Source organism: Pongo abelii, chromosome 11, assembly GCF_028885655.2.
Source record: "Pongo abelii isolate AG06213 chromosome 11, NHGRI_mPonAbe1-v2.0_pri, whole genome shotgun sequence".
NCBI classification, from domain to species: Eukaryota; Metazoa; Chordata; class Mammalia; order Primates; family Hominidae; genus Pongo; species Pongo abelii.
In genome coordinates this window covers 20423336-20711693 of record NC_071996.2, presented here as the reverse complement: position 1 = coordinate 20711693, position 288358 = coordinate 20423336, and the positions used below count along the sequence as shown (strand labels likewise).

The 288358-nt window shown below is 43.6% G+C and overlaps 4 protein-coding genes, 2 long non-coding RNA genes, 1 other non-coding gene and 1 pseudogene across 17 annotated transcripts; 5 read left to right on the top strand and 3 right to left on the bottom strand.

The window, feature by feature from the left end:
- Positions 1-1390: 1390 nt before the first annotated feature.
- On the bottom strand, positions 1391-36942 carry LOC100453764 (cytochrome P450 27C1). Of its 4 annotated transcripts, XM_024243585.3 has the most exons (9): positions 36395-36935; positions 22542-22732; positions 19959-20158; positions 17762-17971; positions 16034-16197; positions 11896-12062; positions 10358-10436; positions 9662-9865; positions 1391-3784 (listed from the first exon to the last, which is right to left on the bottom strand). In XM_024243585.3, the coding sequence occupies exons 1-9, from the start codon at positions 36689-36691 to the stop codon at positions 3668-3670; spliced, it is 1629 nt and encodes a 542-aa protein (XP_024099353.3). In that variant the 5' UTR covers positions 36692-36935; the 3' UTR covers positions 1391-3667. The 4 variants fall into 4 exon arrangements, with proteins under 4 accessions (XP_024099353.3, XP_054405120.2, XP_063568764.1 ...); XM_054549145.2 differs by lacking the exon at positions 1391-3784 and having other exon boundaries at positions 7417-9865; positions 19959-20026; positions 36395-36942; XM_063712694.1 differs by lacking the exon at positions 1391-3784 and having other exon boundaries at positions 7417-9865; positions 36395-36939.
- Positions 36943-64501: 27559 nt separating this feature from the next.
- Positions 64502-67410, top strand: LOC100450427 (WW domain-binding protein 11-like; annotated as a pseudogene).
- A 7140-nt stretch (positions 67411-74550) lies between these two features.
- Positions 74551-113066, bottom strand: ERCC3 (ERCC excision repair 3, TFIIH core complex helicase subunit). 3 transcript variants are annotated; one of them, NM_001132325.1, is given in 15 exon segments: positions 74551-74997; positions 76562-76714; positions 78499-78617; positions 88660-88777; positions 90186-90282; positions 96540-96742; positions 97807-97991; positions 105688-106002; positions 107646-107850; positions 108309-108473; positions 108658-108793; positions 109223-109272; positions 111557-111793; positions 112459-112664; positions 113001-113066. In NM_001132325.1, coding segments are annotated over 15 exon segments (2349 nt in total). In that variant the 5' UTR covers positions 113029-113066; the 3' UTR covers positions 74551-74865.
- A 42-nt stretch (positions 113067-113108) lies between these two features.
- LOC112132266 (uncharacterized) lies at positions 113109-184218 on the top strand. Of its 4 annotated transcripts, none has more exons than XR_008522708.2 (5): positions 113109-113394; positions 120643-120754; positions 178557-178625; positions 183201-183247; positions 184177-184218. It is a non-coding gene; the product is annotated as an uncharacterized LOC112132266 (long non-coding RNA). The 4 variants fall into 4 exon arrangements; XR_008522707.2 differs by having other exon boundaries at positions 178496-178625; XR_008522709.2 differs by lacking the exon at positions 178557-178625.
- MAP3K2 (mitogen-activated protein kinase kinase kinase 2) lies at positions 117562-204412 on the bottom strand. Of its 2 annotated transcripts, none has more exons than XM_009237624.4 (17): positions 204276-204412; positions 161204-161272; positions 156993-157111; positions 156052-156092; positions 154315-154414; positions 149312-149425; positions 148841-148928; positions 145615-145745; positions 144660-144739; positions 143111-143178; positions 142840-142932; positions 140785-140991; positions 136947-137095; positions 136420-136551; positions 133555-133684; positions 127391-127568; positions 117562-126610 (listed from the first exon to the last, which is right to left on the bottom strand). In XM_009237624.4, exons 2-17 carry the CDS (start codon positions 161205-161207, stop codon positions 126385-126387), a joined length of 1860 nt encoding a protein of 619 aa, XP_009235899.1. In that variant the 5' UTR covers positions 161208-161272; positions 204276-204412; the 3' UTR covers positions 117562-126384. The 2 variants fall into 2 exon arrangements, with proteins under 2 accessions (XP_009235899.1, XP_054405119.1); XM_054549144.2 differs by lacking the exon at positions 204276-204412 and adding an exon at positions 203969-204238.
- LOC112132555 (U6 spliceosomal RNA) lies at positions 135666-135772 on the top strand. Its single transcript, XR_002914303.1, has one exon. It is a non-coding gene; the product is annotated as a U6 spliceosomal RNA (small nuclear RNA).
- Positions 197931-204046, top strand: LOC129057940 (uncharacterized). Its single transcript, XR_008522711.2, has 3 exons — positions 197931-198067; positions 202352-202384; positions 202909-204046. It is a non-coding gene; the product is annotated as an uncharacterized LOC129057940 (long non-coding RNA).
- A 34263-nt stretch (positions 204413-238675) lies between the features above and the next one.
- Positions 238676-248327, top strand: PROC (protein C, inactivator of coagulation factors Va and VIIIa). Of its 2 annotated transcripts, XM_024243503.3 has the most exons (8): positions 238676-238760; positions 240030-240196; positions 241630-241654; positions 241747-241884; positions 241987-242121; positions 244804-244946; positions 245824-245941; positions 247081-248327. In XM_024243503.3, the coding sequence occupies exons 1-8, from the start codon at positions 238691-238693 to the stop codon at positions 247668-247670; spliced, it is 1386 nt and encodes a 461-aa protein (XP_024099271.3). In that variant the 5' UTR covers positions 238676-238690; the 3' UTR covers positions 247671-248327. The 2 variants fall into 2 exon arrangements, with proteins under 2 accessions (XP_024099271.3, XP_024099270.3); XM_024243502.3 differs by having other exon boundaries at positions 238691-238760; positions 241747-242121.
- Positions 248328-288358: the final 40031 nt, after the last annotated feature.

Below are 288358 nucleotides of genomic sequence, written 5' to 3'. Positions count from 1 at the left end.
CTGGCTAATTTTTAAAATTTTTTTGTAGAAACAGACTCACCTTGTTGCCCAGGCTGCTCTCAAACACCTAACCTCCAATGATCCTCCCACTTCAGCCTCCCCAAGTGCTGGGATTACAGGTATGAGCCACCATGCCCGGCCTCTAACACTATTGAAAGGGAAGGTAGAGCTCTCCTCAGAGCCTAATTTACAATCAGTTGTGCTGGTAAAAGCAAATAGTAATGAAAAATGAATGAATGATGAGATTATTGATCAGTCTTTTGTTTCTGAAGGCATCTTTTATTATGGAAATATTCACACACGCACAAAGTAGAGAGCATAGCATCATGAGCCCCTGCTCACCACCCTGCTTCCACAGTTAGCAACATCTGCCTAATCTTGGGTCATCTCTTCCTCCCGCAGCCTCCCCGCCTTCCCACACACACAATACCCACCCCCTGCAGCAAGCTGGGTTATTTTAAAGCAAATCCAAGATGCCATAACATTCAGCCATAAACATTTATATCTTTAAGAGCTATCTCCAAGAGATAAGATCTCTTTTTTTTTAAACATAACTACCATCATCACACCAAAAAAATTAACAGTAATTCCCAAATATCATCAAATACACACAGTCAGCGTTCAAATTTCCCCGAGTTGTTCTCTTTTTTTCATGGACTGGAAAAATTAATATTTTTGGCTTTTATTTTATTTTTAAAAATTATCTCTTAAATGTCTTTTTACAAGTGGTTTATTTGAATCTGATTCAAACGAAGTCCAGCATTGTACTTGGTTAATATGTCTCCTATATTGCTTCATCTGTAACAGTTCTCCTCTCCCCTTGGTTTTTTTTGCTTTTGGTTTTTTGTTTTTTTTAGATATGGAGTTTCGTTCTTGTTGCCCAGGTGGAGTGCAGTGGCGTGATCTCAGCTCACTGCAACCTCTGCCTCCCAGGTTCAAGCAAGTCTCCTGCCTCAGCCTCCCAAGTAGCTGGAATTACAGGAGCCCGCCACCATGCCTGGATAATTTCTGTATTTTTAGTAGAGATGGGGTTTCACCATGTTGGCCAGGCTGGTCTCGAACCCCTGACCTCAGGTTATCCACCTGCCTTGGCCTCCCAAAGTGCTGGGATTACAGGCAAGAGCCACCTCGCCTGGCCCCTCCTCTTGTTTTTTGCCTGTCACGTATCTGTTTTGTTGGAAACCCGAGATATTAGTCCTATAGACCTCACTCTATTCTGGATTTTGCTGACTGCATCCCCATGGAGTTTGTTTGTTTGTTTGTTATGAAGTCTTGCTCTGTCACCCAGGCTGGAGTGTAATGGCGGATCACAGCTCACTGCAGCCTCAACCTCCCAGACTTAAGCAATCCTCCAGCCTCAGCCTCCCAAATAGCTAGGACTACAGGCATGCACCACCACACTCAGCTAAGTTTCTTCTTTTTTTTTTTTTTTTTTAGTAGACAGGATCTCACTATGTTGCCCAAGCTTGTCTCAAACTCCTGACTTCAAGCAATCCTCCTGCCTCAACCTCCCCAGGGTGCTGAAATTACAGGTGTGACACACCATGCCCAGCCCCAATGGAGTTTTGACATCTCCCTGTATACCACATATTTCCTATAAACCAGTAGTGAACCTAGAAACTTGTCCAGCTGAATCTCCATTTCTTTGGTGCAGATGCTTCCTGGGTGGTGCCCTGCACTTCCTGCTACATCACACCAGGAAGCCCCCGTGTCTGGCTGCTTCCCTTCCTGTTCAGTGAGACTGAGCAGTGGGCACAGTTGCTACCCCCAGCCCGCACTTTGCTATTCACCCTGTGCTGATCGCCAGGCAGAGCTATACTTCACGAGAGGGTCACACTGTATATATACCCAGGGAATAAGAGGTCACTTCAAGTCGCTTAGTTATTCTCAATATTTTTAAATTTCAGTCTCAAACAGAATGCAATTTCATCTAGTTTATAAAACGTAACATATGTATACTGCTACCTCAAAGTAATCAACACTTGGCCAGTTAATATGACCTAATTTCACATTTACCTGTACATTTACAGCATTCATACTAGAGTTATTCTGCTACCACACAGAGATTTCAACTTTATTATATACTTTAACAAAAATGGTATGTGAAATGGATATTATGTCTATTTACTTAAGGGTTATTTTGCAGAGTGACTTACTAAATGGAAAAAAAAAACTGTATGGTTATATTAGTAGGAAAGTAATTTTTGGAGAAGGATTATGTAAAAGGAGTTACAGAATTGGGAATAAGCTGTTTCAGGCATGATGACAAGGCAAGAGCATCAGGAAATCATGGTGTTTCCTCTTAGCAACCAGTGAGCAGCAGGAAAGGCAACAGAACTCTGCAGGACCCAGCACTCCTGGAGCCACGGCTTCCCGGAGAGCCTGGCACAGGCACACAGCTGGGTGAGGGTTCTTGTGTGGATATTTAAAACAACACCATCAAGATAAAAATATTGTTGTATCTGTAGCATCTCTATTTCTGTATTTATTTTTCCTTGAAATAAAAATGTTCTAAAGTTACATTGTTTTCCAGGCTGCCTGTTTTATTACTTCTCACAACTTAGGCAACAAAATTTTACGTAGTCATATTTCCAGTTCTTATATGTCTGCTCTACTCCGTATTTAGATTTGGTTAGAAAATCTGATTATTCTTGATTTCACCAGGAGCTTTCTTTTTTATTTCTTCCAAATAAAAACTAATAGTCAACTTCATTAGGCGTTATGACTAGAAAATTAAGCACTTGTTGTGGAGAGAAAGGTAAGAATACAGCCATTTTATTTTATTTTATTTTATTATTTTATTTTATTTTTGAGAGAGGGTCTCACTCTGTCGCCCAGGCTGAAGTGCAGTGGTGCCATCATAGATAGCTCACTGCAGACCCAACCTCCTGAGCTCAAACGATCCTCCTGCCTCAGTCTCCTGAGTAACTAGGACCATAGGTGTGCACCACCACGCCTGGCTAATTTTTGTATTTTTGATAGAGACAGGGCTTCACCATGTTGCTCAGGCTGGTCTCAAACTTCTGGCTCAAGCAGTCCTCCCACCTTGGCCTCCCAAAATGCTGGAATTACAGGCGTGAGCCACCGCACCCAGCCAGCCCTTTTAAGTTTGAGCCCTTTAACAGGATCTAAATCTGGTGCTCAGGATAAAATATTGCCTCTGGTGCTTCTTTCCCATAATTACAGTGTTACAGAGGCATTCTTAATGTTCCCTCTTCAAATTAGAAACAGTAAGTTGAAATTGCCTTCAACTTACTGTTGATGGCAATTTGAGCCCAGATGCCAGTATTAGAGAACATATACTGAAGAACTGAATTTGTAAGTAAACCACCATTTCCCTGTACAAGTAAATGCATAGGATACTGCCAGTCATTAAATATTGAGTCTAGCACAATGTATGAAGCATAAAAATTCAGTGCCACTGGTTTTTAAACAGCTGTTTCCCCCAAAGAAAGGGCAACTTCTGGTATGCACCTGTAAAATAGCAACCTTTTTACATTACTTTGCTTAAAGATTTACAAGTGTCCCAGGACCTGGGAGGCCAGTCTATAACAAGACAGCCTCTAGCGACATTGCTTTCCTTCTCCACGGTGATCAGCGACACACAAATACACACTGTGTGTCAGCGAGCTGGTCTGCTACATCAGCCCAGGTTTAAAATCCAGGCTTACTTTCTGTTAACAAATCGCACGTGGATGGGCCCCCCAGGCGTCAGGAGCCCGTGGGTTTTTGCATGAACAGCTTTGGTCTGAGAAGATGTTTTGATCTCAAAATGTTGAAGCAACTAAGAAGAGAAAGAGAGAGAAGGGGTCAGAATTGGAACAGCAGAAAATTCTCAGTGCTCCCTGAATGCTTTTACTCTTCCTGTGGCAGCACTGGGCTGCAGAGAGCCCAGGCAATGAGCACCCACATCCAGCTTTTGGAGGCTACAGAACCTCCGGGTCAGTGGGAAGCCCGCTGTTTAGAAACAGAACTTTAGATCCTGTACCAGAGCCTAGGCATGTCCACTAAGCAGCTGTGCAGCCGGTGGGACAGAGATGCAGGCAGATGCTCAGATGACTTAAGTTTCACTTGCCATTTCAAATTCTAACTCTGTTGCTTCCATTGCAGGTCTAGAGGAAGAAGGCGTCAAAGGAGCAGGGGAAAATGCAGAACAAAGTGAAATTCTGGGTTTCCTGCTGGTTCCGAATCTGCAGCCACTTCAGACCCGGCCAGAAACAGAGGCGGAGAGAGCTGAATCCTCCAAAAGACTTCATCCTGCTAATATCCTGAATTTAAATATCCTTGGTTCGTACCTTTCATTCCATTTCTCATTTCTACAGTTCAAAAGCAGAACCAGCCCTGCCTCCCAGGGTAAAACTGGAATGTACCTACACGATGAGTTTGAAAGAACACCTAAAGCAATTATCTCCCCCACCGGCCGGCTAGGGCTTGATGTTCAAAGTCAGCCCTGAGCTTAGGAATACAGGTAACCTGCTCTAAAGACTTCTGTCCACAGACAGGCTCCTGGGGGAAGGGGGGACCTTGCTTTCAGCCCATTTGGAAAGGGCAGGGGGCAGATGAGCTGGCGATACCATAGTCTCCTACTTAGGACCCAGGTTGTCCCCGCCCTGCCCTTCCTCTCTCTCCAGCTTTGTCTCCCAGGCAAAGAAGCTGCACCCAGGATGGGCTGGGGCTGCAGGCTGGAGCACCATGGCGTGATCACAGCTCTCTGCAGCCTCAACCTCCTGGGCTCAAGTGATCCTCCAACCTCAGCCTCCTCAGTAGCTGGGACTACAGGCATGCATCACATCTGGCTAATTTTTTAATTTTTTTGTAGAAACAGAGACTCGCTTTGTTGCCCAGGCTGCTCCTGAACTCCTAACCTCAAATGATCCTCCCCACTGTGCCTCCCCAAGTGCTGGGATTACAGGTATGAGCCACCACTCTCGGCCTCTAACACTATTGAAAGCAGAGGTAGAGCTCTCCTCAGAGCCTAATTTACAATCACTTGTGCTGGTAATAGTGAATAGTAATGAAAAAGGAATGAATGATGAGATTGTTGATCTTGGTTCGTACCTTTGATTCCATTTCTCGTTTCTATAGTTCAAAAGCAGAACCAGCCTTGCTTCCCAGGGTAAAACTGGAATGTACCTACACGGTGAGTTTGAAAGAACACCAAAGTATCCATCACCCTAAAGCGATTATCTCTTTAAGATATCTCTTGTAAGATAATTAAGAGTCAGAAGGGCACCAAGGCTCAAGGGTCAAGGCTTGCAATGGGGACGCAGGCGGAACTCATGCCTTTGTCACTATGAAAGAAATGAGCTGAACAGCATGTCTTCAGGCAGCTACATCATGTGCTGGCATCTGGGTGGCTCAGCCTAAACACCTAACCTCTGACCCCTCGTGCTGACCTCTCAGAAACGCCTGCTCATTCCCATGCGGTAGAGGGAAGACTCACATGTGGACATGTGGGTCTCCTAACTTCAAGGCCATCGTGCCACACGGTATTTTTTCTTTTCTGAGTGGTTTGTTTGTTGAAAAAGTTAAAACTATGCAGAAGACAAAAGACAAAAAACACTGCCCCCCGCCCCCCGCCACATCCAGTTTCCAGCTCCCAGGGAGCTGGGGTGGATATTCCAAACATGTTCCTGTTCAATCAAATATCTTTTTCCTGATTTTAAGGGAACACATTAATATCACTCCATGAAAGCTGTCCCTTTTCTTCCCAGTAGGCTTCGGGCGTGTTCCTGTACTGTTGGGGCAGAGGCCATTTATTTGGTTAAGAAAGGCCCCACTGTTAGGAGTTGAACAATGACAACACATGGACACAGGGAGGAGAACATCACACACAGGGCCCTGTCAGGGGGGTGGGGGGGAAGAGGAGGGAAAGCATTAGGACAAATACCTAATGCATGTGGGGCTTAAACCCTAGATGACGGGTTGATGGGTGCAGCAAACCACCATGGCACATGTGTACCTATGTAGCAAACCTGCACGTTCTGCACATGTATCCCAGAACTTAAAGTAAAATTTAAAAAAAAAAAAGAAAAAAGAAAGGCCCCACTGTTGCTCCTGTGCCAAGAGACTTTCTTCATTAATTGGGGTTGAACTTTATCAATTATCTTTTGGGATGCTCATGTAATTTTTCTCCTTTTTATCTTGGTGAATTCTACCGACAGATTTTCTCTAGGCAGACCATCCTTGCGTTCCTGAATACATCTGATATGTGAAGATGCCTTTCCGTTTTATACATTCAGCCTGCCAACTGTTTATTTTGCATATTTTCCATCTTCAATTATTAATCAATCAGGCTGGCTTGTAGTTTTTATTTTCCATATCATCCTTTCCCGGTTTGAATATCAAGGTTATGCAAGTCTCACAAAATGAGACTTCCTTTTTCTATTCTCTATTTATATAAGATGATGATTACCTGTTCCCTGAAGGTTTGATAAAACTTGCCAATAACCCTGTCTAGGTTCAGGATATTTTAGGGGTAAATCTTTTTACCACTGACTCATTTCTTTGATCTGCTCTCACTGATTCGATATCTTAGGTCTGTTCCGTTTCATTTGAGTCAATTTAGATCACTTATATTTTTTCTAGTAAACAGTATGCTTTATCTAAGTCTTCAAATTCATTGGCAAAAAAAACTGTTTGAGGTATTTTCTTGATTAAAAAAAAAAAATCATCTGTCTATACAGTTGTGCCTCCCTGCTCATTCCTGGTAGTATTTGTGCCTTTTCTTTTATTTTCTTTTTTCTTTTTTTTTTTTTCTGAGACAGAGTCTTACTCTGTAGCCCAGGCTGGAGTGCAGTGGCGCAATCTCGGCTCATTGCAACCTCCGCCTCCTGGGTTCAAGCAATTCTCCTGCCTCAGCCTCCCAAGTAGCTGTGATTATAGGCACCTGCCACCAGGCCTGGCTAATTTTTGTATTTTTAGTAGAGATGGGATTTCCCCATGTTGGTCAGGCTGGTCTCGAACTCCTGACCTCATGATCTTCCTGCCTTGGCCTCCCAAAGTGCTGGGATTACAGGCGCGAGCCACTGTGCCCAGATTTTTTCTTAACAATTAAAAATCATGGGCCAGGCATGCTGGCTCACACCTGTAATCCCAGCACTTTGGGAGGCTGAGGCGATGGACCACTTGAGGTCAGGAGTTCGAGACCACCCTGGCCAACATGGTGAAACCCCATCTCTACTAAAGATATAAAAAATTAGCCGGGCATGGTGGCAGGCCCCTGTAATCCCAGCTACTCCAGAGACTGAGGCAGGAGAATCGCTTGAACCCAGGAGATAGAGTTGCAGCGACCCGAGATTGCACCACTGCACTCCAGCCTGGGCGACAGGGTGCGACTCCGAAAAAAAAAAAAAAAAAAATCATGGGCCAGGCACAGTGGCTCACACCTGTAATCCCAGCACTTTGGGAGGCCAAGGCAGGTGGATCGTTTGAGGTCAATAGTTCGAGACCAGCCTGGCCAACATGGTGAATCCCCATCTCTACTAAAAATACAAAAATTAGCTGGGCGTGGTGATGGGCACCTGTAATCTCAGCTACTCCAGAGGCTGAGGCAGGAGAATTGCATGACCCCAGGAGGTGGAGGTTGCAGTGAGCCAATTGCACCACTGCACTCTGGCCTGGCGCATGATGCTTCCTTTCTACACTTGCCCAGGTAGAAATGAGGACTTTTTAAGCAAAAACTTTAGCAGGTATATCCATATGTTAACAGCAGCAAACAAGACCCCATCACGAGCTCCAAATACCATTTCACCGCTGGCCTCTTGCTCAGGTGTCTACCCCGGTTCTTCAGGCAGCCAGAGCTTGGGGGCAACAAGCCTCCCTCCCAACTCACTGATGCCCTTCAGGAAGGTGCAGTGGCTGCAGGAGGCACAGCAGCATTTTAGGGAGCTGAGACCTTCCTGAAAACACTCCCCACAGCAGACTTAGTGCAGGGCTCAGAAGATGAGAACAGCTTCCACTTCTTGGGCACAGACTCTGTGCGTGGACTGTTTTTACTCCTCACACACCTATCAGGCAGGGATTTTTGCCCCTTTTGTAAATGATGCAACAGGCTCAGCTCAGGTGGCTGAGAAACCTACCAAGGTTCCGGAGCCAGCAAGTGGCAGAACTGGGGGTGAAGCCAGCTTGCCCTGAGCTCCCCCTACACACCGAGCTGCCGCTCACATGCTCCCAGGGACAGGGGCAGTGGCCACATCCACACGAAGGTGGGATGGCCACTTGGTCCCACCAGCCCCACCCCAGCAGAGCCTCGTGGGCCACCTGTGCCTCCAGAGCCAGGCCTGAGCCAGTGGGGGTTCTCCCCACACCTCGTTCTGTACCTCCTCCCTGGGCAGTAGACCCTTACCTTCTCTGGCTCCAGCGCCCACCCTAAGCCTGACCATCCAGAATCCCTCTCCCCCTCTTCCCAGCCAACCAGGCTTCCCTGGTCCCTTACTCTCCCTTCTGCCCGGCTCCGAGCTCCCAGTGAGCCTGGAGGAGGCATCTGCATGACTTGTAGGGGAAAAGTCAAGACACCTGGATCCTGCCCTGCACCTGCCACTGTGGGACTTGGCAAGTGGCTGTTGCTTTCTGAGCCTTGGTTTCCTCGTCAGTAAAATGGGGAGATGAGGTCATCAGGCACTCCCCACGTTCTCCAAATGCTCAGGCAACGATGGAGCTCCCAAACCTCGGGCCAAGGTTTCCCGTCGCTGAAACAGTCTTCTCCAGCTGGCAGGAGAGGCTAATGGGTGGAATTTTCTCCACCACTGGCTTTTCTTTTATAAAATTTCTTCAGGTATTATTTAGTTCCTGCTATAGCCTGAACCCAGATATGGTGCAAATCCAGAATTATGTATCTTCACATGTAAGGTGTTCTCTAACAACACCCAGGGCTTCCTGATGTTTCACAACCTAAGAAGCTTGAGAACCACTGCTCCGTGTAAATGGTTGGCTCAGTTAAACAAAGGAGACCAGCAAGAGGGCCACTGTGCCTTTCCCGGGGGGCCTGCTGCTGAGGGTGGCTGAGATTCCAGCTCCTAACTGCAGACACGGCCACTAGAGGTGGAGGCGGAGTCCCCAAACCCCACAGGGCCTCACTCAGACCTCCAGGGTTTCTCAGAGTGTAGCCCACGTACCGCACCATTGGCATCAGCAGCAGCAGTAGACACCCCACCCCTAACCCATCAAACCCGTGTGATGGCAGGAGAGCTGGGCTCTGGGCCCCTGGCACCCCCAGTGACACACACCCCATCCAAATCTTCAGGCTGTGGTCTGTCGTCCACCCATACAATTCCAAGGAGGAGTGAAGCGAGGCAGAAGGCCATGGGGTTGAAGATGGCTACCACGGTTGGGGGATGGGGTGGACACGGGAGATGGGGAGGCATTTTCAAGGGATTTCACACAGACTTCTTGTTTTTGGATAGGGTCTCACTCTGTCGCCCAGGCTGGAGTGCTGTGGTGTGATCGCGGCTCACTGCAGCCTTGAACTCCTGGGTTCAAATGAGCCTCCCGCCTCAGCCTCCTGAGTAGCTGGGACCACAGGTGTGAGCCATAATGCCTGACGGCTCTTGCTCTTAAGTTTCCAAAATCGTGTTTTCCTTTTAACCTGGAAGTCTTTATCCCGTTGAGCCCAGTAGAAAGAGGCTGAACCCAAAGGCCAACGTTGGCCTCCACGTCCTACCTGGATCACAACGAGATGAATCTCCAATTCTGCAATTCTCCGCCCTATGCAGCTGCGAACCCCATGACCAAAGGGGATGGATCCAAAATTGTCAACTCTATCTAAGTCTCCTTTCCGCAGCCAGCGCTCAGGCCGGAACTCCTTGGCCCGAGGGAAGTTCTCATCCTGGTACGATGTGGCATAGTGGCAAAGGGCCAACTGGGTCTGAGGAAATCAGGGATGACAGAAAAGGGATAAGAAGCAGAATCACTCAAGAGCAGGGCAGGGCCCAGAGCCCTAGCGGAACAGTCTCCTAGGGTGCTCCCGCCTGGGGGCTGCCTGGGTCCACTCACACCCAGGATGGCAGCAGCTCCCTCCCTTCCCACTCCACACTGCACCCCAAATGTCACTGCAGCCACTGAGAAGACCGTCGAGCCCTTCAGAGACTCCCAGCGGTGACTGGCCACTTCCACACAGCCTGGGGAGCAGGCCAAGGAGCATGGGCTGCCTTGCTGGTGAGCAGTAAGTTTCCAGAGCAGCGAGATCACACCATTCCCTTCCTTTCTCCCAACACCCCATCTTCATCTTAAAATACATGCAAAAGAAAAGGAAACCTATTGATCTCTGCTTAGGGACAAAGACTTCCTGAAGGTAGAAGCAGATTCCAATTCAACCCCGACCCGCAAAGCCTGGCCACCCCCATGGCCCCAAACTCACGCCTTTCGGAATCAGATACCCGCCAATAACCAGGTCTTCCTGGGTGACCCGGCCGTTCCCTGGCAGCACTGGAAACAGCCTGGAAAAGAGCCAGCGGGGACAGGAATGGCGTGGTGACTTTCACAATATTTTATTGAACGTTCAGAACCCTGGATATATTCCCATTTCCATTAAAAATTCTTAAAAAGTAACACATGGTACATATTCAACTGAAACATTTTGCAAGGACTTTTGTGGCTTCTTTGCTGGCTTGCTTTACCAGCGAGTATTCTGAGGAATGTGGGAAAGATTCCCAAAGCAAAACGTTTGCAAAACACAAAGCCAAGCCTTTCACATGCCATTGTGTTCCCAGGAGGGAAAATTCCAAGTTTCTAATATTTTATGTGACCACGGGACCACTTTATCAAGGAATGGTTCATAGGACTTAAGGTCCCATGAAATGCATTTGGAGAAAAGATACTTCAGCCATCAGATTATCTCAGAAAACCCTGAATAAAACTTTAACTGACAAATACCAATAAACCCCACAGCCAGCTGCTTTTTTTTTTTTAATTTTGAGGTTCAACAGCATGCTATATAGGTTGAGGGTCATTATCAAGTCAGCTTTGAAAGAATTCTTTAGCACATACTGCAGAAAACAAGCTTTGCTTTTTGTCACAGCATTTCCTCGCAGAGGATGCCATGTTTGGGGGAACGGATGTCATCCGTCCCTAATCCCACCTCCTACCCAAACCATCCCCTCAACCCAGGACAACCCACATCCCTCCGGCGTTTCTGTTTGTCAGGAAAGCCCTGTCTGGGAGTAATTGAGCTTCACTGGGTGGCGTCTCAACCCAGATGAGGACATTCACTCAAGAACCATGAGGTTTGTACCCAGGTCTGGAAATCAGCCAAACAGCCCAAACTATTTTCCTGACAAATCGATCTTGTTTCGTGTTATCTTCAGAGGAACAAAGTCAAAGGCCATTGACCCAGGAACATGTTGGGAAACCCCCAATAAGCCAATTGGCTAAAGCAGGGACAATATTCAATGACTGCTCCGAAGATCTTTTTTTTTTTTTGAGACAGAGTCTCGCTCTGTTGCCCAGGCTGGAGTGCACTGGTGCAATCTTGGCTCCATCACCTAGCTTCAAGTGATTCTCTTGCCCCAGCCTCCCAAGTAGCTGGGACTACAGGTGCCCACCACCACACCCTGCTAATTTTTGTATTTTTAGTAGAGACTCAGTTTCACCATGTTGGCCAGGCTGCTCTTGAACCCCTGACTTCAGGTAATCTGCCTTGGCCTCCCAAAGTGCTGGGATTACAGGTGTGAGCCACTGCGCCTGGCCCAAAGATCTTTACAGAGAACAAGGATTATGTCGACCCATAAGACAGAATGGTCTTTCTGCTATTCTGACAAGAGCAGAGAAAAAATAACAATCACGAACATCCTCATCCTAAACAGGTCAGCCATGAAGGGCAGTTGGAGGACTTGTTATGATAGAGAACCAGGGACCTAAGGGACACAGTTTGTTGACAGATTCTGGCGAGCCTTTTACCTCAGGGTTTCCTTAAGGAGAGCTCTGACAAGCGGGACCTTGGGGACATCAGCTGCAGTTGGAACACGCCTTTCCCCTAAATTCTTGACGATCTCCCGGTACACCGTCTGCTGCACTTCTGGGTGCCTTGCCAGGAGGTACACCGTCCAGGACAAGGTGAAGGACGTCTAAGGAGAGAAAGCGGCAGACACAGGCAGGCAGTGAGTAACACCAGGGACTGAAACAGACGCGGTGGCAGGTAGGGAGTCCCCTGGGAATACACACAGCACAAAGTCAAACTCATCCAATTCCATATAGCACCTAATGTCTTACTGAAACAAAAGACTGTTTCCTTAATTCATGGCAAATAAATAAATAACTGAACATATTTGGCAAGTGACATGGACTCTACGATTCACGTGCTCCTGTCATGAAGAGCCACAGGAAAAAGATACTGGAGCTTGTTTTAATCACTGAAAAGCAGTATGTCAGGGATGCTGCGGAGCCTGGGGGATCTGCTTGTTTTAATCACTGAAAAGCAGTATGTCAGGGATGCTGCGGAGCCTGGAGGATCTGCTGGGACTTCGTGTGACCTTCTTTACAGGGCTTGCTTGGTGTGTGCCAGAAAGGGCCTCAGGCTGCCCCTCGGCATCCCCAGGATGCTGGGCCCGGCCCACTCTGGCTGCCCTAATCTAGAGATTGGAGTGCACAGGAGATCACTAGTTAGCCATCATGTCCTGCCTTCATCAAGGAAGGTCCACACAGAGCAAGTCAATAACTCGTCTATGCAAGCAGTGTCTTTTTTTTTTTTTTTTTTTTTTTTTTTTTTGAGACGGAGTCTCGTTCTGTCACCCAGGCTGGAGTTCCGTGGCGCGATCTCAGCTCACTGCAAGCTCCGCCTCCCAGGTTCATGCCATTCTCCTGCCTCAGCCTCCCAAGTAGCTGGGACTACAGGCGCCTGCCACCACGCCCAGCTAATTTTTTGTATTTTTAGGAAAGATAGGGTTTCACCGTGTTAGCCAGGATGGTCTGGAACTCCTGACCTTGTGATCTGCCCGCCCCAGTCTCCCAAAGTGCTGGGACTATAGGCGTGAGCCACAGCGCCTGGCCAGCCATGTCATTTTTTATACCTCTTCTCAAACCTTTCTACTTATTGAAAATAATTGTTTTATTCTCATAGGTCCCAAGATTTTCACTAAAATCAATAGTATCATCTATGAGACTACATTTCACTCTCTAGTAAACAAGGAAATGCCACAGTATAAAGGCCTTTCTCTTTCACCAAAAAAAAAAAAAAACTAATTTAAGCAGGCAATATTGATATCATTTTCTTGTAGAAGATATCACGTGTTTTAGAGGGCAGGCCTCTTGTATATATAATATAATGTGCAAGGTCTTATAAATTATAAAAGGTTACTTAGATGCTTCCTATCAAGAGAATAGAAAATTTATATTTAGATCACATTTTTATGGAAAAAATGTGGTATATCCATATAATGGAATACCACTCAGTAATAAAAAAGAATCAATTACTGTTCTATGCCACCACATGGATGAATCTGAGTCATTCTTCTGAGTGCAGGAAGCCAGATGGAAAAGACAGCATACCATATGATTCCATTCTCATCAATGTTTAGAAAAATGTGGCAGTGGTTTCATAAATGGTCCCATCTGTCAACAATCTGTATCGCATTATGCAGTTTAAATGGAGTTGACTATGCATAAGTTACGTTGCAATAAAATCATACTAATTTTTAAAAATCAGTATGAAGGTGTAAGAATTTGTTCCCTGGCTTCTACCGTAGGATGCTAAAAGGAACAGCTTCCTTCTGAATGACACCTCATTGTGATGTTCTTAGTTACCACCAGGGGGCAGGAGGCACAAGCTCAGCGACCAAGCCATTCATTCATTTCTTCACCTTTCAAGGGGTGCCTTAATTTGAGCAAATCCACACCATCACATTCACGTAGTTAATTAGAATTTTCATTGATTGTATCATTTAGTTTGCATTTAGTTCATATACTTTTTGTTTTATTGTTGCACAAAATCCAAAAGAATAAGGAGTTTATGCTGTGTGGGTTTTTTTTTTTGTTTTGTTTTGTTTTTTGCTTTCACATGCTTAAGTGATATTATAATAAAAATAAAGCCTTGAGGCTTTTTCATCCCTTTAAGGTGGAGGTCTGTGTGGGGTGTGCCTTATTCAAGGTCGGGAAGCACCCGTGCAGAGGAAAAGCTTTGAGATGATGATGGGCTTGGTTGTTTAGTTTCCCCACCTGTTAATGAAGTCAATGACTCCTACCTTAGAGGAAGCTGTGAGACAGGCAGGCTCTGCGTGCAATGCTTTGGAAACAGCGAAGCGTCACGCAATCTTAATTCTCACTTTCCACCCGACCACCAGCAGCACCCCAGCCCGCAGCTTCCCCAGTTTCCAGCCAGAAATTTCATTATCTTCCACCCACTGAAAGCATCAGCCTAGCTCCTCCCTGTTTTGCCACTTCCTTTTAGCAAATTTTAAAACTGCTTTCACCTATACCTACATGGAGATCATTTTCACACGTATCCTATTAATTGTATCATATTACACATGTGTTTTTGAAAGGAACTTGGCTCCTTATCCCCCCGGACTATGCCACCCCCAGCCAGCCAAGAAACTCATGTTAAATATCTAGTGTGTTCCCTCCACGCTCTGCTCTGTGTTCACAGTCAGGGACAGATGTGCACATGCACACGGCCGGGAGGGGGCGGTGCCGCTGCATCTTACTCACAGGACACAGTATACATGCTGGTCTGCCTCTTCCTTTCCCATCAGATAGCCTGTGGGTTCCCCCCAGGTTAATGGGCAGTGCTCTGTCTCATTCTGATATGAACCCTCCCTGGTCCCAGTGTATCATTGATCTGCCATGCTACTGGGCTCCATTCACAGGGAATTTGTTGATATACACACACACACACACACACACACACACACGCACTCATCAACCAAACTGCTTTAGTTTACTTTCTTTACACTCTCTTTAGCAGGTTTTGGTTTTGAAGTTACGTTGGCTTTATAGAACAAATTGAGGGGTGAATGAAATGAATTCTTGGCTTTATAAAATAAATTCCATGGCCTGGAATATTTTAAATGATAACTAATAAGGTTTTTAATGTCTGTACCGTCTTCATTTATGAAACAGTGACAAAATGTTTACAAATCAGGAATGATCTGTAAACTTTAAACATTTATTATAATTTTGTGTATGTGATAATGGAATTTTGGTTATGCTTTTCACAGAAATCATTATGCACCTTACATTTAATATACAATCATGCATCGTATAGTGATGTTTTGGTCAATGATGGACCCAATATACAATGGTGATCCCATAAGATTATAAAGCCACATTTGTACTGTAGCTTGCCAATGTTTAAGTATGTTTAGATACACACATACTTACCACTGTGTTCCAGCTGTCCACAGTATTCGGTACAGTAACATTCTGTACAGTTGTGTAGCCTAGGAGAAATAGGCTCTACCGTGCAGCCTAGGTGTGTGGTAGGCTACCATCTAGGTTTGTGTAAATACACTCTAAGATGTTCACGCAATGACAGGACTGCCCAACAACGCATTTCTCAGAACAAATCTGCATCATTAAGTGAGGCGTGACTGCATACGCGGAGTTTTCTCCTCCTGGAGCCCCTCAGCAGTGCAGCAGGCCTAGCACAAACATGAACAGTGTGCTAAACAATTCTGCCTTAAAAGTAGACAACGGCCAGTCGCAGTGGCTCATGCCTGTAATCCCAGCACTTTGGGAGGCCAAGGCGGATTACAGGCACCCGCCACCACGCCCAGCTAATTTTTTGTACTTTTAGTAGCAACAGGGGTTTCACCATGTTGGCCAGGCTGGTCTCGAACTCCCAACCTCAGGTGATCCCCCTGGCCAACATGGTGAAACCCCCGTTGCTGTAATCCCAGCTACTCTGGAGGCTGAGGCAGGAGAATCACTTGAACCTGAGAAGCAGAGGTTGCAGTGAGCCGAGACCATGCCATTGCACTCCAGCCTGGGCGATAGAGTAAAACTCCATCCTCCCCCTCCAAAAAAGTAGACAACATCCATGAGGTGAAGAGGAAGGGGTTATCGTGTGTTGCTTGCTGAGAACCAGGGCCCCCAGACTCACCGTGTCGACGCCGGCCAGCAGCATCTCAGTCACATTGGCGTAGATCTCCTGCAGCGTCAGTGCCTGGCTAAGGAAGAGGTATGTGAGAAGTCCCCCGCTCACCCTCCGGCCTCGGTCCATTTGGTACTGTATGTCCCTCAACTTGTTGTCAACATGAATTTGGCCTGTTTGGAAACAGTATTTCTTTTGAAAGGAGTTTGGGTTGAGAATCATCTTTTCAGTCTCAATGCCCTCTGTCCTCCCAGTAGCTTAACTAAACCAGTGGCAGGTGACAGAGGGTAAGGAAACCCAATTTATCTAATGTCAACCTGGGAGTTTCACTCATACACTTGCTTATGTAAATGAATGAAAAGTTAAAAGACAAGCTAAACATATCTTCCTTTTTAAAAATAAGCTGTAAGATATTTGCAGATGTTTGCTTTACTAATCCAATAGCCAAATAAATTATTTATATAATATGAGTAACAAAATGCAAACTCTTTTCTTTTTTGTACCACACTTTCAGAAGAGAAAATGAGTGGAGGGGAAAAGGCCACACATCATTATCTGGGATGTTACCATATAGCACAGACTTCAGGACTTACATATTCAAATAAATGTTGTTGTTGTTGTTGTTTTTTCCTTAAGACAGAGTCTCGCTCTGTGGCCCAGGCTGGAGTGCAGTGGCAGGATCTTGGCTCACTGCAACCTCTGCTTCCTGGGTTCAAGTGATTCTCCTGCCTCAGCCTCCCAAGTAGCTGGAATTACAGGCACGTGCCACCATGACCAGCTAATTTTTGTATTTTTAGTAGAGACGTGGTTTCACCATGTTGGCCAGGCTGGTCTTGAACCACTGACCTCAGGTGAACCTCCCGCCTCGGCCTCCCAAAGTGCTGGGATTACAGGCGTGAGCCACTGTGCCCAGCCTAAATATTGATCTTGAAAAGACACCATGAAACACTTTATTCAGTGTTAGCATTGCTCTAGAACATTGTTCTAAGCATTTTGAAAATAATTTCTTTATTCAGAAATGCTTTTATAGTAAAATTTTTAGTCACATAAGAAAACAAATCTCTTTGTAATCTCACCTTGGATTTGAACAAAAATTGTAACATTCAAATGAATGTGCATGGACCTGAAACTCTACATTTTAAGCACTGACCAATTTATTTGAAGTAAAGACATCATCTTGCATGGACATTTACTTGTACCTGTCCATGCTAGCATGCTAGTGAAAATAAAAATTATTTTAAAATGAAAAAACTGATCATGTTACCTATAGTCACAACCCACATGCTTTTTGCTTCTTTGAAAAACAAATCCATGGCCAGGTGCAGTGGCTCACACTTGTAATCCCAGCACTTTAGGAGGTCAAGGTGGGTGATCACCTGAGGTCAGGAATTCAAGACCAGCCTGGCCAACATGGTGAAACCCCATCTCTACTAAAAATAAAAAATAATTAGCCAGGCATGGTGGCAGGAGGCTGAGGCAGGAGAGTCACTTGAACCTAGGAGGCAGAGGTTGCAGTGAGCCGAGATCACACCACTGCACTCCAGCATGGGCGACAGAGCCAGACTCTGTCTCAAAAAAAAAAAAAAAAAAAATCCAAAAGTTATGGGTCCAAAAACCAACACATGACTACATCTAGGCATCCTCTACTATGGTCACCCATTGTCAGGATGAGAGTTAGACACACAACACGGCAGGTCAACCTGCTTCTGCAAAAGGTGCTCTCAATTCTTCTCTTACTGAATTTGAAGAGTCCATCCCAGGACCTGCAGAATTCCCGCCAGGGCTTTGGGATGAAGGGGCGAAGCCATCTGGGGATGGCGCCTGCATACATGGAGGTCTTGAACATGCTAAACATGAGCTCCAGGGCCTCGATGTATTCCACAGTCAGCTGTGGGATGCTGTTTTCCAGGCAGCCCAAACGACTCTCATAAAGGATGGTGGCCACTCCTAGACAGGAAAGAGAATTTGAAAACCCTCTTCTAGATTATTTACCACACCAACAGGCAATGTTGGGCCATAAATGCAACTTTCAAACGTGGTCCAGGTGCCTTTCAAGAATGAGGCGTCGTCACTCTGAGGAACTGCAGGGTGCTGGCATTTAGGACTGACAGGTGGTGCTGTTGCTGCTTCACCTAAGGAGCCTCACAGCCCTGGGAGGCACAGATGAAGAAGCCCACTCTCTGGAGGAAATTCAAAGACTCCGAGAGTTTAAGTAGCTTGGCTAAGGCTGCAGAGGAGGACCCTGGGACAGATCCGGAGCACAGGTCTGAAATGATGAGCCCTGGGGAGGGGACAATCACCGAGTGTGTCGCTGCTCTCCCCCAACACTCTCCTCTCAGGAAGGAGTCGGCAAACCCCACAGGGCCTCTTCCTGCCCCACCTGGCCACTGGGGATCGCCTTCCAGCCACTTGCCCAACTTGAGGAGTTGAAAAGTGACTCCTCCCGGCCAAAACGCAGAGCCCAGGCCTGGAGAGGTAAAGGCGCAGCCGAAGTGGCCTGGATGAATCCATGTCAGGCAGAGCTGTGAACTGTATTTACCAGTCACTTCTGGGATGATTTTATTACTAATTTTAGAGAAAATTAATATCAGAACTCCACAAAGCTAACTTGAGTGAAACTTGAAGTAAGGTAAGCTTTTTTAAAAAAAAAAGACGAGAAAGCTGATATGCATTCTATTTTTTTTTCTTTTACACAGACATCGCCATGTTAGACCAAGATGCTTTTTTTGAGATGGAGTTTCACTCTTGTCACCCATGCTGGAGTACAATTGTGTGGTCTCGGCTCACTGCAACCTCCGCCTCTCAGGTTCAAGCGATTCTCCTGCCTCAGCCTCCCAAGTCGCTGGGACTACAGGTGCCCGCCACCATGGCCCAGTTAATTGTTGTATTTTTAGTAGAGACGGGGTTTCACCATGTTGGCCAGGCTGATCTCGAACTCCTGACCTCAGGTGATCCACCCGCCTCAGCCTCCCAAAGTGCTGGGATTACAGGCATGAGCCACCGCACCCAGCCCCAAGATGCATTCTTAATTAAAGAGAAAGCACGGTGCAGAACAGTATGTTTGGTGTACTACCGTTTATTGTGTAAAAATAAAAAGAATATTCACATGCGTTTTTCTGTATGTGCATAAAACATCTCTTGACATATACATGAGACACTAGTGACCTTTGCTGCATTCAGGAAAGAGGGAGACCTTCACTGAAGCCTTTTTGGTATTGCTATTTGAACAGGAATGTACCACCCATTCAATATGACTAAAAGCTAGAACGAGTCTGAAGTAGATGCCCTCTCAACTCACTCCTTTTTAAAAATTATGCTCAAACAAAATGTGTAGTAATTAGGAACATGGCTTCTTGAGTTTAAAAGACCTGAATTTGAAACTAACTTTCTGCCTCTAAAAAGAGGGATGGGGGTGCGGCATTGGGCAAGTTCTTTTTTAAGTCCAGTTTCAGCCAGGTGCAGTGGCTCATGCCTATAATCCCAGCACTTTGGGAGGCCAAGGCGGGCGAATCACGAGGTCAGGAGTTCGAGAACAGCCTGGCCAACATGGTGAAACACTGTCTCTACTAAAAATACAAAAAATTAGCCGGGCGTGGTGGCAGGTGCCTGTAATCCCAGCTACTCGGGAGGCTGAGGCAGGAGAATCACTTGAATCCGGGAGGCAGAGGTTGCAGTGAGCCAAGACCATGTTGTAGCACTCCAGCCTGGGCAACAGAGCAAGACTCCATCTCAGAAAAAAAAAAAAAAGTCTCAGTTTCCTCATTGGTCAACAGTGGTTCACACCAGGTTCATGCTAGCACCGTGGAGGTGACATGCATGTATGTTCCAGACTTAGCACACTGCCTGGGACCCAGGGAATGATCCAAGATGACATCTGCGGGTTTGGGGCAAGTATCCATTCTTCCCTCCTTCCCACATGCTGATTCCACCTCACCTTCCATTGAATATTTGAAGAAAAGATCATTGACGTTGGTCACAGTTTCTCCATCTTCTGCCTGGCTCCTGAGGAGGTAGATTCTTTTAATTAAGTCAGCAATAACTTGATTGACTTCTCCAGAATAAATGGCCACATCTTTCGGTTTCAGAATTCTTTGTCTCAATACGCTTCTCATCTTGAGCCACTGCTCACCCTCCCTAGAAGAATCAAGTGAGTTTCAAATCATCTTACTTACACTGACATTCCAGGAAAGAATTCAAGGAACCTCTAGAAAAATTTTCAGCCATAAAGAATCAAGATCTGCCCATCAAAGTGGAATTAAGACAGGAAAGACTTTTTGCTAGGGAGAGAGGAGTTAATAACTGCAGCCCTGGAGCCTGCTAGAGCTTCTTACATTCTTGCCTTTGAAGCAAACTTTAAGGAAAAAACTACCAGTGGTAAGTAATCATCTTTAGTAAAAGTAATAAGACTTCCTTTAAAAAATCTTGAAATAATATTGTAATAAAGAAATGAGATTGCTAATTAGCAAAAGAGAAAAAATGTATATATATGTAGGCATACATATGTATATATAAATGAAGTAAGTACTGATATTAAAAAAAGAAAAAGAGGGCCAGACATGGTGGCTCATGCCTGTAATCCCAGCACTTTAGGAGGCCGAGGTGGGTGGATCACCTGAAGTCAGGAATTCAAGACCAGCCTGGCCAACATGGTGAAACCCCATCTCTACCAAAAATACAAAAATTTAGCTGGGTGTGGTGGCGGGCACCTGTAATTCCAGCTACTTGGGAAGCTGAGGCAGGAGAATCACTTGAACCCGGGAGGCAGAGGTCACAGTGAGCCAAGATCACGCCATTGCACTCCAGCCTAGGCAACAGAGTGAAACTCTGTCTCAAAAAAAAAAAAAGAAAGAGAGAGAGAGAGAAAGAGAGAGAGAGAGAGAAAGGAAGGATGAAGGAAGGAATGAAGGAAGGAAGGAGGGAGGGAGGGAGGAAGGAAGGAAGGAAAGAGAGAGAGTGAGAAAGAAAGAAAAGAGAGAAAGAAAGAAAGGAGGGAGGGAGGGAGGAAAGGAAGGAAAAAGAAAGAAAGAAAGAAGGAAGGAAGGAAAGAAAGAAAGAAAGAAAAAGAAAGAAAGAAAGAAAGAAAGAAAAGAAAGAAGGAAAGAAAGAAAGAAAGAAAGAAAGAAAGAAAGAAAGAAAGAAAGAAAGAAAGAAAGAAAGAAAGAAAGAAAGAAAGAAAAAGAAAGAAAGAAAGAAAGAAAGAAAGAAAGAAAGAAAGAAAGAAAGAAAGAAAGAAAGAAAGAAAGAAAGAAAGAAAGAAAGAAAGAAAGAAAGAAAGAGACTGCAGCTTGTTACCAGGGCGTGGGGCCTTGGGGCTCCTGGCTGCACTTGGAGGGCGCCCAGTAGCAGGCCCAGCACACCGCTCCCAGTGAAGGCAGGACGCTGAGGGAACCCCTTGGAGGTCTGAGGAGTGTTCTGCAGTTTCTCAGAGGGTCGTGGCAGGCTGAGCCTCAAGGGCCCACAAGCGTCACCCACACCTCCACACCTCCACACCTCCACACCTCTACACCTCCGCATGGCTTCCCTCCCTTCCCTGCTCCACTTCCCGTTCCCAAGGAGACCACTTGCACTCAAAGCCTTGCCTCCAGATGGACTTTGGGGGACCCAAGCTAAGCCAGCCCGGCGCCTGGGCCTAGGCACTGCCCTTCCCTTTGCTGTCCAGTGTGTTGAAGTCACCAGCACCGCCTCACTCCATCTCAGCCGAAGAGGGGTCCAGGCACCCACACAGGCTCCTGAGTCTGCAGCTAACGGGGCAGACAGCAGAGAGATTCTGCCTCAGCCTTCCGGCCCCTCTAGGCCTGAACATCCAGGAGGAGCTGTTTAATTATTTCCCCCAGGACGGAAATTGAGGGACGCTGGTGACATCTGGTCACGATTCTTATTTATCTTACTTGAGAAATTGGTGGCTGTATTTCTCCCCAGTTTATGTATAAGGACATAGATATCAAAAGAGCTGCAAACAGAAGTTCCACCCCATGGGGATTTGGACCGGGGCATCTGCAGGCGCCCTGGGCCTCCCTGCCTGGCCGCGGGCCATGATCTCTTGGAAGGCACAGAGGTGTTGGTGACGCTGGTTCAAAATGAATAATCACAGTCTGCTATGAGACAGGAAAATCACCACGTGGCGACCAAGGCTGGAGGTTCTTGGCCCCTCCTCAAAGGGATTTTCCTGAAACAGTGACCACCTCCTTCCCCTGTACACAGACAAGGGCGCTGTGAGTTTTGTCTGCCTCAGTTATCACTGAATGGACTCCCAAAGCCACAAAGCACTGCTTCCGAAGCGCTCTGCCCACCACCGAGCCAGCGTCGCCCCTCCTGGCTCCTGACCAGAGGAGGAGCCAAAAAGCCCTGCAGGGCTCTTGGGTCTGGGAGACAAGGAGACTGTCTGACATCATTCCATGGTGGGGGGTTCTGTGCTTTTTTTTTAAGAGCTGGCTTTTAGGAACCCAGCTTTGGAGGAGGGGGCCTCCTCCTGAGCTCCCCCTCCAGCCCGTGGCTCAGCCCGGGCCCACATACTCACGCCGAGATGAGCCCGGTGGCTCTCCCCCGCAAGTCTCGGTACTCCCGCCAGGACTCCATGTTGGCTCTCTGGGGCGCAGCGCCCTCCGCCCGGAGCACCTGAGCCACCATATCGCGGTCTGCAATAGATACTACAAACTGAGGACCAAAGTGAGACTTGAAGATTTTTCCATATTCCCGTGTGTGCTTCTGCTGCAATACCATGGAGAAATCAAAAAAGGAAAAAATACATAGATATGATATACCTTTAACATAAACATCCCTGTGCGCTAGAGGAGCAGAAAATTGGGGCAGCGGGAAGTGCTATCTAATACAGCACTGAATCAGAGCAGTAATTTACATGTTGCTGAGATAAACATGTTTTCACACAACCATCTCTTTTTTGTCGTTTCCGTTTGTTTGTTTGTTTGTTTGTTTGTTTTTAGAGACAGGGTCTTGCTCTGTTGCCCAGGCTGGAGTGCAGTGGCATAAACATAGCTCACTGCAGCCTCCAACTCCTAGGCCCAGGCAATCCTCCCACCTCAGCCTCCCAAGTAGCTAGGACTGCAGGTGCACACCTCCACTCCCAGCTAATTTTTTATTTTTTGTAGAGACAGGGGTCTCTCAATGTTGCCAGGCTGGTCTCGAACTCTTGGCCTCAAGTGATCCTCCTGCCTCAGCCTCCCAAAGTGCTGGGATTACAGGCATGATCATGGAAGTTTTCTTATTCTTTAAGGATATGTTTTTAAAACTACCTTAGCTGTGTGAAGCAACAAGAGAGAAATGTCATTATAAGAGACAAATGTCCAGAGCAAACAGGGCCCTGTCTGCCAGCCCTTTTCCATGGGCCCAACAGCTCTACCCAAGGAGTACCAAGCCAACTCTGCAGAGCAAGCCCTCTGTGGACAGTCTGTAACGAGCCTTTAAAACTGACTCCCAGCAGGAAAATGAAGGAAAAGGCATCTGGATTGGAAACAAAGAAGTCAGGCTATCTCTATTGGCAAATGATATGATCTCACATACAGAAAATCCTGCGGAATCTACTAAAAAACTATTAGAACTAATAAACAAGTTCAATAGGACACAAAATCAATATACAAAAATCAATTGTATTTCTATACACTAGCAGTGAACAATCCAAAATGAAATTTAAAAAACAATTCAATTTACAATAGCATCGAAAAGAATACAATACTTGACCAGCTGCAGTGGCTCATGCCTGTCTGTAATCCCAGCACTTTTGGGAGGCTTAGGTGGGTGGATCGCTGGAGCACAGGAGTTCGAGGTAAGGTTGGGCAACATGGCAAAATTCTGTCTCTAAAAAAAATACATGGCTGGGTGCAAAGGCTCATGCCTGTACTCTCTGCACATTGGGAGGCCAAGGCGAGGGGATCACCTGAGGTCAAGAGTTTGAGACCAGCCTAGCCAACATGGTGAAACCCATTTCTACTAAAAATACAAAAATTATCCAGGCATGGTGGTGTTCGCCTGTAATCCCAGCTACTCGGAGGCTGAGGCAGTAGAATCGCTTGAACCCAGGAGGCGGAGGTTGCAGTGAGCCACAAGACTGCACCATTGCACTCCACCCTGGGCAACAAGAGCGAAACTCTATCTCAAAAAATACATATATATACAAAAATTAGCAAGGCATGGCAGTGTGAGCCTGTAGTCCCAGCTACTCAGGAGGCTGAGGTGGGAGGATCACATGAGCTCGGGAGGTGGAGGTTGCAGTGAGTGAAGATTGTACCACCACACTCGGGCCTGGCTGACAGAGCAAGACTCTGTCACAAAATATATATATATATATATATGTATATATATATATATATATGTATATATATATATATATACGTATATATATATATATATATTCTTAGAAATAAATTTAACAGGAGAAGTGTGAAACCTATACTCTGAAAACTATAAAACATTGTCTAAAGAAATCTACAAAACATTGTTTAAAGAAATCTACAAAACATTGTTTAAAGACCCCTGAAATAAATGGCAAGACATGAAATAAATGAGAAGATATCCCATGTTCATGGATTGGAAGACTTAATATTGTTGAGATAGAAATACACCTCAAAGTGTATAAATAGATTCAGCACAATCCCTGTCATAATTCCAGTGGGCTTCTTTGTAGAAACTGATAAGCTGATCCTAAAATTCATATGAAAATGAAAGAGACCCAGAATAGCCTAAACAATCTTGAAAAAAGAACAAAGCTGGTGGACCCCCATTGTCCTGTTTCAAGACTTAGTATGGGAGAGGGGCCAAGATGGCCAACTAGAAGCAGTGGCGCTCAGAGGCTCCCATCAAAAAAAACATAATAAGCATGTGAATCCTTCGCTGGCAGCCAGGGTATCCAGGTTCTCTCATCAAAATTGACTAGAAGGCTGGCATAACCCACGGAGAGAAGGAAGAACAGTGTAGTGCAGTGGCCCACCTGAGAGCCACACGGGGAAAGGAACCCCCTCCCCCCAGCCAAGGGAGGTGGTGAGTGAGCGGGCTACCCAGCTGGGGAAACTGTGCTTTTTCCACAGAACTGTGCAACCTACAGATCAGAAGATCCCACTCTCGAACCCATGCCACCAGAGCCAAGCGTCCCAACCCTGGTATGCACAGATTCCTACAGCCTCTCAGCTGGAATCTGCTTAAGCCTACTGAACTCCTGAGGGGAGGGGCAACCAGCACCAGCTGCAACTGCCTGCTGTCTAAGCAATTTGAGCTCCTTGGGGGAGGGGCAGCAGCCAGCACTGGGACTCACAACTGCCAACAGGCTAAGCTTCCTGGGTGGGGGAAGGGTGGCACCCATTTCCATAGCTCCAGGCTGCACTTTTCCCCTGCTGGAGCCAGGGAGGCTGGATGGCTTGGTCCCAAGAGTTATCCCCACAGCTCAACACACCAGCTGTGACAGTTGGCAGCTGGAGTGCCCCTTCAGGTCTAACCCTGATCCATCCTTCCTCAGTGGCTGGGGATTCCCGGCAGGATCTCCAACAATTCCAGCCAGAGGCTCAGGGACAGAATCCTGATCTCCCTGGGCCTGAGCCCTTGGGGGAAGGGGTGGCCACAGTCTCTGTGCACCAGCAGACTTAGCCTCTTCTCCTGGTAATTCTGAGGAATCCAGGCAGCCCAGACTAGTAGGTTTCCCCCCAGCAAAACACACCTTCCCCACCAAGGGAGAAAGTGCTTCATTAAAAGGGTCTTGCTCCCCATGCCACCCAACTGGGTGAGACCCTCCAATAGGGGTTGTCAGACACCCTATACAGAAGCAATCCTACTGGCATCAGGTTGATGCCCCTTGAGGTCAGAGGTCCCAGAAGAAGGAGCAGGCACCCATCGTTGCTGCACTCCAGCTTCCTTGAGTGACATCTCCATGCACAGGAGCGAATCAGATGAATAGGGCCTGAAGTGAACCCCCAGCAAACTGCAGCAGCCCTACAGAAGAGGGATTGACTATTGAAAGAAAAACAAACAGAAAGTGACAACAACAGCATCAATAACAACAACAACAAAAAGGCCCCCACAAAAACCCCATCCAAGGATCAGCAGCCTCAAGACTGAAACTAGACAAACTCACAGAGATGAGAAATAATCAACAAAAAAAATGCTGAAAACCAAAAGGCCTGAGTGCCTCTTCTCCTCCAAATAATCACAGTGTCTCTCCATCAAGAGCACAGAACTGAATGGAGGATCAGATGGACGAATTGACAGAAGTAAGCTTCAGAAGATGGGTAATAAAAAACTACGATGACCTAAAGGAGCATGTTCTAACACAATGCAAAGAAGCTAAAAACCTTGATAAAAGGTTAGAGGAATTGCTAACTAGAATAATCAGTTTAGAGAGGAACACAAATGACCAGATGGAGCTGAAAAACACAGCATGAGAACTTCGTGAAGCATACACAGGTATCAACAGCCAAATCGACCAAGTGGAAGAAAGGATATCAGAATTTGAAGACCACCTTACTGAAATAAGACACGCAGACAAGAATAGAGAAAAAAGAATGAAAAGGAATAAACAAAGCCTCCAAGAAATATGGGACTTCATAAAAACAGCAAACCTACAATTGACTGGAGCATCAGAAGGAGACGGGGAGAATGGAAACAAGCTGGAAAACACCCTTCATGATATTATCCAGGAGAATTTCCTCAACCTAGCAAGACAGGCCAACATGCAAATTCAGAAAATACAGAGAACACCATTAAAATACTCCACATTAAGATCAACCCCAAGACACATAGTCATCAGATTCTTCAAGGTTGAAATGAAGGAAAAACTGTTAAGAGCAGCCACAGAGAAAGGCCAGGTCACCTACAAGGGGAAGCCCATCAGACTAACAGTGGATCTCTCAGCAGAAACTCTATACGCCAGAAGAGATTGGGGGCCAATATTCAACATAGTTAAAGAATTTTCAACCCAGACTTTCATATCCAGCCAAACTAAGCTTCATAAGCAAAGGAGAAATAAAATCCTTTCCAGAAAAGCAAATACTGAGGGGTTTTCTTACCACTGGGTCTGCCATGCAAGAGCTCCTAAAAGAAGCACCAAATAAGTAAAGGAAAAACCAGTACCAGCCACTGCAAAAACACACCAAAATATAAAGACCAATGACACTACGAAGAAACTGCATCAACTAGTGTGCAAAATAAGCAAATAGCATCATGATGACAGGATCAAATTCACACATAACAATACTAACCCTAAATGTAAACGGGCAAATCCCCCAATTAAAAGACACAGACTGGCAAATTGGATAAGGAGTCAAGACCCATCAGCGTGCTATATTCAGGAGGCCTATCTTAAAGGCAAAGACACACAGAGGCTCAAAATAAAGGGATGGAGGAAAATTTGCAAAGCAAGTGGAAAGCAAAAACAAAAAAAAAAAGCAGGGGTTGCAATCCTAGTCTCAGACAAAACAGACTTTAAACCAACAAAGATCAAAAAAGACAAAGAAGGGCATTACATAATAGTAAAAGGAACAATTCAACAAGAAGAGCTAACTATTCTGAATATATATGCACCCAATACAGAAGCACCCAGATTCATAAAACAAGTTCTTAGAGACCTACAAAGAGACTTAGACTCCCACACAATAATAATGGGAGACTTTAACACCCCACTGTCAATATTAGACAGATCAGCGAGACAGAAAATTAACAAGGATACTCAGTACTTGAACTCAGCTCTGGATTAAGTGGACCTAGTAGATGTCTACAGAACTCTCTGCCCCAAATCAACAGAATATACATTGTTCTCAGTGTACATGGCACTTATTTGTCAATTAAAATTGACCACATAAACTCCTCAGCAAGTGCAAAAGAACTGAAATCATAACAAACAGTCTCTCTGACCACAGTGCAATGAAATTAGATCTCAGGTTTAAGAAACTCACTCAAAAGCACACAATTTCATGGAAATTGAACAACCTGCTCCTGAATGACTCCTGGGTAAATAATGAAATTAAGGCAGAAATCAAGAAGTTCTTTGAAACCAATGAGAACAAAGAGACAACGTACCAGAATCTCCGGGACACAGCTAAAGCAGTGTTAAGAGGGAAATTTATAGCACTAAATGCCCACATCAAAAAGCTAGAAAGACCTCAAACTGACAGCCTAACATCACAATTAAAAGAGCTAAAGAGGCAAGAGCAAACTAATCCAAAAGCTAGCAGAAGACAAGAAATAACTAAGATCAGAGAAAAATTGAAGGAGATAGAGACATGAAAAACCCTCCAAAAAAATCAATGAATCCAGGAACTGGTTTTTGGAAAAAATTAACAAAATACACTGCTAGCTAGACTAATAAAGAAAGAGAGAGAGAAGAATCAAATAGACACAATAAAAAATGATAAAGGGGATATCACCACTGACCCCACAGAAACACAAACAACCATCAGAGAATACTATAAACACCTCTATGCAAATAAACTAGAAAATCTAGAAGAAATGGATAAATTCCTGGATGCATACACCCTACCAAGACTAAACCGGGAAGAAATTTAACCCCTGAATAGACCAATAACAAGCTCTGAAATTGAGGCAGTAATTAATAGTCTACCAACCAAAAAAAGCCCAGGACTAGATGGATTCACAGCTAAATTCTACCAGAAATACAAAGAGGAGCTGGTACCATCCCTTCTGAAACTATTCCAAACAATTGAGAAGGAGGGACTCCCCCCTAACTCATTTTATGAAGCCAGAATCATCCTGATACCAAAACCAGGAAGAGACAGAACAAAAAAAGAAAACTTCAGGCCAATATCCCTGATGAACATTGATGCAAAAGTCCTCAATAAAATACTGGCAAACCGAATCCAGCAACACATCAAAAAACTTATCCACCACGATCAAGTCAGCTTCATCCCTGGGATGCAAGGCTGGTTTCACATACACAAATCAATAAACATAATCCATCACATAAACAGAACCAAGGACAAAAACTACATAATTATCGCAATAGATGCAGAAAAGGCCTTTGATAAAACTCGACATCCCTTCACATTAAAAACTCTCAATAAACTAGGTACTGTTGGAACATATCTCAAAATAATAAGAGCTATTTATGATAAACCCACAGCCAATATCATATTGAATGAACAAAAACTGGAAGCATTCCCTTTGAAAACTGGTACAAGACAAGGACGCCCTTTCTTACCACTCCTATTCAACATAGTATTGGAAGTTCTGGCCAGGGCAATCAGACAAGAGAAAGAAATAAAGCATATTCAAATAGGAAGAGAGGAAGTCAAGTTATCTCTGTTTGCAGCTGAGATGATTTTATATTTAGAAAACCCCATCATCTCAGCCCAAAAACTTCTTGAACTGATAAGCAACTTCAGCCAAGTCTCAGGATATAAAATCAATGTGCAAAAATCACAAGCATTCCTTTACACCAACAATAGGCAAGCAGAGAGCCAAATCATGAATGAACTCCCATTCATAATCACTGCAAAGAGAATAAAATATCTAGGAATACAGCTAACAAGGAATGTGAAGGACCTCTTCAGGGAGAACTACAAACCACTGCTCAAGAAAATAAGAGAGGACACAAACAAATGGAAAAACATTCCATCCTTATGGATAGGAAGAATCAATATCATGAAAATGGCCATACTGCCCAAAGTAATTTGTAGATTCAATGTTATTCCCATCAAACCACCATTGGCATTCTTCACAGAATTAGAAAAAAATACCTTAAATTTCATATGGAATTGAAGACCCCATATAGCCAAAACAATCCTAAGCAAAAAGAACAAAGCTGGAAGCATCACGATACCTGACTTCAAACTATACTACAAGGCTACAGTAACCAAAACAGCATGGTACTGTTACCAAAACAGACATATAGACCAATAGAGCAAAACAGAGACCTCAGAAATAGCACCACACATCTACAACCATCTGCTCTTTGACAAACCTGACAAAAACAAGCAATGGGGAAAAGAACTCCTATTCAGTACATGGTGCTGGAAAAACTGGCTGGCCATATGCATAAAACTGAAACTGGATCCCTTCCTTACACCTTATACAAAAATTAACTCAAGATGAATTAAAGACTTAAATGTAAAACCCAAAGCCATAAAAACCCTAGAAGAAAACCTAGGCAATACCATTCAGAACATAGGCATCTGCAAAGATTTCCTGACGAAGACACCAAAAGCAATTGCGACAAAAGCCAAAATTGACAACTAGAATTGAATTAAAGAGTTCCTGCACAGCAAAAGAAACTATCATCAGAGTGAACAGGCAACCTACAGAATGGGAGAAAGTTTTTGCAACCTACCCATCTGACAAAGGTCTAATAGCTGGAATTTACAAGGAAATTGAACAAATTTACAAGAAAAAAACAAACAGCCCCATCAAAAAGTAGGCAAAGGATATGAACAGACACCTCTCAAAAGAATACATTTATGTAGACAACAAACATATGAAAAAAAGCTCAATGTATAATGTACACATCACTGATCATCAGAGAAATGCAAATCAAAACCACAATGAGATACCATCTCACACCAGTCAGAATGGTGATTACTAAAAAGTCAGGAATAGATGCTGGCAAGGCTGTGGAGAAACTGAAACACTTTTACACTGTTGGTGGGAATGTAAATTAGTTCAACCATTGTGGAAGACGGTATGGCAATTCCTCAAGGATCTAGAACCAGAAATACCATTTGACCCAGCAATCCCATTACTGGATATATACCCAAAGGAATATAAGTCATTCTACTATAAAAACACATGCACACATATTTTTACAGCAGCGCTATTTACAGTAGCAAGGACATGGAACCAACCCAAATGCCCATCAATGATAGACTGGATAAAGAAAATGTGGCACATATACACCATGGAATGCTATGTAGTCATAAAAAGGAATGAGATCATGTCCTTTGCAGGGGCATGGATGAAGCTGGAAGCCATCATCCTCAGCAAACTAGCACAGGAACAGAAAACCAAATACTGCATGTTCTTATTCGTAAGTGGGAGTTGAATATTGAGAACACATGAACACAGATAGGGGAATAACACACACCAGGGCCTGTTGGGGTGGGGGTTGAGGGGAGGAAACTTAGATGGGTCAACAGGTGCAGCAAACCACCATGGTGCACGTATACCTAAGTAACAAACCTGCATGTTCTGCACATGTATCCGTTTTTTGGTTTTTTTTGTTTTTGTTTTTGTTTTAGAGGAAATTTTTTAAAAAAGACTTAGTACAGGCCTGGCGTGGTGGCTCACGCCTGTAATCCCAGCACTCTGGGAGGCCGAGGTGGGCAGATCACGAGGTCAGGAGATCTAGACCATCCTGGCTAACACAATGAAACCCCGTCTCTACTAAAAATACAAAAGATTAGCCAGGCATGGTGGCGGGCACCTGTAGTCCCAGCTACTCGGGAGGCTGAGGCAGGAGAATGGCGTGAACCCGGGAGGTGGAGCTTGCAGTGAGCCAAGATAGTGCCACTGCACTCCAGCCTGGGCGACAGAGCAAGACTCCGTTTCAAAAAAAAAAACAAAAAAACAAAAAAACAAAAACTTAGTACAAAGCTACAGTAACCAAGACAGTGCAGTAATGGCATAATCATTGGCTTAGATTTAAGACCCAAACATCTATGGTCAACTGATTTTCATCAAGAGTGCTAAGATCTTTCAATAGGAAAAGGATTTAATAGTCTCTTAAACAAATGGCACAGGGACAACTGGATAGCCACAAGCAAAGAATCAATTTATACCTTTTTCTCACACCATATAAAAAAATTATCTCAAAATGGATCAAAGCTCTAAATGTAAATGCTAAAACTATAAACTCTTAGAAGAAAACATAAGGGTAAATCTTCATGACCCTGGGTTTGGCATAATGTCTTAAGATATGATCCCTAAAGTGCAAGTAACAAAAGAAAAAAATCAATAATAGGACTTCATCAAAATTTAAAACTTTTATGCTTCAAAGAACACTATTAAGAAAATGGAAACAAGGCCGGCCATAATGGCTCATGCATGTAATCCTAGCACTCTGGGAGGCCAAGGCAGGTGGATTGCTTGAGCCCAGCCTGGGCAACATAGCAAGACCCTGTCTCATTAAAAAATAAAAATAAAATGTAAAAGTAGAAAGCAAAAACAACCTTCGGATGGAGAAAATATTTGCAAAGCACATATCTGATAAGGGACTTGTACCTAGAATATATAGAAACTTACAAATCAGTAGAGGAAGGGAGGGAGGGAGAGAGAGAGGGAGGGAGGGAGGGAGGAAGGAAAGAGAAAAGAACCCAATTAAAAACTGGGCAAAGGATTTCAATGGATATTTCTCCAAAGAAGATATACAAATGGTAAATAAGCACATGAAAATATGCTCAACATCATTAGTCATCAGGAAGAGACAGCACTTCACACCCATTAGAATGGCCATAATCAAAAGGACAAGTAATAACAACTGTTGACAGGGATGTAGAAAAATCAGAACCCTCTTATGATAATGGTGGGGATGTAAAATGGTGCAGATACTCTGGAAAACAGTCTGGCAGTTCTTCAAAAGGTTAAATACAGAATTACTATTTGACCCAACAGTTCCACTCCTAGATACATAGCCAAGAGAAATGAAAACACATGTCTACACAAAACCTTACACACAAAAGTTCATAGCAGCATTATTCATTGTGGCTAAAAGGTGGAAACAATCCAAATGTCTATGAACTGATGAATGGATAAGCAAAATGTGTTATAGTCATATGCTGCAATATTATTTGTCCATAAAAAGAATGAGATACTGATACATGCTACAACATGGGTGAACCTTAAAAACATTATACTGAAATGTTTAAAGTGAAAGAAACCACCCATAAAAGACCACATATTACATGATTCCACTTATATGACATGTCCAGAATAGGCCAATCTATAGATACAGAAAGTAGCTTGGTGGTTGCTTAAAGCAGGGGGAATAGAAGAGTTGGGGGTGACAGCTGATGGATGTGGGATTTCTTTTTGAGGTCATGAAAATGTTCTACAAGTTGACGGCAGTGATTGTTGTATACTTCAAATGGATGAATTATATGATATGTTAATTATATCTTAAGAAAGCTGTTACTCTCTCCATAAAAAGAAATCACAATAAATGTAAATGGACTAAATTATTCAATTAAAACACAAAAGCAATGAGCCTCTAACATGGCTCAGCATGACACAGACAGGGCTGGGCTGGGGAAAGTTACTAAGACTCTCTTTGGTATCTGCCCAGCTTTCTTACCACTCCAGCTCTCAATCTCAGAAACAGCATGCCAGGAGCACTGTCATTTCTCTACTCTTATACTCATTCCTTCTGGAGACCTGAAAATGAAGACACTCAGACTAAACTGGAATGAGCTGGAGTGACCCCATCTCCAAGGGGTCACTTCTGCCTAACAAATAAGTGGCCCCCAAAGAGTTCAGGTCTCTAAAGGGGCCCACTGAAGGAATGACTGGTAACAAGAACTACTGGGAAATGGGCCACTCCTCAAGCAAATCCAGCTACTGAATCGGGTACAATCAGCACAAGGGAACTGGAGGTAGAAATGATACACATCACTTTCTGGTGGTGGGCCATGGAACTACACAGTCAGGCACAGTACTTAGAGTTTGCTTGGATGTTAAGAGCACAGGTTCTGGAGTTTGAATCTGGGCTCACAGTTTACTAGCTGAATAACCTTTGGAAGTTAGGTCCCACTATGCCTCAGTTTCCTCACCCAAAAAATGGAGAAATAAGTTTCATGTAAGACTTGAAACTGTGCCTGGCACGTGAAAAGAGTTCTAGAAATACTGATCGTTATTATTTGTTATTATCACAGTTTCATAACACTAAGCTCATTTGACCTTACCATAACCCATGAGAGGAATGGGGATTGCTAATCTCCTTTACAGATGAGAAAACTGAGGTGTAGAGAGAATAAGTGACTAGCCCAAGGCTCCACAGGTGGCTGCAGAGGGCCAGCACTGGAGGACATCACTCCTGTATCGGCCATCCTGCTGCTCTACCACACCCTAAATAGCATCTAGTGACCCAAATTATGATTTCTACTCTGCCCATCACCAGCTGCCTGATCTTAGGCAAGTCGCTTAGGTAACCACCCAACTCTTTCCATCTGTAAAATGAGAGGTGAGCTATGTAGGTGAACACTAAGAGCCCTTGTTTAGCTAACATTCTGTGATTGCAAGGGGAGCGCAAGTGAACTGGATGTGATGGGTCACAGAACAATGAGCAACCTGGAGAGCGGGAAGAGAGGGTTTTTCTAGAACCATGTGTTCGAAATTGGGAGTCCTCAGAGGGGCTGCAGGAAGGTGAGAGTTCCCACAAGTACCATATTTGAGGGTTGGGGTAGTGCCACCTGGAGAGTAAAGGAAAAGAACTTTTTCCTTTATTTCCTTTACTCTCCAGGTCCTGTGTGCGCTTGGTGAGAAGGCACCAAGTGAGTCAGTTGTGACTGTCTGCTCTGTGCCCCAGGGCCCTGGGTGTGGTGAAGGAAGCTGTCTGAGCAGCCGGCAGGAGGGGCTGAGCTCAGGGTGAGGGCTGGCGGCAGGGGCGGGTGAATGGAAAATACCCATCTGAACTGCCACACATCCTGACTGGATACAGGCTTTAACAGGGTCCCTCTCAAAGAAACCTGTGCCCATGGAACAAACTCTGGGTGAGGTGTGAGGATAAAAGCAGATGGCAGTAGGGGCGGATAAAAGAAAAATTAAATTACACTTCAGAAAGCAGGCTGTAGTGAACCCATCAACAGCAAATAACAAAACACTTTTTACTGTATTTGAAAGTTGCCATCCTGATATCTCATCAGATTCTACATAGAAAATCATTTTTGAGCCCTCTAAGTATTGGGGTGGGGGTGGTGGTTTGGAATTGTATAGGGTTGATGTGGCGGACTTGAGGAGGGACGGTTGGGATTTCCTGGCATTAAAATTAAGTTAAATTTTAATTCCTGGCAAATTAAAATTGCTCCTCGCACGCCCGTTTTTCCATTGATGAGGTTTGGGGCTTCTCCGTCACGTTCATTGACTGAATGGCTGATGGAACGAATGAATGACTGAAGCCCAGGTAGGTAGGTAGAAGAGGCTCCGCTGAAGAAGGGTCTCGAAAGACCGGAACTCTGGGCAGAAGGACACGGCTGGGTGGGAGGAGAAGGGGTCGTTCGCGGAAGACGCCAAAAGCCCCCATCCCAGAAATAACAGCGGGTGCTGGGCTGGGCACTCGGGGAGGCGGGCGATGGGCGAAGGCATCGGAGGGCGCCGCCGCGGCTTGGGTGCAGTGCCCCAGCCACGAAGGGCGCAACGGAGGTGGGCGTGGGAAGGACAGCACTCAGGCTCCAGGTGGGAAGCGTGCGGAATTCGCCGGCCCCAACGCCCTAGCGGGTGGCTGGGACCCCCGGGTTCCTCCCACGTCCCTGCCTCCCGTCCCGGCGCGAACTCCAGGTGTCGCCCCCAACTCCGGCTTAGAGTCTACGGCACCCCGAGCGTCCGAGCCTCTGTCCCCTCTTCGCCCGCCATTACAAAATACAAAAAGGACTAGAAATGAATACACACGATCTCGGCCACCTACGGACACCGAGCTCCACAGAGCCTAGAGGAGCTAGGGAGCCTAGCGCTCCCCTCGGGCCGGCCCCGGGCCGCAGCCCCCTCAGCCCCAGCTCCGCGGGTCCCGCCAGCTCTCCACTCCCAGGCCCCGGCGGCGTCCACCAGGCGCCCGCTGCCCCTCCCCGAGTCTCCTCCTCCGGGACCTCAGCCCCGGTGCCCTCCCCGCAGTCCCATTCCTGGTTTCCCTTCGCGGCGCCCCCTCCCCAGGTTCCCCAACCAGGCAACCCCTGCCTGGGTCCGTCCCCGGGACCAGTCCCTGGGGACCCTGCCCGCCCCCTCTCTCGGGCTACCACTCTCCGAAACCCCATCCCTGACTCCCCTCCCCGCCACCTCCTCCCCAGGGGTCCCGGCTGGGGCCCCTCCAGGGGACCCCTCCCGGCCGCCACCTCCTGAGACACCCATTTCCCCCGCCTCTTCCCAGCCGTTCCTTTCTGGCCCCGTTCCTCAGCTCCCTCTGCCTGCTGCCCCTCTTCAGGGTCCGCTTCCCGGAGACCCCTCCCCAACGCCCCCGCCCCGCTCCGAGTTCCTGCCTCCTCCACCCAGGATCGCCTTCCCGGCGTCCTCTCCCCAGCGCCCCTTCCTGCGAACCTTAACCGGACAACCCCAGTCCAGCTCCCCCCATCCACCGCGGCGCCCAGTGCCCGGGGATCCCTGTCCGCCGCCCCTTCCTGGGACTCCCCAACCCCGCGCCCCTCCCCGGCGCCCTCCCGCCCGCGCCGTCAGCCTTCTGGGCAGCAGCCCCGGCTGGCTCCCTCCCGGCGCGGCGCGCGCTACCTGGATCTCGTGGATGCGGCTGAAGCCGTCCCTGCAGAAGAACTCCGCCAGGTTGGCGAGGGTCCTCGGCCCCGGCATGGCGGCGAGGCTCCGGGGACCCTCGGCCCGGTCCCCGCCCGGCGGCGACCCCAGCCGCCGGGCGCCTTTGTCCTCGGCCCGCGCCCCCGCCGGGAGCCGTGCGCCCGCGGGTTGGGGCCGCCGCGGGGCCCCGCCGCCCAGGAGCCTACCCCGCTCGGGCGCCGGCCGCAGCCCCGCTCTCAGGATCCGCGCCAGCAGGGCCATGGCGCTCGTCTGCATCGGCTTGTTTGTCTGAGCAACTTTGTTTCGGGGGCTGCCCTTTGGGTTGCTGTTTCCTCAGTCTTAACTTGTCAGAGCAGTGCTTCTCCGTACTCCTGCCGCCGGGGCATCAGTTTACACAGACCCTTATTAAAGGCTCCCTCCCCTGGGGCTGGGGAAAAGGCTGTGATTAGACTGCAAGAGAATGAGGCTATTATTATTTCTTCACATCATATTAATTGACACTTAAGCGTTCCTTGAAACCAAGTTTTAAGGTCAACCCCACTTCCAACCATGGCCAAAAAAAGAAAAGTCTACTGGGATTTTGTAAATTATTACCGTCCTTCGAAATGACTACTGAAGGTATACTAAAGACATCTTTGGTCTTTTTTTGCATTTTAGAAGCAGTTCTTTATGGTTTCAACTTAAATTATTGTAACTCAACTTTCAAAGGGGGGAACAAAAGTGAGACGATTTTGCACGTAGTTCCTACTGTTGTAAAATGACCACATTATTATCTTGCCACAAGCTTTCATAAAGACAATCACGGTCGTTTACGATGGCTTTCCTCGGGCTCATCGCTTTTATTCAGCACACCATTGGAAGCAGTGAGGACTAGGTGAGGGTGAGCGACTTTGAGCATGGGGCGTTTATCTGGTCCCTCACAAGGACAGGTCCTGTTGCACAAGGCTTGGAGAAGAGAAGCCACCTCCATGCCGAGGCGAGGAGAGGAGTCCGCCAACCTACATTCAGAGCCCAGTGACTGACTGCCCAAAGAAGTGGCCGCACAGGGAGGGACTGAGCATGGGAAAGGCCAGAGGTGTGCCATGTGATTTCAAGGAAGGGAACTTTTTCCTAGTCAGTAAACTGCTCACTGAGTTACATTATTTGAAGATTTCATACAGTTTGTACTCACGCATCTAAACGTAAAAAATAAGATTTTTTTAAGTTTACAAAGTATTGTTACTAAGCTTTTTTTTTTTTTTTTTTTGAGACAGAATCTCGCTCTGTCGCCAAGGCTGGAGTGTAATGGCGCGATTTTGGCTCAGCAACCTCCGCCCCCAGGGTCCTAGCGATTCTCTTACCTCAGCCTCCCGAGTAGCTGGGATTACTGACGCTGTAATCTTGAAAAAAAAAAAAAAAATGCTGCCGCGCCCGGCCAGCATTTATTTTTTAAGAGCAGAGAGGGAGGCCGGGGGCGGTGGCTCACGCCTGTAATCCCAGAATTTTGAGGGGCCGAGGTGGGCGGATTACTTGAGGTCAGCAGTTCGAGACCAGCCTGGCCAACATGGTGAAACCCCATCTCTACTAAAAATATAAAAAATTAGCCAGGCGTAGTGGCACGCGCCTGTAATCCCAGCTACTCGAGAGGCTGAGACAGGAGAATCGTTTGAACCCAGGAAGTGGAGGTTGCAGTGAGCTGATGTCATCATTGCACTCCAGCCTGGGTGACAGCAAGACTCCGTCTCAACAACAACAACAAAAAAGACCAGAGAGGGGTCTGGCAGTGTTGCCCAGGCTGGAGTGCAGTGGCTATACACAGGCACTATCACTGGGCACTACACCTTCCAACTTCTGGGCTCAAGCCATCTCCAACCTCAGCCTCCCAAGGAGCTGGGAGTACGGGCACGTGCCACCATGCCCAGATAAAAATATTTTATTTTATTTTTTAGACACTGGGTCTCACTATGTTGCCCAGGCTGCCCTTGAACTCCTGGGCTCAAGCGATCCTCCCCCTGAGTAACTGGCATTACATGTGCAGGCCACCAGCTCAGCTAAATATTTTATTTTTAATGGGTAGTTTTTACCTTTACAACTCTGTAAAATCTACATTGCATTTGAATAATTGAAGTATCATGTAAGTGAAGCAAAGAAGGCTATAGTTACTCAACTTACAGAATTTGATTAATAACACCAGGTGTGGTGGCTCATGTCTGTAATCCCAACAATTTTGGAGGCCACAGCAGGAGGATTGCTTCAGCCCAGGAGTTCAAGACCAGCCTGGGCAACATAGCAAGACCTGGATACTACAAAAAAATAAAAATAAAAAAATTAGCTGGGTGCGGTCGTGTGTGCCTATAGTCCCAGCTACTCAGGAGGCTGAGGCAGGAGGATTGCTTGAGCCCAGAAAGTCAAGACTTCAGTGAGCCATTATCATGCCACTGCACTCCAGCCTGGGCAACAGAGCAAGACCCTGTCTCTAAAAAAGGAAAAGAATTTGATTAATAAGTACTCAGCAACTTTTATTTATTTATTTATTTATTTATTTATTGAGACGGAGTCTGGCTCTGTCGCCCAGGCGGGAGCACAGTGGAGCAATCTTGGCTCACTGCAAGCTCCGCCTCCCAGGTTCACACCATTCTCCTGCCTCAGCCTCCCGAGTAGCTGGGACTACAGGGACCCACCACCACGCCCGGCTAATTTTTTGTATTTTTAGTAGAGACGGGGTTTCACTGTGTTAGCCAGGATGGTCTCGATCTCCTGACCTCGTGATCCGCCTGCCTCGGCCTCCCAAAGTGCTGGGATTACAGGCTTGAGCCACCACACTCGGCCCTTGCAACTCTTAATTATAAGGCATGATAGCTGCAAAGTACTCAGAGTAAGACCTTGAACCTGCCTTTAGGAGGCCATAACCTATTTGAAGAATAAAACAGGTACACAAATACAAGCCAGATTACTCCAAGTGTCACAAAACCGGTACTGAATATGATTGGAATTTGTGGCAAGAAGCCATCACATCTAGTTATAGGGTAGGACGAAGCAGTGCAAAAGAAAGTACTCCTGAAGGAAGTAGCACTCAGGAAGGGATTGAGGAAAGGACCCGTTTAGCAGGCAGAAGTGGATGGCAACACGGCTAGCCAGCAGAGGATGAAGAATGGCACAATCGCCTTGCTCTAGGAGAGCCTGTTAAAGTTTTGCAGAGGGCTACTGGTCCTTAAGAAATCATTAAAGGACCACATATGTAGAAGTCAATTCAGTCCATTCTGGACGTGAAACTATTCAATATAGATAAACAATGATTGATGGTTGTTAAACAATCATATATTAAACTGTTCAATATAGGTAAACAACGATTTTAAAGGCAGCTGGTTCTCTATGAAGGCTAATTAAGGAAAAGACTGCAGTAAAGAAAAGAAGGAAGAGGAGAAGGAAGACTACAGAGAAAGACCGGGGGAAGAAAGATTTAAACACACATGGAGACAGACTTCTCTGGAGCTCCCTGCAGCTCCCCCGCTCTCCTGTGTCTTAGGATATCATCTCTGCTGATGTCTAAAGCTAGTTTCCATAATTAAATAAATAAACAAAGACATTAGTTCTTGAAATTTGCCTCAAGCTCTAATGATATTAAGCCAAAGGCTTTTTGTTTTTTAATTATACTTTAAGTTCTGGGATACATGTGCAGAACGTGCAGGTTTGTTACATAGGTATACATGTGCCATGGTGGTTTGCTGCACCCATCAACCCGTCATCTAGGTTTTAAGCCCCACATGCGTTAGGTATTTGTCCTAATGCTCTCCCTCTGCTTGCCCCACAACCCCCAACAGGCCCCAGTGTGTGATGTTCCCCTTCCTGTGTCCAAGTGTTCTCATTGTTCAACTCCCACTTATGAGTGAGAATATGTAGTGTTTGGTTTTCTGTTCCTGTGTTAGTTTGCTGAGAATGATGGTTTCCAGCATCATCCATGTCCCTGCAAAGGACATGAACTCATTCTTTTTTATGGCTGCATAGTATTGCATGGTGTGTAAGTGTCACATTTTCTTTATCCACCACGTCTATTATTGATGGGCATTTGGATTGGTTCCAAGTCTTTGCTATTGTAAATAGTACTGCAATAAATATATGTGTGCATGTGTCTTTATAGCAGAAGGATTTATAATCCTTTAAGCCAAAGGCTATTTTAGAGTGTTAGTACATTGGTATAAGTGATCAGTCTGAAACTCTGCAATAGAGAAGTATGCTGCTTTCTTATTACTGTTTTGTAGGTAATTATTATTAGTGGAAAACATATATGAACCCAGAAATACAATAAGTCATCCTGATTGGAAGAATTTCTTTTACTCTAATATACATATGTAATGTTACTTTGGTTTCTGAGTTTTCTATAAAAGTATTGCCTTTATAATAAAATAAATAATAAAAGTAATAATAAAAAATAATAAATAATAAAAATAATAAAAAATAAAAATAAATGATTGCCATAGTTGTGAGGGATTCAATGTGGAGGGAATAAAGGATCAAATATTATAAGAAATCTTAAATATAAGTAAAAAATAACTGAAAAACTACTTTTCCAAAATAGGAAAACACTGTCCATTTATTTGTTCCTTTCCCTTCCAGTGTGCAAGAAAAACAGAAGTGAGATTCCGAGAGGAGGGCACCACTGTCCCTGTCTGACCTTAAACCAGGAGATTTTGTACAGATGTATTCCTTCAAGAAAATCAGCTTGTTGGCAGTAATAGAGAAGAAATGAGCTTCTCCCAACAACAGCCAACAACAGCCAATGACAACAGCAAAATAGGAAAATGGGTTGCCCTCTAAAAGGTAAATAAACTCTATACACAATAAATGACCATCTGCGGAAGTAAAACCGAGAGACAGGCTTTACCACCTCCCAGAACTCCAATCCAGATGACCATGGATAAATCTCTAGCACGCGGAATAGAGATGTCATGGCTCTTAGGTAAGCAGAGAGTAACGCAGGGTATATATTCGTGGAAGAGAAGAGGGATAGTCAAACTGGATCTCAGAAAAGGGAGCTGCTGTACAAGATATTCTAGGAAGCAAGCCTCTGAATTCTGAAACCCAGACCTGCTGGTCACGGTGGGGCAGGGATGATCTTCCAAGCTTCCCTGTGGTCTGCATGAAATTCTGTCACCCACACCAGCTTCCTGTGCTCCAATTCCATGCCTCTGACTGGTTTCCACTTAAGAATTAATGGGTAAAAAGGAAAAAGAATTAGTAGTATGATCTTCCCCAGAGTCATCAATAAAAAGGCAGAACAGAAAGAAAACAAAACAAAAAAAGTTATACCAGGAGACAGAACCGGGAGATCTCAGATGGTCTTCTCTGTGAATTGGGTGTTGCTACTGAAGCCGTGATAATCCTGATCACTTGAGGCAGAAAATAAACATTTCTTCCTACAAAGAATGTGGGCATTTTCCAGTGGGATTTGTCAGCCAGCAAAGACTTAGCAGCAGTTTTTTCACTGCCGAAAAGCTCTAACTTTCCATGATGAAAAACTATTGTTGTCATTGACCAGCTTTACGAAATATGGGCTTAGGTTTTAATCATCTGTTGAGCATCAGGCACTAGCCTGGGCACCTGTGAATCCATTTGGGCCTCACAGCTACTCTATGACATGGGCACATTATCCTCCTTCACAGATGAAGAAACAAGTTAAAGAGACATTCCCAAAAGAGTTAAGTTAGGAGCAAAATTAATACTTGAACCCAAATCTGTTTCCAGGGTTTTTATGCCTTTCACTACACCTGCTTTGCAGGAAAGTGAGGAGAATTTCGAGTAAGCGCTGGGTAGAGGCGGTGCTGCACGGCACTCGCTGTTTCTGAGATACTTATGATGGGACAGATAATCGAGAATGAGACACTGGTGAATTTTGAAAGGAAGGTGTGCCTCAGCAAAGGCCGCAGGGGAAGACAGGAGGTTTGCTCACTCACCTTTATTTGGAAAGCCTCCCTCCCACATTCCCTAGCAATGCTAGCCAGTCCCAGGGATTTGGATGGGGCTGGCTGCCCGTGGCCCCTGACCCAGGGGTTGGGGGCATTGTCGGGAGCAGAGTCCTCCATGGGACTTCTGCTAGAGCAATCAGTGCAGATATGCTCCTGTTTGGGGATTGCAATCTGAAGGCCCCTGGAAGCTTGCAACTGCAGGCAGCCCTCTGTCCAGAGACCACCTGATCGAGAAACCCCTGACACCCTCATGGGAGATGCCTGCCATCCAGTTGTGCCTAGAGCAGATCTACCACCCCCTCTGTAACTTTCAGTTTTGTGAATCAGCACATTCATTCTCTCTCTCTCTCTCTCTCTCTCTCTCTCTCTCTCTCTCAATCTCTCTATCTCTCCAAAGTGGCATTTATCTTGATGGCTCAGGGCATGGTCCTCAATCTTGCAGATTCTGATTCGGTTCTGGGACAGCCTCACTAAATTGCCCTTTTCCAGCCTGTCTCCTCCCTGTAGACATTGGCAGGGTGCCTGGCAAGCCCAGCCCAGGCTCTTGTCTGTGACAGATCTGTCACCTTTTAACTCTTTCCCAGGCTTCCTTGTTTACATTAACATGTTTCCAGCCAGAGCAGAGAGCCGTAAACATCTTGAGGGCTGGGGCAGTGTCTGACTCATGGCTGGATTCCCCCAAGCCAATGCAGAGCGGGAACCTAGCGACACTCAAACACGTTTAAGAGTAAATTTCTGTTTGAGTCACCAAAATAAAGAAATCCATTCCCCAGTACCAATTGAAATAAACCACAAAACACTTTGCCGAATGGAAACTTGTTCTGCAATGGTAAAGCATGACTTTAACTTTAGCCAAATTACTTCCCAGGAGTTAAACTAACTCATGATCTCACTGTCCACTGAAAAAAAACTGTTCTTAGTCTGTTTGAGCCATTGTAATATAGACTGGGTGACTTGTACACAGCAGACATCTATTTCTCCCAGGTCTGGAGGCTGGGCATCTGAGATCGGGACCAGCATGGTTAGGTTCTGGTGAGCGCTCCCTTCCAGGCTGCAGACAGCTGTCTTCTCACTGTGTCCACATGTGGTGGGAGGGCAAGCGAGCTTTCTGGGGCCTTTTTAATAAGGGCACTAATCCCACTCATTAAGGGCACCACCCTCATGACCTAATCACCTCTTAAAGGACCCACCTCCTCATACCATCTTCTTGGGAGTTAGGATTTTAACCAATTAAATTTGAGGGACACAAACATTCAGACCACAGCAGCTGTGGAGCAGACTTTGCCAAGGCCTAGTGCCTCCTTCTGACATCTTGCAGGTGCAGCCCAGAGCGGCAGGAGCTGTGCCCTGGCCCCTGTCCTGAGGAGCTCCCACTGGCCAGCCCCGCCTACTCTAGGTGGATCCTGATGCTTCACACAAGGTGCGCACAGAGGACACAGGCACTTCATGGAGCAACATACTTTTGTAAAAAAAAAAATGAATTCCCTTGTAACAAATAGAGCACGGAGACTTTTATAGATTAAGTAATTTGTAGTCTTCTTGTAATTATGGCTTCTAAATTACCTAAAATCGTTCATTCAAGGCTTGATTTTAGTTTTGTCTTGAGAGTGTCAACTCTTTAACTTGAGATGCTGTAGGATGGGGTTTCATCTTGGGATTCTTTTCTTGGATATGTCATTTAAATTCTGATACTTAAATTCCCTATTTGAAAACACATGATCAATGACAATACCAATACCTGATTTGTGTGCAATACTTATAATTAACAACGTACATTATTTTAACATACATTCTTTTCATGCAACCCTCTCAACAACCCTTTGACAAGGCAAGTCAGAGACTAATTACTAGAGATTATTCAAGCGACTTCCTCCAAGTCATACAGTAGGCAGGCAGCCAAGATGACTCTGGTTTTTCCAACTCCTAGTCCCACACTCTTTTCTCTCCCCTTACATGTTCTGATATAAATCAAACTTAGGTTTGAAAATATCTCATTGATGTATTTCAACACCCCAGAATTTGATGAGACTGGAATCGATTTGTTGTGATCTGTGATTGCTGAATTCCTCGTATGGGGAGGATACCAAGGTAAGTTGACTAGAATGTGAGCTTGCCTACCCAGACACCAATTCCCATGTCCTTTGTCCAGTGGTATAATTTGAAGTTCACTCTTTTTGGTGTACAGTTTTATGAGTTGAGTTGTGAAAAACATATACAGTTGTGTATCCACCACTACAGTCAAGATATAGAACAGTTCCATTACCTCAAAATTTTTTTTCAGGCCGGGCGCAGTGGCTCACGCCTGTAATCCCAGCACTTCAGGAGGCCAAGGCGGGCGGATCACAAGGTCAGGAGATCGAGACCATCCTGGCTAACATGGTGAAACCACGTATCTACTAAAAATACAAAAAAATTAGCCAGGCATGGTGGCAGGTGCCTGTGGTCCCAGCTACTTGGGAAGCTGAGGCAAGAGAACCGCTTGACCCTGGGAGACAGAGGTTGCGGTGAGCCAAGATCACGCCACTGCATTCCAACCTGGGCAACAGAGCGAGAGTCCATCTCAAAAAAAAAAAAAAAAAAAAAAAAGCATACTCTTTTGTAGTCAACCCCAGCTAGGCCCCTATAGTTTTGCCTTTCCCAAGGTATCTTATGCATGGAATCATCCAGGAGACGACCTCCTGAATCAGGCTTCTGTCTCTTAGCATAATGAATTTGGGATTTTTACCATGTTATTTCATTTATCAGGTTTTTGTCCCTTTTCATTGCTGAGTAGTATTTCATTATAGGAATGTACTCTTGTTTGTGGATCATTCTGATCAACTCAGGACATTTGGATTGTTTCCAGTCTTGGCAATGATGAATAAAGTCACTCTAAGCATTCATGTACAGGTTTTTGCATGAATAAAATACCTAGGAGTGAGAATGCTGGACTCACAGTACATTTTTATTCCCTCAATGCTTTCCTGCCCCGTTTAGGGCTGATTTCATCATGTTTTGATCTCATCTTAGTCAACTGATGTGTCAGCATTGAGCCCACAAGAGGCTTCATGGCTTCCTGGTAAAGCGAGAGACCCCTGGAAGACTGATTCCAGAACAGGGTATGTGCATTCCTGCTTCCAAGCCCTGCTGCACCTTTCCTCATTATTCAATTAACGTCTGGTGTCTTCTCTGCCTGTTTAATTACTCCCATTACGAGGACAGGTCAAGTTCCACTCCTTCAGGGAAGCTCCTTCTGGCCACCTCACAGCACAGAACATGCCCTCTCTTTCCAAATCACTTTGCATCTGTCTTCTGCCACACCATCCTGCTTTGTGACATCTTTGAGATTGGTGTCCGTGTTTTTCTGCATTAAACCTTGAGGGCATTGTAGGTACAGGGTTGAGATCCCCATTGCATAGATGTGGAAATTGAGGCCAGAGAAGCTAAGTGACTAAGAGAAGGTAGCATTTCCTGATCACCCACTACCATATGCCATCAGGCCTCCCATTAACAGTACATAGTCTGCTCTTCTTTAGATGAGAACACTGATACTCAGAGAGGTGCAGTTATTTGCCCAAGTCACACAGCTGGGCACTGAAAGCTGGTTTTGTTTGGCTTCAAACTTAGATCTGTCTGTGGCACATCTGGGCTTTGAGCACCCTGTAGCATGAGGCTGTAGTGCACTCGGCTTAAGAATGGACAGGGGCCTGTCCTCCTACACGCTCCAGGCTGTACCACCTTTTGGTTTTCAGGCTAACTCCTGACCTGAGCCCTCCCCACCTTCCAGGGCAGAGAGTGAACCAGGCTGACTGATGTTCTAGGCAAGAATGTGGCGTACCCAGGGATGACCATTGTGCTGGGTATGGGAGCCAGGGTTCTGCCATCCCTGACTGCTATGGTCTGAATATTTCCCTCCAAATTCATGCATTGGAAACTTAATCCCCAGTGCAGCAGTATTGGGAGGTGGGGCTTAATGGGAGGTGTTTAGATAATGAAGCTTCAGCCTCATGAATGAATTAGTGCTTTTTTTTTTAATGAATTTTAAAAGGGTTCGTAGGCCAGGTACAGTGGCTCACACCAGTAATTCCAACACTTTGGCAAGCCAGAGCAGAAGGGTATTCTAGGGTGTTCACTGTGTTGCCCAGGAATTCTAGACCATCCTGGGCAACACAGTGAGACCTCATAAAAAAAAATTAGCCCAGCATGGTGGCACATGCCTGTAGTCCCAGCTACTCGGGAGGCTGTGGCAGGAGGATCGCTTCAGCCCAGGAGTTTGAGGCTGCAGTGAGCTGTGATTGTGCCATTGCACTTCAGCCTGGTCAACAGAGCAAGACCCCATCTCTAAAAATAAAAATAGTTTGAAAAAGAATTTGTAGAAGTGGATTCACCCTTTCTGCCTTCCGCCTTGTGAGGACACAGAAAGAAGGCCCTCATCTGATGCTGGTGCCTTGGTCTTGGACTTCCCAACCTCCAGAACTGTGAGAAGACAAAGTTCTGTTCCTTAAAAAATGACTCAGTCTGTGGTGTCCTGTTATAGCAGCACAAACAGACTAAGATAGTACCCTCTCCCTTCCCACGTGCCCAGGGTCAGGCTTCCGGAGGAGCCCAGCAGCTAACTGGGAGCCCCTGGGTTTGCAGTGTGGGGAGCTCCCAGGACAGCTGTGCCTGCAGGAAATTGGAGAAGGAGAAAATATTCTGGTTTACTCTCTATTCAGTCACCTTCTGCGGCTCAGGCTTTTGATGTCTACCATTGCATTGCTTTTCTTTTACCTAGAATCTTTGTAAAGATCCACAGTCCCCCACCTAGATGTGAGAATCAATCTCTCTCCATAAAATCACCCGAACTCTACGGCAGCCTGACATCTTTGTTAGACCAGTGGGAAAAGCTACACAGGTTTCCACCATCCATGAAAGTCTTCTCAGCCTTAGGCTAGGCCCTGAAGTCAGGGAGTCAGGTGCTGAAATGTGCACAGATGAAGGTAAGCCACCAACAGGGTGAGCCAGATCCACTAACAACCCAACTGGCCTCCTTTGAACTGTGAAAGGAAAAGTGTTATAATAATAACTATCATTTATTGTGCATTTGCGATATACCAGGCATCATACAAAACACTACAGTTTGTCAATTAATTCTCATAAAAGTCCTATGAGGCAAATATTCCTATTTTTATTTTATATTTTATAGATGGAGAAAATGACACACAGGCTCTCTAGCCTGACCATGGCCCCCAGTCAATAAGCAGTACAGTTAAAGTTCAAACACAGGTCTCGGGCTCCAAGCCCAGATATTTAGCAAATACTGTGTGCTCACAGCTAAGCTTTCATAACAGAGCATTGGGGACAATGTATGGGGAATAAATGGTCTCTTCAAAGATGCCCTAGCATTCTGTAATGCAATATTGTGTGACTGAAAGAAACAGTATAGAAACTGGAAGACTGGATCTTAGTTTGTGGCGGGCGGTACCTTACTATATGACCTTGGGGAATTCGCCCAAACTGCTTTTGCCTCCATTTCCTATTTGATTTCTCCATTATTCAGAGCACGAGGAAGATCTGAAGAACATATCTAAATTCCAAAATGAAATCCAAACATCTCTCTGAGAAAACCTTCTTTTTTTTTTTTTTTTTTTGAGACAGAGTCTTTCTCTGCCACCCAGGCTGGAGTGTAGTGGCACAAGCTCAGCTCACTGCAAACTCTGCCTCCTGGGTTCAAGCAATTCTCCTGCCTCAGCCTCCCGAGTAGCTGGGACTACAGGCGTGTGCTACCACACCCGGCTAATTTTTGTATTTTTAGTAGAGACAGGGTTTCACCATATTGGCCAGGCTGGTCTCAAATTCTTGACCTTGTGATCCGCCTGCCTCGGCCTCCCAAAGTGGTGGGATTACAGGCATGAGCCACCGCGCCTGGCCAAAAACCTTCTTTAAGATGAGAAACTTGTGAGATAGTAGAACATCTCATCATTAATAAAGATTGACTGTGGAGATCTTTTAAGAAAAAAAAAATCCAGATAAGAAACTGGAAGGAGTAAAAGATCATTTGTTTACACCCAACACATAACTTTCCTAGCAAGTACTCCTACCCAGGACAACCCCACGCTCCGTGGAAGAGGCAGAAACACAGACAAGAATGTGCCTCAAATGGCTCCAAATACTGCCAGCATCCAGCAAATGCTGCTGACAAAAGAGCAGAGAGATGGGCTACAGGGTAGGCCAACCACTGTCTCGGAGCAGGAGTCCCAGTGGGAGGTGGGCATGTTACTGGGATGGATGACTTCCAACATCACCTGTAGTACGGAGAAGCTCTGCTCTTTCAGCACTGAGCCCTCACTGTTCCCCATTTCTTCCTGGGCTCTCTCCTTGCTGGCCACTTCCAGGCAGAGGGGGAAAGCACCAAGAGCCTTTGAAAACCACAGAATCGGTTCAAACCCTGAGTTTCTCAGTTATCAGCTATTTGGCTGGACACCTTAGTCGACCTCTCTGAGCCGCAGTCTCCTTGCGCAGACCTTGGAGATGGTAACAGTTGAATGCTGGTAGAGGGCACCCATAGACCCATAAAGTCATAGTTCATGATGAAGGACTGAAGGCTTCCCTCAAGGCCAGGTGCAAGACAGGCACCTCTGCTGTTGCCATTTCTATGCAACATTGTACTGGGATCCTAGCCAGGGCAATTACATGAGCAAAAGAAATAAAAGAAACTAGTGTTGAAAGGGAAGAAGTAAAACTTCAGTTTTGCAAGCAACATAATCTTGTATGTATAAAATTGTAAGAACCACCCACAAACACACATAAAATGCTATTAAAGCTAATAAACAAGTTCAGCAAATCTGCAGGACACGTGATCAGTAAACAATGTTGGTTGTATCTCTACACACTAGCAATGAACAATCTGGAAATGAAATGAAGAAAATAACTTCACTTACAATAGCATCAAAAAAAAAAACACTTAAGAATAAATTTAACAAGAGAAGTACAAGACTTAGACTTTGAAAGCCATGAAACATTGCTGAAAGAAATATTTAAGGCCTACATTAATGGAAAGACATCTCATTTAATACATGAATTGGGAGACCTAATCTTACTAATCTTACTAATTCTCTGCGAATTGATATACTCATTCAATGTAATCCCTATCAAAATTCCAGCTGCCCTTTTTGCAGTAATTGGCAATTAGATTCTAAAACATGTATGGCAATGTGAGGGACCCAGAATAGCCAAAAACATCCTTGAAAAGGAAGAACAAAGTTGAAGGACTCATACGTCCTCATTTCAAAACTTACTAAAACTTGTGTCATAGCTATAATACTCCAGATGATGTGGTACTGGCATACAGATAGACATCTGCATCAGAGGAATAGAATTGAAAGTCCAGAAATAACCCCATAGATCTATGATCAATTTCATTTATTTATTTATTTATTTACTTACTTATTTACTTACTTTTTAGAGATGAGGTCTCGCTATGTTGACCAGGCTGGTCTCGAACCCCTAGCCTCAAGCGATCCTCCCACCTTGGCCTCCTAAAGGGCTGGGATTACAGGTGTAAGCCACCACACCTGGCCCAATTTCATTTTTGACAAATATGCCAACACAGTCAAATGGAGAAAGAATAGTCTTTTTAACAAACGGTACTGGGACGACTGGATATCCACATGCAAAAGAATGAAGCTGGGCTTCTACCTCACAACGTATATAAAAATTAACTCAAAATAGACCAAAGGCCTAAATGTAAGAGACAAAACTATAAAATCCTTGGAAGAAAATGTAAGAGTAAATGTTTCTGACCTTGGATTACACAATGGTTTCTTGGGTAAGACACTTAATGCACATACAAGAAAAGAAAGGCTAGGTAGGCTCAGTGGCTCACACCTGTCATCCCAACAATTTAGGAGGCCAAGGCAAGTGGATCACTTGAGGTCAGGAGTTCGAGACCAGTCTGGCCAACATGGCGAAACCCCGTCTCTACTAAAAATACAAAAATTATCCAGGGGTGGTGGCAGATGCCTGTAATCCCAGCTACTTGAGAGGCTGAGGCACAAGAATTGCTTGAACCCAGGAGGCAGATGTTGCAGTGAGCTGAGATTGCACCACTGCACTCCAGCCTGGACGACAGAGCAACACTCTGTCTCAAAAAAAAGGAAAGAAAGAAAATAAAAAGTAGATAAGTTGGAGCTCACTACAATTTAAAACTTTTGTGCTTCTGGGCCAGGCACAGGGCTTCACGCCTGCAATCCCGGCACTTTGGGAGGCCGAGGCTGGCGGATCACGAGGTCAGGAGTTCGAGACCAAACTAGCCAACATAGTGAAACCTTGTCTCCACTAAAAAAAAAAAAAAAAAAAAAAAAAAAAAAAAAAATTAGCAGGGCATGGTGGTGTGCGCCTGTAATCCCAACTACTCGGGAGGCTGAGGCAGGAGAATCACTTGAACCCGGGAGGCGGAGGTTGCAGTGAGCCGAGATTGTGCCATGGCACTCCAACCGGGGCGACAGTGCAAGACTCCGAGAGAGAGAGAGAGAGAAAAGAAAAAAGAAGAAGGAAAGAAGAAAGGAAGGAAGGAAGGAAGGAAGGAAGGAAGGAAGGAAGGAAGGAAGGAAGGAAGGAAGGAAGGAAGGAAAAGAAAGAAGAAAGAAAGAAAGATTTTTGTACATTGATTTTGTATCCTGAGACTTTGCTGAAGTTGCTTATCAGCTTAAGGAGATTTTGGGCTGAGACAATGGGGTTTTCTAGATATACAATCATGTCATCTGCAAACAGGGACAATTTGACTTCCTCTTTTCTTAATTGAATACCCTTTATTTCCTTCTCCTGCCTAATTGCCCTGGCCAGAACTTCCAACACTATGTTGAATAGAAGTGGTGAGAGAGGGCATCCCTGTCTTGTGCCAGTTTTCAAAGGGAATGCTTCCAGTTTTTGCCCATTCATTATGATATTGGCTGTGGGTTTGTCATAGATAGCTCTTATTATTTTGAGATACGTCCCACCAATACCTAATTTATTGAGAGTTTTTAGCATGAAGGGTTGTTGAATTTTGTCAAAGGCCTTTTCTGCATCTATTGAGATAATCATGTGGTTTTTGTCTTTGGTTCTGTTTACATGCTGGATTACATTTATTGATTTGCGTATATTGAACCAGCCTTGCATCCCAGGGATGAAGCCCACTTGATCATGGTGGATAAGCTTTTTGATGTGCTGCTGGATTTGGTTTGCCAGTATTTTATTGAGGATTTTTGCATCAATGTTCATCAAGGATATTGGTCTAAAATTCTCTTTTTTGGTTGTGTCTCTGCCCAGCTTTGGTATCAGGATGATGCTGGCCTCATAAAATGAGTTAGGGAGGATTCCCTCTTTTTCTATTGATTGGAATAGTTTCAGAGAAAATGGTACCAGTTCCTCCTTGTACCTCTGGTAGAATTTGGCCCATTTGACCCAGGCATCCCCTTACTGGATATATACCCAAAGGACTATAAATCATGCTGCTATAAAGACACATGCACACGTATGTTTATTGCGGCATTATTCACAATAGCAAAGACTTGGAACCATCCCAAATGTCCAACAATGATAGACTGGATTAAGCAAATGTGGCACGTATACACCATGGAATACTATGCAGCCATAAAAAATGATGAGTTCATGTCCTTTGTAGGGACATGGATGAAATTGGAAATCATCATTCTCAGTAAACTATCGCAAGGACAAAAAACCAAACACCGCATGTTCTCACTCATAGATGGGAATTGAACAATGAGAACACATGGACACAGGAAGGGGAACATCACACTCTGGGGACTGTTGTGGGGTGGGGGGAGGGGGGAGGGATAGCATTAGGAGATATACCTAATGCTAAATGACAAGTTAATGGGTGCAGCACACCAGCATGGCACATGTATACATATGTAACTAACCTGCACATTGTGCACACGTACCCTAAAACTTAAAGTATAATAATAATTAAAAAAAAAAAAAAGAAAGAAAGACAGACAACCAGACTTCCAGTTTTCAGTCTGGCAAGTAAAAAGTTTGGGTGTCATCATTCCCACCCTAACAACAAGAAAGAAGCTTGACAAGCTGAAAATCAACCGCTCTTCTTAGATCCTGCAGATAATTGAGGTCATAGGGTAAATTACTCTCTTATAAATTGGAGAGACAGATGGCAGACACAGAGAATCATGACTTGATTCACTACTTGAGTGGAAGCTCAAGAGCAGAAACATTTATGGGAACTAGTACCAGGGTAGGAAAACTTAAACTACAATTGCTGAATTGCTAGAGGCTCTGTTTGGACTGCTTGAGAGTTAAAAACTCCAGGGAGCCCAGTCTTAGGAGGGCCCCAACACTTTTCTGAGTTTTACCTCCAGAAGACTTACTGAGTCATCAAGGTGAAGAAAAAAATCCCTTCATATTTTTGTCAGTGGGAAGGGTGAAATAAGCCAGGGGATTCTATTCTTAATAAGGCCTGCCCTCAAGAGAAATGATTTTACCAGAGCTTAACTGAGGTTTTACTAACGCTAATTGTCCTGGGGAAAGGGAAATATCCTAGTCTAGTCCCTTCTAGCTATCCTGTCCCAACAAAGGGGGAGAAACTGAGAAGTACTTGTGAAGGTCACAGCACAGGAACACAGGCTTATTAAAAGACCGAGACTTAATCAAAGAACTAGAGAAGGTTTACTCTACCCCCACATCTTACCAGCACATCAACAGGGCTTCTGTGCAACAGAGGAGACAAAACTAACATTAGAGGAACTTTTAATATCTCTAATACATACAGCTACATCAAATATTCAAAACAGCTTAACTCTTTGTCAAATACACATAAAGCATCATACCAAAGGCCTATTTGCCTAGGTTCTTTTTCTTAGTACCTAATGTCTGACTTCTAACAAAAAATTACAAGGCATCCTATAAGACAAAAAATATTTTAAAGAAACAAGGTAAGCATCAAAACAAGATTCAGATATGGCAAAGATGTTGGGATTATCAGACTGTGAATTTAAAAGCACTATAATTAATATGCTAAGAGCTCTAATAGAAAAAATGAACCATATGCAATAAGGGACGGATACTGCAAGCATAGTGATGGAAACAATAAGGAAGAATCAAAAGGAAAGAAATGCTAGAAATAAAGAAGACTGTAATGGAAATAATACCTTTGATGGGCTTTTAAATAGACTGGACACATGACCAGGCGCAGTGGCTCATGCCTGTAATCCCAGCACTTTGGGAGGCTGTGGCAGCCAGATCACCTGAGGTCAGGAGTTTGAGACCAGCCTGGCCAACATAGTGAAACCCTGCCTCTACTAAAAATACAAACGTAAGCTGGACATGGTGGCACATGCCTGTAATCCCAGCTACTCAGGAGGCTGAGGCAAGAGAATCACTTGAACCTGGGAGGCGGAGGTTGCAGTGAGCCGAGATCATGCTACCGCACTCTAGCCTGTGTGACAGAGTGGGATTCCATCTCAAAAAAAAAAAAAATAGACTGGACACAGCCAAAGAAAGAATCGCTGAGCTTGAAGATACGTCAATAGAAACTTCTAAAACTAAATGGTAAGAGAAAAAATAATTTTAAAAAGCAGAACAAAACATCCAATAACTGTGGGACAATTTTAAATGGTGTAACATATGCATAATGAACATCAAAACAAGAAAAAAAAGGAACAGAAAAAATATTTGAAGTAATAATGACTGGGAATTTTCCAAAATGAATGACAGACACCAAACCCCAGATTCAGGAAGCTCAGGAAATCAAAGAGGATAAATACCGAAAAAATTTACACCTAGATATAGTATATTCAAACCACAGAAAATCAAAGACAAAGAGACAATTTTGAATTAAGTCAAAGGGAAAAAAACACTGTACCTACGAGGAGCAAGTATAATAATTAATCAGAGTTCTTTTCACAGGCCATGCGAGTAAGAAGAGCTTGGAGCAAAATATAGAGATATATATATATATATATATATATTTTTTTTTTTTTTTTGAGATGGAGTCTCACTCTGTTGCCCAGGCTGGAGTGCAGTGGCGCAATCTCAGCTCACTGCAAGCTCCACCTCCCGGGTTCATGTCATTCTCCTGTCTCAGCCTCCCAAGTAGCTGGGACTACAGCAGCCCACCACCACGCCCGGCTAATTTTTTGTGTTTTTAGTAAAGATGGGGTTTCACCGTGTTAGCCAGGATGGTCTCAATCTCCCGACCTCGTGATCCACCCGCCTCAGCCTCCCAAAGTGCTGGTATTACAGGCGTGAGCCACCGCGCCCAGCCCAGAGCAAAATATTTGAAGTGTTGACAGAAACAACAACCACCACCACCATCAGAATTCTATACCCAGAAATATTCTCCTTGAAAAATAAAGGAGAAATAAAGACTTTCACAGACAAACAAAATTGAGAAAACTTGTCGCCAATTGATATACCTTGCAAGAAGTGTTGAAATTCTTCAGAAAGAAAAAAAATAGTATACATCAGTGATATGGTTAGACTTTGTGTCCCCACCCAAATCTCATCTTGAATTGTAAGCCCCATTATCTCCACATGTCAAGGGAAAGACCAGGTGGAAATAAATGAATCATGGGGGCAGTTTCCCCCATGCTATTCTCATGATAGTGAATTCTCATGAGCTGATAATTTTATAAGGGGCTCTTCCCCCTTTGCTCGGCACTTCTCCTTCTTACCTCCTTGTGAAGAAGGCACCTTGCTTCCCCTTTGCCTTCTGCCATGATTGTAAGTTTCCTGAAGCCTCCCCAGTCGTGCTGAACTGTGAGTCAATTAAACCTCTTTCCTTTATAAATTACCCAGTCTTAGGCAGTTCTTTATAGCAGTATAAAAATGGACTAATACAGTAAATTGTTACCAGAAGTGGGGTGCTGCTATAAAGATACCAAAAATGTGGAAGCAACTTTGGAACTGGGTAACAGGCAGAGGTTGGAACAGTTAAGAGGGCTCAGAAGACGACAGAAGGATGTGGGAAACTTTAAAACTTCCTAGAGATTTATTAAATAGCTTTGACTAAAATGCTGATAGTGATATGGACAATGAAGTCCAGCCTGAGGTGGTCTCAGATGGAGATGAGGAACTTGTTGGGAACTAGAATAAAGGTGACTCTTGCTGTGCTTTAGCAAAGAGACTGGTGGCATTTTGCCCCTGGCCTAGAGATCTGTGGAATTTTGAACTTGAGAGAGATGATTTCAGGTATCCAATGGAAGAAATTTCTAAGCAGCAAAGCATTCAAGAGGTAACCTGGGTGATCTTAAAACTGTTTGATTTTATGCATTCCCAAAGAGATGGTTTGGAATTGGAACTTAATGTCTAAAAGAGAAGCAGAGCATAAATGTTTGGATAATTTGCAGCCTGATGATGCAAGAGAAAAGAAAAACCCATTTTCTGAAGAGAAATTCAAACTGGCTTCAGAAGTATGCATAAGTGACAAGGAGCCAAATGTTAATCTCCAAGACAATGGGGAAAACGTCTCCAGGACATGTCAGAGGTCTTCATAGCAGACCCTCCCATCACAGGCCTAGAGGCCTAGGAGGAAAAAATGGCTTCATGGGCTGGGCCCAGGGCCTTGTTGCTTTATGCAGTCCTGGGAGTTGGTGCCCTGCATCCCAGCTGTGGCTAAAAAGGGCCAAGGCACAGCTTGGGCCATGGCTTCAGAGGATGCAAGCCCCAGGCCTTGGTGGCTTATATGTGTTGTTGGGCCTGCAGGTGCAAAGAAGTCAAGAGTTGAGGTTTGGGGCCAGGCACAGTGGCTCATGCCTGTAATCCCAGCACTTTGGGAGGCCAAGGGGGATGGATCACATAAGGTCAAAAGTTCAAGACCAGCCTGGCAAACATAGTGAAACCCCGTCTCTACTAAAAATACAAAAATTAGCTGGGTGTGGTGGTATGTGCCTGTAGTCCCAACTACTTGGGAGGCTGAGATGGGAGAATCACTTGAACCTGGGAAGTGGAGATTGCAGTGAGCCAAGATTGCACCACTGCACTCCAGCCTGGGCAACAGAGTGAGACTCTGTCTCAAAAACAAAAACAAAATTGAGGTTTTGGAGCCTCCACCTAGATTTTAGAGGATGTATGGAAATGCCTGGATGACCAGGCAGAAGTTTGCTGCAGGGGCAAGGCCTTCATAGAGAACCTCCACTAGGGCAGTGCAAAAGGGAAATACAGGGTCAGAGCCCCAACAGAGTCCCCATTGGGGCACTGCCTAGTGGAGCTGTGAGAAGAGGGCCACTGTCCTCCAGACCCCAGGTGGTACGTCCACTGACAGCTTGCACCATGTACCTAGAAAAGCCACAGACACTCCATGCCAGCCCATGAAAGCAGCTGGGAGGAGGCCTGTTGCATCAGCATGACCTGGATGTGAGACATGGAGTCAAAGGAGGTCATTTCAGAGCTTTAAGGTTTGACTGCCCTGCTGGATTTCAGACCTGCATGGGGCCTGTAGTCCCTTTGTTTTGGCCAATGTCTCCTATTTGAAATGGGTGTATTTATCCAATGCCTGTACCCCCATTGTGTCTAGGAAGTACCTAATTTGTTTTTGACTTTACAGGCTCATAAGGGGAAGGGACTTCCCTTGTCTCAGATGAGACTTTGAACTTGGACTTTTGGGTTAATCCTAGAATGAACAAAGACTTCAGAGGACTGTTTGGAAGGCATGATTGGTTTTGAAATATGAAAGGGACATGAGATTTGGGAGGGGCCAGGGGCGAAATGATATGATTAGGCTTTGTGTCCCCCCACTCAAATCTCATCATGAATTGTAATCCCCATAATCCCTACATGTCAAGGGAAATACTGGGTGGAGATAATTGAATCATGGGGGCTGTTTCCCCCATGTTGTTCTCATGATAGCAAGTGAGTTCTCTTGAGATCTGATGGTTTTATAAAGAGTTCTTCGCACTTTGCTTGGCACTTCTACTTCCTGCCGCCTTGTGAAGAAGGTACCTTGCTTCCCCCTTTGCCATCTGCCATGATTATCAGTTTCCTGATGCCTCCCCAGCCATGCTGAACTGTGAGTCAATTAAACCTCTTTCCTTTATAAATTACCCAGTGTTGGGCACTTCTTTATAGCAGTATGAAAATGGACTAATACAATCAGAAACCCAGATCTACATAAATAATGAGTATTACAGAAGGAACTCATGAAGATAAAGTAAAATCTCTTATTTTTCTTATTCTCAATTGATACAACAGTTTGCTCAAAACAAAAAGCTACAAAGTATCCAATGATTGTAGCTTATGGATAAGTGAAAATGAATGACAGCAATGTTATAAGATATGAAAGAGAAGAATTATGAATACTCAGTGGTTAGGTACTTGTACTACCTGTGAAGGGGTAGAGTATTATTTGAAAGAAGACTTGGATTCGTTGTAAATGTTTATTGCAATCTCAAGGGCAGCCACTAAAAAGGCAAACAAAAAAACATAATTTGGCCAGGTGTGGTGGCTTATGCTTGCAATCCCAGCACTTTGGGAGGCCAAGGTAGGCAGATCACTTGATGTCAGGAGTTCGAGACCAGCCTGACCAACATGGTGAAACCCTGTCTCTACTAAAAATGCAAAAATTAGCCAGGTGTGCTTCAGTGCCTGTAATCGCAGCTACTCGGGAGGCTGAGGCAGGAGAATTGCTTGAGCCCAGGAAGGAAAGGTTGTAGTGAGCCAAGATTGTGCCACTCTAGCCTAGATGATAGAGTGAGACTCTGTCTCAAAAAGGAAAGTATAATTTATATGCTAAGAGAGGAGAGAAAATGGAATTATATAAGTGCTCAATTAAAACCAGAGAAGGAGCTGGAGGTGGTAGCACACACCTGTAATCCCAGCACTTTGGGAGAACAAGGCAGGAGGATCACTTGAGGCCAAGAGTTCGAGACCAGCCTGGGCTCACTCAACAAAGTGAGACCCCATCTCTACAAAAAATTAAAAAGCCACACATTCACACACACACAAACAACACAGAGAGAGAGAGAGAGAGAGAGAGATAGAGAAAAGTCAGAAAAAGAGTGGAACAACAACAACAAAAAGAAACAAAGAACAAGGCCAACAAATAGAAAATAGTAACAAATTATATTAGTCTGTTCTCCTGCTGCTATAGGACATACCTGGAACTGGTTTATTTATGAAGGAAAGAGGCTTAATTGACTCATAGTTCTGCAGGGCTGGGGAGGCCTCGGGAAACTTACAATCATGGCAGAAGGGAAAGCAAACACATCCTTCTTCACGTGGCAGCAGGAAGGAGAAGTGCAGAGCGAAGTGGGGGAAGTCCCTTATAAAATCATGAGATCTCATGAGAACTCACTCACTATCACAGGAACAGCATGGAGGTAACTTCCCCATGATTCAATTACCTCCCACTGGGTCCCTCCCATGACACATGGGGTTATGGGAACTAGAGTTCAAGATGAGATTTGGGTGGGGACACAGCCAAACCATATCAGTCTGTCCCTGGCTCTTCCCAAATCTCATGTCCTCACATTTCAAAACACAATCATGCCTGTCCAACTGTCCCCTAAAGTCTTAGCTCATTCCAGCATTAACCCAAAAGTCCAAGTCCAAAGTCTCATCTGAGACAAGACAAGTCCCTTCCGCTTCTGAGCCTAAATTGAAAGCAAGTTAGTTGCTTCCTAGATACAATGGGGATACAGGCAATGGGTAAATACCACTGTTCCGAATGGGAGAAAGTGGCCAATACATAGGAGCCACAGGCCCCATGCAAGTCCAAAATCCAACAGGGCTGTCATTAAACCTTAAAGTTCCAAAATGATCTTCTTTGACTCCAAGTTTCACATCCAGGTCACGCTGATGCAAGTGGGGGACTCCCGTCTCCTTGGGCAACTCTGTCCCCATGATTTTGCAGGGTACAGCCTCCTTCCTAGCTGTCTTCAAGGGCTGGTGTTAAGTGTCTGCAGCTTTTCCAAACGCAGAGTGCAAGCTGTCAGTGGATCTAGCATTCTGGGGTCTGTACTATGGTGGCCCTCTTCTCACAGTTCCACTAGGCAGTGCCCCAGTGGGGACTCTGTGTGCGGACTCTGACCACACGTTTCCTTTCCACACTGCCCTAGCAGAGGTTCTCCGTGAGGGCTCCACCCCTGCAGCAAACTTCTGACTGGACAGTTATTTCTTACAGTTACAGAAGCTGAGAAGGCCAGGATTAAGGGAATGCATCTGGTGAGAGTCTTCTTGCTAGTGGGGACTCTGCAGAGTCCCAAGACAGTGCAGGGTATCATATAGCAAGGGGGCTAAGCATGCTAACATAGTAAATCAGGTCTCTCCCATCTGATAAAGCCACCAGTTCCACTCCAGTGATAACCCATTAATCCATTAACCCATAAATGGATTAATCCATGTGTAAGGGCAGAGCCCTCATGATCCAATGACCTCTTAAAGGCCCCACCTTTCCATACTGCTACACTAGGGATGACGTCTCCAACATATAAAATTTGGGGGACACATTCAAACTATAGCAGTATGCTATCAGATGACAACAGAATGAAACTAGGAATCAATAACAGAAAAATAGCTAGAAAACTCCTAAATATTTGAAGATTACCACAACATACTTCTAAGTAACTCATGGATCAAAGAATTCTCAAGATAAATTTTAAAATATTTCAAATTAAACAAAAAGGAAAATAAAGGTTATCAAAATTTGTGGGATGCAGCAAAAGCAGTGCTTAAGAGGAAATTTATAGCATTGAGTGTACATATCAGAACAGAATGAAGACCTAAAATCAATAATCTAAGTTTCCACCTTAGGAAACTAAAAAAAGAAGAGCTAATTAAATCTAAAGTAGTAAGGAAAATAGTTATAAAAGCTAGAGATAGAAAATAATAAAAAATGAAAGCAGAAAGTAATGAGATAAAGAATTTTAAAACAATAGATCCCATTACAATAGATGCAATTAAAATCTGTAATTTTGGGGCAAAATAACAAAGTGGACAAATTACGACCTATATTTACTCAAGAAAAAGAGAAAAAGTACAAATGCACAAAATAACAAATATCAAATGGGGAAATAACCATTGAAACAAAGTATTTTTAAAAACCTAAGGGGCTAATTTTCAGACCTCTGTGAAAATACTGACAATCTATATGAAGTGGATAACTTTAAGAGAAATAGAATGTATTGAAATTGACCCCATTTAGAGACAAAGAGTTTAAACAGACTAATTCACTTCGAAGAAACAGAGATAATTACCAAGGAACTTCCACATTAAAAAAAAAAGACCTCATGGTTTCACAAGGTTATTCTACCAAACCTTCAAAGACCAGGCAGTCACGGTACTTCACAAGTTTTTCCAGCTCATTGGGAATGAAGGAACATTCCTGAACTGATTTTAGAAAATAAATATAGCATTAACAACTAAACTTCATAAAAACAGCAAAAAAAGAAAATTACAAATATCACTTATGAATATTCATGAAAAAGTTCTAAATAAAACACTACTTAACAGAATACAACACCACACTATGAAAATGGTACAACATAACCAAGTGGAATTTATTCCTGGAATACACACTGACTAAATATTAATAAGTGAACTAACACACTGTATTTACAGATCTAAGGAGAAAAATCATGTTTATTTCCATAGATGCTTTTAAAAAGCCTTTTCAAATTCCTTACTTACTCCTGTTTAAAGAAACTCAAGAGTGTGTAATTTTTGGTTTTTTAGTAGAGAGAGAGTTTCACCGTGCTGCCCAGGCTGGTCTGGACCTCCTGGACTCAAGTGATCCGCCAGCCTCAGCCTCCCAAAATGCTGTTGTTACAAGTGTGAGCCACACCCCCTCTCTACTAAAAAAAAAAAAAAAAAAAAAAAAAAAAATTAGCGAGGACTACAGAAGGTGTGCACCTATAGTCCCAGCTACTCAGGAGGTGGAAGCTGCAGTGAGCCATGACTGTGCCACTCACTCTAGCCTGGGTGACAGAGTGAGAACTTGTTTCAAGAAAATGAAAAAGAAAAATTTAAAACTCAAGAAATGGCCGGGAGTGGTGGCTCATGCCTGTAATCCCAGCACTTTGGGAGGCCAAAGCGGGTGGATCACTGAGGTCAGGAGTTCAAAACCAGCCTGGCCAACATGGCGAAACCCCATCTCTACTAAAAATATAAAAATCAGTCAGGTGTGGTGGAGTGCACCTGTGGTCCCAGCTACTCTGGAGGCTGAGGCAGGAGAATAGCTTGAACCTGGGAGGCGGAGGTTGCAGCGAGCCAAGATGGCACCACTACGCTCCAGCCTGGGTGACAGAGTGAGACTGTCTCAAGAAAAAAAACCCTCAAGAAAATAAGAAGTTATATTATTCAGAGTATTTTTAGAGACAGGGTCTCACTCTCTTGCCCAGGCTGGGGTGCAGTGGTGTCAGCATAGCTCACTGAAATCTCCAAATCCTGGGTTTAAGCAATCCTCCCACTTAGACCTCTCGAGTAGATGGGACTACAGGCACACGCCACCACACTCAGCTAATTTTTTTTAATGTTTTTGTAGAGACAGGGTCTCGCTATGTGGCCCAGGCTACTCTTAAACTTCTGGCGTCAAGTGATCTTCCCACTATGACCTCCCAAAGTGCTGGTATTACAGGCATGAGCCACCACGCTTGACCTATCCTTTATTAACACATAAATACACATATGCACACTTTCATACGCACACACTCCCACCCCAACACATACACTTTTAGTGAAAAAGCCACCAACTCTTTAATGGGGAAGCCCCAGAAACTTTCCACTAAGATCAAGAACAAGATGAATTTGCCCACCATCTCCACTACTAATCAACATTATACTAGAGATATAAGCCCAGTGCAATTAGACAAGAAGAATCAATAAGATGCATGAGATCTGTAAAAGTAAAACTATATCTAGCAGATGATATGAGTGTACATAGAAAACCCTAGAAAATCAATAAAACTAACAATTCGATAAGGTAGCAAGCTGTAAAATTATCATATAGAACTTGATAGCCTTCATATACACAATGATAACCAGTCAGAGTATATGATGGCACAGAAAATGCCATTTATATGGCAACAAAGAAGACAAAGTATTTAGGAATAAGTACTAATAGGAAATGTACAAAATCCACATGAGGAAAACTTTAAAAACACAAAAGTGTACTTGAACAAATTGAAAGACATTTATTGTTCTTCGAATTACTCAACATAATAAAACTGTCAGGTCTCCCTAAGTTAACTTATAAATTTAATGTAATCCCAATAAAAAATGCCAACAAGCTTTTTGAAAAAATGGAACTAGACGAGTTGATGTTAAACTTCATATGGAAAAATAAACATGTAATTTAAGAATAGCCAGGAAATCACTAAAAAGGAAAAGCTATGAAGGTGACTAGCCCAATCAGACATTGAAACATACTATAAAACCTCTATAATTAAAACAAAGTAGTACTAGCACTTGAATAGGTAAGCAAGTCTATTATAGTTTGTCACAAAAAACCAGAAATAATTTTAAATATGTATGGAACTTTAGTGTATGATAAAGGTAGCAACTGAAATCACTAGGGCAAAAATGCACTTTTAAATAAATTATGCTGGGACAATTGGTTTGCCATTGGGGGAAAAGATGAAACTGAGCTACACCTCATCACACCTATTGAAAAATAAACTCCAAATGATCAGGGATCTAAATGGAAAATACATCCCTGCAGGTATTAGGAGAAAACGAGGTGAATTTCTCTTTAACCTGCATATAGGGAAAGACATTCTAATTATGACTCAAAATGCAGATTCACTAAATGCACTAAAAACATTGATAAAACAGATTAAATTAAAACAAAAAATGAGGGTTTTTGGCATGGCAAATATCACCATAAGCAAAGTAAAAAGACAGCCAACACACTGGGAGAAAATATTTACAACATATATTACCCCGAAAGCCAGTGGAGAGGCTGGTACTGTGGCTCACACCTGTAGTACTCAGCACTCTGGGAGGCTGAGGCAGGTGGATCTCTTGAGCCCAGGAGTTTGAGATCAGCCTGGGAAACAAGATGAGAACTTGTCTCTACAAAAGAATAAAAATAATTAGCCAGGCATGGTGGCGCACATCTGCAGTTCAAGCTACATGGGAGGCTGAGGTGGGAGGATCGTCTGAGCCCAGGAGGTGGAGGCTGCAGTGAGTTGTGATAGTGCCACTGCACTCCAGCCTTGGTGACAGAGTGAGACCCTGCCTCAAAATAAATAAATAAGTGAATAAAGGTTTATTTTTTAAAATGTTTGTTTACTTATATTTTGTTTTTTATTTTTAAATATGAGGGTCTCGCTATGTTGCCCAGACTGGAATGCAATGGCTATTCATAGATGCCATCTCACCATCTTTGAGCACTATAGCCTCAAACTCCTGACCCAAGCAATCCTCCCATCTCCCAAGTAGCTGAGACTATAGGCATGTGCCACTGCGCTCAGCTTAGATTTTTTTTAACCCGATAGAAAAAAATGGCAAAAAATAAGAATGGGGAATTTATACACACACACACACACATACACACATACACACACACATACACACACATATATGAAGATTTTTCAACCTAATTCATAAGAGAAATGTCAATTAAAACTACACTAAAATACCATTTCTCACCTATAATATTTTCTTTTATTTTGTTTTTTAAGACAGAGACTCACTTTGTCACCCAGGCCAGAGTGCAGAGGTGCAGTCATGGTTCGTGCCACAAGGCCCTGCTAACTTTTTGTATTTTTGTAGAGATGAGGTTTAGCTATGTTGCCCAGGCTGGTCTGGAATTCCTGGGCTCAAGTGATCCACTCGCCTTAGCTGCACAGTGCTAGGGTTGTAGGTGTGACCCACCGCACTCAGCCGATATCTTCAACATTTAAAAAATAGAACAATACACTCTGATGGTAATGCAGTGGATAGACAATCCTCTCATGCATGGCTAGGGGGCATGTGAATAAGTACAACCCTGTAAAGGGTAACGTGGCAGCATTTCACAAAACTGCATATGCGGGAGGGGCGCAAGGTTTCACGATGGCGGTGGCTGAGGGGTTGACCCAGAGGCCCTTACAAAGTGAAAGAGGCCGAGAATTGCCGCCTCCCCGCTTCTCACAGTCCTGGGAGCACAGCAGAAGTGTTTTTCTTTCTCCCTTTTCTTTTTTCTTTCTTTTTTTTTTTTTTTTAAATGAACAAGTAAACCACACAAATTTTCAACATGGGATGGAGGTCTACGTCATCCACCAACAGTGGAAAATTTTTGAACCCCACAGACCAAGTCCGAAAGGAATCCCAGAAGAGAGAATTAAAGAACAAAAAACAGTGCATGATGGTTCGAGCTGCAGTGCTTGTTGTTGTTGTTTTGGTTTGGTTTGGTTTTGGTATTTTTGAGGTGGAGTTTCGCTCTTGTTGCCCAGGCTGGAGTGCAATGGCACGATCTCGGCTCACTGCAACCTCCACCTCCAGTGATTCTCCTGCCTCAGCCCCTCGAGTAGCTGGGATTATAGGTGTGTGCCACCACGCCTGGCTAATTTTTGTATTTTTAGTAGAGACGAGGTGTCACCATGTTGGCCAGGCTGGTCTCGAACTCCTGACCTCAGGTGATCTGCCCGCCTAGGCCTCCCAAAGTGCTGGGATCACAGGCGTGAGCCACTGCGCCCGGCCGTAGCTGCGTTTTTTAGAAATGAAGGATCCCAAACAGATTACCAGGGACATGGAGAAACTGGATGAAATGGAGTTTAACCCACTGTAACAGCCACAGTTAAATGAGAAAGTACTGAAAAACAAGCGTAAAAAACTGTGTGAAACCTTTGAACATATTCTATGACTCTGTGAAAAAGAAAATCCAGATAGTTACAAGGACTTGAGAAAACTAGAAATAGAGTATGAACAGAAGAGGGCTCAACTTAGCCAATATTTTGATGGCTGTCGAGAATGCTCAGCATGCGGAAGTGGAGAGCATTCCTTTGCCAGATGTGCCACATGCTCCTTCCAACATTTTGATCCAGGACATTCCACTTCCTGGTCCCAGCCACTCTCCATCCTTAGGAAAACCTCAGCCTATGGACCTCCAACTCGGGCAGTTTCTATCCTTCCTCTTCTTGGGCATAATGTTCCACGTTTGCCCCCCGGCAGAAAATCTCCTGGCCCTCCCCCAGCCCACCTCCTCCTCAAGTCTTGCACATGTATGGCCGTAAAGTGGGTTTTGCCCTAGATCTTCCCCCTCATAGGCGAGATGAAGAAGACACGTTATATAATCCCGAACTTGCCCGGCAAGTTCATGGTGATGATGTTTCTAGCACCAGTGAAGATGATGGCCCTTCTGAGGACAAGGACCAACATAAGCATGGTAACAATACTGATAATTGTGACACCAACAGATCAGACGGAGAAAGTGGGGGGATGAATTGTGCACTGTGATGATGGTGAGTGATCCAGCAATGAAGAAAAGAACTCAGGTCTGAGTGTACGGTTTGCAGATATGCCTGGAAAATCAAGGAAGAAAAAGAAGAACATGAAGGAGTTAACTCCTCTTCAAGCCATAGTGCTTCCATGGCAGGTCAAGAAGTCCCTGAGGAGGGACCAGAAGTAGAGGAATTTTCAGAGGACGATGATGAAGATGATTCTGATGACTCTGAAGCAGATAAACAATCACAAAAACAGCATAAAGAAGAGTCTCATTCTGACGGCACATCCACCGCTTCTTCACAGACAGGCGTCTGCCACCCAGCTAATTTTTGTATTTTTAGTAGAGATGGGGTTTCACCATGTTGGCCAGGCTGGTTTCGAATTCCTGACCCCAAGTGATCATTCTGCCTCAGCCTCCCAAAGTGCTGGGATTATAGGCATGAGCCACTGTGCCTGTTCCTGCATTTACCTTTGAATCAGCAATCCCTCTTCTAGGAATTCACCCTGAAGATACACTTCCAACAGTAAGAAAATCCATTTGTACAAAGTTTATTATTGAAGCATTGTTTGCAATTGCAGAATAATTTATACAACTTAAATGCCACACACGTGTTCCTCTTTCTCAGATACAAGCACGTCCCATCCCAGGACCACCATCTCTTGGACCACCACCTGCTCCACCATTATGGCCTCTTGGGCCAGCTATGGGCCTTCCTCTTGGCCCACCTCCAGAAGCTCCTCCATTCCTGAGATCACCTGGAATGCCAGGATTCCGAGGGCCCTTACCCCGACTTTTACCTCCAGGACCAACACCAGCCTGACCTGGCCCTCCCCCAGGTCCACCTCCAGGTCTGACTCCTGGTCCCCCTCCTAGGGGACCCCCACCAAAAGTACCTCCCCCTGCACCTCTGGGTGTTCCTCCACCTCATCCTGGCATGATGCACCCACCATTGGTACCTCCACTTGGACCTGCCCCCGCTGGGCTTTTCCTACCAGCTCCCTGGCTGAACCCTGGGGTTTTAAGTGCACCACCCAACTTGATTCAGTGGCCCAAGGCAGATGATATGAGTGCAACCACCATTGAGAAGAAAGCCACAGCAACCATCAGTGCCAAGCCACAGATCACTAATCCCAAGGCAGAGATTACTCGATTTTTGCCCACTGCACTGACAGTACATCAGGAGAATAAAGGGGCTACTGCTGCTCTCCAAAGAAAGTCAGAGGGACTGGGCACCGTGGCTCCTGCCTGTAATCCCAGCACTTTAGGAGGCCAAGGTGGGGAGATCACCTGAGGTCAGGAGATTGAGACCAGCCTAGCCAACGTGGCGAAACCCCCCATCTCTACTAAAAATACAAAAATTAGCCAGGCATGTACACCTGTAGTCCCAGCTACTCAGTAGGCTGAGGCAGGAGAATGGCTTGAACCCAGAAGGCAGAGGTTGCAGTGAGCTGAGATCGCACCACTGCACTCCAGCCTGGGCGACAGAGCGAGACTTTGTCTCAAAAAAAAAAAAAAAAAAAAGAAAGTCAGAGGATGATTCTGCTGTGCCTCTTGCCAGAGCAGCACCCAAATCTGGTCCTTCTGTTCCTGTCTCGGTACAAAGTAAGGATGATGTCTACGAGGCTTTCATGAAAGAGATGGAAGGGCTGCTGTGACAGCTTTTGATGCCCGAACAGGCTTTTTTTCACAACAGTGGCCCATGGAGAAAGAGGCTCTTATTAAACTTAGATGAAAGAACCGCTTACATTGTCAGGGTGTTTTCTAATTTCAGTTCAAGGAATATCCCAAAATATAGCCTTGTTCAGAATTTACTGCACAGAAAAGAGGGTATTTCATTCAGAATAGATCAGTTATTGAAGCAGCGCTGCTAACATCCATCCCCTTTCACACCACCATTTTCACCCTGTTTCTTTCCCTTCTCCAGTTCTTTGGAAATTTGTGATCGGGGAATCTTAGTTACTTATTTGTTTTGACTCTCTTCTTGTGTGCTATGGGCATTGGAGTAGAGATTTCTGAAAAAACAGTTTGTTTCATCTTGCCTTTTGTGTTTCAGTTATTTTTAATATTTTCCTGTAAATATTTTGCAATATTTTACTTATAGTGAAACGGATCACAATATAATTTCCTAATACAAAGCAGGATATATGGGAAGAAAATGTACAATTCTTTGATTAAAATTATTTCCCACTGAACTAAACTTTGATTCATGGGAAAAATAAATAAATGTTCTACACCAAGAAAAAAAAAACTACGTATGCATTTACCATTTTTGTTTTGTTTTGTTGTTTGTTTTGAGACAGAGTTTTGTTCTTGTTGCCCAGGCTGGAGTGCAGTGGCATGATCTCGGCTCACTGCAACCTCTGCCTCCCAGGTTCAAGTGATTCTCCTGCCTCAGCCTCCCCAGTAGCTGGTATTACAGGCGCCCGCCACCATACCTGGCTAATTTTTTGTATTTTTAGTAGAGACAGGGTTTCACCATGTTGGCCAGGCTGGTCTCAAACTCCTGACCTCAGATAATCCACCTGCCTGGGCCTCCCAAGTGCTGGGATTACAAGCGTGAGCCACCGCATCTGGCCTGCCATTTTTTGTTTGTTTTGTTTTGTTTTAAGATGGAGTCTCACTCTGTTGTCCAGGATGGAGTGCAGTGGCAAGATCTTGGCTCACTGCAACCTCTGCCTCCTGGGCTCAAGGGATTCTCCTGCCTCAGCCTCCCAAGTAACTGGGACTACAGGCATGTGCCTGGCTAAGTTTTGTATTTTTAGTAGAGATGGGGTTTCACCATGTTGGCCAGACTGGTTTCGAACTTCTGACCTCAAGTGATCCTCCTGCCTCGGCCTCCCAAAATGCTGGGATTATGGGCATGAGCTACTGCGCTTGTCCCTGCATTTACCTTTGAATCAGCAATCCCACTTCCAGGAATTCACCCTGAAGATATACTTCCAACTATAAGAAAACCCATTTGCACAGGTTTATTATTGAAGCATTGTTTGCAATTGCAGAATAATTTAAACAACTTAAATGCCACACATCTAACAGTGCTTAAATGAACTATGGTACATTTGCACAATGGGCTACTATGAGGTTGTAAAGAATGAGGAAGACCTCAATGAATTGATACAATTTCTAGAATTTATTAAGTTAAAGAAAGACAAAGTGTGAAAGATTATCTACAGTATGATATCTACTGTGTAAGAAAGAAGAAAAAATAAGAAAGAAGGAAAAATAAGAAAATACATATGTATCTGCTCAATTCAGCAAAAAAGAAACACAGGCAAGATAAACCAGAAACTGAAATTAGATACCTACAAGGAATGTCAAGAAAGGGATGAAAAACACAAAGGAAACAGGGATAAGAGAAAGGCACTTTCCTAAATATAACTTTTTGTGCAGTCTAGACTTTGGAATCATGTTAGTGTTTTACATGCTCAAAAGAGAAAAATAAATAAAATCGGCCAGATATGGTGGTTCACACCTGTAATCCCAGCACTTTGGGAGGCCCAGGCGGGAGGATCACTTGAGGTCAGGAGTTAGAGACCAGCCTGGCCAACACGGTGAAACCCCGTCTCTACTAAAAATACAAAAATTAGCTGGGTATGGTGGCACACGCCTGTAGTCCCAGCTACACGGGAGGCTGAGGCAGGAGAATCGCTTGAACCTGGGAGGCAGAGGTTGCAGTGAGCTGAGCTTGTGCCACTGCACTCCAGCCTGGGTGGCAGAGCAAGAGTCCATCCCAAAAAAAAAAAGGTTTTCTCAGAGAGATGTTTGGATTTCATTTTGGAATTTAGATATGTTCTTCAGATCTTCCTTGTGCTCTGACCTAATATAATGGAGAAGTCAAATAGGAAATGGAGGCAAAAGCAGTTTGGGTGAATTCCCCAAGGTCATATAGTAAGGTACAGCCCGCCACAAACTAAGATCCAGTCTTCCAATTCCTACACTACTGTTTCTTTCAGTCACACAATATTGCATTACAGAATGCTAGGGCATTTTTGAATGGTGGCGCGTGCCTGTAATCCCAGCTACTCAGGAGGCTGAGGCAGGAGAATCGCTTGAACCTGGGAGTCAGAGGTTGCAGTGAGCCGAGATCACGCCACTGCACTCCAGCCTGGCGAGAGAGCGAGACTCCGTCTCAAATAAATAAATAAGAAGTCAATGAGGATAAGGACAATCTTATACAAACTAAAGTTTGATACAAAAAGCCCCCATGAATGAAACTGCTCCTCAAATGAATGACATAACCACCCTGAAGGATGGTTGGGGAAAAAACACAAGTAACACAAGATTAAGTCTCTATGCCCTCAGGTTACAAACCCAAACATCCCTAACACAAAATTAACTCTAATTAAAATTAGAGTTAAATGAAAATTAGAGTCATCTAATTAGAACTCGAATTAAAATTAAAATCTAATTTTCACAGAGGCATAAATTAACAGGTCTGAAATGACTTTCATACATCCTATAAGGGAGCAAATAAGAAAATATTTAATATATTGTGTAAAATGGGAGCCAGTTTTCTCATTGTCAAAGAATGAAGTTGTGAACATAAAATAGAGGATAAAATAAACCTTGTGGGCTGGGTGCGGTGGCTCACGCCTGTAATCCCAGCACTTTAGGAGGCCAAGGCGGGCGGACCACTTGAGGTCAGGAGTTCGAGACCAGCCTGGCCAACATGGTGAAACCCCATCTCTACTAAAAATACAAAAAATTAGCTGGTTGTGGTGGTGGGCACCTGTAATCCCAGCTACTCAGGAGGCTGAGGCAGGAGAATCGCTTGAACCTGGGAGGCGGAGGTTGCAGTGAGCCGAGATTGCGCCATTGCACTCCAGCCTGGGCAACAAGAGCGAAACTCCATCTTAAAATAAATAAACAAGTAAACCCTGTGTAGAGATTTCAGCGTGAACTCATGGGGATAGATAGATAGAAAGATACTGTTGGAATGGATATAGATGTAGGAGGATATGTAGGGGTGTGTATACATACTTATATAATGCTACTTCTTTCACAGATCAAGTTCTCAGTAATATTTTTCTAGGCTCTGTATTCCATTCCACTGGTATATTTTTCTGTTCCTGTGCCTACTGCACTGTTCTTATAAATTCTCTTTGATATTTTTGTTTCTTTATTCTTTGACATTTATTTTACCATTAGTTTGTAAGTTTCCATGAAAAATCTGGTTAAGAATTTGATTTGAAACAGGTTAAACTGGCCAGGTGCTGTGGCTCACGTTTGTAATCCCAGCACTTTGGGAAACCAAGGCAGGAGGATCACTTGAGCCCAGGAGTTCAAGACCAGGCTGCGCAACATAGTGAGACCCTGTCTCTACAAAAAAATTAAAAAAAAAAAAAATTAGCCAGGCATAATGGCACGTGCCTGTAGTCCCAGCTACTGGGTCGGACGGGGGTGCTGAGGCAGGAGGATCGCTTGAGCCCAGGAGGCCAAGGCTGAAGTGAGCATTGATTGTGCCCCTGAACTCCACCTGGGTGACAGAGTGAGACCCTGTTTAAAACAAAAAAAAAAAGATTAAATTAATAGGCTAATACAGGCAGAATTTACATATTTCATAAGATAATCCCTAAGCATTGCATATTTTTATGCTATTGTAAATAGTATTTTTGTTTCAACTTCCAAATGTTTGTCTCTAAGTATATAAAAAGATCATTGTTTTTTTTTTTTGAGATGGAGTTTTCTCTTGTCACCCAGGCTGGAGTGTAGTGGTGTGATCTCAACTCACTGCAACCTCCGCCTCCTGGGTTCAAGAGATTCTTCCACATTAGCCTCCTGAGTAGCTGGGATTACAGGCGCCTACCATCACACCCAGCTAATTTCTTTTGTATTTTTAGTAGAGATGAGGTTTCACCATGTTGGCCGGGCTGGTCTCAAACTCCTGACAGGTGATCTACCTGCCTCAGCCTCCCAAAGTGCTGGGATTACAGGTGTGAGCCACTGCGCCCGGCCAATTGATTTTTTTTTAATGTAGCAATATTGTATTCCGCAATTTGTATTCACCCTTCCTCCATTCTTTTGTTCTGTCTAGTCCCTTGATGGATATATGAGGCCCACCCATGTTGGTGGGGGTGGATCTGAGTCTACAGCTTCAAATGCTCCTCGTTCCTGGAAACATGCCCACAGACACACCCAAAAATGCTTAACCAGTGACCTGTTATCCCTTAACTCAGCTGACACCTAAAATTAACCACCACGTTTTCCAAATATTTGAGGGTTTTCCAAACTCTTTTTCTATTGATGTTTAACTTAATCCCACTGTGGGCACAGATTACAGCTTGTATGGCTTAAATACTTTCCAATGTACTTTCCAATGGATTTGTAGGGCCTGAAATTGATTCCGTCTTGGCAAGTGATCTGTGTATTTGAAAATAATGCTTATACTGCTGTTACTCAGTATTCTGTAAATGTCAATTAGGTCAAGTTGGTTAATAGTATTGTTCAAGTCTTCTATATCTTCACTGATTTTAGTCTACTTATTCTAGAAATCTACAGAAAAATTTCCTAGAACTGAGTTTAGCATGACTGAGGAATGATCTATAAAAACTGATATATAAAAATGAATTATATTTTTATATACTACCAACAGACATTTGGAAATTTAGATAAAAACTTGTTACATGATGTCAAATAAAAAATCTGGAACTTAAGTTCACAGAACAGACAATGTTAAGAAAAATCAGAAGAAAAAATCTGGACTTAGTAAAGGGAGACTTTATTTGAAAGGATTGTTGCAAAGTGGTGGGGTGGGGTGTACTACTGCAGCAGGGAGAATGCACTGAACATTAAGATCTGTTTGTCTCAGGGTTAGGCAAAAGGGGTTTTCTTTTATAGGGAGGGGAAACAAGTAAAAGACAGGAAGTGGGATGGAGGGGACTGGCATGGTGGGACAGTAGATCCAATCAGTGACTTACCCTGAGTCCAGTCTATTCTCTCGAGGGGTGGAGGGGAGGGTGAGCCAAAGTTCAGGGGTCTGGGGGTAGAAGAGAATCTAAACCAAAGTCTGGTTCACAAGCATTTTGTTCCCATTGATCACTGGGGAGAAGCAGTTTAGCTAATTTATGAGGCGAAGAAAGGGAATTTGGAAGGCCTGTGTCTGGCCTTGACTGGGGTCTTCAAGGGGAGCATTCATGAGTCATACCAGGTAGGATGGTTCTCTGCAGTAAGCTATTTTCCAGAACACCAAGGACAAGGGATTCCTTTAAATGTATCTATTTCCTAGCATCACAGGGCTCAGGTAAAATCCAACATTGTCAATAGACAAGAAAACAGGGGCCAGAAATGTGAAAATACAGGAAATGCTCAGTATTGTTTGAGGATCTCAAGTGTAAAGGCATGACAGGAGGCGAGACTGAAAAGAGTTACAGTCAAGTTTGAACATTTGAGTGCCAACCCATCAGGGTTACACGACAGGCGAGTCTGTGGGCTCAAGCGCGCACCTCAGACGGGCCTGCTCGGGCCCTCTACTCCTAGCGAGGGCCCTGTTGCTGGTTCCTGGGGTTTGCACTGTTAGAGTGGCTAGATGCCTGGCAGCACCAGCTACTGACCAGACTATGAGAGTGTGTTTGTCACCAAAAGGTCAGCTCAGAGAGGCAGAATGTGAGGCAGGTGGCTCTTGCTTCAAAGCCCCCTGATAAAAGAGGTATTAGGTTGGTGCAAAGGTAATTGTGGTTTTTGCCAGTAAAAGTAATGGTGGCCAGGTGCGGTGGCTCACACCTGTAATCCCAGCATTTTGGGAGGCTGAGGCAGGCGGATCACAAGGTCAGGAGTTTGAGACCAGCCTGGCCAATATGGTGAAACCCCATCTCTACTAAAAATACAAAAAGTTAGCCGGGCGTGGTGGTGCGCGCCTGTGGTCCCAGCTGCTTGGGAGGCTGAGGCAGGAGAATCGCTTGAACCTGGGAGGCAGAGGTTGCAGTGAGCCGAGATCATGCCACTGCACTCCAGCCTGGGCAGAGCGAAACTGTCTCAAAAAAAAAAAAAAGTAATGGTAAAAGCTGCAGTTACCTTTGCACCAACCTAAAACTTTCTTCTCCTCAGTCTGTGGCTGCATCACAGAGAGCAGCCCACCTGTGCTGGAGCTGAGGCCAAGAAGCTGCTGCCGAGCTGTCGGGATGGGCAGGGACTCCACTTGGAAGCCTTATGTAGCCAGGGTTTCAACACTCCCCAAGTGTGAGCGCTGTTTCCTGTTACAGGGAAAGTGGGCCTCCTCCTCCCCAGAATCACAAGTCTTTCTGCAAGGCGGATATGCCTTATGCATGCCTATCTTTCAAGAAGCAATCCTGCCTGGCTTGTCTTTTCCTCAACACCTTTGCTTTCATACCAGGAACATAAAAGAAAAGCCCAAAGCCATTAAAAATAAAGGAAGTAGCAATTAAAACACCCAAGGGCACTAAACTGCTATTAGAAGAGGAATCTAGCCTCTCAGCAATATCTAAAAACATACTTTGAGGGAGAAACAAGAGGTCACCCTCTCAGAGAAGATGAGACACCAGAAGCCAACCTGGAAGGCCTTCATGACATGGGTGTCTACCTCGGACGAGGCTGTAGGAACAGCTGTGACCACCAGAACAGCAGGAAGCTGTGCGGTTGAAGCCCCAGTCTGAATCCACCAGGCTAAGCTGTGAGCAGGGACCACAGCCAACTACCCAGGCTCTTCCCTCTGGCTGGGTCACCCTCCCCGCTCCCCAGGCCTTTCCTGCCAACGTTTCTTCTATCTCAGGGTACATCTCCCTGGTAGCTCCCTGGGGATAGGCTCCATCTTACTCATCTGTGCTTGCTACAAAGTAGGGCCTTGATGGAGGTTGGTCATCCAGACATAACCCATGCCCAGGTCAAAGCATAAAAACACTAGTACGATGAAGAGTGGTTCAATGGTCCATTCTGTTTATTCAGAACAGTGAGATAAATACACCTTAAATATTAAAATTTTTTATATACAGAAATGACCCCACTCCCCAAAAGGTTTGAAAAAGTATTGTCTCCTCCTCCTTTATAAAACCCTAGACGCCCCATGAAGGCAGAGCCAAGCTCTTGATACATTTTCCTCAGCACGATTTGGCCACTGCTGGAAGGCAGGCCAAGGAGGTGGCAGGAAAACGTTATGCTGAAAATCCCTTTCCAGCGAGGGTGCCAAGCGCTGGTCTTGAACGAAGTACCCCGCCTAAGCATCATTTCCTAAAGCGCTTAAAGAGCGGGTGTACATGTTTGCTGGGCGCCTTGCTCCGCGATGAGTGGTACTCCATGTACACGGTGTCGTCGGCCCCAGACATCGAGCTCATGGTGCCAAAGCGCCGAGATGCCTGCCGGGAAGGGGGGACCAGCCCATGTTAGTCTCCAGAAGAAAAGATACTCCTTTTATAATATTTATAATCACAGCAAATTATATAAGACTTACATAAATTTAATACATCATTTTTAATAATGTTTACAGATCGCTTACTGTGTCTCAGGCATTGTTGTAAGCATTTGACATATATTATCTCCTCTAATCCTCAAAACTACTATAATCCCCACCTGAAAGAAGAGGAAACTGAGACGCAGAGAGATTAAGTAACCTGTCCAAGATCACATACCTCTTAAGGAGATGGGACTTGAACCCAGGTAGCCTGGCTTCAGACTGTTCTTAACCATAATGCCACATTGCCTCACTTAATGACAACTTCCGAACCCATTTTTTTTTTTAAGAGAGAAACAGGGTCTCGATATGTTGACCATGCTGGTCTCAAACTCCTGGACTCAACTGATCCTCCCGCCTACGCCTCCCAAAGTGCTGGGATTACAGACGTGAGCCCCCATGCCTGGCTTGAACAGAATTTTTTTTAACAGTTAGGGCAGAAGTCCCTTAAAATCTCCTGAGACACCACCATGAGGCTTTGAATCAAGTAGAAGGACAGAAAGCCCTGGGCTTGACTCTTGGCTCCTCCTGTCCCTGAGTAACCCTGAGGCAAGTAATATCTGCACCTCAATGACCTCATCTGTAAAATGGGGATAACCACATCAGTGCTGACATTGCTATCCTGTGAGGAGAATGAACCAGGCACCTCCTTAAAACCAGTGAGAGCAATGAGAGCACTCTCCTGGGTTCCCACGAAGAGTGCCCCTGGGTGGGGGGAGGAAAGCCTTAGGCTGGAGGGAGGGCAGCCCTTCCCCAGGGACAGCTGCTTCCTTTTTGCCTTGGCCCAGCAGCTGCTCACCTTCCGGCTCTAATGGCAACTGAATTTCAAACGCACCTGACCGAAGTGCACTTCTCCCCTTGGACAGGCCTGATAATTCTCCATAATGATGCCCTCACTAATTAGACCATATATTTGCTTGGCCTACAGCAGGCATATTTGTAGAATAAATGAAAGGCTGAGTATTTTCACAGAACTCTACATTTTTCAAAGTTAAGTATTGAAGCTACCACAAGAGTTGATCCTCAGAGCAGTCTTAGGGGCTAGAGGGCTCAGCTTTATCACTGAGGAGGAACCAGAGGAGAACTGTGTGCCCACAGCCAGGGATGGCAGCCCTGTGTGTGGGAACTATGTGCCCCTGGCCCATCATGCTCCCTCCAGTCGCCACCAAGGTGAGCTGGGGTCACCTGCTTGCCATCCTGGGCTTCAACATCAAGATCTAACAAATACTCGTGTGAGCAAAGCAGGAGACCAGTCACAGCCACTGTGAGCTCAGCTGTGTGCAACAGTACAAGGGGCACACACCAAAAGGGCAACAAGGGTTGTTTCTATTCATTTCTTCCGTGTTTTCCTACATTTCCAAAAAAATCCCATGGGCCCATCCAGGCAGGACTACATGTCTGTGTCTGTGTCTACAAACCCTGCCCTGTGAGAGCACTCACACCTGGAACCTCCTCACCCATTTACTCACCTGGCTGGATCTGGAGCCAAATTCCCCAGCCACGACCTCCTCCTCGGCATCCAGGTCAGTGGCTGCCAGGACTTTCTGTAAGAGCTGCTGCTGCTCTTCTTTTGTTGAAAACGCCAAGTCTTCCTCCTCCATGCCAGCGAGCTTCGTGATCACCTGCAAAGCCCAAGCCAGCAGACATGCCCCCTTCTGCTCTCTCTCCCCAGCCCTCCTCTGCCTTCTTCTGGGTCCACCTGCTTTGGTCACTTTCCTCCCCAGGCCTAGCCACCCTGGTGGTGAACAATGGAGAGCTCCTCCCTAGCATTCCAGAGACCAGCATCAGGAGCCGCCTTTAACAGGGAGCTTAACTAATGGTCTCAAGACCAGAGGGATGCAGGAATTTTAGAGAAATCTGCCCCCAGCACACAGCATCTAAATGATCACATATGGAAGATCAACAGGAAGAATCTTAGTGATTTTAAAAGGCTCCTTCGGGTAGCCTTCACATCTTGGAGCAGACAAAGGAAGGGACAAGTGACTGGAAGGCACAGGCTGTGGCCCTTTGAGAAGGTCCCTGGCATCTGCTGTGCTCAGCAACTGGGGCTTCCAGCAGGAATGAACACATGAAAATGAAAATAATAGGATATCAGGAAGATTATTTACAGATCTTCTCTGAGAGAGTAAGAACAGCATGGTGGAGACTGGGTTTTCATTTCTATGGGGATAACTTACTACAAGGGCTCCCTATCCCTGCAGAAAACTTGGGTTGATTCTGTAAAGGGAACTCTCCTTCCCTCCAATTCTCATAATTTTAATTAAATGAAAATTCCTAGAAGTAAGGCTCTGAGTCCTTCTGGGCCAGGGATCCAGAGTATAGACAATGTGCACATCTGCCCAGGCCCAACCACTCCATGTCATGACTCTGGGAACTCCAACCACTGCTCCTCAACAGGCAGCACTGAAGACACAGCTCCAACCAACACAAACTACTATGGCACGGTATTGTGCCTTTTTTGTCGAGGTCACTTTTCAAAGAATTCAGAGCAGCTCTTTCTGACCTGGTGCTCCTCTTACCCTCACAGCTTGGCAGGAATGAGGAGGTAGGAATGCTATTACCAGTAGGGATTTTCATGGATGGATAAAAACGTCATGATGCAAATCCTCCAAAAAACTGGGCTCAAAACCCAAGCATCTTGTCCTCTAGGCCAGCATGAGAGGTCTGAAGTGTCACTGCCTCTAGCTAAAAGAGGGGAGGCCAGACAACCCTGTCCTCCTAAGGCCAATAATGGGAACTCTCACCAATGCATAAAGAGACACATTAAAAATGTATCTCAAAAGGAAGCCTGGATTGCTGTCTTTTGCCATCAAGAACCTGGGAGTCTAATGTTCTAGGGATGTCTTTTTAGTGGACCATACGGGGAATTTAATTCCCCTACTTCTAGAACCCTCCATCTATCCCCAAAATATAAAGCCCTTCTGGACACCAAATACTGACATAAACGTAATATTCGTGTAACAGGAAAGAAGGCAAATGCCTCAGCCAATGAAAGTTAGCCAAAGCTTTAGAATTTCCCAATTATTAAAATACCTGATTTGTAGTACAGGATGGCTCCGATGTCTGGGAGGCAAACTGAGGCAAACTAAGGCCTGGAGCCAGCTGATGAAAGGAAGAGCTCTCCTAGCTACCTGGAGACACATCCCTGAGAAAGCAGCCCTGCGGGGCTCAGACTCACACAGTGCTGGCCATAGTGCCGTGGCATCTCAGTCCTGCCAGGACGGCACACTTCCCACCAACAGCTGCCCTCAGCGATTCATGCAGAGATAAAGGGAGTTTGAGGCAAGGCCTCTAATCCCCTAATGCTTGGTGTCTACCTGCTGACAGTGGCCCTCACTTCTCCTGGAGGCCAGGGTATCAAGAAGGCCTTGGTCCTAGTCTAACCAGAGGCCAAATGGATATGTACCTTGAAGCTATAACCTTGATCTACCAAGAATCTCTGCCGCTTGGTTGAGTAAGCCATTTCCTGTGTGTCCTGGGATACCAGTGAGTAGAAAAAGGCATTGTACTCTTCTGCAACCATCCCTGCAGGAAAAAATGAGAAAAGGCAAGAAAGAAGACAACATTAGCCATTAGAATGCCAAGAGCTAAGGGTCCCAGGCTCAAAAGCAAGCACTGCAGTGGAAAAGCCCTGCACTCGGGGTTACCACCTGAACTTGGCATGGGATTGCATCAAAATTTAGAAGTCTTTTGTGCTTCCAAAGACACCATCAAGTGAAAAAACAATCCTCAGAATAAAAAAAAATGTGGAAAGCATGTATCTGATAAGGGATTTGTATCCAGGTTATATAAAGGACTATTGAAACTCAACAACAAGACAAATTAATTATAAATGAGCGAAGAACATGCACAGATTATTTCTCCAAAAACAATATAAAAATAGCCAATAAGCACATGAAATGATGACCCACACCATTAATCACCAGGGAAATGCAACTCAAAAGCACAATGAGATTATCACCTCACCCCCACTCCGAGAATGGCTACAATCAAAAAAGCAGATAACTGCCACTGTTGTCAAGGATGTGGAAAAACTAGAACCCTCATGCATTGCTGCTGAGAATGTAAATGATGCGGCTGCTTTGGAAAATAGTCTGGCAGTTCATCAAAATGTTAAACACACTGTTATAACCACATGACCTGGCAATTCCACTTCCAGGCATAAATCCAAGAGAAATGAAACTATATCCACACAAAAATTTGTACATGAATTTCATAGCAGAATTCTTCTAAGAGCCAAAAAGTGGAAACAGCCCAAATGTCCATCAACAGATGTGTGGATAAATAAAATGTGGTATGTCCATAGAATCGAATATTATTTAGCAATAAAAATGAATGAAGTACTGACAGATGCTACAATATGGATAATCTTTTTGAAAACATTATGCTGCCAGGTGTGGTGGCTCAGTCCTGTAATCACAGCACTCTGGGAGGCTGAGGCGGGCGCGGATCACTCGAGGTCAGGAGTTTGAGACCAGCCTGGCCAACATGATGAAACTCCATCTCTACTAAAAATACATAAATTAGCCAGGCGTGGTGGCTCATGCCTATAATTCCAGCTATGCAGGAGGCTGAGGCAGGAGAATCCCTTGAACCTGCAAGGCAATGGTTGCAGTGAGCCAAGATCGCGCCACTGTACTCTAGCCTGGGTGATAGAGCGAGATTCCATCTCCAAAAAACAAACAAACAAAGAAAGAAAACATTATACTAAGTAAAAAGAAACCAGTCACAGAAGGCCCCAAATGGTCTGATTGCATTTACATGAATGTCCAGAAAAGGCCTACAGACATGAAAGTAGATTAGGGGCTGCCTAGGGCTGGGGGTTGGGAACAAGAGGAAATTAGGAGTGGCTGTGCATGGATGAGGGTTTCTTTTGGGAGCTGATGAGAATATTCTAAACATGAATTATGGTGATAGTTGCACAACTTTGTGAATATTGTATTTCCTAGGTCTTCTTCGAGGATCCCTACAGTTTGAGGTCTTACATTTACATCTTCAATCCATTACGAGTTGATTTTTGTATGTGGTGATAGGCAGGGGTCCGGTTTCATCCTTCTGCATACAGTTAGCCAGTTTCCCCAGCACCATTTATTGAACAGGGAGTACTTTCCCCACTGCATATTTTTGCCAATTTTGTTGAACATCAGTTGGCTGCAAGTACATGGCATTATTTCTGGGCTCTCTATTCTGCTCCATTGGTCTATGTGTCTGTTCTGTACCAGTACCATGCTGTTTTGGTTACTGTAAGCCCTGTAGCGTAGTTTGAAGTTAGATACTGTGAGGCCTTTGGCTTTGTTCCTTTTGCTTAGGATTGCTTTGGCTATTCCAGTGCTTTTGTGGTTCCAGATGAATTTTATGTTTTTTTCTAATTCTGTGAAAAATGATGTTGGCAATTTGATAGAATAGTGTTGAATCTGTAGATTGTTTTGGGCAGTTTGGCAATTTTAATGATACTGCTTCTTCTAATCCTCGAGCATAGAATGTTTTTCCATTTGTTTCTGTCACCTATGACTTATTTCAGGAGTGTTCTGTAGTTATTCCTAGGTTTTGTCTTTTGTTTTGACAGCTATTATAAATTGGATTGTGTTCTTGATTTGGCTCTCAGCTTGAATGTTACTGGTGTATAGAAATGCTACTAATTTTTGTACATTGATTTTGAATTCTGAAACTTTACTCAAGTTGCCTATCAGGTCTAGGAGCCTTTTGGTGGAGTCTTTAGGGTTTTCTAGGTATAGAATCATATCATTAGGGAAGACAGATAATTTAACTTCCTTTTTTCCTATCTGGATGCCTTTTATTTCTTTATCTTGCTAGACTGGTCAGGGTAAAACTTTCAGTACTATGTTGAATAGGAGTGGTGAGGGTGGGCTCTCTGTCTTGTTCCAGTTTTTTTTTTTTTCTGGGGGACGGAGTCTTGCTCTGTCGCCCAGGCTGGAGTGCAGTGGCATGATCTCAGCTCACTGCAAGCTCCGCCTCCCGGGTTCACGCCATTCTTCTGCTTCAGCCTCCCAAGTAGCTGGGACTACAGGCGCCCGCCACCACGCCTGGGTAATTTTTTGTATTTTTAGTAGGGATGGGGTTTCACCATGTTAGCCAGAATGACCTAGATCTCCTGACCTTGTTGTGATCCACCCGCCTCGGCCTCCCAAAGTGCTGGGATTACAGGAGTGAGCCACTGTGCCCAGCTGTCTTGTTCCAGTTCTTAAAGGCAATGCTTCCAGCTTTTGCTTGTTTAGTATGATGTTGGCTGTGAGTTTGTCATAGATGGCTTTTATTATTGTGAGATATGTTCCTTCGATGCTATTTGTTGAGGGTTTTTATCATGAAGGAATGTTGAATTTTATCAAAAGCTCTTTCTGGGCCGGGCGCAGTGGCTCACACCTGTAATCCCAGCACTTTGGGAGGCCGAGATGGATGGATCACCTGAGGTCAGGCCTTCGAGACCAGCATTGCCAACATGGTGAAACCCCGTCTGTACTAAAAATACAAAAAAATTAGCTGGGCATGGTGGTGCGTGCCTGTAGTCCCAGCTACTCGGGAGGCTGAGGCAGGAGAATAGTTTGAATCTGGGAGGCAGAGGTTGTAGTAAGCCAAGATTGCACCATTGCACTCCAGCCTGGGCAACAAGAGTGAGACTCTGCCTCAAAAAAACAAAAAACCTTTTTCTGTGTCTATTAGGATGATTATATGCTTTTCATTTTTAATTATGTGGTGAATCACATTTATCGATTTCCACATGTTGAACCAACTTTGCATCCCAGAAATAAAGCCTATTTGATTGTGGTGAATTAACTTTTTGATATGCTGCTGGATTTGCTTTGTCAGCATTTTGTTACAGATTTTTGCATCTGTGTTCATCAAGAATACTGGCCTGTAGTTTTATTTTTTCATCGTGTCTTTGCCAGATTTTGGTATCAGGATGATAGTGGTTTCGTAGTATGAGTTAGGGAGAAGTCCCTCCTCCTCAATTTTTTTGAATAGTTTCAGTAGAACTAAATACATCTGGTCCAGGACTTTTTTAGTTGGTTTTCTTTTTTTTTTTTTTTTTTGAGGCGGAGTCTCACTCTATCACCCAGGCTGGTGTGCAGTGGCACGATCTCAGCTCACTGCAACCTCCACCTCCTGGGTTTCAGCAATTCTCTTGCCTCAGCCTTCCACGTGGCTGGAATTACAGGCACACGCCACCAAGCCCAGCTAGTTTTGTATTTTTAGTAGAGACGAGGTTTCACCATGTTGGTCAGGCTGGTCTGGAACTCCTGACCTCAAGTGATCCACCTGCCTCAGCCTCCCAAAATGCTGGGATTAGAGGCATGAGCCACCATGCCTGGGGCCATTTTTTTTTTTTAATTACTGATTCAATTTCTCCTTATGGATCTGTTCAGGGTTTCAATTAATTCCTGATTCAATCTTGGGAAGTTGTATGTTTCCAGGAATGTATCTATTTCCTCTAGATTTATTAGTTTGTGTGCACAGAGGTATTTCTAAGTCTCTGAGAATCTTTTGTATTTCTGGGGATCAGCTGTGATGTCACCTTTGTCATTTCTGATTGTGCTTATTTGGATCTTCTCTTTTTTGTTAATCTAACTAGCAGTCCATCAATCTTATTTATCTTTTTTGTTGAGATGGAGTCTCGCTCTGTCACCCAAGCTGGAGTGCAGAAGCGCGATCTTGGCTCACTGCAGCCTCTGCCTCCTGTGTTCACGCAATTCTCCTGCCTCAGCCTCCTGAGTAGCTGGGATTACACCAGCTGGGATTACACCACATCCTGCTAATTTTTGTATTTTTAGTAGAGACGGGGTTTCTCCATGTTGGTCAGGCTGGTCTTGAACTCCTGACCTTGTGATCCGCCCACCTTGGCCTCCCAAAGTTCCAGGATTACAGGCATGAGCCACTGCGCCTGGCCTTATTTATCTTCTCAAAGAACCAGCTTTTTATTTCATTGATCCTTTGTATTGTTTTTGAGTCTGAATTTCATTTAGTTCTGCTCTGATTTTAGTTCTTTTCTTCAGCTAGTTTTGGGATTAGCTTGTTCTTATTTTTCTAGTTCCTTCAGGTGAAATGTCAAATTGTTAATTTGAAATCTATCTTCTCGATGTAGGTGTTCAGTGCTATAAACTTTCCTAATAAAACCTTTGCTGTACCCCAGAGATTTAGTATGTTGTATCTGTTTTCATTTGTTTCAAATAATTTTTGATTCCTGCCTTAATTTGTTTATCCAAAAGTCATTCAGGAGCGAGTTGTGTAGTTTCTATGTAATTGTGTGGGTTTTTTTTTTCTTTTTGCTTTTATTTAGAGATGGTGTCTCGCTATGTTGCCCAGAATGGTCTTGAACTCCTGAGTTCAAATGATCCTCCCACTTTGGCCTCCCAAAGTGCTGGGATTACAGGCATGAGCCACTGTGCCTGGCCAATTGTGTGGTTTTGAGAGTTCTTCCTGGTACTGATTTCTACTTTTATTCCACTGTGATCCAAGAACATGCTTGGTATGATTTCGACTTTTTTGAATTTATTGAGTCTTTTTTTTTTTTTTTTTGAGATGGAGTCTCGCTCTGTTGCCCAGGCTGGAGTGCAGTGGCGCGATCTCAGCTCACTGCAAGCTCCGCCTCCCAGGTTCACGCCATTCTCCTGCCTCAGCCTCCCGAGTAGCTGAGACTACAGGTACCTGCCACCACACGCCCGGCTAATTTTTTTATTTTTTGTAGAGACGGGGTTTCACCGTGTTAGCCAGGATGGTCTCGATCTCCTGACCTCCTGATCCGCCCGCCTTGGCCTCCCAAAGTGCTGGGATTACAGGCGTAAGCCACCGCACCCTGCCAAATTTATTAAGACTTTAATAAAGTTGAGCATAAAGTCTCACATTGCTTTATGGCCAAACACATGATCAATTTTTTTTTTTTTTTTTTTGTGACGGAGTCCTGCTCTGTTGCCCAGGCTGGAGTGCAGTGGCTTGATCTTGGCTCACTGCAACCTCTGCCTCCCGGCTTCAAGCCAGTTCTCCTGCCTCAGGCTCCCGAGTAGCTGGGACTACAGGCACATGCCGCCACACTCAGCTAATTTTTGTATTTTAGTAGAGACAGGGTTTCACCGTGTTGTCCAGGCTGGTTGCAAACTCCTGAGCTCAGGCAATCCGCCGGCCTCAGCCTCTCAAAGTGCTGGGATTACAGGCGTGAGCCACCGCACCAGGCCCACGTGATCAATCTTAAGAGTATATTCTGGGGGCAGATGAGAATATATATTCTGTGGTTGTCGGGTAGAGAATTATGTAGATGCCTATTAGGTCCAATTGGTCAAGTGTTGAATTTTAAGTACAGAATTTCTTCATTAGTTTTCTGCCTCTATAATCTGTCTAATGCTGTCAGTGGGGTGTCCAATTGGTCAAGTGTTGAATTTTAAGTACAGAATTTGTTAGTTTTCTGCCTCTATAATCTGTCTAATGCTGTCAGTGGGGTGTCAAAATCTCCTACCATTATTGTGTGGCTGTCTAAGCCTTTTCCTAGCTCTAGAAGTACTTGTTTTATGAATCTAGGTGCTCCAATGTTGGGTGCATATATATTTAGGAAGTCTTCTTGTTGAATTGAACCATTTATCATTGTGTAATGACCTATTTGTCCTTTTTTACTGTGGCTGGTTTAAAGTCTGTTTTATTTGATGCAAGAATAGTGACCCCCTGCCCCACTCTTTTTTTTTTTATTTGTGTGATAGATTTTTCCCTATCCCTTTACTTTGAACCTATGGGTCCTGTTACATGTGAGAGAGGTCTCTTGAAGACAGCAGAAGGCTGGGTCTTGTTTTTAATCCAATTTGCCACTCCAAGTCTTTTAGGTGGGGTGTTTAGGTTGTTTACATTCAAGGTTAATATTGATACATGAGGCTTTATTCCTATCATGGTGTCATTAGCTGGTTGCTCTGTAGTTTGGATTGTGTAGTTGCTTTACAGGGTCTGTGGGCTATGTGCTTACGTGTATTTTTGTGGTAGCAGGTGTCACCATTCTTTTATTTCCATGTTTAGAACTCTCAAGACTCTCTCGTAGGGCCAGTCTAGTGATAACAAATTCTTTTAGCAGTTGCTTGTCTGGGAAAGATTTTATTTCTTCTTTGCTTATGAAGCTTAGTTTGGCAGGATATGAAATTCTTGGTTAGGATTTTTCGTTTTTATTTTTTTCTTAAAGAGACTGGGTCTCACTATGGTTTTTGGGTTTTTGTTTTTTTGTTTTGAGACAGAGTCTTGCTGTTGTTGCCCAGGCTGGAGTGCAATGGTACAATCTCGGCTCACTGAAACCTCTGCCTCCTGGGTTCCAGCAATACTCCTGCCTCAGCCTCCTGAGTAGCTGAGATTATAGGCACCCACCACCACGCCCAGCTAATTTTTGTATTTTTAGTGGAGATGGGGTTTCACCATGTTGGCCAGGCTGGTCTCGAACTTCTAACCTCAGGTGATCCACTCACCTCAGCCTCCCAAAGTGCTAGGATTACAGGTGTGAGCCACCGCACCTGGCCTGTTTTTTTGTTTGTTTGTGTTTTAAACAGGGTCTTGTTCTGTTGCCCAAGGTGGAATGCCATGGTGAGATGTCAGATCACTGCAACCTCTGCCTCCCAGACTAAAGCAATTCTCTTGCCTCAGCCTCCGGAGTAGCTGGGACTAGAGGCGCACACCACCACACCTGGCTAATTGTTGTATTTTTTGTAGGAACAGGGTTTCGTCATGTTGCCCAGACTGGTCTCAAACTCCTGAGTTCAAGCAATCTGCCTACCTTGGCCTCCCAAAGTGCTGGGATTACAGGTGTGAGCCGCCGTGCCTGGCCAGGATTTCTTTTCTTTTCTTTAAGAATGCTAAAAACAGTCCCCCAATCTCTTCTGACTTGTAAAGTTTCTGCTGAGAAGTCTGCTGTTAGCATGGTAAGTTGTATGACCCTTTTCTCTAGCTGTCTTTAAGATTCTTTCTTTTGTATTGACCTTGGAAAGTCTGATGGCCATGTGCTCTGGGGATGATCATCTTGTACAGTAAGAAGAGTCATTCTCACCATCGATCTTAGCAACCTTAGCATATGATTTTTATTCCCTTTCTTAAATTAATAACTTTTACCTTTTCATGTTAAGAAAGCACTTTACAGCTTCTCTTTGGCATATCTGAATTGCTAGCATCATTACACTTGTGCTTTGGGGCCATTAGTAAGATAAGGGTTACTTGAAAACAAGCACTGAGATACAGTGACAGTCCATGACAAATGAGATGGCTACTAAGTGACTAATGGGTGGGGAGAATTTAAGCATGAATATGCTGCACAAAGCAAGAATTCACATCCTGGATGCTACTCAGAATAGTGTGTAATTTAAAACTTATGAATTATTTCTGGAATTTTCCATTTAATATTTTTAGACTACAGTTGACCATGGGTAATTGAATGTGGGAAGGAAAATTGCAGATATGGGGGGACTACTGTATTAAGAAACTAGGAGAAAGAAAATTCTGTGGCCTGAAAGACTTGATCCTTCAGGAAAATCTGAACATCTTTACTTTGTAGTTCAAATGTCAGTAGGTTAAGCATACTACCGTTGAATGTAATTGTTTCTCAAGTCTTACAAGAGCTCAGAGATGCAAAGACAGGAGCCAAGTGTCTTATGTTAAACAGTGTTTTGAGTAAGAAAACAATTCTATTCACATTTTTTTTTTTTTTTTTTTGAGACGGAGTCTTGCTCTGTCGCCCAGGCTGGAGTGCAGTGGTGCGATCTTGGCTCACTGTAAGCTCCGCCTCCCAGGTTCACGCCATTCTCCTGCCTCAGCCTCCTGACTAGCTGGGACTGCAGGCGCCCGCCACCATGCCCAGCTAATTTTTTGTATTTTTAGTAGAGACGGGGTTTCACCATGTTAGCCAGGATGGTCTCAATCTCCTGACCTCGTGATCTGCCCACCTTGGCCTCCCAAAGTGCTGGGATTACAGGCGTGAGCGACCGCGCCTGGCCTTCTATTCACATTTAAGGGAGTTTTTAAGGCTGGGCACGGTGGCTCACACCTGTAATACCAGCACTTTGGGAGGCCAAGGTAGGTGGATCACTAGAGACGAGCCTGGCCAAAATGGTGAAACCCCGTCTTTACTAAAAATACAAAAAAATTAGCTGGACGTGGTGGTGCATGCCTGTAGTCCCAAGTACTTGGGAGGCTGAGGCAGGTGAATCACACTTGAACCCAGTAGATGGAGGTTGCAGTGAGCCCAGATTGTACCACTGCACTCTAGCCTGGGTGACAGAATGAGACTCTGTCTCAATCAATCAATCAATCAATAAAGGAGTTTTCAAATTAGAGTAAGGAGTAAGTAATGAATTATGTTCACATTTGCTAGCAGATCATAGTCCTGTCAGTTTATAAAAGTTACTGTCTCAGCCTCCCAAGTAGCTGGAACCACAGGCACACACCACCATGCCCAGCTAGTTTTATTTTTTGTAGAGATGGGGTCTCACTACATTGCCCAAGATGGTCTCAAACTCCTGGGCTCAAGATATCCTCCTGCCTTGGCCTCCCAAAGTGCTGGAATTATAGGTGTGAGCCACTGTGCCCAGCCAGCCGACTACATTTTATGATTTATAAGCTGAATCCTCACAGCAGTCTTGGCAAGATAGGATTGTCACCCCCACTTTGGATGGGAAAACCAAGTCTCAGAGGAGAAAATAATTTGCCAAAGGTGACACAGCTGGTTTGGTGCCCGAGTCCATGCTATTTCTAGTCCATGCTATCTGCCTCATCTCCATTTTAAATACAAGCTACTAGATGCTTCTTAAACACATCTGAATGCAGTACAGTTCCAACATATGCCCACTAATCTTGTCATTTTCAAACATTCTAGCAGTCCAGATGCCTCCTTGAATAAGCAGATTCCTTGAGGATAGGGCCTGTGTCCTTGTCTCAGGATGTGCCCTGGTCCCAGTAAGACAGACACGGCCATCTCTTAGCAAGAGTATCAGTCCCTGCCATGCCCACAATGGCGGTCTGGACCCTTTTACTGCAGTAAGCAAGGACAGGGGTGCCACGCCTCCTCAGAAAAAGCCTTTGCAATGCGGATTCTCACCTCCTCACTCACTGAGCTTGCCCTGCCCCTGCTGCAAGCTGCCACCAGGGCAGCACTCTGCACAGGTTATGAATGATGTGTCCATTGTGTGTCTGCCCTAGCTGCTCCTACCAAACCTTTCCCTGCCTCCTGATCAAGTTCCAGAAGCAGCTTCCAGCTCCTCCACTTACACTGGTGGCCCAGCTCTGTTTTCTCCCTTCCACATTTACCCCATAAGCACTGCCTTGCCCTGGCTTCCTCTCACCATCTACCAACACAGCTGCACAGTGTACAGAGCACATCTGTGTGGATTCCGTGCTGCTGTCATGGAAAACACCTGCATATTCACCCCCAAGGTATGAGAAATAATGATGGGCCATAAGGATCTAGGTCTTTGCTTTGGGATCCCCTCCCTCCAGAGTCTATTTAGCCCCAGGGCACATGGCAGCTCTCACCCCTATCGTCTTCCTAACTAAAGTGGTTTAAGAGGAGTTACCTCCTGCAACAGAAGATGAAAGACCACTTTACCTTTTTTAGCTCGAAGCACCCGCCCTAGCCTTTGGGCTTCCTGACGCCTGGAGCCACCATGGGATGAGATCTGAATGAGGACATTTGCTTCTGGCAGATCAAACGAAGTGTCACCTACCTACAGAAACAAGTTGGAAGGTTTTTACATATGAGGAAAAAAAAAAAGTCAACGATTCAGAATTTAAATAAGTTCTGTAGATAATTTTGAAACATAATCACTCTTTTCTCCTCTTTGTACCAGGGTCTACCTGATGCAGGCAGAGAGGTGAAGCAATGAACCTCAGAAAGGCATCTCTGGGTCTCCAGGACCTTGTGTGAGTTCTCCTAAGAGTCATCCTGAAGAATTAATACCAGGCATCAGTGACATTCACAGTGCTGGGTGGCAGGCAGGAGCCCAGAGATGAGAGGGCCTTTGAACAGAGGCTGACTTTGAGTCATTCATTTTTTTGGCTACAGAAATATGTCTCCACAAAACCATCCACACTCTTACCTGTTGGCCACTGACACCAGCAGCACACGTGGGATGTGACCTGGGAGGAACAACTGCCCCATATGGGATTCTGACTGTAGGTGGATTCCTCAGCTCTGGGGCTCCAAACATCAAGGTTCCCAGCCACAGACATGAAGGTTTGGTGCTTATGTGCCCAGCCACAATCACATAAAATCTCATTTCTTTTTTTTTTCTTTTTTTTTTTTGAGACGGAGTCTCGCTCTTGTTGCCTAGGCTGGAGTGCAATGGCACAATCTCGGCTCCACTGCAACCTCTGCCTCCCGGGTTCAAGTGATTGAACCCTGCTGCCTCAGCCTCCTAAGTAGCTGGGATTACAGGCCTCTGCCACCACACCCAGCTAATTTTTGTATTTTTAGTAGAGACGGGGTTTCTCCATGTTGGCCAGGCTGGTCTTGAACTCCTAACCTCCGGTGATCCACCCACCTCAGCCTCCCAAAGTGCTGGGATTACAGGCGTGAGCCACCGCGCCTGGTTGTAAAAATCTCATTTCTTTTGGGCTTCGGGTCTGTCTTAATCTGAATGACTATTCTAAGCTGTGGGGCTACAGCTTCTGATTGCAAAGTAAACCATCCCTGAGCTGGGCCTGCGCAAGTCTGTGCTGACATCCACCACCCATCATCAAGGGACACCAGGAACCAGGACAAAGGCTGCTGCGACACACAGGATCTCTAACTTGTAAAGAGAACTTCATCTAAATGTCTACTTTTGCCAGAGTAGGAAATGAACTTTTTTTCCTTTTATAAATAAGGAAATACAACTTAAAACTTCTACATCCCAAAAAGAATTGGAAAAACCTCAAAGAGCCTTTATAGATTATCCATGATGCATGCAAATCCTCAGTATGCTCCTTCCACTAACCCCAGGCAGTGTCCCCCATCCCTGTACATGTCGGAAATGAAAACATGCATGAGAAGTTCCTTCAGCAGACGTGAATTCACTGTCCAGGAATCATAGTGTACCCACCAGGTCCCCAGAGTGCTAGGGGCCTCACCTCCACCCCATAGGCCACACAAACCTTGGATATGAAGATGGTGTTAATTTTGGGGTTGTGCTTGAAATTCTGGAGAATCTGCATCCTTTCCCCCTGAGACGTAGGTCCGTAGATATAGGGTCTAGAGAAGAATGAAGCTGTGTTAGACCACAGAATAATGCCTCAGTTATCTTGAAAACACATCAGAGGGAAAAAGGAGCTCAGGCTGGCCATTCTCAAGTAGAAAGCCCTCTGTCATGCAGGAATATCGTTACACCCAAAAAAATGACTGGCTACAGATGCACCCCCCAGCCTTCCCCACTGATTCTAGGTTTAGGCCCACTATTCTCTTCGGGATTCCCTCCTTTCCGTTTTTCGTTTTCTTTTTGGACTATGCTTTTTCCTGCTTCAACATCTCTCACTCTCAGCACAGAGTCTATACAAGGAGCATCTCCAGATTTCATGAAGCCCAAAGAGAGTGACAAAGAAAGCACTGCTATTTCCAAAAAAAGGCTGGAAGCAACTGTTTGCCAAGACACAGGCATGCTCCAAGAGATGAGCAGAAAGGAGAAAAGTGTCCTTCAGCCATTTTTGTGCTGATTTCCCATAACACTAAGTTTTAAAAACTTCTCTCTAATTTCTAGCTCCCTGCCGGGCACGGTGGTTCACGCCTATAATCCCAGCACTTTGGGAGGCCGAGGCCGGTGGATCACCTGAGGTTGGGAATTCACGACCAGCCTGACCAACATGAAGAAACCCCGTCTCTACTAAAAATACAAAATTAGCCGAGTGTGGTGGCGCATGCATGTAATCCCAGCTACTCGGGAGGCTGAGGCAGGAGAATCACTTGAACCCGGGAGGCAGAGGTTGTGGTGAGCCAAGATCACGCCATTGCACTCCAGCCTGGGAAACAAGAGTGAAACTCTGTCTCAAAAAAAAAAAAAAAAAAAAAAAAAAAAAATTTCCAGCTCCCTGCCGAAGGGCACAACCCTATCAATGAACTCAATGGTTATCATCCCATAGCATTGGGAATGTCACACTCCTTCCCTCTGTCTTGGAATGTGACGGTGGACAGTTTTTGTAGCTTCCCAAGAATCATAACAACAGTGATGATGATGATGACAACAACAAAGACAATGAGGACAAACTACAGGTACGCAGGACCTACCAACACCAGGCACTGAGCTGAGTACATCAAAAAAAAAAAAAAAAAAAAAAATCCAGCCAGGCACGGTGGCTCACACCTGTAATCCCAGCACTTTGGGAGGCCAAGGTGGGTGGATCACCTGAGGTCAGGAGTTTGAGACCAGCCTGGCCAACATGGTGAGACCCCATCTCTACTAAAAATAAAAAAAATTAGCTGGGTGTGGTGGAGGGCGCCTATAATCCCAGCTACTCAGGAGGCTGAGGCAGGAGAGTAACTTCAACCTGGGAGGTGGAGGTTGCAGTGAGCCAAGATCGCACCACTTCACTCCAGCCTGGGCAAGAGAGTGAGACTCCATCTCAAAAAAAAAAAAAAAAAAAAGAAAAGAAAAGAAAAAATCCAGCCAGCCCTGCCAAGATTCCTCAGCACTGTAAAAGACAAGTTTCATGTTCCCCAATTTACATGTGGGAAACCAAGGGTCAAGGAGCCTGAGCAGGTGGAACCTGGGAGTGGCTGCTCCACTGCCCAGGCCCATTAGCACCCAGAGCAGTGCCCATTAATGGATGTACCTCAAAGAGCAAACCCCTCGCCTGTGGGGAAGCTGGACAGGGCCTGGGCAGCTGCACACCCAGGCTGATGGCCTCTGGTTAGTCCAGTCACAAGCTGCCTTGCGTGATCCAGAAGGTCCCAGCCACCACAGAATTTTATCATTTTCTATGCATGTCATGCAGTGAAAAAGGTTAGAAGCCCCACTCATCAGAACAGCCTGACTCTGGATACCCAGGTTTTTAGGTGGTTTTCTCCTCCCCCACCACCAGGAAAAACTACTTGCACAGTGGGGAGCCCTCGGTTTCTAAAGGTTCACCCACACAGATGAAACAGAAGGAAAAGCACCCTCCAAGTGGAGAACATCACATTTACTAAATACTTACAAGCTGCCAGGCACAAGAATCCACCCCCCACCATCAAGGGACACCAGGACCCAGGACACATTGGGTGGCAGTAGCTACATGTGACCGAAGTACAAAAGGAGTTCAGAGGTAAACAACTTTCCCACATCCAGTCTGTCTGATCCCAAAAACAATGCTCTGCCCATAGCCCCACACTGCCAGATAACCCTAAGCCTCTCTTGCAAAGTGCTTTGGTGATACCAGCGCCTTTCTTATGAAGGCTGGGAGGAGCCAAAAGCTTGGAGAATCCCCACCACACACGAGCGAAGAATGGAGCAATGCCCGAGAGCCACAGGATCACTTTTTTTTTTAAAGGATGGGGTCTCACTATATTGCCCAAGCTGGTCTTGAACTCCTGGGCTCAAGTGATCTTTCCGCCTTGGCCCCCCAAAGTGCTGGGATTACAGGCATGAGCCACTGTGCCTGGCCCACAGGATCATTTTAGAAGCGAGAAAACCAAGAAGAAAAAACACTACTTCATACATTTAAAGGCCAGAGACACACAAAAAAGGTAAGTACACATTGTAATGATCATTCTAGTACACAGGAGACAGCCACAATCTGCTGCCCTTCATTGTGCCAGACTGGCTCAGAGTTGACAGTGCCAGGCAAATTAACGTCCCTGTCCAAGCAGATGCTCGGGAGGCTGCAGCTAAGGCACAAGCCTCAGGAGTGCTGCAAATGTAGGTGGGGGAGGCCCCTGGAGTGAGGATCCAGAAGACTGGAGGACCACTGCTGTGGGAGGAAGGATGGGGAGAGAAGATAGTTCTTAAATAAGGCACAGTAAATATAGGAACTGTCTCATTGCCCTGCTCAAATTGGCACTAATGTGACAGTACACAAACCCACAAAGAAAACAGGAGAAGAAATAACAGCAGATGAGAGAAGTGGGTAACATTTCAGAAGCTGAAAAGCAGACAGATGCAGGCACAGTACCTGAGCTAACAGACTAGAGAAAGCAGAAGCTGGAGCTGGCAGGAGGGAAGACTGATATAGAACCCGCTGCCTCTGTGTCCTCTGCGGCATGCAGGAGGGCTCAGGAACTAGTCACCAGTTGCCTGAGAAGGTGGGGAGGTGCACAGGAGGACTGGCAGCACGTGAGTGTGAGGAGCAGTCGGGTCTGGCCGGCAGCAGGCAGGCCACCTCCACTGGTGGGGCACTGGAGGCTTACTCTCCAGGGATGCCCGGCAGAGCTGAGGGCAAAGGCGAGACTGAATGCAAAGATTCCACAAGCCCTCCTCTTCCCCTAACACACGGTGGTGCCCAGGAGACTGGAAAATTCCTCACTGAAGAAACCGTCCAGCCCAAGAGAAAAGTCCTAGAGATACTGGCATTTGGCAATCTCCTGAAGAAATAGCCAGGCCCTGCCCAGCGACTCTGGTGAGGTCCACAAGGTGGCAAACCCACTAAGCCACACAGAAAGGCCTGCCAGGTTTTCAGTGACTTTAAACAAAACATACAGTCAAGGATTAACAAAACTCAGAAAGACTCAAAAGACAGGTAAATACAATCAAGACAAAAAAATGAAGAAAGGAGACATGGCAGGAAACAGAAGGAAGCTTCAAAAGCTTTCATAGCCTCCGAGAAGACACTCTATTCACAAACAAAACAAGAACAGTTACCAGGAAAGAACTCTCAGAAATTAACAAGTCTCAATAGAAGGGTTAGAAGACAAAGAGATGAAAAAGTAGAAAAAAGATAAGCAAACTGGAGAAGCTGTTCAGAGGATCTAACATCTGACGAGTCAAGATTCCAAGAAAGGAATACATAGAGAAAGTGATTAACAACAAAAAAATAGAAATTCTCAGAACTGAAGGACACGAGTTTCCAGACGGAAAGGATATACTGAGTGCCCATCACAATGAAAGAAAAAACATTAAGAATAGCACTTTGAAATTTCCAAAAAGAAAGAAGATCCTACCAGTTTTCAAAGGAAGGAAAACACACAGCCACCACAGCAGACAACACACTGAGAGGAAGCAAAGGGCATCAGACTGCCGAACTGCTGCACTGGAAGCTCCAATGTTAGTTCTAGGACCTGGCCAAACTACTGATCAAGTGTAAAGTCAAGTAAAGACATCTGCAAACACGTGAAGTCTCCAAAGCTTCCCCTCCTACATCCCTTCTCTCAGGAACCTACTGGAACATGTGCTCCATCAAAATGAGTAACCAAGAGGGTGGAGACTTCAGGGTGGGAAACACAACAAAGAGGCCCAGGGAAGTCATGGGGTGGTGTCCAAGGGAAACCCCATGGTAACAGCTGGTGGTGTCTCTAGCTGTTACCATGAACAGGCCAGAACAGAGTAGGGGGATGGAGTGCTGGTGGGGATCCCACTGGGGAAACAGAAAAACAGAAATGAGAAATTACCTGACCCTAATGAGTTTATGGTTACGTGAAGACTTTGGAGAGGAATAATTATTAAATGTACAGAAAACCAAGCAAAAACAATGACAAGGCAATTATTAACTCCAAGGCAAAAAAATATTTCCAAAAAAGAAAATGTAGGGCCAGGCACGGTGGCTCACACCTGTAATCCCAGCACTTTGGAAGGCTGAGGCAGGCAGATCACGAGGTCAAGAGATCGAGACCATCCTGGCCAATATGATGAAACCCCATCTCTACCAAAAATACAAAAATTATCCAGGCTGTGGTGGCGGGTGCCTGTAGTCCCAGCTACTCAGGACGCTGAGGCAGGAGAATCACTTGAACCCAGGAGGCGGAGGTTGCAGCAAGCCGAGTTAGAGCCACTCACTGCACTCCGGCCTGGCAACAGAGCAAGACTCCGTCTCAAAAAAAAAAAAAAAGAAAAGAAAATGTAATAGTACTCTACAGCTCTGCCTGAACAATGACACTATATGGCTCTCTCTAAACATACTTACACAGTCAAAATAATGTAACACTGAATATTAAAGTAACCCCCAACTTGTGCTAATCCCATATTGGGAGAATGGTAGGAGAGAAAACAGGAGTGGGGAGAGGGGTGTATGTAAGAAAGCTAAACCCTCAACTCCTACAGTAGGAAGTTAATAGGCAATTTCTATAACTGATCATCAAGAAATTACTACATAAGCTATTGCTTAGAAAGATGAAGGCTGGCCAGGTGTGGTGGCTCATGACTCTAATCCCAGCACTTTGGAAGGCCAAGGCAGGAGGACTGCTTGAGCTCAGGAGTTTGAGACCAGCCTGGGCAAAATAGCAAAACCCCATCTCTACAAAAAATACAAAAATTAGCTGGGTGTGGTGGTGCGTGCCTGTAGACCCAGCCACTCGGGAGGCTGAGGTGGAAGGACTGATTGAGCCCAGGGGCTCAAGGCTGCCGTGAGCTGTGATTACACCACGCACTACAGACTGGGTGACACAGTGAGACCCTAACTCCAAAAAAAAGAAAGAAAGAAATATGAAGGTAAACAACAAGAAAGAGTCAAAAGCGGCTGTCTTCAAGGCACAGAATTCTGGGTGGGAAAATAGAAGCAGGGAATTGCTGTTTTCACAATAATCTAAATGTCGACTTGGATTAAAAAGTCTTTCTAAATTAAATAAAGGTATAATTTTAGGAACTTGAGAAACTTAATCTTTCTATGAGTTTGTTTTCCCTTCTATAAAATGGGAACAACATCTTATATGGCTGAAGTGAGGATTAAATAAAACCTATGTATAGTACCCATAGCACATAGCTTGACCTGTCTCCATAGAGGACCTCGCCTTCTGCAACACTTACAGCACCTGAAGTCCTGTATCACTGTAGGAGCAAGCGCAGACCTCTTCCTCCTTACTTGGCAGAGCTTTACAAGAGCCAGGTTTTAAGCACAAATATTTGGGTGGAGCCATGGGTTGATGAGGATACTGCGTGGCCATTTCTAAGAAGCTCCTTCCAGATGCCAGTCCGTACTTGGGATGCCAGCCCAGCCCGTCTTGCCTTCCCAGCCCCTAGGCCATCCAGTCTGGCCTCCTCTCCACCCACAGAGCTCACACAGTCCAAAGCTCCAAATGCCAACTCCCACCCACCTTTGGAGCCCAGATCTTCCATGGGGCCCCATCCAGCTCAGTCCAAGTCTCTGCTCCCTGTTCTTTGGGCTCAAGGTGACTAGCCCCCCTTTTCTCTATGCTCTAACCTCTGACTCCTCTCTGACCACCTACTTCTTTCCTGGTTTCCGAGGCCACGGCCACAGAACAAGATCTTTGAAGCCCAAGAAGTTCCTGAGAGAAAAACAAAAAAACAAAAAAACAAAACAACAGCCACCTTCTGCACTCTCAATGGGGAAGAGAAACTGGCCTGGAGGAAGCTCCAAGTTTTCAATTCTTACTTGTTCAGTCGAATGGCATATTCCTTCAGGGCAAACACATTGTCAGCAAAGACAATAATCTTGTCATTCCTCCTTTCATGAAACTTGATCAGAAACTGGCAAGCTCTAAATTTGTTGGGGTTCATGGTGTACAGCAAGATTCGTTTCTTGGTTTTGATTGCCACATATTCCCGGTAAAATTCAGGAGACATAGGGCACCAGACCTGTGATGCAGTAAGAACCAGGGGTCATTTTACAAGTTTAAGCATCACACAATTAAAAACTTTTGAAGACCTCTCTCTAGCAGAATTAGCTTTAAAACAAAACCAGTCAGGCACAGTGGCTCATGCCTGTAATGCCAGCACTTTGGGAGGCTGAGGCAGGCAGATCACTTGAGGCCAGGAGTTCAAGACCAGCCTGGCCAACACAGTGAAACCCAGTCTCTACTAAAAATACAAAAATTAGCTGGGTGTGGTGCTGCATGTCTGTAATTCCAGCTACGCGGGAGGCTAAGGCAGGAGAATCACTTGCCCAGGAGGCGGAGGTTGCAGTGAGCCAAGATCCACTGCACTCCAGCCTGGGTGACAGAGTTAGACCCAGTTTAAAAAAAAAAAAAGTATGTGAATTAGAAACCAGTACAACTGAAAATAAATGCATGCACAAAACTAAACCCAACCTAATACCTCCTGTTGAACCAGATGTTTTCACATGTCAACCACTTAAAACAGTTTTAAATGCAATCACATCCAGGGAGTTATTTTCACACCAGCTGCAAGTGAGCGAAACCAGATTCTAAATCGGTAGTGCCAGTGATTCCTCCATTTAGGCCACACCTCCACACACAAGTCAGCACTGCTACTGAGTACTGCCACCTCTTCACACACTTCCCAGCAGGGCCGGGAGCATGTCAGTTAGGCGCTTGGGGCTATCAGAGCAAAGCCCTTTGCTGCCAGGCTCCCAGGCAGCACTGTGGTATGAGGGGCCTTCATTCATCCCTGTGCCCTGAATGCTAATCCTCACCCACAGAAATCCATGACTGGTAAACCCCGTGGCTAGGAAAAAGAATCATCACGAATTCAGGGGTATGTGAGATATGTGGCAAGGCAGAAGATATGCGGCAAGTGGGTCTAGTACCACCCAACCACAGGGTGACTGAGGATCCTGCATGAGGTGGTAGCAGGTGAGCCTAAGTCCTGACCTGTATCTGCCCATGAGGAATCGATCTGATCACTCCCCTGCCCATAGGAGGAGGCCCTTTCCCAGACGCCCCCAGCCCAGGCCCAGCTACCTCAGCACACTGGACTTTGGCGATGTAGCCATTATTCTGCAGCTCCATCCAGTTGGCTTCGTAGAGCTTAGGCCCAATCAGAAAATTTAAGTCCACAATTTTGTCATCTTCGCGGACGAGGGTCGCAGTCAAACCCAGCTTACAGTGGGCCTGCACAATGGTGAGCACCCTTCGGAACATCTTGGCTGAGGAAACAATGGGAGCATTCACACTGTCACTTTTCTTGCTTATTTTTTATTTATTTATTTTTAAATATTTTTTGTAGAGCTGGGGTCTCATTATGTTGCCCAGGCTGGTCTTGAACTCCTGGCCTCAAGCAATCCCCCTGCCTTCGCCTCCCAAAGTGCTGGGATTACAGGCGTGAGCCACTGCACCCAGCCTACACTGTCACTTTTTCAAATGTTCATAGCTGTGCAACTTAACACTGGCTTATGACACCACCTGAGCTAACCCTCGGGTTTCAGGACCACAGAAGCTGGCTCTAGACAAGAATGACTAGGCATGGAAAAAACTACTTTAAAGTTCATATGGAACCAAAAAAGAGCCCGCATCGCCAAGTCAATCCTAAGCCAAAAGAACAAAGCTGGAGGCATCACACTACCTGACTTCAAACTATACTACAAGGCTACAGTAACCAAAACAGCATGGTACTGGTACCAAAACAGAGATATAGATCAATGGAACAGAACAGAGCCCTCAGAAATAATGCCACATATCTACAAGTATCTGATCTTTGACAAACCTGACAAAAACAAGAAATGGGGAAAGGATTCCCTATTTAATAAATGGTGCTGGGAAAACTGGCTAGCCATATGTAGAAAGCTGAAACTGGATCCCTTCCTTACACCTTATACAAAAATCAATTCAAGATGGATTAAAGACTTAAATGTTAGACCTAAAACCATAAAAACCCTAGAAGAAAACCTAGGCATTACCATTCAGGACATAGGCATGGGCAAGGACTTCATGTCTAAAACACCAAAAGCAATGGCAACAAAAGCCAAAATTGACAAATGGGATCTAATTAAACTCAAGAGCTTCTGCACAGCAAAAGAAACTACCATCAGAGTGAACAGGCAACCTACAAAATGGGAGAAAATTTTCGCAACCTACTCATCTGACAAAGGGCTAATATCCAGAATCTACAATGAACTCCAACAAATTTACAAGAAAAAAACAAACAACCCCATCAAAAAGTGGGCGAAGGAAATGAACAGACACTTCTCAAAAGAAGACATTTATGCAGCCAAAAAACACATGAAAAAATGCTCACCATCACTGGCCATCAGAGAAATGCAAATCAAAACCACAATGAGATACCATCTCACACCAGTTAGAATGGCAATCATTAAAAAGTCAGGAAACAACAGGTGCTGGAGAGGATGTGGAGAAATAGGAACACTTTTACACTGTTGGTGGGACTGTAAACTAGTTCAACCCTTGTGGAAGTCAGTGTGGCGATTCCTCAGGGATCTAGAACTAGAAATTCCATTCGACCCAGCCATCCCATTACTGGGTATATACCCAAAGGACTATAAATCATGCTGCTATAAAGACACATGCACACGTATGTTTATTGCGGCATTATTCACAATAGCAAAGACTTGGAACCAACCCAAATGTCCAACAATGATAGACTGGATTAAGAAAATGTGGCACATATACACCATGGAATACTATGCAGCCATAAAAAATGATGAGTTCACGTCCTTTGTAGGGACATGGATGAAATTGGAAATCATCATTCTCAGTAAACTATCGCAAGAACAAAAAACCAAACACCGCATATTCTCACTCATAGGTGGGAATTGAACAATGAGAACACATGGACACAGGAAGGGGAACATCACACTCTGGGGACTGTTGTGGGGTGGGGGGACGGGGGAGGGATAGCATTGGGAGATATACCTAATGCTAGATGACGAGTTGGTGGGTGCAGCGCACCAGCATTGCACATGTATACATATGTAACTTACCTGCACATTGCGCACATGTACCATAAAACCTAAAGTATAATAATAATAATAATAATAATAATAATAATAATAAAAAAAAAAAAAGAATGACTAGGCAAACGCTTCACCATCACTTTTAGACCTGTCCAAAAGAAAATGAAAAGGAGAACAAGAGGGTGAAATGAGCTTAAGGAATCTCTAAGCTAATGAACCCCAGCATTCCCCTCACAACAGTTATCAGTAGAAGTGCAGATGGCAATTTGAAATACAACCTGCAATACTTACTATTAATATCATTAAGCTCTAAGTTATGCAAGGAATTTTCCCCTAAAACTTGTACCCAGGTTACTGAAAAGAAAGTTGACAATCTAAGGGGAGGAAGAAATGAAAGAAGCCAGCTCTGCTCAGCTTCCCACCATTTTCCCAGAAACCGAGAAGAAAGCCAAGCCCACGGGAGTGATGAAACTCCAGGCACTGTTCGCCCAAGAGCTCCGGCCGGCCTTAGGAAACTCCCCTCTCCAAACTTTACCAATTCAATCACTTTGGTCAACCAGCAACCTCCTTTTTCTTCCTTTCTTTTGAACATTATAATTCTCTCTGGTTTATCAAATAAAATAAACACATAAAGGGTATGAGATATTCATTTTTAAAAAACCTAATTTATGGATTTCCACAGGCTCACCTTTTAAAAATTCTAATACTCTGAAGCAAAGTTAAAATGTTTGAGTCATGCTTATCTTACCATATAATTGAAAGTAGGGCTAATGATATTTCAGAAATAAATGGACACAAAAATCTAAGGAAAAAGAGGCTTGAATGCACCAAAACACAAAGACGTTCACAGTGAAATAACAGACGGTTGCCTAACTCTAAGTAAATGTTTAGTTTTTACATCTACATGGTTTGCACACAACACCACATGCAAACACACACACACACACACACACACACACACACACTACACAGAAAACAAAATCAGCTCAGGGTTATCTCTAAGGAAAGACTGTGCTGGCTCCAAAATACAGTAGCCAAGAACCTCAGACCAAGCTCCCCATGTTAGAGGGAAATGGTAGTCAAGGCAATGGCTACACCAACCCAGTGTGGGCCCCAGGAAGGCAACACTGGGGGACATATTGACCCAAGACAAGGACAAGGCAGGTAGGACTCTGCCTGGACACCTGTGACCCCGTCACACCCCTCTACTACACTCTCCTACAGCCCTGACAGCTGTCACAGGTGAATAACTCACAGCATACTACTCAATATATTTTTACAGACACGCAGCTGTGGAACCACCTAGATCAGGATATAGAGCATCAGGCACCCAGAGGTCTCTCCCCTGACCCCTCCTGTCAATAACTAGCACTCTTCCTTGAGGGAACCACTCCTCTGACTTCTGAGAGGGGTCTGTCTCCTTTCTGAACTTTGCATGAATGAAATCATAGTATGCACTTTTGTGTGTGGCTTGTATCACTCAACATCATATCATGGTTGTCATTTGGGATTTATTTGTGTGGTTACTTGGCTGTCCCTTCCACTTTGTCTCCAGTGCCAAGTACAGTGCCTGAACTTAGTAGGTTCTCAATAAATACCTGTAGAAATAATGAAACTGGCACAGTACCCAGCACACAGGAAGTACTTAATATACACAAGTACCATAATAGGAATCTCTCATTAATAAAAAGGCATAACAGAGCTCCTTTTGAAAAATCTGTGAAACAGCACAGCAATCTTTATCCTTTGAGATAAATCTCAAAGATTGATCACTCCACCTAACCCAACACAGCAGACATTGGACAGTCAGGAGACTTATTGTGATTTCCTAGCATTCCCTTATTTAACATTTGCTCTCTGGGACAATGAGCATGGCCAGGCCACTGGGCTTATGGGGGCTGTACTCAAAAATCCTAGAGTACAGCTTGTTGGTTTCACTCCGCAACTCGACCAAAGACTAACTCATCCAGTGAACTAGACAAGAGAGAGACAAACTCACAGACATACGTGAGTGTGAGGTGCACCTTTTTGTACTTGTTCATCAGATAACCAATCCCAAACCTGTGCTGTTGTCCCCTGGAACCTGGGACCTGGGGTTCGGGTTAAAGAAAAACATGAACGTGTACCAAACATATAGTCAGACAGAATGCCTCAAGCCCCGAACACAGCTTCCAACCAAACTGCTACAGAACAATTCCAAACTCCTTTGTGGGTAGTGATTCTCTGTACCATCAATTTTCAATCCTAGCAGACCCAATACCCACCCTTCCACCTTTTTTCTTTTGAGTTTTTAAATTCTCACAATAAAACTGACTTGGGGCAGGTGGGTGGGGGGGCAATTCTATGCATTTTAACATATTTACATTTTTGCAACCAGCACCACAATCAGGGTACAGATAAAGACAGCATCCCCCAAAATTCCCCTATGCTCTCCTTTAGAGTCATCCATCTCTGACTCCCCACTTCTGGCAACCACTGATCTGCTGGCCAGCACCATACTGTCATTGTATAAATGAAATCACATACTATGGAAGCTTTTGAGGCTGACTTCTTTCACTCAGCACCAGCACCATGCTTTTGAGATTCATCCAGATTGCAACATGCAGCACGTTTGTTCTTTTTCACTACTGAGTAGTGTTCCAGTGTATGGATGTACCACAGCTTGTTTATCCAGACACCCACTGATGAGCACCTGCGTTTTGGATATTATGAACAGAGCTGCCATAAACATTCGTGTACAGGATTTTGTGTAAACCTATTTTCATGTGTCTAGGATACCCAGGAATGGGACTGATGGGTCATGTGGTAATTTTATAATAAACGGACAAACTGTTTTCCACAGTGACCATACACTTTGCAATCCATCCCTCCAGGAATGTGTGACAGTTCAGTTGCTGTGACCTCATCAGCACCGGCACATCAGTATTTTTTATTTTGGCCACTCTAACTGGCATATGGGAGCATCCTGTGGTGGGTTTAAATCTGCAGTTCCCTGATGACTAATGAGGTTGAACCCTTTTTCAAGTGCTTCTGTGACATATGTATATCCTTTTTTGGTGAAATGTCTGTCAATTTCTTTGGCCCATTTTTAACCTTTTTGCCACGGCCTGAATGCCTAACAGGAAACTCACATTCACACATCTAAAGCCCAACTCCTGATAGTCACCTTCCAGACCAGCTCCTTTGAGAGTGTTCCCCATCTCAATTAATGCCGACTCTATTCTCCCTTTGTTCAAGCCTAAAACCTTAGTGTCTTTATTGATTTCTCTCTGATTCCACACCTGACCTGTCAGTTAATGCTTCACAACATATCCAGAGTCGGATCACACCTTCATCCTTACTGGTTGACACTTCTTGGGATTCCACAAACTCACCTCACCGCTTCTATCTTGCTTCCTTCAGTCTATTTCCAGCACAGCAGCCAGGGCGGTATTTTTACAGTATAAAGTCAACTCATGTCATGCTCTGCTCAAATCCCTCAGATGGCTTCACACTAAGAGTACAAGCCAAAGTTCTTGCCACGGCCTACAAGGTCCTACAAGACCTGCCCCAATACCACTAATCTTCCTCAGCCTTGACTACTGTTCCTATGCTCTCCTCTGGCCGCATGTCCACCTTGTGCTGTCTCACTATGCCAAGTACTTTCCCACAGCAGGGCCCACACCCTGGGCTTCCATCAGAAAGACCTCCAATCCCTCCCTGGCCAGCTGTGAACATCTCTAGGTATCTCCAGAAACCCATCAGGGCTGAAGAGCTCTCATGCACAGAAAGAACCAGATGCTGGGGCCATTTTGACAACATTTTGAACACTACCTGTGAAAATGCCTCAGATTTCATTTTGTTCATAGTAACCTCTATTAGACTTCTTAATTTACCCTAACCTGTTCATCTTTATTTTGTTTTTTGAGACAGAGTCTCACACTCTGTCATCCATGCTGGAGTACGGCTGCACAATCATGGTTCACTGCAGCCTCAACCTCCCAGGTTCAAGTGATCCTCCCACCTCAGCCTCCTCAGCAGCTGAGACCACAGGTGCACACCACCACACTTGGCTAATTAAAAAAATTTTCTTTTGTAGAGACATGTTTCACTATGTTACCCAGGCTAATCTTAAACTCCTGGGCTCAAGCAATCCTCCTGCCTTGGCCTCCCAAAGTGCTAGGAGACCACAGGTGTCAGCCACCATGCCCACCCCTAATCTGTTAATCTTAATCCCTTAATCTGTTTTTATCAAAAAAGATTTGCCCAAAAAACTATACAACAATAAAAGGAACAAACTACTGACAAATGCTAAGGCTCAGATGAATCATTACGGGAAGTGAAAGAAGCCAGACATAATATGTATTGTATGATTGTGTTTATATAAATTTTCCATAAAAAGCAAATCTATAGTGACAGAAAGCAGTTCAGCAGTCATCTGAAGCTAGATGGAGAAACAAAGATTGACTGCAAATGAGTACAAAGGAAATCTAAAACTGGATCATGGTAGCTGAACGCAGTGGCTCACGTCTATAATCCCAGTACTCTGGGAGGCCCAGGCAGGCAGATCACTTGAGGTCTGGACTTCAAGACCAGCCTGGCTAACATGGTGAAACCCTTTCTCTACTAAAAATACAAAAATTTGGCCAGGTGTGGTACCTCACGCCTGTAATCCCAGGGTGAGGCCGAGGTGGGCGGATCACCTGAAGTCAGGAGTTTGAGACCAGCCTGACCAACATGGAGAAACCCTGTCGCTACTAAAAATTTAAAATTAGCTGGGCGTGGTGGCACATGCCTGTAATCCTAGCTATTCGGGAGGCTGAGGCAGGAGAATCACTTGAACCCGGGAGGCAGAGCTTCCAGTGAGCCGAGATTGCGCCACTGCACTCTAGCCTGGGCAACAAGAATAAAACTCTGTCTCAAATAAAAAAAAAAATTAGCCGGGTGTGGTGGTACACACCTGTAGTCACAGCTACTTGGAAGGCTGAGGCAGGGGAATCAGCTGAACCCAAGAGGCAGAGGTTGCAGTGGGCCAAGATCACACGACTGCACTCCAGCCTGGGCAACAAAGCAAGATGCCATCTCAAAAAAAAAAAGAAAAAAATAAAAGAAAACTTGGATCATGGTCATGGTTGCACTGGTCCACAAATTTACTAAAACTCATTGGATTATATATTTACAAGGGGTGATTTTACGGTATATAAATTAAATCAATAGAGCAGCTTAAAAAAAAAGGTTTGCCCATGATACTTGGAGAAGCAGGGCTTCTATTACATATTGACTAAGGATCAATATTCCAGGCTTCAAATAAAACACATCACCACCATTTTGGGAAGGGCTTTTCAGTGCTCCTCACCCAGTTTTTAGAGGGCCATTAAAAAATGGATGAAGCTTAGCAGCAAAAGAAAGATGGAGGAAAGAAAATATCATTTTCTAAATGACTACTGAGCCAGTGATTAAGCAAACTGTGAACGTGAACACTCCTGCCTGCATCCCACTTAAGAATTACTGGCCGGGTGCGGTGGCTCTCGCCTGTAATCCCGGCACTTTGGGAGGCCGAGGTGGGTGGATCACGAGGTCAGGAGTTCAAGAACAGCCTGGCCAAGATGGGGAAACCCTGTCTCTACAAAAATACAAAAATTAGCCTAGCATGGTGGCAGGTGCCTGTAATCCCAGCTACTCGGGAGGCTGAGGCAGAGAACTGCTTGAACCCGGGAGGCGGAGGTTGTGGTGAGCCAAGATCGTGCCACTGCACTCCAGCCTGGGTGACAGAGTGAGACTCCCTCTCAAAAAAAAAAAAAAAAAAAAAAGAATTATTAAAAGCTTTATCCAGCAAGCCAGCAAGTCTTTCTAGCCAGTTGGGTGGGCTGCACAGCAGTCCCTCTCCCAACCTAACAACTGGAAATTGGTTTGTCTGTTCAGCAAGTGGACAGCTCAGCTCCAGCCTGCTTACCTGGTATGGTGTGCACTTCATCCAGGATCATGAGGCCCCACTCCTGGGTCTTGAGCCACTCCATGACTCGCTCAGCCTCCCAGGACCTTTTGGTGGTGTGGCCCAGCATGGAGTAGGTGCTAATGGCAACGGAGCAGCCGATGGGCTTGTCCTTGGCATCAGAGGTGAACCGGCAGATCTGGCTATCGTCAATGGTGGACCACATCTTGAACTGGGCTTTCCACTGCTCCACAGAAACGGCTGAGTTGCCCAGCACCAGACAGCGTTTTCTGACAGTGCATGCAGCAGTCACACCAACCAGGGACTTTCCAGCACCTACAAGAAACAAGAGTGCAATCCCACCCAAGGACAGGTTGAAATGAAGGACAAGGACAGGCAGAATGACTCACAAGTACAGCAATCTAGGAAAATGTCTTGTAACAGTCCACATAGCTGACATCTGAGTGACACACACTGCTCCAGCCTGTTTTCTTCTTTATAATGAGAAGATGTGCCCACTTCACACACATATGTGAGAACTGGCAGGTGCTGGGGCCTACTGTAGCACTTTACAGGCATCTCATTTAAATGTCAAAATCTCAAAACAAACCGGTGAGAAGAGAAATGCCTGTTATTGTTATTTTAAAGACAGAAAAACCTGGCTGAGCCACCGTGGCGCGGTGGCTCACACCTGTAATCCCAGCACTTTGGGAGGCCGAGGTGGGTAGATCACTTGAGGTCAGGAGTTCAAGACCAGCCTGGCCAACATGGTGAAACCCTATCTTTACTAAAAATACAAAAAATTAGCCAGGCATGGTGGCGGGCACCTATAATCCCGGTCACTTGGGAGGCTGAGGCAGGAGAATAGCTTGAACCCAGTAGGCGGAGGTTGTAGTGAGCCGAGATGGCGCCACTGCACTCCAGCCTGGGCAACGGAGCAAGACTCTGTCTCAAAAGGAAAAAAGAAAGATTGATAAACTAAAGCTGAGGAGTACTTTACCTTGCCCACAGCCACGGGACAGTGAAGCTACTGGATCCCAGCATGCCTGGCCCACAGAAGGAGGCACTCGGCAAAAGACCACTATTATTATTATACAGCAAACGGGGCTGAGAATTCAGGGATGCGCTGCGTGTGTACAGAGAAAATGAAATTCCAGGAGCTTCTGAGTTTACTACCATCCACCATTTGAAGATCAAGAGAAAAATCAAGCTTTTCCATTAAACAGAGATCCTTCCTTTATTATAAAAATACACTGTGAGTTACCAGGAGTAAATGTAAATAAAAAAAATTTGTAAAGTGAAATAAAAAAGCAAAACACCATCAAAATAACCCTTGGAGTTTTGGAAAAAAAGAACCTCTCCTTTCCTGAAGACCTTGCCTCTGTAAGTCCTCAGTGGGGTCCCAAGGTGAGTCTGCTGTGGCCTCTGGCCAAGAAGCTAGGCTAGGACCTGACATTACTGAGGATAAGTGGTCAAACAGGTGCCCAGGGGGCCACTCCTGCCTTTCCCTGGACTTGCACACCATCCTAGTCATCCAGGAACACCAAAGTTTCTGCACTAGGGAGTCTACAAATACACAACCCCTAAGGCTGATTCAAGAACAAGAACCTAACCCCACTAAGTGCAACAGCCCCTTGCCATCATTACAATCTCACCCCTCACGTGCTCTAATTTTTCTTCGCTGACTCTAGCACCACCCAAGATTATACACATCCGCTTATCATCTGTCTCTTCCCCAGAAGAATGAGCTCCATGAGGTCAGAAGTATTGTTCTAGCCACCATAATACCCCCAGTGTCCAGGCCAGGGCCCATACACAGCAAGCACTCAAATATTTGTCAAGTCATGAATCAGGGAGTCACCTGATCTTGGCTTTTTAGCAAGGTGTGATTTAGGGAAATGTGCAGAGAGAAAGCGGGAGGCAGCTGGCAGATCCAGACACAACAGCCTGGCCACCTTCTTAACTCTGGTACCACTTACCGCAGGGAAGAACAATGACCCCCGAACGTGCACGCCCGTTTCCAAACATCTTTCGCAAGCTCTTCTCCTGATAGGGTCTGAGGACAGCTGTGGGCTTTAGATCAATGTTGATATCAGGGTTGACAGAATCATTCCGGAAGTCGTATTCTGCCAACAGAGGGTACTCCAGGTGGATGCAACGTTTCTGGAGTTCCTCAATCATTTCCTGGAAAGTGGGCAGAAAAAGGGTTTTAAAATCTTGTTAACTCCAAAGAGTGCTCAAAAACATCACATCTTCTAAGAGGTCCAATGGTCAAAAAAGTGGCATTCTATCTAAACTTCTAGAATTTTAGATCTTGCTCAGTTAACAACTGGGATAAAGCACAGAAAAGCAACCCAGACTAACAACACTTTCAAAATGAAATCTAATCAGCAGGCAAAATTGACCTTCAGGCACTGTTTCTCACATCTTCTCAGGAACCTGTGAAGACCAGGCTACCAGCCTGAAAAAGAGGACACTGGGACTTTAACTCCATCAGGAGAAATGATGCCATGGCTCACAGATAATAAAAAGGAGAAAGCAATTCAGGGACCAACAGGGATTCCTTCCTTTCACACAGACTACTGGACTAGCTTCTAACAGCAGCTCAGTGAAGGAACCAGGAGGAAGGTACATTCACTAACCTGCTTGACTTCAAAAGATACCGTCTGTGTCTCTTCTTCTTCTTCCTCATCCTTGTCCATTTGCTCATAGAAGTCAAACAGGTCCATGGGGATGTCAGATTTACCCTGTGGATCTGTCACTCGGGAAGTGGAGGGCCCACCACTGCTTTCAGCAGTCTTAGAAATCTGTGAGAGAGGTAGGTGCTCAATGTGCACACATTTAATTCTGCTGTTATCAAGCAATGGGTGAAGTTGTAAAGGGTAGAACCAGCAGGGCTGCTACGTTGTAAGTGCTGGGTTAAAGACATCTGAGAGAACTGAAATCCTAAATGCCTGCCCCCACCCAAGGGTGCCCCAGGAGTCCACATACGGCAGATTTGCTTGTGAAAGTCTCTGTGATGAGCTCAGTGGCCTCCCCTTCAGAGTTTCTTAAGCGGCATTCTCGGATCACCGGGTCCTGGAGAAGATGCTGGATTACATCAGGGTGGGAACTTTCAACGAAGTATCTGCAAGCAGGGGAGGAAGAAGGGGTCTACTGACCAGCAGGTACCTCCTGGAGATTCCACTGCTCATTCAGTTAGATGGTCTGGAAATACAAGCCTCATGACTCTCCCCACAACCTTTCGCCAAATCTGTACCATAAGCTGCTGGCCATGATTTAACATACGAGGGTTGTGTGCAAAGCCCCACTTTGAGGTCAAGTAAGCAGGGGCCTGAGCCCAGCTCCATTGCTAGAGGAAATACAGTGGCCAGTGAATGAGTTTCCAGTCTGGGCCACATCTCTTGTTTCTCTTCTCTTATCTGTGCTTCAGAGGAGTGAGGTATTGGCACAGAAAAGACAGCATGAACATCAGGTCCTTACCATATCCCTTTATTCCTGCTGGTGTGCAGAGAGTGACAGTGCCTTGAGACAGGCCTGTCACGGAATCTCTTACCTGTTGTGCTTCAAGACCAGCTTGACTTTTCCATAGCTGACAGTACACAACTGCAAACAGAGATAACATCCAACAGGTAAATGTGCAGCTAACTCAGAACACATTCACTACTGGTCACACCTTACCCCTACCAACCAAGTGAAAAGTTCATTTTACTTTAGGGAAACCCAACTTGCAATCCTAAAGGGGTCAGATCTGCCTAAACTGAGCTCTTTCCATTGGTCTCTGCTTTCTGAGAACAAAATCTTCCTCTTGCTTGGGTAATTCTGATGTATATCCATTAAATTATAAAACGCTGCTTAAAATCTCCTTGCATTCTGCCTTTCCTCTCTATTCCCACAGCCCCCACCCTAGCCTGGAGAAGACCACAAGAGTATTACTACAACTCCACAGAGTATGTGCACAGTAACTGCTGCTTAAATAAAATGCAAAGCCTCTTCACCAATGCTCCTATTTCCCCAAATAGAATGTAAGCATCTTGATGGCAGAGAATACAGCTTAAATCCTCCCAGGTTCCCAACCACCTTTAGGAAGGAATACAGTAGAGGCTGTGTGGCAACAACAAAAATTTGCCACTCAGGCCGGGCACGGTGGCTCACACCTGTAATCCTAGCACTTTGGGAGGCCGAGCCAGGTGGATCACCTGAGGTCAGGAGTTCGAGACCAGCCTGGCCAACATGGTGAAACTCCATCTCTACTAAAAATATAAAAATTAGCTGGGTGCGGTGGCGGGTGCCTGTAATCCCAGCTACTTGGGAGGCTGAGGCAGGAGAATCGCTTGAGCCCGGGAGGTAGAGGTTGCAGTGAGCCAAGTTCGTGCCACTGCTATCCAGCCTGGGCGACAGAGCAAGACTCCGTCTCAAAAAAAAAGAAAAAAAAGTTTGCCAGTCAGACTTTGAGGGGCTGCCTGTCCCCACTGTTGTCCCTGATCCACCACTACAGTGCACCAACACCTACATCCCTGCAGGCAATTCGCAGCCAAGACCAGGCAGAGCCACAGTGTTGGTACAAGGTCCTCTCCTTGGGCACGCTTTCTTTTTTGTTGTTGTTCTGAGGCAGAGTCTCACTCTATTGCCCAGGGTGGAGTGCAATGAAGGGTGAGATCTCAGCTCACTTCAACCTCTGCCGCCTGCGTTCATGTGACTGTCCTGCCTCAGCCTCCTGAGTAGCTGGGATTACAGGCGCCCACCACCATGCCTGGCTAATTTTCGTATTTTTAGCAGAGACAGGAATTTCGCCATGTTGGCCAGGCTGGTCTTGAACTCCTGACCTCAGGTGATCCACTCGCCTCAGCCTCCCAAAGTGCTGGGATTACAGGAGTGAGCCACTACGCCTGGCCAGGCATGCTTTCACATCACAGGAAAAGAGAGCTCTCTCCAGGACTCCTGCAGCTTCTCTGGGACTGGCTGCAGTACCATACTGAATTCCTGTGGCACTCTTCTGCCACTCCAGATCCCAAGGTCTGAATCTGGCTCCCTTTGGATCAGCCAAAGGCAATGAAAGTCACTGTCCATCTCTTTTAAATGGCATTCACCCATCTCGCAGAAGAAACCTAGCATGTTCAACTGTTAATCACATGGAACCCTCTTTGTTTTGTCAAAAACATCTGAAGTTGTTTTTGACTTTCCCTCATGGAACTTGTTGACTATTGGTCTCCTGCAGATACTTAGCTTTTGACAGAGTTTACCACCTGTGTTAGTCAGCTTGGGCTGCCATAACAAAATTCCACAGACTGGGTGGCTTCAACATTAGAACTGTATTTTCTCAGAGCTGTGGAGGCTGAAAGTCCATGATCAAGGCATCAGCCGATTCAGTTTCTGGTGAAGGCTCTTGTCCATGAACCACCTTCCCATTGTGTACTCACGTGACAAGGAGGGCAGGCGAAAGAAAGCATGCTCCGGTGTCTCTTCTTACAAGGACACTAATCATATTGGATCACGACCTCATTTCGTCTTAACTACTTTCTTACTCCAAATACATTACCATTGGATATTAGGTTTTGAAGACAGAATTTGAGGGGAACACACACAATTCAGTCCCAGCACACTCACTTTGGGCTGCATTTCCAAATTCTCCCTGGCTACAATGGGCCTGAATTAGTAGCCCCTCTGTGTTAATACCCACAGCTGGGAGCAGCTCATGAGAAGCGTGGCCTCACCCAGAACACAATGCTGGATCCGGAGTGTAGCGGCTGGGGTAATCAGTCGTTACGCTCCCCACAGGAAATCTGAATGGCACATTCTCATGGCTGCCACAGGCTGACAACATGGAGCACCTATGCCCATTGTTACATTAGCAGGGCAGGTGGAATTGCTGGCCTCAGCTGTCACTTGCCTTAATAAACTGCATAATTCCATCAGGGACTCCAGTCTTGCTGAGCTTCCTGAGGTACTCGGTGATGTCACTGGTTTGCAGCCCAACGCTGACGGCTGCATACAAGGAGTAGGCAGTTAGTTTGTACTCATGCACATGGGTTGGTCGGCACACTGGCTCTGCAATAGCCACCAAGAAGTCTTGGGCGTATTTGTAAACTGGAGAGAAGGCTTCCAAGAAGATATGGCCATCGGGAGCCTGAGAGATACCAAATGGACAAAACGGACAAGGAATCATGAGTTACAGAGACTACTGGGCTCTTGCCCATATCATTATCAAGAAAGAATAAGCTGCCCAACACCACAGATATTCTTGCAAGCACTCCTTCAGACAACTGTGGGGCCTGTTACTTTAATCAGATACAGAGAGTAAAGAAAAATAGAAGAAAATGTTTCCAAAGTCAACAGCTGTTTCCCACTATTCTGCACAGAGAAAGCCCATCTTACTGGCTATCCTCAAGTTACCTTTTGGCTAGATTTCAACTAAATGTATAACATTAATTATTTTAAGTAGAGCAAAAGCTTGCTACCGAACATGTCTTCCATTATTTGAGGAAACAAACTGTTACATGATAAATGCTATTTATTTGGCAGATAAAAGTATTCACCACATGGGGTAGGGCTGGGGAAGGAGTGAGAGTAAACCGAGGGGTTAGAGCTGTTGGAAGCCCAGGTCCGGCCGCCACACGTGTGCGCAACTGCTCGCTGTTGCCTTGGGCTGTTCCAACGTGTGTGGATGAAAGTTCTCTCCCGGCCAGTTCTAGGGGCAGTATCCTGAATGTCAGTTTTGACTCTGAGAATGCCCAAGATTTAGCTACCGCTCCGCACACTCCTGGGCCCTGCCCAAGCTAAGGGCATGCTTACCACCCAGAGGGGCCTGGAGGTGTGGTCGTCCTTCAGCGGCATCTGCAGCCTGTAGTCCTTGGCTCCATATTCATCCACTTTGGTGCCGGACTCATCCACCTGCTTCCCCGCCGCCGAGGGAACCGCTTCCTGAGGGTCGTTCCCAGGGGCGTCCTCTTCATCATCCTCTTCATCCTCATAGTGCCGCTTCCTGGATTTCTTCTTGTCTGCAAGATACCAATACAGAAGTAAGCCCAGCAGGAGCCTAGGGTTCCCTCCGCACCGCTTGGCAGCATTTCACCTGCGCCGCCGCAAACTCCTAGCTAAGAGCCACCTGCATCCCGCAGGCGTTGCGCCCCTCACCCGTCTCCCCCAGGCCGAGTTCGCTGGGCTGCGCCCAGGTCCCGCATCTCTCCCGCCCAAAGGCCTGTCCCAACGGGGTGCGCGCGGGAGGGGCCAGCAGGGTCGGCCGGCGCGGAGAAGCCTGGAGCAGCTCCGAGGCAGAGCGGGGGGCAGGGCCGGCGAGGGCAGTCGTGGCTGAGCGTGCCCGCGCCACGTCTCACCGCGGTCCGCTCGGTCTCTTTTGCCCATGGCAGCTACAGCAGCAGAAAGAAGATAACCCCTCTCCCAGAGGCCCGCCGCGGCATCCGCTCTCGGGGGACTTCCGGCTCAATCCGGAAGCTCCTTGTTGTCCACACAGGAAGTCCCGCCTCTAGGCGCCGTGATGGTAGGGGCTGGAAGAGCGGAGAGCCAGCGACGGCCGATTTGTTAGCTCGTGCGACCCAGCAGCGGGGGTCCTCCACCGTTCATTTCTCTACAACTGAAGGAAATACTGTGTGATGAGCACCTGTGTAGTGCGCGAATTAAAGCCCTCATCCTTCTGGAACTTAAATTTTAATGAAGCCATGTGGGCAATAAATGTGTGTGTGAGAGAGAGAATGTGACCTGAGTCCATGGGTAAGGAAGAATTCTTTTTTTTAATTAAAAAAAATTTGGCTGAGCACGGTGGCTCACGCCTGTAATCCCAGCACTTTGGGAGGCTGAGGTGGGTGGATCACTTGAGGTCAGGAGTTCGAGGCCAGCCTGGCCAACATGGTGAAACCCCATCTCTACGAAAAATACAAAAAAAAAGTAGCCAGGCATGGTGGCATACGCCTGTAGTCTAAGCTACTTGGGAGGCTGAGGTGGGAGAATCTCTTGAACCCAGAAGGTAAAGGCTGCACTGAGCTGAGATTACACTACTGCACAGCCTGGGCGACAGGCCGAGTTCGTCTCAAAAAAAAATTTTTTTTTTTTTTTTTTTTTTTTTGAGATAGAGTCTCGCCCTGTTGCCCAGGCTGGAATGCAGTGGCGCCATCTCAGCTCACTGCAAGCTCCGCCTCCCGGGTTCATGCCATTCTCCTGTCTCAGCCTAAATAAAGCAGATTACTCTCAATAATGTGGGTGGGCCTCATCCGAATCAGTTGAAGGCCTTAAGGGCAAAGACAGGTTTCTCAAGGAAAAAGGAATTCTGCCTCCAGACTGCAACACAGAAAGTTCTGACTGAGTTTCCATCCTTTGGACTCAAGACTACAACATCAACTCGTACCTGAATTCCCAACTTGCCAGCCCCAACAATTGCGTGAGCCAATTCTTTAAAATAAATCAATCAATCTCGCTTGCTCAGTGGGCCTCTTGGTTCTGTTTCTCTGGAGAACGTAACACAGATTTTTGGTACGGGGAATAGGGTACTGCTGTAACAAATACCTAACAATGCGGACGTGGTTTTCGAATCGGGTAATTGGTAGAGGCTGAAATAATTTTGAGGCGCATGATAGAAAAGCCTCTGTTGTCTTGAAGAGCCTTGGTAGAAATACGGGCATTAAAGGTGATTCTGGTGACGGCTCAGATGGAAAGGAGAAATATGTTATTGAAACTGGAGGCAAGTGGTAGACAGCTTGCCCGAATTGTATTCTGTTGGGTGTAAAGTAGAACTTCTAAGTGATAAGCTCAGACATTTTGCTGAGGAAATTTCTACATAATGGTTAAAAGTGAGGCCTGGGCCAGGCGCGGTGGCTCACGCCTGTAATCCAGCATTTTGGGAGGCCGAGGCGGGGGATCATGAGGTCAGGAGTTCAATACCAGCTTGGCCAATATGGTGAATCCCCGTCTCTACTAAAAATACAAAAATTAGCTGGGCGTGGTGTCTCGCGCCTGTAGTCTCAGCTGCTCAGGAGGCTGAGGCAGGAGGATCTCTTGAACTCAGCAGGCAGAGGTTGCAGTGAGCAGAGATCACGCCACTGCACTCCAGCCTGGGCGACAGAGCAAGACTCTGTCTCAAAAAAAAAAAAAAAAAAACGAGGCCTGCTTTCTCCTTATTGCTTATAGTGAAATGTGAGAAGAGATACACTGAAGGTGGAATTATTCAACAAAAAGGAACCAGAACTTGAAGATTTGGATCATTCTTAGCGTACTCACATTGTAAAAAAAAAAGAGAGAGCGAGAAAGTATGCTCTGGAGAAACACTAAGGATGTGGACAACCATTTATTTGCAAGAGATTAGGTGTGTGGCTTATAGACCCAATCACCCATCTCCACAGAAACCTGGACAGTTTTGACTGGGGTACATAGATGGGATGAAATGAAGGAAGGCTGTTGGACTTCCAGGATTCTACAGGTAGGAAAGGGATTGACAGGGGCAGTTCAGAGGCCAGTGAGGCTGCTTCCGCCACCACAGGACTGAAAGGGACTGGCTTGGGTTTGAACCCACTGCCACCACCTCCTCAGTTCTGAGGGTGCGGGGCTGCAACCCCAGTGGGCCCTGAGGACAGAGGATCAAGCCAGTGAGGATTATTCTCAAGCCTTGAAATCCTATGTCATTGGCCCTGTTAAGTGTCAGACTTGCTTGGCACCTTGAAGTCTTTTTCCTTCCCATTTCTCCCTTTTGGAATGGAATGTGTCTATCCTCTGCCTATCCCATTGTAATTGGAAGCGGATAACTTGTCTGTTCTCATGGGTTCATAGATAGAAAGGAAATTTGCTCCAACAGGAAACCTAACCCAGAGTCAATTGATTTGGATGATTTGGGTGATGAGATTTGAACTGATATTTAGATGATATTGGACTTTGAGTTGATACTGGAATGACTGACTTTTGTTGATGTTGAGATGGGGTGAATGTACTTTGCATGTGGGAAGGATATGAAGTTTTAGGGGCCAGAGGACAGACTATGGGTTGAATTGTGTCCCCCACCCCTCAAAAAGTTATTTTTTTTGAGACAGGGTCTTGCTGTTGCCGAGACTGGAGTGCAGTGGTGCGATCTGGGCTCACTGCAACCTCGACCTCCTGGGCTCAAGTGATCCTCTCTCCTCAGCCTCCCAAGTAGCTGAGACTACAGGCATGCCACCATGCCTGGCTTTTTGTATTTTTTTGTACAGACGGGGTTTCACCATGTTGCCCAGGCTGGTCTTGAACTGCTGGACTTAAGTTGTCCATCGCCTTGGCCCCCCAAGTGCTGGGATTACAGGCGTGAGCCACTGTGCCTGACCCAAAAAGATATTTTGAAGTCCTAACCCCTACTACCTCAGAATATGGCCTTATTTGGAAAGAGGGTCTTTATAGAGGTAATCAAGTTAAAATTAGGTCATTAGGGCGGGCCTAATCCAGTAACTGGGCTCCTTATAAAAAAGGGGAGCACACACACTTGTGTCAATAGACACACAAAAAGCACCACGTGCTGATGGAAGCAGAGATTGGATTTATGCTGCCACAAACCAAGGGATGCTATCAGAAGTTGGAAGAGGCAGCTGGACACAACGCCATGGAGCACATGTAGTCCCAGCTACTTGGGAGGCTGAGGTGGGAGCCCAGAAGTATGAGGCCAGCCTGGGCAACATAGTGAGACCCAATTTTTAATATATAAAAATAAGTTGGAAGAGGCAAGGAAGGATTCCCTTATGGGTGTCAGGAGCATGGTCCTGCCCACACCTTGATTTGTCTTCTAGCCTCCATAACTGTGAGACAATAAATTTTTTATTATAAGCCACCTAATGTGTGGTACTTTGTTACAATAGCCCCTATTGTTGGACATTTAGAGTTTCAAGTTTGGGCTTTTATAGATATAACTTAAAACATTCACAATCTATTTCCACAGGTTAATTCCCAGATATAAATTGCTGGGTCAGAGGATATACAAGATTCTGAAATTTAAGACAGGGTCTCGTTCTGTCATGAAGACTGCAGCGCAGTGGTGCCATCTCAGCTCACTGCAACTTCTGTCTCCCAGGCTGAAGCGACCCACCCACCTCAGCCTCCTGGGTAGCTGGGACCATAGGCATGCACCACCACGCCTGGGTGATTTTTGTATGATTTGTAGAAACAGGGTTTTACCATGTTGCCCAGGCTGGTCTCAAACTCCTGAGTTCAAGTGGTCCACCCACCTCGGCCTCCCAAAGTGCTGCATGCCCAGCCAATTCTGAGGTTTCTGATTCTGATTCTGAGGTTTCAATTCTGAGGTTGTGTTAAGTTGCCCTCTATACCAAAGTATTAAATTATCTCCGCCAGGTGCAGGGGCTCACGCCTGTAATCCCAGCACTTTGGGAGGCCGAGGCGGATGGATCACGAGGTCAGGAGATCAAGACCATCCTGGCTAATATGGTGAAACCCTGTCTCTACTAAAAATACAAATAAAATTAGCCAGGCATGGTGGCAGGCGCCTGTAGTCCCAGCTACTTGGGAGGCTGACGCAGGAGAATGGCGTGAACCCGGGAGGCAGAGCTTGCAGTGAGCTGAGATCACGCCACTGCACTCCAGCCTGGGCGACAGAGCAAGACTCTGTCTCAAAATAAATAAATAAATAATCTCCAACACTATGTGAGAGACCATTCCTTATACTCAGTAGGTTTGATAGTAGGGTTTGTGTTTGTTTTTAATCATTAGTTCTGATTTAGGTAATCAAGATGTCCAGCCAAAGATATACTACAACAAGTTGAGTGGAACATTATAGACTTAGATACTGGAAAGATTTGGTTTAGTTTCATTGTTTTTAGATTTGTCTGCTCTTGGTCTCCTAGAAAGTGCTCAACTCAAGCAAGGAGGGAATAAATGTAAATAAAATGTGTCCAAGAATAGATTTGGAAAAACCAATCACAGTGGAAATAAATATTAGCTTTATTAACACTCAAAGTGCCATTCATTTATATTCATTCCATAGTCCAGGTTACTTAGAGTAAGCCTTTGCACCACAATCTTTCAAAAAAATGAACATGTAAGAAAGAGCAGTTTTCATTGTGCTAATTATTGCAGACCTTCATGCACGTAAACCTAAACAAAATGTGCGCCAACAATATACAAATTTCCATATAAACAAAGTCATTGATCACTAACAAAATATAAACATGGTTTCTTTTATATTAGATTTTTTTAAAAAAGCTATTTACCAGCAAGAAAAAACAAGTACCTAGAAATTATAAAACTCAGAAATTGTATACATTTTTACAAGCACAATTTTGAATGACAACACAAAATCAAAATGTGCATGAAATGTGGCACGTACCACACTATATCTGGCTTCTGGTAGGTTTTCCTAATCACACTGGTTCCTTTTAACATAATAAGCTTAGTGACATTCAACTTCAACAGTGGACTTTATTCCTAACACGAGTAATTTTACATGGTACCGCATATTTAAAACAAAGTTTTCTTTAATACTACATTGTCTGATTGGAAATTTCATTTCCAATTCTTTTTCTGCCAGTTACTTAAAACACACCGTACAATATAAAGACACACAATGTATGTTTGGACATTTCAAAACCAATTTATAGTCAATTACAAAGAATCACAATATGCCAATATATTGTTTTATAAACCCAGTCCGACCTTGCCCAGTGATAGAAAAACTAAAAGTTGATATCTTTTGGGGTGGAATACAGGAAATACTCAAAGACAACAGTAGGACAGGCCAATAGCAACTGGAGATAGAAAAATCTTGACATCTCGAGACAATTTAGTTTCTCACATTTTTCCATAGCTCTGAGAATTCAAAGGCCATTTTTAGCGGTGTGTTTTTGCTACTGCTTGAAACCTATTTTTCCCTTAATTTGCATTTCACAGAATTCTCAGAAAGAATTTAATGCTTTTTCTTGCAAGAGTATTTTAATTGAGCTCTAAGTATGATTTGCATTCAATTCTGAAAATACAAATACATTTTGAATGGCTAAAAACAAAATTTTAAAAATACTTTTGATCAGCCAGCTGAAAATATATTCATATAGTAAATAATCTCTCAGAAAGCTTTTATATATATTTAATTATCACAACTAAACAGTACCCTTATAAAACAAGTTCATAAAAATGTAGAAATGAAATGAAAATAAGAACTTACTGGGATATATACATGTGCCTACAGACAGAAAAAAACATCTCCACACAAACATACATCCCCTGATACACAGAGTTAAAAGCATACTTTCAACTTAGTAATGGATTTTATAATACATTATAAAATTTTCTAATTTCTATTAATGTTGAACTCCTGAGTTCTTCAACAAAGAACCATAGATAAGTATAGTTTGTAAAAGCAAAAAGGTCCATTTAAGTCAGTAATAGCAGTGCAGTAACTGATGGCTACATCTTGAAAGAAGTTAAAACATAAAGACACAGTAGTTCAATGCACGCATTCATGATGCTCATACACTCATCAACAATTATTGGTCAGAGTAGTAAATCAGTGTACAAATTAAACATTTCCAAAAATGTGCAAAAATGTCAATCTTAATAGGAAAAAAACCCTTTGTACATAATTATAAACTGCCCAGCATTCAACTGAGATTAAAAACATTTACAGAGAGAAACCAATAGGTTAAATATAGAGAATTTAATGGCTACATTTAAAAATGTACATTATTATGTCAAAGGGTAAATTTACAAATTGATAATCATAGTTTGCAACAATTCAAAGTTTATTCTCAAATTTATCCAAGTTTACTTTTATTTACAATGAATAAAAAGAACCATGTGAAATGTAAGAGATGTCAGACATTAAAAGTATTTTTGGTATTAACTCTTATAATATTTCAGAATTCTAAAACCAATAATAGAAAAAATGTAAACCATTTACTAATTAAGATTGCATTAAAACAATTGTTGGTCTTTAAAGAAGTATTCTTATCCTTAGACACTGTACTTTCAATTGAATAGGGTGTATTGCAAGAATTTGGCCCACTTCCTTTTGCCCATAAGCCTCTCCAGCTCAAATGTTTCAACTAGTCCTCTCTTCTTATTCCAGGTGGAAAAAATTCTTTGGAAAAGTAAGAATACATCAAATCCATTTTGTAGTCTATCTAATAGAGTTTAAGGTGTAATTTTGTTACTTCTCCCCTCCAAGTAAAGCTAATCCTAAAATCATCACTAGTTACATATGCTTTTAAAAAATAAATTCTAAAAAAATATTTAAAAAGAAGTGAACTTAAAAGTGCTTTTCGGTATGGTCATGAACTTTTACTGTTCTCAACTGCATTAAGGGATTCTCAACTGCATTAAGGGATTCAGAAATTATTTGGGGACAAGTCCTGCACATATAGTAGAAGCAGATACTTCCTTATGTTCCAAAATGGCTATGGCACAAAGCAGACATCAGTCCAGAACCTACTTTTCCTCACAGCTTTGCTGAAATGCCCCTCAAGTCAAACATAAGTTCATAAATGTTAAGACACTAGGAAGAAAGTACGCCATCAACCTGAGGCATCAGACGTTAATGTCTATGTGAATCAGTGGTCAAGTGACATTAACAAGACTGGCACATGTACAAGCTTAAATTCATGTCTACGGAGTTCCTCAATAGTGGAAGTAACTTCTGCATGTCTAAATGCACTGATCACCTGTCCTTTTCCTTGAAGGATATACCAGAATACAAATTCTACTAGTATCTGCTTTATAATTTTTACACTATTAGCTTACAAGTGGACAGAAGTAACAGTGCTAATTATTTTGGCTATGTGTACAGGGAATATAAAAGCTTTGGTTTAAAGTGATTCTGATAATACAGACTGTGTTACAAACAAGAAGTCATCAGGCAGAAGGAACAATGGTACTGATTTAATGCCTTTGCTGTTATTAACAAAAATACCATATGACTATCAATTAAAATGCACAATTATAAAAAATAAGAATTCTATGAGACTGTATACAGGCAACAGATAAAATCTATTCTTTTCTTTACTGTAGCTATGACTCCTCCCTCATCTTTCTGAAGCTCAACCTTGAATGCTTACAGGACCACTGAAAAAAGAATCTCTAGGCTCCCCCAAGAGCTCATTTCCATCAACAGCTCTGGAAGGTGAGTGTGGGGAGATGGGAGGCCCTGATACTTCCCACACCTACCATGGCATCCCATGCAAACCATGGCAGAAGTCAAAGCCAAGCCAAAGACAACTATAAGTAGGAATAGCTGCTTCACAGCATGCTTCCCCTAGCCAACCAAAAAGAGGTACAAGAGAATTTCCTCGTGAATACTTGGTAAGCTAAGGAAGCTTATTTTGATAATGTTTGGCAGAATTTCAGTTCCAGAAAGTTCAGGAAGAACTATGTAAAATCAATTACTTTCTATTTAAGAATTATATATAAGATTATTTTACATATACACAAATTGACTTTTAATCTACCTTTAGCAACCAAGAGTATGGCAATTTACAATCGTTATTATACAATCATTTGTACTAGCTACTTGTGGAAAATGTACTGGTGTTCCTACCCAAGGATGACTACACTCACCGTATGTCATCAGTAGGTCATACATTTGAGTTGTTCTTCCAAAACCAGAAACTGACCTAAGTGAACACTCATACCTTTCCCCTTTTTCCTTCCCATCCCTGCCTCCAACTCTAACCACCACACACACACACCCACGCACACACACACACACACGCACATGCACACATACACATGCACATGCACACACTTCACAGAAAAGTAACGTAAGAGTATTACCCAAAATGTTAGCTGAGAATTAAGGACTAGAATCTGCTATCCCTGGATTTCCTACTCATTGTCCTGTCTCATTGCCTTAACATTTGTAAACCATGTGAATGACTTCTTTAGGGCAAAAACAAGTACTGTAACTCTACCATGAAAACCATAACTGAACTATAATATACCAAGAACTTGGACAGTGCCAATGTGATTGAAAATCAAATATTCAACCCAGAAAACATTTACATGTCTCTTTAGAACGAGAATACCTCTTTCTATGCTTGTGTTGGGAATTCATGTCTAGTGGAAGCTGCAGCGTGTCTATCACAGACAAATCCTAATGTTTCTCTCCTAGCATTTATTTATTTATTTTTTAAAAAAGGAGGTAGAAAAGGGTAGGAGGAGGCAGGCATTAAGAAACATTTAAGGACCAATACACAGTCTAAGGCCAAATGAACTTGTGTAGCCTACTGATTTTGGAAAAAAATCTTCATTTTGGTGGGTAACTTGAATTATTAATATAAAATAAAATTAAGGCATACAGAGAAAAGGCACTACTAAAAATTAACAATTGGATTGCTTTTCATTAACATTTAACCAATCTTAAAATTCAAATAAATATGAACATTACATTTGTAAAACAAAGGCCAAACTTAGTAATAAAACAGTATGATCTCAAGAAACTGTCCTGATCTTAGTATAAATAACACTGTTAACAGAGTTCAATTTCTATCAAATGTTTTGGGTATTTTCACAATTTAGACCAAAATAAAGTATGTTTTCTTTAAAAGAGACACTGGGAAAAAAAAAAAAAAAAAACACTGTTATGGAATAAATGCTCCCCATCACCAGAAGAACTGTTGAGTAGAGGCTGGGTTTTGCAGTAAGAGGGGGTCCTGAGAGAGATGCTATGTGACCTGGTTGGGGAGGGGATCCCTCCAGTTTGGGGATACTTTTACTCTAATCCCTGTTGTCAATGACATTTCAGTTTATAACAGCCAATGATTACCTAAAATTGCTTTTCCCTTAATAAAAAATAACATTTTAAAACATCATTGCTGAACTTTCAGAGTTAGCCTATGCCATAAAATAAGTAACTGTTTGCCCACGTTCCTCCTAGATCGTGACCTCCTTAAGGATGTTAATTTAGCACTTGACATAATGTTACAATTATTGAACAAACAAATGAAGAAGATTCATTCTATTAAAAAAGATAGATTTGTATATTTAATTGACACCAGGTGATTTTATATCAAGCTATCAGTTCCCAGATAAAATCACTGGCACAGAACTTTGCCATAGGCCACGGAGTCTACATTTGACTTGGTCATCCTGCTAAACTATTCACATCTGATTTTATTTTCTAAGTGATTTCACATATCTTATAACAACTCCATGTCAGAAATACTACAGAGCAGATCTGACATATATATGAGCTGGAGTGCAGAAACTTAATCTAAAGAAATAGTTTCATCTTTTTAATGCAGTTTCTTTGGGAATAAGGTAAAGACTCTCTCAAGTGAAAGCCAATCCAATTTACTCTGAAATCAAGGTTTAAAATTTTCTTTTACAGTTCAGCAAATGCATTAATATTTTAATTCCTTATATATGTTATGTAAGGGTAACTGCCTTTTAAAACTTTCTAAGGCAATAGTCATTTTTTTAAATTAGAAAGATGTTTTGTAAACAAGGAAAAGTGCTGAAAATTTTCAAGATATTCATACTGAAATTTTCAGTCTGTATACTTTTAAATACATTTTAAATAATTACCAACCCATCAAAATTTCCACTAGTCATTATGATTTTTTTAACCGTTTTATTCAATACAACACTTTGTTTGCAATGTAAAAGATCTTATATTTGGTCCAAGCCTAAGTCATGCCACTTTGAATCTCTCAAGGCCTTAAGTAGAAAGATAGTTCCTGAAAAGCACATATAAGACTGCTAGTGAATCTTCTCCAGCACCAAAAAGTCTGCCACTGTCAAAGCAGAATGCATTTTAAAGGCACAAAGTCAGCAGTCTGACCATTTTCCAGCGTCAGCAAAGAAGCATTACAGTATAGAAGAATCAATTGTGCATTTAAGAAACAAAACACGTTTAGAGTTATCTTAAAAAGTTCAAATTGCATTTGTTGATCCATACCATTATTAGAAATAAGAAAAAAACGGAGTGTTATATTTAACTTCCCCTGATGAAGCTGTTTCCTTTCAAAATTTCTTTTTTAAATTTACTTTTGGTCTTCCATACCCTCCACCCCCACACCTTCAAGCTTTTTTGTTCTAGTAGTTTTTATATATATTAACTTTTATTGTGGTTTTTGGTACCTTCACAACTTGTTTGAAATAAATTCACATCATATTTTATATAATAACTCTGTAAACTATTAGTCTATTTTTAAGTCTTTACATAAAGAACATTACTTTCTCATAGCTAATAATATTTTTCTTATAAAGCAAAGGCCTTCCACAGCAGTGTTAAAGTAGTAGTTTCTTTTCAGGTGCCTTTATTTTCTATAGCATTTAGAAAAGAAAACAGAGACTGAAAAAAAAACAGACAGTTTTGCTCTGGGTTCTACAGTCTCACCAGATTTCTCTCTAAAGAGCATTTGTCTCATATTCTGCACTGCTGGTTACCCTGACAGACCAAAAACGAGCCAAAGGAAAAGCACAACTACACAAGACAGATATGAAGGAAAAGCCCACTGGTCAAGGACCATGATCTTGCTCAAGTAGAAAAGATGCCCTCATTCATAAAAGATAAATTATAATAGATCCACACACTTGGGGATTCTTTCTAGAACAAAATTTGGCAGTTGCTTTACCAAGGCAGGGGCACCTCATTCTTGTTCTTCCCCGCAAACTGCTTCAATTTTAAGAGTATGAGAGAAGCGTTGACAACTAATTTTGTGCTTTGACTTCTTAGACTAGCTAGTGGAATTTCAAATATTCCTACAGGGAATGCTAGGTAGGACCTTGGCACAGTAAACCAAGATCTACCTAACTTCAGAAACAAAGTATCATAAAAGAGTCCCTAAATAAGCACACCTTTTGGCAGAAAATAAGAATACCTGAGTCCCTTATGAATCCCATGAAAGGGATTTTGGGGCCTCCAGGAAGACTGCTGTTTTCTAGATCTTTAAAAATAAAGTACTTAGCACTTGCTTTAACATGCTGAAAAAAACTGCAAGTGGCCAAATTGCTGATATCTTCATGTTTTATAGTAGCACAATTCTATTAGAGATAGTGGGGCCTTTCCCAGCTGTCTTGTTCCATTTAACAGTGTCCTTGCTCTTAGTGGATACATTGTACTAGAAATACCTGGCAGCTTTTTAACCTTCCCATTAGTAGTTAAAACTTTGTTTTGATATGCTTTTTTTTTGCCCAAAATTATGAATTTTAAGGAAAGAATATATAGAGATGGCTGAGTTCAAAAGGCTCAGTGTTCAAATTCAGTTTGTTCCTAAAATGAAGAGTTACCTATGTGGGTGCAATATGCAGCTGGTAAAGTGATTGCTATTTGCTGTTTGTTGAGATCATTCACCCTTGACTTAAAGCAGCAGTATCTGATCTTGTAAAATCCTCAATTTGCATTACATCACTTCCTCTTTGAAATTTCCTTTTCTTTCTTGCATTTACTGCTTTGTAAATAGCTGTTTTCAGTTTGTAACTGGGACTGATCTTTACATCAGGGTTTCTCAACCTCAGCACTTTTGACATTTTGGGAGAGGTAATTCTTTGAGGCTGCTTTCCTTGTGTATTATAATCTATTTAGCAGCATCCCTGGCCTCTACCCAATTCATGCCACTAGTATCCTTCCAATTGTGACAACCAAAAATGTCTCTAAGAATTGCCAAATGCCTAGTGAAATTATCCTCGCTCCACTTTTGGCAACCAGTTTCACATGATACCTGTTTTTTTGAGGTGCTTTAGTATTCTGTGATCCTAAGAACAAGGGTTTCATCTCCCGACATAACACATAAACATTACTAATAGAACTCTTCGCTCCTAAGGGATGTTACCTATGGGGAATCAGGAGCTGGAAACAGAAGATGGTATACATGATTTTGATTACTTCTCCATTCCTTTAATTTTGGACGTCCCCCTCAAGTAAAACAAAACAAAACTGTTTAAAATACACTAAACACCTAATTTTTTTCATTATTTCTATTGACTGGCAAATGTGGTCTCTTCTACTGCTCACACATTTGATAAGAGTGATGTCCTTTTGTCTTTTATTTCGATTTGCTCACAACTTGACTTTAAAATAAAGATTTTCCGTGTGTGTGTGTGTGTTTTTAAGCAGAAAGCTATCCCTCAAGGTTTACAGATTCCAGTAACATGGATCTATTATAGTGTATTTGCTTATTATACTGGTTAGGATTAACAAATAAACATACCTCTCAGAGATTCATATCTTCTATCAAGACTCCTACTGAGCAAAAAGGTTGGTAGACAGAGGTTAGGATCTAAAGAATACAGATATAAGAAGAAACCTATATTCTTTAAGTTGAGTACCTACCCTAAAGTTTAGGGCTCAACCCCACAAATGAGGATATATTTTAAATACTATCACTAAAAACTACAAATTATACATCATTTTCTTCTCCTTGTTTTCCGTGTCTTCCCATCGTCACTGATGTGTCAGTGATACAGGGAATGACTCTACAATCTTTAGGTATTCCAAATGATTTGTTTGTACTAAAAAGAGTGACTATGTACTAAAGTGCTTTATCTCTCTGAACCACATCAGTACATTATAAAAATTAAAAAAAAAAAAAAAAGCTTCAAGTTCTTGTAAGGGAAAAAAAGATTAAATATAAAAAATTTAGGATATTATTATTATTAAACAAATTTAACCAAGAATCAAGAGAAATACTTTCCCTCTTGTCTTTTTTTCTCCCCCATCTCTCTTTTTTTATAAAAAAGAAAAGTGCAGTCAGAGAGAAGGTGAATGAATAGATGGGAGCTAGGTAGAGGCACAGGAGAGGTTACTGGCTGCTAGTGATAATGCACAAACATGTGCCTTAAGAGTTCATCAGCTGAAGGTCTCAGTTTGGCCTCTACAAAAATCTGTTTGAGGAAATCTCGAGTATAGTCTGAGACATGAGGTGGCAGCTTTGGGTTTGTTGGCTGAGTGGCGATTTTAAAGATGGCAGCCATTGCTTCAAATTCAGCCCAAGGCGGCTTTTCAGTTAGCATTTCTACCACAGTACATGCAACACTCCTGAAAAGAAACAAAAAGAAATACGTTACACAAACAACAACATGAAAGAAAGCTAGTTAGCTAGAAAATGAGAAACAGGCATTAAGTCCATATATATTTAAATATGACTTAATTTCAAGTTCGAAGTTTCATTAAAAAGTTCTAATTTCGTAAAACTAATTTAAACATAAAAATCAATTAAAATAAATTTAATGACTATCAATTCAAACGGTTGGGCAAAGAACATTATTCATCTTATTATTTTTGTTTTATATAATTTCTAACCTGGCATTAAAAATAATTTTTGTCTTTATCTTACAAAGAATATAAGCATTAGAAATCAATTGCCTTCAGGTGCCTAAAATGAATGTCTATTAAAGTCTTTTCTGGGTGGGAAGTAGAAAATGGCCATTTCATGTTCTAACTTAAAATTATAAAAGAATTAAAGATTAAATGAATTATAAGACACTGACAACAAAGATGAAGTACTTTTAAAGGTCTTTAGACAAACAAAGTAACTGTTTGTTTATTTACTTCTGTAATAGCAAAAAGCTTTTTAACGCTGAGGTTTGCTCACGACAAAATCCTTCCTAAAGAATGGAGGACAGGTTCAAGGATTCTAACTATTTAGTCAATTATAAGCCTCAATAAGGCACAATTAATATAGTGTTAATCTTCACAAGTCTTATGTCCTATTTTGGAAGTACAAAAGATCATTTACATCTGCCTCAGTAATTCAATCCCAGGTGGAAATACATAGGCGGCAGGTGGTTTTCAAGCAAACTTCACATCAAAACCTACCAGATGTCTGCTTTTCTTCCATAGCCTTCTCCACTGATGACTTCAGGGCTCATCCAGTATGGTGTGCCTGTGACAGACTTCATTCCTGTCCCTGAGAGACAGATGGTCTGAAGCCGTTTGCTGGCCCCAAAATCTCCTAGTTTGACGTTGCCTGTTGAATCTCGCAGGATATTTGCGCCTAAAAATAAGACATTGCCTCATTTCATTAATTTTATTGGCAGTCTGGAATATAGAATAAAAGAACAATGGCAGAGAATTACTTCATAGACTCTTCGATTTATCCCCAAAGTTAGGCTGCTTTTCATCCTCTGGCAGTAGCTGGCATAATGCTAGTCACACAGGTGGCGCTCATTAAGGATTTGCTGCAAGAACACTACATTTTTAGGTCAGCTGTGTGTTTAGGACCTAGAACGTTTCTATTGAAAATGACTGGTGCAGGTTGGAGGTGAGGGTGAAGAGGAGGAGAAAAGGGAAAAGGGCTAAGAATGAAGCTCAGTGAAGGACCAAGAAAGCCCCCAGTTTCTCTGTCATAAAGCAAGAAGCCAATGGCTGAAGCTTATTTCCCTGAGAAGCCAGCCTTTTCTCAGAAACTTCCTTAGGGACCTTCAGAACAAAAGCATTTTCCCCCTCTATTACTTAAATTTAGTTACCTTATATTTTAGAGTTTTCTTAATATTGAATCTTGCTTTAATTTTACTTCTCAATTTCTAATATTTTAAATGTCTGATAGGCCGGCTTTGAGCTTTTCATTTAAAATTTCATTAGCTTTTATAATAAACTTTTTAGATAGCTTCAGATTTACAGAATTATTGCAAAGATAGTATAGAGAGTTCCCATATACCCCCACACCCAGTTTCTCTATTACTAATATCTTAGTATGGTACATTTGCCACAATTAATAAACCAATACTGAAATATTATTAACCAAGTTCATACTTTGCTTAGATTTCCTCAGTTTTTCCCTAATATCCTTTTTCTGGATCCAGGATCCTAACTAGGATCCCACACCATATTTAGTCATCATGTCCCCTCAGGCTCCTCTTAGGTGGAATACTTTCTCAAATTTTCCTTGTTTTTGATGACCATGACATTTCTGAGGAGTACTGGGGTCAGGTTTTTGTAGAATGCCCCTCAATTAGGATTTGTCTCATGTTCTCATAACGGGAGTTGTAAGTTTTTTGGAGGAAGACCACAGGTAGACTGCCATTCTCATCATATGATATTAAAGGCACATACTGTCAACATCATTGTTGATGCTGACCCCTTGATCACCTGGCTTGAGATAGTGTTTGTCAGGTTCTCCACTGTAAAGTCATTCTCCCCCACCCTTTCCGTACTTTGGAAGAAATTCGCCACGCACAGCCCACAATTAAGGAGTAAAGAGTTATGCTCCAGGCTGAGTAGCTACATAAATTATTTGGAGTTATGCTGCAGAAGAGATTTGTCTCCCCTCTCCCACATATTTATTAAATCATTCATTTACATCACTATGAACATGGGTATTTGTTTTATACACTGGGTTATAATCCAGTACTACTTTATTCACCTGCTATTTATCAGTTTCAGCCACTGGAGTCCTTTCCACTGGCTCTGTGTCCCTTTGCCATACCCCTATCATTGTATCCTTGGCTTTTGTTTTGGAGCACTTTCTTGCTTTCTGGCATTTGAAGATGCTCCAGGCTCATCTTGTATACTTCCTGCACCAGTCCTAGAATCAGCCATTTCTCAAGGAGGCCTGGTTCCTTTTAGTGGAGAATGGTATTAAAAAAACAAGATATTGGCCAGGTGCAGTGGCACACACCTGTAATCCTAGCACTTTGGGAGGCAAAGGTGGGTGGATCGCTTGAGCTCAGGAATTCAAGGCTAGCCTAAGCAACGTGGTGAAACACCATCTCTACAAAAAATACAAAAAAATTAGCTGGGCATGGTAGCGTGTGCCTGCAGTCCCAGCTACTTGGGGGCTGAGGCTGGAGGATCGCTTAAGCCCAGAGGGCCGAGGCTGCAGTGAACTGAGATCATGCCACTGCACTCCCGCCTGGGTGATAAAGTGAGACCCTGTCTCAAAAAAACAAAAACAAAAAACCAAGCTTGGGCACTAGGCTCACTTGTTTCTTATTCTCTATTTTCACTCTTATCATTTTAAAAACTCTGTATTTTTTCTGGGATTATAAATCTAGTTTCTGTCTTTTATAAATCATTTCTCATTTTTTTCCACATAACCCTCATTACTTTGGACCTTCTCATTTTTAACTTTTTCTTTACCTATTCTTAAATAAGCCATTTATTTTATTATCTAATTTTAAAATTTTACTTCAATTCTTATTTTTAACTCTTCCATAACCTTAACCATATTTTATATTACAAAGAGACTCATTTTCTTGGTTCTCTTACCCTTTTCTTAAAAAATGGTCTCTAAGAAGGAGACTGAATAGTGGAGAAAAGCTACCTTACAGACTGGAGAGGATAAAGAGACCCCACTCCTATCACGGGGCTTCTGTACCTGTCTTTCTGTTCTACCAGCAAATTCCCCAGTCTAGTCAATGATGGTTCCCTAAAGCCTCTCTCCAGAGGAGAGTCCAGGGTCCATACTCTGCACACCTTAAGCGTAAACATGCCATGACATTAGTGATCTTCTAAAAGAGCACTGTCTAACATTTCCTACCATCCAGTACTTTAAGAAGGAATGTCAAAAAAGCCACCGTCTCTAGAATACTTAACCAGTGGAAGGAAAACAAAGTCCATTTTTTACTGGCTACAAGCAGGGCTCTGATAGGGGAAGGAACAGTCCAAGGCAGGTCACAGACAGGGCAAGCTGTCTCTGGGGCAGAATCACCAATGTTGAACCAATGCTTATCCACAAGAAGGGCTGAGGAGAAAACAGGTAGCCAGGCTCCAACAGAAGTTTCTAAAAACTTATTTTGGATGTGTTAAAAATAAGTTATTAAGGAGACTTTGCAGACATATACAAAGGTAGAGCAGCATGCACAGCCATCACCCAGCCTCAACATCCATCTGGACAATCCTGCCCCAGCCATACTGCCAAGCACTCCCCCTCCCCTCTCTAGGATTTGAAGCATATTCAAGATGTCATGATCAACAAATGGTTCAGTACATATCTTTCAAAGATAAGGACTCTTATCACACCCAAGAGGATGAACAATAACTTAATATTATCAAATATATAGTCAGCGTTCAATTTGTTACATTAAAAAAAACTAGAATCCAAATGAAGTCCATACATTGGGAGTCACTGATAAATCTTCTAAGTCTTTCCTAAAGTTCCCTCCAATCTCCTTTTCTTTTTTCTTTGCAACTTATGAAGAAACTAAGTTGTTTGCCTATAGCTTTCTCATGGTCTTGATTTTACTGACTGCATCCCAAAGAATCATTTTAACACGCTCATCTGTCCTATATGTATATTACATAATTCTGTAACCGAATTTGGAGGCATGATCAGATTCAGGTTCAATTTCTGGGGGACTGAGGAAGAAAACTACATAGATGATGCTGTATTCTAGACAGTCTCTATTTAAGTGATATCAGCAGCTATTAATGTTTAATGCAATATCTGTTCATTATTCTTTCTTCGCTTGTTAGCCAAAATACTTCTATGAAGTTAAGTTTCCTTTCATCCATTATTTGGTCTTCAGTGGTCTAGTTTGTAAAACAAACGGAACAAAAACAAAGGCAGAAGAGAGCAACAGTTTTTGAAATAGTGAGTTGGTTCCCTAGCAATATAATCAATTCATTTTCATCCTAGGTTTCATTATGACTTCATGGGTCTAAATTGAAAACCAATCAACTATTGGAGAAATGAAAACCAATCTTCCTTTTCTCTTACAATTTAAAAGTTGCTCATGGAAATTTGAGAAATACAGAAAAAGTATATAGGAGCTTGGCAACATAGCAATACCCTATCTCTACAAAAAAAAAATTAATTAACTGGGCATGGTGTTGTGTGCCTGTAGTCTCAGCTACTCAGGAGGCTGAGGTGAAAGGACTGCTTGAGGTCAAGAGGTTGAAGCTTCAGTGAGCCATGACAGCACCACTGCACTCTAGCCTGGGTGACAGAGGGAGACCCAGACTCAAAATAAAAAAACAAACAAAGGCCGGGCACGGTGGGGTCACGCCTGTAATCCCAGCACTTTGAGAGGCCGAGGCGGGTGGATCACCTGAGGGTGCGAGTTCGAGACCAGCCTGACCAACATGGAGAAACCCCGTCTCTACTAAAAATACAAAATTAGCCGGGTGTGATGGCACATGCTGGTAGTCCCAGCTCCTAGGGAAGCTGAGGCAGGAGAATCGCTTGAACCGAGGGTGGGGGCGGAGGTTGTGGTGAGCCGAGATCTCCCCATTGCACTCCAGCCCTGGGCAACAAGAGTGAAACTCCGTCTTAAAAAAAAAATAAAAACGACCATCACTCATCCTGCCACTTGATGATAACCACCATCAATCATATGGAAATTTTCCTTTTAGGTCATACTTGAATTTTACAAACTTAAGATCATATTGCACATCCAATTTTATATTTTACATTTATTCTCTTATCAATATATTTGCCCTATGCTTTAAAATCAGCTTACTTCCAGCCTTCTCTTTTGACCAGGATGGCTCATCACTAAAGACGATCCACTTGGCGGGTAGCTCCCTCAGTTCCCTTGCCTTGCCTCATTATGAGGGCTAATGAGCAGCTGGCTTGAATGGACATTATTCCTAACTTAATAACTTCTCTGTGAGGTTCTTCAAGCGATCAGGTTTCGTACTTAACAACTGAGGTCTGCCTAAGATGTGTAGATCATGAGCAATGTCCCCATCTTTTCAGACTTACTCTAAGTCCCATTCTAGTATATGTGATCTGGCTTAGGCATTCCGCATTCTACTCCATCACCAGGAACTGGTTAGGAATATTCTTGTTGGTCTGAATATGGCCATAATTAGGACGTGCCACACCTCAAAGGGGAAGTGAAAGCCTGGGAGCTCATAAGAGTCCCCAGCAAGACCAATGAGTAGTATCTTTATACACACAAATACAAACGTGTACACATACATATTTATAGTAATACATTGCTTAATGATGGGGATGCATTCTGAAAAATGCATTGTTAGGCAATTCTGTCATTATGCAAACATCATAGTGTATTTACACAAACCTAAATGGTATAGCCTACGACACACCTAGTCTATATAGTATAGCCACTGTTGTAAATGTGGTCCATAATGACGTGGAAACATCATTATGTGGCACATGACTGTTTATTTATTAACAGACGGGGTCTCGCTACATTACCCAGGCTGGACTTGAACTCCTGGGTTCAAGCGATCCTCTTGCCTCAGCCTCCCAGGTAGCTGGGACTACAGTCATGCACCATCATGCTGCTCTTCATTATTTTTACTGATTGATTTATAAAGTGATGTCTAAATTTGGGGCCACAACCTACCTTTACAGGACCAAACCTCCAGGTATGTTTTGTAGTATAGATTTTGAAGCATTCTTAAATTGTACCTACCCCCACCACTTGCTTTTGTGTGACTTTATGCATTTACCTACATCCTTTATCCCTGCAAACAGTTGAGTTTTTGAGTTTTAAAGTCAGTTTGACATAGTTGGAGTTCATCAAAGCTCAGTTTGGGGCTCTTTTCTTTGCTTCTCTTCATTCTTTCCCTAGGTAGTGACATCCATTCCTCCGAGTTTAAATTAAAGCGTATTGCATGCATTAACTCATTTACTCCTTATAAGAATCCTATGAGCTGCATACTATTATCTCCATCATTTAAGAATGAGGAACTGAGAGACTGAGTAACTTGTCCAAGGCCACACAGTGTGGATAAAAGCCCAAATTTCAATCAGGCCATCTGGCAGCAGGGATCCTACTCTTAGCCAGTCTATCCTAATACCTATGCAATATGTATGAAAACATGATCTCACTTGTATGGTCTCTTAAACTTTACTGATTCTGTGAGCCCCCACAGTACAGCTACCCATTTGTGGAGACAGGACTGGTGTGATAGAACACTGAGAGAGTCCACAAGAAAGCAAGAGAACTGTTTCCCTGTAGTATTTCAGAGATAGATGAATTAATGTTAAATGTCTTATCCACATCACTTGTTTCATTCACATTCACTAAGAACTGTGTACTTAAAATAGAAAATACCTCATTACTTACCTTTGATATCTCTATGGACAATCATATTACTGTGCAAATAATGGACACCCTCCAGAATCTGACGGGTGTATTTCCTAGTCACATTCTCAGTAAGAGCGCCATATGCTTTTAATTGGTCCTTAATTGAACCCTAGGAGAAAAGAAAACAAAAATAAAAACTACTGTATATGGTTTGAAATGAAAACTGCCATTAAATCTTTATCAGTAAAAAGGGCAGGAATTCTCATCTCACTCATCTAAGCATGTCCTACTTGAATTTTATTTATTCTGTTCTTATTCTGTTTTTAAAGTATTTTATTGACATCTGCTGATTTTCTCAGGAAAATGGGTATAACTAGAAAGAACACAGAGATTTTAAAGTTTTTTCTTTATATACTCAACACTCAAGTTCGAAACATGAGAACATACACAAAAGGAGAACAGATTTTCTCAAGTGTTTTCTTAGGGCAGGATAAGGTGCCATCTCTGAGAAAGCTGAATCAGTCTGAAGTGAGGAATAGGTATTTGAATTTTGAAAACTTCCCTAGTGATTCCAATGTACAAGTTTGATTAATAATCCCTTTAAAAGACAGAAATAAAATGCTTCCTGAGGGACAAATCTCTTTTTTGACAGGAAAATATATCCAAATGTTTCTGCTTTTCCTTGAATTTTGGTAAATGGTGTACTCTGTCATATGAAAGTAAATTCTTGGATTTTACAGATTTAACCATTTGTCCTTTCCACTGTTTATGAGCCATCCTTGGAGGGAGAGCATTTTGCAATTCTGTGGACCCAAACTTGCAAACACACATATGGAAGGCAGCAAGTGTGCCCAGTCAACTACTCACACCTACAGTTCAGCATGGCTTGTTTGTTCAGTCTACTGTGTCTCTACTTGTAGTATTATACAGAATAGGCAGGCACAGTGGCTCACGCCTGTAATCCCAGCACTTTGGGAGGCTGAGGAAGGCAGATCACCTGAGGTCAGGAGTTCAAGACCAGCCTGGCCAACAGGGTGAAACCCCATCTCTACTAAAAATACAAGAATTAGCCAGGCATCGGCTGGGCGTGGTGGCTCACACTTGTAATCCCATCACTTTGGGAGGCTGAGGCAGGCAGATCACCTGAGGTCAGGAGTTCCAGACCAGCCTAGCCAACCCCGTCTCTACTAAAAATATAAAAAATTAGCTGGGCGTGGTGACAGATGCCTGTAACCTAGCTACTCAGGAGGCTGAGACAGGAGAATTGATTTAATTCAGGAGGCGGAAGTTGCAGTGAGCCAAGATCGCACCACTGCACTCCAGTCTAGGCAACAAAGCGAGACTCCTTCTCAAAAAAATAAAAATTGTAGCCAGGAGCAATGGCTCATGCCTGCAATCCCAGCACATTGGGAGGCCGAGGCAGGTGGATCACCTGAGGTCAGGAGTTTGAGACCAGCCTGGCCAACATGGTGAAACCCTGTCTCTACTAAAAATACAAAAATTAGCTGGGTGTGGTAGCGTGCACCTGTAATCTCAGCTACATGGGAGGCTGAGGCAGGAGAATTGCTTGAACCCGGGAGACGGAGGTTGCAGTGAGCTGAGATCGTGCCATTGCTCAGCCTGGGCAACAAGAGCGAAACTCCATCTCAAAAATAAACAAATAAAAATTATGGAAATGCATGTATTTTTAAATGAGTAAACATATTAATCACCACTTTGAAAACCATTAATACTAGATGTACTCTATATAATGACAGATGTCACAAATCACATTTTATAACTCCTAATGAAATTATAGACTCTAGTGATGACTATCAATCAGTGCTAAAAACATTAGGTGGATGGCTGAAAAGGAACAGGCTATTCCTATGTGCCACTGCTATACCTCATATTACTTTCTGGTGTGCAGGAAAAAACAAAACTTTACAATGCAGGAATCAATATGTCAATCACCCTCATCTAATGGTAGGTCTTTGCATTGCCACAGTGGAATAACCAGAAATTGGCTCCTGATAGGATGCAACATAAAGTACACAGCTTCATCTATGATGTTATCAGATAAAAAAGGTTGAATGTGAATCTAATTTAGACCTTAGATCTAACTTGGAGTTTATAGTAAAAAAGGGATAAAGAAACAAATTAAAATCCGCATGCTCATTTCGGCAGCACATATACTAAAATTAGAATGATACGGAGAAGATTAGCACGGCCCCTGTGCAAGGATGACATGCAAATTTGTGAAGCATTCCATATAACTAAAATTATAAAAAATTTAAAATAAAAAAAACAAAATCCACAAGAATGCAACTAGAGAAATCCATGACTTTTTTTTTTTTTTTTGCAAATTCTTCCAGATCCTGAGAGTGAAGACTCTTAACAGTCTATCCTCCTCTCTTTGTCAAATCTATATCATGTACAAACTGACTGCTCTAGATAGTAATCCTAGCACTTTGGGAGGCCAAGGCACAAGAATCACTTGGGCTCAGAGTTTGAAACCAGCCTAGGTAACAGAGTGAGACCTTGTCTCTATTTCTTTTTAAGAATTATAAAAAATTGTTTAAGAAGAGAGAGATAATTAAGGGGCACAACAATTAAATGTATGTATAGACTAGAACTTGGTGTGAATATATCAGCTATAAAGGGCATTTTAGGGCATTTAAGGAAATCTGAAGATGGACTGCTAAGATGTCTGTAACCTACTAGAGAATACTTTTATCATTAATGAGTTAAAAAATACAAAGACAGATGAAGAGAACAGAAAATACTACTCAGCTCTAATTTAAAACTCTTCCAAAATGTCCTTAACTAGGGTTAACATTTTATAATCTACGTTTTTGTTGTTTTTCTTTTATTAACTAAAATTTTAAATAGAATGTGTATTTTCAAAAAGATGTACTAACTTACCCCTGGCATATATTCCATAAATATGGAAAGTGTTTTTTCCTGGGGATCCCTCAAACAGCCATAATACTGAACAATTCGCTCATGTAGCAAGTTTTTCAGCAACTGAATTTCACACTCAAGTGCATTTACTTCCTGAAAGAGAGAATTCATTGTTAAGTCTTCAACAATGTCAGTAAGCAAAAAATTGTAACTTCATGGACCATCAAGGTGATTTCATTCTGAAAATTTTAGTTCCCAAGTAATAAACATCTGAAAGTCTCTAACCAATAACTTTTTAAACAGTCCTTGATGATATGCTAAAGCAACACTGAATCAGATTAGGATTATAACTGAAGTACTAAAAAAAAATCCATATTAAAAAGTAGACAAACATATCTAATCTGTTTTACAAATAATTTATACCAAAGAAAACTGCATTTTTTTTTTTAAATGCTTCTTATTTAGAATGGAAGGGGCTTAATGTTAAAAAATAATAATAAATAAAGTTTCTTATAATGTGACAAAGTAATTTGTGCAGTGATTTTTACCTTGCTGGTCTCAGGACTGTCGGGATCAAATTGAACTTGCTTAACAGCCAATTCTCTTCCTGTATCAACATCATAACAGAGGTAGACCCTTCCAAAGGCTCCCTGGCCAAGCAGTTTGCCCAATCTCCAGTTGGTCGGAGCTCGAGGTGCTGAAAAAGAACACTTTCTTAAAGTGAAACATCAAACAGCACACAAATAAATGGTTAATAACTAAATGAGCATACTGCATTAGTGACATCCTTCATTGAATGTACTTGGATATAAGGAAAAATTATGATTATCCAAATTCACAGTTACCATCTTTCAAAATTTTCTATTTCGCCAATTTTCTACAAATCCTAAACCAAAAAGAGATTCATATCCCAAGACTCATTTTTTTCTGAAATTGTTTTCCTAATTACACATGTGACAGCATCTTTCTTTCACTCAATCTAACATGCCAAAGACTGTAAGATGCACCATTTCTAATCTTCACTGCAGTAATATTTCTACTTAGTTTTTCAGCCTCCACCTACAATGTAGAAAGCTGGAAAGAGTATCACTCCCATCCAAACAACAAGAGAAATCTGGGTAATCTACAAAATTTAACTTTTGTTGAACACATATCAAAAAACTAAGATTGCAGGGCAACCAACTAACCTGAAATCTAAGGAAAAAGTGGTACCTCCAAGGAGAGACAGAACAGAAGCATTGGCTCACTTGTGGTAAAGCACAGAGAAAGACCCACACAAGCAAGGAAGAATTCACCTCCATTTTAAACAAATGTGGGCTGGCATGAGAGTACTGAACCCTTGGGAGATCTAGACACAGGTGAGCTCACACCTGCTCTAAGTCTTTTCTGTGGACCTCTACCATGCACTCACAGGAGCAGGAGACACCAGGGAAAGCCTCCCTTGGTGGTCAAGGCCTGGAGAAGCGGAATGGCCCACTGTTGTGGGAAATGCAGAAAGCCCTTCTAAACCCTTCTCCCCTAAGAAACAAGAGCCTTCAGCTGCTGGAGAAAGCAGCAAACCCTGTCACCCCTGCATTACAGTTAAAGACCCACTGAGGCTAGCGGAATGCAAAAGAAAAAAAAAAAAACCCTACCCCTGAGAGAGAGGCTGAGGCTGGAAACCTTCTGTGACCCTGATCATTAGAGCACTCCTACTCCTGGAAGATGGGCAAGCCCATCTCTGAGAACTGAGGAGATAAAGCCTGCCTAAGACTGAAGCTGGATAGGACAACACGGAACCCTCTATTCTGCCTCCCCTATCCTAGGCTGGCAAGTAGCAGCAATCCACTACTGAGAGCACGACAAGGCCATAGAGAGATCCTCCCTCTCTGAGAAGTAGGCACAAAAGAAAGGCCAAGGCTGGGCGCAGTGGCTCACACCTGTAATCCCAGCACTTTGGGAAACTGAGACAGGCAGATCACCTGAGGTCAGGAGTTCAAGACCAGCCTGGCCAATGTGGTGAAACCTCATCTCTACTAAAAACACACACAAAAAAAAAAGAAAAGAAAAATAGCCAGGTGTGGTGGCAGACGCCTGCAATCCCAGCTACTTGGGAGTCTGATGCGGGAGAATCACTTGAACTCGGGTAGGGGAGGCTGCAGTGAGCTGAGATCACACCACTGCACTCCAACCTGGGCAACAAGACTGAAACTCCATCTCAAAAAAAAAAAAAAAAAAGAAGCTGATGGAGCAGGACTATTGAGAAAATCCCTTTAGGAAACCAGCACAAGCTAATTAGAAGAATTTAAAGTCAGTGGTGCACAGAGACCATGACAACAACAAAATCCAAACCCAGCTCAACTCCTAACTAGACTGACTGACTCAGCTCCTCACAGTAACGGCCTGGCAGAAGAAGAGCTGTGCCTATTTCCAGGCATACATTCTATTTACCTCCTCCCTTATCCTATACATGATATCTGGCATTCAATGTAAAATGATAAGACACAAAAAAGCAACCCTTCCAAAAAAAAATCAAAAGCAAAAGCAATTAATACAACCAGACTCAGGAGGTTCAGAAGGGAAATTTAAAATAACTATGACTAACATGTTAAAGGTTCTAATGGAAAAGGTAGACAACATGCATGAACAGATGGTGAACAGAGTGATGGAAACTACAGGAATGAGTCACATGAAAATGCATGAAATAAAAAACAATGACAGAAATTAAGAATTCCTTCAACAGGATCATAAATAGATGCAACAAAGCTGAGGAAAGAATCAGTGAACCTGAAAATAGATCAATGGTGGGGGAGAGAGGGAGAGGGAGAGAGACAGAACAGAGGTATGACACAGTATCAAATAGTCTAGTGTATAGGTAATAGGAATCCCAAAAGAAAAAGGAAGAATGAGACAGAAAAAATACTTGGAGAGGTAACAACTGAGAACTTTTCACAGACAAACTATAAATACAATAAACTGAAAGAACACCAGCTGGGAACCCTACACAAATATACCTAGACACGTCATATTCACACTGTAGAAAATCAAAGACAAAATCTTGAAAGCAGCTGGGGGCAGCTGCGGGGGAAGAAGGCATATTACATATGGAGGAACAAAGATAAGAATTACAGCAGATTTCTCTTCAGGAAGTATATAAGCCAGAAGACAATGGGACAATAGCTTTAAAGTGCTAGAAACGCCAGGTGCAGTGGCTCACACCTGTAATCCCAGCACTTTGGGAGGTTGAGGCAGGTGGATCAGCTTAAGCCCAAGTGTTCAAGACCAGCCTGGGCAACACAGCAAAACCCTGTCTCTACAAAAAATACAAAAATTATCTGGGCATGGTGGTGCACGCCTGTAGTGCCAGATACTTGGGAGTTTGAAATGGGAGGATTGCTTGAGTCCAGGAGGCAGAGGTTGCAATGAGTTGAGATTGCACCACAGCCTGAGTGACAGAGTGAGATCCTGTTTCAAAAATGAAGGAGAAATAGACTTTTTTCAAACAAACAAAAGCAGAATGAACTCATTACCAGCATGCCTATATTACAAGAAAGGTCAAAATGCAGTTTTTCAGGCAGAAGGAATTTGATACCCAATAGATCTTGGATCTGTCTTTGTTTATACAGATTTTGGATATATACAAAATCTATAAAAATGAATAGACTGAAGATATATATAAAAGACATTTTTCTCTTATTTTTAATCACTTCAAAAGATAGCTGTCTAAAGCAAAAATAACAGCAATATAGCATGGTGTCAATATGGATATAAAAGTAAACTATGACACACTAGCACACAAAAAGAGGAATTCAGAGTATGCAAATAGTGCTGCAATAAACATCTTTGAACATGAATCTTTGTATGCACTGCTTACATAGTAAGGTCTGAATGCTTTGCAATCCAGCCTGAGTTACCACTGTAGGCCTATTCCCACTATTTCAAGTAAGATACTCCCACATCAGCCAAAAATTGAACTATTCCCCATTTTTAGATGATGTTATGGCCTCTTGCACATTATCTCCTCAGCTGGTGATTTCTACTCACATTTAAATGCTATACAATAATTATTTCTCCATATATCATCTATCTCATTAGATTATGTCTTGGAGATTATGTTTGAAATCTCAGTGGCAGGCATTCAACAAGGATATGTGGAATGCATGGATAAAGAATGACTAGTTGGTAATAATTTTCCTAATACAAGTGAAGAACAGAATTATCTAAAGTAATTAGCAGTGATACCATGCTTATACCTGACATTCGAACCACCTTTAGAAACACCACTATTACCTTTTTTGAGTAGTTCATCTGACCCCAAAAACTCACTTAGTATTTATTCCTTTTAATAATATAAAATTCTAAAAAGGTTCTGCTCTACATTTCACTATGCCAAGTTCTATTACTTACAACGGCTGGGTGGGCTGATGTCCATTACGGTCAAAGTAGGATTGTCTATGTCACTTCCCCTTCTTCTTATTCGACTATCATCATACTCTGGGGTAAAGATACTGCTTCCACTACTAGTGCTTAAGGAATGATCAGTAGGACTGAAACTCACAGGAGACCGTAAGCTGGTACCCTGGGTCCTTCTAGCTCTTGGAAAAGTTTTACGACCTAAAAAATGAAAAGAGAATGACCTTATACCTTTTATTAATATGTTATACTTTTAAAGTATTTAAAATTTGTAATGTAGAGAATAGAAATTTGTCCTGTGACTAGGCTCAGAAACTGAAATAGCAATGATTGGGTGGGAAAAAATAAACAGGATCTGAATACAAATTCAAATAATCTCTTATGATAAAACATGTATGAGTGTGCACACATACACACACAAATCATAAAAAGGAACCTCCTCACTTCTGGATAAAAAGGAGAAAAAAAATTTACTCTCATTTCCAATAATGATTTTAAAATCTAAAACAAAGATGCAAAAGTTCATAGGTAGTAATTTTTTTCTTTTCTTTTTGAGATGGAGTTTCACTCTTGTTGCCCAGGCTAGAGTGCGGTGGTACAATCTTGGCTCACTGCAACCTCCACCTCCAGGGTTCAAGCGATTCTCCCGTCTCAGCCTCCCAAGTAGCTGGGATCACAGGCGCCCGCCACCATGCCCAGCTAATTTTTTGTATTTTTAGTAGAGACAGGGTTTCATCGTGTTGGCCAGGCTGGTCTCGTACTCCTGACCTCAGGTGATCCACCCACCTCGGCCTCCCAAAGTGCTGGGATTACAGGCATGAGCCACCGCACCTGGCCAGTAATTTTTTTTCTTAAAGGGATGATATAAGTATCAATCTCATCATCAAAGAGTAATTTTCTAATATCATTTAAAAGTTACTCCTTTTGGATGGGTGTAGTGGCTCATGCCTGTAATCTCAGCACTTTGGGAGGCCAAGGCAGGCAGATCACTTGAGCCCAGGAGTTCGAGACCAGCCTGGGCAACATGGCAAAACCCCATCTCTATTAAAAATACAAAAATTAGGCTGGGCACGGTGGCTCACGCCTGTAATCCTAGCACTTTGGGAGGCCAAGGCAAGTGGATCACTGGAGATCAGGAGTTTTGAGACCAGCCTGGCCAACATGGCAAAACCCCATCTCTACTAAAAATACAAAAATTAGCCAGGTGCGGTGGTGGGCACCTGTAATCCCAGCTACCTGGGAGGCTGAGGCAGGAGAATCCCTTCAACCCAGGGGGCAGAGGCTGCAGTGAGCTGAGATCGTGCCACTGCACTCTGACCCAAGAGAAAGAGCAAGACTCCATCTCAAAAAAAAAAATTAGCCAGGCATGGTGGCGTGCACCTATAATCACAGCTACTTGGGAGGCTGAGGCAGGAGAATCGCTTGAACCCAGGAGGTGGAGGGTGCAGTGAGCAGAGATCATGCCACTGCACTCCAGCCTGGGTGACAGAACAGAGTGAGACTCTGTCTCAGGAAAAAAAAAAAAAGAAGGAAAGAAAATTACTCCTTTTTGGCCAAGTGCAGTGGCTCACACCTGTAATCCCAGCACTTTGGGAGGCTGAGGCAGGAGGACTGCTTGAGCCCAAGACTTCAAGACCAGCCTGGGGAACATGGTGGGACACTGTCTCTACAAAAAAAATTTTTTAATTAGCTGGGTGTGATGGCAAATGCCTGTAATGGCACACACCTGAACTCAGGAAGCTGAGGCAGGAAGATCACTTGAGCCCAGGAATTTGAAGTTACAGTGAGCTAAGATCATGCCACAGCACTCCCACCTGGGCAACAAAACCTTGTCTCTTAAAACAAAAAATTATTCCTTTTCTTTTAAGGGATAGCCAAGTCTTATAAGTTGACATAAAGCCAAAATGCCCATTATACTTTTGTTATAACACAATTCCTCATATTTTTCTAATGGTATTACACAAATATGAGGTTTTAAAAAATTTTTGTATTTATTTTTGTTGTTGAGATTTTTTAACTATTCTTGTGGTCTAATTGCTAGAGACTTACCATCATTATACTCTTGATGATGATATGAAACATGATACCTTCTTGGATATGTTCCTCCTTTTCCAAATTTCTCAAAGATAGGGTTATCATAGTCTGTTAAGACATATAAGATGGTTATCTTTTATTTAAAAAAATAGTTAAATATTTCTAATGATGAAAAGCACATTTATAAATTTTTATTTGACTTTTCAAAAATCCTCCCTCTCCCTCCCAACCAAAACATTATCCAGTGACATAAACATTTAAACATTTAGAATTTATAAAGTCTAACCTGAAAATTCCTGATGATTATCTGGGTAGCTCTGTGCCCTAGGCATTCGTGATTTTGGATAGCTCTCTCTATAAAGAAAAAATGTCACATTAAGTTTACAAAAAGTACGTAAGACATTAAAAAAAAATCTTTGAGCAATATCTGTATCTATCTGTGCCTCTCTGTATGTGTTTGTGTAAAGGAGCTCACTTTGAAAGGTCAGCATAACTAAAAAAGAAAAACTAAACTTACTTGGTACACGTAGGCAAAGAGCATGCCTTTTAAAATTAACCTTACAGTACAGTGGAAGAATGACGTATTTTGGAATCATTAGGTGTTTCTAAGCACTGTGTTTCAATCCAAGCTCTGCCACTTAAAAATGTAACCTTGGCAAATCACCCTTCTGCATCAACAAAAAAGATAATTTCCAACTAATCAAGTGTACATAAGTAAGGTGTCCAGGATAGTGTTTTGCAAATGGTAAGTACTCAAATATATAGCTTTTTCGTTACTACTTCCCTGAATTTCTTAAATGTCTACCTTAAGATAGACATTGACACAGACAGAAATTTCATATACATAGATAAAAGAAACTTAAATGTGCATTCCCACGCAATATTAGTTATTTTTTCAGAATTTGCTTTCATAAAGCAATTCCAGAGAGGATTACCAAGAATACTGTCCTATTGAGACCAGGAGGGGGAGCACGTGTAACAAAAAATTCACATTTTGCAACTTTATCCTGCTCATATTCCTGAACAGCTTTTTCACAAAAGTACTTAAATTTTTGCCTACATGTACCAATGTGACACAGTGGGCTACAATTTCCAAGAATTTAAATTATTTCTAATCTGGTGCCAGAATGAACATACTCCTGAACAGGTGAAATAATTTAGGAAATTTCCAAAACCAAATATATTAATGTAAAAGTTGATAGCACTTTTCACAAACACAGTTTTAAAAGTAAATGTACATAAATTCTAAATCTGATTTGCCTTCAAACACACAATTTTGACAAGCAGGAATACTCAAACTATTATAATCAGATTTCATTTTAAAAGATACTGAGTCCCATAAGGTAAAGGGATTTATCCACACTGTGCAAAAATTCATCTGCCGTCATCATACACAAGTACCAATTCTATTCCTCTGAATGTAGCACAAAAAAGTTACTGATAATTCAACATGCTATCTGTATGAATATTTACCCATATCTATTAAAAAAGAAAAACTACAATAAGCTGAGCATGGTGGCTCATGTGTGTAATCCCAGCGCTTTAGGAGGCCAAGGCAGGAGGTTCGCTTGAGCCCAGGAGTTCGAGATCAGCCTGGGTAACAAAGTGAGACCCCCATCTCTACAAATAATACAAACAAAATAGCCAGATGTGGTATTAATAGCAAATGCCTTTGGTCCTAGCTCCTCAGGGGTCGGAGGTGGGAGGACTGATGGAGCCAAGGAGGTCAAGGCTGCAGTAAGCCACATTCACGCCACTGTGCTCCAGCCTGGGTGACAGCAAAACTCTGTCTCAAATAAACAAACAAACCCTCCAAAAACTATGATAAACATTACCCATCCAAAGGACTATCAAGTGATGGACAACTTCCTGAGCCAGAATTTTCAGGGCTGCTTAAAGATAATGGATCCAGCATCTAGGAAAAAAAGGAGTTCCACCATGATTCAATTTGATATAACCAAAAGTTGCTTATTAAAAAAAACCTGCCTTAATCAGACATACTTCATGTAACATAAAATTCACTCATTTAAAGTATACAAGTCAAGGCTTTTAGAATACTGAGAGTTGTGCAACCCTCACTCACAATTTTAGAACAATTCCATACTCAACAGTGGTCACTCTCCAGAGTTACTCATTTTCAAATGTCCCTTGTAAGCAAGCCACGACTTCAAAATTTCCTGAGAAAAATATTCTTTCTCTATAGACTATTGACTAAATAATTAAAAGCTACAATATTTCACACTATTTTGCTTACTGAAAACTGAACAATGGCCCCACCCAAACTGAAACTGACACTATGACTATTACATTATTAGAAAATGTAAACTAATATAATAGTGTGAACATATAATGCAATGCAATGCAATGTTAAGGGAATAACAGCAACTCCATGAAAACATTTTAATACTATAAAATTGAAGTATTTTTTAAATGTTTCAGAAAGTTCACAAACCTCAAGTTTCACAAAGGTAAATATTTGTAGTTTCATTCTATCTTTCAAATGTTTAAAAAAAAATCTGGATGTTAAATTACAAAGCAAATGCATTATCATTCACTCACTCTCATTCATTCACTTATTGAGCAATATAAAACCAGCTGTATTCCAGCTTTCTTTATATAGGCACATGTAAATTAATGGGCATTTTCCTATATTTTTTCTATTTTGTTCAGTTAAGAAGATATGTAATTAGAGAAGAGATAATACACACATACACCCAGTTACCTGCCAAATCACACTGACCCTGACAACATCTCTTTAAATTAAATTTAAAAAATCAAACTTTTGCTTACTTGGTCCATGCTCTCTGGAATGAACTCTCCTTCACTGTTGATACTAGTGAATGACCCATTCCGGGCAACCTGGTGTAATTCATCTGGAATGTATCCTGGGGGAGGAGAACTTCTATCTCTACTAGTATGACCTCAAGGAAGAAAAATAATGTAATTTATAATTATAGGCAAGGGAATCAAGTTTTGTTTTAAATAGGCTATATTTCTGAATTATATCATTAATAATTTCAGCAAAAGAAAATGCAGTTTTTATTAAAACTTATCAGAACATTCACTTGTAAATCTTCAAATGGTTTTATAACCTTTGTAAATTCCCACCCTATCATAATTATTAACCTCACCATAATGTTCATTTATATACTCACTAGGTAGTATGGTATTCTGACTGCTGATGGGATGATAATACAATATAGATTTCTGGCATTAAGACAGTTTATTTAAGTAATCACATTTCTTATGACACAATAACCCACTTTATTTTACTTGGTTCTGTGGAAATAATGCTATATTTATTAGTACAGTGTCTCACCTTTCCTCATAGTTTTTTGAAATTAAACTATGTGAGCATTTAAGTTCTGGTCCAATTTAAAGCAAAAAAGGTTTTAGCCTTATGTAAAGGAGTCATTGTGAGTATGTGCAAGCATTTGTTAGTGAGACAGGGAGGAAAAAGAGAACAAAATTATTACCAAGACATGTGCATAAAAGAGAGGCCTGTCTACACTTGTCTGTAAAATGATTAGGAGCTCAATTTGAGTCAGGATTGATTTAGGCTTCATAACAACTGTAGCCACAATAATATTGGTGCCTAATATTTTTATTCCTTCCATATACCCGTGCTTACAAAAGAAGATCAATATAGTCAATTACTAAAAGGAGATAGGACCAAAAAAAAGCTATGAAAATTTTGTCTCCTTATTTGACAACCCATTTTTCACAGTAATGTGTATGCCAACGCACTCTTGGTTGAGACCTGTTTATCAGCATACACTCCTAACCTAAAGGAGTTTTTCCTCTATCTCCCTTTTATAAAAACAATTAAAGAGAATAACTGCCAACATATAAGAAAAATAGGTAATGGTCATACCTAGCAAAGCCATTCCAAGTTTAAGGCGTGCCAGTAAAAGACCACTAATTCTATACTTTACGATTTCCAATTTCTTCTTATGCTGGCACTGACGTCAAACAAGAATATTTATTAGAATAAGACTGAGGTATTCAGTGTAATTTTAATTCAAAATATATTTAAAATGTCAATTTACCTAGTACATTTAGCTTGTTTTGTCTAATGCAACTAAAGTGAATTAGAGCTGGGCACTGTGGCTCACGCCTGTAATCCCAGCATTCTGGGAGGCCAAGGTGGGTGGATCACATGAGGTCAGGAGTTCGAGACCAATCTGGCCAACAGGCTGAAACCCCATCTCTACTAAAAATATAAAAATTAGCCAGGCATGCTGGCGGGCGCCTGTAATCTCAGTCATTCGGGAGGCTGAGGCAGGAGAATCACTTGAACCCAGGAGGCAGCGGTTACAGTTAGCCGAGATCACGCCACTGTACTCCAGCCTGGGTGACGGAGTGAGACTCTGTCTCAAAAAATGAAATAAAATAAAGTGAATTAGCAATTTTTTTAAAAATGACAAGTACTGTAATGTGATAAGAAATGGGGATAAAGAAATGTACAATGAACATCTGAGCTTTGTACAATGTACAAAATGTACAAATGTACAATGAGCTTTCTAGTTTGAAAAGTAAAATGTACAAGTGTTCTCTCAATTTAATGCTACGACAATCCCATGATTTAAAGATGAAGACACATTTACTGGTCTCGGGTTCATCAGAGAGCTGGAATTTGAATTTGGGTATTTCAAATGTTCTTTCACCAAATTTTAAAACTATATCAAAATATATCTGAATGAAAAGGACAAGCCATTTGTATTTTGCTTGTGTATCACCTCTGCTGCTCGCATTTCTGCATTCCTGAAACCCAAAGTAGGACTTATTTAAGACAGACACTTAGAAGAGAATGGTCATAAAATAGCTTCTTCTGGGGACCAAGAGAGAACACGAATAATGTCTATTTTTTCGGTGGTTCACATGCCAATTCAATTTTTTCTTTGATTATCAACAATCCTCTTCTGTTACCAATCTTTTTTAGATTCACAACCACATTTGTTTTTCCTCCTCTTTAACTTTTCTCTTTTAAATCCGCCCCTCATACATGTTTTCACGCCATCTTTAACGGCCATACTCACTGCTCTCTCTGAAAGAACATTTATACCAGCGGTTTTTTGAAACAATGTAATGCTTTTATCAAATAAAAATGTCGATTATCAATGTTTTATACAAATTGAAGAACAGATAGAATGAGGAGTTGAGAGTACCTGTGTCCAACTCATGTTGCATGAATAAAGCCTCCTTAAAAAACAGCATGCAAGATCTTTATTTCTTTATATCATAATCTTAATTATAACAATAAATTAATGGCAAATGAAAATGAATACTAATAAAGTAATAATAAAGCATAATATAAAAATTCTTAGTATCTTTGAGAGCATTCTTGGCAATCACTAAAACCCTAGAGAAAGGCTTGTGAATTTACAGTCTATTAATTTTAATATATTATAATTACTTCCTTTAATTTTTTCCTCCATTCTATTTGTACAATTAAAATCTTTTTTTTTTTGAGATGGAGTCTCACTTTGTCGCCAGGCTGGAGTGCAGTGGCACAATCTCGGCTCACTGCAACCTCCGCCTCCCGGGTTCAAGCAATCCTCTTGCCTCAGCCTCCTGCGTAGCTGGGACTACAGGCATGCACCACCACGCCCGGCTAATTTTCGTAATTTTAATAGAGATGGGGTTTCACCATGTTGGCTAGGATGGTCTCGATCTCTTGACCTTGTGATCTGCCCGCCTTGGCCTCCCAAAGTGCTTGGGATTACAGGCATGAGCTACCATGCCCAGCCTAAAACCTCTTTAAAGTTTTATTTGAATTTGTTAACATTAAAATACCCTGAGTATATAAATAAAGAATTTAAATTGGAGATTACTAATCCTGTAAACTTGAATTTCCAAGGGACGTCAAATATTAGAGTGTATTTAAATTAAAGTATAGGAAGTAGAGAAATACAATATTATTTATCAGGAATATGTTTAGGTGCCACACTACATTAAAGGATGGAGAAGAAATTGAGAAATCATTCATTTCATAATTCAGACACTAGTTTCTTACCTATTATAGGAAGCCGTTTTTTCCTCTCTGCACCAAATACTGTATTATCCAAATCTTCTAGTGATGGCAATGGTTCTAAATTAGTAGCCTACAAAGGAGAAAAGACAGTTAATGCTATTCTTCCTCCTTGGGGCTTTAAACAGAATCCTCTCCCCTACCAAGTACAAACCATTTTATATTGTTTGTGAGCCTTAATCAAATCCTCTACTCTTTGAAATTTTAATTCTAACATAATTCTAAGTTGTCAGTTTCTATTAGCTTCGTATGTACAACATATTATACTTATTTATAACTATGACTGTGGTTTTTGAGGAGCAAGGATATTAAAGTACAGTAATTAAAGGATGTAAGTTTACATTTAATCATAATGAAAATATTGCAATGATTATAGAATATAATTATGTTTCATATGTTAACTTTTACAAGCCTAAGTCCTATAATTCTTACTGAAAAAAAAATCCCAAATCATACCTGTGTACTTCCATTTATTACAAGTAATATCTTGAGGCTCTTCATATGAATACTACGATCCAGCAGTTCCACAGCTTTGTCCAAGTCATCTTGAGTAGTTAATGGAATTACCAACTAAAAACAAACATAAGGAATCATGCAGCTATCTCACCAGGTCAAGTTCTTCCATGAGCATCTCCACTACTAAGGAATTACAAATGTCAAAATACCTTGCTCTTTGATTTGTCACTATGATGAAAGTCTGAATGTGTATGTGTAGATTGTTTTGCCCTCCTCATTCTACCGCCACTAAAATCTTAGAATGAACATGTATGTTTTTAAATTTTTATTTATTAATCATTACATTCTTCTAGAAAATAACATTTAAAGATTAATTTTCTAGGATATTTCCATAATATTGCTATATTTAAGTTATAGTATGTTCGCCCCTAAAAAGCATGAAGGAGTACAGACAAAGACCATATGAAATAAAGGTACTACTTTTCTTCTGTATAGATGAAACTCAGTTCTTTTTTCAATAGTAACCACAAATTTGCACTCTCAGCTGGTGTGCTCTTCAACATACCAACATCCTGAGCACCTGCCATGGAGGACAGCTGCCATGGAGGGGTACCATATATGTTATTGTATATACCATAGATAGTAACATATCTGCAATCTACAGCCCACCTAGAGTTCTTCTCTCTGAGCCTGGTGACCTGACCACTATACCCTAAAACAAATAAGCTAATGAGTTAACTATTCCATAGTAAACCCTGCATGTGGAATCTGCTTTCACTAGTCCTCTTATGCAGCAGATGTTATAGAGGACAAAAGCACCTAAGAGGTCTATGAGAAAAAGTGTAATTCATACAATTTAAGAAAATATGTTCTTTTTTTAAAAAAAGTCAATTTAGTAACTTAAGAAGACTCTGTCAATAACTTCAAAGTATATTCCATTTCATTGAAGGAGGAACAGAATAAAAACAAGTGAACATATTCTGCACTAGTTAACCTGCTCTACTCAGCACAATATATGAGCCATTAAAATGCAAGGCTTTACATTCGTGCCAAACACGAATATAAAGAAGGATTTATGTGAATTCCATCAGACAATCTGCTTGCACTTACTTACTCTGTTCTTAAAATATATTCCCAATTTCCGTTTGTAGCTAATTTTGTATTACTGTAAGTGACTGACTAACTGGGCTCTTTTTGCTCTATGAGAATTTCTTTCTAATAAAATACAATTACTAACTGTTTGGTATCATAGAACAAGCCTGATCTACTGATCTACTTAAACACATTTCTATTTCCCACCGATTATGAAACATATTGGTATATCTTGCTTCTATCTTCAATAGTCTATTACTTTTCAAGCACTGGAAAACATTTTAAAACAATGATAATGACTGTTCCGCCGATTTTTCATTTGAGGAGAAAATCTGAATACTTACTTTTACTATTCATTTATAACTGGATTGTCTACTTCTCCAAGATACTGCTACTTTTGGGGGAAAACAACACTAAGTCAAATGACAGAAAAAAATATGAACATAAATGATTCTGCTCTTCTTCAGTTTGCTGCTACAAAATGTGAACATCCTGGAGGAGTGCCTGGTGCAGCAGCTTAGGCACTTGCCTACAGACCTAATGTGATCCTGCTTGTGTTCTAAGGTTACCTATTACAAACTGTAAAATGAGGACTAAGAGTCATGAACAAGTCCCAGGTTATCTACATTACACTAAATAAATCAGATAATGTTTTCTTGCTTGGTGAATTCATTTCAGTCTCATTCATGAAATCTATCACCCTCTGGGTTATTTTTGATAAATCAGTTGTTTGTTGATATAAATGCTTTCTAGAAAGGAAACTTAAAATTGAGTTCGAGAACCATTAAATAGAACTGAAATCTGAAAGAACTGAATTATCTTCCTGAATTTACATAGTGAAGTATGAAGACAGCCATTAAAAGGTTCTCCAGGCCGGACGCAGTGGCTCACGCCTATAATCTCAGCACTTTGGGAGGCTGAGGTATGCGGGTCACTTGAGCCCAAGAGTTTGAGACCAGCCTGGGCAACATGGTGAAACCACATCTCTAGAAAAAATACAAAAATTAACAAGGTATGGTAGTGCATGCCTGTAGTCCCAGCTACTTAGGAGGCTGAGGTGGGAGAGGATTGATTGAGCCAGGGAGGTCAAGGCTGCAGTGAGCCATGACTGTGCCGCTGTACTACAGCCTGGGTGACAGCGGGAGATGCTGTCTCAAAAAAAAAAAAAAAAAAAATTCCTGCTCTACTCATCTAAAATGGAAGTGATCTTAGAAAATCCTTACTTGGCTTGAACACCTCCACATCCAACCCCCATGACACACACACACACGCACTCTGAACACCTCCACACCCAACCCTCATAACACACACACACACACACACACACACACCCCCCTTATTAAAGAGAAGCCAAACTAACAAATCCAAACAACTCCAGCTTATATTTCCAGCTTAAATTTCCTTAACGTTTCAATTCTAGCCAACTAGAAGTTTATAGAGTAATAGTTCATTTTGAACGGAGGAATTAATATTACGCTAGAAAAAAATATTTATAGAAGTGGAATAACATGCAGTATAAATGAATTTTTTGCCTGACCACATGTCCACAAAACTATTAAGACCTTCTTTAGTACCCCCAGTGTCCAAGATCATGCATTTGGTTTGGGACAATATGTCAAGATATGAAACAGGATGCAGTTCACTCACAGAATCTCAGGGTTGCAAGAAATCTTAAATGTAATCTTATTCTAATGCCACCCCTACCACATTCCTGCCAAGAGGCCACCAAAATATAATGGTAGAACCACTCACAGAAATCCTTCAGAAAGCATGAGAAAAATAAACTAAAAATGGAGCAGTTTTCCAATTTTTAGAAAATGGGAAAAGGTTCTTAAAAATACAGATCAGGCCAGGCGCAGTGGCTCATACCTTAATCCCAGCACTTTCGGAGGCCAAGGCAGGTGGATCATCATCTGAGCTCAGGAGTTTGAGACCAGTCTGGGCAACATGGTGAAACCCCGCCTCTACCAAAAATACAAAAATTATCCGGGAGCAGTGGTGCCCGCCTGTGGTCCCAGCTACTCAGGAGGCTGAGGTGTGAGGACCACTTGAGCCCTCGGAGGCAAAGGTTGCAGTGAGGTGAGATTGGGCCACTGCATTCCAACCTGGGTGACAGAGTGAAACCTCGTCTCACACAAAAAACAAAAACAAAAATAAAAACCAGTTAGCTTGATGTCAATCCTCAAGAAAACCCCAGAAAAAAATTACATTGCAAACTGGGAGAAGTCACTAAAAAAAAAAAAAAGCAATTCTTAGGAGGTGACATGGGTATAATATGGACAAATCATGTCACGCTAACCTCATTTTTCTTGATAGACCTACTAGGCTGGTAGATAAAGACAATATTGTAGTCTTAATGTATCTTGGCATTTGAAAGTTTTCCATAATACAATTTTAGAAAAAAGAAAAAAAGATATGTCTAGGCTCCCCTATAATCATCCTATGGGATAATAATTCAAGTTCAAGACATTTTTTAAAAATTTATTCTTTTTTGTTCAGACAGCTCTGTCACACAGGCTGGAGTGCAGTGGTGCAACTGTAGCTCACTGTACCCTCAAATTCCTGGGCTCAAGCTATCCTCCCACCTTAAATCCCCCTGCCTCAGCCTCTCGAATAGCTGGGACTACAGGTGTATGCCATCACACTCAGATAATTTTACTTTTTTGTAGAGATGGAGTCTTGCTATGTTGCCCAGGCTAGTCTTGAACTCCCGGCCTCAGGTGATCCTCCTGCCTTGGTCTCCCCCCATGTGCTGGGATTATAGGCATGAGCCACTGTGCTCTGCCCATTATTCTTCATCACAATACTTTATGCATTTTTTTTTTTTTTTGAGACGGAGTCTCGCTCTGTCACCAGGCTGGAGTGCAGTGACACGGTATCAGCTCATTGCAACCTCTGCCTCCCAGGTTCAAGCGATTCTCCTGCCTCAGCCTCCCAGGTAGCTGGAACTACAGGTGCACGTCACCACGCCCAGCTAATTTTTGTATTTTTAGTACAGACGGGGTTTTACCATGTTGGCCAGGATGGTCTCGATCTCTTGACCTCGTGATCTGCCCGCCTCTGCCTCCCAAAGTACTGGGATTACAGGCGTGAGCGTGAGCAACCATGTCTGGCCTACTTTATGCATTTCTTTCAAAGAACTTCATATATTCAAACAACTCATTTATTAATGGTTTGCTTGTACCACAAGTCTATAAGGTCTACTCCATGAGGTGCTGCAACTTACAAATTATAGCATTATGCCTGAAAAATTAATACTTTCTGAATATAAAAAACAAATTCACCTAATTACTAACCCAATTATTAACTAAACTGTCCTATAAATTTTAAGATCACAAGATCCTGATATCTCATAGAATCTCAAGAACTAAAAGAAACTTCAGAGATCACTAAATCCAATCCTAAGTTTACAGAACATTAAAAAGGGGTTTCTCCACAACGCAGAGCTCCTCACTGCTAGAGCAAGCCCTTCAGATCTTACGTACTGATTCCCAAACATAATAATCTAATTGAGCCCTAACCAACACTAAAATAATCCTTTAACTCAATTGTTTAACTACCAAAGCTCTGTCATCGGTAGCCAAGTGTAGAGTATGACAGGAAAAGACAGTTCATCAATAAAGTACACAGAATAAAAACAAAACCATAAATAAGCAGCAAAATTCCAAGTAATACATATATTTTCCCCTATAATACACCCTCATTCAATTATTTGCATAGTAGCACCCTCTATTATTTTCCACAATGAAATAAATCCATTTTAGTCAGTTAAAATTTACTTGTTTTATTCTTCTGACATAGCATATATTTATCAATCCCTAAATAAAAACACGAGTCTTAAAAGCTGTCTCTTAAACGAACACATTACTTTTGAAGACAAGATCTACTAAAGTTAAGCTGTACATGTTTACCTCGTTATTGGTATAATGTAGATCCATAGACTGTCCAAAGGCAATTTTAGCTTTAGATCTCAGATCTTCCAGTTTAACTGGTCTGGGGAACTGAAGGATTCTATATAAACACAATTTTAAGATTTTATTTTCTTAGGCAAAGTTAAATAATAAACTTGCAAAAGTTACCTCCTTTTAGAGTGATACAAAATTAACTAAAAATTACATAAATATTCACTTTACTTAACACTAAAACAGCACATTTTTTATCACAGGCACAAATTTTCAACACAAAGTTCAAAAACTCTGAAGTCTGTTTTATCCTAATACAAATTTTAAAAAGGAAATTCTCAAAATTTTCTGCAGTTTTTAATTTGCACTGAAACTACCATATGAATGTTAAAGAGCAATGCAAAATGTTTATTCAGGAAAGTGATTAAACTTAACTATGTGACATCTGTATGACAGAATGAAATGAAACTGTTAAAAAGAATAAAGTTGTTCTCCAGGGATTCAAATTTTGATTTCTGTATCCTTATCAACTCAACATTTTTGGGTACATGTATCATCATCTAGGCATACTTCCAAAATAAATATTTTTACAAGATTAAAATTCTAGTGTTTTCTTTCTATTTCCCAAAGAATTGGCTTGTGCTGCCCCTAGAAAGCATACACCTAAAGCTTGAAGACCAATACCACACTATAAGCCCCATAAGGAAAGAGACTATGTCTGCTTTGCTCCCTTTATTCCTTCAGGGCCTAGCATATACTAAGTACTCAACAAATAATGCTGAATGAATGAAAAAATTGGGAAAATATCCAAAAAAGAATCTTAAACAGGAAAACAGATTGGACAGTTCCATGGTTTATCTGATATATTCCAGTTTTAAACATTTCTATGTAGAATATGCTTATATGATCTGTGAGCCACTTTAAAATCCTTAAAACTGTTAGGCTTTTCACTACATTAATTTCATGAGACACTAATAGCAGAAATGAAATTCCATCATCAGGCTGGCAGCGGTGGCTCACGCCTGTAATCCCAGCACTTTGGGAGGCCGGGGCGGGTGGATCATCTGAGGTCAGGAGTTTGAGACCAGCCTGGCCAACATGGTGAAACCCTATCTCGACTAAAAAATATGAAAATTAGCCGGGCATGGTGGCAGTTGCCTGTAATCCCAGCTACTCAGGAGGCTGAGGCAGGAGAATCGCTTGAACCCGGGAGGTGGAGGTTTCAGTGAGCCAAAATCATGCCATTGCACTCCAGCCTGGGCGACAGAGTAAGACTCCGTCTCAAAAAAAAAAATTCTATTGTCCAATTCACTTTCCTCAACATTACTAATGACATACATGTCATAAAACTGAGGTCTCTTGAGAATAATCAGAATTGTAAATGTTAAGCTCACATATATAAATGCTATATAGTATCTGGAGGGATGAAACAATTATAAGGAAAAATATATTTAATTTCCCCCAAGTAAAAATAAAAGGAAGTGACAATACGTAAAGGCTGTATTAAAAACAGTGATCTTATTTATCTCTGAAAATTGCAAAGACATTAATCATTTCTAATGTTTAGCCTGAATTTTGACATATTTTATCTAAGTCTAAGCACATTACACATTCCCAAGGACTACTCTATTCTCAATTTGTAAACCATGAAACTTCATTCAAATCTGAAAAGAAACTTTCAATAGCTTAATTAGAATACACATTTGATTAAATCAATTAATTAACATGTAGTGTTTCCTTCCTTACCTTTTTTCTCCTCTATGTTCAAATTTGACTCGGACATCATTCTGTAATGAAATGACAAATCAGTCTTTCAGAGATTAGACAAATCATTCAGAGATTAGATAAAATTTCTACAATTTCTAAATGATTTTGTTTTTTAGCCATTCATTTAAAATAGACCAGACGAGGAGGGAAGTTTGAATTTCTGTATCAGCTCCAAACAATTGATAGTGTCTGCTAAAAAGTTGAGAATTATGTTGCTGAATCTGGGCTCAACAGGAAAGAACAACAAGATCTATTAGTGAAGGTACCAGGAGTATGAGACATTTGCTGATCCTGTTATGGGAAATACAGATTATATTTTTATGTGTTATGCTGAGTATCCCAAACTAATTTCATTTATCGGAATCAAAAACATCCTCATTTCTAAAAATCCAGAGTAGACTATTTGAAGAACAAAACAAAACAAAAAACTATTTGCTTAAGTACTTGAAAAATGGATGAAATGTCAGCTTTGGAGAACAGTGACCACATTAAATGAAATGCTACCTTATTTTTTCTGGGAAGGGGTCAACCTTGGCTGCAGAATGCTACCATTCTTTATGAACACACACTTTAAAAAATTTTTTTTAACTTTTAAGTTCAGGGGTACATGAGCAGTTTTCTTATACAGGTAAACTCACGTCACGGGGAGTTGCTTGTAGATTATTTAGTCACTCAGGTATTATGTACCATATGTACCACATTTTCTCTATCCAGTCTACCACTGATGGGCATTGAAGTTGATTCCATGTCTTTGCTATTGTTAATACATGAACACACACTCTTACAGGAAAATGTATAACAAACACTAACAAAATTCTCGATTCGAAAGTGTAAAAGCTAAACACATTAAACAAGTCCTCCATAAGATTAGGATACTAAAGGAAAGTAATTCATAAAAAAATACTTATTAAAATAAATACCTGTTTTTTTGGTGATGAAGATTTTGCTTTTCTGGTTTCCTGCAAGGATAATGCTGGTCGACTGGCCTTATGAAGGACAGCCAAATCTTGCATGATTGAGTTCAAAGCTTGCTGATCATCTAGGTAGTTTTGAAATAACACATACATAGAATTGTAATTGTGACATATATATCAACATGTACAGACATCAAACACAAAATTTATAATAAAATTTAATGTAGAGAATGTATTTATGCAAAAATGCATCTAGAACATTTTTAATGCCTACACTTTTGGCAAAATAAAATTGCACTAGACTCAATCTCTAGCATCAGTCCACACATGAGACACTAATGGACAAGATGAAGTCATTCTGGTTCTTCCAATGATTTAATATCCTAGAATAAGGTCAAAACTGCCCTGTTATAACAAATTCTTTTCTATGACTCCTAAACAAAACATCAAGGTATCTAAAATATTTTAAAAAGTAGAGAAAAAAAATAAACAACTTTGTATAAATATCATTACTTAGCATTTATATGCAAAGTACAGACTTAACTTTGGAAGGTTTTTTTTTTCTTTCATCAATACTTAAGAGTCAGAAACAAAGAAAAGCTTCACCTGTGGATACAGGCCTACTGTATTTGGAAATGGTCTTTCAAACTTCTTCACCATAAGGTTTGACAAGACTAAAAACAGACTATTTAAAGATCTTGGCCAGCAACAATGTAAGAAAATTCCTTTCCTTAGAAAAACTACCAAGTCCATAAAACTGAGAGAAACGATCATGAACATGAACTTTTAGACTCTTCTAAATATACCAAAGATTTCCTTCTGAGACTAAAAGCATGTACCTGCCAGTAATGCCAATTATAAGCTCTCCGGAAGACGTCAGGGACAACTTACTTAATTTATTTTCACTAGTAAATCAATTCTACTAATGATAATCACAAATGGTAAACAAAGGAATCAAGAGACTTTACACTTTACATTTTAAAAAAAAAATGTAACCATTTTGGTGAGCAGTAACTTATGTTCTTGTAGTAAAAATTAAAACATGCCATATCCTGTATGGGAAATCACTAAAAATATTCCAACAATTCAGTAGCCCTAATAGTCTCTCAAACACACAAACAGCTGACTTCTCTAATTTACTAATTTTTAATAACATTTAATATAGTCTATTTTGTAGTGAAATTATTTGCATATTAAAATTTAAAAGTAATGGTTGCAATGGTTTCATTATTGGTTTATTAATTTATTAATTAATATTTCCAGGTTAAGAAACAATTTTATAATCCTTCACCAAGCATTTTTTATAAAATAAAGTTTTATCATAATGTTAGTTTAGCCAAACAGGTAACCAAGCCACAGTCAGGTACAATATAATCACAATAGATGTACCCATCAATAAGCTCACAATGATCTCAACTGGAATAAAAGCATTTGATGTGACCTTCTTTAAGAAGGTAAATCCTTGGCCAGGCACAATGGCTCAAGCCTGTAATCCCAACACTTTGGGAGGCTGAGGGGAGCAGATCACAAGGTCAGGAGTTCAAGACCAGTCTGGCCAATATGGAGAAACCCCGTCTCTACTAAAAATACAAAAATTAGCCAGGCACAGTGGCAGGTACCTGTAGTCCCAGCTACTTGGGAGGCTAAGGCAGGAGAATCGCTTGAACCCAGGAGGCAGAGGGTGCAGTGAGCTGAGATCGCATCACTGCACTCCAGCCTGAGCAACAGAGCATGAATCCGTCTCCCAAAAGAAAAAAAAAAAAAAAGGTAAATCCTTAATTCTATACTAGGGATAGATGAACTCTAATTATTTTTTTATTTTTTTATTTTTTTGTAGAGATGGGGTCTCACCATGTTGCCCAGGCTGGTCTTGAACTCCTGGGCTCAAGTGATCCTCCCACCTTGGCCTCCCAAAGTGGAAACTTAAATCTATCTATGTTGTTCTAATTTTTATTAGAAGAAACCTAAACATTTGAATTTAAACAATTTTATATGCTTAATATTACAATGCCAAATAAATGCCTTGGGGGAGGGGCTTTGGCTAAAATTACCACATTTATAAATACTTCTTTCTTTTTTTTGGAGGGGCGGAGGGCAAGGGGAGATGGAGTCTCGCTCTGTCGCCCAGGCTGGAGTGCAGTGGTGCGATCTCGGCTCACTGCAAGCCCCACCTCCCAGGTTCATGCCATTCCCCTGCCTCAGCCTCCCGAGTAGCTGGGATTAGAGGCACCCACCACCACGCCTGGCTAAGTTTTTGTATTTTTAGTAGAGATGGGGTTTCACTGAGTTAGCCAGGTTGGTCTCCATCTCCTGGCCTCGTGATCCGCCCGCCTCGGCCTCCCAAAGTGCTGGGATTACAGGTGTGAGCCACTGCACCCGGCCTACTTGTTTATTAAGAAAAATGAGAACGGAAAAAAAAAAAAAGTACCGTTTTGTGTTACATATGTAAAAAAGGGTGGGGCCAGTTGAACAAAAGTTCCCATATTAGGAAGGTGACATACAAAACAAAGGGCAATTTAATTGAGTTCCTTCCTTGGCGAGCTTGAAGAATTACTACTGGGTACTTATTTACCCATAAGTACACTTATGTACTTATGGGTAAGTACAATGGGTTTCTTTTTTTGTTTGTTTTTTGAGACAGAGTCTTGCTCTGTGGCCCAGGCTGGAATGCAGTGGCGTGATCTCGGCTCACTGCAAGCTCCGCCTCCCGGGTTCACACCATTCTCCTGCCTCAGCCTCCTGAGTAGCTGGGACTACAGGCGCACGCCACCACGCCTGGCTAATTTTTTGTATTTTTAGTAGAGACGGGGCTTCACTGTGTTAGCCAGGATGGTCTCAATCTCCTGACCTCGTGATCCACCCGACTCAGCCTCCCAAAGTGCTGGGATTACAGGCATGAGCCACCACGCCCAGCCCAATGGGTTTCTGACACATGCTGGAAGGACATTCAACTGAGCACAAAACCAAAAAATAATTGGAAAATAATTTTTTCAAAAATCTTTTACCAGAAATGTTGAATTAAATACCTTATATGCTTATTCATGATATTTGAAAAATAATTACAGAAGAATATCCTCAATCAAAAATTCAAACATCTGTCATGGTGTTCTGTGACTAACTTTGTATATGTTTTTAAGCAATGAAGGTTGCCCTACTATAAAGCAGTATTATTTGAGGCTGACAAAAATAAATTTGATCGATACATAGAGTACAAGTGACAGCACCCAAAATGAAAAGTTGAAAGGAGTTCAGTAAAAGTACATCCAATTTGGAGCTGAACGTAAGGCTGACTAGAGTGGAGAATTTGGGCTACAAGGGGGCACTGGTACTCATGACTACAGAAGAAGAAGTGGAAGAAAAATTTTTAAAGTAGGGAGGTGAAGTCTAAGCTTACATACTTGCTACAATGACACACAGTGAAAGTGTCCTAGCCTCCACTTTCATCACATGGGCAAAATATAAGTTCTTCATGAGGGGGTTTGTGTGTGTGTGTGTGTATGTGTGTGTGTGTGTGTATTTGTTTTGTTAAGCAAGAAGTAGAAAATGTGTGATAAAGGCAAACTCTGGGAAGCAAATGTCAGAATTAAATCCCAGGATCAGTCTAAGTTTCAAAATTTAGCATCCAACCATTCAGTACCATTTTTCTTGACTTAGGATAGGGTGGGTCATTCATGACTCCATTTCCTTCTAGTGTCTTCCTGTCTAACTAATTCCCTGCCTCATGCTGGAACCCTTAACACAAAGGAGAAAAGGAAAAAACAAAAAGGAGGTAAAGAGGAAAACAAAATGATATGTAAACTGAACATACACAATCCATTCCCATACTTTAGTGTCTTTAAACTAACATTATACCACAATATACGACCAAGAGTTGTGTAACATATCCTCCCTGAGCACCAATGATTTGCTGCTCTATGAATGATAAAATAAAATCTTATGATTTCTCTTGCCATCAGACTTTAAGCAAATCACAACACATCTTAACAGCTTATTTTGAATGTCCCTACTGTGTTATGCATAAAATGATCATTCTAAAACTACAGCAACACAAAAAGTACTTTAATTAAATCTATTAAGTAAATATAAAAGTTCATAAATCTGCTATATCATAAAATTTATTTATTAAAAGGTTTATAATAACACATAATAGAGAAAGTTTTTTCACTTCCATTGTATCCTTTAATTATTGCTGAAAAACGCTTTTAGTTTGAACTCACCCATTATGGCAAATAGCTCAACAATTTGAAAATTAGGAAAATGGTTCTCCCATCAGCATTCTTTATGGCCTGAGAAGATAAAACAGATTAACATATTAATAAAAAGAAACAGAAAAGGAGCCAGGAAAAGAAAAAAAAAGTCAGTATAAATAATACTAATGAAAAATATACAATATGAATACACATTTTGCTAGGGGGAGGTGTTTTATATTGAAGGTTGATCATGTGGGCACCCCCTTGCCTAACACATACCAAAATTCCAGACTCCCAGAAGAAAAGCAGGTATTCAGCATAAACCAGTGTTTGTACAAACCATTATCAGCTGGAGGCAGGAACCCTCCTGAAATCCAAGTTCTCAGGTGTCAGCCAAAGGCTGACTCCTAAGCAGGCCTTCTAAAAATAAGCAATCAGGCCCACTACATTAACTCTTTTTCTATATAAGCAGCAATAGGCAACTAATATGTTGGTTTAAAAAAAAAACTGCATAAAGCAATAATTATAACTGTGTTGCTGGGTATACAATATATAATAATATAATTCACATAATATTAACAGCACACAGGAAAGGGAAAGGATAGAGTTACATAAAAGAAAGGTGTTTATGACCAAGTGCAGTGGCTCATGCCATAATCGCAGCACTTTGGGAGGCCTAGGCAGGCGGACTGCTTGAGCCCAGGAGTTTGAGACCAGCCTGTCCAACACAGCAAAACCCCATCTATACAAAAAAATACAAAAATTAGCCGGGTGCAGTAGTGTGTGCCTGTAGTTCCCAGCTACTTGGGAGGCTTGGGGTGGGAGGATCACTTGAGCTTGGGACGTTGAGGTTGCAGTGAGCTGTGGCACTCCAGTCTGGGCGACACAGCAAGACTGTCTAGGAAAAAAAAAGTGTTTGTATACCATTGCAATTAAGTTGATATTAACTCAAACTAAGTTATTACAAGATGTTAACTGTAATCCCCAGGTCAACTAGAAAATAAGATGAAAAATATGAGTGCCAACATGACACTATGTATGAATGGAAAATTCCACAAACCTGACCTCATGTGATATGTCACAGTCAAAAGGCAGATGCACAACTCACAGTTTATTCAGCATCCCCCAGGAGAAAAAAGACCCTACCAACCCCTTCCACTGCAATGTATCTTTTCCATGCATGCCCAAATTCCCCCATGCAAGAGGCCTACAAGGGTAATAAAACAGAAACTTTGTTTCAGACACAAAATTATTTAAAATATTGTTGGCTAGTACAGTGGCTCACACTTATAATACCAGCAATTTGGGGGGGCCAAGGTGGGAGGATCACGTGAGCCCAGGAGTTTGAGACCAGCCTGGGCAACATAGGGAGACTCCCATTTCTACCAAAAAAAAAAAAAGATTTAAAAAAGAAAATGCCAGGTGTGGTGGTGCATGCCTGTAGTCCCAGCTAACTGGAAGGCTAAAGTGGGAGCACTGCTTGAGCCAGGGAGGTCAAGGCTGCAATGAACTATGATTGTACTCCAGCCTGTATGACAGAGTGAGACCCTGTCTCGAAAACAATTAAAAAATTGTATAAAATTACCTTTAGCTATATGAATAAGATGTATATGAAACATAAAAGAATTTCATGTTTAGACTTGGGTCCCATTCCCAAGATACGTCACTATGTATATGCAAATATTATAAAACATGAAAAAATCCAAAAAACTTCTGGTCCCAAACATTTTGACCCGAATATGTTGCCTACAACAGACACACTTTTTTTCTGGGGGGATGGGGTGGGGGGGCACGGTCTTGCTCTCTTTCCCAGGCTGAGGTGCACTGGCATGATCACAGCTCACTGCAGCCTTGATCTGCCAGGCTCAAGCAATCCTCCTACCTCAGCACCCTCGAGTAGATGGGACTACAGGTGCATGCTATCACACCCAGCTGATTTTTAAAAAAAGATTTTGTACAGATTACCCAGGCTGGTCTCAAGCTCCTGGGCTAAAGTGATCCTCCCAGTTTGGCCTCCCTAAGTGCTGGGACTACGAACCACAACACCTGGTCCACATTTTAAATTCGAAGACAAAATAGGTTGACAGTAAAAGGACAGAAAAAGATATACTATGCAAACAGTAGTCAAAACAGACCTGCAGTGGCTACACCACTATCAGGCAAAACAGATTATGACACAAAAATTGTTGTGAGAAACAGCATTTTATAATGAAAGATAGCCAATACATCAAAAAGATATAGCAATTATAAACTTATATGTACCTAACAACAGAGTCGCAAAATACGCAACGCAAAAAAGTATAAAATTCAAGGAAGAAACACAATTCAAAAATAAAAGTTGGAGATTTCAATGCCCTGCGTTCAATAACGGATAAAATAAGTGGACAGAAAATCAATGAGGAAATACAAGACTTGTACAACACTATAAACTACTAGGCTTAACAAACACCTACAGAATCATCAACCTCAAAACAGCAGAATATACATTCTTCTCAAATACATATAGAACATTTCCAAGACACAACAAATATTAGGTAATAAAACAAATCTCAGTAACTATATGGATTGAAATCACACAAAGTGTGTTCTCTGACAAAAATGCAATAAAATTAGAAATTGGCAACACAAGGATGTCTGGAAAATTCACAAACGTGAAAATTTAAAAACATACTCAAAAACAATCAGTGGGTCAGTAGAAGGCCTAAGGAAAATTAGAAAATACTTTGAGATAAACAAAAATGAAAACACATCAAAACAAAATTTATTGGATGCATCTAAAGATAAAATAACTGTAAATATTTACATTGACAAACAAGAAGGATGTCAAATCAATAACCTAACCTTTGACCTTAAAATACTAGAAGATGAGGAACAATTTAAATCTGAAACAAGCTAAAGGAATAGGGAGTAGAAAATAAAAATACCACTGAAATTTAAAAAAATCAATAAAACAAAAATTGGCCCTTTGCAACAAAACTAACAAACTTTTAGCTAGACTAATCAAAAAAAGAAGAGGGAAAACACAAATAACTAAATTCAAGAATTAAAAAGGGAGCATTACACCAACCTTTCAGAAATGAAAAGAATAAGAGAATACTGTTAACAACTGTACATCAACAAATTAGATGACTTAGATGACACAGACAAACTCATAAAAAGAAAAAAACTATCAAAATCAACTCATCAAGAAGAAATTAAGAATCTGAACAGACCTATAAAAAGTAAAAAGACTAAATTAGAAATGAAAAATTTCTCACAAATAAAAGCCCTGGACCAGATCGCTTCAAACATGTACAGAATTTACAAAAACTGTAAAAAAAAAAAAAAAAAGAAGGAACACTTCCCAATTCATTGTGAAGCCAGTATTACTCCAATACCAAAACCAGACAAAGCCATCACAAGATGAGAAAACTAAAGATCAATATCTCATCAATATAGATGCAAAAATCCTCAATAAAATACTAGCAAACCTAACCTAGAACATTAAAAAACAAATTATATACCATGCACATTTGGGATATATCCAACAAAATCAAGGTTGGTTCAGCACATAAAATCCAATCAATGTAAAAAACCACATTAACAGAACAAAGAACAAAAACCAGGCAGGCACAGTGGCTTGTGCCTGTAATCTCAGCACTTTGGGAGGCTGAGGCAGGCAGATCACCTGAGGTCAGGAGTTTGAAACCAGCCTGGCCAACATGGCAAAACCCTGCCTCTACTAAAAATACAAAAATTAGCCAGGCATGGTGATGGGCACCTATAATCCCAGCTACTTGGGAGGCTGAGGCAGGAGAATCCCTTGAACCCAGGAGGCAGAGGTTGGCAGTGAGCAGAGATCATGCTGCACTGTACTCTAGCCTGTGCGACAGAGCGAGACTCTGTCTCAAGGAAAAAAAGAAAAAAGAACAAAAACCAAATCACCTCAAAACATACAGAAAACACATGTGCCAAAATTCAACACCTTTTTGCGCTCAAAAGATAAACAGAAGAGGACATAATTAAGTTGATTATGGTGAAAAACTTCACGGTAAAAAACGGGATACATTCCCAGTAAGGCCAGGAACAATACGGGGATGTCCACTCTTGCCACACATCTATTTAATATTGTACTAGAGGTTCTAGTCAGAAGACGAGGCAAGAAAATGAAATAAACGGAATCCAGATTGGATAAGAAGTAAAACTATACCCATTTGCAAGTGACATAATCTTAGATACAGGAAAACCTAAGAAATTAACAAAAACAGTATTAGAACCAATAAACACGTTCAGCACAGATGCAGGATACAAGGTCAACATTCAAAAATCAATTATATTTCTATACATTAGCAATAAACATTCTGGAAACAAAATTAAGAAATCAATTTCATTTACAATAGCACCAAAAAAAATAAATTACTTAGGAACATATTTAACAACAACAAAAAAATGCAGCTTGCACCCTAAAAACTACAAAACACTGTTGAAAGAAATTAAAGTAGACCTAAATATACAGAAAGACACCCCATATTCATGAATGGGAAAACAATATTTTTAAGATAGCAATACTCCCAAAGTTATCTACAGATTCAATGAACTATCAAAATTCCAATGGCCTCTTTTAGCAGAAACGGAAAAGCTGATCCTTAAATTCCTAAGAAACTGCAATAGGCACTGAATAGCCACAACAATACTGAAAAAGAAAAATAAAGATGCTCAATATCATCTGTCATCAGGGAAATGCCAATAAAAATCAAAACGACATACTACCTCACATCCAGTAGGATGGCTATAATCAAAAAGAAAGACAATGACAGGTGGTAGTGAAGATGTGAAGAAATATGAGCCACTGTTTCCACTCCTATTGTATATACCCAAGAGAACTGAAAGCATACAACCACACAAAACCCTGTACATTCAATGCAGCACTATTTATAAGAACCCAAATGTCCATCAACTGATGAAGAGATAAACATGTCCTATATCCATATGATGAAATATTATTGACCATGTGTGGTGGCTTACGGATTACATCTGTAATCCCAGCACTTTGGGAAGCTGAGGTAGTTGGATCACTTGAGGTCAGGAGTTTGAGACCAGTCTGTCCAATGTGGTGAAACCCTATCTCTACTAAAAACACAAAAATTAGCTGGGCGTGGTGGGAGGAGCCTGTAATCCCAGCTACTCAGGAGGCTGAGGCAGGAGAATTGCTTGAACATGGGAGGCAGATGTTGCAGTGAGCCCAGATCACGCCACTACACTCCAGCCTGGACAACAGAGTGAGACTCCATCTCCAATAAATAAATAAACAAATAAATAAAATTCAGTCATTAAAAAGAATAAAGTACTGATACATGCTCCAACATGGACAAATTTCTGCTAAGTGGAATAAGCCAGATTTTTTAAAAGCCCCATATTCCACTTACATGAAATGTCTAGAATAGCAAATCTACAGAGACTGAAAGTAGATTAGTGATTTCCTAAAGTCAGGGTATGGGAAATGGTGAATGACTGTGAATGAGTATGAGCTATCTTTTGGGGCATGAGGAAATGTTCTGGAGTAAGGCAGTGGTGATGGTTGCACAACTTTGTGAATAAATGAAAGATTACTGAATTGTAGTATTTAGAAGGGTGAATTTCATGGTATGCAAATTATATCTGAAAAAAGGAAGGGAGAAAGGAAGGAAACAAAATAGAAGTGGCAGGTTCTATGAATAACTAGAGATCATTTGCTCACCTAGAGAAGCAACTGCCTCAGCTCCAGTCAATAGCTGCTACAGAAGTTCGGGCTCAGTATTATCAGATATGCTGTTTTTTCAAAAAGCCCTAATCCAAATTTTAATGTGAGATCTCCCCAATTTCAAATATTAGCAACTAATTCAAATTTTTACAAAAACAACCATGTTATCCTAGCATGCTGCCATTTTGTAAGCACTGACAACTTTAATTTCTTTTTAGTTATATTATTTTCAAATGTCAAGTAACATTAAGGAATTATCAAAGAAAAAATGTAAAAATTATTAACAGAATATAACATAAAACATGAAAGTGTTCCTTTTTTTTCTTTTGAGACAGGGTCTCACTTTGTTGCCCAGGTTAGAGTGCAGTGGCAATGATCACCGCCTGCGGCAGCCTCAACTTCCCTAACTCAAGTGATCCTCTTGCTGCAGCCTCTCAAGTAGCTGGGACTACAGGTACGCATCATGCTGGCTAGTTTTTTGTTTTTGTTTTTGTTTTGATATGGCATCTCACTGTGTTGCCCAGGCTGGTCTCAAACTCCTGGGCTCAAGCAATCCTCCTGCCTCGGCCTCTCAAAGTGTTGGGATTACAGGCCATCCAGCCTGATGTTGAGAAAGTGCTCCTTTCATCATGCCTATCAGTACCATTTCAAGGGCAACCACAATATTACCTCAGTTTTTAGGACTTTTAATCAAAACAAATATAAGACTAAATTTTAAACAGCTGAGAAGAAAACATCTAGTCTAAACATCTTATTTTAAAATCTGAGGGCCAAAAAGATAATATAATTTATAAAGCTGGACAAAGCTAAGACTTGAATACCTGTTTCTTATTTCTTACTCAAGTAAACTTTCCATAATGCCATATCACTCCAATTTACCTTTTGAGGAAACAGCTAGCTGGAATAGGAAATTCTCCTACTATACATATGCACATAGAGAAAGTCACAAAGTGGTTGGGGAAGTTTTATTTAGTATATTCTCTTTCAATAAAAATTTAAATTCTCAACTAAATTTTTCAGGTGGTTTTGTTTTGTTTTCTGAGACAGGGTCTTGCACTGTCACCCAGGCTGATGTGCAGTGGTACTATCACAGCTCACTGCAGCCTCAACCTCCCAGGCTTAAGCAATTCTTCCACCTCAGCCTATAGCATTTGCTACCACGCCCAGCTAATTTTCTGTAGAGATGGAGTTTTGTCATGCTGTCCTGATGTCTGCAAGTACCAATCTCCACTGTACGGCTGAGGAATCAGAATATGACTGAGATACAGCTGATTTAGAGGAGGTAATTGCAAAATGAGCCTAAAACATCTCACTGAACCAGAAAGAAAGTACATAAAGACTATGAGGACATGTCAAAAGGCCACAGGCACAACTTGAAGGGGATTCCACTAATCAAATATGGGACAATTTGATCATCAAAATAAAATAATGTTGGATTACAGGCCCACTGAATAGAAAAATGAAACAATGAAGTTGGGCCCAATAGCTATAATCTCAGCTACTCAGGAGGCTGAGGCAGGAGGATCACTTCAGCCCAGGAGTTTGTATTCCACCAGGGCGACATGGCAAGATCCCATTTCCTGAAACAAAAACAAAAACAAAAACAAAAAAAAAGAAAGAAGAAAACCATGAGTCCATAAAAACAAAGATAAACAAATAATTCAACAATGGGAGGAAGAGAAATCTTTTTCTTACTGTAGAATGTCAACGAATGTAATAAAATTAGAAAGACCACCATTCAGCAATCATCAATAGAAATAATTAAGTAATAATTCAACCAAGAAAAGTCAACAATGCTAAAGCTAGTGGATGAAAAGTGTGATGAGGAATGAGTTACTTAGTTTCAACACACCATCTCCAAAAAATAATCATTTCCACTCATTTTTCAAAGGAAAAAAAAAAGTACCCTTTTTAGTGTAGAAACCCAGCAGACAAAAAAAAAAAAAGCTTAGTCAAGTGATCCATGTTAAGATCATCAGTAATAGGTAAATTAAAATCATGTACCTAACTAGCCTGACTTCAATTTTTAAAAATTAAAAAAAATGTGCCAACTGGTAAGATAACACTGAGAAGAATACCACATCACCTCTGTGATATTGCTGCCAAAAATTGATAACCTGAATTGATTCACAGGGAAGCATCAGACAAATCCCAAATGAGAAACAGTCTAAGAATTAACTGCTCTGTAAACCTCAAAACTGTCGAAATCATGAAAGTCAAGGAAACGTTATGGCTGTTCTGGATTGCAATACATCAAAAAGACACAACAACTAAATGCAAATTATAATCCTGATTGAATTATTTTCCTAAAATGAGCATTATTGGGACTACTGGCAAAACTTGAATGGGTTCTGTGGATTAGATGACATAATTCTATCAATGCTAACCTCCTCATTTTGACAGTTGGATTCTGGATATGTAGGAAAATGTCCTTATTGATAGCAATTACAAACTAAAACGTTGTGGGGTGATGGGACCTCATGTTAGCAAGTTACTCTCAATCAAAACAAATTTCTTTATACTGGTTTTGCAACTTCTGGAACTTAAAATAATTTCAGAAGAAAAAAATTGTAAAAACAAAAACAAAGTGAAAAAAAATCTATTCTTCTCCAGTCTTATCAAGAAGCATCTCTATTTTTCCAATTGCTCAAAACAAAAATTTTGAGATAGGCTTGACCCCTCTCATGCTCTCACCTTATATTCCAATCCATTAGCAAATCCCATTAGCTTTTCTTTAAAAATATATTTCACTATTCCAAACCATAATCCTCTCTTGCATGGATTACTGAAATAGTTTCATATCTGATCAACTTGATTTTACTCCAAACTCTAATATAACTCATTTTCTATACAACAATAAGGATCATCCTTTTAAAAAGTAAGTCAGAGAATGTTAATGCTGTCTCTCTGTCAGAAAGTACTGGTAGTTTCTCTACTTCGAATAAATTCCAAAGTCCTTGCCATGGCTTACTTCATACAGACTTCCCTACTTCTGGTTTTTTTGTTTTTTTTTTCTTTTTTAAGACAGGGTCTTGCTTTGTCACCCAGGTTAGAGTGCAGTGGCACAATCATGGCTCACTGCAGCCTTGACCTCCTGGGCTCAAGTGATACTCCCACCTCAGCCGCCCAAGTAGCTGGTACAATAGGTATGCACCACCATGCCCAGCTAATTTTTGTATTTTCTGTAGAGACAGGGTTTTGCTATGTTGCCCAGGCTGGTCTTGAACTTCTGAGCACAAGCAACCCACCTGCCTTGGCCTCCTAAAGTGCTGCGATTACAGCCGTGAGCCACCATGCCCAGCCAACTTCCCTACTTTTGATGTTATATTCTACTACAGTAAAGGTTATATACAGAACACTGCTACTTCCGCCAAGACTAACACAATGGATGACCCCATCCCCACCACTGCAAAAAATAAAAAAGAAAAGAAAAGAAAAAGAAGGCTGTTTAAATACCGGTAGGCTAAAAACATAAATATCCATTACAGCTTCCATGGCAATACACTCTCACGAGTCTCCATTCTTCACCCCACTTCCCACATCTCACCTGAGTCTGCTTCAGAATCTCTTCTTCCTTGCCTGGCTATTAAATGTCAGTGTCATTTGAAGTTTCATTCTTGCACTACTACTCTTTTCATTCTATTGAGTCTCTTGAAGAAACATCACCTATAAACTAACCCTCAAATCTGTATCTCCAATCTAGACAGAGCTAAGCTTCAAATTCCAAATTATATAAAACTAGTTGTTAGATATTTTAATCCTTGGCCACATGCTTAGGATGGCAAAGCAGTAAGTTAAAAAAGAGTGCATGATGACTACTTTGAGTCTTCAGAATGATTATATGATAAAAGTAAATCCCTTATTTGGTAACCCCTTGTATTTATTATGCATAGCCAAATATACTTCCTGATTTAGTGAGATACTGAGATGAGGCTCTGGCAATGACTCCCTGATTTTATCTCTTTCATATATAAGATTTCATCATGATTGTCAGACTGTCAGACTGGAAAACCTCAAAATTCACAGGACACTGGGTAGTGTACTCAGAAGAGTGCAGTCTCAAAAGTAGAGCAAAATTATGCTAAACTAAATGCTATCCTGGTTCTACCTAATGAAACTTAAGAGCAAGATGAAAAGGATCTGTTTCCAAGTAATTTAACTGCTTCCCAAAACATGTAAGAATGCAAAAATGTCCAGTGCCCAACAAGGTAGAATTCATAATATATGGTATTGAATCAAAAAGTAGCAAATATGAAGAGAGGTAGGAAAATGTGAGCCAGTCAACTAATAACAGACCCAGATATGACACAAATGATAGAATTAGTACAGCTGTCACAGCTATATTCCATATGTTCAAGCAGATAGAGGGAAGATGCTAAGTGGAGGCATGGAAGATGTTTTTTAAATGAAATTTTTACAGATAAAAAATACAATGCCTAAGATGAAAATTACACTGAATGAAATAAACAACAGTAAATCAGACATTGGAGAAAAAGATTAGTAAACACAATAATGATGACAAAAAATAAAACCGATAAACAACTACAAAAAGTGAACAGAGCATAAGCAGACACTAAGACAAACTGAAAGGAGCCTAATATACATTCAACTGAAGTCCCCAAATGACAGCAGGGCAAGATAGAATGTATACTTGAAGAAATGCCATAACTGTTTGGAATTTGACAGAAACTATAACCCCATAGATCCAAAACTCTTTATGAACCCAAGGCACAAAAAACTTGAAAATCACTTTACCAAGGTGCATCACAAACTGCTTAAAAGACACATTATACACACAGAAATAGCAATAGGATGACAGCAAACTTTCTCATCAGGAATAATGCAAACCAGAAGGCAGAAAACATCATCATTAAAGTAAAGGTATAGCTCAGATATTGCAGGTTCAGTTACAGATGATGGCAATAAGGCAAACATCATAATAAAGTGAATTTTTTTGTTTCCCAATGCATATAAAAGTTATGTTTACAATGTGTAGTCTAGTAAGTGTGCAATGGCATTATGTCTAAAAAACAATGTACATATCTTAATTAAAAATTATTTATTGGTAAAAGAATGTTAAAGGACATCTGAGCCTTCAGAGTTGTAATCTTTCTGCCACTGGAGGGCCTCCATGTTGATGGCTCCTGATTGATAAGGGTGGTGGTGGTTGCTGAAGGTTGGGGTGACGAGGGCAATTTCTTAAAAAAGACAACAGTTTTATTTAGTTTAAAACAAACAGTAAGTTTGCCATTTCAATTGACTCTTCCTTTCATGAAAAATTTTACTCTAGCATTCGATGCTGTTTGATAAAATTTTACCCACCATAGAACTTTTTTCAAAATTGGAATCAAGCTTCCCAAACCCTTCATCGACTGAGTTGCTTATTGCTGCTTTACCAGTAAGTTTATGTAACATTCTAAATCTTTTGTTGTCATTTCAACAATGTTCGCAGCATCTTCACCAGGAGTAGATTCCATCTCAAGAAGCCACTTTGTTTGCTTATCCATAATAAGCAACCTCTCATCCATCCAAGTTTTATGAGATTGCAGCAATTCAGTCACATCTTCAGGCTCCACTTGTAATTCTAGTTCTCTTGCTATTTCCATCAAATCTGTAGTTACCTCCTCCTCTGAAGTCTTGAACCCCCCTTCAAAGTTGTCCATCAGGGCTGGAATGAGCTTCTTTCAAACTCCTGTTAATGTTGATTTTTTTACCTCCTCCTATGAATCACCAATGTTCTTAATGGCACCTAGAATGATGAATCCTTTCCAGAAGGTTTTCAATTTACTTTGTTCCAAATGATCAGAAGAATCTGATCACTGTCTATGGCAGCTATAGCCTTACAAAATCCATTTCTTTTTCTTTTTTTAGTTTCGCAGTGCATATAAAGTTATGTTTACAATATACTGTAGTCTACTAAGTGTGCAATGACATTATGGCTAAAAAATATATATACTTTAATTTAAAAATTATTTATTGCTAAAAAAATGCTTAAAAACATGTGAGCCTGGCTTAGGCTAATTTTTTATTAGCCTAATTTTTTATTTTTATTTTTAAAGACAGTGTATCACTGTTGCTCAGGCTGGTTGCAAACTCTTGGCTTCAGGTGATCCTCCCACTTTGGCCTCCCAAAGTGTTGGGATTACAGGCATGTAATTTTTCAATTATGGTGCTGGGAAAATTGGACTATCATATGCAGAAGAATGAAACTGAATCATTATGTCTCACTGTATACAAAAATCAACTCCAGGTGGATTAAGGACCTAAATGTAAGATGTGAAATTATCAAATTATGAAAAGAAAACTAGAGAAAACTCTTTTGGACACTGGTCAAGGCAAAGAATTTGTGACTAAAACCTCAAAAGCACAGGCAACAAAAACAAAAATAGACAGACGGGACTTAGTTGAACTAAAAAGCTTCTACACAAAAGAAATAATCAACAGAGTAAACAGACAACCCACAGAGTGGGAGAAAATATCTGCAAACTATACATCCAATGGGGACTAATATCCAGAATCTACAAGGAATTCAGACAACTTCACACACACAAAAATAAAATAATCATCCCATTAAAACATGGGCAAAGGACATGAACAGACATTTTTCAAAAGAAGTTTGACAAAAGAACGGCAAGATCTTTAAAAAACTAGAAAAGAATGCTAAGAGAAATCAAAGATCTATACATTGAACAAAATGCCATGTTCATGGACCAGAAGACTCATTGTTGTTACAAAATTCAATGAAATCTTAAATATCCTGGCAGGCAATACTGTGAAAACTGAAAAGCTGATTGTAAAATTTACATTGACAGTCTGGGCAACATAGCAAGAACTCATACCTACAAAAAAATTAAAATTAAAATATCAGCTGGGCATGGTGCCATGTTCCCGTAGTCCCAACTACTAAGGAAGCTGAAGCAGGAGGATCCCTGAGCCCAGGAGTTCGAGGCTGCAGTGAGCAATGATCATGCCACTGCACTCCAGCCTGGGCAAGGGAGGGAGACCCTGTTGAATACAGAAGAATACAACAGAACAGAATAGGAAATGTGAAAGACCTAGAAATTCTAAAACAAGTTTGAAAAAGAAGAAAGAGAACTTAAATTATGTAACTTCAAGACTTATTACAAAGCTATAATAATCAAGACAGTGTGTTATTGGCATCAGGTAGATAAATGGTTAATGAAACAGATTATCTAGAAGCAGACCCATATATACATGGCCAGTTAATTTTTTTAAAGGGCTAAGGCTATTCAATGGGGGAAAAGGATAATCTTTTCTATACATTGTGGTACAACAGCTGGATACCTCAGCTCTCACCTCATAACAGACAAAAACTAACTCAGAATAGATCATAAACCTACATATAAGGACTAAAACCATAAAACTTGTAGAAAAAAATTATGGTGACCATGACTTTGGCAAAGATTTCTTTGCATTTTTTAATGGTGTCTTTTGAAGAGCAATAGTACATATCTTAAAAGAAAAAAATGCATTGAACTTCAAAAATTAAAAATGTTTACCCTTCAAAAAACACCATTAAAAATAAAAACACAAGCCACAGACTAGGAGAAAAAATGTACTAAACACATACCTGACAAAATATTTGTATCTAGAATATCTAAAGTACTCTTACAACCCAACAAAAAAAGACAAACATAAGATTAGGACATACACTTCACCAAAAAGACATTAAGGATGGCAAATAAAGCCATGCTCAATAAGATAAGCTGCTCAATATCATTAGTCGTCATGGAAATGCAAATCAAAACTACAAGATTACAAAAGACTAGCCATCCAAAGTGTTGGCAAGGATACCGTGCAACTAAAATGCTCATGCACTACTGTTGAGAATGTCAAATGGTACAACCGCTTTGGAAAACAGTTTGGCAGTTTCTTACAAAACTAAACATACTCTTACCATATGAACCAGTAATCATGCTTTATATTTACCCAAATGAGTCAAAAACTTACATCTACACAAAAACCTACGCATGAATTTTATTAGCAGCTTTATTCATAATGGCCAAAACTTGGAAGCAAGGTGTTCTTAAGAAAGTGAGCAGATAAATAAAGTGTGGCATATCCATACGACAGAATATTAAGATCAAGTCACAGAAAAGTCATGAAGGAATCTTTAATGCTTATTACTAAGTGAAGGAAGCCAATCTGAGGCTGGGCACAGTAGCTGACACCTGTAATCTCAGCATTTTGGGAGGCCGAGGCAGGCAGATCACCTGAGGTCAGGAGTTTGAAACCAGCCTGGCCAATATGGCAAAACCCGTCTCTACTAAAAATACAAAAATTAGCCGGGCATGGTGGTGCATGCTTGTAGTCCCTGCTACTTGACTGGCTGAGGCAGGAGAATCGCTTGAACCTGGAAGGCAGAGGTTGCAGTGAGCCAAGATTCCACCACTGCACTCCAGCCTGTCTCCAAAAAAATAAAAATAAAAAAAAAGACTAGATACTACTGATTCCAACTATGTAACACTTCAGAAAAGGCAAAACTATGGAGACAGTAAAAAGATCAGTGGCTGCCAGGCAGGCATTCAGGAGGAGGGGAGCAGGGATGAACAGGTGGACCACAGAGGATTTTTAGGGCAGTGAAATCATTCTGTATGATACTGTAATAGCAGATACACATCACTATACTATACAACACTATATCTGTCAAAACCCCCAGAATATACTACAGAGTTAATTCTAATGTAAATTATGGACTTTAGTTTACAATAATGCCTCATTATTTGCTCATCACCCATAACAAAGGTACGACACTAACACAAGATGTTAATAACAGGGGAAACCAGGAGGGGAGTTAAGAGGATGAGAATATATATGGGAACTCCCTGCTTTCCACTCAATTTTTCTATAAACCTAAAACTGCTCAAAAAAATAAACTTCCCTCCTTTTCACCTTCAAAAAGTGAAAGAAACAAAGTGAGATTTGAAAAGACATCTCATCAACATCTGAAATGTTGGCAAGGATGTTGTACAACTAAAACATCATACATTGCATTGATGAGAGTGTCAAGTGGTACAATCACTTCAGAAATGTTTGGCAATTTTTTACAAAGGTAAACATACACCTACTGACATGGTTTAAATCTGTGTCTCCACCCAAATCTCATGTTGAAATGTAAGCCCCAATGCTGCAGCCTGGTGGGAGGTGACTGAATCATGAGGGTGGTTTCTAATGGTTTAGCACCATCCCTCTAGTGCTGTTCTCCTGATGGTGTTCTTGAGATCTGGACGTTTAAAAGTGTGTGGCACCTCCCCCGTCTCTCTCTTCCTCCTGCTCTGGCCATGTGAAGTGCTGGCTCCCCCTTCGCCTTCTGCCATGATTTTAAGTTTCCTGAGGCCGCCTCAGAAGCTGAGCAGGTGTCAAAATCATGCTTCCTATAAAACCTGCAGAACTGTGAGCCAATTAAACCTCTTTATAAATTATCTAGTCTTGGGTGTTTCTTTATAGCAGTGCAAGAATGGACTAATACACCTACCATATGACCCACCCATTCAATGCCTAGGTATTTACTCAAGAAAAATGAAAGCATATGTCCACATGAACATACTTGTACACAAATGTTCTTAGCAGATTTGTAATAGCCCAAAAGTGGAAACCTAAATGTCCATCACCAGGTAAATGGTTAAACAAATTGTGGTACAGCCATACAGTAGAATAAATAATATTCAGCAATAAACAGAAATAAACTATTGATACATGCAATAATATGAATGAATCTCAAAATAATTATGCTGAGTTAAAGAAGCTAGACTCTTCCCCACTTCAAAACAGTACACACATACGCTGCATGACCCCATTTATATACAATTCTAGAAAAGGTAAACTAATATCTATGGTGACAGAAAGCAGATCACTGGTTTAAAAAAAAAAAAAAAAGCAAGTCATTGGTTATCTAGGAACAACGGATAGAGGCAAGACAGTGATGAATTACAAAAGAGCCTGAACAAACTTTCAGAGATGATGAATATGTTCACTATCTTATTTATAACTACCAAAACTAGGGGTGACAGTTTGACAGTTATACACATGTCAAAATTTACCATAATTATATACTTCAAATGTGCAGTTTATTGTATGTTAATTATCTCAAGTTATTTTACAAAATTATTCTTTAATGCTACTAGCTCTGCAACTCTGATCATTGATTTTAGGCCAATTTATGAATCACACCACAAATCTCATTACTCTGCAGACATCTTTGCTTTTGATTTTTAAAAAAGATATTAAACTGGTGATTCCTTTGTTTGCCAGACTGTAAATGAACTGAGTTTTTAAAAAATAAAGTCAAATCTGTCATCATTGGTTACATATATCCTAATTGCAAGTATTCAAAAATTCTGAAGATAATTTCAAAGAAGTATTTCCCACATAACACTGGTCACCTCTGAGAAAAATTGGGTGGCTGCAGGTAAAAGGAAGAGAGGAGAGGGTTCTGAGACCTTTCACTGTGTATCTTTTCAAACATTTTGAACTTTCTACCCTATTATTTACTCAAAACCATATAAAATTCAAATTTAGGCAGGGTATGGTGGCTCAAGCCCGTAATCCCAGCACTTTGGGAGGCAAAGGTGGGCAGATCACGAGGTCAGGAGATCGAGACCATCCTGGCTAACACAGTAAAACCCCGCCTCTACTAAAAATACAAAAAATTAGCTGGGCATGGTGGCGGGTGCCTGTAGTCCCAGCTATTCGGGAGGCTGAGGCAGGAGAATTGCCTGAACCCAGGAGGCAGAGGTTGCAGTGGGTGGAGATCGCACCACTGCACTCCAGCCTGGGGGACAGAGCAAGACTCTGTCTCAAAAAAAAAAAAAAAAAAATCAAACTTAAAGGGAATTTTACAAGTGTTCTCCCAACATTTTAAGTAATAAGAGCAACAATATAGAGCCTCCTAGAATGAATAAAAGAAATAATACTTCCATAGATGCAATAAATTTGGTTGTTTTAATAACTTAATAGTCATACCACATATGTAATCTCAAATTGTTTGAATGATCACACTCCAATAAAGTGGCAGTCATTTGTAAACACGCCTGCACATCCTCAGAAAGGCAAAGAAAAATCTAATTTTCATCTAGTGGTCCCTGTGGTCCTAGTAATTATCACATTTGGGATGTATTTGCTTCCTTTCTCTTATCGAGTTTTAAAAGGTCTTTTAGTTGATAAAATGTTTTATCATTTCTTGAATTAATATTTCAAAAGAATGTGTAGTTTATTTGGCAAATAAATTTGAGTTTTTAATATTTCCTTAGGACACAAAGTATTGTTGTAGAATGTTTTAGAGTCACACAGGGACCTGGGTTCAAAACCTAGCGGTAGTCATAGGTGACTCTCGACTATTACAAACCCATGTCCTTGTTTATGAAATGAAAATAGAAGAGACTATATGACAGGTTTGCTTTAAGTGCTGAATAAGATAATATATAACACCTAACACAAACACCTGACACCGTATTTAACAGATGTCAGTTCTCTTCCTCCGAACAGCTCAGTGTTAAAGGCAATATTCAACTCTAAGCAGCAAATTGATTTTTCTCCTTTTTAAGGTATTACTCAGACAACATATTTGTAATTTTTAACAGATCCCTTCTTACTCATCCATACTTTCTCTCTCAATGGGTCATGTTACGTACAAAAATAAAGACAGCAAGGAGAGCTCAGATGGTGGAACCAGACTGCTTGGGACTGAAATCGGCATTTGCCACTTACCAGGTGTGTGACCGCAGGCAAATGACTTTTTCTTTGCCTTGATTTCCTTACTTGTAATATGGAGATTTATGGCATAATAGTATCTCAAGATTGCTATGGAAGTTAAACGTTTAAGTTAATGGAAAGTGCTTAGAAACAGGCCGGCATATAGTATTAATTACGCAAACGTTTGCTAAACAAAATTGAGTTGATACACACTTTGGGGTTTCCCCCACCCCACTTAGTTCCCAATACTGAGAATGCGAAGGAATTTGTTTTAAATGTTTACAAATGTTTACAAATCTTAATTTTTTCTATATTAGATTATTTTAAAGAGGAAAGAAGGTAGCTCTTAGAGCAAATTTAGACTTTAAAAAAAATTCTCAATCTGTACCCTGACTGTTGTCCCTGATACTGTTATCAGGCACTAGAAAAAAAGCAACAACCATAATTGGTTTACCAAAAACATCACTTAACTGTTTATGGACGATAATTAGCAATAACGGCTCTCAGTGCCATGTTTCTTCTGTAAAAATGGAGACAAGTGTATCTACTTTATATGATTGTTACAAACATTTAATATTATTTGTAAAGCACTTAGAACAACACCAGAGCAGAGTGAACATTTAAAAAATAGCTAACATTTATTAGGTTCAGGATTTGAGCCCAATCCTGGGCAGAATCCACTTCTCCACACTACAGTTGGCCCTCCCTATCTGCATATTCCGCATGTGTGGATTCAACCAACTGGAGATCGAAAACAAATTTAATTTAAAATAATGCAACAATAAAAAAACACAAAAAATGCCATGTAACAATAATTTACACAGCACTTACACTGTGTTAGGTATCACAAGTAATCAAGAGACAATTTAAAGTATACGGAAGGATGTGTGTAGGTTGCATTCAAATACTACTCCATTTTATATGAGAGATGTTGAGCATCTGGGGATTTTGGTATCTGTGGGAGTCGAGGTTCTGGAACCAATCCCCCGCAGATACCAAGGGATGACTGTGTATTACACTGCCTCTCATTGTTTGTTTATTTTTTTCAACCAACATTTAACATATGCTTACTGTGTGCCAATATGCTCTCCTCACCAATCTTGATTTTAAAAATGATAAAATGCTAACATCCTCTAAAAATTAAAAATCCTTCCAGAGTAAGCAGAATTTATACCTTAATACTTTATCAATATAATAAAACCATGACCAAGGCTTCAGTCAAAATCAGTTCATATTGAACAAAATATTAATATTTTGCAGATGGGAGTTTAACACTTTCTATTGCAAAACTCCCCAATGATATCAAACACAGTACTTCTCAGTCAGAATTCTGAAGTCAACACGTTGTCTGAACCTCAAACTCCAACACAAAAACCCAAGACTAGCCAATTCTCTTCAAATCAATTCCTGTAATCCTCTTCATTCCATGCTTTGTAAAAATGTTATTTGTGTAGCTGGCTGTCTTCATTATACAGGACCTTTTTAAATGTATTTACTTATTTATTTTAGAGATAGTCTCACTCTGTCACCTAGCCTGGCTCAAGCAATCCTCCTACCTCAGCCTCCTGAGTAGCTAGGACTACAGGCACACACCACCATGCCTGGCTAATTTTTCAATTTTTAGTAGAAATGGGGTCTTGCTATGTTTCCCAGGCTGGTCTTGAACCCCTGGCCTCAAGTGATCCTCCTGCCTCAGCCTTCAAAGTACTGGGATTATAGGCAAGACCCACCGAGCCCGGCCAGGAAACACTACTTAGGTATCTTTCTATCTCCCACAGCACCTAACAGTACTTTGCACATAGCTAGCCTATTACCAAACATCTTAAATAAATCGCAAATTTGACTCTCCTTACAACCATAACATAATATAGCACACATATGTTTCAGTCAATCTAACCTATCTGCTTTTCTCAAAGGACTTGCTATTAATAGAGCCCCCTTCCTGGTCCTTGATTTCTGCTCATCCCTTGAATACCCATCTCCCCACCCCTCTTTAGTAAATCTTACTACTAATTTGCATCTCAAAACAATTTACCCAGGAAACCATTCGGATAACCAAAAGAAGCAAATACATAATCAAAAAAAGCAAAGAGTAGGAGTCAACAGGTTCTGAGCTATCTATGAAGTGTTCCATGTCCCTTATTGATAGCTACTTTTTGTCTCTGTGCTGTCTGAAATGCTTCCTTTTTTCTACTTGTCCAAACCATCTTTTAAGGGCCCAGCTTAAGCCCTCCCTGTCCTCTTCACCTGGTCATCTTTCCATGTATAAATGATAATGGAAAAGAATTATCGTCTGTGGACTGTCAGACGATGTGCTAGGCATTTCACATACATTACCACCTAACCCTGGCTACACTGGAATGACAGCACTTGCCATCTCTCCATTCATCACACAGTCACCTTTCTGAAAGGATATTACCTCATAGAACAGTTTCCTAACTATTCCATATTTCTACATGTGCTCTCTGCCACTAGACTACAATAACCTCAAATATAGGAATTATGTCTTCTACTTTATTCTGCACTCATCTTCTTTTCCCTCCACCTTTCCCTTCATCTTTAAAAATATACCCCTCCTATTTCTCAATCTCTTCTCATTACCACTGCAATGACAACTAATAAAAGCTACTATTGACCAGGCGCAGTGGCTCACGCCTGTAATCCTAGCACTGTGGAAGGCCAAGGCAGGCAGATCACCTAAGGTCAGGAGTTTGAGACCAGTCTGGCCAACATGGCGAAACCCTGTCTCCACTAAAACTACAAAAATTAGCCGGGCGTGGTGGCACGTGCCTGTAATCCCTGCTACTTGGGAGGCTGAGGCTTGAGCCCAGGAGGCAGAGGTTGCAGTGAGCCGAGATCGTGCCATTGCACTCCAGCCCGGGCGACAGAGTGAGACTCTGCCTGGAAAAAAAAAAAAAAAAAAAAGCTACTATTTATAATGGCTTGCACTGAGCAGACACTTTAAGTGTTTTACATTTCATTTAATCCTTACAACAATCCCATAAGGTAGCTATCATTTCCCTGTTTCACAGAGGAGGAAGTGGGCTTAGAGAGCTTAAGCAACTTGCTCTCTCACATTTGTATGAGCCTTGATCTATAAAACATCACTGGACTCCCACAACCTTAACATCCCCCACTGTTTTTTTTATCCTTCACTGCTGTGGCAGTTTACACTGTGTCAACCTGGTTACACCCAAACTACATTTCCCAGAATCCTCTTTCCATAGGGTAGGTGGCCCAAAGAGCAAAAGACTTTCTGAAGAGTATGGTTAGAAAGAGCTGCAGTTGCCAGCCGACTGCGCCATGTCTCAGCTCTTCTCTGCTCTGTATACAGATCCTCTTCTTGACTGCCAACCCTGCTGACCAAACAGCAACCCCAGGTTCACCACCAAAAGCTTGACTGAGGACCACAAAAGAGGCAGCTATGCAGAGGTGACAACTCTCCACAGACTTTTCACCAGCTCCAATATGTGGTCCCACTCCAGCAGCTAGGCATACCTGGCTTCTCAGATTCACCTGTAAACGCTGAGTTGACCACTGCACAACTGCTTCAAAGAGGCTGAATAGTAGCTTTTCTCTGACCTGCCCTACAGACTCTAACTTCTGGAGTTTCTCCCACAGCTGTATGAAGTCCTATTCCTTTCCTAAATCCCTTATACCATAATATCATAGTAGCTCTGTTTTCTTGATTGAGCCCTTAAATGATTCAAGTACGCAAGCTTCCTCCCAATCTACTGACCAAGAAATCTCTGCAGCTTTCCCTCTGAGATCTTCTTGCATATATAACAAAATCTACATCATTTGGTCTCCAATTTGACTGCTTCCAAACAAACCTTGTTTTATCAGTTCTGCACTGTCCTTCTTTGCTTCCAAGGAACAAGTAACCCTCATTCCAAAAAAGTCGTATCTCACTACTTGATCCTCCCATTTGCAAAAAGCAATATTTAATGGAGAGAATACTAGAGTGGGTATCAGATTAACAAACGTCAATACTAATTTATTAACTAAGAACAAGATTAGCTAAAAACACTCCAGGGTTAGCCAGCTGTGGTCATGTATGCCTGCAGCCCCAGCTACTCAGGAGGCTGAGGTGCGAGGATCCCTTGAGCCCAGGAGTTTGAGTCCAGCCTGGGCAACATACAAAAACCCTATCTCTGGGGGGGAAAAAAACAAAAACAAAAACCAACAAAACAAAACAAAAAGAATACTTAGAGGATATGTGTATGCTTTAGTTAGAGATGTGAAGATGGAGAAAGGAAGAACAAGAAATAAAAAATTCTGAGAAGAAAAATATTTCGTGATGTATAGTTTGTCCCAAAATGTGTTTTTCCCCCCATTTGAAGTAAGGAAGCTTCACTTTTCTATGTAATCATTTTGGGCTTATCCAAGTGTCTCCTTGAATTATTTTTCGGTTGCTACTGGGCACAAAGGAAGACTGTATGTACAATTTTTCCAATACTTTTTTTTGCTTCCCAAAAAGATCTTCACCTCACTCCCTACCTTTTTGGCTAACGTATTTCCAAAAATGTATTTTATTAGTTTTGGTTCTCCACTCATAACATGAGAATAATTCTGTTCTCTGTTATTTTCTAGGGCTCAATGCTTACTATTCTGGAGTTCATTACTAAGCTGTCCCACAGGTGATTCTGATTCCTATCTTATTCACTCTTTCAACAAGTATTTACTGAGAGCCTACTATAAATCAAGCACAGGTCAATGCAAACCTTCTGGCTATAAAATACCTTTAAGTAAGAGATCTCATTTGGATCAACTAATCACATTGAACAGAGCTACTTAACTTCCTTCCAAATGCTGTCTTGTAACAAATGTTCTCCAGACTGCTGCCATGTTAACAACCTTCTAAGCAAGGACACGTTTAAGTCTCTTCTGCCTCTTTACCATTTTCTGGTAAGTTGTAGACTTCACAGAATCACAGGTACACAGGTCCTTAAGAGGCAGCAAGTCCGAGGGTAGCGTCACTTTTACAAACTCAGAAATCCTGAAGTCACTCTGCAGATTTAAGACTAACTCACGCTGCCTACCTACCATCAACTATTGAACAGAATAGAATGTGGTTTGTGATACTCCCTTCAGAAAAACTCTAGGCAAGAAATCCCTCAGGCACATCCCTGTGTAAACTTTCCAACTCTAAAAGCAATTATCCAAAACCCCCTTGACTGGCTGGGCGCGGTGGCTCACGCCTGTAATCTCAGCACTTTGGGAGGCCAAGGCGGGTGGATCACTCGAGGTCAGGAGTTTGAGACCAGCCTAGCCAACATGGTGAAACCCCATCTCTACTAAAAATACAAAAATTAGCCAAGCGTGGTGGTGCATGCCTGTAATCCCAGCTACTCGGGAGGCTGAGGTGGGAGAATTGCTTGAATCCAGGAGGTGGAGGTTGCAGTGAGCTGAGATTGTGCCGCTGCACTCCAGCCTGGTGACAAAGCGAGACTGTGTCCCCAAAAAAAAAAAAAACCCTTGACTGTGGGATATAATTCTTGTGAAGTGAATTAATATACATTACATGATCTCAGAACACATAACTAATCTACCCTTTCTCAAATCACAGGGCAAGATTATATATGAAGAGACATAACAGCTTGGGGATGAAGTCAAAAGAATGCAGCCATGTACTGATCACAGACTGGTTGGATTAATGTCACATCATCTCTAAAAGTAGATTTTTATCAATCTAAGGCTGAGCAACCCTCTACTTCTCTTGTTTCCTTATAGTATCTGAGCAACTAAGAAGTTCTGTAAATACTGTCTATGTATATTATACAATAAGATATTATTAACTTTAAAAAGGAGTTAACAGGTTACTTTAAAATGCCTAATCAGAATATACATTAAAGCCATCATATGAAACATAATATTGATCTATCTCTCCTTAAAATGAATCAGGAGACATGAGGTCTCATTTCCCTATCACATTAGAATAAAATACTTTGGATTAAAACTCCAGGCAGGGCACTGTGGCTCACACCCATAATCCCAGCACTTTGGGAGGCTGAGGCAGGCATATTACCTGAGGTCAGGAGTTCGAGACCAGCGTGGCCAACATGGTGAAACCCTATCTCCACTAGCAATGCAAAAATTAGCCAGGCGTGGTGGCACATGCCTGTAATCCCAGCTACTCGGGAGGTTGAGGCACGAGAATGGCTTGAACGCAGGAGGCGGAGGTTGTGGTGAGCCAAGATCACACCACTGCACTCCAGCCTGGGTGACAAAGTGAGACTCCATCTCAAAACAAAACCTCCATAACACCATTAAAATGTAACAAAGCGAGTCAAACTTACAGTAATTAGAAACTCTCAAATAATGATAATGAAACACATCTAAACATGTCTAAGTCACAAATCTAAAATAAAATATGACTTAGGAGCATCCAACTACAGTTATCCCTCAGTATCCACAAGGGATTTGTCTCAGGACCCCATAGATACCAAAATCTGCAAATGCTCAAGTCTCTCATACAAAATGGCAAGTATTGGCTGGGCATGGTGGCTCACGCCTGTAATCCCAGTACTCTGGGAGGCCGAGGTGGGTGGACCACTTGAGGTCAGCAGTTTGAGACCAGCCTGGCCAACATGGTGAAGCCCTGTCTCTACTACAAATAGGAAAATTAACCTGGTGTGGTGGTGTGCACCTGTAGTCCCAGGTACTTGGGAGGCTGAGGCACAAGAATCACTTGAACCCAGGAGGCAGAGGCTGCAGTTAGCTGAGATCACACCACTGCACTCCAGCCTGGGTGACAGAACAAGACCCTGCCTCAAAAAAATAAAAAAAAAAAAGGCGGTCGGGCGTGGTGGCTCACATCTGTAATCCCAGCACTTTGGGAGGCTGAGGCGGGCGGATCACGAGGTCTAGAGTTCGAAACCATCCTGGCCAACATGGTGAAACCCCGTCTCTACTAAAAATACAAAAAATTAGCTGGGTGTGGTGGCGGGCGCCTGTAGTCCCAGCTACTCAGGAGGCTGAGGCAGGAGAATCGCTTGAACCAGGGAGGTAGAGGTTGCAGCGAGCCCAGATCGTGCCATTGCACTCCAGCCTGGCGACAGAATGAGACTCCATCTCAAAAATAAATAAATAAATAAATAAAAATAAAAAGGCAAAGTATTTACATATAAACTATGCACATCCTCCCATATACTTTAAATCATCTCTAGATTATTTTTAATACCTAATACAATATAACTGCCATGTAAATAGTTGTTATAAGGTATTTTTTAAATTTGTATTTTATTTTCTTTTCTTTTTGAGATGAGGTCTTGTGATGTTGCCCAGGTTGGCCTCGACCTCTTGGGCTTAAACAAACCTCCCACCTCAGCCTCCAAAGTAGCTGGCACTACAGGCATTTGCCACTGCGCCTGGCTTGTTGAATTGTGACTAGTATTATTATTCTCAAATATTTTATTTTATTTTTTTGGTGGGGGGGTCAGAGTCTCACTCTGTTGCCCAGGTTGGAGTGCAGTGGCGGAATCTCGGCTCACTGCAACCTCCGACTCCCTGGTTCACACGATTCCCCTGCCTCAGCCTCCTGAGTAGCTGGGATTACAGGCATGCACCACCACGCCCAGCTATTTTTTTTGTATTTTTAGTAAAGACAGGGTTTCACCATATTGGCCAGGCTGGTCTCGAACTCCTGACCTTGTGATCTGCCCACCTCGGCCTCCCAAAGTACTGGGATTACAGGCATGAGCCACCATGCCTGGCCATTCTCGAATATTTTCTATCTGTGGTTGGTTGAATCCACAGATGCAGCACCTGCAGATACAGAGGACTGACTGTATTATTACAAAATAGCAAAGAAACAAGTAAAAAACGACTTCATCTTAGATTGGAGATCTCTTCCCAAAGACTAATAAGAAATAGTATTGACTCACATTTTTCCCACTGGCTTCCATTTAATGATTTTCAAAATTAATTTTCAAAAACTTTTCCACAGAAAACACAGTCTCCGTGGGAGGGCTGTTCACAAATACTTGTTTTTATCCTTCTGGGCACATGGAAAAATTGAATTTCCCCATCCTGTTTATATCCCAAGTACAGTCAAGAGTCTTCCTTTGGCCAGAGCTAGTGGGTGGAAGTGGTGAATGTTTCTAGGTAAAAGCTTTAAAAACCAGAGTGTAGTCTGATAGGGTCTCTTTTCCCTTTTAACTAATTAACCAGTAATGTTCCATGTAAGACATCAGTCAGGGTGGTGGGAAAAACTGTAGAAGGATGCAAACCTTCTTGGAAGGCTGGAAGGTTTTACAAAAGCTTCGGAAAAAGATTTGGCTGAAGGCAGCCAGATTCTCTTATCTGGTGCCTGAAACTTTAGGTTAGATAACAAGGAGATGTAAAGAAACTGATCTAGGTAAGTTAGTTTACTTAGACCTCGGAACCTGGCCTAAATCATCTGCATGCAGGACTACTGGGGGGTGGGGGTAGGCGCAGCATGACCATGTGAATTCCCCACAAGCATGTTGACTCAAGACCTTTGTCATTAAATCCATACTGAATAAATGCCGGCAGCACAAGCACAGGCTTGTCAAGGCCTCGGCTGCTGACTCTTTATAGCACCCTCCTCAGTGTCTGTGGGCGGCCCAGTCCCCTAGCCCGCTCTTTCACTGGCTTCCTGTGTCTGAGTTCATTTGTTCATCTGTCGTTCAGCCAGGGTCTGCGGGTCGGACCCGGCAGGTAGTGCCCTGTGTGAGGAATGCTGCAACAGATCACAACAGAACCCTTGAAAATGTAGGTGAAAAAACTGCGGTCAGTAAGTCATTGTTGCCTGCTTTGAATTTCCAAGTTCGAGGGAATTGCTCAGGCTAGGGTTTCATCAAGGGACAACAGTTATCAGCTCAACAGAAACAGTATATAGAAGTATTAAAAAAGCTGCTTAAAGCTAGCGGGGCCTGGGTTTCACAGGCTCAATTAAGGGACCTAATGCAAACTGTTGTATCCCATAACCCATGGAACCTGGAAGAAGGTACGCTAGCCATAGAGCTCTAGGAACAAGTGGAGAGAAATCTTAAACATCATGCACAAGGACAACAGGTCCCAGTAACATGTTTAACATTATGAGCTTTAGTTAGGGCAGCTCTGGCCCCGTTATACACAGAAGAGCCTAAAAAGGGGAGGGAGGAGGAACCGTCACCTACCTTACTGCCTCCTTATCCCTCAGCCCCGCTATCACCGGGCCAAAATAACAAAGAGGAAACAGAGGTTTTGCCTGAACCCCCTCCTCCAATAAACTAGAAGAAAAGACATGGGATATGCTACAGCTAGGGGACCTGTCTTAAGCAAGTGGCATTAGAAGGGGAGCTCTTAGCCTGCCCAGTAATGCAAGAACGACAAGGCAATCACGTACACGAACCCATTTCTTTTAATGCTTATAAAAAGCTAAGAAAAAGCATTAAAGAAAACAGCCGCTAGCCCATTTCCTTACGAAAGGAATGACTGAAGCCCTGGCAGAAAATTTTCGTATGACCCCATGGGACTGGTCAGTGCTAGCTAAAACAATTTTGGACGCCAGCCAGTACCTCCTCTAGAGGGCAGAATGCGATGAGTTGTGCAAACAACAAGCCAACCAGAACGAGGTGGCTGGGCAAGACGTAACAGCTGCTATGCTCCAGGGGAGGGGTCCCCATGCCGATGTACAACAACAACTTTTGATCCCCAGGCCTATGCACAAGTGTCTTTGTGCACTCTCGGGGCTTGGGACAGAATTCCCAAAAGCAGAGATCAACAGGGATCTTTCATAAATGTTCAACAAGGGCCTCAGGAGCCATTTGTTGAATTTATCCATCGTTTAACCCAGGCAATTAAGGGACAAATTAGTCACACCCAGGCCTGATATCTTATTGTTACAATTGGCTTATGAAAACGCTAATGTGGATCGCCAACAAGCAATGCATGCAATCAAAGGAAAGGCAGCCACAGTCAGGAAACTTACATAAGCATGTCAACTGGTGGGGACCGAAACACACAAAGCCAAAATATTGGCTATGGCATTAAGGCCTCCTAAAGTGAAAAGGGAGGGAAACCCAAATTGTTTTCCATGCGGAGAGGCAGGTCATATGAAGAGGGAATGTCCCAATAATAGAAACCAAGGTAACTCAGGAAAAGAACCCCCTTCTATATGCCCCCGATGTAAAAAGGGGAAACATTGGGCAAATCAATGCAGGTCCAAATTTGATAAAAACGACAACTCCGTAAGTAACCAGGCGGGAAACTTCATGAGGGGCTGACCCCAGGCCCCGCTGCAAACTGGGTCAATGTCAGTGGCTTTCCTCTGTCAGATGGAAAGCCCACAGTCCTCTCTCTCACAGCAACCACCACTGGGAACGCAAGACTGGACTTACTCTGCCCCGATGAATTAATGCTAAAAGAAGGAGAAGACCCTAAAAGGGTTGCAACTGGGATCTGGGGCCCACTGCCTCTGGGAACGGTGGGATTAGTCCTAGGGCAATCTAGCCTATCCAGTAAAGGAATCAATGTGCTCACTGGGGTAACTGATAGCGATTATCAAGGTGAGATACTAGTTATGATGGAATGTAAAGGTCTGCATATTTCTTCCCCCCAGATCAAAGATAGCTCTGTTACTGCTTTTACCATACTGGGTCCCCAATGCCCACGGAAAGAAAGGGGGAAAGGGACGTTTTGGAAGCACAGGAGCCACAGGAGTATACTGGAATCAATTAATCACTAACCAGAGACCCATGATCACCATAAAAATTGGAAATAAGAATTTTACTGGCTTATTGGACACAGGGGTGGATATTTCAAACATTAGTGATCAAAACTAGCCAGAAACTTGGCCTTGGGTCACTCAGAAACAAAAAAATTGTTGGCATTGGGGAAGGGCACACAGCCAAGCACAGCATGTGCCCCCCTAACCTGTTGCGATTCAGAGGGAAGAAAGGCAGTTATACAACCTCAACTCATGCCCTTCCCTGTTAACCTTTGGGGACGAGACCTATTAGCCCAATGGGGGGTCACTCTGCAGACCTCTTTCTAATAATGGCCACAGTTACTCCTCCCTACCCTTGACATGGCTCTCCCAAAATCCTATTTGGGCAGAATAGTGACCTTTAAAGGGAGAGAAACTACAAACAGCCCGTGAATTAGCTGAGGGGCAATTAAAAGCCAGCCACACAGAACCGTCAAACAGCCCCTGGAATCCACCCATTTTCGTCATTCCCAAAAGGTCTGGTAAATGGAGACTTTTGCATGACTTATGTGCTATCAATGCTAATTTGCAACCTATGGGGCCCCTTCAGCAGGGGCTCCCCTCCCCCACGGCCATTCGAGATTGGCCTATAATCGTTACTGACTTAAAAGATTGCTTTTATACTATTCCCCTAGCAGAAGAGGACAGAGAAAAATTTGCATTTACAATACCAGCAATCAATAGTGAAAGGCCAGCTCACTGATTTCAATGGAGAGTGCTTCCCCAAGGAATGCTGAACAGTCCTACCATGTGTCAGTATCATGTAAATCAGGCTTTCTCCCCAGTAGAAAAGAATTTCCTAATGGCAAGATTATTCATTTTATGGATGATATTTTACTAGCAGCCCCAACAGACCCAGTGCTTTTAAGGTTATATACCTCTGTAGTAAAGAACACACAGTTAAGAGGTTTAATCATAGCACCTGAAAAAGTACAGATGTCTTCTCCTTAGAAATATCTTGGATACAGACTAACTTCTCGGTAAGACCTCAAAAGCTTAAATTAGATACTAGCAACTTACACACCTTAAATGATTATCAGAAATTACTAGGTGATATTAACTGGCTTTGCCCCACCTTCCGCATAACTACTGATAAGTTATAAAACTTGTTTTCTATCTTAAAAGGCAATGCTGCCCTAGACTCTCCTAGGTATTTAACTCCTACAGCACAAAGGGAAATTGAAGAAGTAGAGCAAGCTATCTCTCAAAAGGCAATTAGATCGCACAGATCCACGATATTCAGTTCAGCTGTTTGTTTTTCCCACTAAACACTCCCCTACAGGGTTAACAGGACAGATGGGCCAAGAGCTATGCTTTCTAGAATGGGTTTTTTGCTCACATACTGGGACTAAAACACTCTCTCCCTATGTCCAGTTAGTCAGTAAAGTTACCTATTCAGGCCTCAGACGATGCAATCAGTTGCTAGGTTATGACCCTGATATCATCAGGATTCCTTTAAGTAAAAAGCAATTTGAAGCAGTATTGCCCTTATCTATGGACCCGCAAACAGCACTCTCTGATTACACAGGCCTTATAGGGCATACCCTTCCTGCTGACAAACTCCTTCAGTTCTTATCTCGTACTTCTGTTGTTTTGCCTACTAAAATAATTCAATCCCCCATACCTAATGCTTTAACATTGTTTACTGATGGCTCTGATAAACATGGAAAAGAGGCTGTCTGGTGGAGATCACATAATTCCCTCACTCATTCTGGATTTACTAGCACTCCGAGAGCTGAGGTTGGAGCCTTAATACTAGCCTTAGAAACTTTTTCCACTCAGCTCATCGATATTGTTAGTGACTCTGCTTACTGTTTATTTATTGCGGAACTTTGACACGGCCTTCATTAAGACCACTCTGGAGCCCACCCTGTGTGCACTTTTTCTCCGACTTCAGCAACTGCTAGATCAATGTATACATCTTATTTTTATTACACACATTCGGGCCCACAGCTCACTGCCTGGCCCACTGGCTTATGGCAATGATCAAGCAGACCTACAGGTTATGACATCACTGCTTGACCAAGCCACCCAATTGCATCAATTTTTCCACCAAAACTCGAGAAACTTATCTAAACAATTTCAACTTACCCAGAGACTAGCTAAACAAATTATCCTACAATGCCCAGATTGCCAGTTTACAGGCACATGCCCTCCTTCAACAGGTGTTAATCCTAGAGGACTAGAACCTAATCAGTTATGGCAAACAGATGTTACACACATCCCTGAATTTGGAAAACTTAGATATGTACATGTATCCATTGATACCAATTCTCATTTAATTAGTACTCATGCTCTTCTTCCTGGAGAGTCCACCCGATATGTCATTAAACATCTTCTTTTAACTTTTGCATTTATGGGACAGCCCACAGAAATTAAAACTGATAATGGTCTGGCTTATGCCAGCTCACAATTTCAACAATTTTGTCACACATGGAACATCCAACATTCCACAGGCATCCCGTATAACCCCCAAGGACAGGCCATAGAACGTACCCAATCCACCCTTAAAAATATGCTCAGAAAACAAAAAAGGGGGAATATGAATAAGGACCCTGCAACACTACCAGTACAAACCTTATTTACCCTTAATTTTTAAAATTTAAATAAATTTCAATCAGCTGTAGAAAAGCACTTTGCTAGAACCTCTCAAGACATAAAACCTGCAGTTTTATGGAAAGACGTAAACAGTAATGTATGGTGTGGTCCAAATGAATTGTTAACCTGGGGGAGAGGATATGCTTGTGTTCACACTCCCTCAGGTCCTCTTTGGATTCCAGCATAATGCATCAAACCATACCATGGCATGGCTAGGACCCAACCCAGTACCAGAAATAAAGAAAATAACCCTACAGAACCCATAGCCCCGGACAATGTGGCTTCCTCGGACGACACAGGCCCCGGACAGGATGCTGAAGAAGACAAGTCAGAAGACTGAGTGAATCCTGCTCTGGACACAGACACCATTCACTCCAGATAATCTGTTCCTTGTTATGCTTTTTTTTTTTTTTTTTTTTTTTTTTTTGAGGCAGAGTCTCACTCTGTCACCAAGCTGGAGTGCAGTGGTGCGATCTGGGCTCACTGCAACCTCCGCCTCCCAGGTTCAAGTGATTCTCCTGCCTCAGCCTGCCGAGTAGCTGGGACCACAGGCACACGCCACCATATCCAGCTAATTTTTGTGTTTTTAGTAGAGATGGGGTTTCACCATGTTAGCCAAGATGGTCTCAAACTCTTGACCTCGTGATCCACCTGCCTCAGCCTCCCAAAGTGCTGGGATTAATTCTCTCATTCTGCCTGCAACCGGTACCTGCTACACTCTATTTGGCCCATCTTCTAAATCCGCCTTTCTTATGCCCTGTTACTTAGACAAATACCCCCCCACTTCCCAGCTTCTAACAACGCGACTGCTTGGCTGAGAGAGATTAACATAACCCCAGTGGGGTTCCTTAGTAACAGCACATAATGAACTGAAGTGCCAAGTAACAATACAGGTCACTCCCTGATTGGAAAAAAAAAAATGTTGCTGATTATACTCAAGTTTGTCTTATGTTATTTACTAATTCTAGGATGCAAAGCTGGAATATGAGCAGTTACCACCACGCCTGCCAAACCTGCTGCACATATCTGTACTCTCCTATCAACAAAACCTGATGCTAAAAACAGAAAAGGGAGAGATGTAGGAGATCAGTCAGGGTGGTGGGAAAAACTGTAGAAAGATGCAAAGCTTCTTGGAAGGCTGTAAGGTTTTACAAAAGCTTCGGAAAAAGATTTGGCTGAAGGCAGCTAGATTCTCTTATCCGGTGCCTGATAGTTTAGGTTGATAACAAGGGAATGTAAAGAAACTGGTCTAGATAAGTTTACTTAGACCTTGGAACCTGGCCTTTAATCATCCACGTGCAGGACTACGGGGGTGGGGGGGGGGGGGGCTGACCATGTGAACTGCCCACAAGTGTGCTGACTCAAGGCCTTTGTCATTAAATCTATACTGAATAAATGCCGGCAGTGCCCGCTTGTCAGGGCCACAGCTGCTGACTCTTTACAGCACCCTCCTCGGTGTCTGTGGGCGGCCCGGTCCCCTAGCCCGCTCTTTCACTGGTTTCCGGTGTCTGAGTGCATTTGTTCATCCATCATTCAGCCAGGGTCTGCAGGTTGGACCCAGCAGTTCCGTACACTGGCTGCTCCCACATGAGGTCCCAAAGTGGGACCCAAAGTAAGGATGACAAATATGTTGAGCTGAGCCCCCAGCTGACCCTCAATGAATACATGGTATGAGCAAAACATACACCTTTTGTTGTTTTAAGCCACTGAGATATTGGGGTTTTTGTTCATAGCCTACTCAGAATAATAGTCTACAACTAGTTAAAAATTATGCTGATGCTGTGCATGGTGGCTCACGCCTATAATCCCAGCACTTTGGCAGTCTGAGACAGGAGGATTGCTTGAGCCCAGGTGTTCAAGACCAGCCTGAGCAATACAGAGACCCTGCCTCTACAAAAATTTAAAAATTAGTTGGGTATAGTGGTGTGCCTGTAGTCCCAGCTACTCAGGAAGCTGAGGTGGGAGGATTGCTTGAGCCTGGGAGGTCGAGGCTGCAGTGAGCAGTGATCCTGACACTGTACTCCAGCCTGAATGATAGAGCAAGATCCTGTCTCAAAAAAAAAAAAAGAAATCATACTGAAAATACCTAATGTTCACTCTATTCATTTTAAGAAATTAAAATAAATCCTTTAACTATGGACATTAAATTCTCCCATATTACTTCTCTTAGAGATCAGAAAAATGAACCCACTTCCCATAAAATGTATTTAAAATAGACAAGTTTATTGTCATCCCACTGAAAAGTATATGTAATACAAATAAAGAAATAATTCTAGTTTACCCAAATATTTATCAGAACTCTGACTTAGCAATTATAAAAGATGTGGGCAATTATAAAAGCAATTATAAAAGCCATTTAGAATAGCATCTAAATTTCAGTGGTTTTTTTTTTTTTAAACAACATTGGCCCTAGCCCCAGAAGATTCCAGTGCACACATTCATCACAGAGAATATATGTATTCCAGTGCATATAGTCATTATAGAGAATGATGAATATAATGAGAATATGAGCAATGTGAAGGCAGCGGGAATGTTAGGAACATTTGCTCTAACTGGAAGAGCCACACAAAATCCCAACTGCACTATGTGACTCTGAGCCTTACCTGTAAAATCAGAAAAATATGATATACCATAGTTATTAAGTTTAAAAATGTAATATGAATTTTCTGGCACACAGTAGACAATCAAATATTATCTCTGCTTCCTAAGATACAGTTTGAAATTTGTAGAAAATTGTATGATAGCTTCAATGCCAGAAGACATGTCTTTATAAAACAGGAAGAGAAAGCCAAATAGGAGGCTAGGCTGAGATGCAAAACAAAGACAACATGAAAAAGGAAATGGGTGAAATCTAGGACTGCCAAGATCATACAGATTCAACTGCAGAATAAAATACTTACCCAGGAGCCAGAGGTTGCAGTGAGCTGAGATCACACCACTGCCTTCCAGCCTGGACAACATAGAGAGACCTTGTCTCAAAACAAAAAAACAACAACAGCAACAAAAACTGTGAGACAAAAAATATTTTTAATAGATACTAGAGGGAATAAGGAAAAGAACTACTGATGTGGCTACAGAGATTAAACCTAAGAAGCTTTACCAGAATGCAAAGATACTGAGAGAAGATGACAGACATGGAAAATGGAGATCTAAAAAACTACACATCCTCAAGGAACCAGAATACAAAGAAAAACCAAAGGTACAAATTTTAAAAACTTGAAAGAGCTGAAACAAAACTGGTACATTATTATTACGTAGTGCTGAATCCTTTGTTTAAATATCTGTATAATACTTTCTCAATTACTCAGAGATACCAGAAGGCAAGGCAACAATATTTTCTCTTATCCAACATCCTTAACAAACTAATTTGGCAAATTAAACAACACTCTCCATTCTCTCCAACAAATTACTGAACATTCACCACTAGTGAAGCTTACTTTTATCAAACCAATACATTCATGTTCCCATCAACTTACCGAGAATCAGTTATATTTATAATTTACAGTTTATACCATATAGTTTGTTATGATAAAATAACATTCAGTTTAAATACTACATAAATCAGTAAAATTGTAAATATGAAGAGTTGATTCTATAAAAATGCAGCTGAATTTTAGAAAAACTCAACAGCTAGTTACAAAAAACTGTTAAATCAGGTATAGGTGAATCAACTGTAAAAGACTAGGAGGAAAAATCATACATCTCTAGATGGATCATATACTCAAGACTGCTTTACATCTATATGGTTTTTGTGTTTGTTTGTTTTCTGGGTTTTTCTGTTTTTGAGATGGGATCTCACTCTGTTACCTAGACTAGAAAGCAGTGGCCATGATCACTCCTCACTGTAGCCTCGACCTCCTGGGCTCAAGCAATCCTCCCACCTCAGGCTTTTGGGTAATCCTCCCACCTCAGCCTTTTGAGTAGCTGGAATTACCGGCGTGTGTGCTATCACGTCTGGCTAGTTTTGTGGTTGGTTTGTTTTTTTTTTTTTGGAGAGACAGGGTTTCCTCATGTTGCCTAGGCTGGTCTCAAACTCCTGGGCTCCAGCGACCCACCCACCTTGGCCTCCCAAAGGGTTGGGATTACAGGCACAAGCCATGGTGCCTGGCCTCTATGTTTTCTTAAACAAAATAAACATTTAAGGTAGACTGTACCATTTTTATTCCCCTTATATTAATAACTTTTTTAAATTTAATAAATACTACCTCCCAATCACATTAAATAAGAGAGCTTCTTTGTACATCAAAATAGAATCTATGTAGATTATGAGAGATTTTTACAATAACTGATAATGTTTTTGGAACACTTATTACATGCTAGGCATTGTCCTAAACATATTATCTCACTTAAACCTCATTTAAAAACCCTATGAATTAGACACTATACCCCAATTTTACAGAGGAGTGAGGCTTAGAGAGTGGAGCTCAGACTCACACTCAGGTCTAAATCCCAAGCTCATAGTCTTAGCTATTCACTACCTTTATTTTCTTTATCTTTTCTATATTTTAAAGTTTTTTTCAATACACATTATAAGCACAGTCGGTTAACGTATAAGGTTTGTTAACTTAGTTCAACTGTTGACGACTCTTCAAGGCCTTCTGGAAATACCATCCCCACTCTGGTCCATAGCGGGTACTCAATGAATTATATAGTATAATATAAATGTCAAAGAATGTTTTTATATTGCTTGATGAAAGACATATTACAAATCCAATTTTCTCATTGCCCTGATAAAGCAAGAAAAGCAGCATGTTAGGAGCACATATTCTAGAGCCAGGCTGCCTGAGTTCAAGTCCTAGCTCCACCACAGACAAGATGTGTGAACCTAAGCAAGTTGCTTATTGTCCCTGTGCTTCAGTTCCCTCATCTGCACTACGGATATAGTAACAGTAACTAATTCCACTGGGTTGTTGTAGGGATTAAATGAATTAAAATCTTAAAAGCAGTACTGAAATCAGTGCCTAGAACACAGAAAATTACATTTAACTAAAGTAAAACCAGTATCGTGGGAGAAAAAAAGAAACAAAGGAAACTCAACCAGTAAATTCAAACCAAAACTTCTGTAAATCATCAAGGATTTTGGGAGGCATCACCTTTTAAGTAATCTTACAGCACTGCAAAAGGAGATCCCTGCTGTCTGCACTGTGCTAGGTACTGGAGTACCAAACAACAAAACGCTGCCTCTGTTCTTGATGAGCTTACTACTGAAGGACACAGCAATGATTATAGTGCAATGTGGCAAGTACAATGGTAAAGGCAAGTGTGCACAGAGTGCTCTAGGAGCATTCTCAGTGACAATAAAGGGACCTAATTTGAGAATGATCCAAAGAATACCAATAAAATATATTAAACTATTCTTTTGTCATTATTAACTATTAAAGTTCACACTAAATGACTAACCACACAAATGGAAAAAATCCCAAAGTTTATAAACCTCATAGTGCTTTTTAAATTTATGGTACTATGAATCTCAAACAAATAATTGTTGACCACTTGTAAGAAAACCAGTAAGCTAGTGACAGTAGGCAATCTAAAGATTCTATCTCTATCCTCCTATTAGTTGGGAAGGCAAGGTATAAACAACAACAAAGTAAGAGTTAAGACCTAATCTTAACTCTTTAACCTAAGAGTTAAGTAACAATAAAGGCAACAATACAAGAGATATTACAAAGCAACTATGTGATTAACTACCAAGAGAAATATAGTCAACCAATGTTCCAAATAAATCCCAGGAATATCCAAGACAAAAGACAAACTTAACATTTCTTGTTAAGTGTGTGTAGATATAGATATATAGATACATCTCACACAACACTTTGAGAATAAGAGGAAAGGTTTTTTAAGTTCAATTTTGTATTACATACATTTGATTTACTTATAACTGGCTTCATAAAAATGAAGTTCACTTCTAAATGTAACAAACATATTATCAGAAATTCATTCTTTACTCATAAATGTTTACTAAAGCAATCACTATTTATTTATCCTTCTTTTTTCCTAATTTTTGATACAGGGTCTTGCTATGTTGCCCAGGATGCCCTCCAACTCCTGGGCTAAAGGGATTCTCCTGCCTCAACCTCCTGAGTAGCTGAGGCATGCACCACACAGCCCAGCTCAAAAATTTATAATTCTTGAACTTCATATAATGGTAAGAATGATCTTCTGACTCTCAATCCAGTGCTCCTCCCATTACATCAGAAAATAGACAATTTTCTCAAAATGTATTTTAGTAGATCCACCCTTCCTTTATATTGTATTTCTGGGCTATTCTTGTGCAGTAGATGTTGTCTAAGAAAAATTTAAATGCACTTCTTAAGAGTACAGAAGACCAGCATTGAGTTATTCCCATTTTTTTCAAGCCAGGTTTCTTATAAAATTCATAACAAAGGAGACTTTGAATTCTTTGTTAAAATCTTTAAAATCAACAAAATCAGATTCTGATTAACCTAGCTGGATGTTTTTTAATTCCTGTGATTTGTTTCCATCTATAGACCAACAAACATTTATTAACACTGAAATTTAAAAGTTAGCCTGACAAGGATCAGCAAAAGAAACCACAACTATTAAGTAAAAGATCACTGGAGAACAGGCTAGCATTACAGTGCTAATTTATCATGCCACAGATTACTTGCAGACTGCAGTGAGAAAAATATACCTCACCTTACTCCTCTCAACCAAGCAATCAAACTTAGTATCACAAATAATGGGACTGCACAGTGTACGTCTCCTAATGGGAGGCATATAAAATATATTAAATCACTTATTAGGTATTCTTGCCCAAAATGTTGAAATTAAAACTAATCGACCCTTTAAATCTAGTTTACACTTAACAACTGGTTTAGGGGGAATACAGGAACAAGCTAAACAATGCTATGGGGGGGGGAAATCTGACAAATTGAGAATATGAGTCACTTTATAAGACAACTGTCTTGATCTCTTAAAAAAAAATCATTGTCATTTTTAAAGGGGGTAAGAGGTGAGACTGCTGTAGACTAGAAGAGATCAAAAAGCCTTAACAACTAAATGCAATGAATAAACTTTGATGAAATCCTGATTTGGTGGGGATGGGTGTACAAACCACAAATGACAATTCAGTATGAATGAGATGTAAATATGGATATATATTAGAGTATATTAAAGAATTATCGCACCTAAGAAAAGTAACAATAATGGTATTTTGGCTATGTAAGAAAATGTCCTTAACTTTAGGGGATGCATGTGACATATTGAGGGGTAAAATGTCATAATGTCCATAGCTTAGTTTCAAAGAGTTCAGCTGAAAATAATATACAAGTATATCTCATTTTATTGAGCTTCATTTTATTCTGCTTCATAGTGGTGTTTTTTTAAAAAAAATATATATATGAAAGTGTTTATTTCTCCTTTATTTTTGAAATATATAGTTCCAGGATCTAGAATTCTAGTTTGATAGTTTTCTTCTTTCAGTAGAGGTATACCTTGTTTTATTTCACTTTTCATTGTGCTTCACAGATAATAATGTGTTTTCTTACAAACTGACTCACTCTATTGCCCAGGATGAAGTGCAGCAGCACGACCTTGGCTTACTGCAGCCTCCATCTCTTGGGTTCAAGCAGTTCTCCTGCCTCAGCCTCCCAAGTATCTGGGACTACCGCCACCTCGTCCCACTAATTTTTGTATTTTTAGTAGAGACAGGGTTTCACCATGTTGGTCAGGCTGGTCTCGAACTCCTGACCTCAGGTGATCCGCCTGCCTTGGCCTCCCCAAGTGCTGGGATTACAGGCATGAGCCACTCTACCCAGCGGATGCTGGTATTTTGATAGGGGTTGCCTTCAATCTGTAGATTGCTTTGAGTAGTGTATTAGGCCATTCTTGCATTGCTCTAAAGAAATACTTCAGGCTGGGTAATTTATAAAGAAAAGAGGTTTAATTGGCTCACGGTTCAGCAAGCTGGACTGCAAGCATGGTGCTGGCACCTGCTTGGCCTCTGGTGAGGTCTCACGACATAAGGCAAAGCGGGAGCAAGGACATCACTTGACAAGAGCAGGAGCAAGTGAGAGAGTGGAGAGATGCCACACATTTTTAAACAACCAGATCTCACATGAACTTGCTCATCATCAAGAGGATGGTGCTAAGCCATTCATCAGGGACCCACCCCCATGATCCAGTCACCTCCCACCAGGCCCCACTTCCAACACTGGGGATTGCATTTCAACATGAGATTTGGAGGAGACAAATAAACAACCCATATCAGGTTGTATGGTCACTTTGACAAAACTGATTCTTCCAATCAACGAGTATGGGATGTTTTTCTGTTTGTCTGTGTCATCTAGAATTTCTTACATCAGGGCTTTGTAGTTCTCCTTATAGAGATCTGTTACCTCCTTGGTTAAATACATTTCTAGGTGGATTTTTTCTTTTTTGAAGATTGCTTTCTTGATTTAGTTTTCAGTTGGATCATTATTGGTGTATAGAAATGCTCCTCATTTTTGTACATTGATTTTGTATTGACACTTTACTGGATTATTTGTCAAATTTAAGAGGTTTTTGGTGGCATCTTTAGGTTTTTCTAAATATGAGAGAGATCATGTCATCAGGGAATAGGGTATTTTGACTTTTCCAACTTGGATGCATTTCTTAATTTAAGAAATACAGCCAGGACACTGGCTCATGCCTCTAATCTCAACATTTTGGGAGACCAAAGTGGGAGGACCATCTGAGGCAAAGAGTTTGCAACCAGCCTGAGCAACACACTGAGATGCTAACTCTAAAAATAGAAATAAAAATAAAAAATTAGGCTAGCCTGAGCCAGGCTCAGATGTTCTTTTAGCATTTTTTGGGCAACAAATAATTTTTAATTAAGATATATATATATATACCTTATATATATAACATATATATTATATATATTATCTATAATAGCTTATATACATTATATATAATCTATAATAGCTTATATATATTATCTATAATAGCTTATATATATTATCTATAATAGCTTATATATTATCTATAATAGCTTATATACATTATATATAATAGCTTATATACATTATATATAATAGCTTATATACATTATATATAATAGCTTATATACATTATATATAATAGCTTATATATATTATATATAATAGCTTATATATATATATAGCTTTTTTAGAATGTAATTGCACACTTAACAGACTACAGTATATTGTAAACATAACTTTATATGCACTGTGAAACTAAAAAAAGAAAAACAAACGAAATACATTTTGTAAGGCTATAACTACCATAGACAGTGATCAGATTCTTCTGATAGATCTGAGCAAAGTAAATTGAAAACCTTCTGGAAAAGATTCATCATTCTAGATGCCATTAAGAACACTGATGATTCATGGGAGGAGGTCAAAATATCAACATTAACAGGAATTTGGAAGAAGCTGATTCCAGCCCTCATGGATGACTTTGAGGGGTTCAAGACTTCAGTGGAGGAAGTAACTGTAGATGTGACGGAAACAGCAAGAGAACTACAATTAGAAGCGGAGCTAAAACTTGAACAGATGAAAAGTTGCTTCTTATGGATGAGGAAACAGAGGCCTTGTTTTTTTTTTGTTTTTTTTTTTTTAAGACAGGGTCTTGCTCCGTTGCCCAGGCTGGTGTGCACTGCCACAGCTCACTGCAGCCCTGACCTCCCCTCCCCAGCTCAAGCAATCTTCCTGCTTCAGCTTCCCAAATCACCACAACCAGCTAACTTCTATATTTTTTTTAATGGGGTTTTGCCATGTTGCCCACGCTGTTCTTGAATTCCTTGGCACAAGCAATCCTCCTGCCTCAGCCTCCCAAACTGCTGGGATTATAAGCGTGACCCCATTACGTCTAGACAGAAAGTGGCTTCTTGAGATGGAATCTACTCCTAGTGAAGATGATGTAAATATTATTGAAGTAGCAACAAAGGACTTAGATTACAAAAACTTACTTGATAAAGCAACGATAAGCAACTTAGATGATAGGTGATAAGCAATTAGTTGATAAAGCGTTTGAAAGGACTGACTCCAATTTTGAAAAATGTTCTATGTTGAGTAAAATGTTATCAAATAGTATCACATGCCAGAGTGAAATCTTTCATGAAAGGAAGAGTCCATCGATGCGGCAAACTTCACTAATGTCTTACTTTAAGAAATTGCCTCAGCCATCCCAAACTTCAACAACCACCCCTTATCAACCATCCTTACTAGTCAGCAGCCATCAACATGGAGGCAAGACCCTCCACCAGCAAAAAGATTACAATTCCCTAAAGGCTCAAATGTTCTTTAGAAATTTTTAGCAATAAATAATTTTTTAATTAAGGTATATACTTTTTTTAGACATAATGCCATTGCACACAATAGACTACAGTATATTGCAAACATAACTTTATATGCACCGTGAAACTAAAAAGTTTATGTGACTCACTTCTTTTCCTTTATTGCAGTGGTCTGGAAAGAAAGCCACAATCTCTCTTAAGGTATGCCTGTACATGTACCTATAGATAAAGCAAATACGGCAAGATACCAAAAAATGTTTAATCTAGAGGGTCATGATACAAGTGGTTTACTGTTACCAAATTTTCTGTATGCTTGAAATTGTTTGATAATAAAAAGTGGGAGGTGGGGGGAAATAGCTCCAATTCTATAGGGAAAGAGAAAATCAACCTGAAACCAACGCTGTAGGAAATGCAGAGTATCAAACATGACTTTATTTTAATACAGCACCTATTAGTTTAACCCTTTGGTACCAACAAAGTAAACTAGAAACAAAAGCTCCACCTAAAACATTGCTTAAAAGACTCAGTGTCTAATGCAATCCAATTATTTAAGATAAGCCTTTAACAGCTAGTTTCTCAAAACAGGCACATGGATAACCATTCTATAATGATATCATATACAACATAATTCAATAAGATTCAACATGTTTATATTTTAACCAAACAACAGATCAATCTGTAAACCATCCACATGTTAACTTTGTAATTTCACCTTTTCTCCACAGAGACTGCAAGACCACAAATTTTCTTCAACTTGATAATACACTAGGAAAATTACATAGTAGTATAACTGGGCATCAATAGATTTGTTAAACGTTTGCAATTATGCATAGAGCTTCAATTACTCAAAGGAAATGTATCGACTTTTTTTCAGTACAGAGCTCTGGCTCCTTATTTTTTCCTCTCACCATAGTTTAAAAAAATACAAAACTCATGCTAAAATGATAATTTTCAGTTAACTTATAAACACTGACTAGTAGCACTCCATACAAATGAAAAAGAATCACACCATCAAACTTTCTACGATATTCTACGCATTAAAATTTGACATCGAACTAAAAAACATTGCATAAGACAACGAACAAATCACTAAATTGCCACATAATCCAGCAACAAATTTTGCAACAAGGAAGTCTCAAGTGAATAACCCAATTGTGAGTTCCCTTTGGGCATCAAGGTCAAACTACAAAAGCAAATTTGTGATTTTTCAAGATCTATGCAGTTTTACCAAATGTATTTATTTTTTGTAAGAAATAATTTTTTTCTGTCCAATACTAGTACATAAAAAGTAAAGGTATCTGAAGGCATCTTTTAAATTTTTTTTTAAAGCCAAGAAAATGATTTGGCAAAAGATATTGAAGAGCTTACGTTAGGGAAAACTAAACTGTATGTGTCTATGTGTTTAGAATTTATCCCATTAAAGAAACTGCCCAGTTAGTCTCATTTTCTAAACGTATTTCTGTAAACGAGAAATACAGTCTTACAAAAAGACATCTGCATATTCGAACCAAGCCTTCCTGGATTACTAGCTTCATGACCTTGGACAAATGCCTTAATCTCTCTGAGCCTCAAGTTTTCACCTGTAAAATAAGGCAATGTACCCACTTCATTGGGCTGGGAAGATGAAGAGAGATAATGCATGACAACTGCCGGGCGCAGACCAAGAGCACCGTTAAGTGCTTCCTAAATATTCCGTAAAGAGAAAAGGGGGAAACAACCTTACATCAAAAGATTACCACACTGTGACAGTGCAAAGACAAGCACTTTTTCGCTTACTGCATGTACCATTTCTGCTTCATCCCAAGACCAGCTGCAACCTTCCTTCTAAAATCTCTGCAGGGTACGTGTCTGACAGCTAACACAGCCGAGCAGCCTACTTCGCGCTGACCTGGGCTTTAGGACTGGATGCAGGGGGCCCAAGGTCCGCCCTCCCGCAGCTAGGCAATCACCCAGCGAAATCTCCGCCCCTGGAGCGGCGCTTAGGCCACCGCCAGCCCCCCTCCCGGCGCCCAGCCCGCGGCCCCCGACACACACACACAAGCGCGCACACACAAACACACACACGCGCGCGCGCACGCACACACGCACGTACCGGCTGCTCCGCAGGGACGTAGAGAGCCGCAGGCCCAAGGAGGGGCCGCCCCCGCCGAGCCCGCCCCTCCGCCCCAGCGCGGCCTGTCACCGCGGCCCCAGGTCGGGGGCGGCCGCGGGGCCCCCGGGGGCCAGAGGGGCGCGCGAGGAGTCGGGCGCGGGCCTTGGGGCCAGGCCCGTCCCTCTTTCACATGAAGCCCGGGCCGGGCGGGGTGGCGGGCGCGTGAATCCTCGCAGCCGGCCGGGTCCTCCTGGCGCTCCTCGGCGCTTCTAGCCGCTGCAACCCCGAGGCCCGCGGGGAACTGGGCAGGAAAGGAGGAAGCCGCGGGCCCGCGTCGCCAGAGACCGGAGAAGAGGCGGGAGTGACGACTCTGCGGACAGGGGCGCCGAGCGTCCTGGTCGTTGTCTTCGTCGCCGCCGCGGGCCGTGCAACCCCCGAACGCTGCGCCCAGCGGCCGCGGCACCCTCGTCAGGCGCCGCCGCTGAGGGCAGGCAGCCCGGCCGCCACTACACACGGACCCGTGACGTCGGGCGTAGCGCGGCGCACGTCACGGCCGCTCGCTCGTGCGCGCGCACCCCTCCGCCCGGCGGTAGCGGAACCCGCCGCGGGCACGCGCCCGGCCTAGGCGAGTGGGTCGGCGCCTGCGCAGAGGCCCGCCACGCCCACACACAGGCCCCGGCCCCCACCGGCCGGACGGCGCGGGGATTCCCAGTCCTGGCTCCGCCCCGGCCTCGGCCCCGCCCCTGCCCCCGGGCAGCCTGTGCTGTTCCGTGGGCGCAGCGCTTACGCACCTGGGTTGTCTCGAGCCTGCGGTAGTGGCCAGATCCCAGACATCCGAGTAGATCCCGTGAAAAGGTCTCCCACGTGGGCTGCGGACAGGGCCGAAGGGTACCAGAGCTAGCAGAGGCAGTGACGGTCTGAGTGTGTGGCAGGTCATTTGCGAGGAGAAAAGCCATCTGCCTCTTAATTTGTGGCTCAAGTTTCAGAATTTTTTTCCTGAGGGACTTTAGAAATTACTTCAGGCTTGCCACCTAAAAACCACCCCCTTGGAGACTGGCTAAGTGTTATTTGTATTTTCTGTTTAGTTCTTATCACCATCGATACTTGGTTATGACAATGGTTGTGTACATTGGTTGACCCAGCAAGTATTACTTCTGCAGCTTAACAGATGTGGAAACTTAAGCCCAGAGACATGAGTTGACACCCCACCCCCAAAGCTAGAGTCTAAAACCCTTTCCTTCGCTCCTCATCTCCCACAGGATAAAATGCAAATTAATCAGACCAGCGGTGAGGCCCTCCGTGGTGTGACTAACCTGCATCCCGAGGTTTTCACCCTACTTTGATCCAGAAAGCATCTTTCCGCCCCATCTCTTCTCCTTTCCTTAAATACCCCTTACAACTTCCTGTACCATTCTTCCCTGTTCAGCTTCTACTTGGTTTCTTGGTACATTCTGGATCCACCCCTTTCATGCATGTTCCAGACCACATTTCCACTGGAGCATTTGAAATGAGAGAGATGGGAATGGAACTCACCCGACCCAGAGGTAAGGAGCTACCCCAACTTGGGCTCTGAGGGTCAAGGGAGCTGGCACTTGTGGGGCAGAGACTGAGGGAGAAACTGTTGTGTAATGTCAAAATGTCTCCTGGTTTCTTCCAGGAATTTTTATTACAGACCCATTAACAGAGCTGTCAAAGTCACAGGAACAAGGATGTGCACCTCAGAAACACAGAGCTCAGTGGAAAATCAGTTTGCTTCTATTTGTTTAAAAATGGAGGACTTTTATGCATGAATCTAAGACCTTCTTGAATCTAACATTCTAAGACCTGTATGCCACAGAAAGGAGGGTCTCAGAATGCCTGAGGATAGTATTTAAATCTTAAACATCTGTATTGTTCTCCACAGTTACTGGGTCACCACATAGCAGGCATTCAATAAAAACGTGTTTGTTTACCAAGTAATCTAGAGATAAATTTTTTCCCCTCATAGTTCTGCTCATTTCTCCACTCCCTTCCCTCACTTACCACCCCTGGGGACTTCATTCACCTCTGGATTCCTCAGAAACATCCCATGCGTGTAGTTACAGTAGCTATTCTTTCTCTTTCGCCATTTTCCTTTTATATTGGTGACTTTTCCTCTTGCTTAGATATTAAATCTCTGACATCTTTGGTTATTTTAGTATATATGATTACAAATTAGTGATATTGGGATTTTTTTATTGATGAAACCATCATTCAATGAATATTTTTTTGCCTTCCTACTCTGTGCCTGGGATTGCAGTGATAAAATTATATAGTCCCCACTGCCCAGGAACTCAGAATCCTGTGAGGAAGGCAGACAGGTAAATGGATAATGATAACACACTGTGACCTGCATCATGGGAGGGATGTGTATCAGGCACCACAGCAGCAAGAGGAAGATGTCACAGGTGTGCCTGGGGAAGTGAGAGATGACTTCAGAGAGGAGATGTGGTGTGTTCCTTTTCTGTTGCTGCATAACAAACTGCCACAGACTTAGTGACTTAAAACAGTGTCTGTTTTTTAGCTCCCAGTTATACAGATTAGAAGTTTGCACAGGGGCAAGGCTGAGTTCTCTACTCAGGGTATATTGCAAGGCTGAAATCAAGGTATCAGCTGGGCTGACTTCTTATCTAGAGGCCCTTGCAAAGATCTTCCAAGCTCATTCTTCTTTGGGGCACAATTCAGTTTCCTGTGGTTGTAGGATTGACATCCCCATTTCCTGGGCCTGCCTTCAGTTCCTAGAGGTCACCTGCATTCCTTGCCACATGACCCCTTCCATCCTGAAAGCCAGCGACAGAGACCTTCTTGCGTGCCAAACATCCTCCTACATCAGATCTCTCTCTAACTTCCTCTTTTGCTACCAGCCAGAGAAAACTCTCTGCTTTTATTTTTATTTATTTATTTATTTTTGAGACGGAGTCCCACTCTATCACCCAGGCTGGAGCGCAATGGCGCAATCTCGGCTCATTACAACCTCCACCTCCCGGGTTCAAGTGATTCTCCTGCCTCAGCCTCCTGAGTAGCTGGGATTACAGGCACCCGCCACCACGCCCAGCTAAGTTTTGTATTTTTAGTAGAGATGCGTTTTCACCATGTTGGTCAGGCTGGTCTCGAACCCCTGACCTCGTGATTTGCCCACCTTGGCCTCCCAAAGTGCTGGGATTACAGGCATGAGCCACCGCACCCAGCTTTTAAAGAATCCATATGATTAGATCAGGCCCACTGAGAATCTATTCTTAACATCAACAGTGTCACATAACATAACCTGATCATAGTATAATCCATTATATTCACAGTACTGAGGGTTATACAGGCTATGTACACCAGCCGTCAGGGATCTGCAGGGACATCTTAGAATCTTGCTGGCCACATATTGTGCCATGGCTGGCAACTGAAACTTGAATGGGGGTAGTTATTTACTGGAAGAAATAAGGATGGAGGAGTACGCATTCCAGGCAGAGGGAATCAAGTGTGTCCAAGCTTGGAAGTATGAGGGAACATGCCCTGCCTAGGAATGGCAAGAGTTGCTGGCCACTGGGTGTTGAGAGAAATGCAGTCAGGGGGTGAAGCTAGAGAAGGAAGAGAGCTGCCAGGAGATTGGGAAGGAAGAATATTAGAGCAGGCCAAATTGCTGGGAAGGGAGATGAAAGTCTAAAGGTCTAAACCACAGCTGTGGCCATGAAAATGATACGAGTACTATTGGTTGGGATGCATTCAACTGCAACGAACAAGACACCTGGCCCAAAACAGCTTAAACAGTGAGGTTGATTTTGTCACATAACAAAAATCCAGTAGATGGATCCGAGGTTGGTTAGGGCTGTGAACAGGCATATTGAGAATCAACAGATGGCCACCTCAGCTCCAAACATGACCTCCCACACAAAGAAGGGGGAACCATCCCTCTGTTTCTTTCCCTCATTCTTTTTTAAAATAAACTCTTTATTTTAGAATGTTGACGAAAGAGTCAAACTCTATAAAATATTTGAAGAGATTTGTTCTGAGCCAAGTATGAGTGACCACGGCCTGTGATACAGCCCTCAGGAGATCCTGAGAACATGTGCCCAAGGTGGCCAGATTACAGCTTGGTTTTATACATTTTAGGGAGACATAAAGCATCAAGAAATACATGTAAGGTGTACATTGGTTCAGAAAGTCAGGACAACTGGAAGTGGGGGCTTCCAAGTCATAGATGGATTCAAAGGTTTTCTGATCGGCAATTGGTTGAAAGAGTTACTATCAATAGAAGATAATGTCTGGGTTACCGTAAGGGGTTGTGGAGACCAAGGTTTTATCATGTGGATGAAGCCTCCAGATAGCAGGCTTCAGAGACAATAGATTGTACACGTTTCTTATTGGACTTAAAGAGTCTGTTCTGTCAGAAATTCCAAGGGAAGAGGGTAGACTGAGGCATGTCCAGCTCCCCCTTTCCATCACAGCCTGAACTAGTTTTTTCAGGTTAACATTGGAGTGCCCTTGGCCAAGAGGAGGGGTCTATTCAGGTGGTTGGGGGCCTTAGAATTTTATTTTTTGTTTACAAGAACAGTTTTAGATTTACAGAAAAACTGAGACAATAGTACAGAGACTTCTCCCATACCCATATTCAGCATTCATTTTATCCTACTGATATGGTTTGGCTTTGCATGGCCACCCAATCTCATGTCAAACTGTAATTCCCAGTGTTGGAGGAGGGGCCTTGGTGGAGGTGATTGGCTCATGGGGGTAGATTTCCCCCTTGCTGTTCTTGTGATAGCAAGTGAATTCTCACGAGATCTGGTTGTTTAAAAGTGTGTAGCACTTCCCCCTTTGATGTTTCTCTCTCCTGCTCTGCCATGGTAAGATGTGCCTGCTTCCCCCTCACTTTCCACCATGATTTAAGTTTCCTGAGGCCTCCCAGCCTTGCTTTCTGTACAGCCTGTGTAACTGTGAGTCAGTTAAACCTCTTTTCTTCATAAATTACCCAGTCTCAGGTAGTTCTTTATAGCAGCGTGAGAACAGACTAATACACCTATTATTACGAACTTGTATTAGTATAGTACATTCGTCATAACTAGTGAACCAATATTGATGCATTGTCATTAACTGAAGTTCATACTTTATTCAGATGTCCTCAGTTTTTTCCTAATGCCCTTTTTCTGTTCCAGGAGCCCACACTACGCTTAGTCATCATGTCTCCTTAGGCTTCTCTTGGCTATGAGTTCCCTTGTTTTTGATGGCCTTGTGCTAAGGAACACTGGTTAGGTGTTTGATAGAATATTCTTCAATTGTGAATCATGTAATGTTTTTCTCATGATGACACTGAGGTTATGGGTTCTGGGGAAGGAGACCACTGAAGTAAAGTGCCATCTTTATCACATCCTATCAAAGGTAGTCCATTGTCTTAGTCCATTTTGTGACTGGATAATGTGTAATGAACAGAAATTTATTTCTCACAATTCTGAAGGCTGGGAAGTCCAAGATTGAGGGGCCGACATCTGGCACAAGAACCTTCTTGCTGTGTCATCCTGTGGGGGAAGGGCAAAGAGAAGATGAGAGAAAGAGCAAGAAGAGTCAAACTCATCCTTTTATAAGGTGCCCATTCCCTAGATAATGACATTAATCCATTCATGACGGCTCATAACTAAACACCTCTTAAAGGTCCTACCTCCTAACACTGTTGGCATTGGGGATCAAGTTTCCAAAACATGACCTTTGGGGGACATATTCAAACCATAGCAGGTATATACTGTCAGTATGATTTATGACTTGGTGTTGGGCTTGATCACCTGCCTGAGATAGTGTTTGTCAGGTTTCTCCACCATAAAGCTACTCTTTATTCACCTCTTTCCATACTATACTCTTTGCAAGGAAGTCACTATGCTCAGCCCACACCTAAGGAGTGGGGAGCTATGCTCCACCTCCTTGTGTGTGAAGTATCTGCATAAATTACTAGGAACTCTTCTGCATGTGAGATTTGTCTCTTCTCCCCTGTTTACTTATGTAATCTTTTATTTATATTAATATAGACTTGCGGGTATATAACTTATGCTCTGGGTTATACTCTAATACTACATTACTTATTTTGTTGCTCTAATTATTCTGGGTTTGGCTATTGGGAGCTGTTTGATTTGTCTCCTGTGTCCCTTTGACACCCCTCATTATGATTTTTCTTTTTTCCTTTTTCAGCACTTCTTTGCTTTCTGGCACTGCCAGCGCTCCAAGATCATTTTGAATATTTCCTGTCCCAGTCTAGAATCAGCCATTTTTCCAAAGGGCCCTGGTTTCTTTTGTTGGAGAATGGTGTTAGAGACCAGTATCTGGCACTAGGTGTGCTAAGCATTCTCTTTTCATTAAGGATAGTATTTCCAGGGCCAGGTGCAGTGGCTCACGCCTGTAATCCCAACACTTTGGGAGGCCGAGGCAGGTGGATCACCTGAGGTCAGGAGTTCAAGACCAGCCAGACCAATATGGAGAAACCCCATCTCTACTAAAAATGTGAAAAATTGGCCGGGCGTGGTGGCATATGCCTGTAATCCCAGCTACTTAGGAGGCTGAGGTAGGAGAATTGCTTGAATCTGGGAGGCGGATGTTGCAGTGAGCCGAGATCATGCCATTGCACTCTAGCCTGGGCAACAAGAGTGAAACTCTGTCTCAAAAAAAAAAAAAAAGATAGTATTTCCCATCAGCCTCCCAGCAGACTACCCATTTTGTTTTTGCAGCAATGTCTGCTAATTGTGCCCCCAAATTCATTCTCCTCTTCCCATTGTAATCAAATTTTATCTGAGCATATAGGACTCTCATAATAAAGAGTTCATTCCCTAGCATCCCTTGCATCTAGATGTGACCAGGTGACTAAGTAATGGCAAAAGGGAAGTCAACTGAAGTGTGTCCATCCAGGGACCTTCACTGAGAGTCCCTTTCTTAAGAGACTACTGCTTTTACTTCTTTCCTCATCCCTTCCTCCCACACTGGAGTACTTGCAGGCCATCTTGGAGAGGCAGGACATGGGGCCATACACAGGAATGGTGGCTCTGAGAGCAGAATCCCCTCCCTAATCTGGACCACAGGGCTGTGTAGTTTCTCATGGGAGATGTAAATGACTGTCCCTGGTAGCTGAACTGACTGCTAATAGTATCTTGTTGGCTGGAGTTGGGTCACATGGCTATGCTTGCATAGAAGTCAGGATCACCGTGATGGGTTCAGCCTACACGAGGTCCACCTGGGGCTGGGCACACTGCCTGGCTATATCTAAGCAGAAGCCGGATTAGTTTACAAGGGAGCTGAGAGATGGATGGTTGTTGCCTAGCAGCCAACTGTGTTGGCCCTGAGAAGCTCATGGAGAGGCAAGACTTGGGGGACCAGAGGGGACTGTAGGGCCTACCCCATATGTAAATGATCTTCCACAAATCTATTATGATTATCCCCAGGGCCACTTCACTGTTACAAGAAGGAAAACATTAGTAAATCTGATTTTTAAAAGTTCACAGTGCTGCCACAGCCAAACAAAAGTTATTTCTGGGATTTCTGCTGTGTGGAATGCCCACAAAGTTTTCTAAGTGCGGAAAGAGGCAATATGACAAGATTTCTAACAGACAGTTGTCTTGAATTCTCTGTGATCTTGATCAGCTCTAATTCTTTTATCCACCAGTTGCTAGTACATTAACTTCTTACTTTAACATTATGTTTGTTATATATTTTCCATTGTTATGCATATTTATAATAGAAAATATGGAAAACAGGAGGAAAAGAAAAAGCTCATTCCTTCTATAATTCTGTTTCTATTCAATTTTTTCTCTATTCATAAATCTTTGTTGTGCTGGTATTTTTTTATTTTTAGATACGTTTTTAAATCGTTCTTAGGTATTAATAGTTGTGATCTGTCCTATACATGCAATTTTGTATCTTACTGTTTTCACTTCCCATGGCATAAGTAGTTTCTTTTTTCTTTCTTTTTTTTTTTTTTTTTTTGAGACAGGGTGTCACTTTGTCACCCAGGCTGGAGTGCAGTAGTGTCATCTCAGCTCACTGCAGCCTTCACCTCCCAGGTTGAAGTTATTCTCTCACCGTAGCCTCCCAGGTAGCTGGGATTACAGGTGTGTGCCACCATCCCTGGCTAATTTTTGTGGGCTTTTTTTTTTTTTTTTTTTGAGATGAAGTCTCGCTCTGTTGTCCAGGCTGGAGTGCAATGGCACAATCTCAGGTCACTGCAACCTCCGCCTCCCAGGTTCAAGCAATTCTCCTGCCTCAGCCTCCCGAGTAGCTGGGATTACAGGCATGTGCCACCATGCCCAGCTAATTTTTGTACTTTTAGTAGAGACGGGGTTTCACCATGTTGGCCAGGATGGTCTCAATCTCCTGACCTGGTCATCCACCCACCTCAGCCTCCCAAAGTGCTGGGATTACAGGCATGAGCCACCACACCCAGCCGGAAAAGGAAACTCTTATACACTGTTGGTAGGAATGTAAATTAGTACAGCCACTATGGAAAACAGTATGGAAATTTCTCAAAAGACTCAAAGTGGAACTACCATATGATCCAGCAATCTCACTACTATAATCTCACTGCTGGGTATTTATCCAAAATAAAGGAAATCAGTATATCAAAGGGATAGCTGCATTCCCATGTTTATTGCAGCACTATTCACAATAGCCAAGATATGGGATCACACAATTGTTCATCAAGAGTTGAATGAGTAAAGAAAATATGGGCCGGGCGCGGTGGCTCACGCCTGTAATCCAAACACTTTGGGAGGCTGAGGTGGGCGGATCACAAGGTCAGGAGATCGAGACCATCCTGGCTAACACGGTGAAACCCCGACTCTACTACAAATACAAAAAAATTAGCCAGGCATGGTGGCTGGTGCCTGTAGTCCCAGCTACTCGGGAGGCTGAGGCAGGAGAATGGCGTGAACCCGGGAGGCGGAGCTTGCAGTGAACCAAGTTCGCACCACTGGACTCCAGCCTGGGCAACAGCGAGACTCCATCTCAAAAAAAAAAAAAAAAAAAAAAAGACCGGCCGCCCCGTCTGGGAGGTGAGGAGTGCCTCTGCCCAGCTGCCACCCCGTCTGGGAGGAAGTGAGGAGCACCTCTGCCCGGCCACCCCGTCTGGGAGGTGAGGAGCGCCTCTGCCTGGCCGCCACCCTGTCTGGGAGGAAGTGAGGAGCGCCTCTGCCCGGCTGCCCCATCTGGGAAGGGAGGAGCGCCTCTGCCCGGCCGCCACCCCATATGGGAAGTGAGGAGCGCCTCTGCCTGGCCGCCCCATCTGGGAAGGGAGGAGCGCCTCTGCCCGGCCGCCCCATCTGGGAAGTGAGGAGTGCCTCTGCCTGGCCGCCACCCCGCCTGGGAGGAAGTGAGGAGCGCCTCTGCCCGGCCGCCCACTCTGGGAAGTGAGGAGCGCCTCTGCCCGGCCGCCCCATCTGGGAAGTGAGAAGTGCCTCTGCCCGGCCGCCACCCCATATGGGAAGTGAGGAGCGCCTCTGCCCGGCCGCCACCCCATATGGGAAGTGAGGAGCGCCTCTGCCTGGCCGCCACCCCGCCTGGGAGGAAGTGAGGAGCGCCTCTGCCCGGCCACCCTTCCTCTGGGAGGAAGTGAGGAGCGCCTCTGCCCGGCTGCCCCATCTGGGAAGTGAGGAGCGTCTCTGCCCGGCGGCCCCGTCTGGGAAGTGAGGAGCGCCTCTGCCCGGCCGCCCCCTCTGGGAAGTGAGGAGCGCCTCTGCCCGGCCGCCCCATCTGGGAGGTGAGGAGCGCCTCTGCCTGGCCGCCACCCCGTCTGGGAGGAAGTGAGGAGCGCCTCTGCCTGGCTGCCCTATCTGGGAAGTGAGGAGCGCCTCTGCCTGGCTGCCCTATCTGGGAAGTGAGGAGCGCCTCTGCCCAGCCGCCACACCGTCTGGGAAGTGAGGAGTGCCTCTGCCTGGCTGCCCTATCTGGGAAGTGAGGAGCGCCTCTGCCCAGCCGCCACACCGTCTGGGAAGTGAGGAGTGCCTCTGCCTGGCCACCCCGTCTGGGAGGTGAGGAGCGCCTCTGCCCGGCCGCCCAGTGTGGGAAGTGAGGAGCACCTCTGCCCGGCCGCCCTGTCTGGGAGGTGAGGAGCGCCTCTGCCTGGCCGCCACCCCGTCTGGGAGGAAGTGAGGAGCGTCTCTGCCCGGCCGCCCGGTCTGGGAAGTGAGGAGCGCCTCTGCCCGGCCGCCCCCTCTGGGAAGTGAGAAGCGCCTCTGCCCAGCCGCCCCGTCTGGGAGGTGAGGAGCGCCTCTGCCTGGCTGCCACCCCGGCTGGGAGGAAGTGAGGAGCGCCTCTGCCCGGCCGCCCCGTCTGGGAGGTGAGGAGCGTCTCTGCCCGGCGGCCCCGTCTGGGAAGTGAGGAGCGCCTCTGCCCGGCCGCCCTGTCTGGGAGGTGTACCCAACAGCTCCGAAGAGACAGCGACCATCGGGAGCGGGCCATGAGGACGATGACGGTTTTGTTGAAAAGAAGAGGGGGACGAGTGGGGAAAGGAAGGAGAGATCAGATTGTTGCTGTGTCTGTGTAGAAAGAGGTGGGCATAGGAGACTCCATTTTGTTCTGACTAGGAGAAGTTCTTCTGCCTTGGGATGCTGTTGATCTATGGCCTTTCTCCCAGCCCCGTGCTCTCTGAAACATGTGCTGTGTCAACTCAGGGTTAAATGGATTAAGGGCGGTGCAAGATGTGCTTTGTTAAACAGATGCTTGAAGGCAGCATGATCTTTAAGAGTCATCACCACTCCCTAATCTCAAGTACCCAGGGGCACAAACACTGCAGAAGGCCGAAGGGTCCTCTGCCTAGGAAAACCAGAGACCTTTGTTCATGTGTTTATCTCCTGACCTTCTCTCCACTATTATCCTATGACCCTCCCATATCCCCCTCTCCGAGAAACACCCAAGAATGATCAATAAATACTAAAAAAAAAAAAAAAAGAAAAAGAAAAAAAAAGAAAAGAAAATGTGGTATATATACACAATGGAATACCATGAAGCCATTGAAAAGAATGAAATCTTGTTATTTGTAGCAACATGGATGATCATTATGTTAAGTGAAATACTCAAGGCACAGAAGGAAAAGTATTGTATGTTCTCACTGATATGTGGAGCTAATAAAACATTTGATCTCGTGGAGGTAGAGAGTAGGATGATAGTTACCAGAGGCTGGGAAGAGTGATCGGTGAGGAGGAGGAGGGAAGAAAGAGAGGTTGGTTAACGGATACAAACATACAATTAAATAGAAGGAGTAAGTTCTGGTGTTTGATAGCACAGTAGGGTGACTATAGTTAACAATAATATGTATATTGAAATGGTTAGAATAAAAGTTTTGAAATGTTTCTAACAAAAAGAAATGATAAAGGTTCGAAGCGGTAGCTATCCTAAATACCCTGATTTGGTCATTGCACATTGTATGCATGTATCAAAATATTACATGTACCTGATAAATATGTACAATTATTATGTATTGTCTGGGCACAGTGGCTCATGCCTGTAATTCCAGTACTTTGGGAGGCCGAGGCAGGCGGATTGCTTGAGCTATATATAGAGTTGGAGACCAGCCTGGGCAACATGGTAAAACCCTGTCTCTACCAAAAAAAAAAAAAAAAAAAAAAAAGCTTGGGCCTGGGAGGCGGAGGTTGCAGTGAGCCATGATTGTGCCACTGTACTCCAGTCCGGGCACCAGAGTGAGACTCTTTCTCAAAATAAAAAAAAGTTATTATTTATTGATAAATTTTTTTTAAAAAATGCCAAATTGCTAACAAGGATAACCCATTTTTCAGAAGTTGGCTATTTGCTGGGAGCCTACTTATGTTCTCCACCACTGCAGCATCCCCCTAATGGTCTGATGGTCCACTCCTTACTTCCAGTGTCTTTGTCTTGACAGCAAGAAGAGAATTGTCTGTTTCTTCCCTTTCTCCTGTTTAATTTTCTTATTGTCTTCCCATAATTTTCAATTCACGTATAAGGAAAAAGTGGCAGAGAAAGGTCAGGTGGCTGTCACCAGGCCCCAAGGACACTTAATGGAGCAGCCAGAGAGGACCTCAGAACCACCTGACAGGCTCTCCCTCACTCTGTTCCATGGTACCTCCCAAATGCCCATCCCAGAGCCCCTCCCCATTGCCTAATGCACCAGGGCACCACTCCCTGTCTTGCCAATTTCAGCTGCCCCTCCCAGCATCTGGACCTCCGCCTCCAAGATCAGCCTTGCCATCCTTGACCCCGCAGGCTTCCTTCATCCAAGCCGTCTGACCCCTCTCTGGGTGGTTTGGAGGATGCTAAGCCCTCTCAGTGCACCATCCAGGGGGTCCACGTTGCAGAAGTGAGTGAGGAGGTAGTTATCTTCATCCTCACAGCTCTGCATATGCCTCGACCCAGTGCGATGTAGATCCTTCCCCAACTGCTTCCTGCAAGTCAAGTCACAAAGGTTGGCATTGGTTCTTCACCATAGGCTAGCCTGGCTGAAGCTCAGCTGCGCAGAGTCTGTCCTGAGAAGCAGCAATGCTACTGTCCCCTGGGCCCTCCAGACTGCCAAGGCTGCTCAGTTTCAGAGAGCAGGCTCCCTGTGGCCTTACATGCCAGCTGCCAGCTGGGCCAGGCAACTCTGGCCAGGCTGCACTGTGAAGAACACGAGAGTCGGCAGAGACCTGTGCTTGCTCTCCTCAGCCTCAGTGTCTGGAAGACAAAAAAAGGCATCCTGTTCCCAAGATTGTGGTGGAGGCCAGCAGGGTGACGCACATGAAAGCCACTGGAGATAGATGGCACTTGTTCCCACCCACTGCCCACAACAGGCCCAGGACTGCCTCATCCCCGGTGGACCCCAGAGCCAGCAGGCCCTTCAGAATGGAAGGTGCCAAACACCATCGGAAGGCGTGGTTCTTTTCAGGGAACCGGACTCTGAGACTGTGGCCTCCCACTATGAGTCACCTCTGATTCCTGAGGTCCCCTCCAGTCATTGGCTCTCTCCCAAGCCAGCCAGCTGATCAGCCTTGAAGACAGCAGAGTGTCTGCCAAGAGAGATCTGTGAGGTTTCCCATCACCGTGGCAGTCCACCATGTGGAGCCCCTGAGGCCACCCTTCTCCATGTGTCCCCCACACTGTCCCTGACCCTCCCACCATCCTGGAAAACCAGCCTCCCAGGTCCTCTGTCATGGAAGTAATTTAGAGCAAGGCAGAAAGAGCTGAAAGATTTATAAATGTGTAAAATTTACAAAGGTGTTTCATTCTTTCTTTCTTTCTTTTTTTTTTTTTTTTTTTTTGAGGCAGAGTCTCACTCTGTTGCCCAGGCTGGAGTGCAGTGGCACTATTTTGGCTCACTGCAACCTCCGCCTCCCAGGTTCAAGTGAGTCTCCTGCCTCAGCCTCCCAAGTAGCTGGGATTACAGGTGCACGCCACCACGCCTGGCTAATTTTTGTATTTTTAGTAGAGACAGAGTTTTGCCATGTTGGCCAGGCTGGTCTTGAACTCCTGACCTCAGGTGATCCGCCTGCCTCGGCCTCCCGAAGTGCTGGGATTACAGGCGTGAGTCACCGTGCCCGGCCTACAAAGGTGTTTCTGAGTGGAGAAACCACTGCCTGGTTGGACTGACTGCCCAGTTCCACCACCCTGTGAGCCCATGAGCGAGCTCGCTGCACTTGTTATAGACACCCTACCACCAGCAGCCTGATTTTGCAAGTCCAATCTCATGGCCCTGCCTTTCACCTCACTTGCTGCCTTAAAAACCTGCGGACTGAGGTGGCCTAGAAGCTGTGACATCCCAGTACCCAGAAGTTCATCTCACACCCAGATCTTGGTTTCTAAATGTCATTCTCTACTAAAAGGGACGAGGGCTGGTACAGGAGAAGAGCAAGAGCTTGGAATATCTTATACCTGAGAGTAAGGAAGTGCTCAGAGAATCACAGGAGCATGTTAAAAGGACATAGAAGTCAGTTTAATGAGACTTCTTCTGGCCAAAGTTGGAACACATCAAACATTAAAACAATGATGGTAATGGATTAGATTCCATAGAATAAAATCCTTGAGGACATAGTGATATAAACATAACTGAGGAAGAAGCAACAGCTCTCCCTAACAGAATAATACAACTAGTAAATGGGAAAGGAATGGAGTTAGAGGAATTCACGCTGGGTATTCAAACTAGCGGGTGAAAGCTCAATGAATCGGATTCTTAGTTTCAATGTCTCTCCTCTCAATTTAGTAATTATAGTGTAGTAATTGTGACTTTACAGTGGAGAAACCTGGCCAACACTACCTTCACAACACTAACAAAAACCTTGCAGACCTGCAGCCTAAGCTCCCAGAAGTCACCTACTGAAATGCCTTCAAAGAGTGACCTCTCTGCATGCGGTGCTCAGCAACTTGGGCTCGGTGTCAGTCTATTTCCACAAGCTACAAACCAGAATACAGGGGAATTCAGCCCATATGTGGTAATTTATCTACCAATCACGGACCTTTGACTCCAAAAATTACCTTTTTTGTACAAGTGACCACCTGGTGTAGAGCTCAGACACGGCTTTGAATTTTTGCTATGCTGTGTGAGCTCAGGCAAGCTGCTTCACCTCTCTGAGCTTCAACCGTTTATCTATAAAATGGGAATAACAATATCCTAATTAATGAAACAGCAATTCCAGTGTTAGGTATTTCCTCAGGAGAAATGAAAACATGTTCACACAAATAATTGTACATGTATGTTTCTACACGCTTTATTCATAATAGTCATAAACAACCTAAATATTCATCAACTGGTTAGCAGAGAAAAGAACAAACCACTGATGACATGAACGAATTTCAGAAGCACTGTGCTCAGTGAAAGAAGCCAGACAAAAATTACATCTTACATAAATTTCATTTATATGAAATTCTAGTAAAGGCAAAACATATAGCCAGGGGCCGAGAGGGGAGGAGGATGATCTGCAAAGAGGCAGGAGCTTCCTGGGGTGATGGGAATACTCTGTGTCATGAACATCGTGATTGTGGTTACAAGACTGTATACTTTTGTCAAAACTCATCAAATTGTACACCTAAAATGGATGCATTAAGCCTCAATACAGCCAATAAAAGATACCTACGTTACAGTATCTTCTGAGGAGTAATGGGGTGATATATATGCAGCCCCAAGTTCAGTGCCTGTGGTGAGAGGAATCCTAAAATAGTACCTGTGACCACGCCCCACGGTCTTAGACCTGGGCAGGGCAACTGTGCAGACAGCAGGCCCAGCCAGGGAGCAAGCTGGCAAGGCGTTCTGCAGCTAAGGTGAGTACCAGGTGACGCAAGGTGGAATAAGAAAAGTGCCCTTTGGAGGAGTCACTTATGAGGGGAATGGGGAGCAGGGCAGCAGAGGCCCCGTCTGCTGCTGGGAACCGGGCGCACTCCCGCCAGTCGCAGGAGCTGGGTCCGCCCGCCCCTCCTGATCCAGTGTCCCGCAGTCATGCCCGCTCCACCGCCCTCGCCTAGCCCCCGCGGGTGGTAAAAGTCCAGCCCGGCGCCGCGCCCCTGCCTCGCTCCACGCCCGTGGCCTGCCCTGCGCAGCTACGCCCAGCCCGCGTCCATCCCGGACCATCCTGTTGAAGGCAGTCCCCTGGCACGCAGGGCTGGAACCGACTGCACCAGGAGCCGCTGGGAGGAAGGCCGAGGGGCGCAGAGAAGAGGCAAGGGAAAAACAGCGCCCAAGAATCGGGCCTCCCTGTTACAGCAGGAGTCGCATCTATTTATATATGTTATGTCTTATTGCTCGGCAACCAGCTCTCGGCCGGGGCGTGGGCCGGGAGGAGGGGGTCTCCTGGTGCAGCGGGTTGGCGTGACTCATCACCGCCGCGCACTCTGGCCTCTAGGCCTAGGTTAACAGACTCCCGGGTTTCAGGCTGGGCCCAGGCGGCCAGGCCCTCCCTGCTGAGGAATCTGGGTTGGGGCAGTGCCAGCTCCCTGCTTCTCACCTGGCCACAGAAGGCAGAAGGGGTAGCGGGAGGAGCGTGGGTTCATAGAGGCAGGTGGACCACCTCTTGGCTCCTGGCTCTGCCACCTGTCCACTGTGTAGCCCTGGGCGAGTCACAGTCTCTGACATCAGCCTGCTTATACTGTAAAAGGAGTGTGAGATCATGTTGGAGGAGACACTACAGTGAAATCTAAATACATTTTAACTCTTCACACACCCTCTCCCATGCATTTGACAGCGAGGAAACCGCAGCCCAGGGCAAAGTTGACTGACTTCCCAAAGTCAACTAATTTGTACTCGGAAGAGGCAGGATTTGAACCGGGGCCTCTGTGGTTTAGAGCCCTGTGTATCTTATCACTGTAACGCCTACCTCATGCCCTCAAAATGCCTACCTATCCGAGGGGTGCAGAACTTGTGGGTTCCTGGGCTCACCCGATGGGATTCTCTAGGGGCAGCCCCTGCAAGGATGGGGAAATACAGAGTTCTCTCTGGTGTCAGGGTCGTGTGTCTCAGTCAGAAAAGCCCTGCCCCAGATGGTCTCAGGGATGAGGTGCAGCTGCCTGCCCACCTCAGCCTGCCTTCCCTTGCTATCAGCCGTTCACTTGAGACGCTAACCCCCTGTTGTATACCTGAATCACCTAACAGGGTGTCTTCCAAGCACTGCACAGTGTCAGATTTTGATTACCAGCTTCCTTATGGCTACAGAAATCCCTTGTTTGAGTCAATGTGGTGGATCTAGATCTGGCCGTGTCACTCCTCTACTCACAGCATTTGCTCATAGGGCTAAATTTAAACTCCAGTTTGTGGCAAGTACGGAAGGCCTCCATCATGTGGCTTCTGCATCCCCAGCTCTCCTTGTCATTGTCATCAGCCACTCTTCTCCAGCCCCCAAATTCTCAGGAGCTCCTTGAGCCCTCCCATCCTGCAGGCCTGCAGGCCTCCACGCCAAGCTCTCCTAAGACGCTCCTGGCCTTACCAGGCTGGCATGAGCCTTCCTTCTCCAACAGTGGCAGAGCACTGTGCCAGGAGGTTCTCAGAGCTTGTTACAACTCAGGGAGGCAGGTCCCACCCCCGTTTTATGGGGAAGGAAACTGAAGCTCAGGAAGGTAACCTTCCAAAGGTCACATTCCCGCTTGCCTCAGCACCTTCCCTACCCACCCTGAGCACCTCTCCATTACTGCCAGGTCCTGCCCAGGTATGGCTCTTTGTACGTCTGTCTCTCTAGGTGACTGATGGCCCTTCCCCTTGCATGCCTGCTCTCCCCTACTACTGTCAAAGGACATTTGCTGAATAAGTGGATGGATGAACAGATTATGGACAAAACATTTATTTAAAAGAGCTTAAGGCCTCCATAATCAGGAATTTGGGGCTTTTGAATAAGGGCAGGAAATCTCTGGTTTAAGACCTGTAGGCTAATTTCATCCAGCTCTTGACACTTGAATTAAAAGTCTACCTTTATTATTCAGACCCATTTCTCTCCATAGCTATAAAAATGTAGCATTGTTTGACAGGCCCTTAGTAAATGCATCCTGAAGAGCTGCAGCCTTTGGGCACTCATTTCCCTTTTTAGGGCCTCAGTTTCCCATTTGCACAATAAGAGTATAGCAAACTAGCAGGAAATAACCTGCATGGAATAGAAAATTGAATGTGTCGCACATAACAAGAGTGAATACTGTGCTATAAAATTTTAGGTTGAATGTGTGTCTGTATGGTAGGTCATGGTATAAAATAGACTTTTTCTTTGCTGTGGGTGGCAATCAGGAGAGTTTGAAAGCCCCAGCCTAAGATGGTGTCTGCAGCCCCTCTGGCTCTGAGGCTTAAGGATGTCATGATCGGGATCTGGAGTGCAGCTGGATCCCTGCACAAAGACCCACCACACCAGTGCATGTGGCACAGTGAGAGCCCATGTTATTTGACAGTCCATCTGCGTCCACTCCACTGTTCTTCAGTTTGAGAAAAGGAAACAAAAATCGTAGACATTGTTAAAAAAATAGAAAAGTAGACCTTTTCTGCTTTTATTATTATAATGTTTAAAATATTAATAATAGATGCCTATGATTTTTAAAAAGTAAAAGTTTTTCCTCTCCCTCCCAACTGCAGCCTCCAGGTGTACACCCTAGAGGCAAGCTCTGCCAGTGCTGAATCCACAAGCCGTGCTCCCCACAGGGACTCCCAGCCAAGGACTGAGCGGCCAAGCTGCCCTCCCTCTCAGAGTCTGTCTGTCCCTCTGCCCCTCGCCTGGATCCTGCAGTCCAACCCCTCCTTCCCACACTGTCCCACCTGTCAGCACAGTTCTGCATTTTCATTTGACCAAGTTAAATCTGACTGGTGCCCAGATCTCACTTTCTCAATATCATCCTCCAGCAAAACAAGTCAGGGCTCTTAGAGAAACAATTGATTCCACGGCTGGAACAGGGAGAATACCAGATGAGCCTGGAGCATCTTGTGCCAGAATGTAAAGAAGGGATCAAAGAAGGATGGGGCATGTCCAAGGACGTAGGAGCACATAGGAGCCAACTAAGGAGATCCCAGTATCGGGTACAGATCCCAAATCTGGTACAATTTAAGTAAAAATAATTGCAATGAATTATAACCCATAGAATAAGAGAAACATCCAAGAGTTCATACAGATATAAAAATAATGGAATAAATACACATGGGGGAAAGAGTTCTTTTTTACAGTAGAATTCCAATTAATAAATATAGAGTGATGTACAAAGAAAATCACCATTTGCTAAAAACTATGGTAATAACTGTTGCAGCCAGGAATCATCAACTGATGCTAAAATTAGTAGGCAAAAATATGATGAGAAACAGGATATTTACATACTCATAAAGCATCTCCCCCACAGGACATTTATAAATTACAAAGGGAAAATAGCAACTTTCCAGTGGAGAAACTTCAGAGAGACACCACTTTAACCAAGTGATCCAAGCTACCATGACCAGTAATGAGACATATCATCACCCCGCCCTTGACAGAGTGTCCTGAGAGGCGCACAGCATCACTTCTCTGGCATTTGTGCCAAAAATGCATATCCTCAATCTAATACTGAGAAAACATCAGACAAATCCAAAGTGAGAAATGTCCTATAAAATAGCTGGCCAGTGTCCCAGCAACAAGGAAAGATGGGGGAACTGCCCCACATGGGAGGAGACAAGTGCCATGTTGGATTCTGAATGGGATCCTGGACTGGAAATACGGCATCAGTGGGACCCAGGGGGCAATGGCAGGGAGAGGTGCAGGACCCAGCTGCGACATCTGCTTTCGGGAATCTGCTTTAGTCCCCAGCGGCAATCAAAGATGCACCCCTCTGCCAACCACAGCAGTCTGTGATTAGATGTAAATGGAGGCTTCAGGATCAGAATGATCCAGCAACCTGGCTCTGTTTCTCTCTGATTTCCTTAATTACATCCTCTTCGGGGGCTGTCTTTGTTGTCAGGCTGCCTCCTTCCTGATAACCAAATAGTTCTTGAAGTTTCAGTTCCCATATCTGCTTGCCACTCTGGAGGAGAATGAGGGCTCTTCTGGTAGTTCTCTCCTTAAAGAACAAGAGCACGTTTCTTCCCCAGAAGTCTCCAAACTTATCCTCCTATTTCACTGGGCTGAATTTGATTACAAGCCCATTCCTGAAGTAAACCTTGGGCCAGGAAATGCCATGCACAGGTTGGCAAATGCAATGGGATCACTGTCTGAAAAATCAGCTTCCCAACCCCCACTCAGGAGCTGCCGGCAAGGAGCTGAGCGTGGGTCAGCTTTCCCTGAAGCATGTGTAGACAGGCAGATATCTGAACAAAACTGGGGTGCTGTTAGGAAGGGGATAATGGAAGCTGGGTAGACAACAGTGTCCACAACTCCAAGCGTGTTCTCTTCTGTAATAATTGCCTTCCCTGGTGGAGTTTCCTGTGGACCCAGGAGTGTGCCTGCAGCAGGCACAGACTTTCTGTTTCTCCTGAAGGCTGTATTTCTTACTCCCAGTGAGCCAAAGGGCACTTTCTCCTTTATACAGCAGGCTCTCAAGAGTTGATTTAGAACAAGCCAGATCAAATGTGGGGTCCCAGACAATGTCAGGTTTCTCTGTCCTGGAGAGAGGGATTCACAGTGGCAACCACCAGCTAGGAGATTTTTCAGGTCCCATGTCCCAAAGGAGGCTCCTCCAGGGCCTTCCAAGCCCCAGGATTCTGAGACCAAATAGTGCCCAAAGGCCTACATAATGAAACACCTACACCCAACACATAAGCAATCTTATTTTTGCTGCTTTGTATTGTTCTCCAACTACATTAGAATCTTCTCCAGGCCAGAGTCCAAGTCCCATCTTAATTATTCTTGGTTTTTGTTACATCTCCCCAGAAAAACCTTAAATGCTCTGAGGGATATGGACTGAAGAGGTGTTGAGAGGTAACTGTATACCTCTCACTTCTCAGGAACTGCCAGTTCCCTGGGCCTGGGCAGAATCAGGACCTGGGACAGACCTGCCTGCTGATGAGATGGCCCCAGACCATCTGCAAGCCAGATTTGGTGCTGCGGACAGTGTCAGAGGGGACAGTCTACAGGACAGCCAACAGCTTTCAAAAATTTTAACATGATCAATGGGTGACACTACTCAGGAGACTGTGTTAAGAATTCCGAATTGGGGCCGGGCAAGGTGGCTCATGCCTGTAATCCCAGCACTTTGGGAGGCCAAGGCAGGTGGATTGCTTGAGCCTAGGAGTTCGAGACCAGCCTGGGCAACATGGAGAAACCCCACCTCTATTAAAAATAGAAAAATTAGCTGGGTATGGTGGTGTGAGCCACTCAGGAGGCTGAGGGGGGAGGATCACCTGAGCCTGGGATTCAGAGGTTGCAGTGAGCTAATATTACGCCACTGCACGCCAGCCTGGGCCACAGAGTGAGACCCTTCCTCAAAAAAAAAAAAAAAAAAAAAGAAGAATAAGAAAGAAAAGAATTTGAATTGGTTACTAGGCATAGTACCTGGGTGATAAAATAATCTGTACAACAAACCCCCATGATACAAGTTTACCTGTATAACAAACCTGCACATACACCGTGAACCTAAAACAAAAGTTTACCAAAAAAAAAAAAAAAAGAAAAGAAAAGAAAAAGAAAAAAAATTTTAAGACCTAGGATCAGAAATCAGCTCCTTGGCCAGGCATAGTGGCTCATGCTTGAGCAAGGCAGGAGGATTGCTTGAGCCCAGGAATTTGAGACCAGCCTGGGCAATATTGTGTGACTTCGTCTCAAAAAAAAAAAAAGGAAAAAAATTATATATAAAATAAAGCATTCTGAGGCTTCATCCACTCCTCACTCCTCAGAGAAGTACTGAAGCTAGCTAGAGATTTCTGCAGGGTGTGGAATGGGGAGAAAGGCAGCATGACTGTGTGTCACATTTGTTTCTGACACCTTTTTGTAGGTTTGAAATGCTTTTAAATAAACATTTTTAAGTAATATATGTGACAAAAATTCAAACAGCAGCAAAGTACAGTGAAAAGTCCTCCTCTCATCCCCAGTGCCCTCCCACCCCAGGTAATCACAGTTACCAGGATTCAATGCACATCCAAACACAAACAAACACAAACCGTGGTGTGTTTATTGCCCATGGAGCCTCTGTCTCAGGTCCCTGGGAATCAATGGGAGTTGTGGATCCCAGCACTTTGGGAGGCTGAGGCAGGAGGATCGCTTGAGCCCAGGAGTTTTTTGAGACCAGCTTGAACAACATAGTAAGACCCCATCTCTACAAAAAATTAAAAAATTAGCCAGGTGTGGTGGTCCACGCCTGTAGTCCCAGCTACGTGGGAGGCTGAGGCAGGAGGATCACTTGTGCCTGGGACGTTGAGGCTGCAGTGAGCTGTGTTCGCGCCACTGCACTCCAGCCTGGGTGACACAGCAAGATCCTGTCTCAAAAAAAGTCAAGGAGGCTGAGAGCCAGGAAGCCTCTGGCCAGCAGGTGAGCAGGCCCTTTCCTGCTGCTGTGCATCGTATTTAAAAGAGAAAAGACAGATACGTCTGATACTTCCGAAGGTGTTCTTCATACAGCAGGTTGCAACCTATTAATAGATCATAAAATCAGTTTAGTGTTTCATCATCATCATCATCATCATCATCATCATCAAAAACCACCACCAACAACAAAAAAACCCAGAACAGATAGCGTAAAGAGTGCATCCCTGCATTCCTGTACAGGGAGAAATACGGTTTTGTGGAACTTTGTTGCGATGTAAAATGTACTTCTTAACATAAATACAGGGTTGAGGTTTTTGAAATAAAGTTTGAACAGAGCCACCTTAAGCCACAGTGTAGACTTTCCATAGGCCAAAACCTGGATCACCAAGAGTGTGCCCCAGGCTGCAGGCCACACTCCTGGGAGCCTCAGGCAACCTTGTGCAGGCCTGACTTCGAGACACTCTGAGGATGAGCTGGTTCCTGCGTAGCCTCCCCTCTACCTCTCCCCGCTTGCCCTCCCTCCCTCCTTCTGCTCCGGTCTCTCCACATCCCCTCCCCGAGTTGCTGCCTCCTCCTCCTCCTCCTCCCCGCCACCACTCCCCCTCTCTGAGTTACCTGCCCCGCCCCCTTCTCCTCCCCCTGCCCCTCTCCGCGTCCTTCCCGCCTTCCCCCTCCTCCTCTCCCCCTCTCCCCCTCTCCCCGCCCGCGCCGTCTGCGTCCCTCCCGGGCCCAGACGCGGCGCGGTCAGGGGGCGCTGACTCACAGGCTGAGTCAGCTGCAGGCGCGCTGCCAGGCGACGCAGCGGGCGGGTGGCCGGGCGCCGGCGGGCTCGCAGCCGGGCTGCTGGCAACGGTGCCGGCGGAGGTGGGGGCGTGGCGCGGGATGGGCAGCGCGGGCCCTGCCGTGGTACCGCCCGGCAGCGTCCACCCCGCCGCTGGGGCGCCCTGGAGGCTCCTGGCCCTCCGTGGGGCCGTGACACCGGCGCTGCGGGGCGCGGTGGCCTCGCCAGAGGCTGGGCACGGGAGGACGGCCGCCCCGGGTAAAGGACGGGGCCCTGGCTGGAAACGCGGGTCTGCTGGGAGCAGGGGACAGGAAGGAGACCCCGGCTCTCCCAGTCCTGCTGCCCCGGGCCTCCAGACGGCCAGACTCTCCCCCCACCGGCCTGGAGGGGGACGCACAGACCCCAGCTGGGAGGAGTGGTTGGCTGCGTAGATCCGTTTGGGCCGCCTGCCTGGAAAGGCCCAGGTCCGGGCCTCGCCCTCCTCTTCACACTCTCCCCGGATCTCCAACCACCTTCACTCTCGCCCCCACCACCACCACCCCCAGCTCCTCCTGGCCGCCTGCGGTCCAGCTGAGGCCCGCCTCCTCCAGGAAGTCTTCCTGGAGAGCCTGTCCTGGGTTAGGGCCACCTGGGGCGACTTATTTCATGGCACCTTCGACCTTGCTCTCTGTTTTGTGTCTGGCTTCATCACCAAACTGAGCCCCTTGGGGGCAGTGACCGGGTCTTAGTTGGCCCTTCGGCGCTAGGGCTGAGAAGACTTAGGCGGACAGGAGATGAGACTGTGTATTCGACGACACACTTTAGAGATCCAGCCCGGAACACAGCCATACCAGATTTTTAAAAAGCCAACATAATATAATATGTTAAAAATTATTGTAGGCCGGGAGCGATGGCCCACGCCTGTAATCCCAGCACTTCAGGAGGCTGAGGCGGAAAGATCACTTGAGCTCAGGAGTTTGAGACCAGCCTAGGCAACCAACATAGTGAGACTCCGTCTGTACAAAAATGAAAAAAATTAGCCGAGCGTGGTGGCCTGCACCTGTAGTCCCAGCTACCTCTGGAGGCTGAGGAGGGAGGACTCTTTGAGCCCCAGGAGGTCCAGGCTGCAGTGAGCTGTGATGGTGCCACTGTACTCCAGCCTGTAAGACAAAGGGAGAGACCCTGTCTCTAAAAAATAAAAAATAAATAGTATACACATATGGTGCTTATTTGAAATATACGTATTGTGTATTTTTTACCTTCTCTATATATGCTATTATTTAAAGAAAACAATATGATTAGTTCACAGTGGCAATTAGTAATAATAGGACTAATAACAAATAATATGTGTGAGAAAAATATAAAAATAGTTTTATAATGTTTCTTCCTGTCCTGTGATTTAGCAATTTATTTTAACTCATTATTAGATACTTAAATTTTGTATCAAAATACATAAATGTAAGACTTTTAAAATGGTGAATGTAATATAATAGCAGTATTTAAACAGATATTACTAATATCTAATCAAAAATAACAATGACAGGCTGGGCGTGGTAGCTCATGTCTGTAATCCTAGCACTTTGGGAGGCCAAGGCGGGCTGATCACTTGAGGTCAGGAGTTTGATAGCCTGGCCAACATGGTGAAACCCTGTCTCTACTAAAAAAACAAAAATTAGTTGCCCGTGGTGGCAGCCTGTAGTCCCAGCTACTCAGCAGGCTGAGGCAAGAGGATTGCTTGAACCTGGGAGGCGGAGGTTGCAGTGAGCCAAGATCACGCCACTGCACTCCAGCCTGGGCAAGAGTGAGACTCCGTCTACAAAAAAAAAAAAAAAAAAAAAAAAAAGACATTTTGGTCCTATGATACAGTAGGATATTTTGAGTCTTTTTATTTCCTTGCCTGCAGCCTTTAGTAGGAAGTTCTTCCTTGATGTAGTGATGAAACTGAATATAGTTAAATGGAAAATCCTTTGACTTGCAGCTCTGCTCTTAGAGAGCCCTCAGTACACTGACTCCTGAGGTCAGTCCAACGTGATGGCCTCAAGCTGTTATCTCAACAAAAGCGTTTGAGAATGGAATACTTAGGATTGTACCTACAAGCAACAGCAGGGTTTTAGATTTGTAGGGATTCGTTTCCAGCTGTCCAAAGATGTCCATTCACTTTGCATCTGCAGGCTGGTTTCGGTAAACCAGCAGCTTGTCATCTTTTGCATCTATCATGTAGGATATCCATGGCTAAGATATCCATCCTTTTTGAACTTTTTTTTTTTTTTTTTTTTTTTTGAGATGGAGTCTTACTCTGTTGCCCTGGCTGGAGTACAGTGGCATGATCTCGGCTCACTGCAACCTCAACCTCCCAGGTTCAAGTGATCCTCCGGCCTCAGCCTCCCAAGTAGCTGGGAGTACAGGCATGTGCCACCACGCCTGGCTAATTTTTGTATTTTTAGTAGAGACGGGGTTCGCCATGTTGGCCAGGTTTGTCTCGAACTCCTGACCTCAGGTGATCCACCCGCCTCGGCCTCCCAAAGTGCTGGAATTATAGGTGTGAGCAACGGCGCCCAGCCCTTTTTGAACATTTCTGAGCACACTGGATGTCACTGTAAGTTAAACCTCTCTCTGTCTCTCTCCCTCTCTGTCTGTGTCTCTCTCAGGAAAAATAGTTTTAAAGCACAGAGATACTTTGAACTTGTGAAGTTGAAGTTGAATTCCAAATAAGTTACAGTTTTAGTAAAGAAGTGAGAAAGTCTTGTTTAAATTGGCTGTCCTTTTCTGGTGACATTTTGGTTTCATTTCCAAAAAATGAGTCATTTTTCATTATATGAGCTTTGTCAGTACCTACCTATAACATCAACAACTCAGGGACAGTCAGTTCATGCTTTTCCAGAGCCTTATGGGCTCCTCAAAGATCATCAGGCAGTTTTGGAGGAACAACTTATAAATTTCAGTTTGACTGTTTAACCGTAATCTTTTTCTCTATTTTCATTCTTAATATATTTCCAAATTAGACAAGGACATTCTTCTTGTCCCATGCTTTGAAAATATGGTTGTATGGCAGGCTGCCTTTTTACCCTGGCAACAGTGACAGCCCTCGTGTAGGCACATGTCCAAAGGAGGCCATCTCCTTCCATTTCTGGAATGTGAAAAATCTCATTAAGTGCCTTTTCATGCTTTGAGGAAACTGAAAAGTAAATAAAAGCTTTCATTTTGAAAGCATCAATATCGCAGGGAAGCAAACTCCACCCCCTTTTACTGATGTGTACAAAATGTGCAGGACACTTCGTGGCTAACATTTTTAACTTTTCTTTGGTAAAACGTTCATAGACTGCATGGAATTTGCAAAAATTTACATTTGCACTGTCTGCCAAATAGGCAGACAGATGGGCAAAGTCATGTTTGTATTTGGACAAGATAGCATCAACATTCTTTTTTTTTTCTGCAGGTGAATTAAAATCTTCATAGAAATAAAAAGGATGATTTGAAACTCCATTTTTTCAAATCAAAGTATTTACAAGTTAGAAGAACTGTTTTTCATTGCCATGACTGGATGCACCACTTGGTTACTGTAGAAAGCATGATTGTTCGTGGGATCTGGCAGAATCCGCTGCATGTTGTAAAGGGCCAACACAGCTGCAACATTTCTCCCTTTGTTCACCCACGTGATATTTCAGTTACAGCCTGTAAATGAGGAAATGTGCCCCTACTCAGTTTCAAAAAACAATCAAAGGAGCAGCACAATCACACAAATTCATTTTTGTAGTATGAATTCATACTAGCTAATTCAGCAGCCACTATTTTCAACTGGTGTCTTTTGTGGAGACAAAAAGCTTTTTGGTTAATGTGGACATACTTGCCTATCTCACTGGGGACTTTTGAGGCAATCTCTACAGTCCCTTCTTCCACCATGCCCAATCCCGAATTCTCTCTGCTTATTGTGCAGTATCCCTTGTTTTGATTCTTTACCTCCCTCATCCAGTTGTCTGTGTCACTCCTCCTGTCATTAAAATAACATGGCCATTTGGGTCATGCTGGCATTGATATTTCAACACCATTTCCTCATTTTCATCACCTGAATGCTTAAGAAAACATGGCCCCAGTATTCACCATGCTAAAATTAAACTAGCAGTGTCTCAATACAAAGCACAACAATTAATCCGCAGGCAAAGTGGATGGTCACGTTCAAGATTATAGTGCACTTAAGTTACATCACAAGGAGTGACATAGTAATGGATGATCCACTATGGTGTACTACAAATCATGGTGGTTGTTCTCAGCAACAGAGACTAAGGAAGGTGATGTGTCCATTTGGCACTAAAACCAGTGTTGCCTTCGGCCTCTGTTTCTGGGGTTGCCATGTGGGTTTTGTACCTTTCCCTTAATCTTCTGTATCAATCACTGAAAACCTCGACTTTTCTCTTCCCAAGGGAGAGTTTACTTCCTTTTAACTTTTTGGCTTCTGCTTTAGGACTTTTAGTGTTAAAAATGGTACAATCCCAGACAAATGGGATAGTTGATCATCTTCCGTTTATAGAATCAAGAAATAATGTCTCAATTTAAAAAGTCAATTGTATTTATAAATATTAGCAACAAACAATTGTAAGTTCAAATTTTTAAAATGCCACTTACAATAACATTTTTAAAACATGAAATAAGTAGAGATAAATTTAACAAAATATATTCAAGACCTATACCTGAAAACAATTAAACATTGGAGAGAGAAATTAACAAAGAGCTGAATAAATGTAGAGAAATACCATGCTAATAGATGAGAAGACTCAATATTAAGATGTCTTTTATTCCTAAATTGTTCTATAGATTCAACTCAATCCAAATCAAGATTTCACCAGGAATTTTTTTTTAGAAGTTGAGAAATTGGTTCTAAAATTTATATAGAAGTAGAAAGGACCTAGAATAGCCAAAACAATTTTGAAAAATAAGAACAAAGTTGGAGGACTTACACTACTTGATTTCATGACTTACTTGAATCTTGTAATAGCAATTAAGACATTATAATGTTGGCATAAGAATGAAAGATAGATTAACAGAACAAAATAGAGTCCAGAAGTAGATGTATGCATATATGGTCAATTGATTTCAACAAAGCACCAAAGCAATTCAATGGGAGAAAGGATAGTGTTTGCAAGAAATGGGACTGTGACAACTAGATCTCCATATATTTTAAAGAATGATTCTTGGCCCCTACCTCACACCGTATACCAAAATTAACGAATTCCAAATGGGTCAGAGATGTAAATGTAAGAGTGAAAAACCATAAAGCTTCTAGAAGAAAACATAAGAGAAAGCCTTTGTGACCTTGAATAAGGCAGTGTTCTTTGGTAGGACACAAAAACATGAATCATAAAAGAAAATGTTGATAATTGGACTTCATCAAAATTACAAACATCTGTTCATTAAAAGACTGTTAAGTATAAAAGACAAGTCACAGACTAGGAGGAAATTTTTGCAAAATACTTAGCTGACAAAGGGCTTGTTACTAGGATACATACAAATTCTAAAAACTCAATTTAAAAAACCCTCAAAAACAAAGAAACAAAAAACAGCCCAAAGACTTAAACAGGCACTTCACCAAAGAAGATATAAATAGCAAATTAGCACAGGAAAAGATGCTCAAAATCACCAGAGGAGAGGGAAATGAAAATTACAGCTACAATGAGATACCACTACACATCTATTAAGAAGGCTAAAAATTAAAAATTAAAATTAAAAAACAACCGACAACACCAAATGCTGGTGAGGATGCAGAGCAACAGGAACACTCAGACATTGCTTGGCGGGAATGCAAAATGCCACCACCACTCTGGAAAAGTTTGACTTTATTTTTTTTTCCCCAAAAGTAAACATGTACTCACCACATGACTCAGCAATTTTATTCCTAGATATTACCCAAGAGAAATGAAAACATATGCCCACACAAGGACCTGTACATAAATGTTCTAGCAGCTTAATTTAATAATAGCCAAGAACTGGCAAATGGATAACAGATTGTGGCACATCTATATAATGGAGCCCAGTCAGCAATAAAAAGAAATAAAGTACTGATAGAGACATCCACATGAATAAATCTCAAAAGCTTTATGCTGAGTGAAAGAAGGTAGTCTTAAAAAGCTGTGTACTGGTTGGGCACGGTGGCTCACGCCTATAATCCCAGCACTTTGGGAGGCTGAGGTGGGCGGATCACTTGAAGTCAGGAATTCAAGACTAGCCTGGCCAACATGGTGAAACTAAAAAATACAAAAATTAGCCAGGTGTGGTGGCATGTGCCTGTAACTCCAGCTACTCAGGAGGCTGAGGCAGGAGAATCACTTGAACCCAGGAGGTGGAGATTGCAGCGAGCTGAGATCACACCACTGCACTCCAGCCCGGGCAAGAGAGTGAGACTCCAACTCAAAAAAAAAGATATGTGCTGTAGGATTCCCTTTACTTTATATGCTATTCTAGAAAATGCAGATTATAGAGATAGAAATCCAATCAGTGGTTGCCAAGAGTTGGGGTGGAACACAGAATTTCTGAGGGTGATGAAAATGTGTATATCATGATGTGGTGGTGGATGAACTATAACATACATTTGTCAAAACAAGCAGAACTGTACATTTTTAAAGTGGGAGTTTCCCTGTATGTAAATTATACCACAATAACCTGACAACAACAAAAGAGAGAGACATTGGACTGCATCCATCCCACTCCACTTCTTACCAGGGAGCTCCCGGGAGCCTCTCTAGTGTCTGTCCTCCCTGCCCTGCCTGGGGTGGGCTGAGCAGCACAGCGTCCCTGCAGAGAGAATGGAGAATGGGCAATGCCCACACAGGGGAGTGACATGGGGTGAGAAGGAACCTTAGTCCCGTCAGTCCTGACCACCAGCCCATCTCTCATCACTGTTCGGCAGAGTGAGCTCAAGTTGGGTTTCTGGCATCTATTGGCAGAGCCAGGGCCAAAACACAAGAGGTGGGGAGTGTTGTACAGATTAGGGCTGACTGAATGATCAGCCCTAATCTGTACAACAGATCTGTGCAGTCTGAGCTTCCACACAGCAGCAGCTGTCCTTGACCCCTTCCCCTCCTAGTTGGCCCCTCCCTGACCTTCCCAGGCCTGTGGGAAGTCCTGTTAAGTCCCAGGCCATGTCCACTTTGTATAAAATACTTAAAAATAAGGCCAGGCACAGTGGCGCTCGCCTGTAATCTCAGCACTTTGGGAGGCTGAGGAGGGAGGATCACTTGAGGTCAGAAGCTCTAGAGCAACACAGCAAGACCTCCTCTCTTCTAAAAATTTTTAAAAATTAGCCGGGCGTGGTGGCACGGGCCTGTGATACCAGCCACTGAGGAGGCTGAAACAGAAGAATCGCTTGAGGCCAGGAGATCTAGTCTGCAGAGAGCTGTGATCCCGCCACTGCCCTCCAGCCTGGGTGACAGAGCCAGAGAGGCGCTGTTTCAAAATTTTTTTAATTAAAAAATTAATAAAAGATTTAACGTGACCCTTATAACAGTCACCTGAGATGGACGCTGACCCCATTTTACAAATGTGGACATTGAGACGCAGGGAAGTTAAATCCCCCTGTCAGAAAAAGGCTAGCGGAGGTTTAAGGCCGTGTGAGCGTGACTCCAGAGCTCAGGGCTTTGGAACACCGCCTGCTCCGGTAGTTGTGGCTGGCCTTGCCCCACATACATTTGGTTCTATCTGCTTTGCTTGGGTCTTCGTCCATGCAGCGAATTCCTTAGCCACAGATGTCCCTCTGCTCTCTAACTCACAGCGAGCTCGCTGCCCAAAGTCCTGCTCCGGCTTCCTGGGTGGACCTGACCGCGTTCGGGCGCACGTGGGGTGACTCACACCTGGCTAGTAAAGCGGGTGGGGCCGCGCCTGTGAAGGGCGCCTGGCTCCTCCGTAGGAGCGGCGCGGCGCGGCGCCCCCGGCTGGAACCAGGTGTAACTGCAGAGACCCTGGGATCGCAGGAACGGCTGGCGGCAGGACCGTCCTTGCCTCGAGAAGGTGACGGGGTTTCCTGCGCTGCCGGCCGATGAGGCGGCGGTGACTCAGTCCGCCGTGCAGAGCCCCCGTCGGCCGACAGGCGTGCAGAGCTCTGCAGAGGACCCTTCCGCCCTCTGGGCAGCCTCCCAAGCCGTGGCACCCCCAATCCCCAGCACTGGGCACTTGGGAGCACTGCAGCCGCTCTGGGTCGTACCGGTGCCAGTGCTTTGGGCGCCTGGGCTGGTTTCGACATGGGTGCCCCAGGCAGAGTCCATTATGCAGGTCAGAATCAATGTGTGGAGCCTGCATAGACTTGCCCTGGAGCGGCTGCCTGTGCTGGGGTGGGGAGGAGTGGAGGGCGAGAAGTTGGTGGGGAAGGGAAGCGGCGCCAAAAGAATACCCACAACATCTTGCGCCTGGAAGGCAAAGCAGAGGGCAGTGATCTCTGCAGACTTGCGGGGGCGACGCCTGGAGCAAACAGGGACGTACAAGCTGGTGCCTTCTGTGGTTGTGCATGGGGTCTTCATGCTTCCTGCCTGAGTTCCCAGAAGCTTGTCTCTGCTTTTCTAGGCAGCTGCCACAGCCTGTCACAAACAGCTCCTGGTTCTCCACTTCTCATAGTCTCAATTTCAAAATCCATTGCCTCACCCTCCACCTCCTCTCCACCTCCACCCCTCCTAGCACCTCCCAACTGCTTGTGTTCTGTGTCTCCCCATTGTCTCCCAACCTGGGGTGGGGTTGGGGGGATGTCTTTCCTCCTGTCTGCTCTTTGATGTCCAGCTGAAGTGTCACCTCCTACAGGCAGCCTCCTTTGGCTATGCCAGCTTGTACTGATTGCCCTCTCCTGTGAATTCTCTAAGCATTTCCTATGTGTACCTGCCCCTGGGCAAGGTGGGCCTGCCTTGTTAGAGTGTTAGAGTTTTACCCCGTTCCTCTAGGAGGGCCTGGTACCACCACAGCCCAGCATGGTGTGGTGCCTCAGCAGGAGGCATCTGGTTACAATCAACACAAGCTGTTCCAGCCAATTTAAAGAAACTTCAGGAGGAATAGGGTTTTAGGAGGGCATGGGGTCCCTCCTGCACCCGAAGCCAGGATGTGCCACCAATCATAAGGAGGCAGGGGCCTCCTTCCACTGCTCCCTGGGACTCTCCAGGTGTCCGTGGCCTCAGCCTCCCTCTGCACACCTGCATCTTCCTTCTCATCAGCTTCCTCTGCTTTAAGCATAAACATGGATGCCCAGGACCTGGCCTCAATCTTCCGAGTCTGGTACTTACGGCGTACTGACAGTGTGAGACCCTACTCCTCTGATCGATCCCCTGGGTTGGTGACTTCCCCGTGCAATCAACGGAAGTCAGCGAGGCAGGGTCACATGCCCCGTTTAGAGGTGCAGACTTTGAGAAGGAACGTGGGCAAGTCTTCCCAGGAACAGGTAGGGCAGGGAGGAAAGGGGGGCATCTCTGGTGCAGCCCGGTTCGGAGCAGGAAGACGCTTAATAAATGCTGATAGACTGCAGGACACAGGCAAAGGTGCTGAGCTGGACCATTTATTTCTGCCCTTCTCCCTTCTGACACCCCAGCCAGGAAATTGCTGCAGCCTTTCTGGAATCCGGTTCATTTTTCTTACTGGTCCACAAAAGGGGCCAAATGGAAGCAGCAAGACCTGAGTTCAAATTAAATCTGCCAACTACCAGCTCAGTGAATCTGGGCGAGTAACGCAAAACTTGAGTGTCCTTACCTGAAAAATAGAGGTTAGAGGGATGCTATGTGCAGTTGTGTGTGTGTGTTGAGGGTGGGGGTTGCGGGGTGACTTGTGAGCAATTGGAGGTGAGGGTGGAGCCCAGTGCCCAGCACCCATGCACTGGGGGCCCAAAAAGGAGTATCTTCTCATGATTTTATGTATCAGAAATTGGGATGGCATGTCATTGGGACAGTGTCTTTTTTCTTGTATGGTGGCACATAAATACGTGCTTCTTATAATGGCATTTTAGATTTGATGAAATATGGAATATTACCTGTTGTGCTGATCTTGGGCAAACTATAATATCTCTGGGTAAAAATGTCTCCATCTGAAAAACAGGGACAACGTTCCTCCCTCAGCCAGCCACTATGGGGCTAAAATGAGACCACATCTGTCAAAGGTTTTGCCCTCACCTCCCTCCCGGCTGGACGGCATCCTTGGTGGGCAGAGGTGGGCTTCCAGCAGACCAAGCCGTGCTGAGCTAGGACCAGGAGTGCTAGTGCCACTGTTTGTCTATGGAGAGGGAGGCCTCAGTGCTGAGGGCCAAGCAAATATTTGTGGTTATGGATTAACTCGAACTCCAGTCTGTCATGGCGGCAGGACGGCGAACTTGCAGTATCTCCACAACCCGACTCTGTGAGTCCCCCTCCAGGCAGGTCTATGAGGGGTGTGGAGGGAGGGCTGCCCCCGGGAGAAGACAGCTAGGTGGTGATGAGGGCTGAATCCTCCAGCCAGGGTGCTCGACAAGTCTGAGCTTGGGGTAAAAGGACACAAGGCCCTCCACAGGCCAGGCCAGGCAGCCACAGTCCCAGGTCCCTTTGCCATGTGCCTCCCTCTTTCCAGGCCAAGGGTCCCCAGGGCCCAGGGCCATTCCAACAGACAGTTTGGAGCCCAGGACCCTCCATTCTCCCCACCCCACTTCCACCTTTGGGGGTGTCGGATTTGAACAAATCTCAGAAGCGGTCTCAGAGGGAGTCAGCAAGAATGGAGAGCAGGGTCCAGCAGGGTGTGCAGAGGGCCACGTGGCCTATCCACTGGGAAGGGCTCCTTGATCTCTGGCCACCAGGGCTATCTCTGTGGCCTTTTGGGGCACCCAGTGGTTTGGAGCAGGGGTTGAGTTTCCAGGCCTAAAACCACACAGTCCTGGCCTTGAGTCCTGGCTCTGTGAGTAATGCGTGAATGTAAATATGGATACCCAGGACCTTGCCTCAATCTTCCGAGTCTGGTGCCTGCAGTGTACTGATGGTGTGAGACCCTACTCCTGGAGGATGGGGGACAGAATCTGATCGATCCCCTGGGTTGGTGACTTCCCCATGCAATCAACGGAGGCCAGCGAGGGTTGGATTTTTAATAAACCACTTAACTCCTCCGAGTCTCAGTTTCCCCCTCTATGAAATGGGGTTGACAGCATTAATAGCTACCTCTTGGGTGGTTGTGAGCCTTAACTAAAGTCGTAATATCTTATGTTTACTGAGCATGAGCTATGTGCTAAGCCTGTTTTGAGAGCTTTATGTGGACTAACTCCTTTAATTCTCACAACACCCTTTAAGGCAGAAATACAACACGTTATTCCATCCATTTTACAAATGAGGAAACTGAGGCATGGAGCAGTTAAGCATCTTGCCCAACATTGCCGTCCAGTAAGTGCTGCAGCTGGAATTTGCACCGTGCAGTCTGGCTTCATGGCTTGCCCTCTGAATCCTGTAAAAATTGTTTGAAAGACACCATGAGTGTCCAATCAACGTTAGCTAATATTCTCAGCCCAGTCATCAGACCGGCAGAGGCAGCCACCCCACTGTCCCCAGGGAGGACACAAACATCCTGGTGCCCTCTCCACCGCATTCTGGAGCTGCTTTCTAGGCAGGCAGTGTGACCTCAGCCCCACGTAGAGCGGGCAGCCGAGGCCTTCTGAGGGTGGCTATGTGTCTAGCGAACAAGGACCCTCAATCCCAGCTTCTGCCCTGACAGCCAGCACATAGGGACAGCCCTTTCATTCCGCTTCCACCTGGGAGTGCAGGCAGAGCAGCAGCGGGGGTAGGCACTGCCTGGAGCTCAGAAGTCCTCCTCAGACAGGTGCCAGCGCCTCCGGAATGTGGCGGCTCACAAGCCTCCTGCTGTTCGTGGCCACCTGGGGAATTTCCGGCACACCAGCTCCTCTTGGTAAGGCCACCCCACCCCTACCCCAGGACCCTTGTGGCCTCTACAAGGCCCTGGTGGGCATCTGCCCAGGCCTTCACAGTTTTCACCATCTCTCTCAGCCCTGGGTGAGGTGAGGGGCAGATGGGAATGACAGGAATCAACTGACAAGTCCCAGGTAGGCCAGCTGCCAGAGTGCCACACAGGGGCTGCCAGGCAGGCACGCGTGATGGCAGGGAGCCCCGCGATGACCTCCTAAAGCTCCCTCCTCCACACGGGGATGGTCACAGAGTCCCCTGGGCCTTCCCTCTCCACCCACTCACTCCCTCAACTGTGAAGACCCCAGGCCCAGGCTACCACCCACACTATCCAGCACAGCCTCCCCTACTCAAATGCACACCGACCTCATGGCTGCCCTGCCCCAACCCCTTTCCTGGTCTCCACAGCCAACGGGAGGAGGCCATGATTCTTGGGGAGGTCTACAGGACACGTGGGCCCCTAGAGCCACACCAGGCTGTTGGTTTCATTTGTGCCTTTATTGAGCTGTTTATCTGCCTGGGACCTGCACCCCCAGCCTTTCCCGAGGTGTCCTCAGCTCAGGCATACCCTCCTCTAGGATGCCTTTCCCTCCATCCCTTCTTGCTCACACCTCCAACTTGATCCCTCCCTCCTAACTGTGCCCTGCACCCAAGACAGACACTTCGCGGAGCCCAGGAGATGCTTGGGGACCCTTCCTGGGTGATAGGTCTGTCTATCCTCCAGGTGTCCGTGCCCAAGGGGAGAAGCATGGGGAATACTTGGTTGGGGGAGGAGAGGAAGACTCGGGGGATGTGTCAAGATGGGGCTGCACATGGTGTACTGGCGGAACAGTGAGACAATTTAACCTGGCAGCCTTTACAGCAGCAGCCAGGGCTTGAATGCTTCTCTCTGGGCCAGGGACTGTATTGGATGTTTTACATGACAGTCTCATCCCCATGTTTTTGGATGAGTAAATTGAACCGTAGAAAGGTAAAGACACTGGCTCAAGGTCACACAGAGGTCGGGGTGGGGTTCACAGGGAGGCCTGTCCATCTCAGAGCAAGGCTTCGTCCTCCAACTGCCATCTGCTTCCTGGGGAGGAAAAGAGCAGAGGACCCCTGCACCAAGCCATGACCTAGAATTAGAATGAGTCTTGAAGGGGTGGAGACAAGACCTTCCCAGGCTCTCCCAGCTCTGCTTCCTCAGACCCCCTCATGGCCCCAGCCCCTCTTAGGCCCCTCCACCAAGGTGAGCTCCCCCTCCCTCCAAAACCAGACTCAGTGTTCTCCAGCAGCGAGCGTGCCCACCAGGTGCTGCGGATCCGCAAACGTGCCAACTCCTTCCTGGAGGAACTCCGTCCCAGCAGCCTGGAGCGGGAGTGCATAGAGGAGATCTGTGACTTCGAGGAGGCCAAGGAAATTTTCCAAAATGTGGATGACACAGTAAGGCCACCATGGGTCCAGAGGATGAGGCTCAGGGGTGAGCTGGTGACCAGCAGGGGCCTGGAGGAGCAGGTGGGGACTCAATGCTGAGGCCCTCTTAGGAGTTGTGGGGATGGCTGAGTGGAGCGATTAGGATGCTGGCCCTATGGTGTCGGCCAGGCACATGTGACTGCAAGAAACAGAATTCAGGAAGAAGCTCCAGGAAAGAGTGTGGGGCGACCCTAGGTGGGGACTGAGCACCACTGAGCACCATTGCCTCCCCTTCCCATCTCACAAAGAGGGGACCCAAAGACCATCCTGCTTCCACCCATGCCTCTGCTGATCAGGGTGTGTGTGTGACCGAGACTCACTTCTCTCCACATAAAATCGCTCACTCTGTGCCTCATATCAAAGGGAGAAAATCTGGTTGTTCAGGGGGTCGGAAGACAGGGTCTGTGTCCTATTTGTCTAAGGGTCAGAGTCCTTTGGAGCCCCCAGAGTCCTGTGGAGGTGGCCCTAGGTAGTAGGGTGAGCTTGGTAACGGGGCTGGCTTCCTGAGACAAGGCTCAGACCCGCTCTGTCCCTGGCGATCGCTTCAGCCACTAGGATCTGAAGATTGTGCATGGCCTGGGCCCCATTCCAAGGCATCCAGGGATGCTTTCCAGTAGAGGCTTTCAGGGCAGGAGACCCTCTGGCCTGCACCCTCTCTCGCCCTCAGCCTCCACCTCCTTGACTGGACCTCCATCTGCTCCCCTCCATCCCCACTACCTCTTTCCCCAACAGCCTCCCTGGCAGACACCACAGTGACTTTCTGCAGGCACATATCTGATCACATCAAGTCCCCACCGTGCTCCCACCTCACCCATGGTCTCTCAGCCCCAGCAGGCCTTGGCTGGCCTCTCTGATGGAGCGGGCATCAGGCACAGGCCGTGGGTCTCAACGTGGGCTGGGTGGTCCCGGACCAGCAGCAGCAGCCCCCGCAGCAGCAACCCTGGTACCTGGTTAGGAACGCAGACCCTCTGCCCCATCCTCCCAACTCTGAAGAACACTGGCTTAGGGAAAGGCGAGATGCTCAGGGGTCCCCCAAAGCCCTCAGGCAGAGGGAGTGATGGGACTGGAAGGAGGCCGGGTGACTTGGTGAGGGATTCGGGTCCCTTGCATGGCAGAGGCTGCTGTGGGAGCGGACAGTCGAGAGCGCAGCACTGCAGCTGCATGGGGAGAGGGTGTTGCTCCAGGGACGTGGGATGGAGGCTGGGCGCGGGCGGGTGGCGCTGGAAGGCGGGGGAGGGGCAGGGAGCACCAGCTCCTAGCAGCCAACGACCATCGGGCGTAGATCCCTGTTTGTCTGGAAGCCCTCCCCTCCCCTGCCCGCTCACCGGCTGCCCTGCCCCACCCGGGCGCGCCCCCTCCGCCCACAGGCTGCAGGCGCCTGAAGCTGCCCGCTCTCTCCGCAGCTGGCCTTCTGGTCCAAGCACGTCGGTGAGTGCGTTCTAGATCCCCGGCTGGACTACCGGCGCCCGCGCCCCTCGGGGTCTCTGGCCGCTGACCCCCTACCCCGCCTTGTGTCGCAGACGGTGACCAGTGCTTGGTCTTGCCCTTGGAGCACCCGTGCGCCAGCCCGTGCTGCGGGCACGGCACGTGCATCGACGGCATCGGCAGCTTCAGCTGCGACTGCCGCAGCGGCTGGGAGGGCCGCTTCTGCCAGCGCGGTGAGGGGGAGAGGGGGGCGCGGGCGGGCGGCGGGGCGGGGCTGGGGCAGGGTTGGGGGCGCGGCACCAGCGCCAGCTGCCCGCGCCCTCCCCTGCCGGCAGAGGTGAGCTTCCTCAATTGCTCGCTGGACAACGGCGGCTGCACGCATTACTGCCTAGAGGAGGTGGGCTGGCGGCGCTGTAGCTGTGCGCCTGGCTACAAGCTGGGGGACGACCTCCTGCAGTGTCAGCCCGCAGGTGAGAAGCCCCCAATACATCGCCCAGGAATCACGCTGGGTGCTCGTGGGCGGGGTGGGCAGGCGCGGCGCGGGGGGACTCAGGAGGGTTTCTAGGGAGGGAGCGAGGAACAGAGTTGAGCCTTGGGACAGCGGCAGACGCGCCCCAACACCGGGGCCACTGTTAGCGCAGTCAGCCCGGGAGCTGGGCGCGCCCTCCGCTTTCCCTGCTTCCTTTCTTCCTGGCGTCCCCGCCTTCCTCCGGGCGCCCCTGCGCACCTGGGGCCACCTCCCGGAGCGCGAGCCCAGTGGTGGCTCCGCTCCCCAGTCTGAGCGTATCTGGGGCCAGGCGTGCAGCGTCCTCCTCCATGTAGCCTGGCTGCGTTTATTTTCTCTGACGTTGTCCGGCGTGCATCGCATTTCCCTCTTTACCCCCTTGCTTCCTTGAGGAGAGAACAGAATCCTGATTCTGCCTTCTTCTATATTTTCCTTTTTATGCATTGTAATCAAATTTATACATGCATGAAACTTTAAAAATCAGAGTTTTACAACTCTTACATTTCAGCATGCTGTTCCTTGGCATGGGTCCTTTTATCATTCATTTTCATTAAAAGGTGGACCCTTTTAATGTGGAAATTCCTATCTTCTGCCTCTAGGGTCATTTGTTACTTATTTCTTCTACAATCTCCCCTTTACTTCCTCTGTTTTCTCTATCTGGACCTCCCATTATTCAGACTTCTTTCCTCTAGTTTTATTGTCTCTTCTATTTCCCATCTCTTTGACTTTGTGTTTTCTTTCAGGGAACTTTCTTTTATCTTTTTTCTTTTCTTTTCTTTTTTTTTTTTTTTTTGAGATGGAGTTTCACTCTTGTTGTCCCAGCCTGGAGTGCAATGACGTGATCTCGGCTCACCACAGCCTCCGCCTCCTGGATTCAAGCGATTCTCCTGCCTCAGCCTCCCGAGTAGCTGGGATTACAGGCATGCGCCACCATGCCCAGCTAATTTTGTATTTTTAGTAGAGAAGGGGTTTCTGCATGTTGGTCAAGCTGATCTTGAACTCCTGACCTAGGTGATACACCTGCCTTGGCCTCCTAAAGTGCTGGGATTACAGGCGTGAGCCACCGCGCCCAGCCTCTTTCAGGGAACTTTCTACAACTTTATAATTCAATTCTTCTGCAGAAAAAATTTTTGGCCAGGCTCAGTAGCTCAGACCTATAATTCCAGCACTTTGAGAGGCTGAGGTGGGAGGATTGCTTGAGCTTGGGAGTTTGAGACTAGCCTGGGCAACACAGTGAGACCCCGTCTCTATTTTTAAAAAAAGTAAAAAAAGATTTAAAAATTTAACTTTTTATTTTGAAATAATTAGATATTTCCAGGAAGCTGCAAAGAAATGCCTGGTGGGCCTGTTGGCCTGTGGGTTTCCTGCAAGGCCGTGGGAAGGCCCTGTCATTGGCAGAACCCCAGATCGTGAGGGCTTTCCTTTTAGGCTGCTTTCTAAGAGGACTCCTCCAAGCCCTTGGAGGATGGAAGACGCTCACCCATGGTGTTCGGCCCCTCGGAGCAGGGTGGGGCAGGGGAGCTGGTGCCTGTGCAGGCCGTGGACATTTGCGTGACTCCCTGTGGTCAGCTAAGAGCACCACTCCTTCCTGAGGCGGGGCCTGGAGTCCCTAGTCAGAGTCTCTGGTTCACCTTCTGCAGGCAGGGAGAGGAGAGTCAAGCCAGTGAGGAGGGCTTTCGCAGTTTCTCTTACAAACTCTCAATATGCCCTCCCACTAGCATTGCCTTCCTGGAAGCCCCACAGCCTCCTATGGTTCCGTGGTCCAGTCCTTCAGCTTCTGGGCGCCCCCATCACGGGCTGAGATTTTTGCTTTCCAGTCTGCCAAGTCAGTTACTGCGTCCATCCATCTGCTGTCAGCTTCTGGAATTGTGTTGCTGTTGTGCCCTTTCCATTCTCTTGTTATTATGCAGCTCCCCTGCTGACGACGTCCCATTGCTCTTTTAAGTCTAGATATCTGGACTTGGCATTCAAGGCCCATTTTGAGCAGAGTCGGGCCGACCTTCCAGCCCTCAGTTCTCCATGGTGTATGCACTCTCTTCTTGGCAGGGAGGCCTCACAAACATGCCATGCCTACTGTAGGAGCTCTCCAAGAATGCTCACCTCCTTCTCCCTATAATTCCTTTCCTCTGTGAGGAGCTCAGCAGCATCCCAGCATGAGACCTTACTAATCCCAGGGATCGCCCCCAATAGCCCTGGGGTACAATGAGCCTTTAAGAAGTTTAACCACCTACGTAAGGAGACACAGCCAGTGGGCGATGCTGCCTGGCCTGACTCTTGCCATTGGGCAGTACTGTTTGTTGACTGACTGACTGACTGAAGGGGGTTTGTAATTTGCATCTCAGGGATTACCCCCAACAGCCCTGGGGTACAATGAGCCTTCAAGAAGTTTAACGACCTATGTAAGGACACACAGCCAGGGGGGTGATGCTGCCTGGTCTGACTCTCGCCATTCGGTGGCACTGTTTGTTGACTGACTGACTGCCTGGAGGGGGTTTATAGCTAATATTAATGGAGTGGTCTAAGTATCATTGGTTCCTTGAACCCTGCACTGTGGCAAAGTGGCCTGCAGGCAGGAGGAGGACCAAGACAGGAGGGCAGTCTCAGGAGGAGTGCCTGGTAGGCCCCTCACCACCTCTGCCTACCTCAGTGAAGTTCCCTTGTGGGAGGCCCTGGAAGCGGATGGAGAAGAAGCGCAGTCACCTGAAACGAGACACAGAAGACCAAGAAGACCAAGTAGATCCGCGGCTCATTGATGGGAAGATGACCAGGCGGGGAGACAGCCCCTGGCAGGTGGGAGGCGAGGCAGCACTGGCTGCTCACGCGCTGGGTCCGGGGTCACGGAGCCCATCCTGGCAGCTGTGCTCAGGGTGCAGAAACCGGGAGGGAAACACTGCCATTGCTTTTGGGGGATGATAAAGGTGGGGGATGCTTCAGGGAAAGATGGACGCAACCTGAGGGGAGAGGAGCAGCCAGGCTGGGTGAGGGGAGGGGCACGGGGGCATGGAGGGGTCTGCAGGAGGGAGGGTTACAGTTTCTAAAAAGAGCTGGAAAGACACTGCTCTGCTGGCGGGATTTTAGGCAGAAGCCCTGCTGATGGGAGAGGGCTAGGAGGGAGGGCTGGGCCTGAGTACCCCTCCAGCCTCCACATGGGAACTGACACTTACTGCGTTCCCCTCTCTGCCAGGCATGGGGGAGATAGGAACCAACGAGTGGGGGTATTGGCCCTGGGGACTCAGACTCTGTGAGGGTCAGGACCCCAAAGACCCGGCAGCCCAGTGGGACCAGAGCCAGGACGGCCCTTCAAGACAGGGGCTGAGGGAGGCCCAAGGGGAACATCCAGGCAGCCTGGGGGCCACAAAGTCTTCCTGGAAGACACAAGGCCTGGCCAAGCCTCTAAGGATGAGAGGAGCTTGCTGGGCGATGTTGGGTGTGGCTGAGGGTGACTGGAACAGTACGAACAGTACAGGAACAGCATGGGCAAAGTCAGGAAGACACCCTGAGACAGGCTAACACTGTAAAATGGGCAAAAATAGAAAATGCCAGAAAGGGCCTAAGCCTATGCCCATGTGACCAGGGAACCCAGGAAAGTGCATATGAAACCCAGGTGCCCCGGACTGGAGGCTGTCAGGAGGCAGCCCTGTGATGTCCTCGTCCCACCCCATTCCAGGTGGTTCTGCTGGACTCAAAGAAGAAGCTGGCCTGTGGGGCAGTGCTCATCCACCCCTCCTGGGTGCTGACAGCGGCCCACTGCATGGATGAGTCCAAGAAGCTCCTTGTCAGGCTGGGTATGGGCTGGAGCCAGGCAGAAGGGGGCTGCCAGAGGCCTGGGTAGGGGGACCAGGCAGGCTGTTCAGGTTTGGGGGACCCCGCTCCCCAGGTGCTTAAGCAAGAGGCTTCTTGAGCTCCACAGAAGGTGTTTGCAGGGAAGAGGCCTGCATGCCCCCACCCTGCTCACCCCTGTATACCTAGTATTTTGCAGCAGGGGGTTCTCTGGTGCCCTCTTCGAATCTGGACACAGGTTCCTGCACACACATGTTTGTGAGTGAGGGGCTACACAGACCCTCACCTCTCCAATCCCACTCATGTGGAGCAGGGTCTGTGTGGGCCTCAGCACCCTTGGGTGCAGAGACCAGCAAGGCCTGGCCTCAGGGCTGTGCCTCCCACAGACCGACGGGGATGGAGCTGTACAGAGGGAGCCCTAGCGTCTGCCAAAGCCACAAGCTGCTTCCCTAGCAGGCTGGGGGCACCTATGCATTGGCCCCGATCTATGGCAATTTCTGGAGGGCGGTCTGGCTCAACTCTTTATGCCAAAAAGAAGAAAAAACATATTGAGAAAGACCAAATTCACATTTCCTACAGCATAATCTATGGCCAGTGGCCCCCCGTGGGGCTTGGCTTAGAATTCCCAGGTGCTCTTCCCCGGGAACCATCAGTCTGGACTGAGAGGACCTTCTCTCTCAGGTGGGACCCGGCCCTGTCCTCCCTGGCAGTGCCGTGTTCTGAGGGTCCTCCTCTCTGGGTCTCACTACCCCTGGGGTCTCTCCAGCTACCTTTGCTCCACATACCTTTGTGGCTCTGGTCTGTGTCTGGGGTTTCCAGGGGTCTCAGGCTTCCCTGCTGCCCATTCCTTCTCTGGTTTCACGGATCCATGACTCCTGAAAACCAATCAGCATCCTGCCCCTTTGGGATTGACACCCGTTGGCCACTCCTTCTGGCAGGAAAAGTCACCGTTGATAGGGTTCCATGGCATAGACAGGTGGCTCCGCAACAGTGCCTGGGACGTGTGGATGCACAGTCTCCGGGTGGACCTTCTTCAGGCCCTCTGCCCAGGCCTGCAGCGGCACAGCAGTGGGTGGGCCTCGGGAAAGTGCCACTGGGGAGAGGCTCCCCGCAGCCCACTCTGACTGTGCCCTCTGCCCTGCAGGAGAGTATGACCTGCGGCGCTGGGAGAAGTGGGAGCTGGACCTGGACATCGAGGAGGTCTTCGTCCACCCCAACTACAGCAAGAGCACCACCGACAATGACATCGCGCTGCTGCGCCTGGCCCAGCCCGCCACCCTCTCGCAGACCATAGTGCCCATCTGCCTCCCGGACAGCGGCCTTGCAGAGCGCGAGCTCAATCAGGCCGGCCAGGAGACCCTTGTGACGGGCTGGGGCTACCACAGCAACCGAGAGAAGGAGGCCAAGAGAAACCGCACCTTCGTCCTCAACTTCATCAAGATTCCCGTGGTCCCGCACAATGAGTGCAGCGAGGTCATGAGCAACATGGTGTCTGAGAACATGCTGTGTGCGGGCATCCTCGGGGACCGGCAGGACGCCTGCGAGGGCGACAGTGGGGGGCCCATGGTCGCCTCCTTCCACGGCACCTGGTTCTTGGTGGGCCTGGTGAGCTGGGGTGAGGGCTGTGGGCTCCTTCACAACTACGGCGTTTACACCAAAGTCAGCCGCTACCTCGACTGGGTCCACGGGCACATCAGAGCCAAGGAAGCCCCCCGGAAGAGCTGGGCACCTTAGCGACCCTCCCTGCGGGGCTGGGCTTTTGCGTGGCAATGGATGGGACATTAAAGGGACATGTAACAAGCACACCGGCCTGTTCTGTCTGTCCTTCCATCCCTCTTCTGGGCTTTTCTGGAGGGAAGTAACATTTGCTGAGCACCTATTGTATGTCACACGCCTTATGAATAGAATCTTAACTCCTAGAGCAACTCTGTGGGGTGGGGAGGAGCAGATCCAAGTTTTGCGGGGTCTAAAGCTGTGTGTGTTGAGGGGGATACTCTGTTTATGAAAAAGAATAAAAAACACAATCATGAAGCTACTAGAGCCTTTTCCAGGGCTTTGAGAAGAGCCTGTGCAAGCCGGGGATGCTGAAGGTGAGGCTTGACCAGCTTTCCAGCAAGCCCAGCTATGAGGTAGACATGTTTAGCTCATATCACAGAGGAGGAAACTGAGGGGTCTGAAAGGTTTGCATGGTGGAGCCAGGATTCAAATCTAGGTCTGACTCCAAAACCCAGGTGCTTTTTTCTGTTCTCCACTGTCCTGGAGGACAGCTGTTTCGACTGCTCGGTGTGGAGGCCACCATTAGCTCTGTAGGGAAGCAGCCAGAGACCCAGACAGTGTTGGTTCAGCCCGGAATGAGCTCACAGTGTCGCGGGGGAAACTGTTTAAGAACAATGTTACGTGAGCCACTGTGCCCGGCCCCGGAGAGCTTTTAAAAACACTGATGTGGCCAGGCGCGGTGGCTCAAGCCTGTAATCCCAGCACTTTGGGAGGCCGAGGCAGGCGGATCACGAGGTCAGGAGATCAAGACCATCCTGGCTAACACGGTGAAACCCCGTCTCTACTAAAAATACAAAAGATTAGCCGGGCATGGTGGTGGGCGCCTGTAGTCCCAGCTACTCGGGAGGCTGAGGCAGGAGAACGGCGTGAACCTGGGAGGCGGAGCTTGCAGTGAGCCGAGATTGTGCCACTGCACTCCAGCCTGGGCGACAGAGTGAGACTCCGTCTCAAAAATAAATACATAAATAAATAAAAATAAAATAAATAAATAAAAATAAAAACACTGATGTCCAGTCCCACCCCCAGAGATGCTAATTTAACTGATTGTGCCAGGGGAGTGGGGACCCAGACATTGATATTTTTACAACTCTCCATTTCATTTCAATGTGTTCACTGGGGTTTAAAGCGACTGGGCTAGGCCAGGTGCCGTGGCTCATACTGGTAATCCTGGTGCTTTAGGCAGCTGAGGCAGGAGGATTGCTTGAGCCCAGGAGTTCGAGGCCAGCCTGGGCAACATAGGGAGAACTTGTCTCTATTTAAAATAATAATAAATAAATAAAAATAAATTAATAAAAATGGACCAAATGGTCTTTAAGGGCCTTTCTTCTCAGGTAAACTCTAGTTCTAAGACTCTCCAGGCCAACGAGGATAAAGCCAATTATCTGAGAAAGCACAGCACAGCTCAGTCCATAGTAAAATAAAGGAGGACTTGATCTGTGGCCACAGCTGCGGCCAGACCAGAGAGGATACCAGGACCCACGGAGTTAGTTATCTGTGTGTGGCCGCAAGAAAAGAGACCTGCCTGAGCTGGGGCCTGTGGGATTCTCCTCCTTACTGACCTGGGGGGAGGAGTAGGTGGGGCTGCCTGGAAACGGGAGCAAACCACGCCCGGGGCTGGAAGCACCTGCCGAATGGCACAGGGCCAGTGCCCACCACAGTCTCAGTGGAGGTGACGGACTGAGAGAATGACAGAGGGCTGGAAGTCTTCGCCTCTGCTGAAGATTCCCGGGTGGGCTGCTGTCAGGATGGTGACCCAGCATGGCCTAGAGCACCTCTGGCATGACGGTGTGGGGAGATCCCCCGACCTGCTGCCTGGGGAAACCAGGGAAAATTAGAAAAGCAAACAAACATTTCAAGTCCTGGAAATGGCCCTGAGGGCAAACAAAACAAGAACAAAAATACAACTTTTAAACCAACAGAAGAAAACTTGATGTGCCCAACAGAAAGCAAAGGAGAGGAATGAAAATGAGCGAGAAGCACGTATAAATCAACTGCATTTCTTTACACGAACACGAACATGTGGAAACCCAGGTTAAAAGCACAACAGCACCCCAGTCACTTTAAGGAAAGAAAGTACTTCAATATACATTTAGCGAAACATGTACCAGATCTGTGTGACAAAATTCACAAAATACCAGGAATGTCCATTCTCCCAAAATTGATCTACAGATGTCATGTAATTCCTATCAAAATCCCAGTATGTCTTTTTGTGGACATAAACAAGGTACTATACGTGTGTGTATGTGTGTAAAGGACCTCAAATGACTAGAATGTTTTGGAAAAAAGAATTAGAGAAATCGCTCCACCCAGTGTCATGGCTTGTTGAATAGCTACAGTCATCAAGACTACGTGGTGCTCATGGAGGAAGAGACACACGGATGGAACGAAATGGAGACTCTGGAGTGAGACCCACACAGCTACAGCCTTTTGATTTTTGACAAAGATATAAAAGCAATTCAGTGGAGGAAGGAGAGGCTTTTCAACAAAGGGTGCTGGCACAGTGGGGCCTCAATAGGCAAAAAAGTGAACCTCAACCTATATCTCTCACCTCATACAAAAATTAACTCAGCATGGAACTTAGGCCGGGTGCAGTGGCTCACACCCATAATCCCAGCACTTTGGGAGGCTGAGGAGGGTGGATCCCCTGAGGTCAGGAGTTTCGAGACCAGCCTGGCCAACATGAAGAAACCCTGTCTCTACTAAAAATACAAAAATTAGCTGGGCGTGGTGGCACACGCCTGTAATCCCAGCTACTCAGGAGGCTGAGGCAGGAGAATTGCTTGAACCCAGGAGGTGGAGGTTGCGGTGAGCCAAGATGGCCATTGCATTCTAGCCTGGGCGACAGAGTGGGACTCCATCTCAAAAAAAAAAAGAGAATGGAACTTAGATGTAATGTAAAACTATGAAACAAAACAAAAGAAAGTACAGTTGATGGAAACTGTGAAATAAGATGGAAATAATAACAATACATGTAATTAGATTAAGCTTACCGATTTAAAAAGATAAATCTAAGAATTAAAAAACCAATGAGACAATATATTGATTAGAGACAACTTAAAAAGCACCAAAAGACTGAAAATAAAGAATGCTAGAAATTCCATGCAACTTTGAATGAAAAGAAAGCTAAGATAAGTGATTCCAGTAACGAATACAATGGAAATTAAGAAAAAAATACCATAAAGAACAATGATGGACATTATATACAGAAAAAATCACTCACATGTAAAGATCTAATTATTATAAAACAATATGTGCCCCTGCAACATAACCTCCAAATACTGCACACAGTGTGACATTTCACACAAGGGAAAGGAGAAATAAACAACTTTTACTTGTATTTGGAGAGTTTTTAAAAAAATTCTCTTATAAACCAATAAATCAAACAGATTTTTAAAAAGTGGATATGTAGATGATCTGAACAATAAAATTAATAAGCTTGAGCGATTCTTTTTTTGAATTGAGTCTTGCCCTGTCGCCCAGGGTGGACTACAGTGTTGCGATCTTGGCTCACTGCAATCTCTGCCTCCTGGGTTCAAGCAATTCTCCTGCCTCAGCCTCCCCAGCAGCTGGGACTACAGGTGCCCACCACCATGCCTGGCTAGTTTTTGTATTTTTATTAGAGATGGAGTCTCGTCATGTTGGTCAAGCTGGTCTCTAACTCCAACCTCAGGTAATCCACCCATCTTGGCCTGCCAAAGTGCTCGGATTACAGGCGTGAGCCACTGTGCCCAGCCGAGCGATTCTTTTTGAGCACACTGGGAACATTTACAAAACTATACTGGACCATGAAGAAAGCCTCAATAAATTCCAAGGGATCAATATAGTACAGAACATGTCCTCTAGCTAAAAGACAATAAAAGTAGAAATTTCTAATGAAAAACTTTAAAAATGCCATATGTCTGCAAACTATTAGCAGGCAATCATAAGATAAATTAAGAAATTGTAAGAATTATATGTTAATTTGTGTTTCACAGCTACAGCAACACCAGGAGGGAAATTATACCTTTAAATATACTTATCCAGGCTGGGCATGGTGTCTCATGCCTGTAATCCCAGCACTTTGGGAGCCCAAGATGGGTGGGTCACCTGAGGTCAGGAGTTTAAGACTAGCCTGGCCAACATGGTGAAATTCCATCTCTACTAAAATACAAAAATTAGCTGGGCATGGTGGTGGGCGCCTATAATCCCAGCTACTTGGGAGGCTGAGGCAGGAGGATCACTTAAACCCAGGGAGTGGAGGTTGTGGCGAGTCAAGACTGCACCACTGCACTCCAGCCTGGGCAAAAGAGTGAAACTCTGTCTCAAAATAAATAGGTAAATATTCTTATCCAGAAACAAAAAGTTAAAAGCAAATACATGTTATTCAGGGTTCTCCAGGGAAATGAAACTGACCTAATAGAGAGAGAGATTTATTTCAAAGAAGCGGCTCACATACTTGTGAAGGCTGGTAAAGTCTAAAATCTGCAGCGTGGGCCTGCAGGCTGGAGACTTAGGGAACACTCACAGTTTGAGTCTGAGGGCAGTGTGCTGGCAGAATTCCTTCTTTCTTGGGTAAAGTCAGCCTTTATTAAGACCTTCAACTGATTGGATGCAGCCCACCTGCATTATGGAGGATCACCTGCTTTACTCAAAGTCCACTGGTTTAAGTGTTAATCTCATCCAAAAAAACATCTGCCCAGAAAGCATTCGAAATGATGTTTGACCAAATATCTGGATACCGAGGCCTAGCCAAGATGACACATAAAATTAACCATCACGAAGGGTCACGGGTTGAATTGTGTCCTCCCAAAATTCACACACTGAAGCCCCAACCTCCAAAAACTCGGAATGTGACCTTATTTGGAAATGGGATTGCTGAGGATGTAATTAGTTAACACAAGGTCAATACAAAAGTTAGCTGGGTGTAGTGGTGTGTGCCTGTAATCGCAGCTACTCCGGAGGCTGAGACAGGAGAATCGTTTGAACCCAGGAGACGGAGGTTGCAGTGAGCCGAGATCAAGCCACTGCACTCCAGCCTGGGCGACAGGGCGAGACTCTGTCTAAAAAATAAATAAATAAATACACAAATAAAAAGACAAGGTCATTCTGGAATAGGGTGGACCCCTAAAATTACTGGTGTTCTCATAAAAAGGAGAAATTGGGGCACAGACATGAACAGAGAGAAGACAACGTGAACACACGGGGAGAACACCACATGAAGATGAAGGCGGAGGTCAGGGCCACTCATCTACAAGCCAAGGGCTCCCAAGACGGCCCGCAACCTCCAGAAGCTGGGAGAGCAGCCTTGACCAGCTTCACCCTTGCAGCCCTCAGAAGGCAGCAACCCTGCTGACACCTCAATCTTGAACTTCTAGCATCCAAAACTGTGAAACAATGGATTTCTGTTATTTAGGCCACCCAGTCTGTGGTACTTTATTATAACAGCCATTGCAATCTAATACAGCAGGTGACATGAAATCCTTACTTAAGAAGCTGGAAAAACACCAGATGCAGGATCACGCCTGTAATCACAGCACTTTGGGAGGCTGAGGAGGGAGGATCACTTGAGCTCAGGAGTTCAAGACCAGCCTGGGCAACAAAGTGACCTTCTCTCTACAAAAAATCAAAAGGTTAGCCAGGCACACTGGCATATACCTATGGTCCCAGCTACTCGGGAGGCTGAGGCAGGAGGATCTCTTGAGCCCAGGAGGTTGAGGCTGCAGTGAGCTGTGAGTGTGCCATTGTACTCCAGCTGGGGCAACAAAGTGAGACCCTGTTTCAATAATTAAATACATACATATATACATACATACATACGAAACTGGGAAGAGAGCAAGTGACAAAAATCTTACTTAAGAAGCTGGAAAGTGAGTAACACAAACCCAAAGAAACAAGAAGGAGGGAAATATAAAGATAAGGAGGCAGAAATGAGTGTAAGAGAGGTGCAAATGATGAAATGAACACAAGAAATAACATCAAAAGCAGAGAGGCAGATCTATGAAAAATGCAGATTAGAAAGAGTGACAGGGGCATAGAAATGATTTTACCATAAGCTAATACATTTGAAAGCCTAGGTGAAATACACACATTCCTGAACAAATATAAAATACTAACACTGGTGCAAGAAGAAAACTGCAGTGCTGGTAAAAGCCATTCCACTCCTCTTCAAAAGCCTCTGTCCCATGCTGCTTTGTGTGCGAGTTCTGTCAAAATTTTAAAGAACAGTTAGTTCCCATCTTAAACAAGTTTCCTCCCCCAAATGGAAAAAGAACAAAACCTACCCAACTCATTTTATGATATTTTGTGCCACGCAGCCAGGCTAGAACTTCTGTACCTCCTGGAGGGGAGCACCCACATCCCTCGGCTCCTGAATGTGGAAAGCTCTGCCCTCTGGCTCTGTGAAAGTGGCTGTCTCCAGACAGACTCGGGAGCAGGTAGCTCCTTGCAAGGTCAGCAGGGAGAGCATGCCCCATCTGCCCCTGTCTTTTCCAACATCCTTTTCCCCCCATATTTATTGGTTGATTGATTGATTAACTGATTGAGACAGAGTCTCGCACTGTCACCCAGGCTGGACGGAGTGCAGTGGCACGGTCTCAGCTCACTGCAACCTCCGCCTTCCTGGTTCAAGCAATTCTCCTGCCTCAGCCTCCCCAGTAGCCGGGGTTACAGGCACCTACCACAAATCCCGGCTAATTTTTGTATTTTTAGTAGAGACACAATTTCACCAAGTTGGCTAGGCTGGTTGGGAACTCCTGACCTCACGTGATCCACCCACCTCAGCCTCCTAAAGTGCTGGGATTACAGGCATGAGCCACCGCGCCTGGCTCCCCATCTTTGATTTGTACATGTTTTTTGTTTTTGTAGATTTAGGGGTGTGAGTATAGATTTCTTGCTTGCATGCATTATGCAGTGGTGGAGTCTGGGCTTCTAGTGGAGCCATCACCCAAACACTGAGCCCTGTACCCAAATAGGTGATTTTCAACCCTCGCCCCTTCACTTCCACCTTTCGCAGTCTCCCATGTCTAGGATTCCACTCTGTATGTTCACGACAACACCCAGCTTTACAGTGCACAGCTGAGGCCACAGCTGAGAAGGAGACACCCTCCCCCAGAGGGCACATGCTGGGCCTTCTGGAGGCAGATGAGGGAGAGTCTCTTGGGAGGCTGAAGGCCTGGCGTGCATGGGGATGTGTCACGAAGGAGGTGAGCAGTGTCGGGGACAGGCTGGGTTAAGCGCTTATCCATTGACCGTATCTATTGAGTGTCACCTCTGGGCCCAGAGCTGAGCCCAGACAGGCGCGTGGGTCAGACAAGGCCCAGGGACACACAAATTGTACAAAAGAAGCTTTACACAAACTTGCTTTAACAGAGCCTTTTCATTGACAAAAATAAAAGAACGTGAAAAGAAATTTAAGACTCAATGTGCTGAAGAGTGATCTCTTATTACTGCAACATTTGAGAGCTGATGTCAGATGGCAGCCTGGCTGCAGAGAAGGTACCCAGGTCCTGGGCTCAGTGGCCCTTCCCCAGCTGGTGCCCCCAGCCTTGCTGCCTGGCCCTCCTGCACCTTCTTTTCCTTGTCTAAGAACTGGGCTCATCCTCCTCTATCCCCAGTGGTTGTGGGGATGCAAGGAAGGCCAACCCCTGCAAGGCCTGGTGCCTGGAGCTGGCCCTGGGTAGACGCCTCCCTCCCCTTCTTCCTGAGCCCCTCATGCAAAGCCCAGGATGCAATGGTCACAATGGCTAAAATCTCTTTGGAGAAGGGAGAGATCAGTGCAGGCTAAAGCCATTGGTGAGAGTGGAAGAATTCAGTTCTCTAGCGGAAGGCGGCAATGTGCAGAGAGCCCTGTGATGGGGCTGCTGGAGCCGAGGCCTGGGGGTTCAGTCCCCTGAGAAGCCCCCACCAGCTTAGCCTGGGGGACAAGCTATGGGAAGGACAGATGAGAAACTGCTAACTAAACAAGGCCAAAAGGACCAGGGCAAGCTGGGGGAGACCGTGGAGGTTGTGGAATGAACAGGCAGACTAAGCCTCAGGGGAGGCCAATAGAGGCTAAGCAGGGAGCCAGGTCCTAGGAAAGAGGCAGCACCCAGCTCTAGGGCCATGCTGGGGAGGCTGTGGGTAGAGGGCTGGGGCACCAGGCCATATTAAGAACCTTCATTGCAGGCCCACGCCAGGCACCTGACCCACGGTGACCTGGGGCTTCACAGAGCAACCAAGGGAGGAACTGCTGACTCCATTCTGATGAAGGGAAAAGAGCCTCTGGGGGGCTCCCTACATCACTGCTATTGGAGAAGTCTGGGTAGGAATTCAGCAGGCTCCAAAGTCCCTGCTGTGTCCCGTGGGACATGGAGCCAGGTGGCGGGTCGGGGACAGGAGTGGCGCATGGTTGGGCAGTGGCAGGACCCAGGCTCTGTCAATATTTGGGGTGGGTCAATCATTAGCCAACCTCAGCCTTGTCCCCCGACAGGTTCCTCAGGTGGGTTCTGGGCTAGGCCCTGCCCTGCTGGGGGCTCCACAGGGCTTGGCCTAGATTGGACGAGTGGGGTGGGCAGTCCCTGGCCTCTCCCCTCAGGAGACTCCCCGCCCACAGGGCTGCAGTCCTGCCTCAGGGCTGAGCAAGCAAACACTTAGAGCACTGCACAGTTGAAAAAATGAGTTTTAAACCAATCTGTCAAGAAAAAAGATGTCAAAGTAGTCATCACGGGAAAAGTCAGAATTTTGGTGGACTTCACTGCACTTATTCTGTGGCTATTAATTTTAAATTATGTATGTGGGGGAGGGGAGCACACCATAATCTTTCTAGTGCCCTGAGGCTCTTAAACCAGGCTCTGTTCACCTGGACCTGTGTCCATGGGTGGGGGACCGTTCTAGGCCCTTTATATGCATTGTTTGATTTAATCCTGCAAGTGATTTTTTTTTTTTTTTTTGAGACAGAGTCTCACTCTGTCGCCCAGGCTATAGCGCAGTGGTGCGATCTCAGCTCACTGCAACCTCTGCCTCCCAGGTTCAAGTGATTCTCATGCCTCAGCCTCCTGAGTAGCTGGGACTACAGGCGTGCACCATCATGCCCAGCTAATTTTTGTATTTTTAGTAGAGATGGTGTTTCGTCATGTTGGCCAGGCTGGTCTCTGACTCCTGGCCTCAGTGATCTGCCTGCTTTGGCCTCCCAGAGCGCTGGGATTACCGGTGTGAGCAACCGTGCTGGACCCTCTAAGTGATCTTAAGAGATACATGCTCTTGCCTTCCCATTTTAGCCCCCTAATGTAACTGGTTCAGAGATGTACACAGAAAGTATAGACAGAATGGGGATGTGCCCCCAAATCTGCCTGACTCCAGGAGGGGTCCCTTTAGTTAACATTGGTCCTGGAGAGACCTCAGTGGAGTGGGGAACTGGGCAGGAGTCTAGTGGGGCTGAGGCGGGAGGCAGGCTTCCTGCCAGTTCTGGCAGAGGTTGGGACTGAGTGGGGTGGCCATGGGCCAGCAGGGTCCTCATGGCTGGCTGCAGATGGAGTTCTAGGTCTATTATCAGGGTGGTGGACAAGGGAGGGACAACAGCTCTCTAGGATCAGGTGTGTGGCTATAACATGGGCTCCGGGCCACCTGGCTCCAGAGAAGCTATGCTGTTTGGGGGGCATCACCTCACCCCACAACTGGCCTCACATTCATCAATTGTCCCTCATTTGGTCAAGAAAACCCAGGTCACACACAAGTTGGTGGGAGAGCTAGGCCTAAAACCAGGTCCCCTGGCTTGGTGTCCAGTGTTCTTTCCTGTGCACCTGTCCCGCCACCCTGGACAATAAGTATGAGGGCCAGAGTGTGGACTCTGAGGCCCCAGGAGCCTTCAGCAGGCCACAGCACACACACATGCCAAAAACAAGGTATACATGCATGTGGTACAAAAATCAAATAGGACAGAGGACTTCATATGAGTGGTTGTACTTGGCCATCCCATCCCTCCTTACCTTTACTCTTTTTGCTCTCTGTATGCTATAATTTGAGTACTTTCTATTATCTTTCTTCAAGTTCATTAATTCTGTCTTCTCGTGTGTCCAAACCCTATGAAACTTGGCCAATCGGTTAATAATTTCAGATGCTAAACCCTTCAATTCTAGAATGTCCACTTGATTCCTCTCTACAGATTCCATTTCTCTGTAAAAATTCTCCATCTTTTCACCTATTTTCCCCATTTTTCTTCTATCTTCTTTAATATATTGCTATAGTTATTATCTTATCCAACATTTGGATCATCTGTGGGTCTATGTCTATTGGCTTTTTTTCTTTTGACTATTGGTTCTATTTTCCTTTTTATTTGCCTGTCTTGTAATTTCCACAGTATGCAGAAGACTATTTATAAAGGAACCATAGCAACCAAATATTATATTATTTTCTTGTCAGGAAAGTCTGCCCTTTCGAGTTTAATTAACAACAAAACTGGGATGAAGCTGGGCTGCAGCTTTAGTTATAATCAGTCCGTATCAGGTTTCAAATGCTTGATGGGACAGCCTGAGTGCCTGGTAAGTCTGTCTTGTCAATCCCAAAGATGTAGGAGAGTCACTCTTCCCTTTGGCAGTTTTAAACTCTGCTCCTTAGTTCCCTATCCCCTGCTGCTTCCAAATTTCGCAAATGTCTTGAGAAGGATACTGGCAGTTTGTTCAAAACAGTCCCCCTTCCTGGGGAGGACTTTGCTTCCCAAATATCCAAGACTAAAGGAGATTAGGCTCTAGTTTAAAAACTCCCTAGTATCTTGTGAAGCTTCCAGATGCAGCAAATCAACAAATGAACTGGGGGACGGAGGGCGGCATGGCTGCCACACTTTAAAAAAATTAACAGATTTTAGGTCAGGCATGGTGGCTCATGCCTGTAATCCCAGCACTTTGGGATGCTGAGGCGGGTGCATCACTTGAGGTAAGGAGTTCAAGACCAGCCTGGCTAACATGGTGAAACCCTGTCTCTACTAAAAATACAAAAATTAGCTGGGTTTGGTGGCATACTCCTGTAATCCCAGCTACTCGGGAGGCTGAGGCAGGAGAATCACTTGAACCCAGGAGGTGGAGGTTGCAGTGAGCCAAGATTGCACCACTGCACTCCAGCCTGGGCAACAGAGCGAGACTCCATCTCAAAAAACAAACAAACGAAAATTAACATATTAACATATTTTATTTTTCAGAGCAGTTTTAGGTTTATAGAAAAGTGAATAGGTGGCTGGGTGCAGTGGCTCATGCCTGTAATCCCAGCACTTTGGGAGGCCAAGGTGGGTGAATCACGAGGTCAGGAGTTCAAGACCAGCCTGGCCAACATGGTGAAACCCCGTCTCTACTAAAAATACAAAAAATTAGCTGGGTGTAGTGGGGGGTGCCTGTAATCCCAGCTACTCGGGAGGCTGAGGCAGGAGAATCGCTTGAACCCAGAGGTGGAGGTTGCAGTGAGCCGAGTTTGCACCACTGCACTCCAGCCTGGATGACAGAGAGAGAATTCATCTCAAAAAAAAAAAGAAAAGAAAAGAAAGAAAACGCGAATAGAAGGTACAGAGAGTTCCCATATGCCTTCCTAACCCAAATAGAGTTTCTCCTATTATTAACATCTTGTATTAGTGTGGTACATTTGTTATAAGTGATGAGTCAGTATTGATATATTATTAACTAAATTAATTGATATATTATTAACTGATGATATAGTTTACATCTTTACATCAGAGCTCACTCTGTGTTGTCCATTGTATAGGTCTTGACAAACGTACGACATGTATCCACCATCACAGCATCATAAAGAATAATTTCACTGCCCTAAAAATATCTTATTCTCTCCACCTATTTATCCCTCCCTTCCTTCCTGCCTCCACCCAATCCCTGGCAACCTCTGATCTTTTTTTTTTTTTTTTTTTTTTTTTTTTTGAGACAGAGTCTTGCTCTGTCACCCAGGCTGGAGTGCAGTGGCACAATCTCGACTCACTGCAACCTCCGCTTCCCGGGTTCAAGCAGTTCTCTGCCTCAGCCTCCCGAATAGCTGGGATTACAGGTGCCCACCACCACGCCCGGCATTTTTGTATTTTTAGTAGAGACGGGGTTTCACCATTTTGGCCAGGCTGGTCTTGAACTCCTGACCTTGTGATCCACTGTCTCGGCCTCCCAAAGTGCTGGGATTATAGGCATGAGCCATCGCGCCTGGCCTGATCTTTTTACTGTCTCCATAGTTTTGCCTTTTCCAGAATGTCATGTAGTTGGAATCACACAATACGTAGCGTTTTCAGATTGGCTTCTTTCACTTGGCAATGAGCATTTAAGGTTCTTTCATGTCTTTTAGTGGCTTGATAGTTCATTTCTTTTTATTGCTGAATAAAATTCCATTGTTTTGATGTACCCCAGTTTATTTATTCAACTACTGAAGGACATCTTAGTTGCTCCCAACTTGTGGCAATATGAACAAAGCTGCTCTAAATATTTGTGTGGGTGCAAGTTCTTATATTAACACAAGTTTTCAATTCATTTGGATACAAACCAAGGAGTATGATTGCCACATTTTATGGTAAAAGCATGTGCAGTTCTTTTGTTTTTGTAAAGATGGGATTTTGCTATGCTCCCCAGGAGGGTCTTGAACTCCTAGCTCAAGTGATCCTCCTGCCTCAGCCTCCCAAAGCACTGGGATTAAAGGTGTGAGCCACCACGCCTGGCCTATGTTTACTTTTGTAAGAAACTGCCTTCCAAAGTAGCTGTGTTCTATTTTGCATTCCCACCAGCAATGAATGAGAAATCCTGTTGCTCCCCACCCTTGCCAAATTTGGTGTGGTTGGTGTTTTAGATTTTTGTCATTCTAACAGGTGTTAGTGCCATCTCATTGTTTTAATTTGTAATTTCCTAGTGACATCTGATGCTGGATATCTTTTCATATGTTTATTTGCCATCTGTATATCTTCTTTGATGAGATGCCTGTTCAGATCTTTTGCCTCTTTTAAATTTTGGATTGTATGTTTTCTTACTGTTGAGTTGTAAGATTTTGTGTATCTATATGTTTTGGACAGCCATCCAAATATATAGGTATTTTGCAAAGATTTTCTCCCAGTCTATGGCATGTCTTTTCATTTTCCAAACTATCTTTTGCAGAGCATGTGTTTTTAATTTTAATGAAGTCTGGCTTATCAATATTTTCTTCCATAGATTGTGCCTTTGGTGTTGTATCTAAAAAGTCATTGCCAAACCCAAGGTCATCTAGATTTTCTCCTACATTTTCTAGAAGTTATAGTTTTGCATTTTTCATTTAGGTCTATGATCCATTTTGAGTTAATTTTTGTACAGGTGTAAGATCTGTGTACGGATTTTTTTTTTTTTTTTTTTTTGAGACAAGGTCTGGCTCTGTCCCCCAGGCTAGAGTGGAGTGGTGTGCTCTCAGCTCACTGCAACCTCTGGGCTCAAGCCATCCTCCCATCTCAGCCTCCCGAATAGCTGGGACTACAGGCGTATACCACCATGCCCAGCTAATTTTTGTATTTTTTGTAGAGATGGGGTTTTGGCATGTTGCCCAGGCTGCTCTCGAACTCGTGAACTCAAGCAGTCTGCCCTCCTCGGCCTCCTGAAGTGCTGGGATTACAGGTGTGAGCCACCACACCCAGCATGGATTCATTTTTGCATGTGGATATCCAGCGGTTCTAGCACCATTTGTTGAAAAGACTATCCTTTCTCTATTGAATTGCTTTCGCTCCTTTGGCAAAGATCAGCAAACTTTATTTGTGTGGGTCTATTTCTGGGCTCTCTTTTCTGTTCTATTGATTTATTTGTCAGTTCCTTCACTAATACCACACTGTTTTAATTACTGTAGCTTTATAGTAAGGCTTGATGTCAGTATCAGTTCTTCAATTGGTTCTTTTCCTTCAATATTGTGTTGGCTATCCTGGCGCCTTTGTCTTTTCATATAAACTTTAGAACCGCTGGGTGCAGTGGCTCATGCCTGTAATCCCAGCACTTTGGGAGGCTGAAATGGGATGATCACTTGAGCCCAGGAGTTTGAGACCAGCACGGCCAACACAGCAAAACTCGTCTCTACTAAAAATACAAAAAGTTAGCCAAGTGTGGTGGTGCACACCTGTAATTCCAGCTACTCAGGAGGCTGAGGCAGGAGAATCGCTTGAACCTGGAAGGCAGAGGTTGCAGTGAGCCGAGATTGCGCTACTGCACTCCAGCCTGGGTGACTTTATAAATAAGACTCTGTCTCAAAAAATAAACTTTAGAATCAGTTTTCCAATATATATAAAATAACTTGCTGGGATTTTGACTGGGATTACATCAAACCGATCAAATTGCAGAAGAGACATCTTGACAACACTGAGTCAAAATCTCTGTGATGGGATGGATATCTCTCCATTTATTTAGATCTTTGATTTCTTTCATCAAAGTGTTGTAGTTTTCCTCATATAGATCTTTTACTTATTTTGTTCGATGTATACCTAAGTATTTCATTTTTGGGGGTGCTAATGTAATGGTATTATATTTTTATTTTTTTCTTTTTGAGATGGAGTTTTGCTCTTGTTGCCCAGGCTGGAGTGCAATGGCACAATCTCAGCTCACCACAATCTCCGCCTCCTGAGTTTGAGCAATTCTCCTGCCTCAGCCTCCTGAGTAGCTGGGATTACAAGCATGTGCCACCACACCCGACTAGTTTTGTATTTTTAGTAGAGATGGGGTTTCTCCATGTTGGTCAGGCTGGTCTTGAACTCCCGACCTCAGGTGATCTACCCACCTCAGCCTCCCAAAGTGCTGGGATTACAGGCATGAGCCACTGTGCCTGGCCTATGTTTTATTTCAAATTTGATTTGTTTAGTGTTGGTATATAAGAAACAATTAACTTTTGCATATTAACCTTGTGATTAATATGCAACCTTGCTATAATCACTTATTCAACTAAATGAAAATGAAAATTGCAATGTAAGATTGCAAGCTGGCTATAATAACTTACTCATTCCAGGAGGTTTTTAATTCCTTGGGATTTTCTACGTAGACAATCACATTATCCGTGAACAAAAACAGTTTTAGCTCTCCCTTCTCAATGTGTATGCCTTTCATTTCCTTTTCTTGTCTTATTGCATTAACTAGGACTTCCAGTGAAATTCTGAATAGTAGTTCTGAGAAAGGACATCCTTTACCTTGTTACTGATCTTGGTGGGAAAATATCTAGTTTCTCACAATTAAGCATGATGTTAACTGTAGGGTTTTTGTAGATGTTCTTTATTCAAACTGAAGAAGTCTATTCCTAGTTCTCTGAGAGTTTCTATTATAAATGGGTATTGGATTTTGTCAAATGCTTCTTCTGCATTTATTGATATGATTATGTGGGTTTTCTTCTTTAGCCTGTTGATATAATGGATTACATTAATTGATTTTCAAATGTTGAACCAGACTTGCATATCTGGAATCAATCCTATGTGGCCATGGTATATAATTCCCCTTATGCATTATGCACTGTTGGATTTGATTCGCATATATATATGTGTGTATACACACATATACACACACACACACATATATATTTTTTGAGATGGAGTCTCTCTCTGTCGCTCAGGCTGGAGTGCAGTGGTGCGATCTCAGCTCACTGCATCCTCCACCTCCCAAGTTCAAGTGATTCTCCTGCCTCAGCCTCCCAAGTAGCTGGGATTATAGGCACACACCACCATGCCCAGATTTTGCGTGTGTGTGTGTGTGTGTGTGTGTGTCTGTGTATTTTTAGTAGAGACAGCATTTCACCATGTTGGCCAGGCTGGTCTCAAACTCCTGACCTCAAACGATCTGCCTGCCTCAGCCTCCCAAAATGCTGGGATGACAGGCGTGAACCACAGCACCCAGCTTGATTCACTAATATTTTATTGATGATTTTTGCATGTATGTTCATGAGAGATATCAGTCTGCAGTTTCTCATTCTTGTAATGTCTTTGTCTGCTTTTGGTATTAGGCTAATACTAGCTTCATAAAATGAGTTCAGAAGTATTCCTTCTGCTTCTTTTTTCTGGAAGAAGTGTTTGTTGTTGTTGTTTTTGTTTTTTGAGATGGAGTCTCACTCTGTCACCCAGGCTGGAGTGCAATGGTGCGATCTCAGCTCACTGTAACCTCTGTCTCCCAGGTTCAAGTGATTCTCCTGCCTCAGCCTCCCGAGTAGCTGGGATTACAGGCGCCCACCACCACGCCTGGCTAGTTTTTTTTTTTTTTTTTTGAGACGGAGTCTTGCTCTGTGGCCCAGGCTGGAGTGCAGTGGTGCGATCTCAGCTCACTGCAAGCTCCACCTCCCAGGTTCATGCCATTCTCCTGCCTCGGCCTCCCGAGTAGCTGGGACTACAGGCACCCGCCACCATGCCCAGCTAATAATGTATTTTTAGTAGAGACAGGGTTTCACCATGTTAGCCAGGATGGAATCAGTAGTGATGATTTCTTTTTCACTTCTGATATTAGTGATTTGGGTCTTCTCTTTTTTTTCTTAGTTAACCTGGATAGAGTTTTATCCCTTTTGTGAATCTTTTTAAGAACTAGCTTTTGGTTTTGTTGATTTTTCTCTATTGATTTCCTGTTTTCAATTTCAGTGATTTCTCCTCTAATTTTTATTATCTTTTTTTCTTCCCTACTTTGGGTTTACTTTGCTCTTCTTTATCTAGTTTTCTAAAGTGGAAGCTTAGATTACTGATTTTAGATATTTCTCATTTTCTAATATATGTATTCAGTGATCTAAATTTCCCTCTAACACTGATTTTGGTGCATCCCACAAATTTTGATAAGTTGTATTTTCATTTTCATTTAATTGAAAATATTTTAAAATTTATCTTGATACTTCTTCTTTGTCCCAACATGTCATAAGTGTGTTGCCTAATCTCCAAATATTTTGGGGTTTTCTAGCTATCTGTTATTGATTTATAGTTTAATTCCATTGTGGTCTGAGAGCATACTTTGTATAATTTCTGTTCTTTTAAATTTATTAAGGTGTGTTTCATGGCTGAGAATGTGGCCTACCCTGGTGAATGAATGCTCCAAGTGAGCTTGAGAATGTGTATTCTGCTGTCATTGGATGAAGTATTCTATAGATGTCCATTAGATCCAGTTGATTGATGATGCTGTTGAGTTCAACTATGCCTTTGCTAGTTTTCTGCCAGCTGGATCTGTTAAATAGAGGGGTACTGAAGTCTCCAACATAAAAATGAGTTTGTTTATTTCTCCCTGCAGTTCTATCAGTTCTTGCCTCATCTTGGGACACCGTGTTGCTAGGTGCACACACTTTAAACATTGCTATGTCATCTTCGAGAATCAACCTCTTTACGGCAATGCCCCTCTTCATCCCTGATAACATTCCTTGCTCTGAGGAAGTCTACTTCGCCTGAAATTAACACAGCCACTCCAGCTGTCTTTTGATTAGTGTTAACATAGTATACTATCTCCATCCCTTTACTTTTAATCTACTTCTTTATATTTAATGTCTTCCATTTCTATTCATTGCCCTTGATTTGTTCTTTCTAGCCTTTTCAGGTTGTGTGTGTGTGTGTGTGTGTGTGTTTTGCTTTCTCTGGTTTTAATCGAGCATTTTGTATTATTCCCTTTTTACTCCTCTTATCACATAAATTATACTTGTGGGGTTTTTTAATGTGTGTGGTTTCCCTTGAGTTTGCAGTAAATATTTACATCTAATTCAAGTCTTCTTTCATAAAACACTTTACCACTTCATGGGTAGTGCAAATACCTTATGAAAAAGTATTCTCAATTCCTCTCTTCCATCTTTATAACACTGCTGTCGTTCATTTATCCATAAGCTCTAATCACTATTATTAACTGAAAAAACTTTACCTGTTAGATTAAAAATGAGAAAGCTAAATTTTTATTTTACCTTCATTTATTTCTTCTCTAACACTCTTCCTTTCTTTATGTAGATTTGAGTTTCTGAACTACATAATTTCCCTTTCCTTCTGAAGAATTTAACACTTCTTGCGAGGCAGGTCTACTGGTAGCAAATACTCTCGATTTTTGATTGTCTGATAAAGTCTTTACTTCTTCTTCACTTAAAAAAAAAAACAAAAAACCTTGATTGTATTTCCAGTATCTCCTTCACCTTTGAAGGATAATTGGTGAATATAGAATTCTAGGTTGATGGGTTTTTTTCTTTCAATATTTTAAATCCTGTAAACCACTCTCTTCTTGGGTGCAGTTTCTGATGTGAAGCATGATATAATTCTTACCATTGTTCCTCTACAGATAAGATGTTTTTCCCCTCTGGCTTCTTTCTATATTCTTCCCATGTCTTTGACTTTTGCAGTTTGAATAGATATTCTTAGGTGTAGATTTTTTGGGGTATTCATCCTGCTTGGTGTTCTCTGGGCTTCCTACACCTGTGGTTTGGTGTCTGTCATTAATTTTGGAAAGTTCTGTTATTAAAGTATTTCTTCTGTTTCTTTCTTCTCTGTGTGGTATTCCCATTATGTGTATACTATCCTTTTACACCTTTGTGTAACTGTGGTATTTGTAACTGTGGTATTTGTCCCACAGTTCTTGAATATTCTATCCCATCGTTTCCATTATTTCTTCCTCTCTGCATTTCAGTTTTGGGAGTTTCTATTGACATTCCTTGAAGCTCACTGATTCATTCCTTGGTGATGTCCCATCTATTGATGACTCCACTAAAAGCATTCTTCACTTCAGTTACAGTGTTTTATTTATTTTTATTTCTAGCATTTTGTTTTGCTTTTTTCCTTTTTTCTTTTTATAGAGACAAGGTCTCACTATGTTGCCCAGCCTGGCCTCGAACTCCTGGGCTCAAGCGATCCTCCTCAGCCTCCCAAAGTGCTGGGATTAGAGGCGTGAGCCACCACACCTGGCCATCGCACCTGATTCTTTCTTAGGCGTTTCCATCTTTGTACTTACATTACTCCTCTGTTCTTGCATGTTAGCCACTTTTCTTATTCGAGTCCTTAGCATATTAATCAATTATTTAAAATTTTCTGTCTGATAATTCAAGCATCTCTGCCATATCTGAGTCTTATTCTGATGTTTGTTCTGTCTGTTCAAAGTGTATCTGTCTCTTATAAAACATCATGTGTTGGGCAAAAGAAACTGAGGTAAACAAGCCTTTTGTGAGGCTTTCTGCACTTTACTTCTCCTTCACTTAAAAAAAAACAACAAACCTTGATTGTATTTCCAGTATCTCCTTCACTTTTGAAGGATAATTTGGTGAATACAGAATTCTATCTGGCTAGGAGTTGGGCTGTGTTTACCGTTTGCTCTAGCTGTAGGTGTCAGAGGATAACATTTACTTTGGTGTTCTTGTCTGCGGCTTCCCTGTTGTCTTTGGGTTTCCCTAGAGCCTTCTTCATAAATCAGGTCTGAGATGTGCAGTTCAGTTGTATTCTTGTTATTACAGGAGCTCTGCTGATGTGGTAGTGAGGGGTGGAGGGAGAGGAAGCATTCTATAGGTCTCGGTCTTTTAATGAACCTCTGCTGGGGCTGTGACCAGCACAAGGGCTTCTCATTTGTCTTTCTCCACTGGAGGTGTGCAGGAAGCCTAGAGGAGGCTAGAGTTGGGTATTTCTCTTCCCACATGTCAGGCTGTGGTAAAAGTTTCTCCTGAGGACAGACCTTGTTAAGAAGAGAATGCCCTGGGTTACCTTTTCTTTTCCTCTACCAGAAGCAGCAGGGAATTTTTCTCTGATCTTTACTGTGACAACTTGGTAAAGAAAAACAAAACAAAAAACTGTGTGGGACCCTGTAAGACTGGCTCCCCTGGTATTTTTAACTCTCTCATGGAGTGCCCAGCGAATCATCAATTAAGTTTTAAGTTTCCCTACCCCGGTACTGGTTCCTGTGGAGTTTTCTACTCCTAGGCCTCTGCTCCAGTAAGTTCTAGTTCTCTGTATGTGCTTCTCTGTCTCTCCATTTTGAGGGCAGCAGTTTGCCCTGTGGCCTCAGATCTCTGGTGGATCAAGAAAAGTTGTTGATTTTCAGTCTGTTCAGTGTTTTTCTTGTTGTGAGGTTGGGGGTGATGACTGCTAAGCTCCTTACATGCCAACTGAAAACGAACAGTGTCTTTTGAAGAGTGACAGTTTTTAATTTTGAAATAGTCCAATTTATTGATTTTTTTTCCTTTATAGGGTTTTTTGTGTCATATTTTAAAACCCTTGTCAAATTCAAAGTCACAAAGATTTTCTCCTAGAAGTGTTATGGTTTTAGCTCTTACATTTAGGTCTGTGATCCATTTATTTCTTTGTGTGTGGTGTGAGCTAACGTCAGAGGTTTAATTTTTTATATATCCAGTTGTAAAGATTTCTTGTGAATATCATCCTTTCCTCATTGAATTGCCTTGGCATCTCTAGCAAAAGTCATATGTACGCGGGTCTTATCTGGACACCTATCTGCTCCATTGATAATCCGCTCCATTGATTTATTTGTTTCTATGCCAATATCACATTGTTTTCACTGCTGAAGCTTTATAAATCTTTAAATGATGTAATTCATGCAGCTTTTAAACTTATTTTTCAAAGTTATCTTGGCTAGTCTAGATTTTTTTGCATTTACATATACATTTTAGAATCAGCTTATCAAATTTTACAAAAAAGCCTGCTAGTATTTTGATTGGTATTACAGTAAATTTGTAGATCAATTTGGGGGAACTGATATCTTAGCAATATTGAGTCTTCTGAAACATGAACATAGCATATCTCTCTATTTAGGTCTGTAATTTCTCACAGTGACTGTATCTTTCAATGCAGAAGACTTAACACATCTTTTGCTAAACTTATTCATAAACATTTCAAAATTCTGATGCATTTTATATATTTAAATTTTTTTCTTCAGCCTGTCTCCTTGCTGAGATGCTATTTAAACATTTAATTTCCAATTGCTTGTTGCTAGTTCACAGACACATGACTGAATTTTGCTATTGACACTGTATCCTGCAACTATGCTAAACTAACTTACTAGTTCTAAGAATTCTTCTGCAGGTTCCATATTTTCTACATAATCATGTTGTTTGTGAATAAAGACTGGTTTATTCCTCATTTCCAAACCGTATGACTTCCTTAAATGTTTAGAATTCTCTAGTAGAGACTTCCTGGTTTGTAGTTTTCTTTGTGGGAAGGTTTTTAGCTACAAATTCAGTTTTTAAAAATACATATAGGCATATTCAGGCTATTTCTTCTTGAGTTAGCTTTAGCAGTTTGTGTTTTATAAGGAATTTGTTTAGGTTGTCAAATTTACTGGCATAAAGTTGTTCATAATATTTTTTGTCCAATATCTACAGAATAGTGATATTCCTTCTCTTATTCCTGATCTTGTTTTGTTTTGAGACAGAGTCTCGCTCTGTTGCCAGGCTGGAGTGCAGTGGTGCAATCTCGGCTCACTGCCACCTCCGCCTCCAGGGTTCAAGTGATTCTCCTGCCTCAGCTTCTTGAGTAGCTGGGACTACAGGTGCCCGCCACCACATCCAACTAATTTTTGTATTTTTAGTAGAGACGGGATTTCACCACGTTGGCCAGGATGATCTCCATCTCTTGACCTCGTGATCCACCCGCCTCGGCCTCCCAAAGTGTTGGTATTATAGGCATATGCCACCACGCCTGGCTAATTTTTGTATTTTTATTAGAGACGGGGTTTCACCATGTTGGCCAGGAGGTCTTGATCTCTTGACCTCGTGATCCGCCTGCCTCGGCCTCCCAAAGTGCTGGGATTACAGGCATGAGCCACTGTGCCCGGCCTCCTGATATTGCTATTTTGTGTCCTCTATTTCCTGATCAGGCAGTGCTGTATTAATGAGTCAGATAGCTTCTCTGTGTTGCCCCTCTATTGTTTACTTCTTCAGGGCAGATTTCAAAAATCCACAGGCACCAAACTCAAGTTTGACACATCCAATAGCTTCAAACATAGCCCATATAAACTAATTTTTAGCCATTTAAAGCCTGTCTACTTTGCATGCCCCATGAAACTGCACCCAACATCTGCTAGCCACAGACAAAATAAACCTGGTAGTACAAGACTCCAAGCCGCGGCTGCCTTTCAGAAATCGGATCCAGATACATGGTGCTGCTGAGTCACGTCATCTGATACATAAGCCCCTGGCAGTCCCCTCTTCCTTGAGTCCCCTACCCTCCCGTACTTCTGAGTGGCTATCCTGGGGCTGTAACCTCTGGACAGCCTCGTCCCTCATGGGACTTCCCTTACATGCCACCCTGTCAAAGTGTTGCCAAATAAAGCTCATCGTTTGCTATTGCTAAGTAATGGTCAGATCTTTTTTTCTTGGTCAGTCCTGAAATCCCCCTGTTGTTTCTGAGACAGAGTCTCACTCTGTCGCCCAGGCTGGAGTACCGTGGCATGATCTCAGCTCGCTGCAACCTCTGCTTCCTGGGTTCAAGCGATTCTCCTGCCTCAGCCTCCCAAGTAGCTGGGATTATAGGCGCGCGCCACCACGCCTGGCTAATTTTTGTATTTTTGGTAGAGACGGGGTTTCACCATGTTGGCCAGGCTGGTCTTGAACTCCTGACCTCAAGTGATCCTCCTGCCTCAGCCTCCCAAAGTGCTCGGATTACGGGTATGAGCCACTGTGCGCAGCCAGTCCCGAAATCCCTTGAACTCACTACAAATGGTGGTGAAGAAAGGGGAGGATTTTGGAAATAGTTAAGAAATTGATATGTGGGCCGCCCAGCCAGTAGGACAATCAATTGGCAAAAGAATCCTGGACAGTCCCAAGTGGTTGGGACTCAGAATTTGGGAGCCTTCCACTCAGTTTGTATAGCACTGCTGTATGCTATATGGCACTCTATCTTTTTTTGGTTTCCCCCAGACACTCATTAGCTTGGGCAAGTGGTAGCACCAGTATTTGAATGAACCCACACACTGGAACTGACCTTTGGGGCTGGAGGTTTGGGGTTGCCCAGGAGGGAGGTCAGTCCACCCGCCTGAGTCCTCCACTAGGCAGTTGCTGGACATTATAAGACATTTGGGCCTGAATAGTAAAAGGGGAGGATGGCATGTACCTGCACTGAGCAGACTACCCCTGACTCCCTAACAGTGTCCTGTTGGTTTAGGGAACTCTTAGAGAAGAGGATGCCCTCGTCCCTGGAGACTGTGATAGCAGGTGAATGAACTGACAAGGCAGAGACATCAGGCCAAGGCTGGTCTCCTAAGCACAGCTGGAGCGATACCTCTGCTGCTGGGACCTGCTGTGCCCAACCCTTGTGCTAAGCCAGCTAAAGCATTACTTAAAGTGACTAAAGGCAAGGAAGGTCATATCCCTGCCCTTCCCAGGACTCTGAAGGTGGTGGCTGTCCTACTGAACAGGTGCTGCAAACCACGAAACACGGGTCAAGCTCTATTGCTTCTCACCAGGATGCTGCTGGACAGGAGGCAGGGGCTTGAACTGCCAGGGAAGAAGAGCCTGAGGGTATGACCCTGTGGAAGAGGACTGGTGTCCTCTAGAGGAAAGGCAGCGTGACACCACCATGACAGTGATAAGTGGCAATCAATCACCACCCGCTTTGCCGGTGACCACAGCACAGTAATAAAAACTGAGAAGACAAAAAGGGAGGACCAAGAAGGAGGGGACAACTCTTGCCTGGAGGAGAAAATGTCTTCTCTCTCGCCCTGTGGCCCTGTTTCTCCTAACCCAGGAACCAAAGAAAAAGGGGCTGGCTGGCTGTCTAGAGTGTTCTGGCGGGGAGGGAGCTCCACCTAAAGGGCTGAAACTCAATTGCTGGCTGCCCCAGTATGGAATGGAAAAATGGTGTCCCTGCAAAAGCATCCTGCACAATTAGTGAGGAAGGTGGGAATGACTCCCAGTGAAAGCTTTGGACCCTGGCCCACAGATACCTTGTTGATGGGGATTTTTAAGGCTTGGAAGGCTGCTGACCCTATGTTAGGCCCCTTAAGGGCTTGGGCAGACTGTCCATGGAAAATGTTAGCCGAGGCCAAAGGTCTTGGTCAGCTGGGGATGTAGAAGCGGGCTTATCAGACGACAGGCTGAATGCAACACGATGGTGTGGCAAGCCTTGAGCAGCTCAAGGGAGTCCTGACTCCATCTGCTTGTTTCTTAGGAGAGCTTCCGACAAAGTCCTCTTCAGGGGCAATGATACTAATAATAAAACAATTCAAGGGTTCATAGCTGCCTGGACTTACTGGAAACTTAGAGAAGACAAACTCAGAGTGCTGCCCATGAATTCTACAAACAACACCCTACCTGGCCTAAATCCAAATTACTATGAACAGTAAGAATCCTCCTTAGGATTCCCTTGGATCCTAAGGAGGGGGGCGCTCAAGATTGGATGTTCTCTAGTAAATTGGTTTAACAGTTCCAATAATTACTAGGGTTAGATGACAATTCTCAGCAGGTATCTCCTCTGGAAACAGCCCCTCCTTCATATCTGGCCGTGTCCCACATACGGATCCAGTGGTCCATGTTCATGGAAAACGGACCCTTCTGGTAGACAATCGCCCTTTTACCTTTCTCCACGTTAATAGTAATCTGGGCAGGGCGCAGTGGCTCATGCCTGTAATCCCAGCCCTTTGGGAGGCCGAAGCAGGTGGATCACTGGAGGTCAGGAGTTCGACACCAGCCTGGCCAACATGGTGAATCCCCATCTCTACTAAAAACACAAAAATTAGCTGCGTGTGGTGGCAGGCACCTGTAATCCCAGCTACTCGGGAGACTGAGGCAGGAGAATCGCTTGAACCCAAGAGCGGAGGTTGCAGTGAGCTGAGATCATGCCATCGCACTCCAGCCTGGATGACAAGAGCAAGACTCCGTCTCAAAAAAAAAAAAAAAAAAAAAATAGTAATCTGGACTCCAAAAAATAAACAACACTGGGTGACCAAATCTCATATTACAGGAAATGCTCATGCTTTAAAGGGATCCGTGGACTTTGCACCCTGGCTTGAACTAAGTCAGCGTGACAGGCTGTAATCCTTCCAAGGGGAATGGTTTGGGAGGATTAATTAAAGGGATAATTAGCCACTTAACTGTTAGTATTGGCCTGTTTTTGCTACAATGTGCATCCCATTATTGGAATGGATCTCTTCAGTCGCTATGTAACTCACGGAACAAGCCCAAGTCTTTCACATTATTGGTGGGTGCCAGGGGTGAACTTTCCCCTCGTGGTGCAGGTGGTAAACATGCTACCTTACCACTGAGACGGGGCATGGAAGGGTTACTGCCTGTCACAGCTGACTTAGTTCAAGCAGGGGTGCGAAGTCCACAGGCTCACCCCCACCCTTTCTCAGAGAGCTGCTTTCATATGGCTGGATTCTTCTGTCACAGTCTGCATTTCATCCTAGGATTGTCCTGATTCCCTAAATGAATTTTATTTTTTTTGAGAAAGGGTCTGGCAGCCTCAAACCCCTGGGCTTAGGTGATCCTCCCACCTCAGCCCCCAAGTAGCTGGGACCACAGGCACGTGCCACCAGGCTCAGCTAATTTTTACTTTTTTTTTTTTTTTTGTAGAGATCAACCTCTCTCTGTTTCCTAGGCTGGTCTCGAACTCCTGGACTCAAGCAATCCTCCTGCCTTAGCCTCCAAAAGTGCTGGGATTACAGGCATGAGCAACTGCATCCAGCTAAACAACTTCTCTTCTTGCAACACTGTTTCCTTGTGGGCTCATTAACATGCTAATTACCAGATTCCACAGGAAGATAGATTACAGAGCAATAAGACAGGCTGGGTTCACCCTGGAACATGACCAGTAGTGACAGCCTCTATAACAATGACGCAGGTGGGGACCACCATGGGAAGATGGAGGTTCTGGGGAATTGCTACCAGCTGCAGGGCTGAGAGTGACATATCTGACATTTGTTCATTGTTCATCTGTTCATACAGTCATTCTTGCATGAGTTTACTGGACACCTGCTGTGAGCAGGCACTGAGTGGCACAAAAATTCCTAGAACAGTCTCATCAGAGAAAAGACACACACAGAAAGAGAAATTATACTACAATGCAGTTATGGAAACTCATTCAGCAAAACTTTACTGAATGCTTACTTACTATTTGTCCAGGTACCATTATTGATGCTGGAAAAAGAGAAAAGGACATCATTTTGCCCTCAGGGAGCTCACAGTCTAACAGAGAGAGAGGCATGTGAACAACTACAACTTCTATAGTATAAGAAAACACTAAATTGGAGACATGATCAAAGTAGTGCAGGGGAGGGAGCGGAGTGAGACTTCCTGGGGTCATCCAGAAGGGCTTCACGGCAGGTAAGTTGCGGCTGATCCACACAGATGTTAATTACAGCAAGAAAAGATCTTTCACAGTGTTCCCTGTGCGTCAGGCAGGCTAGAGGTCTTGTCAAAAGTATGGCATATGTATCACATGCAAAATGATTTGAAGTAGAATGTGGACCAATTTTTAATTTTTTACTTATGCATCTAAATGTGCATTACAAAAAAATATAATGAGAAAACCAAACTTTCACCAATATGATTGCTCAGAGTGAGGCTAAAGGAACGGGTTTTAAAACTGATTTGAATCACAAATAGTGCTTAGATGTGGACAGCATCTTAAACGTGGCTTGCCAATGACTGGATTTTGGAAAGCACCAATATATGCATTTTTTTTCTTTTTTGAGATGGAGTCTTGCTCTGTTGCCAGGCTGGAGTGCAGTGGCGTGATATCGGCTTACTGCAATCTCCACCTCTTGGGTTCAAGCGATTCCCCTGCCTCAGCCTCCCCGAGTAGCTGCAACTCCACGCACACACCACTATGCCCGGCTAACTTTTTGTATTTTAGTAGAGACAGGGTTTCACCATAATGGCCAGGAAGGTCTTGATCTCCTAACCTCATGATCTGTCCACCTCGGCCTCCCAAAGTGCTTGGATTACAGGCGTGAACCACCGCACCCGGCCATATGCATCTTATTTTAGTGAGATGAGATGTAGGAGTTAGCAAGGTATGGAAAGGGAAGAACAGTAGACACAAGGAACACCAACTCAAAGCACACAGGAGAGAGTGCACGGGCTGCCTGAGAACAGGTGGTGGTGAAGCACGGTGGGCTGCGGGGCACGCGGAGGGCTGGAGGAGTGTGCGGGAGCAGAACCCCTGCTTCTCTGTTCCACTGCCTGTGTAAACGTCTCAGATCGGGTCCCATGGTCATGTCTCTCCAGGAAGCTTCTCAATGGCACACACCATGTTACCCTCCCTTATGTCAAGCTTGTCCAACCCATGGCCCAGGATGGCTATGAATGCAGCCCAACACAGATTTGTAAACTTTCTTAAAACATTATGAGATTTTTTTTTTTTTTTAGCTCATCAGCTATCATTATTGTATTTTACGTGTAGCCCAAGACAATTCTTCTTCTAACACAGCCCAGGGAAGCCAAAAGATTGGACCTCCCCACTTTAAGATAAGCGGTTGTTGACTTTACGACAAAAAAGGACACTTTATAATGACAAAAAAATCAATCCATCAGGAATGCACACCATTATAAACATAATGTACCAAACAACTGAGCACCAAAACACATGAAGCAAAAACTGGTAACACTTAAGGGAGAAACAGACAACTTAACAAAAGTAGTTGATGACTTCAATGCCCAACTTTCAATAATGGACGGAACAGCTAGGCAGAAGATCAGCAAGGAAACAGAAGGCTGAACAAGCTACACCTACAGACCTCTGCAGAACACCCAATCAGAGAACACACATTCTTCTGAAGAGCACCTGAAACATTTACCAGGATACATCAAATGCTAAACCATAAAACAAGCCTCAATAAAATTAAAAGGACTGATATCACACAAAGTCTGTTCTGTGATCAAAATGGAATGAAATTAGAAATCGATAATAGAAGGAAATTTGAGAAATTCATAAATATGTGGAAATTAAACAACTAAATACAAATGGGTCAAAGAAGAAATCAGAAAGAAAATTTAACAGTACTTGAAATAAATGAAAATGAAAACACAATATACATAAATTTATGGGATGCAGTGAAAACAGTACATACAGGGAAATGTACAGCTATAAACACCTATATTAGCCAGACATGGTGGCTCATGCCTGTAGTTGCAGCTACTTGGAAAGCTGAAGCAGGAGGATCATTTAAGTCCAGAAGTTTGAGACCAGCCTGGACAACATAGCAAGACCTCATTCCAAACCAAAAACAAAAAACCCCCCAAACCCCACCTATATTTAAAAAGAAGAATGATCTCAAATCAGGAATTGAAACGGCCACTTAAGAAACAGAAAAAAAAATTAGCAAGCAAAATCCAAAGTAAGCAGAAAGGAAATAATAAAGATTAAAGCAGAAATAAATAAAACAGAATAGAAAAACAATCAAGGAAAATCAATAAAAGTAAAAATAGATTATTTTAAAAGATCAACCAAATTTCTAAACCTTTAGCTAGACTGACCAATAAAAAGGAGAGAAGGCAAATTACTAAAGTCGAGAATAAAAGAGGCCAGGTACAGTGGCTCACACCTATAATCCCAGCGCTTTGGGAGGCTGAGGCAGGAGGATGGAGACCAGCTTGGGCAAGATAGCAAGACTCCATCTCTAAAAAAAAAAAAAAAAAAAGGGAAAATTAGCCAGGCATGGCTAGGCATGGTAGCTCATGCCTGTAATCCCAACAGGAAGCTAAGGTGAGAAGCTAAGGTGGGAGGATCACTTGAGGCCAGGAGTTTCAGACCAGTGTGGGCAACATAGTGAGATTGCCTCTACAAAAAAAACAAAAAACTTAGCCAGGTGTGGTGGTGCACACCTATAGTTCCAGCTACTCAGGAGGCTGAGGTGGGAGGATTGCCTGAGCCTAGGAGGTCAAGGCTGCAGTCAAGCTATGACTGCACCACTGCACTCCACCCAGAATGACAGGGTGAGGCTCTGTCTCAAAAAAAAAAAAGGTGGGGGCGAGGGAGGCCAAGGCAGGAGGATTACTTGAGGCCAGGAGCTCGAGACCAGGCTGGGAAACATAGTGAGACCCTAGCGCTACAAAAAAGTAAAACAAAAATTAGCTGGGTGTGGTGGCTTATGCCTGTAGTCCAGCTACTCAGGAGGCTGAGGCAGGAGGATCACTTGAGCCCAGGAATTCGGGGCTACAGTGAGCCATGATCAAGCCACTGATTTCTAGCCTGGGTGACACAGCAAGACCCTGTCTCTATAAAATAAAAATGAAGAAAGAATAAAAGAGAATCAATGCTGACCTTACAATAATAAAAGGGATAATAGGGGAATCATTTAAATTGTATGCCAACAAACCCAGTAACTGAGATGCAGAAATTCCTACAAATAAACAAACTATCGAAAAACTTTCCACAAAGAAAATGCCAGACCCAGATGGTTTCAATTGTAATTCCACCAAATGTTTAAAGAATTAACACAAATTCTTCACAAACTTTTCCAAAAAATAGAAGATGGAACATTTCTAACTCATTCTGTGAGGGGCCAATATATTCTGATGTTAAAACCAGACAAAGACATCACAAGAAAACTACAGATCAATAGCCCCTAAAAAATAAAGATGAAAAAATCCTCAACAGAGTACTAGCAATCCAATTCCAGCAACTTTTTTTTTTTTTTTTTTGAGATGAAGTCTTGCTTTGTTGCCAGGCTGGAGTGCAGTGGCGCAATCTTGGCTCACCGCAACCTCTGCCTTCCGGGTTCAAGTGATTCTCCTGCCTCAGCCTCCCAAGTAGCTGGGACTACAGGCATGTGCCACCACGCCCAGCTAATTTTTTGTATCTTTAGATGGGGTTTCACCATGTTGGCCAGGATGGTCTCCATCTCTTGACCTCGTGATCTGCCTGCCTCGGCCTCCCAAAGTGCCAGGATTACAAGCATGTGCCAGCGACCCTGGCCAGCAACTTATTTTTAAAAAGATTATGCACTGTAACCAAGCAGAATTTACCCCATGAATGCAAAGTTGGCGTAACACTAAAAAAAATTAATTAATGTAACATGTCAATACAATAGGATAAAAACCACATGATCATCTCAATAGATGCAAAGTACTTGACAAAATTCAATACCTCTTCATAATAAAATAACTCAAACTAGGAATAAAAGGCAACTCCTCAACCTGATAAAGGGTATCTATGAAAAATATCACAGCTAACATCATCCCTACTAGTGAAAACACTGAAGGCTTTCCTCGTAACTTCAGAACAAGATGAAAATGTACGTATGTGCTTGTTATTTCTGTTCATTGCTATACTGAAGGTTCCAGTCAACTAGGCAAGGAAAAGAAAGAAATTCATCCAGATTGGAAAGGAAGAAGTAAATTTATTTGTATTTGCAGAAGATATGATCTTGCATATAGAAAAGCCTAAAGAATCCACTAAAAAAGTATTAAAATTAATAAACAAGTTCAGGCCAGGTGCAGTGGCTCACACCTGTAATCCCAGCACTTTAGGAGGCCAAGGTGGGTGGATCACTTGAGGCCAGGAGTTTGAGATCAGCCTGGGCAACATGGTGAAACCTCGTCTCTACTAAAAATACAAAAATTAGCTGAGCATGGTGGTGCATGCCTGTAATCCCAGCTACTTGGGAGGCTGAGGCAGGAGAATCACTTGAACCTGGAAGGCAGAGGTTGCAGTGAGACGAGATTGTGCCTCTGCACTCCAGCATGGGTGACAGTGTGAGACTCCATCTCAAAAATAATAATAATAATAATAATAAACAAGTTCAGCAAGTGAGCAGGATACAAGATCAATACAGAAAAACCAACAGTATTTTATACAATATTGAAAAATCTAAAAATGGAATTAAGAAACAACATTTACAATAGCATCAGAAAGAATACTTAAGAATAAACTTAACAAAAAATGCAAAACTTGTACTCTGAAAACTACAAGTGTTGAACAAAATTAAAGAAAATCTAAATAAAATGGAAAAACATTCCATATTTATAAGTCTGTAGACTTAACAGTCAAGATGGTGTTGGGTGTGGGGGCATGCACCTATAGTCCCAGCTACTCAGGAAGCTGAGGAGAGAATCGCTTGAGCCCAGGAGTTCATGGCTGCAGTGAGCTATGATCACACCACTATACTCAGCCTGGCAACAGAGCAAGGCCGCATCTTGAAAAAAAAGTATATATTGTCAAGATGGCAACATGCCCCAAACCCAAATTGATCTATAGGTGCAATGTAATCCCTATCAAAATCCCAGTTGGCTTCTTTGCAGATATATCAACAAGATGATCCTACAATTCATATAGAACTTTGGGGGACTCAGAATAGCCAAAACAATCTGAAAAAGAATGAAGTTGAAGGATTTACACTTCCTGATTTCAAATCTTCTTACAGTGCTATAATCATCAAGAGAGCATAGTACTGGCAAAAGGACAGACATACAGATAAATGGAATAGAATGGAAAGTCCAGAAATAAACCCTTACACATATATGTTCAATTTATTTTTAAAAGTTAGACTATCTTTAAAGCAATTTTAGGCTTACAGAAAAATTGATGGCCAGACAAGGTGGCTCACACCTGTAATCCCAGCACTTTGGGAGGCTGAGGTAAGACGATCTCCTGAGGCCAGGAGTTTGAGACTAGCGCGGGCAACATAGTCAGACCCTGTCTCCATCTCTACAAAAAATGGAAATAATTAGCCAGGCATGGTTGCGTGTGCCTGTAGTCCCAGCTACTCGGGAGGCTGAGGTGGGAGGATTGCTTGAGCCCAGGAAATCAAGGCTGGAGTGAGCTGTGATTGTGCCCCCATACTTCAGCCTGCGTAACAGAATGAGACCCTGTCTCAAAAATAAAAATAAAATAAAATAAAATAAAAACTAAGCAGGAAGTACAGAGAATTTCCATATGTCCCCCTCCTCATGCCCAGTTTCCTATAGTATTAACATCTTGCACTAGTGTGGTACATTCGTTACAATCAATAAACCAATATTAACACATTGTTATTGCTATCAAAGTTCAATTAAATTTTGACAAGGGTGCCAACACCATTCAATGAAGGAAAGAGTTTTTGCAATAAATGAAGCTGGAACAACTGTATAGTCACACACAAAAGAATGATTTTGGACCCCTACCTCATGCCATATACAAAAATTAATTAATGCAACAGTACTGTAAATCTCTTAGAAGAAACACAGGAGTAAATCTTGCATTAGGCAATGGATTCCTAGTTATTACACCAAAAACACAGGCAAATAAGAAAAAAATAGATACACTGAATTCCATAAAAATTAAAAACTTTTGTGCTTCAAAGGATACTATGAAGAAAGTAAAAAGACAATCCATAGAATAGGAGAACATTTTTGCAAATCATTTATCTAAGAAGCTTATATACAGAATTAATAAAGAACTTCTATGCTCCACAAGAAAAAGACAAGTAACCCAATCTTTTAAATGGGCAAGTAATCTGAATAGACATTTGTTCAAAGATAACAAACGGCCAAAAAGCACATGAAAAGATGCTCAACATCATTAGCCATCAGGGAAATGTCAAAACCACAATGAGATGCTACTTCACATTTACTGCAAGGGCTAAAACAACAATAACAGAAAACAAACCTACAGAAAAAAAAGTGTGAGGATGTGGAGAAATGGGAATCCTCAAACGTTTGCTGGTGGAAATGTAAAATAGTGCAGCTGCTTTGGAAAATTGTTTGGCAGTTCATCAAAAGGTTAAAAATGCAGTTACCTTATGATCTGGCAGTTCCATTCTTAGTTATAAACCCAAGAGAACTGAAAACATGTCCACACAAACACTTGTACATGAATGTTCATAGCAGTGTTATTGATCACAGCCAAAAAAGTGTGAACACAAATGTTTATCAACTAATGAATGAATAAGCACCATGTGGCATATCCATAAAATGAATATTATTCAGTCATTACAAGAAACGCTACAATATGGATGACCTTAGAAAACTTTATACAAAGGGAAAGAACCCAGACACAAAAGGCGACACATTGTAGGATTCTATTTATATTAAGCGTAAAGAATAATCAAATCCATAAAGTAGATCAGTGGTTGCTGAGGACTGGTAGGAGGGGAAATGGGGAGTGTTATGGGACTTCTTTTTGGGGTGATAAGAATATCTAAACATGGATTGTGGGGATGGTTACATAACTGTGGATATACGAAAAAAATCATTGAATTACCACTTTAAAATGACTTTGTAGCATGTGAATTAAATCTCGGTAAAGCTGTTACATTAAAAGAAAAAGCTAAAGTAAAAACAATATCTTTCAAGAATTGCATTGCAATCATATTAGACCACGTGATTAAATCCTCAAAAGCGTGGGGCAGGTGGTAAATCCTGGCCAAGTCTCCTCGAGCCAGGCCAGATGGCAGTGCAGCATCGCGCTGAAGGCGCTGAGGTTGCAGCGGATGCATTCCGGGCCAGTGATATGATGCGGACAGGAAAAGCCTTTTGTTCTGGGAAAAAATGGAGGATTGAAACCTCTTCATGTCTTTTTCCCAGGCCCTGATTTAGGAAGACCAAAACAGGGACTTCTACAGTAGCGGCTTCATCAGCAGATGCTGGGTGGTCGCCTCTGCACATGGCCTGGTGGGCGGGGCGCCTTACCGCCTCACACTGGGTGGATGGGCCTGTGTATGGCCTCTCTCTAGCTGTGACTGACAGTACTCACTCAGCCTAGGCTTCCAGGCCCTGCTGGGCCCTCCTATCCACTGAAGGAAATGGGAGATGAGTGGGCAATGGAAAAGCCTTTGGAGTCAAAGGTAAATCCATGAGTTGACCACTTATTGCTGTGAGACCCTGGACAGCCAGATATAGAGTTCTTGTTCTAGCACTGGCCCTAGGAATCCCCAGAACTGGGCCTCTTACCCACACCACTGCCTGTAATCCACAAACCTATGAGGTAGGAGTGGCCTTCTTTCCCAGATCCTCCCTCTCCCTGAGTCCCAGAGTTACTGGGCAAACTTGGTTGACCACAGGCATCCAGGCAGTCTCAACTTGGTTTTGTTGTTTTGACACAGTTGTCATTTTTGCAGTCATCCTTGTAATGTAAAAGGTTTGTTTTCTTTTTTCCCTTTTTCTTTTTTTTCGCCCCTATTTTCTTTTCTCTTCTTCTCCCAGTCTCCTGCTTTCCTTTCACCCCCCAAAAGAAGTCTAACTATTAGGGTTAGCAGCAAAATTAAAGAAAGTGGTTTAAAACTCAGAGAGCCAGGGCTAGGGGTAGTGGCTCACACCTGTAATTCCAGCACTTTGGGAGGCTGAGGCAGGTGGATCACCTGAGGTCAGAAGTTCAAGAGCAGCCTGGTCAACACTGAAACCCCATCTCTACTAAACATACAAAAATTAGCTGGGCATGGTGGCGCATGCCTGTAATCCCAGCTACTCATGAGGCTGAGGCAGGAGAGTCACTTGAACCCAGGAGGTGGAGGTTGCAGTGAGTGGAGGTCATGCCATTGCACTCCAGCCTGGGTAACAGAGAGATACTCAGTCTCAAAAAAACAAAAACAAGTCAGAGAGCCAGAAAATAGGAATTTTAGAGTAAGGAGCTGGGGCAATTACATGCTCTGGCGGTGTTTAAGAATCTGGGGGCCCCAAAGCCAGCCCTGGGCATTTCTTGGGTATCATGTGCCTCTCTGTGGGGGCAGTGCTTCAAAGCCTCCCACTCAGGAGATCTTTGTCAGCAGTGTGATGAGTGGGAAGAGAAAGGCGTACAGCAGTGCACATGCCAGGCCCTACATGCTTTTAAAAAGGGACTTTCTATAGCTACGGACACTCCTATAAGAGAGCAGAAACTGATTTCCTCCCTGCGGTAGGGAGATTTTTCTTACCCTTTTGAACTGCTTCTTTTTTTAACCATGAGGACATTACTTTCCATCTAAAAAGTAATAATGTGAAAACCACATAGGGTGAATGGTATAGAGCCGAGAAGTGCCTGCTCCGGAGGCTGCAAGCTCGGGCTCCCGCAGCACAGCTGCTGCCCACTCTGCTGGAGGCCTCTTCTGGGTGCATCTTCATGAGTTACAAGAAGCACATTACTTTGACCCCAAAGGTAATTATCTTGACTCACTAACTATCTGAATCAGCATATTTGGCTTGGAATCACATAGCTATTACTCCAAACCTGCTCTTTCTTGAAAGAGCAAAGGTTTTTGGTTTGTTGGTTGTTTTACCATTTATAGACATTTAAAGGACTCTTAAGGCAATGTTAAGACTTGTTAACTGGATGGGTGTGGTGGCTCATGCCTGTAATCCCAGCGCTTTGGAGGGCCAAGGCTGGAGGAGCATTGCTTGAGCCCAGAAGTTGGTGACCGGCCTGGGCCATCATAGTGGGACTAACCTTGTCTCTACTAACAAAAAAAAAAAAAAAAAAAAAGACTTGTTGATATGGTTTGGCTGTGTCCCCAACCACATATTATCTTGAATTGTAACTCCCACAATTCCCACGTCATGGGAGGAACCCAGTGGGAGGTGATTGAATTGTGGGGGTGGGTCTTTCCTGCACTGTTCTCGTGGTAGTGAATGAGTCTCATGAGATCTGATGGTTTTAAAAACGGGAGTTTTCCTGCACAAGCTCTCTCTTTGCTGCTGCCATTCATGTGAGATGTGACTTGCCCCTCTTGCCTTCTGCCATGATTGTGAGGCCTCCCCAGTTTATGGAACTGGAAGTCTTTAAACCTTCTTCCTGTATAAATTACCCAGTCTTGGGTATGTCTTTATCAGCAGCATGAAAATGAACTAATACACTTGTTACATATTTTGAGCCATGGAAAGTGCTCAATTTGGAATAAGTATATGCCCTTGAAGGGTGGCAATTTTCACCAAGATGGATACCACAGTATTTGAATGTTTACCGCATGCCAAACAGTTCCCACACATAATATCTTAATTTCTTCTAACAACACCTCTATAAGGTAAGTGCTATTATTACTCCCACAGAGACCAATTAGGGAAATGACTTATTCAAAGTCAAAGAGTTAGTAAACTATTGGAGCCAGGATCTGAGGCTAGGTCTGGTTAAACTCCAGAGCCTGAGCACATAATGCTTACACTACTGTGAACTGTGGGAAGGGAAATACAAGTTCACACATCACCAAATCCAGTGCCAAGTTAAGCAGATCAAAAACATAATAGTCACTTGGAGGATAACCACAATGAGGTAGCCCTACCTATTAGGCACCTACTGGATGCTGGGCATCCTGCTGGGCACATCCATCCCCATGACCTCTCTGTGCACTGACATCTGACATCTTTCTCAGGGAGAAGGAAACTGAAGCTCACGGGGGTGAAGTGACTTTTGCCCTAGGCCAGATAGCCCATAGGTGCAGAAAGGAGATAAGATTCAGGGTCACATGACCCCAAAGCACCCTCCCTTGCCACTTCTATTCTTGCTCCTGTTCTCTACTCTAAGTGATCCGGATGGGCTCCTGCATGAGTAGATGAAAAGACCACCCTGAAGAATGTTCATTCCTTCCTCACTGCAATAGTGCCACGGCCCTGCTTGGCCCAAGGTGGGGTGTGGTCTGGGGCAAACAGGTTCTTCCCTTCCCTTCCCAAACCAGAAGCTGGGACTGTACTGATCTAGAAGGGGAGGACAAGGATAGTGAGTCACTGGGGCTGTTTCTCTTCCATCAGCCCTGTTTCCTGGTTCCTCCAGGAACCTCACTGACAGCAAGCTTTGTGCTGGCTTCCATTCTGAAGTGGAGGCTCCTGGCTGGGTGTCGCCTGGACACTTTGTTCCTGGTGGGCACTGTGCACTCAGAAGAAGGCTGGGCCAAAATGGGTCTGTACTCAAGTTTCCAGTGGTATTTCATCAATAAGGAAGATCACTGAGGCTGTGACTCCAGACAGGGTTGTGAAAATAACTAGGAATGAAAAAAGCAGCTGGATCAAAGGTTACAAAGAGTTGGATACATTGGCTCACACTTGTAATCCCAGCACTTTGGGAGGCTGAAGTGGAGGATCACTTGAGGCCAGGAGTTTGAGACTAGCCTGAGCAACATAGTGAGATTCCATTTCTACAAAAAAAAATTTAATAAGACTATATTTTAAAAAATGCAATCAAGGTATTAACTGGGGGGAAAAAAGAAAGAAAGAAAAAAATGGGTTATAGAGAACCCTGCCTGACTGAAGGGGCTTCGCACACTGCCATTTTACCCACACACTGATAGAAGAAAATGCTTCAAGGAGACCTCATTTGCCCAGATAACTTCCCTTAATTAAGAAATTTCAAAAAATTCCCTGAATGGTTTAGATAATATGTTTGTCCAATCATGCCTTCACAAGGGATCTGAAGCAATGTAGTTCTGGTCCAGAGCTGTCAGTGCTGAGGAGATTCCCAGTGTCCACAGCTGCTGCTCCCAAGATCACTGCTGGTATTTCTCTGAACTGTCTTCCTGGGCAATAACTTGAAAGAGGCTGAAGTTTGTTAGCTCCATGACTCTACCTGGAGCTCCAGCCTTACACATCCCAATCAGGATGGGGCATCTCCCTGGCTCGATGAGCCACAGGGGCTCCAAACCTGCCTGACTTTTCACCTCCCTCTCCCATGGAACATTCTCATACACAGTGTTCTGTTACGGGCACTGTTGCTCCACCACTCACCCAGGCCTAGCCTCCTGCCTCTCTGACACCCAATGGCGACCAAGTCCTAGCAGTACTATCTCTAAAGGTCCTCCCTATCTGTCGTCTGCCCTTCATTTTCCCAGTTACTCCAGTTACTGTCCTACTCAAGGACCCCCATCCCATCTGTGCTACTATAACCACATGGTCCATCCCTTGCTTCAATCATAGAATTCTTTCTTCAGATCAAAGTATATTCAGACACCCGATACAGTAACAAAAGCAAGCTATCCTGGAAGGAAGAAGGAATCAGGAGGCAGAGGTACGAAATACCTGTGGCCGGTATGTACCTCACCTTCTGGGTGAGGTAGACTCCTGCCTCATCTCTTCCCTGGAATTCCTGCGGTTCCCTGAATACACACCATGAAGTTTCCATTTTTGAGATGGATTATTTCTTCTGCTCACAGTGTCTTCCTTTCTTGTCTGTCCAGCACATGGTTAAAGCATGAGATGTGAAACCAGGAAGAACCAGGTCTGAATCTTAGCTCCACCAGTGGTAGCTCCAAACCTTAGTCCTTTCTGAGCCTGCTTCTTCAACCCTAAGGTAAAAGTAATATCAGTACTTATGTTATACACCTGTTCATGGCATTAAATAATGCTATATTTAAGTTGCTCAGCAGAGAGATGGTAAGCACTCAACAAATGTTCACACATCATAATTTTCCTCACCCTTCATGAGTCAACTCCACAGCATCTCCTCCACGAAGCTTTCCCCAATCTCCTCCAGCTGTGTCCCCAGTGAAATCTACCACCCTGCATTTACAGTCAGGAGGCAGCATCCTGCCTCCCTCCTCGCACTGTGACCTCATTAAGGGCAGAGGCTATCTTGTTCATCTTTGGTTCTCTGCTATTCAGTAGTATCCACCACTTAGTAGAGCTCAGTGTTCACGGAATTAGTTAATTCATAAAAAAGGGAGGAAGTATGATCATTCATTAATGAAATGTATTGAACATGTACTGTGTGACAGACAATGTGCTGGCTGCTGGGGATACATCTGGGAATAAACAGAGGGAGTTCTTGCCCTCATGGAGCTCCCATTCTAATGAGGAGGATACACTCAATAAACAACTACCTGTATAGTATACTAGATAATGCAAAGTGGTTTGGGAAAAAATAAAGCAGATTGGGGTAACAACACAAGAAGCAGTTGTTGCTCTTATTTTATTTTTTTCAAAATGGAGTCTGACTCTGTCACCCAGGCTGGAGTGCTATGGCGCAATCTCACCTCACTCCAACCTTCGCCTCTCAGGTTCGAGTGATTCTCCCGCCTCAGCCTCCCAAGTAGCTGGGATTACAGGCGCCCACCACCATACCTGGCTAATTTTTTTTGTATTTTTAGTAGAGACGGGGTTTCACCATGTTGGCCAGGCTGGTCTCGAACTCCTAACCTCAAGTGATCTGCCTGCCTTGACCTCCCAAAGTGCTGGAATAACAGGCGTGAGCCACTGAGACTGACCTTGTTGCTGTTTATGTTAGGTCAGGGAAGGCCTCACAGAAAAGGTGACGTCTGAACAGAGAGCTGAAGAAAGTGAGGAAGAAGGCGCATGGACATTAGAGGGTGGGAAGATAGGGAAGAGCACAACCCAGATCAAGGGAGAAGCCAAGTGTAAAGGCCCTGAGGGGAGAGCGTGCCGCATGGGAGGCCAGCCAGCGGGGGCCCGGGCTGGAGTGCTACGAGATGAGGGCAGAGAAGCAGTGGGGTGGGGGTGGGGGTCCTGTGGGGTGCAGATCGTGGGTCATGTGGGGCTCTACCATTCCTTCATGAAGATGCGCATGATTATTGCTTGATTACTTTCTTGGGCATCTTGAAAATCCTGTCCTCCTACCTATGTTAAAATGCAGCAGAAAGGAAAAGTCCTAGCCTTACTCAGTCTTTATGAGTACAAATGAAGTTGTTTTACATTAATATCTAAATCTCAATGGTTTGAGTTCTTACCTGTGCAAATGTAGAATGTCCCAGCTCCAGGAAAATTCTTTTCCCCTTAGTATTTCTAGGAATCCTAGGGGCGTGTGCATGGTTGTATGATCCTAAACCAGTTGCCGGGGCTGGTCAGGTCATGCTTTGGCAGCATCAGGCTCCAATGGTCCTACAGACACACCACAGCAGGGCGCTCCACTCACCTCACCAGCCCCTAGGTCATCCAGAGGATTTATCATTATTCTGAGACTCCACAGGGCCTTGCCTGTGGATCCAGAAAGCTACCACTGTGCCTCAATACAAGACACTACTCTTGGGAGGTGAGAACATTCCGTCTGGGTTCAGATGAGAGGGGCCGTTCCACAGCAACATTTTTTTAACTCCAGTGTTACAGTGTCTATGGACACAGCTTTTGGTTCACACCTAGAGCCCTTATCTCCCCAGGGAGCAAACTTACCTTCAAGTTGGCTGGTTCAGGACATACCTGGACAGCAGCTTGCCTCCAACCTTCTATCTTCTTGGCAAGCTGGGCTTGCTGTCAGACTAGTCCTTTTCTTAGGGTAGATTTTCTCTTGAGGCTCCCATTAGTCTCTGCAAGTGGGCCTCTGCCTGGGCCACTCCAGCACATTAGGCCTGTCAGTAGTCAAAGCCAAGAGTGCACAAAGTTTCCGACTTTCTCCCAGGATCCCCAGGCCCAACAAAAATCAATGAATGTGATGCCTGAGGAGGATTATTGCCTAACTACGTACCAGTACTGCTGAATCCCATCTCCTACTCAGCTGGGACCCACTGAAGTTCTTTCTCAGGATATTAGCTTTATCAACATCCCAAGGTTTTCCATTTCTTATTCAAGGTGTGATTACATTGAGCAGTAACAGCAAAACCTGAAAGAGAATGGATACAGGTGTTCATTTCAGATGGTACAAGTTTAACAAGGTACAAGAGCAACTTAAGGTTTGACATAAAACCTCTAAGCATATATTTAAATCCTAGTGTTTCATCCAGAAAACACCACAGCATAACTGAGAGCACTGGAGGCAGAAATAATTTAGTTTAGATCCATGGATTGCTTGCTATTTACTGTGTGACTCTGGGTAGCCATTTACTTTAAACCTATTTTTCCCACTTATAGAAAGGTAATGATGACCACTTGTTGGAAAACTTGAGGGTAATATTTGTAAAGGTCATAGTAATACCCAACAACTGGGACCCAACACCTGGTAGGCACAAAGTCAGTTCTGCTTCCTTTCCCTTTCTGTAGAGAAA

Bases quoted from the DNA above. Each gene is read 5' to 3' on its own strand.
- LOC100453764 (XM_063712694.1), bottom strand. From the start codon at position 36,691: ATGCAGACGAGCGCCATGGCCCTGCTGGCGCGGATCCTGAGAGCGGGG. The intron at 17,972-19,958 runs GTGAGGTGGAAT...TTTCCTGTCTAG, and splicing joins CTTCAAATATTCAATGGAAG to GAGTGGCCACCATCCTTTAT. The intron at 9,866-10,357 runs GTGAGTTTGGGG...TGATTTCCTCAG, and splicing joins GGTATCTGATTCCGAAAGGC to ACCCAGTTGGCCCTTTGCCA.
- MAP3K2 (XM_009237624.4), bottom strand. The intron at 148,929-149,311 runs GTATGATTTGGG...TCTCCTTTGTAG, and splicing joins TAATAAATGGAAGTACACAG to GCTACTAATTTAGAACCATT. The intron at 126,611-127,390 runs GTAGGTTTTGAT...GTTTCTTTTCAG, and splicing joins GGAAGAAAAGCAGACATCTG to GAGTGTTGCATGTACTGTGG.
- ERCC3 (XM_024242935.3), bottom strand. From the start codon at position 112,500: ATGCCGCTGAAGGACGACCACACCTCCAGGCCCCTCTGGGTG. The intron at 90,283-96,539 runs GTAAGAATTGAA...ATTCTTCTCTAG, and splicing joins TATGCCATTCGACTGAACAA to ACCCTATATCTACGGACCTA. The intron at 76,715-78,498 runs GTACATATCCAT...TGGGCTTTGCAG, and splicing joins ATCAAGGTTATAGCTTCAAG to GTGATCACGAAGCTCGCTGG.
- PROC (XM_024243502.3), top strand. From the start codon at position 238,691: ATGTGGCGGCTCACAAGCCTCCTGCTGTTCGTGGCCACCTGGGGAATT. The intron at 242,122-244,803 runs GTGAGAAGCCCC...TGCCTACCTCAG, and splicing joins CCTGCAGTGTCAGCCCGCAG to TGAAGTTCCCTTGTGGGAGG. The intron at 245,942-247,080 runs GTATGGGCTGGA...TCTGCCCTGCAG, and splicing joins GAAGCTCCTTGTCAGGCTGG to GAGAGTATGACCTGCGGCGC.